Source organism: Lynx canadensis, chromosome B1 (assembly GCF_007474595.2).
Source record: "Lynx canadensis isolate LIC74 chromosome B1, mLynCan4.pri.v2, whole genome shotgun sequence".
Lineage (NCBI taxonomy): Eukaryota > Metazoa > Chordata > Mammalia > Carnivora > Felidae > Lynx > Lynx canadensis.
Window position 1 is genome coordinate 41,057,333 of NC_044306.2, and position 268,020 is coordinate 41,325,352.

Here is a 268,020-nt window from a genome sequence, read left to right on the forward strand (position 1 = left end):
TTTTATGGATCCTCGAAGGACTGGGATAATTAGGTAAATAAATCTCTGCTAAGCCAGCATATGGAACGACCAAACCAGGTGGTCATGTCTTTAACTCTCAATATGCACAAAGAAGATATAAGCTGTAAGGGAGGAGATCACAGTGGGGACTAAGAACTGTCCAGCTAAGGACAGTTCTTGAAAGGGTGTCATCAGGGGAGTGCAGGCCCCGGATGGAGCCACGTTGAGGTGGTCTGATGTCAGGCCCCCAGACCGCCAAGGCAGGAGACTCACAGGACAGGCATAGCTGGGTGAGTGGTGTGGGATGGTAATCCTACAGTAAAAAGTCTGCTTATCAAAGAGTTAAAAAAATAATAATAACAAATACCCATGGCTAGCCAGGTGCGGGAAGTTGTATTTTTCTGGAGGAAAATTGGAAGTGCCCATGAAACCTCAAAAATGTTTATGAACTTGGATGTTAGCCAGTCTAGAAAAGTATCTGGGAAAGAACCTAAGGAAATAATAACAATATTAATAACATTAATATTATTAATAATATTAATAATTACAATATTAACATTTACAATATTAATTATAACATTATTCAAATCAGCCCCCCAAAATTGGGAAGAAACTAAGTGTTTAGCGATAGGGAACAGGTTAAATGAAATAGCAAACACCCTCAGGACGCCTTCTGCAGGCACTAAGAGATGTCACAGATGTGAATTTTTCTCACGTGAAAAAACATGATATGCTGTTAACAAAAGCAGGTTATAAAATGTCATGACTCCTATTTTTGAAACCATAGGTATTCTTATGTGTATTATGTATGCATTTTTAAAAGTCTGCAGAGATAATCACTAGAAAAATAACAGCAGCTAACACTTCCTGAGCACTTGTTGTGGGGCAGGGCTTTACACATGTGTTACCCCCAGTTACTCCTCCCGCCCCCCCCCCCCAACTCCCACATCTCCCACTGGAGGGAGCATTCATACTCTCTCTGGGACTGAGAGAAATTAGTAAGGTGCCCCAAGGTCATGTAGCTGCTAAGTGGCAGAACACAGGTCTGTCTGACTCCAAAGCCTGGGTTCATGACCCTGCTTCGATATAAACTTCTATTTGCAATAGTGGTTATATTCAGACAGTAAGATGACGAGTTATTTTATCATTTTTCCAAACTATCTGATTATAAAAAAAACAAACCCTTTTATCTTATGATAAATTCCCATTTCCTGTGTATTTAAATAAGTGTGTTCCCCCCAATTGGCTAGGGTGGGGAAGTCAACCTGGGGAAATCCATGGATGCCCAAGGAGGTGAGTGGGCATGAGAGGCTACTGCAATTTTGGACACTGCCAGAAAAGCCCCCATCTTCGTGAAGTGTCAGGAACAAGGGAATACATAAATTAGGTCATTTGTCACTTTTGGCATGTATTATCTAGAAGCATGATTATGGTGTAGGTTGATGATGATAATAAAGTGCGTTTAGATGGAGCACTTATTGAGATCCTCATAAATATCCCGGGCAGCAGGCAGAGAAGGTATTTTTGTACCATTTTACGGATGAGGAGGACTGAGGCCCAGAAAGAGTAAGCAGCAGGTTCCGGGTTCTGTAGCCTGAGGTAACAAAGGCTCAGTTCAAATTGAGACGGTCTGACTCCTAGTCCAGTGTTTTCTTCATGACAAGGGGCTTTCAGGAAAGTTGTTCCAGCACTGAAACGACCTCATGGGAGTTTGGGTGGGACTGGAAGGTGCAGGGTGCAGGGTGGGTGGGTAGCAGAGAGCCACAGAGCACTGTGCTCAGAGCAGGCACTCATCCTCCCCTGCACTGATCCTCCCCTGCAGAAAACCCTTTATGGTCTGGCCTCAGGGTAGATGCTGCTGACCTGGGAAGCGGCCCCAACAAGCTCCTTCTCCAGAAAAGGGCTCCATTCCCCCTCCCTCCTTCTTCTCTCCCCCTCTCCTTTCCCCTCCTTTCTCCACCTTCTCCCCTTTCACTCCACCCCACCTTCTCCTAGAAAGAGAACCAGTGCTCCCTTTTTTCTCCTCCCCCTTGTAGAGAAGGAAATCCAATGATGCAAATCTGACTTTCCTTGGCTAGGGCCCCTGGAAGACCAGTGTTTTACCCTCAAATTTAAATATAAGAGGAAGTTAATGTCCTTAGATTTCCACCTCTTACCTCAGAGTCTTTTAGAGATGATCAGAGACGTTACTGGCCCTTCCCCTCCCCCAGGCTGTCATTGTCCTCATCACCACCGCCACCATCACCACTCGACCAGGTCTAGCACACAGCTGACTCTAACCTGCCATTCCTGTCAAGTTGTGTAGCCACATCCTGGCTCTTGGATGTAAGGTTACAGTGTTGGGTTAGGGGGTCAGGGAAGGAAGGTGAGAGAGTCAAAAGGGGTGGCGCAATAATGACTCAATCTTCCATGCTGGACTCCAGGAGGCATAAATTCAGACAAACTACCAGTGGCTCACAGCCATTCTGGAGGCAATATACTATTGTGCGTACAGGGAACAGCTGCAGAGTTAGACCCAGATTCATTCACTAGCTCTGTGACCTCGGTAAGCACGGCTCCTGCCTCAGTGACTTCATCACTAAAATGGGCATTCTGACAGTGCCTACCGCACCTGTTGTTGGATTAATAAGTGAATAATGGATGTGAAGTGTTTGGACTGTGTCTGTTTTCTCTACCATTGTGTACGTTGTAACATGCCTGGCACATAACAGGTACTTGGTGAGTAGTGAAGGAAAGAAAGAAAGAAGAAAGAAAGGGAAGGAGGGAGGAAGGGAGGGAGGAAGGAAGGAGAGAGAGAGAGAAGGAGGGGAGAGACTAAAGAGGGAAGGAGGAAAGAAGGAAGAAGGAAAGAAATAAAGAGTGAATGAATGAATGCATACACAAGTGCGTAGTAAGTGCTTAATAAATGCTATTATTATTATGGTCAAGTATTTAATTCTTCCAGCCCTCCTCTTAAAAGGATAAGAAGTACAGTTTTATTGATTTGAATTCGATGGCTTTTTCTCATGTCTCTTGGTGGTGAGACTGTCTGACTAAGACAAAGGTCAAATGCAGGCATAAACAAGGGACTTCTGAGGCAAAGAAAGGCCTGGAAGAGCAATCAGTTGGATCACCAGCACATAAAACCATCAGAAGTGGAGTCGGTGGTGGTCTGCTACCTTAGAACATTGACTTGCTGCTCTTCCTCTTCCTTTTCTTGATCTCCCTTCTGGTTTTTCCCCCTGTAGTGGAAAGAGCAGGGGACTCAAGGAACGTTGCTCTGCAACAACCCTGGACAAATCCCATTCTGTCAGGGGCTGCAGTTTCCCTTCCACAATGAGGACACAGGAGTCCTCGTCCAGTCTCTCATCCTCTGGGGCCGTGAGTCTCAGCATCAGAGAATATTTGAGTGCCGAAATCTGCAGTTTCAAAGGACTCAGGGAGCACCCCCAGGTCTTTCCAGAGGTCCTGAGGCTAAGATTGTCCTCACTCTTACTAAGATGTCATTTGGCCTTTCCCGTTCATTCTCTCATGGTGGAAAGAACATAAAAAGTTCAGTCGGTTAAGCGTCCAACTTGGCTCGGGTCATGAACTCACAGTTCCTGAGATCAAGCCCCATGTGGGTCTCTGTGCTGAGACCATGGAGCCTGCTTGGGATTCTCTCTCTCTCCCTCTTTCTCTGCCCCTCCCCTGATTTGTGTGCATGTGTGCACGCGTACTCTCTCTCTCTCCCTCTGAAAATAAATAAACTTAAAAAAAAAAAGTTCATTGATATTCGATGCGATTCACATTGCAACTAACCTTAAGAGAAGACTGACTGAGTTTTGGTGTACTAACAAGAATGTACACGATTAATAGAAAACACTGTGAAAACACCCTGCCCTTCCCTGACTACATATCTGAGTGAGGCCAGGTCCTTCCGGTACCTCAACCAAAACAACATATTGCAACACCTTAAATGCAGAAGCAGATATGAGAATTTAGCTGTCTTTTCTTAAGGTAGGCATTAAACAGATTTGCAAAAATGTAAAGCAATAATCCCCTTCTTAGTAAATTTCTGTTTTGCTTTGGAAAATGTAGTTTTTTTCATAAAAATTTTATCTATGTTAATGTGAAATGGGCTATGTGAAATGCTATGTCCAAATGAATTAGTAAATATTAGTTTTTAAAACTCTCAATTTTAACTTCTTTATATCTATATATCTTTGTAATGTTTATTTTGAGAGAGAGAGAGAGAGAGAGTGCACATGCACATGCGGGCAGGGGAGGGGCAGAGAGAGAGGGAGAGAGAATCCCAAGCACTGACAGTGCAGAGTCTGACACGGGGCTTGATCCCATGAACTGTGAGATCACGACCTGAACTGAAACAGAGTCAGACACTCAACCCACTGAGCCACCCAGGCACCCCAAAAGAGTGGTTCTTTTTTTTTTTTTTTTTTAAGTAGGCTCCATGTCCCACATGGGGCTCGAATTCACTATCCTAAGATCAAGAGTCCTATGTTCTACCCACTGAGCCAGCCAGCTGCCTGCCCATTTTAATTTCTAATATAGTAAATATTGATAAACATAGCCCACATTTACAAAAAGCTCTGTGGGGTCCTCAATTATGTTTAAGAGGTAAAGGGCTCCTAAGACCAAAACGTTTGAGAGCTACTATCCTAAATTTACCAGAATAGGTGGGAGTCTACCATTGGGTTATCTTTTATTAACTAAGTGCTTATTATTTAACCTCTTTCACCTTTCAATTCCCCCAACTCTTCATCCTGAAGTGCTTGTTTAAAATAATGAGGTTGCTTCTCTATTTTACATTTTGCCTGAATGTGAGAATTTTCAGCACTTTAGGCCGGTGCTGAGTACATAAAGATGTGTGAGGTTTAAGAGAGTGAGAACAAAGTTTTCCTAGTCTGGAATATGTTCCCCAGATATTGATCTCTTAACAAGCTTGTAGCCTGAATACATGTATAACATTAAATCCAGCAAATCAGCAACCTCCCTCCCCGATAGTCACTATCTCTTTGAAAAAGACATGAGAACTAGATGATTTTGTAGGCAGTAATGAATGCCTCTCCTAGACAAACCATTGCAGAGGACACAAAAGAAAGAAAAGCTCCCCACCCCCAGCTCATTTATGAGTTTAGTGTAGATGGTAAGACAACCAAAGACAATATAAGAAAATAAAATAATAGGCCAATGCCATAGTTTTAAAATACGTCCACAGATTCTTTGATCCGCTTCCTTTGACCAATGCCCATGCCCTCAAGTGTGGGCTGGATTTTAGTGATTTGCTTCTAGGAAACAGAATATGGTAGAAGTGATGATGTGTGATGGCTTCCAGACTAGATCATCAATAGGCTTGTGGCTTCTGTCGTGCTCTCTTGAATCACTCTGGGGGAGGCCAGCTGCCATGTTATGAAGACACGTAAGTAGCCCTATGGATAGGTCCACGAGATGAGGAATTGAAGCTTTTTGCCAATAGCCATTTGAGTGAGCCATCTGAGGACTGTGGAAGTGGAGTCTGCAGTCCCAGTGAAGCGAGCAGATGACCGCAACCCTAGCTACAGGTTGACTGCAATTTCGTGAAAGACTCAGATAAGCTGGTCCTGAATTGCTGACCCCCAGAAGCTGTGAAGTACGAAATTTGTGTGATTTTACATTTCTAAAAGATTGGAGTAATTTGTCATGCAGCAGTACCAAATTAATACAACCAGTATGATTTATGAATGCAAAAATCCTATATAAAAGTCACAACTCGGGGCGCCTGGGTGGCTCAGTCGGTTAAGCGTCCGACTTCAGCTCAGGTCACGATCTTGCGGTCCGTGAGTTCGAGCCCCGCGTCAGGCTCTGGGCTGATGGCTCAGAGCCTGGAGCCTGCTTCCGATTCTGTGTCTCCCTCTCTCTCTGCCCCTCCCCCATTCATGCTCTGTCTCTCTCTGTCCCAAAAATAAATAAACGTTAAAAAAAATTAAAAACAAAAGTCACAACTCTAATCAGTGGTGCTATATTAAAAGTAATATATTATGGCCAAGAGGAGTTTAACTCAGGAATACAAGGATAGTTTAGCATTAGAAAAATCTATTAATGCAATGCAACACCTTCACAGAAAAGGAAAACAAAAACTTTAATTTCAACATTCAATCCTGATTAAAAGCTTTTAATAAACTGGAACTAGAAAGTACCCTCCTTAACTAATAAATGGTATCCATAAAAACCTACACATCATCATGCTTAATGGTGAAGCTTTAAAACCAGCCACATTTAAGTCAGTGACTAGATAAATATGCTGCCATCTGCCATCGCTGCTTCTGTTCAACAGTGTACTGGATGTCTTACCCAATGTAATAAGACAAGAAAAGAAAATAAGGGGTATAAAAAGAGCAAAAGGGACCAAAATGTCCTCATTTATGAATAATAACTGTCTATAGAGAAAAATCAAAGAGAATTATGGACAGAAACTATTAGAACTAATAAAAGAACTCAACAAAACTGCTGGTTACAAGTTCAAGATACAAATTGATAATATTCCTATACACTGTAATAATAAAATAAAAATAGAATGAGAGATCTCACTTTTAACAGCATTAAAATGACCAGATCCCAGGGAATAAACCTAAAAAAATGGGAAAGATATTTTATGGAGAAAATTATAAGACATTAAAGACTTGAATATGTATATAGATACACAGTATACAGAATTGAAAGATTCAATATCATAAAGTCACTTCTCTTGACATTGATAAACAAATTCTATGTAGTTGAAGTCAAAATCCCTAGAGAGTTTGTGTGTGTGTGTGTGTGTGTGTGTGTGTGTGTGTGTGGCATTTTCCTAAATGTATGTAGAAGAGCAAAGGGCCAAGAGAAGCTTTGATACTTTTAAAGAGGACTAAAGCAAGATGACATTAAGACTTATTACGAACAATATTAAACTTAAGATAAAGCAATAGCAATGAAGACAGCATGATACTGGCAATGAGATAGATGCACAGGCCAGAGGGTAATAGGAGAGAGCCCCCAACAGACCCATGTACGTGGAGACACCACCATAATGGGCATGGTGCTGTACTTCAGTGGAGAAAGGACAGGTTATTCAATAAACGGTGCTAGGATAATCAAGGCTCTATAGGGAAAAAATAGAACTCTTAATTCATATTATGCACAAAAATAAGCCATGTGAGGGACGCCTGGGTGGCTCAGTTGGTTAAGCGTCCAACTTCCGCTCAGGCCATGATCTCATGGTTTGTGAGTTCAAGCCCTGCATGGGGCTCTGTGCTGACAGCTCAGAGCCTGGAGTCTGGTTTGGATTCTGTGTCTCCCTCTCTCTCGGCCCCTCCCCTGCTCGTGCTCTGTCTCTCAAAAATAAGTACATGTTAAAAATTAAAAAAAAAAATAAGCCATATGGATTGAAAGATCTAAATGTAACAATCAAAACTAAAATATTTACAATACAGGAAAATGTGCTTATGAGCTCAGGTTCGGGATGGAGTTCTCTCTCTCTCTCTCTTTTTTAATGTTTATTTATTTTTGAGAGAGAGAGCACAAGCAGGGGAGGGGCAGAGAGAGAGGGGGGCAGAAGATCCAAAGCAGGCCCTGTGCCGATGGCAGAGCACGATGCGGGGCTCCAACTCACGAACTGTGAGATTGTGACCTGAGCTGAAGTCGGACACTCAACATGACTGAGCCACTTAGCTGCCCCCAGGGTTGGGGGTTGGATTTCTTTTTTTTTTTTTTTTTTTTTTATATATATGAAATTTATTGTCAAATTGGTTTCCATACAACACCCAGTGCTCAGCCCAAAAGGTGCCCTCCTCAATACCCATCACCCACCCTCCCCTCCCTCCCACCCCCCATCAACCCTCAGTTTGTTCTCAGTTTTTAACAGTCTCTTATGCTTTGGCTCTCTCCCACTCTAACCTCTTTTTTTTTTTTCCTTCCCCTCCCCCATGGGTTCCTGTTAAGTTTCTCAGGATCCACATAAGAGTGAAACCATATGGTATCTGTCTTTCTCTGTATGGCTTATTTCACTTAGCATCACACTCTCCAGTTCCATCCACGTTGCTACAAAAGGCCATATTTCATTTTTTCTCATTGCCACGTAGTATTCCATTGTGTATATATACCACAATTTCTTTATTCATTCATCAGTTGATGGACATTTAGGCTCTTTCCATAATTTGGCTATTGTTGAGAGTGCTGCTATGAACATTGGGGTACAAGTGCCCCTATGCATCAGTACTCCTGTATCCCTTGGGTAAATTCCTAGCAGTGCTATTGCTGGGTCATAGGGTAGGTCTATTTTTAATTTTCTGAGGAACCTCCACACTGCTTTCCAGAGCGGCTGCACCAATTTGCATTCCCACCAACAGTGCAAGAGGGTTCCCGTTTCTCCACATCCTCTCCAGCATCTATAGTCTCCTGATTTGTTCATTTTGGCCACTCTGACTGGCGTGAGGTGATACCTGAGTGTGGTTTTGATTTGTATTTCCCTGATAAGGAGCGACGCTGAACATCTTTTCATGTGCCTGTTGGCCATCCGGATGTCTTCTTTAGAGAAGTGTCTATTCATGTTTTCTGCCCATTTCTTCACTGGGTTATTTGGTTTTCGGGTGTGGAGTTTGGTGAGCTCTTTATAGATTTTAGATACTAGCCCTTTGTCCGATATGTCATTTGCAAATATCTTTTCCCATTCCGTTGGTTGCCTTTTAGTTTTGTTGGTTGTTTCCTTTGCTGTGCAGAAGCTTTTTATCTTCATAAGGTCCCAGTAATTCACTTTTGCTTTTAATTCCCTTGCCTTTGGGGATGTATCGAGTAAGAGATTGCTACGGCTGAGGTCAGAGAGGTCTTTTCCTGCTTTCTCCTCTAAGGTTCTGATGGTTTCCTGTCTCACATTTAGGTCCTTTATCCATTTTGAGTTTATTTTTGTAAATGGTGTGAGAAAGTGGTCTAGTTTCAACCTTCTGCATGTTGCTGTCCAGTTCTCCCAGCACCATTTGTTAAAGAGGCTTTTTTCCATTGGATGTTCTTTCCTGCTTTGTCAAAGATGAGTTGGCCATACGTTTGTGGGTCTAGTTCTGGGGTTTCTATTGTATTCCATTGGTCTGTGTGTCTGTTTTTGTGCCAATACCATGCTGTCTTGATGATGACAGCTTTGTAGTAGAGGCTAAAGTCTGGGATTGTGATGCCTCCTGCTTTGGTCTTCTTCTTCAAAATTCCTTTGGCTATTCGGGGCCTTTTGTGGTTCCATATGAATTTTAGGATTGCTTGTTCTAGTTTCGAGAAGAATGCTGGTGCAATTTTGATTGGGATTGCATTGAATGTGTAGATAGCTTTGGGTAGTATTGACATTTTGACAATATTTATTTTTCCAATCCATGAGCAGGGAATGTCTTTCCATTTCTTTAAATCTTCTTCAATTACCTTCATAAGCTTTCTATAGTTTTCAGCATACAGATCCTTTACATCTTTGGTTAGATTTATTCCTAGGTATTTTATGCTTCTTGGTGCAATTGTGAGTGGGATCAGTTTCTTTATTTGTCTTTCTGTTGCTTGATTGTTAGTGTATAAGAATGCAACTGATTTCTGTACATTGATTTTGTATCCTGCAACTTTGCTGAATTCATGTATCAGTTCTAGCAGACTTTTGGTGGAGTCTATCGGATTTTCCATGTATAATATCATGTCATCTGCAAAAAGCGAAAGCTTGACTTCGTCTTTGCCAATTTTGATGCCTTTGATTTCCTTTTGTTGTCTGATTGCTGATGCTAGAACTTCCAGCACTATGTTAAACAACAGCGGTGAGAGTGGGCATCCCTGTCGTGTTCCTGATCTCAGGGAAAAAGCTCTCAGTTTTTCCCCGTTGAGGATGATGTTAGCTGTGGGCTTTTCATAAATGGCTTTTATGATCTTTAAGTATGTTCCTTCTATCCCGACTTTCTCAAGGGTTTTTATTAAGAAAGGGTGCTGGATTTTGTCAAAGGCCTTTTCTGCATCGATTGACAGGATCATATGGTTCTTCTCTTTTTTTTTGTTAATGTGATGGATCACGTTGATTGATTTGCGAATGTTGAACCAGCCCTGCATCCCAGGAATGAATCCCACTTGATCATGGTGAATAATTCTTTTTATATGCCGTTGAATTCGATTTGCTAGTATCTTATTGAGAATTTTTGCATCCATATTCATCAGGGATATTGGCCTGTAGTTCTCTTTTTTTACTGGGTCTCTGTCTGGTTTAGGAATCAAAGTAATACTGGCTTCATAGAATGAGTCTGGAAGTTTTCCTTCCCTTTCTATTTCTTGGAATAGCTTGAGAAGGATAGGTATTATCTCTGCTTTAAATGTCTGGTAGAACTCCCCTGGGAAGCCATCTGGTCCTGGACTCTTATTTGTTGGGAGATTTTTGATAACCGATTCAATTTCTTCGCTGGTTATGGGTCTGTTCAAGCTTTCTATTTCCTCCCGATTGAGTTTTGGAAGAGTGTGGGTGTTCAGGAATTTGTCCATTTCTTCCAGGTTGTCCAATTTGTTGGCATATAATTTTTCATAGTATTCCCTGATAATTGTTTGTATCTCTGAGGGATTGGTTGTAATAATTCCATTTTCATTCATGATTTTATCTATTTGAGTCAACTCCCTTTTCTTTTTGAGAAGCCTGGCTAGAGGTTTGTCAATTTTGTTTATTTTTTCAAAAAACCAACTCTTGGTTTCGTTGATCTGCTCTACAGTTTTTTTAGATTCTATATTGTTTATTTCTGCTCTGATCTTTATTATTTCTCTTCTTCTGCTGGGTTTAGGCTGCCTTTGCTGTTCTGCTTCTAGTTCCTTTAGGTGTGCTGTTAGATTTTGTATTTGGGATTTTTCTTGTTTCTTGAGATAGGCCTGGATTGCAATGTATTTTCCTCTCAGGACTGCCTTCGCTGCGTCCCAAAGCGTTTGGATTGTTGTATTTTCATTTTCGTTTGTTTCCATATATTTTTTTATTTCTTCTCTAATTGCCTGGTTGACCCACTCATTCGTTAGTAGGGTGTTCTTTAACCTCCATGCTTTTGGAGGTTTTCCAGACTTTTTCCTGTGGTTGATTTCAAGCTTCATAGCATTGTGGTCTGAAAGTATGCATGGTATGATTTCAATTCTTGTAAACTTATGAAGGGCTGTTTTGTGACCCAGTATATGATCTATCTTGGAGAATGTTCCATGTGCACTCGAGAAGAAAGTATATTCTGTTGCTTTGGGATGCAGAGTTCTAAATATATCTGTCAAGTCCATCTGATGCAATGTCTCATTCAGGGCCCTTGTTTCTTTATTGACCATGTGTCTAGATGATCTATCCATTTCTGTAAGTGGGGTGTTAAAGTCCCCAGCAATTACCACATTCTTATCAATAAGGTTGCTTATGTTTATGAGTAATCGTTTTATATATTTGGGGGCTCCGGTATTCGGTGCATAGACATTTATAATTGTTAGCTCTTCCTGATGGATAGACCCTGTAACTATTATATAATGTCCTTCTTCATCTCTTGTTACAGCCTTTAATTTAAAGTCTAGTTTGTCTGATATAAGTATGGCTACTCCAGCTTTCTTTTGGCTTCCAGTAGCATGATAAATAGTTCTCCATCCCCTCACTCTCAATCTAAAGGTGTCCTCAGGTCTAAAATGAGTCTCTTGTAGACAGCAAATAGATGGGTCTTGTTTTTTTATCCATTCTGATACCCTATGTCTTTTGGTTGGCGCATTTAATCCATTTACATTCAGTGTTATTATAGAAAGATACGGGTTTAGAGTCATTGTGATGTCTGTATGTTTTATGCTTGTAGTGATGTCTCTGGTACTTTGTCTCACAGGGTCCCCCTTAGGATCTCTTGTAGGGCTGGTTTAGTGGTGACAAATTCCTTCAGTTTTTGTTTGTTTGGGAAGACCTTTATCTCTCCTTCTATTCTAAATGACAGACTTGCTGGATAAAGGATTCTCGGCTGCATATTTTTTCTGTCTAGCACACTGAAAATCTCGTGCCAATTCTTTCTGGCCTGCCAAGTTTCAAAAGAGAGATCAGTCACGAGTCTTATCGGTCTCCCTTTATATGTGAGGGCACGTTTACCCCTTGCTGCTTTCAGAATTTTCTCTTTATCCTTGTATTTTGCCAGTTTCACTATGATATGTCGTGCAGAAGATCGATTCAAGTTACGTCTGAAGGGAGTTCTCTGTGCCTCTTGGATTTCAATGCCTTTTTCCTTCCCCAGTTCAGGGAAGTTCTCAGCTATGATTTCTTCAAGTACCCCTTCAGCACCTTTCCCTCTCTCTTCCTCCTCTGGGATACCAATTATGCGTATATTATTTCTTTTTAGTGTATCACTTAGTTCTCTAATTTTCCCCTCATACTCCTGGATTTTTTTATCTCTCTTTTTCTCAGCTTCCTCTTTTTCCATAACTTTATCTTCTAGTTCACCTATTCTCTCCTCTGCCTCTTCCATCCGAGCCGTGGTGGTTTGCATTTTGTTTTGCATTTCCTTTAAAGGGTTTTTCAGCTCCTTGTGACTGTTCCTTAGTCCCTTGATCTCTGTAGCAAGAGATTCTCTGCTGTCCTGTATACTGTTTTCCAGCCCAGCGATTAATTTTATGACTATTATTCTAAATTCACTTTCTGTTATATTATTTAAATCCTTTTTGATCAGCTCATTAGCTGTTGTAATTTCCTGGAGATTCTTCTGAGGGGAATTCTTCCGCTTAGTCATTTTGGATAGTCCCTGGTGTGGTGAGGACCTGCAGGGCACTTCCCCTGTGCTGTGGTGTATAACTGGAGTTGGTGGGCGGGGCCGCAGTCAGTCCTGATGTCTGCCCCCAGCCCACCGCTGGGGCCACAGTCAGACTGGTGTGTACCTTCTCTTCCCCTCTCCTAGGGGCGGGATTCACTGTGGGGTGGCGTGGCCCGTCTGGGCTACTTGCACACTGCCAGGCTTGTGATGCTGGGGATCTGGCGTATTAGCTGGGGTGGGAAGGCAAGGTGCACGGCGGCAGGGGGGGCAGGCTTAGCTCGCTTCTCCTTAGGTGATCCACTTCAGGAGGGGCCCTGTGGCAGCCGGAGGGAGTCAAATCCGCTGCCGGAGGTTTGGCTCCGCAGAAGCACAGAGTTGGGTGTTTGCTCGGAGCGAGCAATTTCCCTGGCCGGAACCGGTTCCCTTTGGGATTTTGGCTGGGGGATGGGCGGGGGAGATGGCGCTGGCGAGCGCCTTTGTTCCCCGCCAAACTGAGCTCTGTCGTCCAGGGACTCCGCAGCTCACCCTCCCTTTGTCCTCCAGCCTTCCCGCTTTCCGAGCAGAGCTGTTAACTTATGACCTCCCAGACGCTAATTCGCGCTTGCTGTCGGAACACAGTCCGTCAGGCCCCTCCGCTTTTGCAAGCCGGGCTCGGGGGCTCTGCTTGGCTGGCGAGCCGCCCCTCCGCCCCGGCTCCCTCCCGCCAGTCCATGGAGCGCGCACCGCCTCGCCGCCCTTCCTACCCTCTTCCGTGGGCCTCTCGTCTGCACTTGGGTCCGGTGACTCCGTTCTGCTAATCCTCTGGCGGTTTTCTGGGTTATTTAGGCAGGTGTAGGTGAAATCTAAGTGATCAGCAGGACGCGCGGTGAGCCCAGCGTCCTCCTACGCCGCCATCTTCCTGTCGAGCCCAGGGTTGGATTTCTTAAACATGACAGAAAAAGCACCAGTCACAAAGGAAATGATTGTTATATTTAATTACATTATGGGGCGCCTGGGTGGCACAGTCGGTTAAGCATCCGACTTCAGCCAGGTCACGATCTCGCGGTCCGTGAGTTCGAGCCCCGCGTCGGGCTCTGGGCTGATGGCTCAGAGCCTGGAGCCTGTTTCCGATTCTGTGTCTCCCTCTCTCTCTGTCCCTCCCCCGTTCATGCTCTGTCTCTCTCTGTCCCAAAAATAAATAAACGTTGAAAAAAAATTTTTAATTACATTAAAATTGACAACTTCTGTTCATTAAAAGATACTATTTTAAAAAGTAAAAAGATGAGCCACACACTGGGAGAAGATATTTGTATGCATGTGATTAATAAATGATTCCTATCCAGACTATAGAAAGAACTCCTCCACGTCAATAAGAGAAAGACAAACAACAGAACAGAAAAATGGGCAAAGGGCTGCTTAACAGTAATTTTGCAGAAGAGGAAAATAAGTGGCCAATACACATGTGCAAAGCTGCCCAACCACCTTAGTAATTAGGGAAATGCAAATTAAAACTGTAACGACATACCATTTTACACCTGCCAGTTTCACAAAAGTTTAAAAGTCCGACAAACTTTAGGAGCAACGGCACCACCTGCTATTAGGAGTACAAATTGAGCAGCCAGTTTCAAAAACAGCTCGGCGTTATCCAGTAAAAGTGAAGATGTATGTACATTACAGGGAAGGGATTCTGCTCCCGCCCATGTGCGCAAGACAAATCTTGCACACGTGCAGCACGAAGCTCTTACGAGGATGCTTGTGGCGGTAATGTTTTAATAGCGAAAAGCTGAAGACAGTTCAGATTCCATTAGCAGTAAAATGGATAAATAATTCCTGGTGTTTGCATACAATGGAATACTGTACAGCAGTGAAAATTAATAAACCACTCCTGGCTGAATCTCAGGAACATCATGTTGCATAAGAAATGAAAATAGCTGGAGAAGCTATTCCATAATTCCACTTATTCAAAGTCAGAAAACATGCAAAATTAAACAATACATTGTTCAGAAGGATACATACAGAGGTGGCAAAACTAGAAAGAGGAGCAAGGGACTGATGAACACAAAGTTTGGGATGGTGTTGACAACTGTCTGGGGAGTGGTGGGGACAGGAGGTAAAAGGAACCAGATGATGAAAGACTGTATGTTTTTCAATGAGGATGTCTTACTGGTTTCATAATAAAAACCTATTAAAACCTTTTTCTATTGACTTATTTATCATCTTTGAAAAATAGAACACCAACACAAGAAGGACGCCTGGGTCGCTCAGTCGGTTGAACATCCTACTTTGTTTGGCTCAGGTCGTGAGCTCACGGTTCGTGTTTTCGAGCCCTGCCTCAGGCTTTGCACTAACAGCGCAGAGACTGCTTAGGATTTCTCAGTCTCTCTCTGCCCCTGCCCCGCTCTTGCGTTCTCTCTCTCTCAAAAATAAACATTACTGGGGAGCCTGGGTGGCTCAGTCGGTTGGGCGTCTGACTTCGGCTCAGGTCATGATCTCACAGTTTGTGGGTTAGAGCCCTGCGTTGGACTCTGTGCCGACAGCTCAGAGCCTGGAGCCTGTTTCAGATTCTGTGTCTCCCTCTCTCTCTGCCCGTCCCCTGTTCACGCTCTGTTTCTGTCTCAAGAATAAATACACATTTTTAAAAAATTTAAAAAAAATAAACATTAAAAAAATACTTGCAAAACAACAATACTTGCAACATCCAACAGTTGTTGAATTTTTATAGTATATACTTATTAGTAATGGAATGAATATATTAGTATTAAGAAAAATTAATTAATTGATAATTAATGAACAAAATATATTAATGTTGATTAGTATGAAGGAAAATGGATTGGCAAACCATGAACAAAATTAAAGTGTTGATCCTAAAGCACAATAACCCAGTTGGGCTCCAGACCCTACATTCAGACTGCCTGGGCTGGAAGCTGGCTCTGCCTGTTCTTAAGTGGGTTTTTTGATTGCTCCATGCCTCAGTTTCCTCATCTATAAACTGGGCCTACTGATAGTAAATAATTCTTCACAAATGAATTGTAAGAATTATGTAAATGAATGTCAAGTGCTTGGAATAGTGCCTGCCACACAGTAAGCACTGGATATAAAGTCGTATGTAAATATATAAACCAAACAAAGAGAAGAGGGGCTTGTGAAAGACCCGGGGTCGGGGGGGGGGGCGGTGCTGAATTTTCAAGGCATCCTCCCAATCTCGAAATAGCCTGGGCTTGCACATCACGCGCTGGAACAGCTTTGTGGCTCCCTTTGAGAGACTGAAGAAAGAAAAAGGTATTACATGGCAGAGAGCTTGTGAAAGTTCTTGAGAGAAGTCTGCTGACAAGGGAGTGACAATGTCACTTCAGCCCATATCACAAAAAGCACCCATCCCTGCCTGACTGACCCAGGGAACGCTGCTCCAGGGATGAATTCGGGGGGATCACGCATGTCGTGGGTCCACTTCTTTGAGACCCAGCTGCTGGCGTGGCGGGTCCTGATCCCTTGAGCCTGGTTGTTAGTTTGCCCCACATGTGCCTGGCCTTCCCCCCAGCCCTTGATGTATCCACGAGAGAAGAACCTTGGGTTGCCTGGGGCGGATGTGGTTCTGGGATTAAATTCTGAGGTGCCCCAGCTCCCCGAGTCACTCAGCTGCTGGAGTGTAGGGCTCAGGGACCTGTGGGGGACTGTCTTGCCACAGGAAGTAACACACGAGGACCTCACACAAAGCATCAAGCCTGCCTGACGGTCTACCCTTGCCAAAGATTTGACATTTGTTTCTACTTACAGGGCATTTTCTAAATTGTGTTATACTCCATGCTTCCTTGCTGGCCTTTTTTCCTCAGGGACTGGAAACTCTGAAGAGAAAAACAGTCTTTCCTCTTCTCTGGATGGTGAAATGGCTTCTTGCTCTTATCATGCTGCTGGTGACAACCATGGATTAATTCCAGAAACCTTTACTGAGAATGTGCAATGTACCAATCAACACATGATCGATTCCAAACCCATTCCTACACCTAAGTGAGGTGCGGGGCAACACTCTGCATGGTGGACTAGGCTAGCCCAATATTTGTTGGCAAGTAAGACCATTTGTCCTGTGGTAGAGTTGGTTGAAGTCATGCCTAACATGACCGGCTTCTCTCACATCTTTTAGGCTTCTGGGCCCCTTAAAAAACAAAAGCCATTGTTTCTTATTATATGCTTCAAAAGACATCTGTAAGGACTTGTTCTATAATGATTGTGGTGGTTATTTTTAGTCAAAATGTGGCCCAGAACCTGCTCTGCCCTCCCCACACCACGTCAGGTGCTGGTCTGCTTGGAGACCAGCCTGCACTGGGGTGCTTTCCAGCTGCTGTGGAAAACAGAGGGTCATGGAGTGGCCCTCGGTCACGTTTTCCACGGCAGCTGTGCCCTCACAACAGGACCGTTTGGATCTGCAGAAAAGCTCCTAAGCCAGATGGTTGCCTGTCAGGGGACCTGGACCAGCCTCAGTCTAGTGGGAGGCTGAGAGGCATGTGAGCGAGGACAGAGTGAGCCTTCCTGGGCAGGACGACCACAGAGGTGTCAATATGCTTTTGAGAGGAAAACCAGGATACATCTCACATACATGGCAGCCCCATCTAGGTGAAGCCACTCCCAGGCCCCAGGGAGACTGCCATTCTCCAGGCCTTACAGCTCAGCTCCGATCCTTTGGGTCATCTGTCCCCTCTGCCAGCCACCAACTGCTACTCCAGGGCACAGTGTTCTCACGAATAAAGCCACTCTGGGACGATGCCACCTCATCCCACTGTGTGATGGACGGATGCTGCAAAAGAAGCCTTCCCAAGCGTCGCCTGCAGCAGCTTGGCCTGAGATGGGCCCCGCACCGGCTCTGTGGGCAGCCCCGCCTCTTGGAAGCTGTGGTGTGGGGAGCTGCCTTGGCCCCCCTTCCCTCTAAGCGGCTGTTTGTGGTGACTCACCTCTGGTTCCCAGGAACCTTGTTATTTTGGGCCCTGATATTATTAAGGTTGTGCCCAGATTCCCTGCAAATCAGCAATTCAGGAACACCGGGGCCGTCCAGTGAAAGCATGTTAAAAACAGAGGGCCACAGCCGCAGGCCCCTGCCCACCAGGGGCTGGTTAGCACAGAAGGCCAGCGGCTCCCCCAAAGTCCTCTGCCCATGCACGGAACGCTGCCCCCTCCTGGGGTTTTTGTCTCCTGGAGCCTCCTCTGGGAGGCCTTGCCTCTGGAGGACCCGCGCGGCCCGCCGGCCGGCCCGTGAGGGAGAGGTGGCGAGCAGATCCTCCCTTCGCCTCCTCCCTCCGGCGCACCTTTCGGAAGGGGCTGGCCGTCCCCGCTCGCGGCCTGGTGAGCTGGGCCCGGCGCCCAGGGTGGGGGAGCGGGAGCCGGCGAGGGTGCTGCCGTAATCTGTGAGCCCCAGGCGGGCTCCTCCCCTCCGCCCGAGAGCTGAGCTCCGGGGCAGCCCGATAGGGAGCCTCTGCTGCCGATAAGGCCGTCGGAGGGCCGCGCTCTGCGGCCACCTGGCTCCAGACGGCCCAGGCCCGGCACAGGCACGGCGCGTCCCGAAGCCCCAGCTGTTCCCACAGCCGACCGCGACGGACCCCCGGAGGGATCCTGGTTAGGGACCGGCATGTCCTTAACGAGAGGCTTCCTCAAAGTGAGTGCCGCAGCTCGAAAGGGAGGAGTGGTGCTCGGGAAGGGCGAGGAGCCGGCCAGGGGGTGCCAGAGAGCAGAGCCGTCTGTGTGCTCATCTACGGGCACCCCCTGGGCTCCAGGCTTTGTAAGAGCGTCAGCACTCATTTGCTTGGTTGCTGATGGTGTCAGGTGGCCTCTGCTTGACTCAGTTAGTCCAGTTCATATGTTTTACAGCCCGAGATTTGCTGTCAAATTGAGTTCCACCTACCTGGTTCTCTGAATTATGTTCTGCCCGCATTAGGGGTTGGGAAGAATAATCTTCAGATTATATTCCTTCTTTGGTCTATTGAGATTCTAGAAGCTTTCCTTTGACTCTGCTGAGCAGTGTATCTTTCAGGTGTGTTTTCACAGGCTGGTGGCCCTGAAGGACAATAGGGGCACCTGAGAATGTGGGCTGCTCTGAGGGAAGTGGGGGTGGGGGTTGGGTCACCCTCCTTGGGAAGGGGGCTTGCTTGTTTTCCTCAGTGACTCACAGAAGCCAGTCACCTCATTGTCACACGTTTATTGTTCTTGAAACACTGAACTTTGGATTTGTGTTGTTAACTTACTAGAGGGAGAAAAGCCTAAGAAAGAGGGGCAAAAGGCTTCAGAGTGGTTCTGGGAGCTAGGGTCTGATAGATACTCTTTAAACGGCAATGGAGCATTACAGGGAGCTATTCCCCCCCACCTCCAATTCTCCCTGTAGTGATAGGACATATCACCATCTAACAGCGTGGCAGGTCTGCTGTCTTTAACGTGTCTTGTGTCACAGTGAGGTTGTTGGTTTTAGTTGGGGATTCAGAGGCCAGAGTTGGACCCTAGGCCACATCCTCAGAGGGAGCCCAGTATAATCGTCTGGGAGAACATGTCCCCTTCTAACTTGTGTAAGAGTCTTTGGGTACAGGGAAAACCATATTAAGTGGGAATATGTTTTTAGTGGTTGAGCATCTTTACAATTTGCCTTCCTGATGATAGATTTCCTTCCCCAGGAAGGGGAGGGTCTGTGGGGAACCAGGGGACTCCCACTTAGCCTCACCAGCAGCAAGCAGGAGCCAGGCCCAGTGCATCTGAGTCTTTTCCTTTCACTGGGCAACCCTAGACCACAGTTTCAAAGTGAGTCTTGGAGGCTGTTCCATAACAGACCTCAGAGCTTGGGGAGGTGACGGTGAGTGGCACATGAGCCGCAGGAACAGTCTTCAGACCCAAATGCGAGCACGGCGTCTTGCAGGATTAAGGAATGGGTTATGAACAAATGTTTGAAGGGAGCATGACTGGTTTCACCAACCAAATAGCCTTGGGAGAGCCACATTTTTTGTGTGTGTCAGTTTCTTTCTGGCTACTGGGTGGGCTGGGCAGCTGAATGTGAAAGCAGTAGGAAAGGAAACAAAAGCCTTGAGGGTTGTTTTTATAAGCAGGGTCACATAAACTCAGCTGACCCTGGACTTCAGTGGTCAATTATAATTAGTTTCTAAACCCAGGTTGTCACCCCTTACCCCAAAATGATGTGGCCAGTGTCTTTGCAAAATCAGCTGACTTATTCTGAGTTTCATCTAAGTGAAGTGTATTTAGAAAGACAGGGTTTTTTTGTTTTTTGTTTTTTGGGTTTTTTTTTGGGTTGTTGTTGTTGCTGTTACCAAAAAAATAAAAGAGAAAGCAAGAAAGACAATAGGGTGCTTCCTAAAGGTAAAGTAACTGAAAATCTTTGTCCTCAAGGTCTGTTCAACATTTAATAAGCATTCATCAAGTACCTGCTTCTGTCAGGTGCTGTTGTCGGCACTGGGAATATAGCAGGGAACAGAATAGACACAAATCCCTGCCTTGTGGAGCTTACATTCCAGCCGCACAAGGAGACAGACTGAAAACAAAATAAATGAGTACTCCTTTACTGAAAGATGAGGAGTGCACGGGACAGGAACATGCAAGGGGATAGGAAGCCTGGGGAATTCTGCTGTGTAAATAAGGCGCTCAGAGAAAGTCTCAGTGAGGTTCACTTTGGCTGTTTCAAACTTAGATTCCACGTGGCCATTAATAAGGATTCTAGTTTGATGTCAAGAATCTTAAATACTAAACTTTGTTGATTATGAGAAGCTACAAATTTTTGAGTTAACATTCTTACTGTTGAGACAGATTACCTGTAGAGTCCAAGAGAATTCATGATACTTGGGTATGCAGTGATCTGTGTCAGATTCTTATGGTATTGAGTTGGACACTTTTCTTTCTGGCTGGCCAAGTTGGTTTGATGACATTTGAATCAGGCCTCTGCTGTTTGTGTGGCCAGCATTTCTTGTGTCAAACTGCTGATGATTGTATTTGTCCATTATGATTTGGGGGGGAAACTTTTGTAAAATGGCTAGTTAAATGTGTTATGGGCACTGACAAACATGATACTCTTGGCTAGCAGCATTCTTGAAAATAAAAAAAATATTGTTTTTTGTATGTCCTTAAAAAAAAAGCCACTTGACCAAAGAATTGAAGGAGGTGGGGGAGAGAGAGCCATTCACAACTCTGGGGGAAATAGTAAATGCAAAGGTCCTGAGGCAGGCATGTGCCATGGGAAGAACCAGGAGACCAGTGTGGTTGGGGCAGAGGGAGGAGGGCACTCTGAAGGAGTGAGGTCAGAGAGGTGATAGGAGGGAGAGATTAGTGAGGGGGCAGGGGTGCAGAACACCTAGGGTCTTGTATACATTGTAAGGACCTTATTTTTACTCTGAGACAAGAAGCATTACACAATCTTGGGGGTAGACAAACAGTGTGATTTGACTTCTTCCCCTACCTGTGACTTCCTAACGCCTTTGAAACCAAACTCCCAGGAATGGGCTATGAAACAGAACTAGAGTGTCGCAGCGGAGTTATCACTGACCTCTAGTGCACTTGTTCTCAGCCTTTTTTCCTCTGGGATACACAGGACTGCTTGTTGACATAGTTACACATGATATATTTCACAGCCATACCTGGGTATTGATAATCCCCTTCTCCCTTACGCTCTCCAATTTAATGAGAAAATAAATAGTGCCACAGATGCTCTTTACTTAAAAAATTGCCATGGGTAAAATTAAATAGAAAATGGAAGCCTCTATAAAATCACAATTCATATGCAGTACAGTAATTTGTAATCACAGCTGCTGATCCTTCCCTGTTTCCTTTGGACCTCCACACGGATAAAGCAGACGGTGGTTCTGGAACACTAGCTGTCAGGAAAGCTTATCGGGTGTGAGCTATGTTGAAAGCAGAGTAGCCACAGAGGGGGAAGTTTGCATTTGCTCTAAGTTTTAAGAAGTGTGAATGAGGGATGCCTAGGTGACTCAGTTGGTTAAGCATCTCACTCTTGATTTCAGCTCAGGTCATGATCTCACGGTTTGTGAGATGGAGCCCCGAGTCGGGCTCTGCGCTAGCAGTGCTTGGGATTCTCTCTCTCCCCCTCTCTCTGCCCCTACCCCGCTGGTGCTCACCCGCACACGCTCTATCAAAATAAATAAATAAACATTTAAAAAATAAAAATTAGGGGCGCCTGGGTGGCTCAGTCGGGTGAGTGTCTGACTTCGGCTCAGGTCATGATCTCACAGTCTGTGAGTTCGAGCCCCGCATCAGGCTCTGTGCTGATGGCTCAGAGCCTGGAGCCTGCTTCCGATTCGTGTCTCCCTCTGTCTCTGCCCCTTCCCTGCTCATGCTCTGTCTCTCTCTGTCTCAAAAATAAATAAAAATATTAAGAAAAAAATTTTTTTTTTAAAAAATAAAAATTAAAAAAAGTACAAATGGTCTTCCTCCAGGGGGTCTTGCCCTCCAGGACCCACCATTTTAAAAAAAAATATATATTTTTATTTATTTTTTCAAATTTAAATTTAATTTCTTAAATTAAAAAAAATTTTTTTTCGGGGCCCACCCTTTACATACAACCTAGGTGATTTTGTAGAAAGGCAAATATCATCGCGTCACTCCCCTGCTTTAAATTTTCAGGGGCTTCGTGGTTTTTGGAATAGAATCCAGACTCCTTCATGAGACCCCTCCTGTCCTGGCCTGCCACTCTGCTTCCTACCTCTGACTCCATGAGAATTGCTCCAGGCACACCAAACAGGCTGCATGTGGAAATTTTCACATGATGTTCGTAAGCTTCTCCTGAGGGGCCTTGCATTTGTCTTGTTCACTGTCGCATCCTCGGCAGGTTGCACAGCACCTGGCAAGTAGTAGGTGCTCATTAAATGTTGGTTACATTTAATTACTTGCAAAACCCCTCACAGCTGAGTCCTTCCTACTAGTGTGGTTGGTCACAAACCTGCAATCCCAAATCACTGCCCTAGTGGTTTCTGTATTGACCTTAAAAAAAATTCACAAGATCGTTTCTCCTTCCTCAGAACTCTCCTTGCACTTTCTTGGAACCTCCCTTAAGGCCCTTCTCATTTTCTCTCTCTTTACGCTTATTTACCTCTCATCCCCTACAAGTGGGGCTGCCAGGAGAGGAGGAGCAGCCCCAGCTGAGTCATGTTTGAGTCACATCTCCGACTTTCCCTGGCATCAACCATGGCCTTGAGCATGGGGCTGAACTTGTCCAAACCATGAGTATCGACTGTTAGGAATATGTTGGGTCATTTATTTGGAAAACAAATCTCCAGCAGGCCCTGTGAGAAGTCGGCAGCCCCAGCCTAATGCCCCAGCTGGCCAAGCGTCCCACTTCCTGGGACTGGCCCGGTGGGGACGGAGGCCCGTGTGAATCTGCTCAGGCCACATTTGGAGTTTGTCATCATTTTCTGACAGGCAGTGACAACCAATTAGAGATCTAGTGAGAAACAGAATTGTTTTCTCCCCTGCCTCCCGCTCACCCTTGACCACACCACCCCTCTGCGGCTTGCTCTCTGGGTAGAGGCTGATTTATCTCCCGAATTGACTGTCACGGCACAGGAAGGAAGGCGTGTTAAGGGCGGAAGCGGTCCCACAGCTAATGGGCCTGGCCAACCAGCTGCTAAAATGAGCTTGGAGTGGAAAGTGGTCAGGGAAGGAGGCAGCAGGGATTGCTAGAAGGGAGGACTTGCTTAAGGACAGATTAGTACAAACAGAACAAGTAAACAACCCCACTCTCCCGCCTGGGGCTGGAACCCGAGCCCTCTCCTGAGAAAGCTGCAGGCACCAGTTGTCACTAGGACACGGAGGAGGCGGGGAATGGGGGTGGGGGGAGCCGGTCTCGCTCTCCCCAGGATGATCGCGGTCGGAAAACCACCCAGCCCTTTCCAGGAGTGGATTGTGAAGCATTGTTTTGTAAGAGAGAGCACTGGTTTCAATTTCCTTTGGGAAATTGCAAGTAAAAGCTGAAAAGAAACTGGCTTTGGTCCAGTCCTGTCCTCTGATGGCCCAGCCATTGATCAAGGGTGATGATGATTTGCAGACAATGGAGCGGATTTCAGCTCCTCGGAAAAGCCTCCTGGGGCCCCACTCTCTTGCCCATTCTAGCCACCTCTCCTCCCAGTGGGATGGGGTAAGGTGGGGTCATGCACCTGTGGTTTTCCTTTTCTCCAAGGGTCGGGGAGGGCTAGGGGTGTGTCACCTGCAAGCTGCACCTTGGGGCAGGTGAACGTTTCTGTCTGGTGGTATGACCCGAAGGTACCAGCAGAATCCCTGTCTTCTAACACCATCACCCCAGGTCTGCAGTGAAGCCTGAAGTTCCAGCACTGGAGATTATTCGTTAGGTTCTTAAAAGGGGTTTTGAGCTCTACACCTTTTGTGTTAATTGCATACACTTAAGCCTTTGTAATAGGATCTTGAATGGTACAGATGCAGGGGAATAATTCTTATTTTCGTGGGAGATTAGTTGAGGATTTAGGCAACAGCAAGGAGTGGGATTGAGGGCAGGCTCATGGAACAGGGGCCTGGAGAGGGGTGAGGTGCTGGAGGAGGGGGCACGAAGGAAGAAAAAGCTCACTCTCTTGCCTAGGACAGTGACCGGGCCCTAAGATTCCTTCCTAGGTATTTGTCTATCCCAAGATCTGGATCCAGGCAAGCTGCCCGTCACAATGTGGAGTGTGCGAGTTGATGAGTGCTGTCGGGCTGAAAGTGGCCGTAGGCACTGGTGATGGAGTTGCCAGATGTGCATACCTTTCTCGTGCACGCGCCATCCAGGTGGCAATGGGGTCAGCCTGGGAGCTGGCCAGGCTTCTTGGAACCGGTGCCAGGGCTGATAAAACTGTGCCCTTCCCCTCGACTTTTCAAACACTGTGTGGAATTGATGCCAAACGTGGCTGGTGAGCTCTCTAAGCAATAGAAATCGACGAGAGGCCAAAGGAGAGTTCCAGACAAGGTTTTATTGGGGTCTGTGCACAAGGGAGGGACACAAAATGTCCTCAGGCCGACTCCCCGAGGCAAGGTCAGGGAGAGTTTCTTAAACAAACTTAGATAGGGAAAGGATGGTGTTGAAGCATGTAGAGGTGGGTTTTTTTTGGCACTGGCGTATGTTAGAGATCATGCTTGTCCATGTATGTCTCATTAGCATGTTAAGTCTCCACCCTGGGCATGAACTTTAGCATTTCAATAAGGGAAAGGTAACTTGAGGGTACTCCTGGCGGTCACTGTGCATACTGTAATGCCAGCTTCTGGGTCCATCTGCTGCAGACTGGTTTGATCTGGATCTCACTAGTTCTTTTGGGCGACTGGCTCCCTCTTGGAAGTTGATGTCCTGCTTTCTGCATTCCTATAGGATTTATTGCTCAAGAAACACAGATTGATGAGTTTACTTTTAAGGGAGTTTTTTCTTTATGGCATAGTCGCATTGAATTAGGGTTTGGGGAGAGGGCCCTGAGTCCTGTCCCTTTTCTCTCTCAGAATAATATCATTTTACAATATACCAAGTATAGCACTTCCTTTGCATACTTTGTCTTAATGTGATACGCATATATATTTTTAAGATTATTTATTCATTTTGAGAGAGAGAGAGAGATAGAGAGAGCACATGTACCTGCTAGTGAGTAGAGCAGGGGCAGAGAGAGAGATAGAGTGAGAGAGAGAGAGAGAGAGAGAGAAAATCTAAAGCAGGCTTCATGCTGGCAGCATGAGGGCTCAACATGAGGCTTGATCCTGGGAACCGTGAGATCATGACCTGAACCGAAATCAAGAGTTGGACTGAGCCACCCAGGTGCCCCTTAATGTGATATTGAAATCACCCTGCAAAGTAGGTATTATTATTGTCACTTTCCAGATGAGAAAACAGAGGGTGAGCAGCAAATTAACTGGTCCAAGCATCACAGCTGGTTCCCAACTTTTGTCTGTCCCCTAACACTCTGTAGGTGGATGCTGACAGGTGCACATCTTTCTCACCTCAAGGACTGGTCACACTGAAATTATTGTTTTATGTGCCTGTTTCTCCCCCCCCCCCACCCCCTAATCTGTATTCCCAGTGACCAACCTACATGGTGCAGGTGGTCTCACTCAAGCAGTGCTGAAGGCCTGTGGACTCTACAGCCAGACCACCTAGGTTTGAATCCCTATTCTGCCACTTTCTAGCTGGTCCAAGGAGGCCAGCTATGGACCCTAATGCAACATGCTAAGAACTTCCTACCTTCAACACAGCTTCAATTCAGGTCAATAGAGTTTACAGAGTAGGAAACAGGAAAGGGTAAGTGCCCATTAGTGGATACTGGAATGGGGAAGAATTAATTCTGTCAGTTGAACAAGGGAGCTTGTCAGGGAAACTTCGTAGAGGGAGAGGACTTTGAATGGCCTTGAAGAATCCGTAGAATTTCACAAAGCAGGGTTTGGGAGGATGTTGGCTGCAGAGAAAGCATGGTCAAAAGTATGGAAGGTGTGGAGGTACCACGTGTGTCTGGGAAAGGTGCGTGGTCCAGGTGTTCAGAGACAGGTGGGTGGTAGGAGAAGAGGATGAAAGGTGGGCAGGGGCTAGACTGAGTTTCTGAACATCAGCCTGAGACTTTGGATTTTATTCTGCAGATGTTGGGGAATCAGCAAAGGGTTTTGAGCAGGAAAGTATCATGATCAGAACACTCCCTGTGGCAGGGTTCAGGAAGATGGGTCATTGGAGTGGCAGGGAGTGGAAACCAATTAGGAAAATACTGCTGCTCTCCAGGTGAGAATTGATGACATCCTAATTAAGGGGAGTGGCAGACAATTCACATTATTGAGTAGCTTCTGTGTACCAATCACCCTGCTATATTGTTTACACCCCTCCGCTCATTTAATGCTCACAGAAGCCACGTAGGAGTTACCACCCATGTTACAGATAAGGAAACTGAGTCTTGTTGCAGTCAGGAGAAGAAATAAGGTTGTTGTCTGGGGGTGTCGACAGGCTGCTCATACGTGTGCCCCTGTGGTTTGGGCTCTGGTCCTCAGCTTGTAGGCCGGGTTACTTGACTTTGAGGCACAATGAGAGAGGCGGGTTTGGGAACTGACTTAATGCCAGTCCAACTCATAGGAATCTGGTGTTGACGTCAGCCTGCCAGCTTCACAACGGGAGGTATGACGTCTCTGGTCCTCTGGTGTTCTTGTGTTCTTCTTTGCGTTCTCTGGTCAGTGAACTCCATCCCATTAAGAAATTCTACCCGGCAAGTCAGTTATAACAGTATTCTGGTAAGCACCAATCAGAGAAATCAGCTGGGGGTGGGGTGTGGGGGGATGATCTTGAAGAATAGGTCATCAAGACTGTGTTAAGGCCTGATGAGCCATTCATACCCCACAGCCGAGAGCATCACGTTTGTTATAAATTGCTCATTAAACAACATAGGAATAGAAAATGAGTCTCGTTGCCTGTGTCGACACACCAGTGATTGGAAGCAGCTGCCTGAAATGCTGTATTCAGAAAGATTCTGAAGCCACTTGTAGGCTGTTGGGCAAGAGTGTGATACATTAGCAGCCTCTGCCAGGGCGCCAAGTTGGGGGGGAGGGCTGGTGTATTAGTGGGAGTGTTATTGTAGCCAGTATTGTTTGTCTTCTTTCTGTCTCTCTCTCTCTCTTTTTTTTTTCACTTGAACTGCAATCAGATAAACCATGTTCTAATATTTATTTGAGGGATACCCAATCTTTCAAGACTTCTGAAGCTAACTAGTGCTCTGCATTATGTGTTGATTTTGCTGGCTATCCCTCAGAAGGTAATATAAATTTTTTTTTCAACGTTTTTATTTATTTTTGGGACAGAGAGAGACAGAGCATGAACGGGGGAGGGGCAGAGAGAGAGGGAGACACAGAATCGGAAACAGGCTCCAGGCTCTGAGCCATCAGCCCAGAGCCCGACGCGGGGCTCGAACTCACGGACCGCGAGATCGTGACCTGGCTGAAGTCGGACGCTTAACCGACTGCGCCACCCAGGCGCCCCCAGAAGGTAATATAGTATCACATATTAGAAAGTTCCTGGGGTGCCTGGGTGGCTCAGTCGATTAAGTGTGACTCTTGAGTTTGGCTCAGGTCATGATCTCATGCTTTGTGAGTTCGAGCCCCACGTCAGTGTGGAACCTGCTTGAGATTCTCTCTCCCCTCTCTCTGCCCCTCCTCTGCTTGCATGCGTGTGCTGTCTCTCTCTCTCTCTCAAAATAAATAAATAAACTTAAAAAAAAAAAAGGAAATTCCCTATCTCTCCTAGCTACCACTCTCAGGTTCTAGGGGGTTAAATTCAGGTCAGTGGCAGTGTGTACATTCAGACCTAGACTTGGAGGAGTGCAGCTCCTCCCCTCACACTGAAGCAGAGGCATTGTTGCTCTTTTCTTGGCCTAATGAGTGTGAATTGCTACTCGGTATCACCTGTTGGACTGCAGCTTCCCAGCCCAACTTCTCCAAGCTTTTAATCGAATCACCAACAAACCAGGACTGTGTGCCCCTCAGGCCGGACCTGCCCCTCCATCCCTATCTCTCTGTGCCAATCCAAACACCACCCCTCCTTTGGGCCAGAGAAGGCCCACTGTCCTCTGCAGGTGTTGGTTCCCTCTGCCCTTGGCACCCCTTAAAGTCATGACCCTCATCTAGCAGTTGGTCTATCTCTCCTTCACAATCTCTGGCACTAAATAAATACTGTGGAGTTAAAACAAAAAAAAGAATGACCATTGAACTCTGACTTGTGTGTGTGTGTGTGTGTGTGTGTGTGTTGCAAGGTTGTTGCTTTGAATGATGGGTTAAATGGATTCTGCTCCAGCCCTGCCTTTATTCTTTTCCTTATGAAATCCCTTATAGAAACAGCCTTTTATTAGAACTGCAGTTTTTCTCAGATTTGGTTAAAACACATTTGCAGATGGAGTGATGAGCTGACTGGTTGGGAGGTTTGGATATTCAGTCTCCATCTAAATTGTCTTCCTTTGGGGTTTTGAAAAATCACTTGTGAATGCCCTTGCTCCTCTACCTGAAAAAATGCAGACAGTAGCACTTAACACTGGCGACCACAAGGAGTTTGGTGTTGGGTGCTGAGTTAGTATTAGCAGCTTGTTCTGAATGCCTCAGGCACGAATTGTTATTTAAACAGGTGTTCCAGGATTAGGACAACTGTGGTACCCAGTCCTGTTTCCCTAACTCCATTCATTTGCTGCATGGCTGTTAGGAATTTTGTTTCTAGCCTTTGAATAGATGGGATTTTTGGAGCAAGAAGTGCATGGTGCAGAAAAAAAAAAAGTGCATGGTGCAGCTTTAATTTGTTAATTAAGAGTCTTTGTTTGAATCTAATTTTGTTTGCATAAAATAAAAATGCATACAGATTAGGACCATCGCCTGATAACTGAACTGGGGGCGGGTTCCTGGAAGCTCTTTCAGGGCCCAGGGGCAGCAGGAGGGCTGCTTGAAGATCCCTTCCATCTTGCCTTTCACACAGGGAGGCCTTCCTCTGAAATGTTCCTAATTCCTTTAATCCCATCATGACTTGCTTTCACTCCTGTTCCTTCAGAGTCATGCCCCAGAGCATTCTCCAAGCTGATAAGTAATTACTGAGCACCTGAGATGGGATGGTCCTGTGGGGATGCAGACGTGAAATGAATGGGCTGTGGTGGCTGCCCTTAAAGCCCTCTCAGCCGGGAAGTAGGACACAAACCACTGTGATCCCAAGGAAGAAAGGAATCTACTGCCAGGGGTACAATGCTGTGGACATTCTAGGAGAGAATATTGCAAGCAGAGGCAATCGAGGGGAGGTCCATGAACACAGTGCCTTCAAGTGGGATGTAAGGGACAGATTTGATGCAGACAGTGGAGAATGGAGGAAGAGGGGAACGTGGAAGGGCGCCCCAGAGGGAGAAGCCACCGTGGGGAAAGATCCTGAGCGGTCAGTGGGTTTTTCTGTTAACCTGGGTAGAGAAAGAAGACAGGTATGAGATCAGGCTGGGAAGTTAGCTGGAAAGTAGATGAAGAAGGGCCCGCCAGGGTGTTCAAAGGACCTGGAGAACAGTGGGGAGGAACGGAAGTGTTCTGAGCCGCAGGATCCTGGCTGTGGTTCAGGAAGCCGGCTCTTGTGGTACCGTGTAAAGTGGATGGGAGGGAGCCTGGCGGGGCGTGCTGAGTCGTCCAGGTGAGACGTAGTGAAGTTCTGGTCTCAGTTTATTAAAATGGAAAGCCACGGATGGATGGGAGAGAGCAAACTGAGGGAAGGAAAACAAAAGAGCCTCCTGAGCCCTGTGCCGGGTCCTGTTCTAAGAACCACACAGGTATTCACTCATTTAATCACTGTGGTGGCCCCCTATGAATTGTTGCGTGTCATAGGTCAGGAAACTGAGGCACGGAGAGATTTAATTTGCTCAGGGCTACGTAGCTAGGAAGTGTTGGAACTGTGATATGAAGCCAAGAAAGCTGGCCCTCAGATCCTGACTCCTTAACCCGTCCCTTTTTCTGCTCTCATATGAGGAGACTCAGGAAGAAAAGTGGAGGCTGGCTTCTCTCTTCCCTGACCACGTGGTGGCATCTCATGTGGGACTCCCAGGAGCGCACTCCCCAGATGCTTCACTCGGGGGTGTATTTGGCCCTGTGGCAGGATCGTGGCAGACCCACGATCCTTCATATCATTCTACCACTCTCCCCATTCCTTCAACAAAGCCTCATTGGACACACCGTTCTCAGGCTCTCCCTTGTACTTTAAAAAGTACAAAGTAGAACTATGTCAGTAAGTGTGCAGACATCTAGACCCCAAAACAGACGCATCGCAGGATGTTTAATTTACAAAATTAAAATTAAAACCATTGGGTTCTGGGGGCGCCTGGGTGGCTCAGTAGGTTGAGCATCCGGCTGTTGATTTTGGCTCAGGTCTTGATCTTGTAGGTTCGAGCGCCACTTCGGGCTCCACACTGACAGTGCAGAGCCTGCTTGGGATCCTCTCTCTCACCCTCTCTCTCTGCCCCTCCCCCCCCCAATAAATAAATAAACTTAAAAAAAAAAGCGGGTCTTACTGAAGAGGTGAAACTGTAACATACCAAAGTTCACATGTACAAAACAGGAAAATTATGGAACTGGTTAATTATATCCCAAAAAGGTATCTTTCTTTAAGAAGGAATTCACTAACTACAGTTAGCTATTGCACTGAAGTTCTTCATGGGGTGAAAAAGAGTGGAGCAGAAAACTGTGAGGAAGTCTGGAAGGCTGAACTAGCTGGAGAGCAGTCAGAGTGAGAAAGACCAGCCTGTCCTGACGTGCGTGGGAAAATAAAGAATTTTAGGGTCAGATACCACTGGGTCAGATATTAGTTGGTCAGGTTTTCTCCAAGACTGTTCAGAGCTCTAACACGATCCCTTGTTTTGAAACCCTCTAAGGATAGAATTTGTGTTTCCTTGCCCAGAGCACCCTTTGCGCAGGGCGGGGCTGGGGGTGGGGAGGTGACATTGCACAGGGCTGGTGGTTCTGGGAACACACTTTCGGAAATGTAGAATCAGGCTACATTGAGAGGGTGGTGTTCAGATTGTCATTTTAGGGGAGACCCTTGGTAATTGGAGCACATTATATAGGCAGGCAATCACCAAGGAAAAGAGTCTGGAATGGTGTCTGGGGGAAGCCTTGAAGGAACAAGGAACAGAAAAGAACAGAGACTGGAAGAAAGTCCCTAATTGTCACGGGTGCCACTGGCAAGAGCAGAGACTCACCCCATGGTGTTTGCAAGGTCATTACCAGGTGAAAGGTGGGGTAGAGCCACAGGAAAGCAGATTCCAATCTTCCGTGAGGAAGGACTTACCAACAGTTGGAATTCTCCAGGGAGGGAAGTGATCAGAGGCCCGTCAAAATTTTCCAAGGAAGGACAGTGGTGTGGACCAGGAATGGGGCTTAGATGTCCTTGGGAAGGATAGCCTTGAATGATGTGACTGCAAGACAAACCACACAAAGAGGAAATGGGGTTTGGTGAACTGAATGTGTTGTATTCACTTCGATGCACAGTTACTTTTCTGAGGGTTGACTTACCTAAACGTTGTCTAGTTTCTTTCTCCTCCTGGGTCTGTGGGGCCTTAATAATTTGCATGGTTGGTTTAATAGCTCTCTGTGGAAATGAGAAAATGATTCAATCAGGCGAAATGGATTCTGGATGAGCAAAGGAGCTTTTTCTGGTGTGGATATTTTGGGAATGCCTATACTGTTTAGTACATACAACAGAAATCTTGGGACTTTCTGATCAGCTGGTGTCTAATGGTCAAGGCAATGAAATACTTGAAATTTTATAGGCTGAATAGGATGGAATTCTTTCGTAATTTGGGACCCAGATTTGCATCTTGTTTACTTAGATTTGCATAGGTGATTAGAGATGCCCTAACTCTAAACGTGTCAGATGGAGTAAGAATTAATATATGCAATGTACTCTATTTTGATTCAAATAAAAGGCTTATTGTCTGATTCACCAAGAATCCAAGACCACCTGAGATGGTTCTCATAGGTGTCAGGAAATACCTGGGGAGCAGTGGGGCCTTACAGATATTTAGAGACAGGCCTACAGGATACTGAACTGACTCACTCAGTACGATGCCCCCACTGGATATACGGTCTCATTTTGTGGAGGTGGGAACTGGTGAACGGGATGTTAGGTGACTTGCTTGCAATCACTCACTGGTTGGTGGCAAACAGCTAGAGATTGGCAGAGGAAGCCTGAAGAAAAAAGCAGTCTTTTTTTCTCCCAGTTGGAAAAATTTACCCAAGACGCGGCGGGCACATCCTCAGCCGGCACAGATGAGCTTCCCTACAACACACCCAATTCCTTTTTGGCCCTACGTCTTGGCTTTGCAAGTTTGCATGTTTGATTTCACAGCTGTCTACGGAAATATTCCTTCTTCTGTTGGGCAGTCCCATAGCAGGGGTACACAGTCCCAGAACTGGGGTGCGCTGGGGGACAAAACATCAGAAAGAAGAGGGCAGGACAGGCAGGTCCCCTTGCTGAAGGGTTCCTGCACCCTTAGGCTGGTGCCGGGGGGAGGGGTGGGGAGAAGGATGGGTAGGCAGGCATATGAACAGTCCAATCTCTCTAAACTCAGAGAGTTTAAGGTCTCAGCAAGTAGTTACTAAGCTCCTGTTTTGTACCTAGCCGTTTAAAATCCCGTTGATTTAAATCCTTGGGTTTACTAGCTGTATTCCTAGTTTGGCCAGGGGTTGTTTTGACTGCTCTGCCCTTGGCCTTAATTTAGGTGGAGCCAGCCACCAGCCGGCAGCGTCAGGGAGGGAGTTGCAAACAGCCATGGATCCCTCCGCCCCTACTGAATTAGCTCCTTCACCCTCAGCACTTGTTCTCACCTCCCTAACCCTGGGCTCTGAGGTCAGACTTGAAGTTGACATCTGCCTCATGGCCTTGGAGACCTTCCGCCCTCCCCTGGCCCTCCACTCTCCTTCCTCCATTGGTTCTTGCCGTCTGTGTCCAGTAGGGGCAGGGAGAAGAGGCCACCCAAGCAGACTCCAGGGATGAGCTTGCAGAATATGCTGGACTAGAAGACAGAGGACTGGTCTGTGGTTCTACCTCTGCCATGACCTATAACCCTGAGCCAGCCACTTCATCCTTCCAGACCTGGAGATGAGGGGTTGTTCCCAGGCCCTGAAGTCTGTGCCTTTCTGGCTGTACTCAGAGCACACAGCTCTGAGTTCAGTTTCTGATTTCAATTTCTGTTGGGTTTGGGAATGACTGCGTGCTTCTTCTTTTGCAGAAGACAGCAGCAGTGTATGAGGGGAAATTGGAAGTGGACAGAGAGGTAGGAAGGGTGGTGAGATCAGTGTCTGAGCACGCAGGGCTCAGAAAGCCTGGGAAGGTGGGCCCTACTGAGCCCTCCACACCTGTGACCCATGGGATGTGGCACCCGAGCAGAAGGCACCTTGCACAGCTGCTGTCTGGGGGTGGCTCCTATGGGATCCATCTGAAAAGGGTCCCTCTGATTGCACAACACAGTGCCTTTTCAAGTAGGGGAGAGCCATGAGGCAGGGGTCTGCGGATGGTCCAAAGCTTGCTGACCATCTAGGAAAACTGCAGACGGCAGGGAAGGTTGAGGTGGCCGAGGAGATTTAGGGGTGAGGTACGAGGTCAGATGAATCCCCCTCTTCGTCACTGACAAAACATCTGACTGGTTTTCACTTCCTGTCTCACGCTTTCCAAATAGAGCCTCCAGTTCAGACCCAAAGTGGTGACTTTTTATTCCCAAAGAGGGAGACTTTCCACAAGAAGCAGAGGGCAGAGACAGTTCTCTTTAGCCTTTCTGGTTAAGGACTTCACCGGTTTCTTAGTGAGGCATGATTGCAAGTTCAATGTCAAACCACTCTGGATTTTTTTGTATGTGGCATATTCTCTCCCCTCCCCCAACTGCCTGCACCCTCTTTAAGTACTCTGGTAAACTAGAATGTACCTGCCAGGGCGCCTGGGTGGCTCAGTTGTTTGAGTGTCTGACTTCCGCTCAGGTCATGATCTCAAAGTTCATGAGTTTGAGCCCCACATCAGGCTCTTTGCTGTCAACACAGAGCCTGCTTGGGATCCACTGTTCTCCTCTCTCTGTCCCTCACCTGCTCTCTCTCTCTCTCTCTCTCTCTCTCTCTGTCTCTCTGAAAAATAAACAACAAAAAAATAGAATACACCATCCTGCAGAAAAAACAGTGCCCTCAGCTGTCCCCTGCCCTCCTAACCATCCTCTCTCCTCCCCCGCCTCCAGCCCCAGAGTCTAATGCCCTTGTGTCCATTGTTTGTCTCAGTGTCTGAAGGTGCCCACACAGGGACTGTCCATGTGCACACACACACACACGCACACACACACACAGGCTCCCTCAGAGTGACCTGGGCGGGTTCTGAAGCCACCAGGCTTTGGGCTCCAGGAAAACCATTACCCTGTGAGCCCGACAAGCATCAATCCGCTTGTGTGGTAAGAATCTAGAAGGAGAGGAGTCTGCTCCTCTCCCCTCCCCACTGGGTGGGGTGTAGGAGGATGTCTCATCCCCCAGGAAGAGAGGAGAATAAGCTGAATGCTATAATAATGAGTCACTCAGGTTAACTCAACAAACTCCTACAGGCATTTGAAAAATGTTAATGCTATTTATGAATTCAGTCAGAGTCCAAGAGGAAATAATTGAAAGTTACTGGTTAAAAATTGAGAGGAGGTGAACTTGGGCCTCCTATCCGGTCTGATTAGCCAGCTGTATTCCAGGGCATCCCCAGGGAGGCCCCCGGGGTCTGTTTCAGCTGTCTGTGGCTTCAGCTTCCCTGATTGGCCTCGGCACAGGGGAGGCACTTAGCAAATGCTAAATAATAATTAGAGTAAGTGGCCTGGACAAAGCACTGCTGTGGAATGCACCTCGCTGCCATTATAGAACAGAGACCTTCCCTGGCTTTCTCTCCTCTCTCTCTCAGCCAGAACTGACGTCTCGTTTATTTATGGCTTCCTCAGAGTTCCTGGGCTTTTCTATCCTTCCACAGTCTCATTGTCCACTAAAGCAGATTGCATGCAAGAACAGGTTTGGCCCCAAATTGCTGAGTTCAAATCCTGACCCTACCACTTATATGCTGTGTGACCTTGGGCAAGTTTGTTAACCTCTCTGTGCTTCTGTTTTCCACTCATAAAATAAGGCCAGTTAGAGCGTATACCTTCTAAAGTTGCTGTGAGGATTAAATGAGCTAGCACTTGTAAGATACTTAGAACGATGCTTACCACATAGTAAGCACCCCCAAATGTTACCTGTTACTGTTTCTTTCTTTTGGTTCCTCTACCAGTGAGTGCTTCGAACTTCTTGTCCCATGGGTGTCAAAAGATGCATAGAATCTGTTGGTATAGAACAGGGCACTCCAGACCCAGCAAGAGGCGTGCCTTGGTGGTGGCAGAGACTCGGGTAGAGCACTAGAATATTCCTTGACTGTGTCAAGTGGACCTCTCACAACCTTTGCATTTCCAGATGCCACACCCTCCATCTCTGTCTGCATTCAGGCCTCTGCTCCAGCATCACCTTCTCAGAGAGGCCTCCTGTGTCTAACACTGTATCCCATCTTACTCTCTGTCCGTTTCCTTGTGTGATTGTCCTTTGTGGCCCTTATCACTTCCCTGTAGGATCAATATCTTATTGCTTGTCCATCCACTTGCTCTCTCTCCAGTTAGAAAGTAAGCTCGTCGAGGGCAGGACATTTGTCTCTCTGTTCAATGCTGTATCCTAAAGAGTGTCTGGCATCTAACAATCAAACAGATATATACGTTTCTTTAAATAAGCTCTACACCCAATGTGGGGCTTGAACTCACAACTCCGAGATCAAGAGTCACGCACTCTACTGACTGAGCCAGTCAGGTACCCCGATACAGATATTAAAAAAAATTTTTTTTAAGTTTATTTATTCATTTTGAGAGGGAGAGAGAGAGCACAAGTGGGGAAGAGGCAGAGAGAGAGGGAGAGAGAGAACCCCAAGCAAATTCTGCACCACCAGTACAGAACCCGATGTAGGGTTCAAGCTCACAAACCGTGAGATCATGACCTGAGCCAAAGTCGGATGCTTAACTGAATAAGTCACCCAGGTGCCCCTAGATGTTTTTTAAACAAATGAATGAGTCCAATAACCATCATCTCATTTTCATGTTTGCATAAAACCTTTGTGAGAGATGGCAGCTCCCTTCAACCTCATGACAAGAGATGTTTAAAACGTTAAAAGCTGTACTATCATTTGGAATTAATTATTCTTTTACGTAATATTCATAGAGTTCCCCAGAGTACGCATATTTATTTTGTTGCCTTACTTATATATTTATATTTACAAATGTTTGTTTCTGGATCCGTGTTCTGTCTTCTATAACCAAACACCTGGGGCACAGGCTCCAAATTGAAATTGATCCCCATGACTTTCTAAAAACCGGCTGTCCTTATGGTTGGTTCAAGTCTCACTGCTGGACAAAAGGTTGCCCTGGGTGCTGTGGCCTCCTCTGACCTCAGCCTCTCCTTTGAACTCCTGGCACTTCTTGTTGGAACCTCTTGTTTGGTTTTAACCGTGCCATGGGGGCATCTCTTACTGAATCTTTACCCCTTTTGTTGTTCTATTTATTTTCTATATAACTATATCTTTATCTCTACTAGTTTGCCATCTTCCCAAGGGTAGCAACCATGGAATATACTTAATGTATGTCTTCCATTGGGTTCTTGGATTGCACGTGGCAATTCAACAGTTCATATCTGAATGGAAGAATAAAGGAATGAGAAGCAGACCTATCGGCACCACCAAGTCTTTTGTTGATCATTTATCTCTGTTAGCCTCACCCTAAAAGCATTTTAGGGACCAAAGGCTGATATGGATATTGGCAATGATTTTCCTCTGGATGTGTTGATTGTCATCTTTGTATCTCATTTCAGAAATCCTGGAAATGTCTCTCTCTCTCTCTCTTTCTTTCTCTAAGAGGCTAAGAACTAGCTCAGTCATTACAGAAATGATAATGGGTTTTTTAGTGATACTTGGTTCACTGCCCATTTCTCTTATTCTTTCTCCAATACCTAATGTACCTTTATTTAGCAGTTCAAGGTCAGGGGTGCTGAGAAAGGTCATCTTGAAAAGCAGTTAATAGAAGAAGAAGTCAAGGTTGATTTTAGACTAGAAGTAGGGTATTCATAAAGTCATAAAATTTTAGATATGGAAAGCACATTAATGCTTCTATAACATTTTATTTCTTTAAAAAGATATGAAGCCAAAGTTTAGAAAAGGGACCATCTAGACATGCTTCATCACTGTACAGATTAGAAATGTCCAAATGAGTGACCTACCTTGGGACTCACCTACTGTAGGTGGGGATTTCTGCAGATAAGAGAGACAGAGAGAAATGCAGATGTGGCTGATGATTTGTAACTTATTTTCTCCCCCCTTTTATTTAAGTAATTATAAAAGGGGTGATATAAATACTGTATGAAAATATATCTCACAGAGAAGCCAGCCAGAATTCACAAGAGGATTAAATAGAAAGATAATGGTCTCTATTCAATTATTAAGAATAATATGATGAGCCCCGTGTGAAATATTATGTGTGGCACCTGCTCTTATTGCCTTGGTAGGAGAGAGAAAAGAGGCCCCGGGAAGTAGAAGGCAGATACCAAGGTGTTCTTCAGTGTTAACTTCTAAGTGTCCTGTTGTGAAAGGAGCTTAAGAAGATCTTGCAGGAAGCTGTCGGGTTGTGAGGAATGGCAAAATTCAGGGGATGGTAGGCAGGCCAGGTACTGGTTTAATTGGGCTTAATTGCTTTGAAGTGTTTTGGCTCTAGGAAGAGAGAAGAAACTTCTTCAGTCAGCATTTGGCCAGCTGGGTCTGCCCCTGACCATCAGTGCCCTAAGGAAGGGGAAAGAAGTCAGTGCTACAGCAGGGGGTCCCTAAGGACTCCACCATCTCATTATCCCTCCTCAGGGCTAGCTGCAGAGGCTGTTTGCACCTGCTTCCTGGTGCTGCTTGCACCTGGTTCCAAGGGGGGTATTCCTGAAGTTACTGTGATAATTCTAGAGAACTCAGTGGGAGTAGACTGGGATTGTTTCAAGACTCTCCATTTCCCCAACCTTCTGGGAGAGACCATCTTGGCTCAGTCACCTGTCATTAATCCCTTTAGGGCCTAGGTCTTATAAACATTTCTGCATTGAACGTGCCTCTGATCGGTGCCTGGGCTCCCTTCTGACCAGCGGGAATGGCCAAAATAATAAAGAGGCCCTTGGTTGCACTCAAATTTCCAAGACTGAGCCATTCTTCCTGGAGAATACTGAATTTCACTTTTTTTATCTACCCTAAAAATCCCTTAGCTCATATAATCAAGCAAAAACCAGAGTGACTCTCTTCCCTCGGCTTCATGCATGGCCCAAAGCATGTAGTGCTCTTGGGTGACTTTGGGCAAATTACTAAATGTTTTTGTGCCATACCTTGCCTTCTGTGAGATGGGAATACTTCCATGGCAGCTTCTTTCTAGGGTAGTTGCGAGGATTCAATGTGTATACATCTAAAATACTTAGAATAGCACGTAGCTCTTAAATCTGAACTGTTACTATTTTCAGATTCTTTCCCCCTCCTGCTCTTTTCTCTGTACCTCATTGTCACCAGAATGAAGTATGATGGGCCAGAGGGCAGGGAAGCGGGGTCACAGGGCATGATCTTCCCAGGCTCCAATTCCTAGTGGAATCAACTCTGCCTCCCCCAAGCTGGGGAATCCTTGCTCCAGAGGCCAGGCAAAGTTTGGGGAGCACAGGTCCCTCTGGAATTCTTTAGGCAGGTCAGGCTGGTGACAGGCTACCCATTCTGGCTTTCTCTCCTTAGGGAGAATTGTTCAAATAAGGGAAAGGCCTGAGCAGATCTACTGGTCAGCCATGTAGGGCTCTCTGAACGGGCACTTGGACATCCTTTGGAAACTGAGCCATGGGGTTAGCTGCCAATAGCCAAGCCCACGTGAGCACGTCCATATGTGAAGTGAGTTTCTTCTCCTAAGCAGCGGGCTGCAGAGGAAGGTTTCCATAATGTGTGGGAGCACTGGACAGAGTGTAGTAAACCAGGCCATCCTGGCAGCGTGTCTCGTACATGTTTTCCAAAATGTGTGTAATTTCCGCCCTGAGTCTGGGCTCCCCAGTCAGCAGCCAGGCAATATGTTCTGAAGTGTCGGTTCTGAGCACAGCCAGAGCCCCGCACGGTGGCAAAAATGAAACATGGCAACAGGACATGGGCCAGCACACTTGATGAGGGGGATGCCTTTAGAATTATATTCATGCACCCCATGACCTGTCAACACCCTCTCACCCACAGCAGAGAGATGGGATCTGTTAAGGACCTATCTGCATGACCGCCTTGGGAGTGAGGAAGCCAACTCTCTTGTTCGGCCTGAGCTGGTAGTCTTGTGCTAATGGAAATTGTGGGGGAAAGCCTGGAGGTGCACACTGGGGTGCAGGATCCTTTCCTCCTGCACAGCCCAGGGCTCTTCCCCGCCTATGAAGTGACTGGTTCCAAGGCTGTTTCCACAGGGGCCATGACAGCATGTGGGGAAATGAACAATTTGGCCAACAGCTTAGAACATCTGATTTTTTTTTTCATGGATGTGACTCATTTTAAAATCTGAATTGAATGAATTTCTTTGGATTCCAGTTGAGCTAATGTTTCCTGAGCTTTTGGTGTGTGGTCTATATCATGCTAACACTCATGTATGTTGTTTTGACCCAGCCATTTGGCCCACTTGAGGAACATAATCCTGTTCCACTCGAGAGACATGTATTCGTGCTGCTTTGTGCTGGGTGTAGAGATGCTGAGATGTACAAATGTGAGGGGACCCCTCATCTCATACTTTTTTCCCTGCCTGGGTAGCCCTGAGTGGGTCCAGAACTGCTCAGCAGACAAAAGCCATTTGCTTATTTTTGAGGCATCGAGTTGTTTAGGAATTCCAGTTCTATTTCTTATCCAAAAACAGAAATGGATACTGAAGTTGAAATTTGTTATTGTACATAAAACATTCTGCTCTCTTCATCTGGTTATTGGCTGAGAGACAGTGACGTTTGGATGCCTGTTTGCTTCTTACTATTGGGAAAATAATCCTGTCCCTTGTAGACTTGCCACTGGGTCCACTCCCCTCTTTTCCCTCCAGCACAGGGGCAGGGTTTCTGGGGCACTGGGCACAGAGACCACTGGGGAGGTCAGGCTTTGTTGGTCCTTCCCTTTGGCAAACTTGGCTTTGAGCTTGTCCATGTGGGGGGGGGGGGAGTGCTCCAGAGCACATGATTTGAAAATCAGAGAGGGAGATAACAAATATACTCAAAAGCACGTTGTTTTTTTTTTCACACCAGGAGTGGGGATATACCCAAAAAATCTCAATACTGAAAAGCAACCCAGAGTGTAAAACTGTTTTCCAAGTTGAGGGTTCGTGAGGAGTCCGGTTCCACCGAGGCCGTGTCAGAGTGGGCTTACAGCTAAAAAGATCCCTTTGGAAGGACAGCCATTATCCAGTCCCAGGAATGAGGGGAACCCCTGTGGGTATATGAAGAGAAAATCCTAGATTCAGCTTTGCTGTCCCCCGCCTCCCCTGCAGTGATCTTGGGTTTAATGCTGGCCCTCTCTGGATTCCCTGTAGCACCTTTCTCATGGGTTTAAAAATAGACTCCGGGCCTGCCAACCCTCTTAAAAGGAACATGATAGAGATCAGTGCCAGTGCTATGGGACCTGATACCCAGCTCTGATCACCTCCCTAAATAGACCCCACACTTGGGATCCCTTGCTCCAGTGAGGGGGGGGTGGCGCCCAGGGCTATCCAGCTGGCCACTGGGTGCTCTCCACACAAAATTAAATAGCAAAACAACCCAGACTGTTTTTTCTCCTTTCCCTTTCTTCTCTCACTATTGAAAAGCTTAAGAAGGAGTTACAAGGTCTGAGGGGAGTCAGACTGGACTTCTCAGTCCACCCAGTGTAATAGCTGCAGCCCATATTCTGTAAAGTTCCTTCCCAATTAATCAGTAGGTGGAGGGGGTGGGGCTAGTGCAGGGGGTTGCAATAGTGTCTGGATGAGGAATAACATTTTCCCAGCAGTGATGCTCTTGATGGTTTACACAGTCCCCGGGGTGGTTGATGGCTGGCTCCAGCAGCGATAAACGAGCCTGCCTTTCTCAGTAAAGGGTGGAGCTCCTGCTAGGCACCCTTATCCTCTGTGCCCAGAGTCTCCAGGAGCTGAGGCACCTCCCTGCGTGCATGAGGGGCTGGACTGATACAAGAATGGTCGAGAGCAGAGTTGTACTTGTCAGCAGGCCGTGCTGCAGCAGCAGCCAAGAAGCCACAGGGGGAGCTGTCAGACCTGAGGCTCAGCTGTACACACGACTCGAGACTCGTTTCTTCACTGCATTGAAATGGTGCATCAGAAGCCCAACTCCAGTCGTTGTAGCAGAGTGCTGGGGGCTCTTGGGGTCCTGTTCACAGCTGTGAATGTTTGACCTTGGCTAAGCTGTAACAAGGCCCTAATTTTCCAGAATAGAAACAAGATCAGCAACACTCTGGGCGGTGGGAAGGGTTAACCATTGACGGAAGCTTTAGTTGAGAAGAAGGGGAGGAGAGGAGGAAAAGAAGAGATGCTAATTGTCACTTATTGAGTACCTGCTGTGTGTCCTTAGTGGTGCTAGGCATTTACGTTATTATTTTATTTTATTATATTATTGTTATTTTTTATTTTGAGAGAGAGAGAGAGAGAGAGAGAGGGAGTACATGCAAGCAGGGGAGGGGCAGAGGGACAGGGAGGGAGAGAATCTTAAGCAGGCTTCATCCTCAGCTCAGAGCCTGATGTGGGGCTTGATCCCATGATCCTGGGATCATGCCCTGAGCTGAAGTCAAGACTTGGACGTTTAACCAACTGAGCCACCCAGGTGCCCCTACATTATTTTCATAATACCTGGAGACGTGAGTCAAGTTATTTTTATTTTACTGATGAAGAAACCAATACTCAGAAAAGTTACTTCCCTTATCAAAATTTACACAGTGCAACTGCAGAGCAGCGGGCCTACTAACTTTGAGTGTTTGAAGGCTGCCCAGAGAAGCAAATAGTGCCATTGTTACTAAGTTAGTTCCATGTCTGAGTTGGAGGGGGATTAGACCAGAGGAGCAGGAGGGGCCCATCTGTCCTTGAGTTAATTGAAGGGGGAGAGCAGTAGCTGCTGTCCAGGGCGTGAGGTGACAGGAGGCCTTTCTCTGGAATCCCGGGTCTGCCCTGAATGTCAGCTCTCACATTCCTTTAGACGGGAGCCAGCTTGTGTCCTGGCTGGCCGCTGCCTGAAGCTGCCTGTTCCTGTCCCCCCAAAACGTTCTGGGGGAGGCACAGTCATCTGAGAATCCCATGCACCTGGGATCCTTTGCTCCAGGCTTTTGAGCAAAGAGACGTGTTCTCCCAGTTTGTGGAAGAGCTAGATTCTTGGAGGAATTCACTGCAGGGTCCCCATACACTGTCCTGGGTTCCCACTCCACTCAGGGACTTTCTGTATTATACAATGAATTGCTTCCCTTTCTTCTCCTGCACTGTCTCCTCCTGACATAGCTGGATGTGGCCTAGAGGACAGGCTCCACAGCGGGGAAGCCTCTAGCATTCATTATGCTCATCTGCCTAGGGAACTGCAGAGGACAGTTGGTAAAAGTATTTAGCAAGATTGAAAAAAACCTGTAGACCCTATGAACCTATAGGATGGAACAAGTGGTCTTGTGTCCTTCCTGAGAACTCTGGCTAATCAGTTCCTTTCTGTTGCTTTACTTCGGTTTCAGTGACTGTCACTGGCAGATCTCCTGATACATTCAATACCTGCAATAAAAAGTGCAGCCTTGGGGTGGCTCGGTCAGTTAAACGTCTGACTTCGGCTCAGGTCATGATCTCATGGTTCATGGGTTCGAGCCCCGCATTGGGCTCTGTGCTGACAGCTCAGAGCCTGGAGCCTGCTTCCTGCTTCCGATTCTGTGTCTCCCTCTCTCTTTGCCCCTCCCCTGCTCATGTTCTGTCTCTCTCTGTCTCTCAAAAATGAATAGAAACGTTAAAAAGAATTTAAAAAAAAGTGCAGCCTTCAGGTATGGAAAAAAAAGGAAACTGGCAGGGAGCAGGATGGTTATTTGTCATCTAAAGGTGTGGTGGTGATGGAGGGTGGAGAAGGGACAGTCAGCTCATGGAGAAAATAATAATCCCTTATCTTTCTGAATGCCTAGAGCCCAAAGACACCATGACAAGTCATTTAGTTTATCCTGCTTCTATATGCCATATCAAATGGTGAGTTATCTGTCTCTGCTATCCTGAAGGATTCCCAGCAAAGATTCAGCCCTTTCTGAATAATGAGTTCTATTAAGTCATATCCCCAACAGCTGGAAAGTTCTTCCTGTCTAATGCCTAATGTAAATCTTCTCTACCTCAGTTTTCAACCCCATGACTTACCCTTTCCTTATGACGGTGGGTTTGCCCTTTTCAAACATTGGTAAGCAAGCATTTATTGGGCACCACTGCCCAGCACTGTGCTAATCACACAGGGGAGCAGATGGGGAAGGCGAGGGGAAGGGATTGGGAATACAGAACATTTGAACCAAGCTGCCTCTGCCTGTGAGAAGCTTATAATGGAATCATGGCCACCTGGCTACCACACTTGAGAGAGGCACCATATCATTAGGCCTGTGCTGGGGTTCTAGTGCCAGAAGGAGGACTTTACATCTGAAGGGCCAAATCCTTTATTCTCCTTAGTGCCAGTCACCTCAGCTCCTTCATGTCTGACATTGTTTCCTTTCTTCTCCTCTTGGGCCTTGCCTCTTTGCATATTTAAGTTGTAAAGCCTCAACCTTAATGAGGTCATAGGTAACATCAAGAATTTGTAACAATCCTGGGGCACCTGGATGGCTCAGTCGGTTGAGCGTCCGACTTTGGCTCAGGTCACAATCTTGCCGTCCATGAGTTTGAATGCTGCATGGGGCTCTGTGCTGATAGCTCAGAGCCTGGAGCCTGCTTCCGATTTGTGTCTCCTTCTCTCTCTGCCCCTCCCCTGCTCGCACTCTGTCTCTCTCTCTCAAAATTAAATAAACATTAAAAAAAAATATTTTTAAAGAATTCTTGCCAGTCCTGATCAGTTCCTCTGATAGTACCTCAGCATCTTTCCCATTACTCTCACAATGCTATGGGTTGTATTCAGCTTCTGGTCCACTATAACTATCTTGTCCTTTTTCTTTGTGGTTGTGTAAAACCCATAGCATTGGACAGTACAAGGAACACTGGACTTAGGAGCTTTAATATCTGGGTACCAAAATTAGACTGGGGATGTTTTCCTATTTTAACTTTGAATATTTCACTTTACTTGCAAGGTCTTAGTTTATCTCACTTATAAAACAGATATTCTGGGAGCGCCTGGGTGGCTCAGTCGGTTAAGCGTGCGACTTCAACTCAGGTCATGATCTCACAGTTTGTGGGTTTGAACCTCATGTCAGGCTCTGCGCTGACAGCTCGGAGCCTGGAGCCTGCTTCCAATTTTGTGTCTCCCTCTCTCTTTGCTCCTCCCCCACTTGTGCTCACTCAGAAATAAAAAAAAAAAAAACAGTTACTCTGTATATAAAGAACTGTCAAAACTCAATAATAAAGCAAACTGACTTAGAAATGGGCAAAAGGTTTGAACAGATATGATACCAAAGAAGATATGTGGATGGGAAGTAATCCTCTGAAAAGATGTTTTACACCATTAGCTATTAGACGAGTGCAAATGAAAGCCACAGTGAAATACTACTGCACATCTACTAGGATTTCTAAATTAAGATTGGCCATACCAAGTATTGGCAGGGATGTGGACCTACTGGCACAAGGGAGGGATCATGATGTAGGAGGAAATTTTTGGAGGTGATTCTAGAGGTTCATTATCATGACTGTATCATGATGGTTTTATGGGGGTATACATATACCAAAACTTACCAAATTGTACATTTTAAATACACTGTTTATGGTATGGCAATCAAACCTTAATATAGCTGCTAAAAAAGTGGTCTGTGTTTCATGGTGCAGTCAGTTGTATCGGTTTTTGAAAGTAGTCTGCATATTCTTTATCTTCCATTTGAGTAGGGCGTTTTCTCTCTCTCTAAATATTAATGTTGAGTGGTGCTTTAGAATCCCTTGAGATACTACACTGGGCTATGATCAGGGCTGTTCCAGTAACCATAATTTATTAATTGAAGCTCTCTATGTAGAGGATTTTAGCATATCTGAGAGACAGTTTTAAGAGGCACGGGACAAGAGACTTGTAGGGACCTGTGTGTTAACAACGTGTGCATGGGGAGAGAAGGGCTGGGGTGACTTCCTATACTCAGACACCTTGCCCTTTGGTACAGCAGTGCAGGTGTTTTCCACCCCCCTTTCAGTGGTGGCCTATCCTGAAGTTCATCCTCTAATGATGTTGAGGGCCTCAGACCTAGAAAGTTCTGATGCTGCAGTCTTCAAATACAGTTTTTTTTCCCACTCACATGGAGAGGATTTGGTGCATTATACACTTCAGATCCCTCTGTTTGACAACATATGGACCTTTTCTCTTGATCTTTATTTATCCCACTTGTTTGGGACTTTTCTTTATTGTTGAATGGCTTTGAAGAGCACGTTACTTTGGGAAAACACTCTCAGAGTTTTTTTCTAACCTTCAGGAGCATGCTCACATTATCTATTCCTGGCCCTGAGTACACTTTTGTTAGGAATCTTGCCAGTGCTGTTAATGGAAGGGCTTGGGTCAGCTGCACCCTCCATTTACTAGTGGGGCCATGGTCCTGACTCTACCTGTCTGGGCTCAGTTCCTTTACAAGCTAAAAGCATCGTCTACCTTATGGGGGTGGCTGTGAGGATTAATTAAGGTAAGGCAATATGTCATCACCCTAATAGGTGCTCAGTGGTTAATTCCTCACCAACACACACAGCTCGGGCCATACCTATGTGTCAGGGCAGGAGGGGTGGAAAAAGAGCATTTAGTGTTATTTGAAGAGAACATGAAGCCGGGCTCATGATATAAAACATCCATGGTCTGAACAAGCAATCTTGCTCCGGGGGGCCAATTACCTGGCATTGCTTTTGCTGACCACTTCTAGTCACCTGTTCTTAATAATCTGGCGTAGCCCCCAAGGCTTGGCCACCTCCCCTCCCCGCCCCCCCCAGATGTTTTTGACATCTGCCCCTGAAATGACCTCAGGAAAAGGTGAAGATGGTCCCGGAACAGAAAACTGGGAGCTTACTCCAGCCGATGTTTCATTAACACCAGCAGACTTGAGGGATGAGGGAGATAGTAATAACAGATCTGTGTACTGCCTCTCAGCTTCATTTCGCATCGCGGCTCTCTGGCAGAATCTGGAATAGGCTGATTAGCTGGTATCTCAGGACACGATGTAAGAGCTCAAAACATGCAAATTGGTTATGGGGCATAAATAGACTTTGCTGAGCTCACCCTGGCCGTCTTTGCAGGCTCCGGGGCCCGTTCACTAGGGCAGTCGGGGCGGCAGGAGGCAGGGCGGGAGCGCCATGCAGCTTGGAGCTCCTCACCTCCATTGGACGTGTGTGCCCCCTTCTGCAGCGGCAGGACGCTCGCTCCCGCCGGGGCCGGGCAGCTCGGGCCGCACCCCACCCGCACCCTCCACGCACCCCCTCCTGGGCTTGGCAGCAGGTGCCTTCTCTCCGGAGATCGCTTCGCATTAACTTTCCCACCGGACATAATAATGGAGAGAAAATGAAGAGATCCCATTAGCGGCTGGCTGGCTGGCTGGCTGGCTGGCTGGCTGGCTGGAGGGCGGCCGGGCGGCCGGGCGCAGGGTCCGGGCGCCCGAGCCCGAGCCCGAGCCCGAACCCGAACCGAGCGGAGGGAGCCTGTATTTTTAGCCAGATGCCGCGTAACTTGCTGGCGCTCCCAGCGCCGCCGAGCAGATAACGGGGGAGGGGGAGCAGGGAGCCGGGCTCGGATTTCAGCGCGGGCGCCGGACGATGGCAGCGAGACAGGGCAGGTCCGGTCCAGACTCTGCGGTGAGTGGACGGCCTGCTCGCGGCCGCTCGGGCGGGGAGCTCGGCGCGCGTTGGGCGGCCGCCGTGCGGGGTCCGGGCCGCAGCGCCCCTGGCCGCCGGCTGCGGGTCCTGCCCGGCTCGGCGGGAGCCAACTTTCGGGCGGGTGCGGGGACGCGCCCCGGTGGCCCTTCTGCTGCCTCACGCCAGCCGGGCGCCGAGGCTTCTAGCAGGATCCAGAGGAAAATTCCTTTGGCCTGGAGGCCGCCGCGCAGGGGGGTGGGGGAGGCGCGGGACCTGTGGCCGGCCGGGGCGAGGCGGCGCACGCGGGAGCGCGGGGAGGAGACCGGGGCGCGCGGGGCCCTCGCCGAGGCCGTGTCCCCTCGCCCCGGAGGACAGTCCCTCCCAGCGGGTTCTGCTGCGGGGGGCGCCTCGCTCCCCTCGCGGGGACTCACCCGCACCCGCGGGGATGCCACGGCCCTGGCCTCGGCCGGAGAAGCGGCCCCCTCGCCCTCCACACATCTGACCCCTCAACCTTAGAAACACTAGTGCCGGGAGGTCCGGAGCCAGCGGGAAATGAATGGGGACGAGAGCAATGTTGTGTGCTGGGGAGCCCCTGCTTTCCCTGTACCCTGTCATCCTCCGGCCTCCCGGGTGGCTGTGTAACATCCTTGTTTTGGCAATGGGGAAATTGAGGTCTGGGAACTTGTGTGAGGCATAGCATCAAGTGGCAGAGTGGGGCTCATGCCAGGTCTTCCCAACATCAGGGTCCACTCTGGCTGCTCACACATCACTGCATCACCCAGGCTGTAAGGTCGGCCTTAGGAAGTGCCCAGGAATGGGCAGGGTTCTTCCCAAGGCCTGGCCGTTGTGTTGGGAGATTATAAGGGAACCAGGAGCCCCTGCTTGCACATTTTATTTCCTTAATGACACCTTTAATATGTTCATTCTATCTTTGCCAATGGCAGTCTATCTGACTGGGGCTCCTGGAGACAGTCTGTGAGGCTTTACCAGCACAACTTTTTGGAAAGAAAAATGAAAAACTTAATGAAAACACGCACTGTGATCCAGGGTTCACTTCTGATGCTCCTAGTCAGGCCCAGGGTTCACATCTGATGCTCTGTAGTCAGTAGGATAAAGGCAGGGGCCACACAGGTGTGCGCACTGGCTGGTGCTGCCTTTTCTTCCTGAGAAGCCTAACAGGGGCCTAGGACTAGCCAGGTGCTGAGTAAGAAAGAACTGTCAGATGTGGAGGGCAATCCCCGAATACGAGCAGACAGCTCTGCATCTGGAACTTGGCCTCCCTTAGTCTTCTGGATGTGCTGCAGCAACCCCAGGAATGGATCTAGAATCTGTTCCCAGGAGTCCTGACAGTGGCCTTGTTAAAGAAACTGCATTTTGCTCAAACAAAACCCCTGGGGAACGATCCGTTATCTATATTATCTTATCAATGTTTACTGATAGTAGCTCAGTTTCCATTCATCTTTTTAGACATGAATGTTGCACTAAAAGGCCTTGAGAAAGTAATTCATGATTTGTTCTGGGGAACCTTGGGCCATCTCCAGCCCCAGGGAAGGTATAAAGAGGCCCTGGGACTCTCTTACTTAACCTGAAACTCCACTTTGCTTGGCCTCTGGTGTTTTTGAAGCCCTCACTGCTCATGTGTTACAGGCATGCTGACATTTAGCAGTGTGCTTCCGGCCTCTCCCTCCCAGGACACTGGAGCCCCCTCGGCTACTTATCTATTGCTATATTCGTATCACCCCACTCAGGAAGTGCAAGTTTAATAATAGTCTGGGTGTCTCAGGTAACCAAGGGTTCACCTCCCTTTTCCGAGCAGCCCTTGATGAGAACTCGAGTCCCTTCCTTTCCCCTCCATTACTTCCTCTGAAGTGAGGGCCAAAGTGGGCTCTGAGTGCAGGTGGAAGGCTTCTTTCCTCCAAAGCTGAACTTGAGAGGAACATTATGAGCACTAAAAATGATTGACCCCTGGGGCAGTATAGCACAGGGGTGAAGAGAAAGACCTTAGAGTGTGGCTACTTGGATTCAACCCCTGGCCAAGCCATGTATTAGCTGTGTGACTCTGGATAAGTTACTTAACTTCTCTGTGACTCAATCACCTCACCTGTGCAAAGGAGACAATAAGTATATCTGCCTCATGGGATTATTGGGAGGAGCAAATGAATTAGTTTATGTAAAGTGTCTAAAATGTAGTAAGGCCTTTAGAAAGGTAAACTTACTTTGTTATGAAAGGAAGTTCAGGGACATCACATGGATTAACCAGTATGGATGTGGGCTGAGGGCACAATAAAAACCCCTTCCTGCCCTCAATGCAGGCATGAGCAATTTTCTCACAGGTAAAATTAGCTTGAAATGAAACTCAAGATGAGGAAGGGGTGAAGACACAAGCAGGCAGGTTTAGCGGGGTGCCCAGAGTTCCTCGGTGGTGATGCTGGGTTCAGGGCCCTTGTGGACTGGTTTTCTGGAACACGGTGAACAGCTTCTGCTAGGTCCTGTATCTAGTTCCCTCGAACAGAGAGGTCTCTCCGAGGCTGCCCCACATCCCAGGGACAGGTGGGACTTGGGGAGAGCCAGGAATTGTGCTCCAATTTATCAGAGCTCAGAGACAGTCTGGTTAGTATTTGGTCATTATCGCCATCATTATTTTCCTGGTTAGTATTTACACTGGTAAACATTCTAAATGGATCGTGTTGGATTCATTTGACTCTCTTTTCTGCCCTATTGGATTACACACACTGTTCCTGGATGCACCAGGAAATTGCACCTGGGACAGGTCATTGAATTGGAGGTAATTGAATTAGATGGATGAGCAGCGTGGGCTCAGAAGAACAAGATGGTGAGAATGGGCCTCATATTCCAACCCAGGGTCATTTGCTCTATAGGTTAAATATTCTCTGGCACCTGGGAAGTGTTCACTGAATGCTAGTGGAATGAATTAGTGAGTACGTGCGTGCATGCATGAATGACCCCTTTATAATTCTGTCATTTGTTTTTCAAATCATGAGGGCAGGGACCTATATTCTTATTTTTTATTCTATTTCTCTTTGCCCTAGCAGAATCCTGGACTTGAAATAGGACCTCAGCAAATATATTGTACAATTAAACTGAGAGATACACAGAGAGAGTGACACCATTATCTATAATTCACCTGTAAGATACCCTGAGGAACCTGCGAATGTCCTGACTACTCTATGCCAGAGAAGACCAAACAGAAAATGAAAAGGCCTTAGCAATTAAACTTCACCTCTAACTGTATAGGTGACTTTAGCCAGTCACTTTATTCTCACCTTTGGTTTTATTATCCCCCAAAGGAAGGACTGGGACTAGATGATCCCATCCTAGAGGCCTGTCTTGGCCTTAACACAGCCCTCAGGGTTAGAGCTGGGGCCTGCCTGGGACCCTTCCCCTGCCATGGATTAACTGTTTGATTGGCCAAGGCATGTGGTTCCTTCCAGCCCCTACAATCTGTCAGGGCTGCCTGGACACCCCTCAGGCTTGAGATTGCTGAGAGTGCATCTCGGGATCAAGGGCAGTGGAAGGGTGTGGGCTTTCATCAGGGAGTCCTGGGCTGAATCCCCGACAGTTAATTGCAGAACTTGGGCAAGTTATTAACCTTTCCAAACCTCAGCTTCATTACCTCTTAAATGGGGATGATAATTATACATACCTCACCGGTTGTGATAAGGATGGAAAGATACCCTGTTGATAAGACGCCAGCTCAATGACTGGTGTTAATGCTATAATTTCATTATTATGTCACACAAGCTATACAAACTACTTCACCTTCCTCAGCCTCGTCTGGATTGGGCTTCCCTTCCCCTCTATTTATCTGCTTCTCTGTCTGTAATAAATATTCTGTCTCACTTCCCAGAGTCAGTACTCTGAACAAACAGTGTCATTAGTGATATTGCATTGCTCTTACCCATCATGCTCAGGTTTTCATCCAAAGTCCTGTTATTCTGCTGCAGAAGATAGTTTGGGGAGGTGGGCTAGGTGGGAGACGTGTCTCTCAAACATTCTCATTCTTAGGGAGTAATTTAGTATTTTTCCTAATAGTTGAATCCAGACAGACTTTCTGATTCAGCAGGCACAAGTAGACTTCTCTCTGAGCTATTAAACCTTGAGTCTGATTTCTCTGGGAATCCAGCTTATGGGGAACCAACAGAACGATCCTCACTTCTGAAATATTTCCCCTACCACAGATGCCTACCCGAGGAACCCTGGGGACATTAGGTGCCTTGTGTTTTAGGCCAAGGGAGATCTTGGCCTAGTAGACCATGCTTTGAAGGATTTCCAAAGAGGTATAAGATTTGGTCCCTGTCCCCAAGAAGCAAAAAATTTGGCTGGGGATACAGAGAAAGATATATTTAAAATACATTTTTAAAATACAAAACCAAACTCCTGGGGCACTTGGGTGGCCCAGTTGGTTAAACGTCTGACCTCAGCTCACATCACGATCTCAGTTTGTGAGTTTGAGCCCCACATTGGGCTATCTGCTGTCAGCACAGAGCCTGCCTCAGATCCTCTGCCCACCACTGCCCCCCTCCCCCCGTCTCTGTCTCTGTCTCTCTCTCTCTCAAAAATAAATAAACAAAAAAATTTTTTTTAAATCAAGCTTCTATTTCTAGATTTAAAGATGGTAAATATTGAGCATCCAAGGACAGCATCATAGAGGAGATAGGAGCTGATTTGGACCTGAATTGGAATTAGCAAACGAGAGTGTCAAAGGGCTTCAGGGTCCCACGAATAATCTGGGTGTGGGCCTGGAAGCTGACAGACTGGGAATGCCATGGGAAGACAGAGGAGAGAAGAGCAAGGGGCTCTTCTGCTGGCTATGTTGGGGGACTGTGAAATCCAAGCGTGTGTATGTTGTGAGTAGGTGAACACTGAACTTGGGTTTGAGCTTATATAAGGGAGTAGGGTGGGGGCATGGGGGGTCCTGGAATGTGGGAGGGTTGGCAGGAAATGGCGAGGCAGGGGTGGAGTGGGGTTGGCTGAGGGTCAGAGAAAGGAAGCAAGTCCTGGAGGCCTGAGGAGGCAAGATGGGAGGGACGGGGACAGTCCTCCGGGGTGGAGGACCAGACCTATGGTGAAGGTAGTGTCTGTAAGGGTGGAGAGTCTTTTCTGCCATGGGTGAACTATTTAATTGGCTAAGACATAGAGCCCTGATTTGGGGAGAGGATCAAGGTTTCATTGTAGAATATTGTGTGAGATCGTATTTAGGGTGAGCTTCAGTAGTGTGTGTATCAGTGCGCTGTGGCTGCTGTAACAAATCACCATAGACTTGCTGGCTTGAGACAGGTATTTCTTCTCTGGAAGCAAGAAGTCTGAAGTCAAGCTGACACAAGGCCATCCTCCTTCTGGAAACTTTTGGGGGAAATTGCCTCTTCCAGCTTCTGCCCGTTGGTGGCTTCCTTGGCTTGTGGCCACACCATTCTGACATCTGCTTCAGTCTTTCCATCAAGTTTTCTTGTGGGCGTGTGCGTCTCCTCTTGTATCTTTTAGAAGGATACTTGTCAGTAGATTTAGGGCCAACCTAGGTAATCTAGAACAGTCTTATCTCAAGACCCATAACTTCATTGCATCTTCATAGCCTCTTTTTCCAAATAAGGTGACATTGCCAGGTTCCAGGGATTAGGGCACAGACATATCTGTTGGGGCCACCGTTCAATCCACTACAGCATGTGCTCTGAGGAGGGAGCATGAAGGAAGGAGACAGAGTACCCCCAAATGGAGAGGAAACCATGAGGTATGGGTGGGTCTCCTGGAAGACTGGCACCACGTGCTTCATGGATGGCCTGTCATGTGACAACACTTACACAATAAACTTGACCTGAGTGTGCACCGTGTGCCAAGCACAGAGCTCAGCACTTGTGCTGATGGGATAATTATAATAATCTATAATAATACATATTATTTCCTTTCAGCTTCACAGCAAAGGTATGAGAGAGGCTGTTGGGCTCCTGCTCTGAGCCAGCCTCTCACCCCGACAGAGCTCTTGCTCTGCACTTGTCTGCACTCACTGACTTTATTTGATTGTCCTCACCTCTCATGCTCTCTGGCTGTCTTTCATCTTTAACACAAACAAATGTTCTGGTGGCGGGGGTCTTGATGTGTGTGGGGTAGGTGGCCGGGCGACGGCTATGGCGGGGAACTGCTGTACTCTCACGCAGGAGAGCTCCTGAGAGACACCTGACAGCTAAAGCCCACGTTAAGTTGACAGCAGAAAAGGAGGTCGAGCTCATAGATTTCAGAGCCAGGCTGTGCTTCTTACCTGTCGTGTGACTTGGCCCAAGTCACTTCCGCTCTCTGTGCCTCGGTTCCTCGTCTGTAAAATGGGGACCACAATACCCGTTACTTCTTGGGGTTTTCAAAAATGATGATTAAATGCATGTCGATGTGGGTATGTAAACGTATATTAAGTGTGAAGTGCTGGGAGTGGTTCTTAGCGCAGGGTAAGTGCTATGTGCTGTATACTTAACCAAAACCACAGAAGAGTGCCGAAATGCATGTGTTAGGTTCCTGTGATGCCAGCATCTGTGGCTTCCTGGGGTCAGGCGCTATGTGATACAGGTTCCTCTGTGAGGACGAGGAGCCCTTGGGAACACTGACACAGGCAGTGCTGAGCCTTCGATGTTGGAACCGGGTCTCTCTCAAAGACTGGTCTGTCCTAGGTCCTAGCCAGGAGTGCTTGCTTGTAAGGATACCAAAGAGAAGGGACGGTCGCCTCGAAGGCAGCCTCACGTTCCAGATCTGAGAGCATTCCAGACAGGGACTCTAGGCCCATCTTACAGCTGGGTGCCATGGTGGGCACCAGGGTGCCGTAACAGGAGGGTGCAGTGACCTTGGCCCTTCTCGCAGCCCTGGGCTTGAATGAGATCTTCAGGTTGTTACCACAGAGCATGCTCACAGCCGGCTGTTTTTCCTCACAGGCCGATGCGGCTACCAGCTTTCTGAGAGCAGCAAGATCGGGTAACTTGGACAAAGCTTTGGATCACCTGCGGAATGGCGTAGACATTAACACCTGTAACCAGGTAAGTGGGATGGGGGCAAGCACGTGGTCTCTGGAGAGAGGCTCTTGTCTGATGCCATTTTCTGACAGCTTTAATCTGCCTCTATTAACCTTTTCCCAGTGGCCATAAAATTCCCCAAGGGCTTCGCCTGCTGAAGGCCCTGACCTTGGTGTTCACATCCCAGACGCAGTCCAGGGCCCTGCAGAGAAGGACCTGATGCCTGAACAGTGTGGGCCGGGCCCAGCCTCCATCCCCTGCTGCCTCTTCCCTCAGAAGTTGCCTTGGTCCCTGCTGTGGTCTTAGAATATGTGGCCTTTGAAAAGGGGCAGGAGGAAGGGCCTTTGAAGGATGTTGTATCAGTGGTGACATTCAATCTCCTTTGTCCACTAGCGGCCTTTGTAGGTTCTCGCTGAGCTTAGAAGGAAATAGTGATGACGCCTCCCTTGCTCTGTCAGGTGTTGATAAAAGCGAGTCTGGCTCAGGCTGAGAGCCAACGTGGCTTGAATGGATTCTCTGGAGGTTCCCAGTGCTATGCAATGGGTTCGGTTTCAGGATGGGGTAGTATGGAAACTTAATGTGTTCAGGACAGATTGGAGGGCCAAAAATCAGGTTTTGGGCCAAATATTTAGGAATTGACTGAACAGAGAAGAAAGTATGGTCTAGAAAGAGAACAGGGGTACAGCTCGGGTGTGTGGATTGGATGACTTTGGTGTGGTTTGTCTGGTTTGGCCAGCCAATTAAGTTGTTGGGGTACATGTGCTAATTCAGTTTCTAATGTAGAATAAATATTTCAGTTATATATATATATATATATTTATATATATATATATATTACCATTTTAACCATTAAATTGTTTTTAATTGTGGTGAAATACACATAACATAGAATTGACCATCTTAACCATTTTTAAATGTACAATTCAGTGGAACTGAGTGCGTTCACCTTGTGGTACAACCATGACCACCATCCATCCCCAGAACTCTCTTCATCTTGCAGAACAGAAACTCTGTATCTGTTAAACAGTAGCTTCCCATCCCTGCCTCCCCCAGACCCTCGCAGCCATGAATCTACCTTCTGTCTCTGTGAATTTGACTGCTCTAGGTCCCCCATGGAAGTGGCATCATGTGGTATTTGTCCTTTCATGACTGGTTCGTTTGGTTAGCGTCTTCGAGGCTCATCGTGTTGTAGGGGGCTAGAGATGGCTTTTACAAGCCAGCAGGGCCAATTCCCGGGAGGCAGGTTAACTTTCTCAGGCCACATGCCCCTCTCCCCCTGCCTTCTCAGCCGTTCTTCCCTGTCCCCTCCAGCCTGCTTAAAATGCCATGTACCCCTTGCTCTTTCAGGGCAAGACCCCATTTGGATTCAGTTGGTTTTCTGTGGTATAAATTCATTAGCCACAAGATCGGAGGGGATGCAGCAGGTGGTGTGTGATGGGAAGTAAAAATAGGTGTGATATGGGGCGCCTGGGTGGCTCGATCGGATGAGTGGCCGACTTTGGTTCAGGTCATGACCTCATTGTTCATGAGTTCAAGCCCCGCATTGGGCTCTCTGCTGTCAGCACAGACCCCACTTCAGATCCTCTGTCCCCCACCCTTTCCCCGCTAGTTCTCTCTCTATCTCAAAATAAATAAGCAAACAAACAAAACAGTAGGTGTGATATGAAGCCCATGGCAGTGAACTTCAGAGGGGAGACGAGCATGTGCCCTGGACTTGAGTCTGTGGATGGGGGAGGGGCAGCAAGCCCTCCCCCTCTTCTCCCATCCCTCCACCAGAGTGTACTGGCACACACTGAGGACATCGGCGGTGGCTCTAACCAAACACACAGAGCCCAGGCTTGGCCTTTGGAAAACAGACTGAAACTGCGAACCCATTTCTTTCAAGGGAAGAGGATGTAGGTACAAAAGTGTGGGGGCAGGGAGCACATCCTGGGATCAGAGTGGCTCAGGAGAGGGGGCCCCTGTTTCAACACCGCACCCTGGAAACAGCTGTAGCTGTGTTGTCCCAGCCCCTCCCCTCCCCTCCCATGGCCGAGGGGATTGCTCTCTCTCCCCACCTGGAAAGTTCTGAGGCTTTCTCTGTTCTGGCTGCAGCAGCAGAAACACAGAGGAGGGTTTCTCCGCAGTGCAGTCCTGCCTGAGGAGCACCAAACCTTCAGAGACCTTCCAAGGGTTAAGATGCCAGCTCTCAGAGGAATCTAGCTAGCAGAAATGGGGACAACTGGATGCTCATCAGCCTTGAGCCAGGGCTCATTTTCGGTGTGAAATTGGAAGATTTTGATGACACCCAGGAAACGGCTTTGTCCTGATTGGTCTCCTGCTGGTGAGGCCCTGGGCGTAACTGGCCTGTGCCCCTGCTGTCTCTTCTCAGAGTGCCTCCTGGGTTCATCTTGGGCTCAGAGAGCAGCCGGCCCTGAGGCATTATTGCACTTTACGGACACTATTTCAGATGGGCTCAGTGCCAGTGACAGGTAGTGCTTAGCCCCGTGAGGACTGAAGAGAAGGTCTAGTCTCAGACTGGTGTCTGCAGTCCTGGCTGTGCCCAGCCTCCCTGTTTCAAAGAGGAACCAGCTGCAGGCATGGAAGTGAGTGTCAGAGAGGAGAAAAGGGGAGGATTCATGGTCCTGCAAAGCCCCTCTTGGCTGGCTTGTCCCCAGGGCTCCTTTCCTCGCTGCCCACATCCTGGACCCAGTAGGTCTTTGTCTCCTGCTGTGTGGCTGCCGCAGAGGCAGGAGGTGCAGACAGTGGTCTCTGGGAAGTGCCTGTGCTGCCAGCCTCATTCTGGCTTTAGCAGGCAGTTCGGCCTGTGCTCCTGAGTAAAGGACAGGGAGCGGGGGAAGGATAATAGTGGCCGAACTGCCACCCTCATTAAACACATTAGTACAGCTATGGGGACAGTGCTGTTGCTTTATATTGTGCACAGGGACAGCGTCGTGATGGGACTAGAGCATTCTTCTCCTCGAAACATGCATTCATTGTTTTGAGATAAAACAGGCTCTTGTCCTGGGGTCATGGCTTGAGGATATGCTTTTGCTTGAATCTTTTGAGCCGGTGGACTGTGATAGCAGTAATTCATCCAATGATAATTCTTATATAAGTAACACACTTTCAAACAGTATGTTTTGTGGAAAGAAGTGCTGCTCGCCATAATAGGAAGTAATTACGCTAAGTAGTGTAAAAAGAGGAACTGGCTTATGTAAGAGACATCTGAGTATTCAGGGCAGTTTCCTTAATGCATGGATTATGTCTCCTAATTTGTATCATCATCATCATTATATTTCTAGAAAAGAACAAATTCACACGTAAGGGCACTCATGTGTGCACACACACACCAGTATCTTGAGATGAAGGCCTGATTCTTTCACTTATCCAAGCATTTAGACCCACATGGCCAGTGTCTTCTTGTACCTCTCTACATGTGTACAGGAGTGCCAGGCTTTAGAGATTTAATAGTAAAAAAAAAAAAAAAAAAAAGCCCTAGTCCTCATTTTCTCTGAATTGTAGTCTACTGGTAGTGAGAGCTATTAATCAAACAATCACATAAATAGACAGATGTGTTCAGAACTGTGGAGGAATAGGATTTTTTTGAGAATATGTGAGACTAGACCTAAAGTTGGAAGTCAGAGAAGACTACCATGAGGAAGAGAAAGTTGAGCTAAGGGATGAGTAGAAGTTAATGATGTGAAGGATTGTAGTGCTCCTCTGTAGAGAACAGCCTGTGCAAAGTCCCTGAGGCAGGAAAAAACGTGGAAAGTTTAAGGAAGGCCAGAGTGGCTGCAGCGCAGAGGCAGGAGGGTCCAGATGAGGCTGGAGAGGTGACATTGGGATTGTGGTGGACCTTATAGGCAGGGGCAATAATCATAATAGCCAACAACTGGGACAGCGGGTCCCAGGGCCGGAGCAGTGTGTGTGTGCATGTGTGTGTGTGTGTTAGCCTGCTGTGCCATGCTATAGTTGCTGATTGAGGAGAAGAATCTGGGGGAAGGGACAGAGTGGCCAGAGCAGCAGTGGTGGGAGGTACTTAAGAGCTTGAGACAATGGCTACTGGAGGTATTTCAGCTAGTTGAGAGGAATGGAGGTATTTCAGCTTTTTAACAACCCGGACAGCTGTTTCTGCACATCCCGGGAGAATGTCCACCCTGCTTACAGAAGCCATGTTAAGGATTCTGATATTTATCCCAAGAGCAGAGGGAAGCAAGCCACAGATTCAAGCACAGTGGTGACGTGATCAGAGGTGTGCTTTGAAGGATCACACTGGCTACTGTACAGAAGACAGATGGAAGGGCCCAGGGATGGAGTGGGGAGGCCGGTCATGAGACTGTCACACCCTTCTGGGAGAGAAATGTGAGTAGCTGAGATAAGGGTCAGGGCTGCGGAGACGGAACAAAGTGAGCAGGCCTGGGCAGTGAATGGTGTGGGCAAAAGCAGGGAAAGAGACTTGGAGAATGACCCTCAGATGTCTGCCTTGTGCAGGGGCTGAAGGGCGGCCCTGCTCACGGAGACCAGGAACACTGGGGTGGCCTCAGTGCATGGAAATAGGGCGAGGACACAAGGTCAGGGCTGTGTGGAGATCCTGCTGAGGAGTCTTTAAGGAATCTGAGTGAAGATATATAGTAAGCAATTGGATATTTAAGCCTGAAGCTCAGATAAGAGATCCAACCCAAAGATAGATATTTGGAAGTCATTCAGCCTTCGAGGAAGTCAAATTCTGGCGTTGGCTGATGTAAACAGGGACAGGGAGACATGTTGAACATAATCCCACCAGAGTCTTTGTGGGGGTTATTCCATGTGTGTTTGTTAAACACCTACTTTGTTCCAGGTGCTATTCTAGGCACTTGAACACGATAGACAAACTAGACAAAGTCTGTGCTCTTGTGACATTTATATGCTGGTTAAAAAGAGTCACTAAGCAAGAAAATGAACAAATGTAGAATGTCTGCTAATGAGAGGTACCATGGAGGAGAAAAGTAAAGGTGCCTGTTTTAGATGGGGTCGTTAAGGAAGGCCTCGCTGAGGAGATGATTTTTGAGAGATTTAAAAGAAGGAGGAGAGAGTCACGTGGTTTCTGGGAAGAGCAATCCTGGAAGTGGGGCAAAGAGGTACAAAGGCCCTGGGGGCAAGAGTAAGCTTGGTGTCTGGGGAACAGCAAAGACTGAATCTTGAAGGGCTTGAGGCCATCGTGAGGACTTGGATTTTCCTCCAAGGATGATGGGAAGCCATTGGAAGCTATTACATGAGAGACCCTCAATCCGATTTAGGTTTTTAAATGATCACCCTGGCTCCTGGGTGGAGAATAGACTTGAGGCACAGAGACCAAAGCAGGGAGGCTGGCCGGGAGTCCCATGCAATGGACCAGGTGGATCCACATGGTGGCTTGGAATAAGGGGAAGACAGGGGAGGTGTTGAAGCCAGAGGACTTGCCTCCCTAGCCTTGTGGAGTGTGGAGTGTGGTTTGTGGTCTCAGCGCATCAGCACAGGAGCCTGTAAGAGCCAAGGCCCACCTGCTCAGCCTAGGATCACGTGCCAATGTCAGTTTCATATGTCCAATTTCCAGAATTATTACTTACAGCAAGTCAAAACATTTTATTATAGAGGCCATAGCAATTACAAAACATCTTTTCTGGAATGAACTAATTGACTTTACATATTTACCAGTTAGCCAAATAAAAAGAAAACAAGAGGAGAGCGAGTCAGAGTCTGTGTTCTCCTGAATTCCTAGAATTGTTGGGTGAACATAGATGTACCACTGGGAACCACAAGCTGTAATTCCATAGGCAAAAAGCCTCACTGTTTGAGTTTTCTCTTCTGTTCTTATAACTCTAACAAACACTGGCTCCGTTGGCTTTCCTGATAGGAGAGAAAGTTACATGAGACCACAGGAGAAAGTTTCACACCCAAAAGAGAAGGCTTGTTGTCCACAGCACTGGCATAAGACAGCGAAGAGAGGTTTCTGGGAGCATTAGAGACAGCCTCTGTCCCCTTGACCTGTTTTATTTATCCCTGCGGTACTTAGTAACACCAGACTTACTATGCATCTACATGTCTCTTCATTTTTCCCTGTTTTCTCCACTAAAATGTAGGTACTCAAGGGGAGAGGACTTTGATTTACTTGGTGCTCCTTATCAAGATTCTGCCTGGAGTATAGTATGTGCTCTATAAATTCAGCCAGTAGATGTTAAATCTGCTGTATCCAGCAATGATTCAACCTATATATTTGACACTTAGCCCATCTGACTGCTGTCACTTTTAAGAGCATTGTGAAATAGTCGTTCTTAGGGATAATGACTCCCTTGCACGATGATGGTTCAGATGCTGGCACCAGCCTCAACAGTTAAGTATGTGGCGATATTTGCTGAAGGATCAGAACCAAGACCGTCTGAATGATCACGAAAACATAAACAAGTTCTAGTTCCCAAACACAGCCAACAAAAGCATGTGAAATCATGCTAGTTCCATTGGTGTTCTCTGAATTTCCACATGTACCTTCCACATGTACAAGGCGATGTCCCATCGCTGTCGGGTACTGGTTTATCATGAAGGTAAAGGGTTTTAGGCGTTTCAAATAAATGGAGCACCTATACCAATAGTTTCTGCTACAGAGTGATCGTTTCTACAGTAGCCACATGCCAAGTCTTTTGATCAGGATTTGTTGGACTCTGGTGATCGTGGTGATTACTACCTTTCTAAATTAAAGGGCCTTAGAGCTAGAAGGAGGTCATGGCATTCAGCTCTCATTTTGTAACTCAGAAAGTTGGGGTCCAGAGGTTACCTGGAACATCTTCTGGGCTTTATGAGTTTCGATTCGGTGAGTTGGTGGTAAGAAGACAACCTGAAGTTTCTCTGCAACTTCATTGATTCCACAAACATGTATTGAGCACTTACAATGAGCCAAGTTCCTTGCTGGAGGCTAAATTCATTCATCCCCTTCTGTCGAAGAACTCAGAGGCAGGTAAAGAAGTCCAGCTTGTAAATAGAAGGTTATGAATTCAGGGTCCTAGGTGCCAGCCAGAACAAGCACAGGATGTTTTCATTGTTATTCATGCACTGAGCAAACCTTTATTGAGCTTCTCTAACATGCCAGGTGCTGGCTTCTCAAAGGTGAGTGAGTCCCTGTGACTGCTGTCATTGTTGCCTCTGGTCTGGGCCAGAGACTAAAGTGCCAATGAGTTGGGGCGCCTGGGTGGCTCAGTCGGTTGTGTCTAACTCTTGATTTCGTCTCAGGCCATGATCTCACAGGTCTGTGAGATCAAGCCCCGCGTCAGGCTGTGCACTGACTGTGCAGAGCCTGCTTGGGACTCCCTCTCCCTCTCTCTCTGCCCCTTCCCCACTTGTACTTTCTCACTTTTTCTCAAAATAAATAAATAAACTTAAGACCAATGAGTGAAAGAAAGGCTTCGAAGAAAGAATAGGAGTTTGCCAGGTAGAGAAATGGAACGGGCAGTTGCAGTGTGAAGGAACAGCCAGGCAGCGGCAGGAGCGGTGGGGGGCACAGGGCAGCAGGGAGATCGGTGATGTTGGGGTAAATGAAATGGAAGAAGGTGAGGGTGGTGGTCGATCAGGCCAAGGGGGTTACGTCTCGATCAGTGTAGATACAGAGTCTGTTACTTTTCTCTGTCATCTTTTTCTTGCATTCAACTCCACAGTCCCCTAATGCTACGAGTAATCACCCCCAGTTCACACAGAGAGCCTTCCCATATGATGGTATGGGAATATCCAGCCTCTAAAAACTTGCCGCCAGGTTGCGGCTCTGGAATAGCAATGAAGAAAGGAAGAGAATATATGATCACAGCCCCCACATGGGGAAGTGGTGTTCCGCAGTGTGTGGTTGAGCAAGAGAAGCAACCTGATTCCCCTATTCCTTCTAGAAAAGGCATTCGTGAAAGACAGGACTTGAAAACCCTGAGTTAATTTAAACAGCTAAATTCCCTTTGCATCTCAGCAGAAAGAAGCTATTTGATGTGCATCTGGGTAATTCTAATGACTAATTTGTAGTTTTAAAGTCAGTTGATTATCTGTCATGAGTCAGAGTGACCTACAGTGTTTAATAATCCCGGATCCCAGCTCTGCTGTGTCTTTGCTTTCCCTAGCCCTTTCCAACCCATGACCTCACTTCTCCCTTGTGGGGTGGGCAGAGAGACAAAGAGGTGGAGAGTCTTCCTGGACTAGGGCCAGGGTCTCCCAGCTCCCAGCCCCGGTATCTGCCCTTGCGCTCCCCATGTGGAGCTGAGCCGTTCAGCAGGGCTGGTTACTCCTCTGGGGAGACCTTCCCTGTGCTGGTTTCATTTTTAGTTTCCCTTTAGTTAAGGAAGAGTTAACCGACCAGTGACATTAACAGGTATATCTCTGGGATCCTAGAGACTAGGAAAAAGGTGAATGGCATCATTAAGAATGATCTAGAACGTATTTTAAGGAAAGTACACCCCCAAGCTCCACTTTAGGCTTTGATTGCCGTAGATTTATGACGTGAAAAACAGTTGCGATAGTCTTGAGAAACTGAGAGAAAAATGACAGCTCTGTGTGTGTGTCAGGTTGCATGAAGGGGCGTTCGATTCCACAAACCCTACGGAGCACACGCAATGGCCAAGGCCCCATGCTGGGACCTGTGATCCAAAGGCAGGGAAACATCAGACCTCAGAATGTCCCACTTTGAAAGACACAGACACAAGAGCAGATAAAGGCAATTCCATGGAATGAGGGCTTTGATAGATTATTGTCCAGTGCCTTAGGAACATGGCTTATTGAACAATTCACTTCTGAAGGGTTGGAAACAGGGCATGGTGTGGCAAAGAGAAAGGGACAGGGTAAGTCACAGAGAAAAATGACATTTGATCTGGGCCTCGAAGGAGGATTTGCCTCTCTGGTTATTACAGGAAATGCTAAATACAATCCCAGTTCTTTCTCATTGGAATAGACTATGCATGTGAATTTGCCTGGGATTATTCTCCTTTGATTATGAACTTTTTACTATAAATGTTTATGTTGTTTTTGACAACTCGTATCCCTGATTTTCGTTGTGGTGTGATTTTTAATTTAGCAATACAATGAGTTCAGGGTAGCTGTTTCAAAATTTATGCTATACAGAAATATGTGAAGCCTTCTGTGAGGCTCCCCCCCATTTCCCCACCTCCCCCCCAATCACTGTGAACAATTAGGTGTGAATCCTGTCATTCCTTTCTCTGTGCATCTCCCTACATGCATATCTTAACTGTTTTCTGAGAGCTGTTACATTGTTTTACTGCAGAATTGCGAGTTAAGAGGAAGCCAGGGCATCAGAGCAATCCTACCATTTTGAAAATATGTAGACTGAGGCCTGAGAAGTGAGGTGACACATCAGGAGGACAGTTTAGGGCTTCAACTCCTTCTTCAGTGCTCTGTCCTCTGACCTTCCCACCTGCCCTGCCTCCCCCCCCCCCCCCGCCCACTGCCCTTTTTTGGAAGGTCTGGCTCTTTTTAACTTTTTAAAGGAATGCCAAGGTCTCTGGCATAGAAATTCTTTCTAGTCCACAGTAGATATTCTTAGCTACTGAGCTGAATTGCAGAGTCCCTTTCTCTCATTAACTTGAGCTCACACTTCCTCCTCCAGGCTCCCAGAGGGCCTTCAGCCCCTGCAGCGGATCTGCTGCGGAGCGCCAGGGCTGCTCAGCGTGGGGGCTGTTTGCCTTGTGTCCCGGGAGTAGAGAGAAGGTGATCCGGGTTGACTCATCTCCTTGCAAGGCTCTGAGTAGTGTGGGTTTCTTTCTTTTCTTTTTCTTTCCATTTTTTTTTTAAGATAATGAAAACCATTCAAGTGTTTTCCCTCCTCATGAATACCTATTTCACTGGATCACAGCTACCTGGGAGGAGAGCTAATCTAGGCCTGTAATGAAGCAGAGGAGGGGAAAGTGCTCAGAGCCAGTCTTGTTCCTTTCCATCTGTGCCACCTCTTTCTGAAGTGTGCACCAGCCCTCAGTTTCTACTCCTAGTCTATCTTCCCTGTCCCGGGGACAAGGACAGGTTGACAAAGGACAAAGGACATGGCAGTTGCTTCAGCCCTCTTGGCTTCTGATTGATTACATTCCAGGATCCTATATTTTTAGCAGACCTTTCCCACCAAGCAGTCTCTTAGGAGCCATTCAATATCTGGGTTAGACAGAGGCCATCAGGTGGGGTGGCCCTGCCGGAGGTGATGCCTGCCCTCCGGAAGAAGGCTTCCCCATCAGCTGGTTCCCATGTGGGGTTGTCATGGTTTGGCAGCACTCTGGACTTCATCTTGGGGTAATCTCAGACCTCCGGTAAAACTTGCACCTCTTGGGTTCTTTAGAAACAGGAGGGTGTGTGCGCTCAGCTTCTAAATGCCGCCCTCCACCCTCATCCCACCATGGCCAGAGCCCAGAGTTCCCACTGCACTGGTCCCTCCTCCCACAGCCTTTTTTTCTACCACTACTCCCTCCTACCATCCGGCTTTTCTTTCTGAAATTTTAAATGCTTTTGAACCTGATAAAAAAAGTTACAAGAACAATAACAAAGAACTCTCACACTCTCTCACCTAGACTCTCTATTACCATTTTACTGCATTTGTTCTTCTTGTTCTGTGTCTATCTATAGTATCTACTATATATGACATAATTCCCCATCATCCTAAACATTCCAGTGTGTGCCACCCAATAGTAAGGACACTTTCCCACATAACCACCCTCCAGGCCTTCAAATCAGGAAATCAGCATGGATGCCACACAACCATCTACAGACTCCATTAAAATTTTGCTGACTGCCCTGATAAGGAGAAATTGTTTTCCCTTTCCCCTCACTCTTTTTCTCGCCCTCCTCCCCCGCTGCCTTCCTTCCTGACTTTCCCCCAGTCTTCTTCTTTCTCTCCTTCCCTTCCCGCCTGCCCCCAGTCTTCCCCTTCTCTTTCTTTCTCTTTCTCTGTTCTAAGAGTCTTTCCAGACTGTGTTTAGATGTCATTTCTCACCAGCCTCCTTCAGTCTGGAATGCTTCTCAAGTCCTTGCCTGTCTTGCATGTTTTCGACAGTTTCCATTCTGTAGTTTGAACCTGTGTCTGCTGGTGTTTCCTTATGACCAGACCAGGGTGACGCATTGTTGGCAGGAGTACCATAGAAATCATCCTCCCTTTCCATCCCTGGTGATGTTAACCTTGGTCATCTCTTGGTGTCATTGATTTTTCTGTTTGCAGTTGATCAGTATTTTGTGTGTGTGTGTGTGGGGGGGGGGGGGATATTCTGATATAATGCCAATATCCTGTTCTTCATCAAACTTCCAGCCACCAACCTTGGCATACATTGATACCCTCTACTTGTATCAGCTACCACTATGATGGTTCCAGAGAGTGCTTCTCCATCTCTATCATTTCTTCTACATTGATTAGCTGGTATTCTACTAAAGGTTAAGCTTTTCCTCCTCCCCTACTCCCTCACTGATTCTTTCCATTCTTTGTTTATACCTGTTCATACTCATGGGCTCCTATTTTATTTGATGGGTTATATGCCGATACTCTCATGGTTTACTTTGATGTTCAAATCTAAATGAGGCCAGTAGGAGTGCTTTCAATAGGCTGGCTTCTTTGTTCTTTAACATGTCCTCATCATGTCCTTCCTTTCTGGCACCTGTTTGTCCCAGGGTGATTTTGTACATCCCCTGCCCCAACCTTGGATCAGCCATTTTTCCAAGGTTCCTTTTAGTGGAGGATGGTATTTAGACACCAAAATCTGGTCACTTGATGCACTCATTGCTACTGGTTGTCATGCGTCTGTATCTATACATCTATATCTAGTTCTGCATCTATCTATGTATATATATTTTAAATCCATGAGATCACATCAGTACTTCCAGGTTTAGTCCAACACCTCAGACTTCTATCTAGCCCTTCCTCTTCCCATGTTTGTAAATCCCTTCAGACAGTCAGGAACATGACTGCCACTAATTCCCATCATCCTCAGTCTGTTCACTTGTTTGCTCAGTGTAACAATCTTCCAATCACTGTAGCAGCCCCCTCCTCTTTCTCAGAGCAGACATGCTGCTATCAGCACATCTGTAAGGCACCCTTCTGGTTCACTGCCCTGCTTCCTCAGACAATGACATCTCTGAGCTGGGAGGGGAGAGAAGGGAAGAGGAAGAGAAGGGAAGGGTAAGAAACTCCCATTCACTTTTGATCTCATTTCTGTTTTGGCTGAAAATTTAATGCAGGCACTTTGGGGAAAGGAATCAAAATTTATAGTGTTCTAGTGATCTTTTTTTTGCCAGCAGCTTAATTCATTTCCTCATATAGTCAGACCTATAGCAATAGTCACTCCCTCTTTCCCGTTCTACCACCTCTTTTTGTCCCCATTGTCTCTGCCTTTGGTCTCCATAGGTCTGCCTTTTCTTTCTTCCCTTACATTGCTTTTTTGTCAGTCTCAGGATTTGGAGTAGAAATGGCAACCATTTCAATCCTTTTTTCTTTCCACAAGCCCTGTTTAGATTCTTATTTCCTGTTCTGTTTCAGGGCGCAGACTTGCAAATTATAATGTCAGTTATCTTGCTCCACAAATGGGGACCAATAATAGAGCAAAGAGTACAGGCTTGGTGTTATTTGGAGATTTAAACTTCTGTGACATAGAGTCTGATCCTAATCTCCTCTGGACAGATGTAGCCAAATCATAGAGAACCCAGACTGAATAGGACAGTGGGACATTAAGTATAAAACCTAAGTGTATGACTTTCTAGTATACATCCTTGTCCTTATGGGCAAGATCTTCTGATTAGTTCCTCACTGACCACAAGAGTAAAGTGGAGTGTTAAAGGAGGCAATGTTACATAGAAGCCCCTCTCGCCTACCTCTCTTTTTGTTCTGGGGCCCTCGACTTGTTGCCTTTCTCTGCCACTGCTCTTGGCTTGTTCTTCCCAAGATTCACAGTCCTTTTCCTTTCGCCATCAAAACTTTCCCTGGCCAGCGCTCCATTGCTCCATGGATGGCAGCCTAAGTAATCTGATGAGCTGAACTAGTAGGGTCATGAATTTAAAAAAATCATGCTTCCTGGATACTATACATTAGCATGTTAGCTTAAGTCCTCTAGAAACACACTGCTTGGCTCAAAGAAAGAGGATGGGGGACTGAAACAGTAAGTTTCAGAACACATGGTGGGGTGGGGGGGGAAGGTGGGCCTCAAAGTCTCAGGACACAACTTGGGCTGCCTGCTCTGGAGGGACAGGGCTAGCTATGTCTGTGGGTAAAATAAACAGCTGTGAGAAAAGGAGGTAGAAGGGATTGTGTGTCCACATGGGATAGTAAGCAGCCACTTTTGAGATGTTCTTGCAGTTTTAAAGAGATAGAAGATCTCAGGACCCCACAGCTTTTCTATTTGAAACCACCTTCTGCTTGGACAGGATAAGAGTTAAATGTTCTGTGTGACATGTCTACTGTATTTGTACATTTAGAAATCAATTAGTGTAATTGGGGCAATCAGAGATGCTAAACAGAGGAACAATTTACTAAGAACAAATGTCTGGAATTGTGTATTTTGCCAATGGAATTTCTCACAGTTGGTAAAAGAAAAATACTCCAAATTAAATCATTCAAGCTCAATGTGACTTTTTTTCCCTTTTTCTTCTTGTTAAAAATGTTAAAAGAAACACAGCCTGGCTGAGATCTCCTCTCCCTCCTGTTGGACAGATTGCCTCTCAGAAAAATCCTCTAAGTTGACATTTTACCTGAAAAAGAGCAAAGGCACATGAAAACCTCCAGGTGTGTGTGCTTGGCATGAATATTTTTTACCAAACAGGATCATAAAAGGGTTGTCTGCTCTATTAGGACCATGTGAAATGAGATCATAGGGGGCCGGGTAGTCTTAGAGACTTAGTAAAGGGAGTATGTAGGATGTAAAAAGCTTCAAAAAACATTGTTCCTACTCCTACAATGAGATAAGCCTGGATAATATACAAAATTATAATTTGTCCTGAGCCCATCAGAGGGCTGAGACCACACTGTGCAACCAAGTTAACTGAATTCCAAAGAGGGATAAGCCCCTCCAAGGAAAGGGCCACCATTTTAGCTGCGGCAGAGTACGGGAGAAAGAAGCAGCACTGTACAAACCAAATGTTAACAAATTCTTAAAGGTCAGTGTGAACTGCAGTGTGTCTGGAACCACATGCCTCCAATGGGTGCTCATGAGAAATATTGGGGAAAGTCAGGAGACCAGAGAGAGTCTCCCTCAGTGACACAGGAATACAGGAGACACTAGGTGGCTCTGGAGGCAGGGGGTAGAGGCAGGAACAGACAGGTTAGAGGCAGGAACAGACAGGCAGGGGTAGAGGCAGGAACAGACAGGGGTAGAGGCAGGAACAGACACCTTCCCTCAGGTGAAGCAAAAACAAACCCTCTCATCTTCAGATAATGGGCAAAAATCCATTCGTTGTGCAGAGGAATTGAAACAAACTACCTCTGCTCCTGGGGAGAGGTAAGAATATTTCCTACATCACAGACCCAGTGGTGCCACAGGAAAGGTAGAGCCCAACACCCCTGTACTCCTGGGGGGAGGGCAGGAGACCATCATCCTGGCCCAGTAACTGTCATGTGCCAATAATGAACAGAGAGGTCTATTACTGCTGAGGAGGAGCAAGAGACTCCCACCCAAGCCCAAGTATAAGATATGATGTGTCTTGCTGCCACAGACAGGAGGGGAAAGAGTACTTACTTAAAACAAGAATCCTACCTTTGAGATCCAGGTGCAAGAGCTTTTGAGGTATTGGTTATAAGACTGGGGCTGGGCCAAGACGAAGGAGAACTTCCCTGCTGCCTCCCTGCCCCATGACAAGGAAAAGCATATTATTGCTGGGAGGGGGGCAGGAGCATGGAGAGAGACTCCAGCTGAGGTGCAGGCATGCAGGGCTGGCTGAGAGCTGAAGGGAAATCAGGAACTCAGGAATCCCTCCAACACCCCAGCTTCTACTCTAAGCTTAAGGTGACAGCAGCCTCCATCTAGAGGAATTTGAAGGCTGTGGTGCCCTGAAGGTAACAAGACTCAGACCTAAGTCAACTTCTGACTGATTGGCTCAGATCTCCCCACCCCATACTAACAACTTCACAGTAGAGGTAGGTCCACTTGAGGACCTTGAGACATAAATGCTATTTACTTGAGCCTCTATTGCCTTTCTACACATAATGTCTGGCATTCAATTAAAAATTGCAACACACACACACACACACACACACACACACACACACGAAACAAAGCCATTGTCAAGAGGCAAAGCAATAAACAGAACCAGACTCAGAGATGATCAGATGGCCTTTACAATAACTGTGATTAATGTGTTAAAGGATCTCGTAGGGAAAGTGGATAGCATTCATGAAAAGATGAGGAATTAGAGAGATGGAAACTATAAGAAAGAATCAAATGAAATGCTAGAAATTTTAAAAGCCCCAGTGTTTTGGCAGGTAAGGCATTTCTTTAATAGAGTCATCAGTAGATTGGTCACAGATGAGGAAGGAATCAAAGAACTTGAAGATAAGTCCATAGAAATGATCAAAATAGACACAGAGAAAAAGAATAGGCAAAGAAAAAAAAGAACTGAGCAGCCAAGAGCTGTGGGAGAATCTCAGTTAATCGAATGTACATGTAATTGGAGACCAAGAAGGAGGAATCTAAGAAGAGGAGCATGGCAAGCTGGTGTTTTCCCAAGGAAGGCATGTGGTTCAAAAATGGCCACAAGATGGGGCGCCTGGGTGGCTCAGTCGGTTGAGCATCTGACTTTGGCGCAGGTCATGATCTCACAGTTTATGAGTTCAAGCCCCCTGTTGGGCTCTGTGCTGACAGCTCAGAGCCTAGAGCCTTCTCTGGATTCTGTGTCTCCCTCTCTCTCTGCCCCTCCTCCACTCATACTCTGTCTCTCTCTCTCTCAAAAGTGAATAAACATAAAAAAAATTTTTTTAATGGCCACAAGAAGTTATTGCTTTTGCAATCCAGCTTCTAATTTAATTGAGGCATTTATTCTTATACTCTTCTACCCCCTTCTTGCTTATCTTCTACACTCAGTTACTTGGAGTATGAGATACACGTTTTTCTCCATCATCCCCCTCAGCAGTCTGTCTGCCATTCTGCGTCAAGAGGAGGGGCGTAGCTAAAGTAGTGAAAAGATGCAAGGCAAGATATAGCAGCCTGCCTTTTCCTTTTAGGAAACAACTTACACTTGATGTAACTAAAATAAAACACATGGATCCTGGTTTTGAAGAGCTGGTAGATTATGGTTCATCTCTGTCCATAGTTATAGCTACGAACAAATAGCTCACATAATTTGTACCCCTACCCCTTTTGCATTTGAGCAATAAAAATAAATCTCTTTAAAGACAAAGAGTGTGTTGAGACGCCTGGTGACTCAGTCAGCTAAGCATCCGACTCTTGATTAGGCTCAGGTCATGATCTCACAGTTTGTGGGTTCAAACCTGAGTCAGGGTGTGTAGTGACAGCACAGAGTCTGCTTGGGATTCTCTCTTTCCCTCTCTCTCCGCCCTCCCCACTTGCATGAGTCTCTATCCAATAAATAAAGCTAATAAAAAAAGTGTTAAATATAGTATTTTTCCAGGAAACACTGTTTTGAAATACTGGAATTGATCTATATTGGCTAGTAATGTATTAATAAGACAGTTATACAATTCCTTAGTGTTTATGTGCCATAATTTAGTTTTCAGGCATTCAGTGACTTCAGCTGCTAGATGGTGACCAGCTATCCACCTGCTAAGGCCAGTTGCTGGAGAAGCTTGCCTCTGTGGTCTGGGTGTTTGTGCATCTCTTGAATTCAGTGCTTCCTGGAAGATGGAGGAAGGCGCTTGATGAGAAGGGCTGGGAGCATAGTCTCTAAAATGTTAGCTCCTGTGTTTAAAATGTAAATTCAGAGACAGCTTCTCATCTTGCCATTGTCGATGAACTTGTCACCCTGTGCACAGGCTGCCTTGCAAAGGGCCTTTGGGAAGGCCTCATGACCCTCTTGGCAGAGCAACTCCTTTCTCCTCTGTGCTACTTCTAATCTCCATGCCTGCCGTTTGGGGCATTTTCACATTATTTTGCATTTATTTTTTAGGCATCTATTCCTCTAGTAATTGAGATCTTCAAGGATAAGTGTCTGTGTCTTATTCATCTCTAGTGTGGTGCCAGGTACAGAATAGGTTCCCAGTAAATTTTTCCCAATTGGATTAGTCAATGCTTGCATTAGGTAACTGCCGTGACTCTTACGGTACTTGAGACAAATGTTTGGTCCAGCCATGTTCCATATGTGATCTTGTTCTGCGATCATGCTGAGCCTTCTTGCACATCATATGTGCATGCCGTAGGCACCTTGCACATGACACCTAGGCCAAGTGGGGCTAGGTTCTGTGGCTCTGATGAGGGCTTTGAGTTCAGATCACCACAATGATAGACTTGAACATAAATTAGGGTGATTATGTGAAAGCAAACAACAAAGTAAAAATAGAGTCAGAAAGCTACAATCCATAAAGAAGAAAGAGAACATTGAACCAGGATCTGGGTTAGAATCTAAGTAAACCAATTCAAGATACAGATCTATTCAGATGATCCCTTTTATGTGGTCACCTTCTGCCAAGAGTGTAGCTTTTGGGGGGGGGCTATGATGCAGGGAGGGAAGCAGAGGGACTTTGTATGGACCAGGGCAATGAATAAAATCCTGGATATCAAAATATAGTGGCCATGACCAGACCCTTATGGGTGATTGTGACTATTAGCTCTAAGCTGCCGGTAATAAAAAAAAAAGGGGGGAAATGGGGACAGCTGTAAGTGTCCTGCTCTTGATTTGGCTCAGGTTATGATCTCATGGTTCGTGGGATTGAGCCCACACTGGGTTCTGTGCTGACAGTGTGGAGCCTGCTTGGGATTCTTTCTCTCTCTCTCTGCCCCTCCCCTGCTCATGCTCTTTCTCTCTCTCAAAATAAATAAACAATTTTTTTTTTAAAAAAGGAGAAATGTACTTTATCATCGATAAAAAGAAACATACTAGTTCCTAGGGGCAAAAAGAACAAAACAAAACCCAAATCCTTTTTTGGTGGCGGGGGCAAGGGAGGAATGCAGATTTGTTCTATATGTGGCTGTGCCCTAGAAAGGTTGTGTGACTCTAGCTAGTCATCTGACTACTCTGGACCTTGATTTCCTCAGCATTCGGGGGTCTCTGACATCCTTTTCCACTCCAGCATTCCCCGGGCAGACAGTACTTCTAGAATCTCTCTGGATTGCAATCCTGACACTGGGTCCAAAGGGCAGGGACAGCCACCCCAGAGCATTAGCAGTAAACTTAGGTGTTTTCCTTGTAGACTTGCCAACTTCCCAGCTTTGAGGTGTTCAGGATCAACGAATGCTCACGGAAAGGTACTTTGCTGCCCAAGTCAGCACTAAAACCACAGCGAATCAGCACCGTGCTACCCTGGCTGCTGTCACAGCTGAGTCCCCTGCGGAAAGCTGACTGCAGCAGCTGCTGAGATTCCCACAGCCGCAAACACCATCACAGTTCCTGAGTGATCACTCGGGGAACCTTCCAGACACTGCTGGGGTTTTGGGAGGGGATTGCAGACCCCAGTGCTCCGGGAGGGAGGAGGGTGCAGACCTGTCCCAGGGCAGAGCTGAGGACACGGAGCTGAAGGGTTTGGCTCCAGGCTTCCAGAGCCCCAGTCACTGGACGAATTGCTTTTTTAGTGAATTTGTGTTTGTACATTGATTTGAGGGGAACTGGTTTACTGCCACCCAGTGTTCTTCTCCCTCCCCCAGGTTCCTGTTCTAACAGATTGCTGTCTCCCTTTCTGTTATCAAAACTGACTGGGACCCAGTCTTTATCTGATAAGCCCATTCACACCGGGGTGTGAATAATTAACACCACTCTGGACTCTGCATTTAATGGTGTACAAAATCTGCAAGAGGAAAGCATCCAACGGTGATTTCTAGGCATTTGCATGGGGAAATGTTTCGTGAAAGGGCCCTCCCATCACCCCCCACCCACACACACAGCTTGCCAAGGCTGGCAGTGCTAAACGTGCAAAGATTTGGCCTACTTTGCTCTGCATGTCTGGGGTGCGGGGAGGGTCTGATTGAATGGAGATTGGGCAAAGTTCCCTTTGGAGCCCACTTTCTCTTTTTTTTCTGAGGCCTCGGGTACCTCTTGTATTTTCCCCTGTTCAAGGCTCTGATGTAGAGTTTTAGATACCTTCCATTCTCCCATCATGAGATACCTGTCTTATGTCTCATTATTCCAGTATTTACGCCTACTGCCTCTGCTGGTTTGAGCAATGCCAACAGAACTCACCTGTTAAGGATTAATGTGCTACCACTCCCAGATGGGATATTTGTATTTTTAATAGGAATCTCCTGATACTGACTGCAGGGACTCTGGTGCTAACGTGAGCAGCTGTGTCTTTTCCGTGAACATTCGCTGGTCCTGGATGCCCTGACACACAGGGAGAGTGGGGGTTTTGGAGACCCACGGTGGAGCTGTAGAGGTGTTTGGGGAGAAGTCACACCTTCAGGGGCCAAGTGCCTCCATCATGGTGGCAAGGGTCTTTTTGTATTAGCTAAAGTCTGCAGTGGCTCTGGGGCATTCCCCTGAAAGGGAACATGCTAGAACAGAGTTGACTGAAACAGGAGACAGGAAGGAATGGGACAAGAGGGAGGGGTTGCGGGTGGGCAAGGAGGAAGAGAGAAAGAGAACACAAAAGTAGGGCATGGGGAGTGCTGATTGACTAACATCATTTTCCATATGGAGCCAAGATCTGCTCATCACCAGAAGTGAAATGAGTTCCATCATATTGTCAGAATTATTTGTGGTTCTAAGTAGCACTCTTTGAAGTCAGCTTTTGCCAAAAAGTACTCAGGCATCCAAGTGCAAGGATCGGAAGATAGGATGTGCAAGAATGCAAAGTAAAACCTGAGCTAGGCAGCTTTCTCTCAAACCTCACCAGGTACAGCGTAAACTTTCTGTGGTTGGTGAGAGATCTGCTTCCGTGGACGGACGATTGGGCATGGACAGTGTTGGTTCTTTTATTTTGTTTTCCCCCTACAATTGAACTGTCAGACCAGCTTTGGCCACATTTGAAATGGCAAGGTGGCCATGGGGCTATTTTACTACTGATTCTGATGTCGAAATCTTCTAGCTGGGTGACTGGCAGTATTTAGTTCTCAGACCTCATTTCAGAGTTTGTTATTCTACCAAATATGTGTCTATCCTTACAGATGTCTAGGATGTACTGGTGTTGCCTCTTTGCCTTTACTGATTGCTGCCATGAAAATTAGCTGCATTGGGGGTTGAAGCTATATCACTTTAAGGAAGTGATTGCCTAAAGCCTGGCCAAGATCTAAACTTCAAGTGAGGTCACCCACTGGCTCTGTGAGAGTCTCTCCACACTTAATATGGATATGAATCTGGGGAGTGGTGGTCTCGCTCTTGCCCTGTTGTTCTGTCATCTGATGCTTCTATAGAAAAGTGCCCGGAGACGCTGGGCCAGCCCCGCTCAGGGCCGCCCCTTTTCTTCCCTTCTGGCTCTTCACACATCTCTTCACAAGGAAGGGGTGTCTGGAACAGAATGCATAGTCTCCTAACCACACTCTTCCTGCCTCTCTGCTCTTTACAGAATGGGCTGAACGGCTTGCACCTGGCCTCTAAAGAAGGCCATGTGAAGATGGTGGTTGAACTTCTGCACAAAGAAATCATTCTAGAAACGACAACCAAGGTACGTCTCTTAGGGAACGGGGAGCTTTTCATTGATAATTCAAATGTTCAGGTCCCTCGTGTATCATTCCAGACCCTGACATGGAAACCAGCCCTTCGTGAGAGAAAGCCAAGTGTGTTTCTGAATTTCTCTTGTGTTTCCAATCACTTCCTAGTTCTCTGAGTCCCCAAAGTCACCTGAAAGGCAGAGGACCCTGTTTCCACAAAAGTCAGTGGGCTTTTACTTTATTCTCATCATTAGGTTATAAATCTAGAAAGAGAACCCTTTTTGCTATGGCTTTATGTTTTCTTAGGGTCCTTGACTTGAGTGCAGCGTCTGAGAGCTCTAGCAAGTTCTACAGTCAGGTGCCTTGGGTCCGGCTCCCAGCGGAGGCAATGCACTCCGTATCTGAACAAGTTAGTTGGTGAGAACTCTCCATTTCCTCATCTATAAAATGGGGACTGTAAAACTTGGTTTCAGGATTCGTATGAAAACGAACTGAGATCGTGTGTGTCAAATGCCTGGCGCGAAGGAAGGAATCGGTAAATGTCGGTGACCGTGTTGCTATTGAGGCGTAGAGAAGAGAGCCAGACCCCTCTCATTTATCCTTCCCCAGTGAGTCTTCCTTGGTCAGCCGCACACTTACCTCCTCTCCTTACCAATTACCTTGAACAGCCTTCTCTTCTCCGAGGAGGCATTTGGCCAAGGCTGACGTCACACCTCCCACGCCAGCATGCTCTTCCCATAGCCATAGATTAGAAGTGCCAGTGACTTAAGTCCAGAAACCACAGTCATGAAATTATGCATCTGTAGGTTGTAAAATCAATTTTAATTCTCACATACATCCGCCTTGTTTATTTATCGAACAAGGTGTTGCCAGCATTTCAAAACAAAACTAAACCAAAAAACTCACCTCTCTCTACTAACTTGAGCACAGCGTTCTCTTCTCTTCCTTCCTGGTTACTTCCCATGGTTTTCCTCTTGGCTCTGTCTCTCCAGCCTCTTTCTTTTCGTTTGCTGTTTATTCAGCATGGTCTTATACCCAGCCTCGATTTCAGTTCTGTGCTGCAAACATTGGGCCTCCTCTCCAGCGGAGAACCAGAAGAACAATAAGTAGAGATATAATATGTAGTTGTGAAGTGCATTACCAAAATATTATGAAGGGACAATCATCCCTTGAGGTAAAATTCTGTAATTTTCATGTCACTTCCCGAAGGTGAAAAGATCTTGCTGGTAAAATAGACTGAGTTGCTCTTTCTGAATGTATGTGGGGCATTTTTTTTCCCTAACCCCATGACGAGTACCAGTGGTTTCCACCCTTCTTTGTGGATGAAGGGGATGCAATTATTTTTCCTTCTTGTGCTCTCACATACCTGGCTGCAAGCAGTGCGCCATCTGACAGGCTCCGTGTGGGCTGGGGTGGCTTTTCTTCCCCTGGCGCGTCCTCAAGAGCTGTGCAAACATGACGCTTCAGCATTTTTGCGCTCTCCGCATTTCCCCCTTTGATTGTTATTTTGCAAGCGAATGCTTGGTGTGTCTTTGTTATTTATAGACGTTTTATAAGCCAGCGTGGTTCCTGAATGCTGTACAGAGGGAGGAAAAAAGGTGAAGCAGAAACCGTGGGCTGAGCAACAGTCATAGCAGATTGGGGAATTATAATGGGTCTTGCGAGCATGAGAAAGATTAAAAAAAGAAAAGAGTAAAAAGCCAAAACCAGTAGAGTTTCCTAAATGTGCTTAAATGTTTTTAAAGCACAAAACAAAAGCATCTGTCCCCATCCTCCCTTCTCTGCCTCTTAGAGGCCTGTGATCAGCATCAACGCAGGTAGTGAGGGAGAAAGCCCTAATCTCTCTGCTTGCATCTACCGGGCTCCTGCTTCAATGAAGCCCCCTCCCCCTGCTTCCAGGAGCTCTAGGACTCCCTGCAAATTGGAGAAGGTGGGTCTTTGTGGATCAGATGTAGCTAAGAAATTTTTCTTGCTTCTTCCAGGCCATGTTCTTTCATGCAGAGGGAGGGGTAGAAAAAATAGAGGCCCCAGCTCCTTGCCCTGTGCCCCTGACCCAAGGCCAGAGGCCTTGAAGTTCGCAGCGTGTGCACGTGTGTCTAGGTGTGTGTGTTGGGGGGAGCGGTCTGGCTACCAGGGTCTCCCCTTTGCTCTTACCCCTCACCAGTGCTGCCCTCAGCCCAGATGCAGAAGGTGGCTTGGGCCAGGATCCACAGCCAGGGTTCCGCACGGGTCCAGCTGCCCCCCGATGCATTTCTATGGGGGAGAGCTCTGATGGAGTGTGATTTCGAGCAGAAAGAGGCAGATGGAAAGAAACAGTTGACGTTGCTTCTTGAGGTCAAGGAGCCCGAGTCTCAATCATCTCTGTACTCCCGTGCCGGGACCGGTGCCTGACACACATGTGCTCAGTGTGTAACAAACAAACGCATGAATGGGCACAGCACACTTGCTTCTAAATAGGGAGACTTGGAGTTCTGAGTCCTGATTTCTAGAGAAGGTTCTGTTGCCAACAGCCATGTTCCACTTAGTACAGTGAATGAGTCGGACCCAGGTGCCAAGGCCTCTAAATGTAAGCTCTTTGGACTTCTATGAAAAATGATTAATTAGCCTCTATACATTCATTTCTGGCACTTATTCTCTGATGGATATTGGAGGAAGAACACTTTTGTTTATCAAATGGGACTTCAGGAGAAATCAAAAAGACAACTTGGGAGGCAAGAAGCAGGTTACTCCTGCCTGATACGGGCCACACTTTGGAAACAGAGACCTGAGCCCCCTGAAGCCCCCAGGAGCTTTCAGTGGGGCTTCCTCACCCACCTGTGGGTGCTTGGGACAGTGGTGGCTGGGGGGCCCAGAGCTCGGTGCCCATGCTGCTCAGTTCCACCTGGGTGAGGACACTTTTCTCCCAGTGACAGATGGCCCCGGTGCATAGATGGAGTTTGAAGTCCTGACTTGTTGGGGCTTGAGTTGTCTGAGATGGATTAGCAAGTGTTTCTGTAGTTTAGGTAAATTATATACCATATGAACTGCAAAAATACTGAGTTCATTTGAGGTCTCTGCTCCTTAAGTAGCAGGGGGGACAGATGGGCCCACATGGGTCCTGTTTTCTCCCACCTGCCCTATTTGACTGAAGCTGGCAGGTGGGGCCTGTCCTGCCTGCCACTCACTGAGCTGGGGGGCCAGTGGGGTCACGTAGGTGAGTCAGAGAATGTGCCTGTGTTCCAGCCCCAGGATATCCGGGAGGCAGGAAGGAGCCTGGCAGGAAGGCCAGCATCCTGAACAGAAGAAGCCTGCTAGACCTGAACCCCATCTAGCAATTGTTAAATACCTGGGATGAATCTGGACAAAGAAACCTCAGTATTCCAGTCACCTCCTCACAACCTGCCTGGTTTCTTAGTCCCTATTAAGGGTTTTAGCTTTGAAAAAGTTTACTTTACAATTTTTTTAATGTTTATTTTTATTGAGAGAGAGAGAGAGAGACAGAACACGAGCAGGGCCAGGGCAGAGAGAGAGGGAGACAGAGAATCTGAAGCAGGCTCCAGGCTCTGAGCTGTCAGCACAGAGCCCGACACGGGGCTCAAACTCATGAACCCTAAGATCATGACTTGGGCCAAAGTCGGATGCTTAACCGACTGAGCCATCCAGGTGCCCAAAAAAGTTGACTTTAAAACAATTGTGTACTATTCTCTCTCACTTTTGTCTCCTCTCTAATCTGGAGAAGCCCTGGCTCATTATATGTATTTTACTGATTAATATGTCAAATAGTCTTTTTTTGTTTTTGTTTTTTTTGTAGTAAGAATTCATTCCTATTTATTTTCCCCCTTTTAATTCCATATTCTTCTTCCCTTCCCTAGATGCATTATATAGTTCATTTTATTACCCCCCCTTTACATATTGCTACCCTTAAATCTCTTTACCTCTCCTCCCTCCGTCCCCAGGTTAAGGGTGCTGAGTCCACAAGTCCTGCTGGCCTCCTTCCCCAGAGCTCCAGGCCTCACGGCAGGGGGCTCTGTGTCATCCTGCAGAGTTACAGCTGGATGTGAGGAGCTGGAAGTCTGAGGAGGCCGGCTCGCCTGGCAAATCTGTCAGTGTGTGTCCTGAGGAATGCTGACGGGTCTGTCAGCTGATGACAGAATGCTACGTCTGCATGCAGCAGATTAGGTGTTGAGAAGTGGTTTTTTTATCCATTAGTGTGAGGTGGTTTTTTTTGTTTTTTGTTTTTTGTTTTTGTTTTTGGAGAGCAAGAATTTTCCTCCTTGGGCTTTCAGTACCATTTCAAGGTGTATAATGGGTCAGGCACACTCATGTGTGTTGTCTACCCATTTTGGGTCTAAAGAAAGCCCACTGTCCCCCACCCCAACCAGCACCCTTGTTAGTATACCTTTAACAGCGACTTTACCTTTGATGGTCACAATATTGTTGGCAGCCTGGTGGGAAATCTCTGCTTCCTCTCCCCGTGTGTTTCAGAAAGGGAACACAGCTCTGCACATCGCCGCCCTCGCAGGTCAGGATGAGGTGGTCCGGGAGCTGGTCAACTATGGCGCCAATGTCAACGCCCAGTCGCAGGTGACGGCTCTCTCCCGGGTCCTGGGCCAGAGGGCATTGCCCTTCTTTTCCACCTGTATTTCTATTATGTAGTGGGTGCACTGAATAGCTTAATTGGCAATGTGTCTCTAAGCAATAACAAAGGCATCCCTTACTATTTGTTGATGCTTCTGTTATGCATTCTAAGCACGATGTGGTTGATCATGTGGACCCCATCTCTGTTCAGTGAAACCAGCCAAATAATATATCTAGCTATGGCTCCTTTGGGGAGAGAGACTGTGTTTAGGGGTGGGTAGGACATGGGACATAGGGGGTTCACAAAGAAGGGAGTGAAAATAGAGGGGGAGTGTGTTTGTAAGAGGCTGACTTCCATAGAGTGTCAACCCCCAGTTTGGTGCCCTTTTGTAATAAATCCCGCTAAGCCATTTCTTTTTATTTTTTTTAAATTTTTTAAATGTTTGTTTGTTTATTTATTTTAAAAACATTTTTATTTTTTATTTTTGAGAGACAGAGACAGACAGAGCATGAGTGGGATGGGGCAGAGAGAGAGGAAGACACAGGATGGGAAGCATGCTCCAGGCTCTGAGCTGTCAGCACAGAGCCTGGTGCAGGGCTTGAACTCAGGAACCTCGAGATCATGACCTGAGTGGAGGTCGGACACTTAGCCTACTGAGCCACCCAGGCACCCCATAAATGTTTATTTATTTTTGAGAGAGAGAGAGAGAGAGACAGACAGACAGAACAGAGAGGGCAGACAGAGAGGGAGACACAGAACCTGAAGCAGGCTCCAGGCTCCAAGCTGTCAGCACAGAGCCTGATGTGGGGCTTGAATCAAGAACCGTGATATCATGACCTGAGCCGAGGTCAGTTGCTTGAGTAAGTGAGCCACCCAGGCTCAATGCCCCCCTTAAAAGTGTCCGTGAGTTTTTACAACAGGAGATACTGGTGGGGACATGGCCCTGTGGGCTAGCTGAAAATACAACAAAGAGAGAGGTGTCCTCCAGTTGAGGATTTTGCCCCAGTTTTAGCATGTCTCCCTAATTTTGTGGGTAAATTTTAATGACGTTTTCTCTTGGTTTACAGAAAGGCTTTACACCCTTGTACATGGCAGCACAAGAGAATCACTTGGAAGTGGTTAAGTTTTTACTGGAAAATGGAGCTAATCAGAATGTAGCCACAGAAGTAAGTACCTTGGGCAAATGGCCTCACTGTGGGACATCTCCACAGACAGGACATTGCCGGGAGCGTGCATTCCTCGGACAAGGCTTAAGATGCTTCCTCAGTCACGATCCACGTAAAGTGTCACAGAGTGCTCTCTACCTTCTGATCACTGCACTCATCCTGGGTGCCATCGGGCTCTTCAAGGGAGTGAGGGACAAAGTCATGGGTCTTGAGGAATGCCCAGACACATACCAGAGAAATGACATCAGAGTCAAGCTTGTCCTTCCCACATTAAGCACCACTGAAGGCTGGACCTTAATGAGAAAGGATCCTGCCATAAACCATGAGTCATTTCAGCTCTGATCCTGAGTTTTGTCATTGATGAAGTGATGAAATTGAACTAGATAGAGCCAACAATTACATGACTTTGTTCTCATTCTGCTTTGCCAGTCCACGGGGTCCTGTGCCCCTTAGCACACAACTGAGGGGATTAATGACAGTAGCTCACAATCAAATCCTCAGTGCCTGGCATAGTTTCTAGCATTTGGTAGGTGTTAATAATACTCATGAAATGAATAAATGAGTGATCTTCTGCCATGTTGAAGGCACTGGCCTGGCACCAGTGGATCGGGTGACAGAAAGGGTAGGCAGAGAAACAGAGGGCAGTGAAAAGCCCTCGGAGCATGCAGTGAGACTGGGAGCAAGTTACAAAGGAAAATTAGTGGCTGTAGGCTCTGTGGGATTACAGAGAAAGAAAGTGGGGCCAAGAAAGGCTTTAGGGACCAGGTGGCATTTAAACTGAGCTTGACAGATGAAGAGGGCTTTGAGTTGTAAGAAAGTCGTTTCAGGCTGAGGGCCCGTCATGAGCAAGAGCCCTGAGGTGTGAAAGCATGGGTCCTGGCTTGAGGACAGCAAGTGGTCAGATACGGTCAGAGCAAATGCATCTTTCCTCCTTTCCTCTGGCCAGGACGGCTTCACTCCTCTAGCCGTGGCTCTGCAGCAGGGCCATGAGAACGTGGTGGCACACCTCATCAACTACGGGACAAAGGGCAAGGTGCGCCTCCCTGCCCTGCACATCGCAGCCCGTAATGATGACACCCGGACAGCTGCGGTGCTTCTGCAGAATGACCCCAACCCGGACGTGCTTTCCAAGGTGAGGGCAGCCAGGCCCAGGAGGACCAGGAGAATTCTAGCACCTGGACCACGGAGCTGTATGGGTTACAGAGGCACTGTTAACTCCCAACAGCTCCCCAAGAATGAGCCGAGGCCAGAGGTGGTACCAGCCATGCACACTGAACACCAGCTCCCACAGGGCCTTCAGATTCCTGCTGGGACCCGTAGGAGCTACAGTGGACAGCCTCACTTTAAACCCCTGGTGAACACCAGGAGAGATGTGCTTGGTGTGGAGCAGGAATGGTTCTTGTTGCTCTAGGTTATCCAGAGGAGTGTCCAGGGCAGCTTGGGTCTCTGGCCGGAGTGAAACTTGGGAATCTAGTGGGTGGTGTTCTAGAATTATACCCCTCTTTTCCTGGTTGGCCCCTAGTGGAGGAAGGGAAGTGTCCACACATGGGGAGATGAGGACTGGGAGGGCTCCCCAGGGGCCTGGACAGCTAGCTGTCTGATGTTTTGAGGCACTACTGATCCACTGTCTGTAAGTTTGGGCTGTTAATTACTTCTCTTGCAGTGGGAGTAGATTGCACTGAGCTATTCACACGGTCCCTCCAGCCCACGGTCACTGAGTTTTGTCTGAAAACTGCTGACCGGATTAGGCATGGTCTCAGGTTATAGGACAGAATAATGACAATGACCCGGAAGGGGTCCAAGGGCCAGCAGCTGAGTCACAACACCCCTTTAGAGGGCTGAAACAATCTCTAGAGCTCAGATCATGGACCCCAAAGCACTTTTCATTCATTCATTCAAATCTCTTTGTAAATAACCATTCACGTGAGTGGGCCCTGCAGAGTTGCAGGTCATGCTAGTGCATGGTTTGTCCACGTGAACCACAGTACAAAGAACGTGGGTCCCTCAGAGGTAGGACCTAGCTTTGAATATGACTTGCCAGAAAGCATTCCTTGATCCCTTCAGCAAATGTTCTCATCAGTCAAAATCTTTCCACATCGGGTCCTCTGGCCCTGCCAACATTTCCAGAATCCCTGTGCTGATTCTGAGATGGAAAATGACAGTGCGAGGCTTGTGACAAGTTGTTTCCCCCTCTGTCGTGCTTCAGACGGGATTCACCCCCCTCCACATCGCAGCTCACTACGAGAACCTCAACGTGGCCCAGTTACTCCTCAACAGGGGCGCCAGTGTCAACTTCACGCCACAGGTAAGGTGCTCCGGCAGACCCCGCACTCAGGCCAGGGGTTTGGGCTTGTCTGGCCTCTGGGCTTCTGCCTCTCACTTTGACACCATGGATTTCCTCCTTATGGCACGAGTGACCATGGGTGGGACCACCTGGTGTTTATTGAGGCTGCTCATTGATGGGTTTCTTTTTTTTTTAATGTTTATTTATTTATTTTTGAGAGAGAAAGAGAGGCAGAGACGGGGAGAGACAGAGGATCCCAAGCAAGCTCCCCACTGTCAGCATGGGGCCCATTGCGGAGCTTGATCTCACAAACTGTGAGATCAGGACCTGAGCCGAAATCCAGAGTCGGATGCTTAACCCACTGAGTCACCCAGGTGCCCCTCATGGATGGGCACCTGCATATCAGTTTCTGTTTGCCCACTCTCGAGGTGGCAAGCCTGGAGGGCAGGGCTTTCTTCCAATCTGTTACGATGACTCTGGGAGACATGGCTCAGTCAGATTGGTGAGATTAACCACCATGCTGTCACATCCTCATAGATTTTGAAACCTTTCTTAGGTGAGAAATGGACTAATGGTAGGCTTAGCGTGGCCTCTTATGTTGCTGCCGCTGTCGGGCTGAGGCTGGGATCCAGGGGGAGTGGGGAGCATAGCAGCGGCATTAGAGGGGGAGGTGCCAAACCCTCACTGGTTCCTGTTCCTCCCTTCCAGAACGGCATCACGCCACTGCACATCGCCTCCCGCAGGGGGAACGTGATCATGGTGCGGCTCCTGCTAGACCGTGGGGCCCAGATAGAAACAAGGACCAAGGTGGGTGCCAGCGAGCTCCGTGGCAAGGCCCAGGGAGGGAGTTCTGCCTTCCAGAGTCACAGCTGGAGTGGTGGCTCTCAGGTACCAGCTAGTGATGTCGCAGTGGGAGCCAGGATGCAGCAGGAGACATAGTGAGATGTGCTGAAGTTGAGGTGGTCTTTCAGGAAGCATCCCCGCTTCTGTGGCTGCAGTGATACTGTGGGCAGTTTTCCCTCCGGTGGCTCTGATAGGTGCCTTTGGGGCTTTCTCTTTTGGACCCTGTCTTTTAAAGGATGAATTGACACCTCTCCACTGTGCAGCTCGGAATGGGCACGTGCGAATCTCAGAGATCCTGCTGGACCACGGGGCACCCATCCAAGCTAAAACCAAGGTTTGTGCTTCCCTACTTCCCTCCCATGAGGAACATCTTTTCCCCAGGGGTCCAGGTCAGGGGGACCCAGGATCAAATCCCACCTCTGAAAAACAGAGATGCTAATACTACTCGCAGAACCAGTGATGTGTGATGTGTACCCTGATGCCTGTCACACAGGAGACACTCAGTATAGCTCTAATTATTTTTTTAATGTTTATTTGATTTTATTTTTGAGAGAGAAAGCATGAGCCAGGGAGGGGCAGAGGGGGAAAGACAGAGGGAATCCCAAGCACGCTCCACATCACCAGCACAGAGCCCGATGTGGGGGTGGAACTCACAACTGTTGAGATCATAACCTGAGCCGAAATCAAGAATCGGACGCTTAAGTGACTGAGCCACCCAGGAGCCCCAGTATAGCTCTAACTATTATCTATCTCAGGCACGGCAAACTTTTTCCCTAAAGGGCCAGATAGACTTTGCAAGCCATGATCTCTGTTGCAATGATTCCACTCCGCCATTGTTGTAGGAAAGCAGCCATGGATAATATGCAAACTAGCAATCATGTTCCAATAATACTTTATTTACAAAGACAGGCAGCAGACCAGATTTGACCCATGGACTGTCATTTGCCTGCTACAGCTCTAGATTAACCCTTGTGTCTTTTATCTTGGCTCCAAGAAAAGACAGACTCTAAGCACCCCAAGAAGTCTTTAGAGCCTGGGCCAGACTGAAGTGAAGTTAAAAAAGAAAACAGAATAGCTCCTCTCAAGGTCCATGAAGGGCCAGAGCAAAGGCCCCTCCTTCAGCTCTTGAGTCTTCCTGGGGCTAAAGCTGTCAGACTGCCTCGTACTGCTTATACCTCCCCTAGGCCTTCTGCCCACTTCGTTGGGGTGAATTTGGAAGGGTGTCAGAATAGAACAAGGGAGAAACCAGGCCCATTCACAGCCTCCCCAGAGGTCTTGTGTGGGCAGTTGCAGATAGCCCATAACCGTGAAAGCTGTCCGTTCCGTGACAGATCATCATGGGAGTCTTTCTACACAGCTACCTGTAATTTGGGTCATGACTCACAACACCAAGCTGGCTTTGTGTGTGTACGTGTGTGTATTGGTCGGGTGCTGGGGGTGAGGCAGGATGTATCCTCTCCTAAACCAGTTTATTTCTCGTTTAAACCTCCATCCAAGGCTGAGTTGCTGTGTGACTTTGAGTGTGTCCCTTAGTCTGTCTCTGCCTCTGTTTCCTCATCTGTAGAGCTCTACCCGTCTCTAGAGTCGTTGGGATGATCACATGAGATAATATAAAAGTAAAAATCCTCGGGTAAGTGAAGGTAGAACTGCTACCACCGATTCTGTTGTCAGATCAGGAAATTCTCAGCGTTTTCCCACAGGGGTCCTGTGTTTAAACTTACATAAAGGTTCCTAAGTTGGTAATGATTTTATATTACCCAGATTATGAGGATGGGGCTTAAAGAGGCAGTCATGAAAATTCTTCACTGAGAACTTCTGACTCTTCAACTGGGAAATAAGTTAGGACCTCCGTAAAACTCACTAAGTGGCAATGAGCTGTGTTGGTTTGCTGTCACAAAGTGCCACACGCTAGGTGGCCTGAACAACAGAGGCCCATCGCCTGACAGTTCTGGAGGCTGGAAATCTGAGATCAGTGTCAGCAGGGCTGGTACCTTTGGGAGCTGTGAAGGGGAATCTGTTCCAGGCCGGTCTCCTGGCTTCCCGTGGTTGCTCACAGTCTTTGGCATTCCTTGGCTTGTAGATGCATCGCCCTGACCTCTGCCTTCAGAGGCATTCTCTCTCTGTGTGAGGGGCCGTATGCAAATTTCCCCCTTTTAGGAGGACACCAGTCATACTGGATCAGGGCCCACACTAACGACTTCATCTTAACTAACTACATCTGCAATTACCCAATTTCCAAATAAGATCATGTTCTGAGCTCCTGGGGTTAGGACTTCAACATGTGGATTTTTCTTTTCTTTTCTTTTCTTTTCTTTTCTTTTCTTTTCTTTTCTTTTCTTTTCTTTTCTTTTCTTTTCTTTCTTCTTTCTTTCTTTCTTTCTTTCTTTCTTTCAGTTTATTTGTTTTGAGAGAGAGAGAGAGAGAGAGGGAGAGAGAGAGGGAGAGAGAGAGAGAGAGAATCCCAAGCCGATTCCATGCTCAGCATAGGGCCCAACACAGAACTCAATCTCACAAATGTGATATCATGACCTGAGCTAAAACCAAGAGTTGGCCATTCAACCAACTGAGCCACCCTGGCACCACCAAAATGTGGATTTTGAGGTGACACAGGGCAACCTAGTACACAAATACAAGCTGTCCTGCAGCCTGATTGTGTATCTCCCTTGCTGAAAATCCTCTTCTTAGAGCTCACATCCCAGCTCCTGAGCTCATGGATTGTCATGATCCAGCTCCTGCCTACCCCCCACCCAGCTCCAAGCCCCCATCACACTTTGTCCTCCTTTGGGATTTAACTGCATTGAGCTCCCTGAGTTCCCCAAGGATGGCTGCCTCTGTGGTATAGCTCACACTGCTCCCTTCGCTGGCGGATTCTTCCCCTTTTGTCTTCCTGCCAAGTCCTAGCTCAGGACCACCTCCACCTGAAAGCCGTCTCTCCCCATCCTCCCTGCTGTGGACCTCTGTGCTTTGATCTTGCCTTTCCTGATGTTACCACACTGAACAGCAACAATGTATCTGTTTCCACTCTTTTACCTGACAGACTATAAGCTTCTTTAGGCCAGGGATTATATCTGTTCTCTTTTGTTTCCTTGTCACTTAACCCATACCTGGTGCTCATTGATCACTTAACAAATATTTGTTGAATTAATCTGTGAGTGAATGAGTGAAGAGGCTCCTCTGTCTTTAATGTTTTTTAAAATAGATTGCCACCTAAGAAACCATGAGAGTCCTTAACAAAGTTTTTTAAGTGATACAGATTTGTTAGGGGCAAAGAACAGAGGGATTTAGATGTGAGTTCCATATTGTGCTCATTCATTCATTCATTCATTCGTTCATAACCACGTGAATTAAGGATCACTATGTGTGTTACATGCATATATGAGGATTGTGGGGCATATGAGAGATATGAAGCATAGTCACTGGTCTTAAGAGGCTGATAAGTAAGGAGAGAAGATACACACACCTGATAAGTTAGTTATAGATACAATTCAGCATATCTATGAGTAAGGTCTGAGTGACAAGTAAGAAAAGCCCACAGAAGTCTAGGGTAGTCAAGGAAGGCTTCCTAGGAGAGGTGGGCCTGGCTGGAGCTGTCTTGGAGGATTTGATGAGGTAGAAAGGAGAGTGTAGTCAGAGACCTGCATGACCACAGGGGCCAGAGTGAACCAAACTCACTTAGGAGCTGCCTGGAAGCATCATGTAGGGAAGAAGTAGGAAATGAGGTTGGAATTATCTCCTTGAATTTCTGTGTTCATTTCCTTTACAACTGCTTCTCTTCCCTCTTCTCCCAGAATGGCCTGTCTCCAATTCACATGGCGGCTCAGGGAGACCACCTTGACTGTGTCCGACTTCTGTTGCAATACAACGCAGAGATAGACGACATCACCCTGGACCACCTGACCCCGCTCCATGTGGCAGCCCACTGCGGCCATCACAGAGTAGCCAAGGTCCTTTTGGATAAAGGAGCCAAACCAAATTCCAGAGCCCTGGTGAGTGGGAGCCTATTGGAGAAGGTGCCAGAGGGTCAAAGGCTGAGGGAGGCAGGACTGAGCTGTGTGGCTGAGCTTGGTGGGAAGGGCACCAGTTGGTACCTGGAGGTACCCCCGAGATTCGGAGTCTGGATAGTGGCAGTGCCTGCTAGGACCCAGGAGTCAGGATGGTAACCCCCACACTCCCTGCCACATTCAGCTGGGTATTGCCTTCTGCACCCCGATGACCATGGCCCTGGTGACAGGCTGAGGTCAGGGGTGGGTTTGGGTCCCGGAGATCTGACTAAGAAGCCGTGTCCGTGGTATGTATGTGGGTTGGGGGAGCCACTCCATCTGAGACAGCCCAATGCTGAGGAACAGTGACTGCCTATAGACTGCCTGCTTTGGGTGGGGGGTGAGTGCAATGGGCTGAGCTAAGCATCCTTCCTGTGCTGACGGACTTAGAGTTTTCACAGTGCTGGTGAAAGTTCTCTCCTAAAGCCAATTGCCCCCTGGGACTATGGCTCCTCTTCCTCTTTCCCCAGGCCTGGCACTTTGAGGACACAGCATCAGGGATCTGGTGGGGCCAGAGCTCTGCACAGAGCATAGCCTTGACCACCATGTCCTCTCTGCCCACTCCCAGAGGGGAGAATTTAGAAGGCAGGAGAGCTTCCAGTCTGACAAGGATGGCTCCTTCATTCATTCAGAAAGCTTTCATGGAGCTTTCACCACATGCCAGGGACTATTTGGGGGTACTTGGGGGATTTCTGTGCTTCAGCACTATTGACATTCTGGGTCTGATATTCCTTGTTGTGGGGGGCTGGCTTGTGCCTGGTAGGATGTTTGGCAGTGTCCTTGGCTCCCACCCTCTACATGCTAATATCCTCCTCTGGTTGTGACAACAGCAGTGTCTCCAGATGTTGCCAAGTGTCCCTGGGGTGGGTGGGACAAAGTCCCCTCCCCTCCCCTTACTTTGAGAACCACTGCCTAATAGAATAAAGCACTGGAAAAACAAACAAAAACAAACAAATAAAAATCCGTGCCCTTGTGGAATTTACATCTACAGCGGAGTTGCTATATGGAGATCCACTTTACTAAAAATGATTGGTGGTTTCAGGGGAGAGGGAACATGATTTGTTTCACAAAAGTACTCTTTATTGTCAGTCTCCCCTTAAGGAAACGTTAAACAGCAGGCTCTTTTTGTGCATTCAAAAATATGATTAAAATTTTTAAAAGAGTTGATAGACAACTTGTTCAGGAACATACATGGTGCAGAAGGCGAGAGCCACCTGCCTCTTGCGTGGTTCACAGTCACCGATGGTCCGGCCACTGGGAATCACTGATGGGTGGTCTGGGTGCTCCTTGGGCCAATGTTGTAAGTTCCTGCTTGTCTGTCTCCCTATGTGCGGGGCTGCAGAATGGCTTTACCCCCTTGCATATCGCCTGCAAGAAGAACCACATCCGTGTCATGGAGCTGCTGCTGAAGACGGGAGCTTCCATTGATGCTGTCACCGAGGTAGGAGAATTCTGCAGATGGGCACATGGTCTCTGCCCCTGGTCTTCATCCAGAAGCTGTCTTGAGACTCGTTGTTCTTAGCCACATGTGTGTACAAGCCTGGGCTTCTTGAAGGGATCAGTTGGGTGACCAAATAAGAGAACATGTGTAGAGTTTCAGGGACCTTTCCAAGATCAGATGCAATTTTTTTTTTTTGAGTTGTAAAGCAGACAGAATGACCCTGCAGTGATCTTTTCTTCTGCCAGTCATTTTCCTGGAAGCAAACCCATCTCATTTAACTCCCCTTTCTTGGAAAACCATTCTGGAGCACCTAGAAGCAAGAAAGCATTAGATTCATCTGGCTCTCTTCTTTATAGGAGCAGAAAAGGCTCCTCTGTTCTCATTCCTCTCTTGTGTGTTCCAGTCTGGCTTGACACCTCTCCACGTGGCCTCCTTCATGGGGCACCTGCCCATCGTGAAGAACCTCTTGCAGCGGGGGGCATCACCCAACGTCTCCAACGTGGTAAGCCCGTGGGGAGGGCAAGGGCTCTTTCCTCTGGACCGAGAGCTCAGAGAGGAGCTTAGCTAGTGATCCTAAGATCTCCTCTCTGAGGACAGAGCTAGAATTCTCAGAATAGGAGAGACTTCAGATTTGGGAAGAGCATATGTGTATATTGATGCGTTCCCAATTAAATTTATCACACATCTCTAAGTCCTAGGAGTTTTATGGTAGGCAGTAATTTGGGAACTTCCATAAGTGTTATCTGGAAATACATTTATAATTTTTAACATTCATTAGCTCTGGGGTTTACTTTCAATTATACCTAGAAAACACACACACACACACACACACACACACACACATACACACACACACACACACACACACACACCAGTCATCAGCAGGCTAAAGGCCAACGGAGCTGCTTGCTGGGGCAACTCCACCTTTGGACAAAAGGCCACCAAGTTACTCCAGGCTGGCATTTTGGAACCGTGCATGTGTCCTTTTGGAAACTCAGCACATATGAACATTTCTATAACTCTGTTATTTTACAGAAAGTGGAGACCCCACTGCACATGGCAGCCAGAGCCGGGCACACGGAAGTGGCCAAATATTTGCTCCAGAACAAAGCCAAAGTCAATGCCAAGGCCAAGGTGAGTTTTGGAGGTGGGAAGGATTCTGGAATGTAGGTAATTCAAGTGGATTGAAGAGAAATCCATCCTTGTTAGAGGCCTGGCTGTACTGCTTGTGGCACAAAGACTCCTTGTCATTCCCACATTGTCTGTGCTAACTGTTCAGATTCTGCTTTGCAGGGGTTCTGAGAAGACCAGACCTATGTTTCTTTTTCTTTTTAAAAAAATGTTTATTTATTTATTTTAAGAGAGAGAAAGAGAGGGAGTGCATGGAGGGGCAGAGAGAGAGGGAGAGAGAATCCCAAGCAGGGTCTACACACAGAGCCCGACACGGGGCTCGATCCCACAAACTGTGAGATCATGACCTGAGCTGAAATCAAGAATCAGACTCTCAACAGACTGAACCAGATCTATGTTTCTTTAGGATAATGAAAGTCTAAAGAACATGGCTAGGTTGCAGAGTTTTTTGGGCTGAAAGAGTTTCATGTTAGTGACAGTTGTGGCGTAAGAAAAGAAACAACTTTTTAAAAATGTTTACTTATTTAATTTTGAGAGAGAGAGAGAGAGAGAGAGAGAGCACAAGTGGGGGAGGGGCAGAGAGAGAGGGAGACACAGAATCCGAATCAGGCTCCAGGCTCCAAGCTGTCAGCGCAGAGCCCAGCTCAAACTCTCCCAAACCATGAGATCATGACCTGAGCTGAAGTCGGACACTTAAGTGACTGAACCACCCAGGCACTCCGAGAAGCAACTTTTTGGAGACTATGTTGCCAATAAAAATCAGTTGGGAATTACTTGATCTAAAAATGGAAGATTCCCCCTTGTTGTAAAAGGTATTCTCAAGGAATCAGCTGAATGAGAGAAAGAATTGCTACTGAATTTGCAAGGTGGTTGGCTTTGACCGAGATGGGGCTTGCCTACATCCCAGAAGACAGCGGCTGTGTTTACAGTTGGAACAGTGGTTTGTGCTTGGGCCACACAAGGAGTCTCCCAAATGGGCCCAAGAGCACAGAGACCTCACCCTTGAACCCCTTCAGTATCAGGGGAGGAGGAGGAACAGGGGTGGGAAAAGAAAGTCATCTTTCCCCTTCAGCCATTTAGACTTTCCCATGACCCCTTTCAAACAGAAAGGCAAACATCCACTCAGACATGACTTGGAAGACGGTAAGAACAAGTACAACATACTGAGTGCGTGTTTTGTGCCAAACACTGTGCAAAACATTTTCTAGGCACTACCTGCTTGATCCTCGCCATAGCCCAAGAGGTAGATATTACTGTTCCCATTTTACAGATGGGAAGGCTGAGCCTTTGGGCAATTCAGTAGAAATAACAGCTAAGTTGAAGGGTAGTTGTGAGGAGTCCACAAGAGAGCATATTTATTTCTGTAACTCAGAGACTTGATTTGAATCCCACCTCTTCATCATACTAGCTGTGTGGCCTTGAGAAAGTCACTTACCCCCTCTGGGTCTCACCTTCCTTCTCTGTAAAGTGAGAAGTTGGATTAAGAAGCCTTCCCTGTTTTTTGGTTTCACTTTGGGTTCCAGGATGACCAGACCCCACTTCACTGTGCAGCTCGCATTGGCCACACAAACATGGTGAAGCTCCTGCTGGAAAATAACGCCAATCCCAACCTGGCCACGACCGCTGGGCACACCCCCCTGCACATTGCAGCCCGAGAGGGCCATGTGGAGACGGTCCTGGCCCTCCTGGAAAAGGAAGCATCCCAGGCATGCATGACCAAGGTACAGCCTTCCTCCTCCTGTTCTCTGGAGGCAGCTGGCTACGGCGGGCCTGGGGTGTGGGCTGGGCGTTCCCTCCTGTTCCTCTGTGTTGCCTTGATAATGCTGAAAGCAGCCGGGAGGACCAGCACCCCCAGCCTGGCTGCCATCTGTGAGCCTGATGTGTCATCCTTCCCCAGAAAGGTGGTAAACTGTAGTTTCTCATCCACCCACCCAGCCTTCATCCCTTTATCATGAAATAGCTGTTTGGTCTGGACAAATCTGGTTCTGGAATACAAGAAGGGCTAAGGCTCAACCCCTGCCCTCAACTTGCTAGTAGTCGAATAACAACAGCACAAGGTGGTTTTATGCTCCATCACGAGAGGTGCAGGTGCAATCAGAGGAAGCCTGCTAATTTCTGGGGCCTTGGCCTCTTGAAAGGATCAGAAATTGCTGTGTCCTTTATTTGATCAGCGTTTCCACTTAAGGCGGGATACCTCCTTTGCCATGGGCCCTTTCTCTGGAGGGTGGGGGGAGACAGCTCTGATGCCCCCTGGTTCGGACAGCCTGTGTTTCTCCTCAGAAAGGATTTACCCCTCTCCATGTGGCTGCCAAGTATGGGAAGGTTAGGGTGGCCGAGGTGCTGCTGGAACGGGACGCACATCCAAATGCTGCTGGAAAAGTGAGTTTGAACTCCACCACCGTGCCCCCCCCCCCCCGCCCCTCTCTCACCTGAGAGGCCAGAGCAAAGGATAAACTTTGCTACTTGGGAATGACCTCTCTTACCCATGCCTATTGTGTCCATCTTTTGAATGGGCCGCCATCTTGGGGGAAGGGGTTTTGGAAAGACTGTCTTTCTGACAAAGGCCTTGTCCCCTCAGGAAAACCTGGTGGCCTCCTCTGAGCGAGTGCGTTAATTGTGCTGCCCACCAGGCCCTGCAGGAAGGGGGGGGGGGGGGGAGGGTAGGAGGAAGGGAGGGGTAGCCCCGGGTCTGGCTGGTTATGCTCTCGGGTGACTTCAGATCAAGACTGGCTTTGGAATGACTTTTAACCAGATTGTAACTCTGTAAAAGAAGTGATACACATCCCAAAATGGCACCTGTAGCTAAAGGGATCACTAGTAGAAAGCCAGTTGAGTGAAGGCTGTTCTCTTTGTCCATCTTGCCCCCAGCAGAATGGCTTGACCCCTCTGCACGTGGCCGTCCATCACAACCACCTGGACATCGTCAGGCTGCTGCTTCCCCGGGGCGGCTCCCCACACAGCCCCGCTTGGGTAAGCCTGTCCGGGTCCGTATACTGGGAGCCCTGGCCCCGGACCTCCTCAGAGCCTGGGCCTCTGGAAAGCAGGCTGCCTGCCTCTCCTTCAGGAAGGGCTGTTCCAGGAGCAGCTGGAGGGTTTTCATGTTTTGCTTTTATTTTTACCTCTGAAATCTCACCTCACTTACACAAATGTTACCTGCGGTAATTGCTACTATTTGGAGATCAGGAGTGGGGTGGAAAATGGGTAACACTTCTCAGCCACAGGTTCCCTCACAGAGGTGGGATTCGTTTTACACAACAAATGTGTTCCCCAAAGTGCTGTGTGTCAACTGAGTTTTGTCAGCTGGTGGTCACAAGTCAGCATGTCCAGGAATCTCCAGGAGCTGTGAGCCTTGTCAGGTTCTCACTCCATTTGGTGCTGGCAGCACAATGGCCACACCTGGCAAAATATTCAGGGCTGAGGGTGAAGCTGCCATAACCTTGAAGGAAGGGACCTGTTTCGGACGTGAATAGTCACCCCCAAATGTATTTCTCTCAGGAGTTCAGACTTGGAGATGGTGGTGTTTTAACAAGGCACACCCAGGTATGTTACGTGGTAGACATAAGTCCAGAGTGCCGGCCCCTGAAACATGCTGCTCAGAGTGGCAGGTTCACGGCCTCTCAAGGGAACCAAGTGAGGGACGCTGAGCGGGCTCGCTTATGTAAGATCAGACTGGGGGTGGGGGCAGGCAGTGCAAGGTGAAGGGATCAAGCTGGAAGTGAGGATCATTTTCGGGGACAGGCTGCCTGGTGTGGGACCAGAGGGTGCACAGTGTTTGTCTGTGAGGGGAGGGGGCTGATGGCCACGCAGGGGAGGAGGGGAGACGAGTGGGGGGAGGGGCAGGGCTCTGCTACAAAGGACAAACAAACCTATCAGGTTGCTCACTGATAGGGCAGCCAGGACTCGGAAAACAGGACCGTTTCTGAGAGAGCACGCCCCGCCCGATGCTCAGCCACCCGGCAGGAGGCTCAGCGCTGCCACGGTGGAGGGAGCCACGGCAGAGGGAGCCACCAGGGCGGGTTGGTGTGTGATTATAGCTGACACCTGCTGACTGCAGCGGGAACAGAGCCGAGACCGGGAAAATCCGTGCGGGCCTCAGTTTGTCTTCCCTCCTCAGAATGGATGCTCATCTGAATTTTACAGCCTCCCTTCCCTGGAGACACAGCGTCTCCCAGACACCTCTGTCTCCTTGGGCTCCTGTCCCTGCCGCTGTTGTAGCGAGCCCACGTCACTGTGCAGACGAGCATGCGGCCCCGCTAAGATGTGACTTACTCCTGCCTCTAAAAATAAAAAGCTGGACTCCCCGCCTCCTCACTCCCCTCCTTATATAAAAGAAATTGGAGCCAGGTTCATGGTATTTAAAGAGAGCCTTATCCAAGCACAAACCTTGTACAGATGGGGTTTGTTTCCATGGCAAAAAATAGTTTCCCAAGTAGTCTGGCAATTTTGTAGAATTTCACATGCAAATCTCTCTGCACCCAAACCAAACCCTCCCCCTTCTCATTTTGATGCTAATGTTGTTTTAACATTTAGGCAGATTTCTCTCCAGTGTGCATTCTTTTGGATGAGCTCATTTCCTTGGGAAAAAAAGACCTTTCCGTGGCACATACCCCTCCCTAAACACTCCACCTAGCTGCCCCTTGTCCTTGTCACCTACAGAAGGTCATTCATCCCCCTTAGTCCTGCTTTCTGGGAAGCCCAGAGGGGTAGTCTCTGTTCCGATACTGCCAGCTGCCCTTGTACGTCGGGTTGAACCAGGGATCACCTGGCCTGAGCTGCTGCCAAAGTACGTGTGCCCTTTGCGAGGACAGGGTGCTGTGTTTGCCAGTATGGATGTGCCCAGCTGCCCAGGTGACCCGTACTCCTGATTAGACTGCCATGAGTATACTTCGACTTCCCTGGTACTGTCCTTTACCTATTGGAATTCCTAATAATCGTTGCTTTCCTGTTGTGAATACCTGCTATGGCCCGGGCCCTGGCTGGGTGCTCAGTTAGGTCATCCCACCCATCCTGGGGACGGCACTGAGAAGCAGACGTTCTCTGAGGCTCCCCTTACAGAGAGCCATCTCCTGTGGGGATAGCTCCAGATCCCAAGCTCCATCTAGCAAACCACACCTCTTTCTTTGCTTTCTGTTGATACAACAGAAAAAGAGTTTTGTTTAATTAATATTATAATCAAAGTGTTGATCTTGTTGTGGGAACACAACCTAAAGCGGATGTATTCTCATAACATTTTTTTTAAAAGGAACCCAGAAGTGAATTATCTTACATAATTATTCAATTGAATTGAATCTTTTTATTCAACTTAATTCTCTGGGTAAATTACAACTTCTCATTTTCCCCACGATATCCACCTTCCTAATGGCTCTTTCCCTGTCTTCCAATGTTAGGACCCTGGAATGTTACTATATTGTCAGCCCCCTTTTTTCCTCTTTCCTTTTCCTGATCAGTGATCCTGGCAGAATCAGAAATGTTGGTTTCCACAGTAAGGCAGTGGCTGGCGGGGAGGTTCAGATCTCTGGGAGAGACAGAGGAATGCTGGCCAAGGTGGGGAAACCGTATGTCTTATGCCATCTGCTCCGGGACTGGCAGGCATGTGCTAGGAAGTCATGGGTCCTGCTCAGAGGCCCTGAGGCCTGGCATCTCTTTTAGTCTTGAATGTGTGGAGGCCTTGCTACTCAAAGTGTGGTCCCTGGACCAGCAGCATCAGCATCATCTGGAAGCTTGTTAGAAATGCAGAATTTGGGGCCTGCCAAGAACTTCTGAGTCAGAGTATACATTTTAACAAGATCCCGAGTGCTTTGTGTACACACCGTGGTTTGAGAAGCAATGTTCCAGATGAAAGGACCTGGGATCTGGAGTCTGAAGGCCAGCTTGGGTTATCTGTTGTTCATTTACTAGGTGACATTAGATAAGGCCTTAACTTCTTTAAGCCACAAAATGAGACAATAATAAAAATGCCTGCCTTGTTTGCTGTACAAGGGATAATGTAGGTGAAAGTGGTTTCTAACAGTGATGACCAAAGTAGGCTGTCAGCTGTCTGCAGCAGGATAAGGCACTTGCTCCATCCAACAGCTGTGAGAAAAGAACAAGTTAGAAGTTATTATCCACTTTAAATGGCTTCAAAAAATATAAAAGGATGTCTCACAGACATTAAATATCTTGCCCCCAGTCACACAGCTAGTTCATGTGGAAAGAGGACTTGCCTTCCTGTCCTCAAGTTCCTTGCTGGGCTTGACCCTTCTTCCACCCCCTGCCTCAGCCCACAAGCCCGGGGAGGGTGGGGGTAACAGACAGGAGCCTTTCATTTATTTACCTAGCTTTCTAGTTCTTCTGCGAGCTGCTGGCTTTTGTGGTGACAGAGCACCTCCAGCAGAGCACTTTGTCATGCTAGCTGGGGGTGGGGTGGGGGTGGGGCTCCAAATCAAAGGGATTTGGTTTGTTTGTTTGTTGACTTAAATCACTCTCCTTGGTGACACCAGCTCTGCTCACTGAGTGTCGCTGAGTGTCCGGCAGGCCAAGAACCTGGCCTAACTCTCCCTCAGAGGATTTAAAATCTAAGGCATGTGTTCATATTGTCAACTCAGCATTCTTGTAACCGGGCTCCGGGTGGCTTCTTCTGTTTCAGAATGGCTACACCCCTCTGCACATTGCTGCCAAGCAGAACCAGATTGAGGTGGCCCGCAGCCTGCTGCAGTATGGGGGGTCAGCAAATGCAGAGTCGGTGCAAGGTGTGACACCCCTTCACCTGGCCGCCCAAGAGGGTCACGCAGAGATGGTGGCTCTGCTACTTTCGAAACAAGCCAATGGCAATCTGGGGAACAAGGTAAATATGGCTTCTCCAGATTTGCCCTGTAGTCGCGGTAATGTTTTAGTGGTAACTACATAGATATTCTATCTGAATATGGAGTACCTGCTGGGTGCTTAGGCACTGAGTTTAGGTGTGTGTGTGTGTGTGTGTGTGTGTGTGTGTGTGTGCACGTGCCCATGCATGAGCATGCAGTCCTTGCCACAGCCCTGTGTAGGTTTTATCTCAGTTTTATAAATGAATAAACAGATTCAGAAAAGTTGCTTGTTCCCAGGGTTGCATGACCCTGAGCCTACCTGACGCCAAAGCCTTTTCTAGATAGATTAGCTCAAGAATCTGCAAAAAGATCAATATTAAAATCCACAGTACACTTTCCCAAATATAGGCCAGTGGGTCTACATTCAGGAATGTAGTAAGTAATTTGGTACTAAACATTTGTTTTCTGTGGCAGAATATTTTTAAATGCCCACCCGTACGTTAAACTAGCAGTTCTCCATCCCGACTATTGGTGGAAGAATCTGGGTCCTTCCAAGATTGTAGACAGCATTTTGAGAGGATGGGCATATCAGTGTATTTCTAGGTGAAGTCTTCGTAGTTCTCAAAGGAGCTTCTCAAAAGGAACACATGACCCAAGAAAGACCAAGAATCACTTATTTTTAAAAAATCATAGTTTTATTGAAGTACAATTTACATACAATAAAATTCAGCCTTTTGAACTGTACTATTCAGTGGTTGTTAGTATATGTACAGAATTGGGCCACCATCACCACTATCTAATTTCCAGAACATTCTCATCACCCCAAAAGAAGCCTCATACCCATTAATGGCCACTTCCCATTTCCCCCAAATATCTCAGTCCCCGGCAATCACTAATCTACGGTCTCTGAATTTGCATATTCTGGATGTTTCATATAGTGAAATCAATACAAAGAGCCACTCCTTTAGATGATAAAGGAACAGTTTCAGAAAGGCAAGCATTTTAAGGATAAACAGATTTGTTAAAAGATCCATTGGTTCTTTTTTGCACAGGTGTGGACAAGTGATCCCCAGGAGGGACCTGTTAGGGCAGGACCATTATACTGAGTGGATTCTTGGTTTCTGCCTTGTGCCATTTCAAGCAGGCTCTGTGAGGAGCCATAGGGTGGTGGTGATTCTCAGTACTGGAGTCATCCTCACTCATCCCACATGGCACTACATGGGGCAAATTACTGTGTTATCCTAAGAATCAGGCGAGCGCCTGGAGGCTTGTGACGGACTTAGGACCTCTCCATGTCACAGCCTGTACTCGCCACCGCCCCACCCGCCCACCTGCTCAGGCCTTGCTGCGAGGGTTACTGCTTCTGGGCCTCTGGGCAGCCTGCTGGGAAGTGCAGAAGGCAGAGGAGGACAAGTGGAGTCCCTGGAGAGGGGACAGGCCCTGCCCCCCTGCCTCTGGCTGCAGAGGAATCACAGCTCTGTGGGTCCCACAGTTAGCAAAGCATATTGAGTAGGGGAGAGGGGAGAGAAGACTTTCCTGGCATTTTTGTGTGAGTGTGCACATATGAGATGACCCCTCCAATGCATCACTGTCCTGAGAAAGCTGCGCTGAGAACTCCAAGAATATGGTGCTTTCGGACCCTGAAGGATCATCCATCCTTCGACAGTGTGGCACGGGCTGTGAGGTGCTAATAACATGCTACACTGAAGTGGCACGTCATGCTTTCCAGTGTGTTTTCATCAGTGTTTTCTCAACCTTACTTTGCCCGCAAGATATGTCAGTGATAACCCCTATTTTCCAGATAAGGAAACCAGATAGGTTTAGGGTCTAGATAGGTCTAGATAAGGACTCTGAAGCTTGTCCCAAATTATGGAAATAGGGAATGTTATAAGTGGAAAGTTCCATTAAGTTTCTCTAGTTCACAGGTCAGCAAACTACGGCCCATGGGCCAAAACTGGCCCACCACTTGTTGGTGTAAATTAAGTTTTATTGGAACATAGCCATGTCCGTTTGTTTCCATGTTGGCCATAGTTGCTTTCTCATTATAACTGACAGAGTTGGGAAGCTGTGACAGAGACATAAGCCTAAAATACTGACTATCTGGCCCTTAGCAGAAAACATTGTTAACCTCTACTTTAGTTAAGCCACCTCATTTTTTAGATAAGGATAGAGGCCCAGAGCTGGAAGAGCTTTGTCCAAGGTCACACACCTGTTCAGTGGCTACACAGCTAGGTTGGGCTCCCAAACCCCAGTGCTCTTTCTCTGTGGCTTGAAAATCTTTTGGCTACAAGATGATGAACTTCTGTTTCCTTCCAGAGCGGACTCACCCCCCTCCATCTGGTAGCACAAGAAGGCCACGTTCCAGTGGCAGATGTGCTGATCAAACACGGTGTCATGGTGGATGCCACCACCCGGGTAAGGCAGGCAGTTAGTTTGTGCTTCTGCCCATGTGTGCTTCCCCACCCTTCTCCCCTATGTGCACCCCTAGCCCTGCCCCGAAGCCCTGCTGCTTACCCATTCTCACCTCTTGCTTTTCAGATGGGTTATACCCCACTCCACGTGGCCAGTCATTATGGAAATATCAAGCTGGTAAAGTTTCTGCTACAGCACCAGGCAGACGTCAATGCCAAGACGAAGGTACAGGAACACTTGAGAGCTGACTTCTATACTGTCACTTCTTAGGTGCCAAATTAGGGTGCAGTCAGAGTTAACCCTGGGGCACTTGGGGCTGTGCCACAATTTTAAGCTTTGACCCTAGAGGCGGAAATGGGGAAAATGCCTTTTTTGTCTTGCACATAGAAGCCAGGCTCTATAATATGTGGGCAGTTCTCTCTCTCTCATAGCTAGTTAATCCTGCCAAAATGTTACCTTGCTTTACAGCAAGGATACAGTCCCTTGCACCAGGCGGCCCAACAGGGACATACAGACATCGTGACACTGCTTCTCAAAAATGGTGCTTCCCCAAACGAGGTCAGCTCGGTAAGTACCTACCAGTTTCCCAATTTTGGAGAAGTGGTCCCGATGGGCAGTCCCGTGAGACCCCTATTCACCACAGAGGCTTGGTCTACTCTTGCTGCACATCCGGGGCCTGGACCATAAAGTCACAGCTGCGTCAGTAGCCCAGGGCATGGGTGCTGTGATTGATTTCTCTTTCTGGTGAACTCTAGGTTATCCTCTAAATATCATTTACCCTCCCTCTTTACCTTTGTTTAAATAGTGCTGTTGAAACTCTCTCTGTGCATGTGTGACGCCACTTTTAGTAATAGTACAAGTAGCAAACCAAATGTCTTGCGTGGTTCATGATGTTTCAGGGCTTCGGGGTTGTCTTGAGCAATATGCTCAATCCTGAATAGGGGCTTCCTCATTTGACGATGGGCAGGTTTTCCTAGATTTTCTCCATGGCTGCTTCCAGCTCTGAAGGCATCTGGACCTTCGTAGATGTGGCTGCTAAACCTATAACTGGTTGGAGCTGAATGTGTATGGGGCCCAGAACACATCCCTGGGACTGGAGAACTTAAAAGAAAATAAAGCCTCAATATCACTCTACTTCCACTTAGCTCTGTCTCTTCAAATCAAAGTAGAAAATATGCCCCTCCCCTGTTTCTGGTGGTGATTTGTGATTTCTAATTGGCCTAAACAGTTAACTGAAGTATGTATACATTATTTTGATTATTTTAGCACTCAGTAACGGATACCCAAAGAACTGGTGTTGGGAGCAGTGAGCAGCACTGCCCTCCACTTTCCTATTCCAAAATTGCATATGGTGCCTTCCTGACCCATTCCTTCCAGTTGGTTTGGTTCCCTCTTGGCAGTTCTTGACTTGTCCTGGCAAGATTTCCCCTGTTCTCATTTCAAAACTCCCACATTCGGTGCTACAGACTTAAAATATCACTGCCCTCCTCTCTCCCATACCCCATCTTTGCAAGCATTGTTCCTAACACCTGTCTGGGCTCACAAGTGTGCAGGGGTCTTGCTCTGGGCTCTGAGGTGCAGTGTGCCCACCTACACTCTTCTAAACAATTAGAATGTGAGCTTGGTCTACATAAAGGGGGCAGTGCTTTCCCCCCAGATGCCATTCTCTTATCTGATCTCACTCTGTCTCTGCTAATTTTCCCAGAATGGAACCACACCTCTGGCAATAGCCAAGCGCTTAGGCTACATCTCTGTAACAGACGTGCTCAAGGTTGTCACGGATGAAACCAGTTTTGTGGTATGTCGGCTTCTCCTCTGCACCATCCACCCCAGATACACACAGACTGACATGGCGCCCCTGTGGGTTACTCTGGGAAGAGGAGCACATTCTGGGATGGGATAGGAAGCACAGCACCAGTGGCCGGCTGGGGCCACAGGAAGAGGGTGTTCTCCTCTATCAGGCGGAGTTGTACTGCCACCTAGTGGTGAAAAGAGTTAGGGCTGTGACCAGACCTAAGGGGGCAAATAGCAAGCTGGGTGCTGGGTGGAGACATGGCAATAGGAAGCTGGCATTTCCTGTTTATCTCCTTGCCAGACAGCTTTCAGGCGGAAGGGCCTCTCAGCTTTGATTCTCTTCCTTTAAGACAAACCTCCTTTCCCACCTCCTTCCTGCTGAATCTGTGAAAGGGCCTACTGTTCTATTTGGGTTGAATTCTCTGCTTTTTCTTTTAGTTAGCCAGTGACAAGCACCGGTTGAGTTTCCCTGAGACGGTAGATGAGATCCTGGATGTCTCTGAAGATGAAGGTAACGTCTGGGATTAACAAAAAGTCTGGGGAAAGTCAGTCCGAAGGGAGCACACCTGGGAGCCCTCTGTCCCTGGGTGCCTCCTGGCACCTGCCATAGTGCATTCAAGGGCCCTTCTTGCACACAGACACACACATGCACACACGTGTTCTGCGGGGCTGTATCAAAGTCAGAGAGAACTGCTTTTTTTTTTTTTTAATTTTTTTTTTCAATGTTTATTTATTTTTGACAGAGAGAGACAGAGCATGAACGGGGGAGGGGCAGAGAGAGAGGGAGACACAGAATCGGAAACAGGCTCCAGGCTCTGAGCCATCAGCCCAGAGCCTGACGCGGGGCTCGAACTCACGGACCGCGAGATCGTGACCTGGCTGAAGTCGGACGCTTAACCGACTGCGCCACCCAGGCGCCCCGAGAACTGCTTTTTAATGATGTTTTCCGTTATCAAAAATATTCCTTTAGTGTAATTTTAGGAGCAGGAAAAAAACCTACGTCTCAGAGTTAAAATACAAAATGCCTTGAACTTTCCTAAATATATGTGTGTTTGTCCATTATACATGGAGTATGATTCTACTCAGATCAACTCTCAGAGCTGTTGAGAACTGCAATAAAATTCTGCCTGATACTTTCCTGTGCTTTGAACAAATAACAAGCTGTTTATTTAAAATCTGTAAGAATTCTTTTTTTAATTAAGCTACTCTTCTGACCACATAGTGGGTCAGTAAGTTTTGGGGTGCAACCATTATTATGAACTCACTATAGTTTCAACTTCTGTGAGCCAGGGAGTGCTTGTAGTATATTTCCTGCCCCACATAAGCCTGTCTCCTCACTTAGGTCTGAGGGGAGCCCTTGTGATGTAAAATCACGGGGTTGGTCTGGATTATCTCTCTAGTCCCTGGTGTCTTAACCATGTCAGCGAGGTGATTAAAGCTCCTTTGTGTCCCCGTTAATAATATGCCTCTTGCATTAACTGACTTCAGTCCTGCCCTTTCTTTTTTTTTTTTTTTAATTTTTTTTAATGTTTATTTATTTTTGAGAGAGACAGAGACAGAATGCGAGTGGGTTAGGGGCAGAGAGAGAGGAAGACACAGAATCCGAAGCAGGCTCCAGGCTCTGAGCTGTCAGCACAGAGCCCAATGTGGGGCTCAAACTCACGAGCTGTGAGAACATGACCTGAGCCTAAGTCAGATGCTCAACCGACTGAGCCACCCAGGTGCCCCTAAATAAGTGTTTGGTTTTTTTTCTTTAAATTTATCCTGCCCTTTCTTAAACTTGGCTCTTCTTTGCTTTCCAGGAACTGCTCATATAACTATCATGGGTATGAAACACTTTCTGTTCCCTGTGGTCCTTTCTCACGAGTGCATTTCACCCTAAGCAATCCCAGCTCTCACTAATCCATTCCTGCTTTCCACCCTCCTCCAATGGCTAACAATCTGGAGCCAGGAGCTTCACTATAACAGGAGATTTACACCCATAAGATCCACGCCTGGGCAGGTAGCTCCTGCCTGTCCATTTCCGTGTCTGTGCCCATGCCACTGCGTTTGTGATCATAACTGCATGAGCTGTTGTTATTCCATTCTGTCAGCTCCAGATCACAGAGCCAGGATGCTCACTGCTAAGTGACAGTAAATGACACCGCAAGGTCGAGGGCTCCCGCTCGGTTCAAGCAAGGAAAGAGAAACAAAGAGGCAGTCGGGGCTGCAGACAGTTTGAACCACTTTGTAATGGACTTAGGAAATAATAAGGTTTCAGCTGCAATGATTATAAAAAAACGCTAGAGCCCTTCAAAATGAATGGGCTCAGTCCCATTGTAGTTTACTCTTCCATAGTGTGTGGTGTGGCAAAGGACAGAAACAACTCTTTTCTTTGGCGTCTGCGTCCCCAGCAAGAGCTGTTTTGAAGTGGAGCTTGTTCAGGCCAAAGAAGTCTCTTCTGGCTGTATTTTTTGTCTTCTGCAAAGGCTGGTATAGACTAAGCTGTTGGGAGCTGGCTAGCTTGCTCTGTGCCACCGGGCTGGAGGAACGGAACGGGGCTGGCCCAAGACATTGTTAGTGGTCCCCTTGGAGCAGCAAGGGCCTTGCTCTGCCGCTCGGGGGCCAGCATTGAGAGGAGGAGCAGGAAAGCACTTTTTAAATAGAAAGAGGAAACCTCCATCCTGTCACTCATGTAGACTTGTGTGGTTTCAGGGGAAGAACTCGTCTCCAAGGCTGAGAAACAGGATTCCAGGGATATCGATGAAGAGAAGGAGCTGCTGGATTTTGTGCCGAAGCTAGACCAAGTGTAAGGAGCGTGTACACCGCGCATGGGCAGGCGGGCCCTGGAGCTCGGGGTGGAGGGGTTCCCCAGCAAGGAAAAGTCACAAGAAGGCCAGGCAGAGCGTGTGCTGCGGACAGGGAGGGAATGCTGGTTGGCTGGATTGTGGGCCCGGTACTTTAGGATCAGTGAGCCCTGTCCCCTGACCGCCAGGCGGGGTCACAGGGGCCTCTCTCTGCCTCTGCCAGTGTCCCTGCTCCCTCTCTGTCTCCTCCTCACAGCCCCTCCCTCTCCTGCACTCCCAGCTTATCACCAGAAAAGTCCACTGAGGAAGATTCACATTAACAACTGTTGCCAAGCTGAGCTCATGCACTGACCATGGCTGTCTGCCAGCACGGCACCTTAGAGAAACCCACAAAGGGTTTGTGTCTGCCTGCAACACATTCCTCCCCCCACCACCTTGGGGTGCTGTGAATTATTCCCATGTGGGTACATCAGCACACAGAGAGATTTGGTGAATAAATCTAAACGTGACAATTGTAGAAACACCTAGTCCTCAGGGTTTCTGAAAAGACAAACATGTGCCATCTTAGTCCCAGGGCTCATTCAAAACAGGGCAGTGGAACAGCAGGAAGTGAAGGCCCAAGGGTATTTCACCAGTGAGTATTCACTGTATAAGATATGAATCTCCAAACTCAAAATCATTACTATTTACTGCATAGCAGTTAGAAAGAAGTACAAGACTTGGCCCCTCATAAAGAACCTACCAATTTATTTGGTGGGATCAAAACACACTCCAGGGGGTGCCTGGGTGGCTCAGTCAGTTAGCATCCAACTTTGGCTCAGGTCATGATCTCATCGTTCCTGAGTTTGAGCCCCGTGTAGGGCTCTGTGCTAACAACTCAGAGCCTGGAGCCTGTTTCAGATTCTATGTCTCCCTCTCTCTCTCTCTCTCTCTCTCTCTCTCTGCCCCTCCCCGCCCCATACTCTCTATGTCTCTCTCTGTCTCTCTGTCTCAAAGATACATAAACATTTAAAACAATTAAAACACACACACACACACACACACACCCCAAGAGGTCACAGAGCAGTGCAGGATAAGATGTTAAGGCCAGAGCGAGGATCCTATCAACAAGGGCTCCGAGGCTGAGAAGAGGGTGGTAAGTGTGAGGGAAGGCTTCATGTGGGAGGCAGCCCCTTCATCTGGCTTGTGAAGGACAGCTGGGCCTGAGGAAAGGCTTTGAGGTGAGGGGAAGAGGCTGGTCAGTGTGTGATGCTGAATTGTATTGCTTGTGTGATGTGCATGTCGGGTTGTGGCAAGGGGGGCAGGTAGGTTAGGTTATTATGGGGGTACGGAGGTGTTTCATTAGGCCTCCCATGGCAGCCAGGGGCTATTTAGAAGAATCATCCCTCTGATTTCCCCATGTTCTGGGTGTCTAGGGTGGAATCTCCAGCCATCCCGAGGATCCCATGTGTCACACCTGAGACAGTGGTGATTAGATCTGAGGAGCCAGAACAGGTAAGAAGCACCTTTTGTTTTTTTGTTCCCATCTGCAGAGAGTGGGTACCTCTGGGACAACGATGGTTTTGAAATGATCCACGGTATGATAGGAACTAAGAATTAAATGCCTGTAGCATTTACCAAGCCCTTCAATCCAGGCTTCCACGTGTACTTTGCAGTCCCCTGTGCTGCCAGAGTTCTTATTATCCCAGATATTAATGATACAAGTCTCAGAGAGCCCAAGGGTGTGTGAAATACCATTATGCTAGTCCATCCAGTCACAAATGAGGCTGAGAACTGACGCCAGAAATTCTGGCCCCAAAGCCCATGTCCTCATGGCCACACTCCCTGTGCACAGGCTCTCTGCGTGCCCGGGACAATGGGTCACAGTGCTGGAGAGGGAGCTGAGGTTGAGCTGCGGGCCCAGTCACCGAACTCCTTTATTTCACATCCATTAGAGAGGGGGACAGTTTCTGCCTCCCCTTCCTCCAGGGATTATCGAGAAGTTAAAATACCAACACAGAAAGGGATGTCAGAGAGAGCTGTTCCCAGGCGGCACCCTTGCTCATCATAGTCCCCTATTTTGTGGCTTCCCTGGGTGCCATCTGAATTTGTCCCAAAAAACGGTGGGATGGTTTCAAACAAGTTAATTCTCCTTAATTTAATTTTATGCTATCTGGCACCACCCCCCCCCCGCCACCACCACCACCGCCACCAAGGGAAGGAGATTTTCTAGGATAAAAAGCAGTGTGATGTTTGGAGGTTGGAAATGATTTCCCTGAGGCCTGATAACTGAACTGGGCCTGGCCTGTTTTCCAGCTAAGGCTGGTCTTTTCCTCTGCCACCAAAGGGCTAGATGTCTGAAAGCAGCAGCCATAGCCCTGGACCCCAAGGGTGGCATGCAGGGACAAGCCAGCTGTGAAGTTGTCCAATCAGCCATCCATGCTAGTGCTGTGATACTGGAGTCACTCACTGGGAGGCCTTTGGGAGATATGGTGAAATATGGTCCTGGTACAGATGTGGCATATTCCCTGGATGCTGCCAACAACAATGAGAAAGTCACCGTGTCAACCTGTGTCCTGTTGTTCCTTGACCAACCCATTCTCTTCAGCTCCTTGCTTAAGTCATGCACTCAAGACAGTGGGCATTCCTGGGTTCTTACTGTGAGCCCTGTAGGAGGACTGTGAGACCCAAGCCTGACCCCTAAGAGCAAACGGACCAGCTGGGAAGGGTGGGCTCAGATATGTGAAGCCAGTTCTCACAGATTGTGGAAAGAATCAATGTCCCCCATGCCAGATCATGCTGTGTGAAGCCTTCTGGATTAGAGTAGTGGGAAAGCTTCATGTAGGAGGCAAGGTGTGACAGTGGGTGGAGCAGGCCAGTGAAGGAGATGGACAGGGGTGTCAGGACCCATGGGGGCAAGAGGGGACTTGGGAGTAAACCCAGATTCAGACCCTGCTGGCTTTCATGGGTGCTTGTGATATGCAACGCCCCATGGGAGGCAGCCCCATGGCTCCGCAGCTATAGTGTCACTGAGGGGCAAGGACCATCCCCTTTTGCAGATGAGGAAGGAAGTCTCCCAAGGTTAGGGTGTGCCCCGTTCACCTCCTGTACCTCAGATACCCGCAGGACGAGTCGCTGGCCCAGAGCTAAGCAGCTAGTAGGTGATGGTGCAGGGTTCCAGTACCAAGTCTGCGAAAACTGAGCTCTCTAGAGCAGAGGTTTCACACTGGAGAGGGGCTGGAGGAAAGAGCGGGTAAGTCTGCAGTTTGTGCAGTGGATGTTGGACCTAAAAGGAGCCAAGGAGCAGCCATGATGGTAGGAAGAAGTCTATGTCTCCTTTTAGACTCCAGAAAAGCCTTGTCCAGAAAGGGTCAGTAGTGAGTGTGCAGGATTTGGGTCGCTTGCTTTCTGGCAACGAGACGCTCCTGAGCCTCCCCAGCCCAGAACGACACCAGCCTGGCCAAGACTAGCTCCTGTGGCCCAGGAAGTGCTGGGACAATTGGCCTTTCTCTCCTCCTCAGGCGTCTAAGGAGTATGATGAAGACTCACTCATCCCCAGCAGCCCGGCCACAGAGACCTCAGACAACATCAGCCCAGTGGCCAGCCCCGTCCACACAGGGTGAGTGACCCCATGACTCACGGGTTATGGGCGTGAGTCTCACTCTCCCTGTCTCAGAGAAGGCGTATAGAAGCCCAACATGGATCTGCCTGTGCCTTAGGTTTTTGGTGAGCTTCATGGTGGATGCCCGGGGAGGCTCCATGAGGGGGAGCCGTCACAATGGCCTGAGGGTGGTGATCCCGCCCCGGACATGTGCCGCCCCTACTCGTATCACCTGCCGCCTGGTCAAGCCCCAGAAGCTGAGCACGCCGCCCCCACTGGCCGAGGAGGAGGGCCTGGCCAGCAGGATCATCGCGCTGGGACCCGCTGGGGCCCAGTTCTTAAGGTGAGAAGTCACTCACATGGGATGCGACACATGTCCTTAACCTGCCCCTGCCCCTGCCTCTGCCCCTGCTGGTCCGTCGCTGCCACCTCAGCATCAACCACCCAGAACCACCCAGCCACAGGGAAGAGGAAATGCCAAGTCCTAGAGCTTCATGCAATCTTGTTTGTCTGCTGTCCTGACAGAGTAACAGAACCAGGAACTTTTAGTCCCTGTCTCCCAGATACACTGAGGAGTCCACAGCCCCAGGGTGGAGCTTACTCCTCTCAAATCTTGTATGATACTAGAGAAGGGGACTGAAGAGACTGGGCTGGCTACCTTGGGGCCTTCAAGGGCTGAATTATTTAAGCTTTAAGATGGTATTTCTAAAAGACAGCCCTACAGCATTGCCTCCAAGGACAAGATTAGTGGGCTTGAGAGTGAAGCAGAGTGGGGTTCTACCTGAGCTTTGTTGGGACAGGTGTGTCCAGGGAGGCCCGGCCTTCTTGCCTTTGTCCCCTGCCTGTCCCCGCCTCTGAGCTTCCATCCACCCCTGGAAAGCAGCCTGCAGAGTGCTTTTGTGTTGCTTTCCCTTTTTTTTTTTAAATTTTTTAACGTTTATTCATTTTTGAGAGACAGAGAGAGATGGAGCATGAGTGGGGGAGGGGCAGAGAGAGAGGAAGACAGAATCCGAAGCAGGCTCCAGGCTCTGAGCTGTCAGCACAGAGCCCAACGCGGGGCTTGAACTCACGAACCGCAAGATCATGACCTGAGCCGAAGTCGGACGCTCAACCGACTGAGCCACCCAGGTGCCCCGATTTTCCTTTTTAAATGTAGTCATCAAAGCCTCCCTCTGAAGGAAGTGGCTTTATCACCATTGGATAGAGGAGAAAGCTAAGGCTTGGTCCCCTGCCTAGGGATATCTAGGAATGGCTGGCGGGTTCTCGGGATCAGGTCCAAGGGCTGGGTTACTCAGCTGAGCGTCCACTACATGGCCATGGCAGGAGATCCCCCTGTGAGGTGAGATTGGGTCCTGTGCTTACTGTTCCTCCGGGGCCTGGCAGTGAGTGAGGGACCCTCGGAGCGTCTCAGGAACTCAAGGAGGGTCTGTTCCCCATCCGGACCTGCCCCAAGGTGGGGTCTCGCTCTGGCTGCAGGATCCCATCTTTCTCCAAGCAGGGACCGACTGCCCCCCCTTTCCCTGTTCTTTCCTCCCTGTGCACAGCCACCCGCCCACAGGCACCCACGCCCACATCTACACACCTTGCCCACCATCTGCTCTGTCCCCTCAGCCCTGTGATCGTGGAGATCCCCCACTTTGCCTCCCAAGGCCGTGGGGACCGTGAACTCGTGGTGCTGCGCAGTGAAAACGGCTCCGTGTGGAAGGAACACAAGAGCCGCTATGGAGAAAGCTACCTGGATCAGATCCTCAACGGGATGGACGAAGGTAACTGAGCCCCAGGGATCCCAGAGCAGGGTGCCCTCCTTCTGGAAGGTGGGACTTGAGCTTGCAATTTTGGGGTGGGTTGTTAGGACCGCCTGGAGTTTGGGAAGGCCAGAGAGACCGGGGATGGCCCCATCAGGTCCAGTCCCAGGTGCCTGGGGCACCTGAGGGGTGCTGCTAGGTGCCTGGGGAGGGGACAAACATCGGGAGCCAGGGATGAGGAGGTTCTGGGGACACAGTGGTTGAGCCTGCATCTGGCACGACGGCATGACCGGGGTGGGTGGCATCATGCCATGTGATTACAGAGCTGGGGAGTCTGGAGGAGCTGGAGAAGAAGAGGGTCTGCCGCATCATCACCACCGACTTCCCCTTGTACTTCGTGATCATGTCACGGCTCTGCCAGGACTACGACACCATCGGCCCTGAAGGGGGCTTTCTGAAGAGCAAGCTGGTCCCCCTGGTGCAGGCAACATTCCCAGAAAACGCTGTCACCAAGAGAGTGAAGCTGGCTCTGCAGGTGACACAGCCCTCCCTCCTCACCAGTTGCCCCCCCCCCCCCGTCCAACTCAGAGTTTATGGAAGGTGGGAGGAATTCAAGGCCCCCAGGAAGACTTCCCCAGCACATCCCCCACTTTTGTCCAATGCCTTAAAATCCCAGTTAGAGATGTGACCTTAAAGCTCAGAAGTCGGGTGAGTGGGGTAGGGCAGGCGCTCCCTGGTAAGTTGCAGAAAGCCCCAGATTACGCATTAAACCACGATGCCAGCATGCTCGCGTGCTCGACGTGAGAGAATTCCACGGGGCATCCTGGAGAGGTAACTAATGGTGAGCAAGGGTGGTGCCACCCACGGAATGGGAGCAGCAGGAGAGGGGGAGAAAGGGCTCCGGAAAGAGAGCTGAGCAGTGATATCAGCCCCAGGATGGGCTCCATGCCCAGCAAAACAGATCTGTGTGGTGCAACAGTGGAAGGACCGCTGCACCCCCTGGGAGCCTTTGCCCTCTGTATAAACAGCCTGCTCTCCCTCTGGGGATGTGCTGGCCCTCATGAACAAGTCCCCCCTGCTGCTGGAGGCTCAGTGCCTGCCTTTGCTACCTTGCAGGCCCAGCCTGTACCAGATGAGCTTGTCACCAAACTCCTGGGCAACCAGGCCACGTTCAGCCCCATCGTCACCGTGGAGCCACGGCGCCGGAAGTTCTATCGCCCCATTGGCCTTCGGATCCCACTCCCTCCTTCCTGGACGGACAACCCGAGGGACAGCGGGGAGGGGGACACCACCAGTCTGCGCCTACTCTGCAGTGTCACTGGTGAGAGGTGCCTCTGTCCCATCTTCTGGGCAGCAGCAGCTCCTTCTGGCCACATGAAGGAGAGACAGAAAGGGAAGCCGGCCATCACCTTGCTTTGGCTTCCCTAGGCGATGTGCTCTTTGAAGGGAGGGAGGGGCAGTCCGTCTGACTAGAGCCTCCATGGAACAGCTCGAGGAGGGGGAGGGCGTGAGAGAAGAGATGTGCTCAGGGCCACACAGATGTGCCCATCTCCGCCCTTTCATGCTCAGCCCTTGGCAGCTCGGCAAGCCGTGTGTGTGCCACCTGAACACTGTCCCCCAGCCCACCTGTGTTCCTGTTGCAGGAGGAACAGACCAAGCCCAGTGGGAAGACATAACGGGGACAACCAAGCTCGTGTATGCCAACGAGTGTGCCGCCTTCACCACCAACGTCTCTGCCAGGTGAGCCCAGAAACCCCGGGCCCTGCACCGAGTGGTCAGCGCTGCCCTGATCATGGCTTATCCCCAGGCCTTGACCTGCCCACCCCGTGCTTAGGGCCCCCCGTTTCCCCTTTCCACACAGAAGCCCCCACCCTGACCACCAGGCTTTCTAGAGCAGCCATCCCCATGGCTTATGGGCTCCTTCTGTTTGCACAGACATGAAGCGCTCCATCTGGCCCATAGAAACGTGCTTATAATCAGCCCTCTCTTTTTAGGTTTTGGCTGTCAGACTGTCCTCGCACTGCTGAAGCTGTGAACTTCGCCACCCTGCTGTACAAGGAGCTCACTGCGGTGCCCTACATGGCCAAGTTCGTCATTTTTGCCAAGATGAATGACCCCCGGGAAGGGCGTCTGCGCTGCTACTGCATGACAGACGATAAAGTGGACAAGACCCTGGAGCAGCATGAGAACTTCATTGAGGTGGCTCGGAGCAGGGACATAGAGGTACCGTGGCTGGACGTAGTGTGAAAGTGCTTGACTAGCATCATCTCCCTTGATCCTCATACCCGCGTGTGCTTTTATCATCCCCAGTTTACAGATGTGGGCACTGAGGCTGAGAGAGGTTAAGTAGTCTGCCCAAGGTCACATGACTAAGTAGAGGGTAGAGAAAAGATTTGTCCAAGTAGTCTGACACCAGAGCCCACAGTTTTACCCACTATGCCAGGATTCTGGGTACGCCCCGATGTGGCAGGGAGGGCGGCTGGACAAATGAGGTGAGGAACAGGGACTAGATTTGAACCTATTACTGACCCTAGGAGACTCATCATGTTAAGACAAGTAAGAAGCCAGGACCTTTCCAAAAGTCTGGCCTTGGAGTCTGTTCTGAGCCTTCTTGGGGGGCTGAGGGCCCAGAAGGAAAAGCACAAGGCTGGAACTATGGAGCCCTACCCCTAATCCTGATTCAAGGACAAACTAGACAAAGGACTTACTCTCTTTGGGCCTCAATTTCCTTACCTATCAAATGGGGTCATGATAACTTCTCAGTCGAAAGCATTATATACACAATAGGGATTCTTATAATAATGGGTGAGATTATGCTATAACATGGTCCTTCCAACACTTCTCATAAACTAAACGTTGCAGAACAAGTGTGAAAAGAGATTCAGCTTTTGGGGGGAAGCCATATTTTGATACTTCAGTGGAGTTCTAGAGTACTCTGATAGCAACCCTGATCAGCCACCCAGGGATAGGTAAAGATTCCTGCTTGTTGTAAAATCCTCTGAAGTAAGGGGGCACCTGGGTGACTCAGTTGGTTGAGTGTCCAACTTTGGGTCAGGTCGTGATCTCGCAGTCCATGAGTTCGATCCCCACGTCGGGCTCTGTGCTGACAGCTCAGAGCCTGGACCCTGCTTCGGATTCTGTGTCTCTCTGCCCCTCCCCCGCTCATGCTCTGCCTCTCTCTCTCTCTCTCTCTCTCTCTCTCTCTCTCTCAAAAATAAATAAACATTTAAAAAAATTCCTCTGATGTAAGGAAGCATGCCTCCCTCATTTCAGCCTTGGGAACAAAACCTTTTTCAAAACAAATGGCGGGTTGTGTCTCATGCTGTAGAATGAGTATGATCTGGCAAAGAGATGACCAAAGCTGAAGGCAGGACATGGCATTTGCTTTTCTCCTACAGGTTTTGGAAGGAATGCCCCTTTTCGCGGAACTCTTTGGGAACCTGGTGCCCGTCAAAAAAGCTGCCCAGCAACGGAGTTTCCTCTTCCAGTCGTTTCGGGAGAACCGTTTGGCCATACCTGTAAAGGTGCCAATCTCTCCTCTGGGTCTACAAGGTTCTGGGAGGCAGAAGTCTCTAAGCCAACCAGCCTGGTGGCCTCTGGAACAGCACCCCCCCGAATCTTGCTTTTGTGTGATTGAATTTAGGTGAGGGACAGCAGTCGAGAACCAGCAGGGTCCTTGTCATTTCTGCGCAAGGCGATGAAGTATGAGGACACCCAGCACATTCTCTGTCACCTGAACATCACCATGCCCCCCTGTACCAAGGTGAGCTGCCCTCCAATGAGGACCCTCGCCAGAGATGGGGTTCCCTGAGGAGGTCCCGAAACAGACGCAAGGTCACGTGCTTCCCAAGGACCTCTTACCATCACAAAGCAGCCTTTGAAGGCTCTTTGCCGTCTTCTGGACAGTTGACGGTGGCCTGGCAGGGAGAGTGTGCCCTGGCCCTTTCTGCAAAGCTAGGACCAGATGCCAGTGTCAGACAGTGGTCTGCATGTTCTTACTGTGGGCCTTGAGCCCTCTAGGATGTTCCTTCTCGAGGGCTAGAAGGAGCCCAAAAGATGTCTACCTGAGCACCCCTCGTCTGGGCTCTCTGAGGCTTAGAACTGGGTGTCACATTGCTCAAGGTGACCCAGCTGTTTGATAGGGTTTTTCAGGCCTCCTTTTCATATACTTGCTTATCTTCCCCAGGGTGCCAGGCCCTCAGAGAAGGGAGCCCTGGTGTCTCAGCCACTGCAAACACCCAGATTTTTGAGCTCAGCAAAAGCGTCTTGACCAAGTATGTTGATTTATCCATACCTGTAAGAGCATCCGAGTCACCACTGCGCAAGGGACTTTGGAGGGATCATATGTCTCCATGTTCTTGTTGGTGTCGTTTGGCTGCTGCCATCGTTGTAATTGTCAGCCTTCCGTGCCCAACTAGGGAGAAAGCAAGGTTACATCCATATGTCGTGGCTCGATTTCTCTTTACTGTCTGGGGAGAGTATGAGTGCACTTCTCTTTCAAAAGAGGATTTCCTGCACCCAGAGCTAGCATCTGGGTGCTTCTCTGTAGGGCTGGAGTGCTAAGCCTCGGACTGGTGCCAAAAATAGGTCTTTTGAGTATAAAGGAACCCAGAAAGAAACACTGGTTTTTAAGTTCAAACCCCAGCTCCGCCACTCATTATTAGCTGAGCTGCCTTGGGCAAGTTACTTAACCCCTCTAGGCCTCAGTGTCCTCATGGATGAGATGGGAATAGTAATTGTACCTGCCCAGGGGCTGTTGTATGCATCAAACAGGGCCTATCATGTGGTAAAGGCCACGTGAGCTTGCCATTACTATTAGTGATAAAGTGTGTGACTCTCATCACTCCCTCTGAACCCCCACCTCTTCGCACACATCTGCGCTTTGTGTTGCGGCTCCAGAGACACAGACCTACTTACTGTTGGCCGGGATTGGCATCATGCCCACCCCATAGCCCCCGGGCTCCGAGCACCTTCCCACCAAGGGGGTAACCCCAAGCCCAAAGCACCCTTTCCTCATCTTTCTTCTGCAGGGGAGCGGAGCTGATGACAGGAAGAGGACGTTGACTCCCCTGGCCCTGAGATACAGCATTCTCAGCGAATCGTCACTGGGTATGAACCCCTTTGTGATATGTGCTCACTGCCTTCCCAGGAGGTTGTGGGTCACATCACTCCCCCTCACTCCTGCAAGAGCTCTGCGTTGATGTGATTTCCTTAGCTTCTTATGAGCACAGCATGTGGAGCCTTTGGCCCCGGTCCCCACGGAATGCTTGCAGGCCAGCATACAGAGGTCCACCGGGGGCCAGAACATCCATCTGAGGTCATTTATCCATACCTGCCCATTCTGTGTCCTGCCAAGGCTGCTAAATGAAACCCGATGCTTCTCCCTAGGTTTTCTCAGTGGGACCGACCGAGCAGATATGAAGATGGCTATTATATCAGAGCACCTTGGCCTCAGCTGGGCGGGTAAGTCGGGGACTTGGGGGCAAAAGGCACCTTGCCAGTCTACACGTACCCCTCCAGCTTCTTGCCTCTACCTCTTCCTACTGTCCTCGGTGCATCTGATGTGTGATTGTCTTGTGCAAGTCTGTTGCCCAAGCAGTGCCTTTGGGTATACCCATGGAAAGTAAGCTCCCACCCTCCTCCATTCCTGCCCGGTTTTTCTTTTTTTTCTGCCTGGGTTTACTTTATAAGAAAGAATTAACTTTTGAAATTACGAGAGACCTTAGAATTGATCTGGTTCACCTCATTTTACAGATGGAAAAACTGAGATCCAGCTGAATAGAGTGGCTCTAATTAGCGACAGAGCCCTGGAAAACCAGCCAACAAATAAGCACAGAAACAAAAAACTATGTCTCTATGACTGCCTGCCTCTTCCTCCCTGTACTCACCTTGCCCTTTCTCAAAGGCTGGCTTTGTTGAAGGAAAGGAAGGAAGAAAAGGAGATGGCTCAAAATTGTTCACTTGTAATTTCTGGCTGTACCTGAGGTCTACCAGAAGTCCCACAACAAAAGGGTAGATCACATCTGAAGTGACACTGTGTGTGGGAAAATACAAGTGAAAGCTCAAAATGCGTTTTATTCAGTCACAGGACCTATAACTTAACCACCCCCCCCCGCCTTGTTATGTTAGCTTTTATATGAATGGACTGCCTTTACTCAGTCACCCTGTAGAGAGGACTTCAGAGAAACTCAGAAGCCTTAGCAATAAGGCTTGCTGAAAGGCTCTGTGACAAAAATTTACAACAGAAATTCAGGAGCTGTTCGTTCTTAAGCCAAAAAAGAATGCCTACTGCTGCTTCTTGGGGTGTGTGTGTGTGTGTGTGTGTGTGTGTGTGTGTGTACCTGTGCATTCTGATCCTCACCATCACTGTCCCCTCTGGTCTTCCTCATCCTTGAAATTAGACTCTGAGGCTGTCCTCCCTTCCAAAGCACCTGTGAGAAATAACAATAAAAATAATGGGAGGGTGGGGCACCTGGGTGACTCAGTCGGTTGAGCATCCGACTTCAGCTCAGGTCATGACCTCATGGTCCATGGGTTTGAGCCCTGTGTCAGGCTCTGTGCTGACAGTTCTGAGCCTGGAGCCTGCTTCGGATTCTGTGTCTCCCTCTCTCTGCCCCTCCCCCATTCATGCTCTCTCTGTCTCAGAAATAAACAAACATTAAAAAAATAATAATAACGGGAGGGAAAAAGCTAACATTCTGTGTTATTGCCTTGCATTTAGATGGGAGCTTATATTTTCATTTTAAATGTAATTAGTGCCTTTCCCTGAAGAAACGTAAATACAGAAAAGCATTCCCATGATAACTGCTTCCTGGTGGAAAGTTAGTGGCACAGACGGCACTGGAGCGGGCGTCCGCAGGCTCAGCCTGCTCCTGGCTCTGGCCTTAGCTTGTGCCATGACCTTGCATAAGCGTTAACCTTGCTGAGAGGCTCAGCCTTGTCATCTAATAATATGTGAATTGACGAAAGAAAGGAAAGATATTCCTTCATTCGTTCATTCAATACCAATTTTTTGAGCATTCCTATCCCTGCCCTATTTTCTGGATGTCGGAAGATGTAGGTGTCTGTGTTCCCCTAGTTGCTTGCTGGTAAGAAGGAATACCAAAACCCAGGGGGCACTGTTCCTTGATTCCCGGTACTCCCTGCCAGACGCAAGGCATAGCACCTGCTGGGGGGACCAGAGGCGAGCTCACACCCAGTCTTGCTTCTCTGCCTGCAGAGCTGGCTCGGGAGCTTCAGTTCAGCGTGGAAGACATCAACAGGATCCGTGTGGAAAACCCCAACTCCTTGCTGGAGCAGAGTGCAGCCTTGTTGAATCTCTGGGTCACCCGCGAAGGCAAAAACGCAAAGAGTCAGTACCGTTAAGCTAAGGAAGCGTCCTCTGTCCAAAGCCCGTGCAGGACCTCCCCTTCACCGGAGCCTTTCTGCCTTCCAGCTCCAGTTGCTGTCTTTGCCTTGGAGCCAATCCCTTTTGCTGTCTCTGTCTCTCTGCCCCTCACACACACACCTGTCAGGGTCCTGGGGTCCTCGGGGAGTCCTATCATAAGAGGATAGGATGGTCTTGGCCTTGGCCTTTTTCCCATCCCCCGAATAAGACCAGAGCCACACCAGAACGAGATGACAGCACAGGTGTAGGGTGTGTGACTTCTCACTGAGTTTCTCAAACAAATGAGGACTGTCCTCTCAGAACAGAGCAAATCCTGCCTGATGCAGGAACATCTTTTCCTCCATCCTGGAGGGAAGATCCGTCACCCTGTTTTCAGCCCTTTCTCAACTAAATTCCCATACTCAGAAACACTAAGAGGAAATTGGGTGTCTGCATTTGGATCTCAAATCAACTGGCGAGGACCAAGGATCTCAAAAGGACAGTATCCTCTTCTCCTCACTCTCATTTCTTGCAGAATTCCTCTCAGATTACAAAAAAACAGTCTTCCCATGCTTTGCAGTTGACCACCCTTAGGGTTTGGAAAAGATCTGTCAAAGGATAACAAAAGCTTCCCTCCCACCCCCCAGAGGCAGGTAGTTTTGATTCTGACAAAGGAGGGGTGCTGAGAAAACAAATCATCCCCCACTTCCCTCCCTTCTCCACACCCCACAACATTCCCACACTGTCTATGAGGATTGGAGCCCCCTTGGCCAGCACCCCTTCTTCCCTTCTCCCCCTGCAGTGGACAATCTGTATGCAGCCCTGCGCAACATTGACCGGAGTGAGATCGTGAACATGCTGGAGGGCTCGGGCAGACAGAGCCGCAATCTGAAACCCGACCGGAGACACAGGGACCGGGACTACTCTTCGTCACCCTCCCAGATGAATGGTGAGTGTCTCCTGGAAGGAGGTGGGGCTGCGCTGGGCGCCACCTTCCAGGCACCAGCGCAGGACACTTCGTGAAACCATCTTTCCCTTTGGTGGGAGGTTTGGTCTCCTCGAACTCCCTCCCTGGTGGTGCTGAGAGCAGAGGCAAGCAAGAGAGACGGGAGCACTCCTGTGCAGAGGGGCTCCCGGATGCTCCCCTAGGCTCCAGGCTCCTGCTGCAGTCCAGGGAAGAGCTGGAGTCACCCCTGCATGTTGCAGAGGCTCTCCATGGTTCTGTGCCACCAGTGGCCCCACCTCTTGGGGCCTGTGTCCCCATCTGTAAAACAGTCAGTGGTAGAGAAGCAAAGGGCATGGAGATTCTGGCCCAAGATCTGATGTGGTGAAGCTGGCAGGTGTTTTAGAAGTCCTATGAGGCTAAGTGGGCTTCTTTCCTTTGAGTCTAGTCTCTCTATTTCTCTCCCTCCATTTTTTCTCACCCCATCTCTTTCCTCTCATCCTTTTTAATGCGCTTCAGCATGGCACAGACCCCCAGTGTGACCAGGCCCTAGGGGAGGAAGCCCGGAGGCCCCTGACCTTTGCCCCCAGTACCCACACAGCAGCCTCCTGTGCACCAGTGTCCTTGCAGCAGCAGTGAAATCAGCCACCTGCATGAAGGAGAGGGGATTGGGGGTCCCCCACCCCTTCCCCCTCACCTGCCCTCTCTCCAGCCACTGGGCACAGAAACAGCAGAGGCCCCACTCTTTGGAGCTAATCCTCTTCTTTAGAGTCAGCAGGTTAGATCAGATTCCCAAGATTCCTTACAGACCTTGAAGAAACAATTTTAAGTCTATGAACTTTCTTCTTGTGGTGCCTAAATATGTCACCCTAGGCGGTGACATCGCGCTGTCTGTGCTTCCCAAGCGGCTAGTTTACTGGTCATCCCTGGCCACACACTCATGTGCACGCTGGGCAGGTGCCCGTGGCATCGGGGGGGACCTGCCATGAGCCGGTAAGTTCTAGGTCAGTCTGGGCAGGGGGCCTCCTTTTGCCAGGTGGGGCCTGTGCATGCCAAGCCCCTTACACGTTTCTCTCTCCCGTGTCCTGTGTCTCCTGAAACATGCTGGGTGCAGGGCTCCTCTGTTGATCACGTCCTGTCATCTTTCTCTTCTGCCTCTGACCTCACCTGGACCTCTAGTCCGCTCATTCTCTCGCACTGCCTATCTCCACTGTCTCCACCTCGGCCGGGTGTTCAGGAGCCGTCCGCCTCCACAGATGCATGTCGTGAAAGACTTCTAGCCCTTCCTCCCCACCAGTCTCATGGCTGTGTGCGAGGGCGTGTGTGTGCGCGTGCACGAGGGCCTGCGAGTGCCTGAGGAGTTGTCTCTCACTCTTCAGACCCGGCATAAAGGCTTCAATGCCGTGGTCCCCTCCCATGTCCCTTGGGGACCTGGCCGGAGCATTGTGGGGACTGCTAAGTAGACCAGCTCCCTTTCACAGAGGGAGAAAGGGAGGGCAGTTGAGGAAATGCTGAAAGCTTCAGGAAATCCAAGTGACAAAATGCGTCTCCTTTTCTCTGTGATATCTGATCACTTGGTTGGGTTTCTTAATATTCCCAGTGCTGTTTCTGTCAAGTCAAATCTGCAAGTTTTTGTTTCTCTGTGCCCCAGTTATGTACCTAGAGGACACAGGCCCGTAGAATTACACGAGTATAAACAAGGAAGTTATGACCATTAAAAATACGTTAAGAAGGTGGATCCCCTGTTAAGTGTTCTTACTGCAGTTAAAAAAAAAGAATCTCCCACTGGCCACAGGACTTACAACTCCAGTCAGGCCTAGAGAGCCCAATGCCTAACCAGAGTTCAGAATCCCTCTGTGGGACTGACTGGGTCTCTACATGCTCTGTGACAGGTGAAAGGGGCTCTGTTTTAGTTGGTCTGCTCATTTAGCAAGTACTTTTTGAGCACCTACCACAGGCCAGGCGCTGGTCTAGGCAGGGGAGATAAATCAGTTCTCAAGCACACACACACAAATCTCCCTTAACGCCCTGCCCTCGTGGAACTTACCTTCTGTTTGAAGAGTCAAGCAACTGCATAGCTTGTGAGGGAAGCATCTAAAGTGCTAGCAGGGGGAGGGAGCAGGAGCAGAGGTCAGAGGGCAACAGGAGGCCAGTTCTTACAGGCTACCCTAAGGACATTGGGTTTACAGGTAGCAAGCCGGAGAGCCACTGGAGGCTCTGGAGGGAAAGAGTAACATAATGTAACTTAAGTTTTCAAAGGATTCCTCTCCCTGCTTTGTTGATTTTTAGACCGTCACAAACTGAATGCTTCTGTGCTTCCTGGCTTCTCTGTGTGGCCCTGTCACCCCTTCAGAGACCCCCCTTCAACAGGTCTGCTGATGAACACAGGCTGTGTGCCCTGCGTGCATGCTCCCCACCATGGCCCAAGCAGACACTCATTAGCAGATGCCTAGCTCGGTCTACTCTTCCTTTTCTGGCACTAGAATTGGCTTCTATGTGTTTATCCTGCCCTCTTCTCTGTCCTGGGAAGACGGTTCTGGCCTGGAAAGAAGGAGCAGGAGGGACGAAAGGTAGAAGGGTAGGGAGGCAATAGCCTTCCATGGTTCCTCCAGTGTTCTCCTCGTCAGGGGCCCATGCTGGCTTGTCTGGGTGCCTGCCCGGCCCTCTGCACTGACGTCACAGCTGTACCTGGCCTTCTCTGCACCTGACCTCGCTTCTCTGCTTCTCTGAGCCTCCTGATGAAGCCATGGGGATGAAGGACAGTGCTTGAGTGCTCTGTGCTGTCAGGGAAACAGAAACTTGAGGTCTGTTTTCCTTCCTTCTTGACTCTTCCTGCCATATACACCTGGCTGGCCTGGCCAGAGCATAAGGGGGCTTAAGTTCAAAGGCCAGTTTTCTTCCCCTACACAAGAGGGAACTGCCCTGGGCCCTTGGGTAATATACATAAAGAAAAAAATTGCCTATAAAGCAAAAAAAAAAAAAAAAAAAAAAAAAAAAAAAAGAAAAGAAAAAAAGAAAAAAAAAGAAAGAATGAATGAATGAAAAAGATGTTTCTAAAAGAGAAATCAGATTTCTCATATAAAAGGAAAAAAATGGACATCTCACATCCACACTTGTCAGGTCCATTGGTTTGATAAATTGGACACATAGTAATGTCTTCTTAGAAAGAAAATGTGTTTTACTTCTGTCAGCTCCTGATCACAACTAGTGAGTATGGCTTTTGTCTGAGGCCAGGTTGGCTGCCCCTCCTTGTCTAGCTGGCTACTAACATTAAACTATGAGGGTGATCATTATGTCTTGGTTAGCAGAGACCCAGCAGGATAACCTGAGATGGAGACTTAGGGAGGAACTGCTGGCCTGTGCTCTGCCCCAAAGCAGTATTTATAGTTGCCTCTTACCTGATTTCCCCAAAATGCAACTCTGGAGAGGAGAGCTCTAGACTGAAGGGTGGGCTGGTGGCTCCCATGTGGCAGAGCCACGTGTGACTGTGAGAAAGACAGGCACTTCTAAAATTCAACTAGGGGACACAGCAGACCTTATTATAGTCTGATCCATCCCAGATCTTGTGAGATAATCCTCATGACGATGTGCTCAGGCCTTATGAACATTGTTCTGACTTAATAGTAATCACCACTGGCACTGAGTATGACCATCTATGGTCTCAGATCCAAGCTTGTGAGGATGTGGATAGATCAGTGGGTGTCCTCTGGAGACTGAGAGGGAGAAGCAAGGCATACACCCTAAACATTATTACTAGAGGAGAGGCCCCAGAATAAAGAAAAGTCAGGAAGTCCTGGGAGTGGATGTGCATGCGTTTCTTCGTGGACACATTTCATTTGTGTGACATTCTATGAAGTGACCACCATGGAAGTTTTAAGGAGGATAAGTCCCAAAGGATACCCAAGAATGAGCCTCCAGTATTCTGTGGCCAGTAGAGCTACCCTCTCCTGGTCCTTATCAGGTCTTACTGAGATTCCCAAAAGTTACAGAATACTCACTTGGCTATTATTTGAGGGGCTATTTAAGATGCATTCCACTTCTGGGGTACCTGGCTGGCTCAATCAGTGGAGTGTGTGACTCTTGATCTCAGGGTCATGATTTCAAGCCCCACCGAGGGTGCTGAGGTTACTTAAATGAATTTTTAAAAAAGAGGATGCATTCCACTGCTGGCCAAAATGAGGTATTAAGGACTGAATATACCCTCCCGCTTAAAACAGCCAAAAAAAAAAAAAAAAAGGGCCAAATATAGGAAATAATGGTTTTCAAGACTTTAGACACAGTAAACAAAAGGCAGTGATCTATGGGACCTAGGAAATAATTGAGGGAAACTCTGTAATTGCTAGTTTCTAAGTCATGACATAGGGCAGAGAAATCCAAGAAGTTTCCCTGGGTTGAGGAGACGTTGAGAATCCAGAGAGAAAGGAGCAGCTAGAGTTGCCAAGATATGTATACAGTGCCAGAGAAAACATAGCTGCTTGAAGAATCCTGGAGCTCTTCAGAGGGTCCCCTGCAAGTTTTGGTTGAGTATTAATCAGCTATTCCCGACAGTCAGATGGATCATTCAGAAACATTGCATAGGAAACAAAAAAGGGCCTTACCTGGAAATGGAGAGTAACTAGTCCTACATTGATCAATGCTCCAGCCCTATCTAATCAACCTTGAAAGCAAACCTCAAAAGGATCAGACTGTTTCCAAGTTACTTAACTGCATAACAGAACAAAGCTCAAGAATGTTTATAGGAATACAGAAATATCCAACACCCACCAAGGTAAAATTTACAATGTCTGACATCCAGTTAAAGATTACCAGACATACAGAGAGACAGGAAAGTGTGACCCGTAATAAAGAGAAAATCAATCAACACTAACTGTAAACTGAAACAGATGTTAGAATTAGCATACAAGAATGTTAAAACAGTTATTATAACTGTATTTAAGGTGTCCAAAAAGTTAAGGAGAAACAGAAAATATTTTTAAAAGATTCAAACCAGTCTTCTAGAGATGAAACTATAATGTGTAGGATGAAAAATACACTGAATGAGATTTGACATTACAGAAGAAAAGATTAAGGAATCTGACAACATAGCAATAAAAACTCTTCAAAATGAAACACAGAAAGAAAAGAATTTTTTTTTAATCTTTATTTTTGAGAGAAAGAGACAGAGCATGAGCAGGGGAGGGGCGGACAGAGAGGGAGACACAGAATCCAAAGCAGCTCCAGGCTCTGAGCTTTCAGCACAGAGCCCGATGTGGACCTCAAACCCACGAACCATGAGATCATGACCCGAGCCGAAGCTGGATGCTCAACCAACTGAGCCACCCAAGTGCCCCAAGAAAAAAATTTTAAAGCATCAGTGAGCTATGGGACACTTTCAAGTGGCCTTATATATGTGGAAATAGTTTCCAACAGAGAATGGGTGAAAAAACATTTGAATAAATAAGGGTTGAAAAATGTCCAAATTTGTCAAAAACTAACTAATCCAAGAAGATTACACAAATCCAAGAAGTTCAGTGAACCACATGTACAAGAAAAATGGACACAATGATGCCAAGGCATATTTTAGGCAAATTGGTCAAACTAGTGATAGAGAAAGTCTTGAAAGCAGCCAAAGAAAAAGGGACATATTATGTATGAAAGAACAAAAGATAAGGATGACATCAGTGGTGCCTGGGTGGCTCAGTCAGTTGAGCATCTGACTCTTGATTTTGACCCAGGTCATGATCTCATGTTCGTGGGATTGAGACCTGTGTTGGACTTCATGCTGATGGTTTAGAGCCTGCTTGGGATTCTCTCCCTCCCTCTCTCTCTGCCCTTTCACTGCTCACACTCTGTCTCTCAATAAATAAACGTAAAAAAGACTTTTTAAAAAGATAAGAATGACATCAAACTTCTTGTTGGAAACAATGCAAATGCAAAGACAGTGGAGCAACATCTTTAAAGTAGACTAAATCTTTAAAGAGCATCTCTGACCTATAACTCTATGCCTAGCAAAAGTAGCTTTCAAAAATGAAAGCAGATTCATCCCCAGGAGACCCATGCTTCAAGCAATATTAAAAAAGAAACAATAGGGGCATGTGGGTGGCTCAGTCAGTTAAGCATCCATCCAGCTCTTGATCTTAGCTCAGGTCTTGAGCTCAGGGTCGTGAGTTTGAGCCCCACATTGGGCTCCACCCTGGACATGAAGACTACTTTAAAAATAAACAAACAAATAAATAAATAAAATAATAAAAGTCTTTCAGGCCAAAGGAAAATGATATCAGACAGAAATATGGATCTACAAGAAGGAATTAACAATGCCAAAAACATTAACTGCAAGGATAAATACATAATTTGCTAATTAGTTACATTATTTCCTCATTATTGAAATCTCTTTAAAAGATAACTGTGTAAACAAAAATAACAATGATATAATGTTGGGTTCGTAACACATGTGAAAGTGAAATGTATGACAACAATAGTACAAAAGTCAAAAAGTCAAGAGGGGAAAAATAGAAGTGTACTATTGTAAGGTGCTAATACTATATACCAAGTGGTATAATTTCACTTCAAAGTAGACTATGATAAGTCAAGGATGTGTATTATAAGCCTTAAAGCAACTATTGAAATAATAAAACAAAGAATTATACCTAATAATTCATCCAAATAGATCAGATGGAGTCATAATAAATTTCAATTAATTCAAAAGACATAAAGGAAGAAAAAAGAGAAGAACAGATGGGACAAAGAAAGTAGAAATTAGCAAGTAATAGATTTAAACCTAAACACATTTTTAAATAAAGTTTATTTATATATTTTGAGAGAGAGAACATGTGCACACAGGTGAGGGAGGGGCAGAGAGAGGGGGAGAAAGAGAATCCCAAGCAGGCTCCACACTGTCAGTGTAGAGCCCGACATGGGGCTTGATCTCATGAACCGCAAGATTACAACCTGAGCCACAATCAAGAGTTGGATGCATAACCAACTGAGTCACCCAGGCACCCCTAAACCTAACCATACTAACAATCTCATTAAATGTAAATGGTCTGAATACCCCAATGAAAAGGCAGAGATAGTCGTAATGAATATATAGGTAAATCTCAACTATCCTCTTCAAACACAAAGTCCTTAAAAGGATGAGAAAAGATAAACTGTGCTAACACTAATCAAAAGACAACTGAAATGGCTGTATTAATATCAAACAAGTGGGTTTTAGAACAAAGAGTATTACCAGAGATGAAGAAAATAATTTCATAAGTAGTTCAAGCACATAACAATCCTAAGTACTTATGTACCTAGTAAGATAGCTTTCAAATACATGAAGCAAAACCTGGGAAAACTGCAATGACAAGTAGACAAAACCACAGTTATAATGGAGACTTTAGTACCCCTGTCTTAATAATTGATAGAACAAGTAGAAAAATCAGTAAACATATAGAAGATTTGAAAAACACTACCATCCAGCATGACCTTTATTGTTGACAGTTATAAATATTCCACTCCATAACAGTAGCATGCATATTCTTTTCAGTTGCATCTGGAACTTACACTAACATGGACCATATTATAGACCATAAAGTAAGTCTTAGATTTAAAAGCATTTGAGGTATACAAAGCATGTTCTCTGACCACAGTGAAATTAAATTAGAAAACAATAACAAAAAATCTGGAAAATCTTAAATATTTGGAAACCAAATAATACACTTCTAAATAACTCATGGGTCAAACAAGAGAGTAAAAGAGAAATTAGAACATATTCTGAAATGAATGTAAAGAAAAACACAAGATATCAAAATTTATAGGATTCCAGTTCTTGTGTGTTGGACTCAGCCTATCAATAGCTAATATTGTGGCTGGACCGGCCCATGTGGTTCTTGTTATGACTGCAAGATGCCCGTTAGCAATAACCACCAGGAAACTTCAGGGGGGAAAAATTTATTAGTTACAGAACCTGAAAATTACACAGCATACTTAGGGCCACACAGCACAGTTGTCAGGGGAAAAAAAGAGAGAAGAGAACAAGCTCAGGGCTAGGGTTCTCTATTTAGGGGGTTGAAAGTGGAGGCCTAGGGTTTCATGGGCTCACTCTTTATTGGTAAATTTAAAACATAAGAGTGGGAATTTAAAGCATGAGAAAAGAAAAATCAAGTGGCCCAAATGGTCAGTCATTGAAATCAACTGAGGTCTCCGTAACAAGGGAGATTCAGTGGGGAAGGGTGGCCTGGCCCTTTATCTAGTCATGTGGTTGGCAATGTGTTTATTTGAGGTAGCCATCTTTGAAGGGGAAATATAGGCAATCAAAGCTTAGGTCAGACACTTGCATTATAAAAAGGAAAAAAAAAAAGGAAACAAAACCCACCAGTCAGGGCTTATCCTACACCAGTAAGGCAGTACTTAGGGGGGAATTTATGTCACTAACTGTCCACAAAAGAAAGGAGAAACATTCTCAAATCAAGGACCTCAGCTTCTACCTTAAGATATTAGAAAGAGAAGAACAAATTAAACCCAAAATGACCAGAAGAAAGGAAATAATAAAGGTCAGAGTAGATATCTCTGAAACTGAAAACAGAAAACAAACAAAAAACTAGGGAAAATCAATAAAATCAAACGTTGGTTCTTTGAAAAGATTGATAAAATTGACAGACCTTTAGCCAAACTGGTTAAGAAAAAGAGAAGACAAAAATTACCAATATCAGGAATAAGAGAGGTCATGTCACTACAAATTCTATAGATAGTAAAAAGATGATAAGGGATGGTTATGACAGTTTTATGCCAATAACTGAAAGCATAGATGAAATTGACAAATCTTTGAAAGATACGTTATCAAAGCTCATAGAAAGAAATAGGTGACCCTAATAGCCCTATATATATTAAACTAAATTAATACTTAAAATTTCTACAAGAAAACAGCGAGCCTAGATGGCATCACGGGTAAAATCCACCAAACATCTAAGGAAGAAATAATTCATGTAGAAAATGTAAAAGAATATAATACTTGCCCACTCATTCTATGAGGCCAGCATTACCGTAATATTAGGGGGGGGGGGAAATATTATTAGAAAGCTATAGACCAATATCCTTCATGAACATTTATGCAAAAAATTTAAATTTTATCAAGTCAAATCCAACAGGATATGTAAAAGGATAATACATTATGACCAAGTGGGGTTTATCCAAGGAATGCAAGGGTGGTTTAACATTCTAAGATATATCAATATCTGCTTCTCCATGTAATGAGCTTGGAAGCTGCCACTCTGTATGTACTAACAAGTAAGAAGCTGAATAGACTGAAACATCAATTCTTCTAGGATCTGTAAGAGAGGTAAGGGCACAAGGCAAATTTGCTGCCCCCAAAACTGGAGAGTCTGACGGGGGGATATGGAGAATATGAATTTACCAGAGCAGGGACTCATGAGTGGAAACCACCTCAGGAGCCCATGCTGGGGTAGGAAAACCAGAACTATAACTGACAAATTGCTGGAGGCTCAGTGTAGACAACTCTGAGAGTTTAAAAACTTCAGGGGGACTTGGTCTGGGGAGGGGAGCGGTGCATAATTTTGTGAGATTTACCTCCAGGAGGTTCAACCAGTTTCCCACAATAAATTATCAGGAAAATCCCCTTGTGCTTCCAGCAGGGGGAGGAGAAAAGGAACTATTTTTAATTATGCCAGAGCACTGTTGTTCTTAACAAGGCCTGCCTTCAGGGGAAACTACTTAAGGAGAGCTTAACACCCTGGGGTTACTCTCAGAGCCTAACTGATCTGGGGGAAGGGAACTACCCAACTCCAGTCAGCTAGCCTTCCTCTTGGGAGAAAGAAAATAAAATACCTAACTCCAGCCCATGCTAGCCATCTTTTCCCATCTAAAGTAAAGGGAACTTTTTGTAATACTTGTCAAGTTCACAGTCCAGAGGCATAGGCTTACTAAAGGTCTGAGACTTAATCATAGGACTATAGAATGCTTCCCCTTCCCCCACACTTCACCACTGCATTACTAAAGGCCTATTTACAGCAGTTCCTTTATCCAGGATATCATATCTGGATTTCAAGGAAAAGGTGTAAGATGTACTAAAAGGCAAAAAAAACACAGTTTGAAGAGACAGAGCAAGCGTTAGAACCAGACATGGCGAGGGGTGTTGGAATTACCAGACTGGGAATTTAAAACAACTATGATTGGGGTGCCTGGGTGGCTCAGTCGATTAAGTGTCTGACTTTGGCTCAGGTCATGATCTTATGGTACGTGAGTTCAAACCCTGTGTCAGGCTCTGGGCAGACAGCTCAGAGCTAGGAACCTGCTTCACATTCTGTGTCTCCCTTTCTCTCTGCCCTCCCCTGCTCATGCTCTATCTCTCTCTCAAAAAAACTAAATAAACATTTTAAAAAATAGGAAAAACCCCTGTGATGAATATGCTAGAGCTCTAATGGGTAAAGTAGACAGCATGTAGGAACAGATGGGCTGAATGATGGAAATCCTAAAAAAGAACCAGCAAGAAATACTAGAGATAGCACTGTAACAGAAATGAAGAATGCCTTTGATGGGCTTACTAGTGCACTGGACACAGCTGAGGAAAGGATCTCTGAGCTTGAGGCTCTGTCAACAGGAACCTCCAAAACCAAAAAGTAAAGAGAACAAAGACAAAAAAAAAAAAAAAAAAAGAATAGAATATACAAGGAGTTTGGGGCAACTACAGAAGGTATAACATATGTATAATGGCAATACCAGATGGGGAAGAAAGAAAGGAATGAATAAATATTTGAAAAAATAATAATGACTGAGAATTTACCCCAAATTAGTATCAGACACCAACCCACAGATCCAGAAAGCTCAGAGAATACAGTAGGATAAATGCCCAAAACTATACTTTTCAACCTCATTTTCAAATCACACAAAGTCAAAGAGAAAGGAAAAAAATTCTGAGGGGGGGGGGGATAGTGAAAAAAACCACCTTACCTATAAAGGAACAAAGATAATATTACATCTGACTTCTCCTAGAAGCCATGCAGACAAGAAGACAGTGGAGTGAAATATTTAGTGTTGAGAGGAAAAAACACCAACATAGAATTCTGTATCCTATAAAATTATACTTCAAAAGTGAAAGAGAAATAGACTTCCCAGACAACCAAAAATTGAGGGAATTTGTTGCCAGCAGACCTGCCTTGCAAAAAGTATTAAAAGAAGTTCTTTACAGAGAAGGAAAACAATATAGGTGAGAAACCTGAACGTACATAAAGTTAGGAAGAGCATCAAAGAAAGATTAAGTGAAAATTAAATAAAAATTTAAGTTTTCTTGCTCTTAGTTGATCTACAGTTTGTTTAATAGCAATAATGTATTCAATTATGTATGCTTCTGTACCTATCTTATGCATGTACACATACACACACGCACATATATATGTGCTTATACATAAGTGAAATGAACAACAAGTGATAGCACAGCAATGGTAGAAGGGATGAGAGGGAGGAATTAAGATCATTTTGTTGTAAGGAACTCACACTACCTGTGCTATACTGCTATTTGAAAGTGGACTATAGAAGTGTATATTGCAAATTCTAGGAAAACCACTAAAAAATTTTTTAAAGAAGCATAAATAATATGCTAAGAAAGGAGAAAAGATAGAATAATATAAAATGCTCAATTAAAACCACAAAAGGCAGAAAAAGAGTAGAAGACAAAAATAGGAACAAAGAACAAGGGCAACAAATAGAAAACAGTAATATGATAGATATTAATCCAACTATCAGTAAACACTTTGAGAGTCAGTGGTCTAAGTGTACCAATTAAAAGACTGTGAGAATGGATCAAAAAATACATCTTGTCTACATGAAACCCACTTTAAATATAAAGACACATGTAGATTAAAAGTAAATACATGGACAAAAATACATCATGTTAACACTAATCAAAAGAGTGTAGGAGAAGCTAGATTAATTTCATACAGAGCAGACTTCAAAGCAAAGAAAATTATCAGAGATAATGAGGAGCATTACATAATGATAAAGGGATCAATTCTCCAAGAAGACCTAATAATCCTTAACATGTATGTGCCTAACAACAGAGCATCAAACTATGAGAGGCAAAAACTGAGAGAGCAAGAAGGAGAAATAGATGAATCCACTATCAGAGTTGGAAACTTCAACAACCCTGTATCAGAAATGGACAGACCCAGTAGGCAGAAAATTGGTGAACACCACCATCATCAGCTGGATGTAACTGGCATCTGTAGACTACTTCATCCAACAACAGCAGAATACACATTCTCCTCAAGCTCACATGGTACATTCACCAAAGTAGGCCATAATCTGGGCCATAAAATACACCTTAACAAATTTAAAAGAATATAAATGACAAATCAATGTAATTCATCAGATTAATAAACTAAAAAAGAAAAAGCATATGATTACCACAATAGATGCAGAAAAAGTATTTAACAATTCCAACATCCATTCCTTGTTAGAAAACAAACAAAAAGCTCCTAGCAAAGTAGGAATAGAAAGGAATTCATTCAACCTGATAAATCATATCCATAAAAAACCTAAAGCTAACATTACATTAATGGTAAGAGACTCAATGCTTATGAATTGATGAACTGAATGTTACGTAGTAACAAGACAATGATGCCTACTCTCACTGCTTTTGTTCAACATTAGGGATGCTAACCTCTTTGGCCTCAGCCACAGCAACTTCTTACTAGATATGTCTCCAGAGGCAAGGGAAATAAAAGCAAACATGAACTATTGGGACCTCCTCAAGATAAAAACTTCTGCATAGCAAAGGAAATAACCAACAGAGCTAAAAGGCAACCAAATGGAAATGGGAGATGATATTTGCAAATGACGTATCAGATAAAGGGTTAGTATCCAAAATCTATATAGAACTTATCAAACTCACACCTGAAAAAACAAATAATCCAGTGAAGAAATGAGCAAAAGACGGGAACAGACACTTTTCCAAAGAAGACATCCAGATGGCTCACAGACACATGAAAAGATGCTCAACATCACTCATCATCAGGAAAATACAAATCAAAACCACAATGAGATACAACCTCACACCTGTCAGAATGGCTAAAATTAACAACTCAGGAAACAACAGATGTTGGCAAGGATGCAGAGAAAGAGGAACACTTTTGCACTGCTGGTGGGAATGCAATCTGGTGCAGCCACTCTGGAAAACGGTATGAAGTTTTCTCAAAAAATTAAAAATAGAGCTTCCCTATGACTCAGCAATTGCACTACCGGGTTTTTATCCAAAAGATACAAAAATGCTGAATTGAAGGGTCATATGCATCCCAATGTTTATAGCAGTACCATCAACAATAGCCAAATTATGGAAAGAGCCCAAATTTCCATCGACTGATGAATGGATAAAGAAGATGTGGTACACACACACACACACACACACACACGAATATTATTCGGTGATGAAAAAATCTTGCCATTTGCAACAATGTGGATAGAGCTAGAATGTATTATGTTAAACAAAACAAGTCAGAGAAAGATAAATATATGATTCAGAGAAATTGTATTTTTCAGACAAAAATAAATATATGTGGAATTTAAGAAACAAAATAGATGAACATAGGGGAAGGAAAGGAAAAATAATATAAAAACAAGGAGGCAAACCATAGGAGACTCTTAAAATACAAAGAACAAACTGAGGGTTGCTTGAGGGGTGTTGGGTGGGGGGATGAGATAAATGGGTGATGGACATTAAGGAGGGCATTTGTTGGGATGAGCACTGGGTATTATATGCAAGCAATGAATCACTAAATTCTACTCCTGAAACCATTATTGCACTATATGTTAACTAACTTGGATTTAAGTAAAATTAAAAAAAAATACAGATGCTAGCCAGTACAATAAGCAAGAGAAATATAAAGCAACCAGATTGGAAAGATAGAAGTAAATTGTCTCTATTCACAGACAATAAGATCACCAATATAAAAAATCTAATGGAATCTACAAAAAGTGATTAATAAGTGTGTTTAGTAAGGTTGCAGGATACAAGTTCAGTATCTAAAATCAATTGAATTTCTATATTCTTTATCCTAGCAGTGAACAATTTTAAATTGAAATTTTGAAAAGAATATCATTTACAATAACATTGAAAACATTGAAATACTTGGAGAAAAATCTGATAAAATGAAAGACTTATGCGTTGGAAACTACAAAACATTGCTGAAAGCAGTTGAAGAAGACCTAAATACATGTAGAGGTGCACCTTGTTAATGAGTCAGAAGACTTGATATTGTCAGTTCTCCTTTAACGGATCTGTATGTTTGATGCAATCCCGATCAAAACCCCTGTAGGCTTTTTTTGTAAACAAAGTCGTTCTAAAATTCGTACGTAAAGGACCTAGAATATCCAAGACAACTTTGAAAATGAACAAAATTGGAGGATTCACACTACCTGACTTCAAGACTCATTACAAAGCTACAGTAATTATTACAGTTGTGGTACTGTCATAAAGATGAATGAATTAGTGGAACAGAATGGAGTCCAGAAACAGATCCATATATATATATATATATATATATATATATATATATATATGAACAACTGATTTTTCAACAAAAGTACAAAGGCAGTTTGGTGGATAAAGGATAATTTTTACAAGTGGGGCTGGAACAATTGGATATTCATAAGCAAAAATGAACTTGGGTTCCTACCTTGCATCAGCATATACAAAATTTAACTCAAAAGGGATGGTAGACTAAATGTACAACTGAACATAAAAACTTCTAGAAATAAACATAGAACTATAAAACTTCTAGAAGAAAACATGAAAGAAAACCTTAGAAATCTCGGGTAAGGCAAAGATTTCTTAGCCCCAACTCCATAAGTACAATCTGTAAAAGAACAAATTGGTAAATTGGGCTTCATCAGAAACAAAAACCTGCTTTTCAAAATACACTATTGTGAAAGTGAAAAGATAAGCTACGGTTTGGGAAAAAATACTGGAAATAATCATCTGATATAAGACTTGTATCCAGAATATGTAAAGAACTCTCAAAACTCAATAATAAGAAAACAAACAACCCAGTTTTTAGCAGAGCAGATTTGAACAGTTAACCCCGAAGATACAAAGATGGCAAAGAAACACATAAAAAGGTGTTCAACACTAATACCCATTAGGGAAATACAAGGAGATACCACTACACCCCTGTCAGAATGGCTAAAATGAAAAAGGTTGATCATACCAGGTGTCACTGAGGATAGGGAGGAACTGGCACTCTCATAACATTGCTGGTGGGAATGTAAAATGAAACAGCCAATTTGGAAAGCACTTTTGTTTCTTAAGACGTTAAAGTACACCTATCATATGATCCAGCCACGCTACTCCTAGGTGTGTATCCTAAAGAAACAAAGCATATGTTCACATAGACAAGCAGCTTTATTTGTAACAGCCCCGGACTGGAAGCAACTCAAATGTCGATTAATAGGTAAATGGATAAACTGTGGTGCATCTAATGGAATACAGCTCAGCAGTAACAATGGATAAATCATCAATACATCCAACAGCAAGGATGATACCCAAATAGGCCAAGTGAAAGAAGCCAGATTTAAAAAAAAAGTACATACTGTCTAATTCCATTTATGTAAAGTTCTGGGAAATGCAAACTAATGTATAGTGTCAGAAAGCAGATCAGTGGTTACCTGGGAACACGGACACAGAAGGAAGGATTATAAAGCATGAAGACACCTTTCAAGGGTGATGAATATCCCTCTTTTCATTGTGGTGATGGTTTCATGAAACTCATCAAATTATCTGCTTTAAATATGCGCACTTACTGTATGTCAACTATACCTCAATAAAGCAATTTTAAAAGATACTAATGGCAAAATCTAGTAGACCAGACCACTCTTACTATGTGCCCTGAGCTAGTTGCTGTACCTCTAGTTCCCTAATCTATAAAGTAGGAGTGATATTGCCTTACTCGTAGGGTTGTTGTGACAATTAAAAATAACATATTTGGTATGTTCTATACAAAATGGATGCTCAATTAGTAACTGCAATAATACGATAATGCCTTCAAGAATAAGAAGAGAATAATCACTTGACTCTAAAATGTTCGGCTCACATATATTCCAGAGAGATTACTGTGGATGGTTTGAAGGCCCTTGGCCCTGGTTTCCCAATGGGTCATGGTTTCACATACAGTCACTTTGACTTAACATGGGAAGATCTGTTCTGCCCATTTTTCCTACTTTCCCACCTCCTCTTTGTTCCTCCTCTTTTGGCCAGAGCTGAAAGGGGAGTCCTTTAGTCTTGGCAAATGCAGCCCTGCCCTCCCAGCCACCCCACCACCTGATGGTCTCTTCGTCCTCCTTCTCATTTTGGGACCTGGAATCACATAGACTTGTAGAGATCGGTCAGCGAGAGAACTCTCCTGGGAAGATTAAGGGAGGCTGTATGTCAATCACACAGCATGGCTACTGGCTCCTGGAACACATCTTTAAGTCAGCAGTTGTGGTTTGGCTAAATATGGCTGAGGTCATCCACTCTGGCTCCTGTACCCTCCTCACACTCTGGAGCGCTCTGGCCAACGGATTCCCAATCCTGTTCTAAGAAAGTGGGAGGAGGAGGGAGACACCACCCCTGCCCTCAAAGGGTGTACAGTCCCATGACCCAGCTCAGTGAGGGAACCTAGGATGAGCTCAGAGATTGCCAAAACAAGGTGAACTGAAGTCTCAGGGAAAACGTCATGAAAAAAGAGGATGACGGGAGCCTGTCTTGTTTGTGTGCGTTGGTGTGTTTGTAATCCTCAGCCCTTCACACGGTACCTGGCACGTAAGCGGGCCTCAGTTCACACCTTTTGGTTGAACAAGTGAGTTAATGAGGAGAGCAGCAGATGGTATTGTGTCAAGTAGAGAAGAACTGGGAGAGCAGGAGCTGAGTTCCAGACTTGGGATAGGAGGGTCCATGTGGCCGGAAGAAAGGCCAGGCCCTGGGAAGAGCTGGATGTGGGGTGGTGAGGGGTGAACGGCGGGATGGAGAGTCTGAACGCTAGGTTAGGGGCCTCTCTGGCACAGGGAGGTCCTTAGAGACGCTGTAGGGGCGGCCTCGCCCATCCCCAGGGGTCCTGCTCTAAACCCCGGTTCCCCAGACGAGCTGAGCTGCCTGGAGAAGCTTGTGTTCCGGTCCCTTCTCCCACCCACAGATGGGTACCAGCTCTGAAGGGGAGGCAGAGGCCCTCTTTGCCCTATCCATGGACCCCCACTCCTGGCTGGAGGAGAGCAGAGGGGCCAACTGACAGAACGTGCCCTTTCAGCTCGCACTCAGACTCCTCATACACGTACACGTGCCACTCACCCAGGCTCCTAGTTGCTGCTAAACGTCAGGGAGCCAGTGCCAGAGCCAACCAGAAGACTAGCAGGGCCTCTTGTCTGAGCCAGTCTCAAGGAGCAGCCAGAGGAACAGGCTGTGGTGACCCTCGGGCCATGCATGCAGCGGCCTGAGCTGGCTGACTGCTGACCTGGAGCTGGTGTGAACTGAGCAGGGCCAGGACCTTCAGGGCAGATGTGCCGGGGCCTCCTGCTGCCCTCTGACCTGGCCTCCTATTTTGAATGCTTAGAACTCTCCCTTGTGCCACTTTAGAGCACTCAGCATTTCCAGAACCAGTCTGCAACTTGAGGAAAAGTTACTTCATCTGGAACCAAATGGTTTGCCATTTGACCAGCGCTCGGAGGGTGGGTGTTCGGTGCACCCCGTTAGACCCTCCAAGGCAGCTTGGTTATTGCCCCCAGACCTGGGTGGGCAGTACCCTCCCTTGAAGGTACATTCCTGACTGATACCCCAAGGACTGTGCTAAAGGAATGTTTCAAGCAAAGAAAGAGCAACATTTCTTTCTGCCCAGACATCAAGAAGTGGGCTTTCCTCTGGTTAGACAGATTGGAGCACAAATCCTTTGACTCAAGGCTTCTTGATCTAGCGCTCTGAACTGGACAAGAAAGAATTCCAATCTCTTCTCTTTGCCATTCAGCAAAGGATCCCTCGTCTCCACCCCCTACTTCCTGGCTGTCCCCCACAGAGCCTTGTTTCTCCTGCCCTGGTGCCCCGGGCAGCAGCCACAAGCCTGAGCATTGGACACGGAGCTTGGAAAGCCCCCTCCCCGGAATGTGCATGCATTTTCAATGGCTGTGCCTGTGTGTGTGTGTGTGTGTGTGTGTGTGCGCGCGCGCGTGCGCGCACGCACAGGTGTGTGCGTGTGTGTGGATTTGCACGTAAGTGTGTGTGACAAAAATCGCTTCTGGAGCATGTTGCCCTCTGTCTGCCCATCCAGGTTACTCCTCGCTGCAGGACGAGCTGCTGTCCCCTGCCTCCCTGCAGTACGCACTTCCCTCTCCGCTGCGTGCAGACCAGTACTGGAACGAGGTGGCCGTCATAGATGCCATCCCATTGGCGGCCACGGAGCATGACACCATGCTGGAGATGTCTGACATGCAGGTGTGGTCTGCAGGCCTCACACCCTCCCTGGTCACTGCTGAGGACTCCTCTCTGGAGTGCAGCAAGGCCGAGGACTCTGACGCCACCGGCCATGAGTGGAAGCTGGAAGGGGTGCTCTCCGAGGGACCCCAGGGCCCCATGCTGGGCTCTCTGGACCTTGTGGAGGATGACACAGTGGATTCAGATGCCACAAATGGCCTTATCGATTTGCTTGACCAGGAAGAAGGTCAGAGGTCAGAAGAGAAGCTGCCAGGTCATAAGAGTCAGGAGGACTCCACAGGTGTAGGTCAAGACTCAGAGAATGAAGTGTCTCTTGTTTCAGGCCAGCAGAGGGTGCAAGCCCACATCACAGAATCCCCCAGCGTGAGTCGGGTGATGGAGACCAGCCAGGACAGGTAAGGGCCGGGCTGCCGTGACAGGATACGTTTCGTCTTCCTGGGCTTCGGGCGAGATGGTGCCTGACAGTGAGTACAGAGGGAATGCTCAGGTGCTGCCGCTGACCTTGACCCTGCGCTCTAACTGCCCAGGAGCAAAGCAGCTCAGCATGGTGCCGGCTGGCCTGTGAAGTCACCCAGCCCTCGCTCAGCCCTCTGTCCTGTAGGAGTGGAGCAGTGATCTGTAAAGGCCAGTCCTCAACCAGGATGCCCCTGGGTGTGGCCAGCAGGGGAGAGGCCGGGGCGTTGGGACAGGGAAGGGTGCTAGGAGAGAGAGATTGTAAGGCTTGGTAGAGCCACCTCTTCAAAGTGCAGCTGAGGGTAGGTGCCCTGGGCCCTTTCTGTTGGGTGCTTGCTGTTGAAGACCATATTTAGAAACCCAGAAGCAGCAGGGCCCAGGGAAGTTATTCAGGCAGTCTCACACCCTGCGTGTGACCGAGCTGATAATGGCGCCCCCTTTGAAACTGTCCCCCTTTGAAAGTGTGAGGCTGGTGGGCTTATTGGGGCAGGACAGAGCTTTCATCTACTGAGAGATGGGTGATTCTCCTGGGCTGCTCCTGTGCCTGTAGCGGGACAGCGGCTTGGATGGTTCAGGCAGAAGGGCCTTCTGCAGATGCTGTAGAAGCCCAGGCCCGACTCATGTCCATGGCAGTGGGCCCACCATACCCTAGGGCTGGGCAGAATGTGGAGGGTCACTTTGGCCTTCCTGGACTGGCATAGGAACTGGGCCACAGTGGCCCTTTCCTCCATATCACTTCCTAGATTTTCCCTAAAGCAAGGAGAGAGTTCACATGCTCCCTGAAGGCTGTGCACAGCCAGCACACCCAGGTTGCTCAGGTCTGGCCAGGCCGTGGGAAATCTGTTCTCACTTCCTCTTCCCACCCACATCCCCCCTCAGACCCTCTCAGAAGCCCAGTCTGACCGGGTCCACTCAGTGTGACCCAAGTACCGACGTAGGAGGGAAGAGAAAGCCATTTACAAGAGGAGACAGCAGGGATTTATTTTGTTTGCGTTTTGTTTCCTAAACGAATCCTTTGTTTAGTGGGGAGAATTGGACAGACTGAGTAGAGTGAAATACTGGCATGCCTGTGACAGAGGCCATCACCCAACAACCTGTGGTAACCATTCATTCAGCAGGCATTGAGGGCACACTATGTGCCAGCCGCTGCACCACTGTCCCAGCAGGGCCACCAAATGGGGAACCGGAAGGCCTGGTGCCGGTGCGGGGTGTGGTACAGCTTGGCTCTCTGTCCTTGGTCAGCCCTCCGGTGGGGACAGATGAATGTCATTCACTCACCCAACAGTACGTATTGCGTGCCTACTGTGTGCCAGGCACCTATAAACGTGCCTCGGTGCTGGAGATGTGGCATTGAACAAAACACAGAAAAGTCTCCCATCTGCAGAGAGTGTGTGGTCTAGTGAGGAAATGGACAATAAATGAGATAAAGCCAAATAAATGGAAAGTATTTAAAAGGTAAAAGTTAGATGATAGTGCTAAAAAGGAAAATAAAGGAGGGAAGAGGGTGGGATGCACATACCTGTGTGGAGAGGGGATGGCCAAAATGAGGGATTGGGTAGCAGGGGAGGCCTGAGTCTGTGACGTTGGAGTGAAGACCAGAAGGAATTAAGGGGTGAACCATATGAATACCAGAGGGGACATATCCAGCAGAAGACCCAGCCAGTGCAAAGGTCTTGTGGTAGAACATGCATGGCCTAGTCGAGGACCAGTGAGAAGGTCACTGATCACAGCAGAGTGATGGAAGGAGCTAATGGGGCCAGACACGTCCAGCCTTGAGTTCCTAGAAAGACTTTGGCATTCATTGGGTGGGATGGTGAGCCACTGGAGGGTTTTGAGCAGAGGGAGTGAGGTGATGTGGCAGCTGCCTTGAGAACAGCCTGACAGGGCCAGGGGTCAGGCAGAGGCAGGGAGATGAGCCAGGAGGTAAGAGTTGCTACTAGTATGGACCAAGATGGCGGCAGTGCTGGTGGTAAGAAATGATTGTGTTCAGGTTATATGCTTGAAAGTTGAACAAACAAGAGGTTTGCTGACAAATAAGACATGGAGTGTGAGAGAGAGAAGTCTAAGAGTTCCCTAGTGTCCTTGACCTGACAACTGGAAGGATGAAGAGGCTATGTAGTGCAGGGTGGGGAAGACTGGGCAGAACAGGGGCAGCGGGGGGGGGGGGGAAGTCAGGAGTATGGATTTGATCGTGCTATCCCTGAGATGCCTGTTAGAGCCCCCCAGAGCAAAGACGTTCAGGAGGCAGCTGCGCATATACATCTGCAGCTTGAGGAAGAGATTCTGTGTGCACACCTGGGCATCATGAGGACACAGGTGGGATGTGAAGCCATGGATTGAACGAGCTCACTTAGGAAGTAGATGTAGGTAGAGATGAGGTCTGAGAACTGAGCCCTGAGGTGGCCCAGTGCTCAGAAGTCAGAGAAATTAGGAGAAACTGACAAAGGACATTGAGAAGTGGTAGCCAGAGAGAGGGGAAAACCAGGCAAATGTGGTATCCAGAAGCCATAGAAGATTGTGTTTCCATGGGGAGAGAGTGGTCGCCTTATTGGATGAGCACTGGGATAAGGACTGTGGAGTGCAGGTGGCCTGGAGGGCTGGAGGGAGGCAGAGGAGGTGATGGGCATGGAGACCTGGGTGACAGCCATCAGTGTGAGCCAAGTGCCTCAGGAGCCCAGGGTGAAGAGCCAGCCACTTAAAGGGATGGGCCAATGGCACTGGCACCCGTGGCCCTCTCCACCTGGACAGCAGGAACGGGCCACTTGTGCCTCTCTGGACAGGGCAGTCAGCTATGTGCTGACCATGTGTAATTGCTCATGCAGTCCCGTCCCTTGGGTGTGCAGTATGGGATGCGGAGCCAGCACTCTGGAGGGGGAGGGTATCTGAGCGGCCAGAGACTGAAGGGCGACCCAGTGCCCTTTCTCTCTTCCTGGACCCCAGATTGCAGGACTGGGAGGAAGAAGGCTCCATTGTCTCATACCTACAAGATGCTGCACAAAGTTCCTGGCAAGAGGAGGTCGTACATGGCCCACACTCATTCCAGAGTACGGTCACCACCATCAAAGAGCTGGAGCCCAGTGGGTCTCAGGAGTATGAGAAGGTCCTGATGTCTGCAACTGAGCACATTTGGGAGGAGCAACCAGAGGCTGAGAGCCTGCAGGCCGACAGGGAACGGAGACGACAAAGCCACCAGGAGTGGGTGCAGGAGGCTCGGAGCACTTTCTCCCAGATGGCAGAGGTGAGACGCCCACAGAGGCACCTGCTGATGCCTGCCAGCACTGGAGGGGCCTGAGGCCCAGGGCAGCCTCTCATTCCATCAAGGCCCGGGCCAAGCATGCTTCCTTTCTTTAAAAGTTGTGGCTGTGACTTCACTTTCTCTAGAAGCAAGGATACAAAGCCCCGGTCTCTGCTGAGGGAAGGAAGTAACATTCACGGGGCATCCCAGGCACACAGCCTATGATGTCATGCTCACACTGCCTCGGGTCTCTGTTGTCATTCCCATGTGGCAGCTGACGGTCGAGCCGCTTGTCCAAGGTCACAGGATGAGAGGCAGGCTTTGCAGTTAGGTCTGGCTGATTCCCAAGCCATGGTTTTTGTTTGTTTTCTTTTTCCGTGGTGTGTTTTAGGAAGGGTGTAGAGCAGAGAGACCTGAGTGTTAGACTGACTCTGGTCCCACCATGGTCAGTGTGGCCACGGACAAGCCACTCTCTTCTCAGCATCTGGGTTTCCTCATTGGTAAAAGAGGAGTGAATGGATTACCACCAAGGTGCACTGGCTCAGGAATTCTGTGATCCTGTGGGGGGCTCCGCAGGTGGACCAGGAGAGGCCTGCTGGCCTCGCTCCTGACTTCTGGTCTCTGCCTACCTCAGGCCTGCCTCCTCTGTTTGGGTTTGCCCTGCTGTACTTACTATCTGTTTGCTTTAGCTTCACTCCCCTTTCACATTCTCTTGCCCCCCAACATTCCCACTCCCGTAGACATCCATTTTAATGTGTTTTTGGAAAAATTTTTTATTTTGAAAAATCGCAAATAAATACAAAAACAGAATAGCATATTAATTTCCATGCACACTCCACCCAGGCTGTACAGTTACCCAGTTATGGCCAATCTTGTTTCATCTATACCTTCTCCACTTTTCTCTCCCCCAACGTATTATTTTGAAACAAAATACCCAGATACCTTATTAAGCTGTGCCTTTTTAATGTATGCTCTTTTATAAAATCTGCATGGCCATTCCGTGCATATGCATTTTTAGCGTGTGCATAAATGATGTGTTCTGCATCTCATTTGGTTTCTTATGGTTCAGTCAGCACTGTTTCCTCATTTGGGAGCCCTTTCCTCTTCTCTCTCCCCTCTGCTGCTTTCTCTTCTCTCTCTGCCCTACCTGAACCTGAGCCCTAGCAGGCACCTAGGGGCCCCCACGACCAGGTTAGCTGCACAATAGTGCTGGGCTGCTGGCTGCAAAGAACTGCTAGGAATCCAATATGGTTTTATTTAGATACTTCCCTCCAAGTATGTGACTTGGACAAGACAGGCAGCTGTGTCCATTTTTAACCCCAGACCACCCTGTGCATTCTTGGCCATCAGGCTAGCCTTTGGCACTTCTACTGCTCCTAATAGCAAGCACTGGGCTGAGAGCATGGGTGCTCTTAACCGGGTCTATGATCCTGAATCCTTGGGAAAGAGAAGGACGCCAGGAGCCTTCTTATGCATGGCCCCTCTGCAGTCAGCCTTTGGTCATGGGAGGACTGGGGAAAAAGCAAGGGCACTCTAGGGGGTCATGAGAAAAACCTTCTAGGTCATAGGGTCCAACTGCCTCATTTATCATTGAGGAAACTGAGGTTCCAGAGAAGCTTCTCCAGGGTCACACAGTGAACCAGTGTCAGGGCCAGGGGAGTCCGGATCCCGTTTCCCAGTCGGAATGAGTGGCTATGAAGGGCCCCCAGGCCTGATGCCTTCCAAATCTAGGACAGGATTGGATGTTGTGGGTGAGCTGTTGTCCTCGTCATCTGATGGGACCCCAGAGATGATAATGAGGCCCATTGAAGGCAAGGGTTTCCAAAGAGCCCATTTACTAGTATTTCCAGTAAGTCTCTGGAAACACTGACAGAGAGATGCCCTCCAATTTGGAGCCAGGAAGGCAAGCCTGAGATGACTGTAGGACATTCTCCTCTGAGACCCCAGATGGAAATATCTGAAGTTGGACTCTTATCTGGGCTAACGGTGAATGCTCTCCAGTGCCCAGCTCCTTTGCATGTGCCATGGGCTTTTATTTTTTCCAGGTGCTTCCTTGTTGAAACAAGGCAGTATTGTGTAGTGATGGGAGTTTGAAACTTGAGTCATTTCCTTACTCTTTTACCAGGCAAGTTATTTAACCTCTCTGTGCCTCTATTTCCTCTGTGTAAAATGGAAAAATGGCAGGGTCGTCGGAAGGCTTAACTGGGTTAGTGTATGAAATGCACGTAGAATCCTGCCTGCCAGCAGTACTCACTCCTAGTCGTCCCTGTTTTACAGAAGGAGGAAACTGAGGCCCAGAGAAGGTACCCAGGTTTCCCAAGCCCTTACAGTGAGTGAGTTACAGGGTCAGCTGGCTGTGTCCCAGATCTTTGTTCCCTGTTACTCAAAGAGGAACAGCTTGATCCCGAAAGTGAAATTCCTTTCTGCGGCAGCTGCTGCCCGCTGCATTTGTGAATCAGCTCTGTAAAGACAAGCTTAAAGCGCATGGTTCCTGCTCGTGGGCGTTGACAGCCCGGCATGGGAAGAGCCTTTGAGGACAGGCCTTAAATAGACACACCAGTTACACGCTTACGTTTAGGGTTGCTGTGCCCGGTAAAGGGGGTGGGGAGTGCAGAGGGCCCTCGGGGCTGATGGGAACTGCAAGGGCTTCCAGGGGGCCCCACCACCAGTGTGGACCCCACTGGGCTAATTTGGCTAGGCCTGAGCAAATCACTCATCCCAGGGCTATTTTTGAAAGAAACCCCTAACTGTCTGTCCAGGGTATTAGCCAGTCCCATCCCTGCGCATGGGGGTGAACTCCGTTCTCATCACGGCAGTAACAGCCCAGGGAAACACACAAGTAGCCACATTCTCTAACAGCTTTCCTGGAGTCCCCGAAAGGGAACATGTTCCTGGGCAGCACTGCCTGTAGTTCGCATAGGCCTGGAGGGCAAGAGCACAGGGCGGGGCACCAGTCACTCACAGAGTGACTTTGACATGCGCTTTCAGTGCCCAGGACAGGCGCACCTGCCAGCTCCCTTCTAGCCCAGTTGGACAGCCCCAGCAGCTGGTTTGGGGAGCTAAAATTATCGAGGCCTGATGTCACCCAGGCGTGAGGGCAGAGCCTAGGGCAGCTCAGCAGGAGGGCACTCAGCGGGGCAGTTGTGGTGAGGGGCCGTCCAGTCTCCTGCGGAGAGAGAATGGAAGGGGCCCCAGGGGCACTCAGGAGTCCCAGAGGAGAATGAGAGACTGGACCCCCACAGCGGCCGGACCCCTAGTCCTGCTAGTCCCTGGAGGGCCCAGCTGCTGAGGAGGTGAGGATGTGGACTTTCATCACCCAGCTCCTGGTCACCCTAGTGCTCCTGGGCTTCTTTCTGGTCAGCTGTCAGAACGTGATGCACATTGTCAAGGGCTCCCTGTGCTTTGTGCTGAAGCACATCCACCAGGAGCTGGACAAGGAGCTGGGGGAGAGCGAGGGCGTGAGTGACGACGAGGAGACCATCTCCACCAGGGTGGTCCGGCGTCGGGTTTTCCTGAAGGTAACCACCAGGCAGGAGGCAGGGCTGAGGGCACGGCACTGCCATGTGTGCGGGCAGCAGCTGGGGGGCGGTGCGGGACCCCACGTCAGGGGACGGGTGCGGATTCTGCACAGCCCACTGCGCCACGGTTGCACCGGAGGCTCAGCTCCGGGACTTGGGAGGCCACACTCCCGGCCTCAGTGTCTGTGGAAGGGCTTTCTACACTGGAAAGTGCTGTCGAAATCAAAATTAGGTGCCTCGCTTCCCACCTCAGGGCCTCCTCTGTAAAACTTATGTAACCAGCCCGGTTTTGCCTGCTCCCTGTTGAGGGTATCAATCTCGTAAGCTTGGTGCTCCATCCCATCTTCGGGCCCCACGGCCCCCAGGGGCACCGCTCGCGCTTGGAGCTCTCGGTTTGTGTGCCACGACTTGCTGAGTTGGAGTTTCCTGCCGCGGTGGGGATTTGTCCGTCTGTGGCTGCTGGCTCCCACTCTTTTCTTCATCCACCACCTCTTTCCCAGACTATCCGCTTACTAATACTGAATTTTCTCCTTTTCTCCAATCCTAGGGGAATGAGTTTCAGAGTATTCCAGGGGAGCAGGTGACAGAGGAACAGTTCACAGATGAGCAGGGCAACATTGTCACCAAGAAGGTGGGTGCACAGAGTCCTCCTGAGCTGGAGAGACACAGGGGGCTAGATGGTGCTGGACTCACCTCCCAGCTTCTCGCTGCTACCCTAACAGAGAGTAAACATGGCTACAAAGAGACAGGTTCAGGTGCCAGGAGCTCTGGTCTTCTGAGGTCCGGCATGACATTCCTCAAAGCTACTTTACTGATTCAGCCTGAATTCAGCTCCTGCTACTTGTTCCAGAAGGACCAGGCTCCATGGAACAGCCCAAACCTAGTCCAGCAACGTCTAGCCCTGAAAACAGCTGTAAGACAGAAAGGTGGTGGCCCCCGAACTACCATGGGCCTGTGAAACCAAAAGGGCTGTGGAGGTGCATTGAATGGGTAGCAGATTTTAGTTCAGTAGACCTGATTTTGCCTGTCAGGTTTTGGGCACCGTAATAGGCATGGGCAGAAGGGAGAGGAGGAGCAAAGGGAAGACCTTGTATGGGTTTCCACTGTGGTGCTGCTCCCGCTATTGAAGCAAGACCACTCAGGTGGCCATCTTTCCTCTTACAAAATGTGCTTCATGCAGACAGGGACTGTGTCTTATTTTGTTTTCATCTCCCAGTCCCAGTACATGGGAGGTGCAGAGGAAACAGTGTTGGAATATTCAGGTGACTGAATAAGGGAACATAATTGCATGGAATACCATAGATGAAAAGGAAATACGCTTTGCCCTCAGGAGCTCACAATGCACGGAAGACAGTGACCTTCCAACAATATGAAGAGGCAAACTCTGATCATTAATGAAATCGGCTAAGACCCATTTGCAAATTCTAGCCCCTCTGAGGCTGCCCAGAGCCTGTTTTCCACACAGTGATGGGGGGGGGGGGTGGTCACAGACCAGTCCCCATTCTTGGCCACTCATGGAAGGGCACCTTAGGACAAAGGACAAAGGCTGCCTGTCCCCCAGATCTCACTCCCAGGGACCTGCTCTTCTCATCCTCTGTTTCAATGGCTTCACGGGCCTTTTCTCCCTTCCCTCTCTCTTCCAGATCATTCGCAAAGTTGTTCGGCAGATAGACTCATCTGGTGCTGATGACACCCAGGAGCATGAGGAGGTGATTGCTGAGGGGCCCCTGGAGGACCCTAGTGAGATGGAAGCTGATATTGATTACTTTATGACACATGCCAAGGTACTGCGGCGGCTGCAGCCTCCCAGAGGCTCTCGCCCTTCTGAGCGCCTGTCACTTCTCCCAACTGCTCACCTGTGCACCCGCCCTCTCTGGGCTCCAGTCTGCACCATGCTCACCTCCTGTGGTCTCCCCTGTGCCTCTGTCCTCTATGGCAGGCAGGGTTTCCACGGCTGCCGGAAGTGCTGTCGTTCTCATGCCTACTTTCTGCCTGTCTCTCTGTGTGATCTGTCCTGCGTTCTGTCTTTGCTGCTGTCTCCAGGTGGAGCTGAGAGGGAGTAGCCTGCAGCCGGACTTGATAGAGAGCAGGAAGGGGGCTCAGATAGTGAAGCGGGCCAGCCTGAAAAGGGGCAAGCAGTGATCTCTAGCCCCTCCCCTCAAATGGCCTCTTTGGAGGTAACACCGTCTTTCTGCATCCTTTCTGCATGGCCTGGTCCTCGTGGAGTGGCTGGTCCTGAGAATGGCTGCTCACTTGCTCATGTCTCCCCCTTCAGCAGGGGAGCTCACCCCTCGGCCACCCCCAGCATCATGCAGAAGGAACAGTGGTGCTGTGGCCTTGAGACACAGATTCTTGTTTCCCAACCTACTAACTGTGTCTCTGAATCCCTGTCCTCCTAAAGAAAACAGCAAACAATACCATCTGCTGATTACCTCTCTGGGGGTGCAAAAAATACAGATTTGAAAAAAATGCCTTGATGAGTGAAAGCACTCAGTAAATCTCAGTAGCTGATATTATCCTGAAAGCCAAGCTATGGGGATCTGGGATGGGTGCATGGCGTGCGTGAGCATGCGTGGCCGAGGAGCAGGGGTGTGCGGTGATTTGCAATGAGGGAGGGCCATGAAGACGCTGCAGCGAAGGCTCTCCAGTGGGCCCGTGCGGTGCTGGGGGCTTCAGCGGCCAGCTCTGACCTCCGTCCTCCCTGAGGGATCCTGTACTGAGCTGCCCCGAGGCCGTTTGCTGTGCCCAGCTCGGGGCAGCTCAGTACAGGATGCATCGGGGTGGGAGTCGGCAGGAAGCAAGGAAGTGTTCTGGCCCCAGCACAGCACTAACCAGCCTGTTGCCATTTCAACCCCCAGGGTGTGGTGGCTCTGGGCCAAGAGGAAAGCAGGCTCTGGCTTTCTGCCTTCAGCAAAAAGCAGGGCCACTGCCTCCCAAGCCGCCAGAAGTGCTGGCTCTGGGCTTCCCAACACACCTCAGCACTTGGGCAAAAAAAAAGAGGACTACGGATTCAGTTATAGGATAAAATTAGACCTGACTCCTCAGCAGCTTAAGGAGGTCACAGTGTTAACCCTGGCCCTGCTGAGGGGGTCCCACCAGGCTGCTGGCTTAGTGGATTAACCATGATGAGCCCCGGAAAGGATACAAAAGTACAAATAATTTGAAGGAGCGGAGAGTGGAAGGAAAAGTGTCCTCTTGCGCCTTGTTTTCTCTATGGTAGTGGCGGCAGCAGCGGCCTTACCTTTCAGCTTCTGTTTGGCTCCGGTTTTTAGGGGGAGGGGAGGAGCCTAAGATTTCTTCATTTTAATTTTCTGTACATGATCTGCAAGGGTGGCTGAAACTCCCAAAGGAGATACGGTTCTGTACCAGTGCACGTGGGTGTCAGGAGACCCAGGCAGCCTGGCTCCAGCACAGTGCCGGGGCCTCTGCTAAGAACGGGCGAGGGAAGTTTGGGTGGGGACAGTGGGGAGGGAGCCAGTGTGGAGGCAGGCTCCTGCCCAAGTCCCAAGTGGCCTGCAGTGCCCTGCCCCCCACCCCCCCACAGGCCCCAGCAAGACTAGGGCTGCAGAGCAGACGTTGAAGGGCAGATGGTCCTCTGACCCTCAGTACTTACTGCCACCCACTCACATGCATGTACCGTCAGCCCTTGGGACTCATGGATTCCACACTGGCAAATTTGCCTACTGGCGAATATTTATGGCAACCCCCAAACCCACACTCACGGTGCTTTCACGGTCGCTCACAGACACACACACCGTGGCAAAAAATTGGAGTCGCCCTGGCGCACGTTCCCAGCTGAGGGCGAACAAGACGCCAGTCTGCCCCCCTAATGGAGCTCATGCTATGAACGGGTGTCCTTTTTGCAGGCTGTTGTTGAGTGCCATGTTTTTTGCATTTTTGTGCTTGTTGTTGATTTTGCTGTTTAAAATGGCTCCTAAGAGCTGTTTAAAATGGTCTTCCTAAGAGCAAGAAGGCTGTGATGTGCCCTACAGGGACAAAGACGTACGTTAGATAGGATTCACTGGCCATGAGTTAGAGCACTGTTTTGGTGGTGGGTTCAAGGTTAAGGAATCAACAATATGTATTAAATAAGGTGCCTATACAGAAGCATAAATCAAGGTTACGTATTCATTGTCTAACAAAGATGTGGCCACTAGAGGTTCACAGGAACCTAACTAGGCATTTTCCTTGAGAGCAGTGGATCAGTATTGGCAACTTTCTGGAACATGACCACTGCACAGGGCAAGAACTGACTCTTTGTTTCAGAGAGAGTGAAAGCTGGGACTTAGGAGTCTGGATTCATGGCCTGACTCATCCTTTTTCTCCAGATCCGATGCCTTGCATTAGTCATTTGACTGTCCTGAGCCTCCACCCCCATGAGGGAGATTGCACATAGTCCCTTTCACCTCAGTAGAAAGGTTTAGAAATAGTCATGGCAACTGGGCAGGCTGTCGTGAAGGGTGAAGGACACCTGCGCTCAGCGCACACGGGACTGTAGCATGACGTAGCAGGTCAGCCGGTCTCGCCACGCCTTGGCTTCCTTAGCCATAGCATAGTAGTGATGCCACTCTTCTCTCGTAGGATGGTGACCATGATGGAGGGGGCCTTTCATGTTTGTGAAAGGCCATATACATTGTCAAATGTGCACCCAACCGTGTCTCAAAGTGTCATCGACATCCTGCGTCACCATCATCCGAGAGGCAGGTTAAAAGGCGCATTCCCAGTCCTGCCCCTGACCTACTGAATTAAAATCCTGGAACTCAGGATTCTGCGTCAAGCTTCTCAAGTAATTTTTATGTGTATGGAAGAATGAGATCTGACCAATTTTGGTTTTCCTTCCAAACCTCCTAGAGGTGATGCAGCACAATTGTAGGTATGATATTGAAAAATGGGCCGAAAGGAATGATGGTTTATAGTTTGTTCAAAGATAGCAGAACACCCCCATTCCAGGTGAGACCTGAATCAACCCCCCTTACCCGTCTGATTCCTCCCAGTCACTCCCATCTTGAGAAGGATTCTGTATCTAAGGCCTGGCAGGTGGAGGGGGCTGCTTCCTGGAGGTGGGTAAGAAGCCACAGAACTGCTGTGGAGTTAAGGCCTGACTGTGTGTGACAGTAGCAGCTAGTGGGTTTTGCTTTGTGCCCAAGTATGTAGGTCTAAGAATTGGGTGTCAGTTGTGCGAGAGCAACAGTGTGGCATGGGTGGCTGGAAGGCTGTGCGGGGGCAGCCCGTAGCACTCTGGGCTGCCCGCATCCTGGGCAGGCACCGGGCCTTGGCATTCCTCTGTGTCTGTGTGGCTCTAGCTTCTGGGACTCTCAGGAAGCTGTGGCACACGGCTGCTGCTTTTTCTTGTTTTCCTTTTTTTTTTTTTTTAAGTTTATTCATTTTGAGAGAGTCAGCAGGGGAGGGGCAGAGAGAAACGGAGAGAGAATCCCAGGCAGGCTCTGCACTGTCAGCACAGAGCCCGATGCAGGGCTCGAACCCACAAACAGATCATGACCAGAGCAGAAATCAAGAGTCGGATGCTTCACCGGCTGAGCCACCCAGGCTCCCCTCTTGTCTTCTTTCTTAAGAGACGCTTTCCATTCAGACACTGTGGTTGCAAGAACTTGTGTTAGCTCTGACAGTGGAGTGTTTTAGGAAGTTTAAAAGTTAAGCAATTAGTAATCTCAATGGCCAAAGGGGCAGGAAGGCAAGGGGTCATGTTTCATTTTGCTGTTTAACTTACAGTCCACCCTACTCCCTAGCCATTGCAGGGGTATGAGTCTGGGGCTGGGGAAGCTGGAGGGGAGGGCCACAGACACTGGGTAGGGTAGGGGCAGATGGACTGGGACAGGCACTGAGCAGCACTGTCACTGGGAGTGGGCAGGGGCTGTTTTCTGCTCTCTAGAAGGTGAAACCTTTCCCTCGGGCACCCCTGGAACAAGAGGTGCAGGGTAGTGGAAGGTCCAGGGCAGTCAGGAGACTTGCCTTCCAGTCCTACCACCTGCCACCACTGGGTACTCCCACTCGCCCCCTCACTACTCCTCCCGGAGTCTCAGTTTACCCAAAGACGAGACGAGCATTTGCCATAGAATCATCTCTAAGGCCTCACCTGTCTCCTCTGCTCTGTGTCTGGGCAGAAAAGCGGAAGTGGTAAGCTCTTTTCCCTAGGCTCAAGACTTTAAGATGTCTCTTGTTTGAGGCGTGCTTAGCACTGGGGTGATGCTAGGGGACGAACCACTGGGAAGGGTAAGGCCTGGCCTTTATCCTCAGAGTGTTTCTACCCCAGCCAGGGAGATGCTGCAGTTGTGACCCAGGAAAGAGCACGAGGACAGCAGCATTTCCAGAGAGCCTAGTCAGGGTTGACATCCACATACACTGTCCCAAGCATTTTGTAGCTCTTTGAAACATCACCACAATCTAATGAGGTACATCCTATTATTGCCCTCATTTTATAGCAGAGGAAACTGAGTCACAGAGAGTGCAAGTAACACGACCAAGGAAATTGGCAGAGACAGGATATGAACTCAGGCAACCTGGCTGGCTTTAAAGTTCCTGCTCTTAACCACTACACCCTGTGATCTCTCTGAATAAAAGGTAGCAGAGGCAGCGGGGAGCTTCCAGAGCTGAGGGGAGAGAAATGAGAAGGCGCTGGAGTTATCAGGGAGGCTCCCTGGAGGAGAGGTCTTGAAGGTGGTGAGCAGAGCTTCAGCAGAGAGGGAACTGGATGGCATCCATGAGCCTCGAACTAGGCAGGAAGCTGCAGGGCAGGTTTGGAGGGCTCCGAGGAGACCAGCTTGGCCGACAGGGAAGCCCAGGCAGTGATGGAAGAGTCTTGCCCTCCAGGGCGACAGCGCTTTTGAGCCACAGCGTTAGAAGGCCTGCTGTTCCGCTTTGTAGCAGCCTCTGGCATGGAACCTAGCAGCACCCTCCCATCCCTGGAGAACCACTCAGGGTTGAGTTCACCTTGACCGCCTCCAGCTTCCTTCCTAACCACATCACCTGTAGGGCCCAGGGCAGCTCCCTGTCTGGGGACAGCTCTGCCGCAGAATGAGTTTCTGCCTTTCTCTGTCACTTCCTACCCTGCCCAGGAGATGGTCAGCTCCACCTTATTTATGTGTGCTCCTTTTCGCCATCCATCCCAAGGTCCCGCAGACAGAATCCTGAGTGGCCAGTCTTGGAAACACGGAGTTCTCACCCCAGGTTGGAGGAGGAGGCGCCATGGGGTGGCAGGAGTGGTGTCTCCTTGTGAATCCCGGGCTGCGGAATTGGGACTTCACTCTGCAGGCAGAGCTGCTGTCCACCAGCCTAAGATACATGATATCCTAGGGAGAACGCACCTGTTTTTTCAAAGATCTCTTTTGCCGCTGCAGAGCTGGTCCATGCGAGGGGCATGGGGAGTAGAGCCAGAGGCACCTGACAGTGAGAGCTTGTAGACTGTCGTCCCTTGGGGCCATGAGATCCTGAGGCTCACGTCTGCTCCATCTCTGGGTCCCCAGGACTGGCACTTACAGACATCAATGCGTGTTGGCTGAACTGAAAAAATGGAGGGCACGGCTCGCTACCCTCTTTAGCAGAAGCCCTGGCTTATGAATTTGGCCCCTTTCCTAGGGACAAGGATCTACTCATGGGGATTTCTCCCCAGGCGACTGTGGGCATGGGAGCCTTCTGCCTCCTCTCCGAGGCACAGAGCACACACACAGGAGGGCTTTCTGGGGAGGCTTGGGCAACCACGCCTAAGAGGCAGCCTCTGGGCTGGGGAGTGGGAGTAGGCAGGCTGGTATTTCAGGAAGGTCAGGGGCTCTGAGCTCAATGCCTTTCACCGCATTGCCTTGCTGGGGGAGGCTGGCCGCTTCTCCTGAATCTGACCCTGCCTAAGCAGCCAGCACAATATTCAGCATTTGGGGGTTTTGCTGGGAGCTGCATCTTTACATTCTAAGTAACTCTTTCTCTCTTTGTGTCCCTCAGGATCACACCTCGACACCCAACCCTTGAACTTCACACACACTCTGCCATGCACACAAGAGGAGAGCTGGAGCAGAGGGCTGCAGGAGTGGCGCACTGTTCCTCTAGGCTAACGGCATGATCTCTGTAAGGGACTTCCTTTAGTCTCCTATTCGCATGAACGGCCGACTGTAGACGCATGACCTACAGTCCTCAATCCTGCCTCTAGCAACGATGGATCTCTGTTGGGAATCAGGACAAATGCCTCAAGAAGGGGGGGAGAGAGAGAGAGTGATAGAAAACGAGCTCGAGAGAGCACATGAACGCAAAAGTGAACAAGGGCTCTTTTGTGGCTGGGGATGATATATTTTTTTAAATCATTTTAATTTTGACTTGTTACAGGGTACTTTTTTTTTTAACCTTATCTGTAGGAAATCCATGTGGGCTTCCTGGAAAGAAAAAAAAAAAAGGCACAAAATCAGTTTGGCACCTTAATCCCATGTCCCCACCTGCCAGCCTTCCCCACCGCCACACACCTCCATTCCATTTGTGACGTCCCCTCCGCCTCCCCAGGGGGCTGCTCCTCCCAGAAAGCTCTATATGACATTCAGGACACACACATAGGCACACGCACACACGCACACAAGCACCTCTTCCCTCTCCTCAGTATACACACAGATTTTACTGTGACGTCCGAAGCTGTATAGACTCTCCTGTGGATAAACTGGAATTTTTTTTATGTTGTCTCTCTCTCTCTCTCTCTGCCAGTCTCAGTATTAATCATCTTCCAATGGAAAATCATTAATTTAAGAGTGCATTCAGGGTTCCTTGTGTTAGGGACTTAAGAATCAGAGGCGAGGACCCCCAGGCTTAGCTGTAGGGCTCAAAGGGAGCCAGTGCCCCATCTGCAAGGGTCTTCTCTCTCAGCTGGGGGCGGGCCGGTGGCTGTCCCAGGATTGCACCAGCATGTTCAATAGAGAGGAGGTTTTCTATATCTTCAAGCACTTATATCATAGTCTGTGTTCAAAGTGTAAACTGTACAGTAATCAGCCTTGTGTATATGAAAAACAATAAATACTATGCAAACCAATAGAAACACTTTAGCAGTATGTACAAAGCACTAACAGCTCAGCTCCTGAGGACTTCTCCAGGCTGCAGGAGAAGGAGCTACAGCCTGTCTTTCAGTGAAAGAGGAAGGGAGTAGGGCTAGTTGAATGTATCTGCCAGTTCTTAGAAGTCAGCCACCACCCCCAAGGTCTCCCAGAGCCAACTTGGTGCTCTAAGTCCAGGCAGCCCACAGGATGGGGGGCCTAGGCCGGACAGCCTCAGTGCCCCCACTCTGACCAAGCCCCTCTGCCCCACTCGGAGAGGTGGGCGAGGGGCCCACTCCTGACCACGGGCCCAGGGGGAGGAGAGCCGGAGGAGGAGAGAGCAGCTGGCCACCTGGAGGCCCCGGGCTAGGACGGAGCCCCTCCTAGTCCAGGCCCTCGGTCAGAGCAGGAAGGAAGCAGACAGCTGGCTGTTCCTCGCCTCGGTGCCACCAGGGAAGAGCCTTAAAGATACACTAGAGCCTCTGGCAGAGCGAGGCCCGAATCAGCACAATCCGCCCCGCCCTGCGCGGCGGGCGCCCTCTAGGGCCCGGAGAGAGACTGGCAGGCTCTTCTCGCTCACAAGAGCCTTTGTGGACGTCCTGTCACCTTCCTCCCTGCCTCTCCTCTGAGGTGTCCTCAGACACATCAAACCTTCCAAGTAGCACAGAAGCTCCCTCACGACCGAGCCTCCACGGCCCTGGTGCCTGTCACCAGCGCACAGGTCTCCCGGCGGAGGCCGCAGGCCCCACGCGCCCGGGGCCGGCCGAGGCGCTCCGCTTGGACCGGGCGGCTTGCGCTTTGCTTTCGGGCGGGGGGGGGGGGGGGCGGCCCGGGCGCAGGGGGCGCCAAGCGTGCTCCGAGGGCTGTGTCCCGGGAGGCGCGGCCCCGGCCCCCCACGCCTTCGACCCCGCGGCGGGGCGCAGGAGCGCGGCGCTTCTCCGCGTCGGCCGGGCGCCCGCCCGCCCCGGGAAGACAGGCGCAGGGCTCGCCTCCCGTCCTCGATCCCGCGCCGTCCCCCGCAGGCCGCCGTCCCCCGTCCCCCGCCCCCCGTGGCCCCTCGTAGAGCCCAGCGTGGGCCCCGCGGCTCCAGGCTATGCTTTGGCACCTTCCGCTGCGTCTGGCATGGCTGCTTGGCCCGCCGGCCCCAGGCCCTCGGCGGCATGGCTGCGCGCTCCAGTTGCTAGTAGGAGCTGTTAGGGGAGGAGTTTGGGGTCTCCACACGATGCCTAGAGAATGCTGCAGTCTGCACATTAGACGCTTTTTAGAAGTTTTGGAATTACCTTGATTTTTTTAATTGTTATGAAAATGACTCTTTTCTTGACTCCCTCCCAAATGCTCTGTTATGGGGAGAGAACCCCCCCCCCCACTCTGATGTATAGACCATTCTCCCTACACCAGCTGAACAAATGTCAAAATTAATAAAGAAATTGACTCATGGCACAGGGCTCCATCTCTCCTTCCCGGCTCGTCCTGGGGGAATTTGAGGTGCTGGGACAGGAGTGAAGCCTGGGTTGGGGCCCCGAAGGAGTCTGGGGGTGGGATCAGTCATCAGGGAGACCTGCATCTCAGGGAGGTGCCCACTCCCCCGATACCTGGGCAGCCCCTCCATCAGAACCGCCCACTCTGGGAGAAGCCCAGAGGCTTCAAACCCCTGGGGCTGAAAGAACAGAATTCTGTCTCCTAAGCATTACCCTGAGATGGGGGCAAGTCCAAGGTAGATGGAGGCGGGTACCACAAACTCCCAGGGTGCATGGCTGGCATACACTAAGGGGGACTCCCCCAAGACCCCCCTGTGAAGGGGTCTGGCCCCTGCCCTCAATGCCACCAAAGTTCAAGAGCTTTTAAGAAAATCGTCCTGTTCCTAACTAGTTCCTAACACTTCAAGCAAGGGTGGTCACCAAGCTGGCCTCAGTTTTCTCATCTGTCAAATGGGGGAATGGATTAAAAAAAATTGCTAAAGTCTCTTCATTTTGTCATCCTGGGATTCCCAGACATGAAGCCTTTGGCAAGCTTGGCAGTAAATAAGGATCAAATCGTTTGCTGTAGCTTTTCTTCCTCATACGTTCCCATCATTAGGGGGTGACCAAGTCACAAGTCACAGGGTCCTAGGAACACTGCCAGCCCTCGCTCTGAATCTGTAGCTACTCTCTCAGTATCAGAAAAGCCACCCAGGCCAAGGGACCAGCCGACTGTGCCACCGCATCATCCAGAGGGTTTTCAAAATCACATTTTCAGGATCACGGTTGTCTGGGTGGGGCCAGGCGGCAACGCTGAGAATGGGAATTAAAGTTTCCCTGAACTCCAGGCAGCTTGGTAACACAGCCAACTCAGATGAATAAGAACCTTGTTTCTTGTTTTTAGTCTAAACTTCCAGAGAAATAACCTCCACAGCCTGTGTGAGGTCTTTCTCGCATTAACCTACATCATTTACACTACAGAGAACATGGCCCAGAGCAGCCAGTTCTACCGGAGCAGATAACAGCAGCTCAGGGAGAGTGTGGCTCTGTGTGAGAGGAGAACACCACCACCCAGAGTTCTGGGTCCAGGAAAAGGCCCTTGTAGGCAGGTCCCACCTGCCAAAGTGGGACCAGGGGGTGGTGAGAGAACCAAGGAGCCCACGGCCTGATCAGGAAAGGATTTGGAACTGCCAGGCAGAGAAGGGACAGAAGTCTATCTAATCTATCTGGCAATCACTATTTTCCTGTCATTTTAAATGTTCAGACCAGTAGCATGTTAGTTTCTACTAAAAACAAACAAACAAAAAACAAAACAACAACCACCACAAGGACCACAAGAAAGGATGCTGCCCCATACAGAAACAACTGGGTATTTACCCTGGTTTCCCTGTTTGTACAATGGATGATAGCCCCCAGTAGAGCCTTGTGTATTATAAAAATTCATTAGAATAAAAGACATATGGGTGCTCTGCAACTCAGCCTAGTCCCATCCATCCAATAGTGACTGAGCACTAACAAAGTGCCTGCAATGGAGACCCGCCACTGAATCAACAGCCATCTCAGCCACCAAAGCTTTCCAACCCAGGTGCCAAGCCAGACAGAACATGGCCATAGCTCCAGCAGATGCACAGGTGATTCCTCGCAGGAGGAAGATGGGATGACAGAGGGAATCAGGGAAGGCTGCTCGGAGGCAGAGGTGGGAAGAAAATACACATGCAGTGCTGCTCCACTCCCACCGCCTGCCCCAATCTGCCTGGCAGACCCCCACTGCCAGGCTCTCAGGCGGGCCACAGAGCTTCACACCCCCACCCCCCACCACCCCAGAGCCCAGCCTCCCCGCTTACCCGTTCCAGCTCGGAGGAGGGAAGAGAAGCATCCACGCTCAGACTCCACACTCCGCAGTGGCTTGGGCATCTGCATGTAAAGGGGCCCGTGCACCCCAGGACAGCGACCCCTGAGCCTGGCCTCCTCACCCTCAGGGGAGCAGCTGCTGGAACTGGGATTTCCAGCTGCCTCAGGAGCCCCAGGCCCCCCACAGCCACTTTTTCCTAGAAGCTGGACTTGGGGGACCAGGAGCTGACTTGGGGGATCAGGAGCAGAAAGACCCTCTGAGAATGAACAGAGCTTCCAGAGCTCATTCTCTCTCTCTCTCTCTCTCTCTCTCTCACACACACACACACACACACCCTGGCTGATTTTACAGTCAATCTTTCAAAGTGCAATTTGTCTTGGAAAAGCCAATGTGAGGCCCGTGTGGGTTTCGACCAATGGCGCCGCGCCTCTCATAGCTCAGCCAGTCTCCGGTCTGTATTCTAATGGGCCATATCTTTATCAGGGAAATGTTGCTTCTCTGAACTTAAAACTTCTCATGGAGGGTCCCCAGACTCAGAGGCAGAGAAGGGGTCTGAGCTGAGGCGTGGGGAGCCGCCTTTCTCCAGGACAGACAGAGAGGGAAGGGGCACTGGTGAGGCCTCTCACCTGCCCCAGAAGCACCTGACTTCCGAGGAGCTGACGCAGGTGCCAGGTCCCCAGGCCAGGGCTGGGCCGGATATCTTAGGTGGGAGGGCAATCTGGGGCTCGGCCGCTTTTGACCCTTCAAACCTGCCATGGGCTTCTGGGTCAGAGCTTGGGGTCTCTGGCTTTAGGAGCCTGGATTTGGGCTTCTCACCTCCCCTCACCCCAACCCGAAGATCATGGAGTCCAACCTGCAGGGCACATTCCTGCTGAACAACACGCCACTGGCCCAGTTCTCGGAGATGAAGGCCCCCGTGTGCCAGTACTCGGTGCAGAACTCCTTCTACAAGCTCAGCCCTCCGGGGCTGGGCCCCCAGCTGGCCGCCGGGACCCCCCATGGGATCACAGACATCCTGAGCAGACCTGTGGCCACGCCGAACAGCGGCCTCCTCTCCAGCTACCCTCACGTGGCAGGCTTTGGTGGACTTGGCTCCCAGGGGGTCTACTATGGACCCCAGGTGGGGAATTTTCCCAAAGCTGGCAATGAGTACCCCACCCGGACCCGGAACTGCTGGGCGGACACGGGCCAGGACTGGCGAGGCGGGCGGCAGTGCGGCAACAGTGAGTACAGGGCAAGGCTCCACCCCCACCCCGGGCAGGCAGGCGGTGGGCACCGCAGGATCAGGGCAGGAGGAGGTGTGGGCAGGGAACACTCACGGGGTGGTCCATACCTGCCGTCCACCTCTCCTCAGCCATCAGACACCTGGATCCACGTCCCACCTCAGTGCAGGAATGACTTGTCCCCTCCCTGGCCCACCCCATCCGGGCAGGCGCCACACCCCTCACCCCCCACCCTTACCAGCTGCTGTCTCAGCCGCCCTCCTAGGGAACCTGGGGGTCTCCAGGTCTGGAGAAGGCCAGATAGCCTACATTTGCCCTGTGCAGCGTCCGGCTGGTAGCTCACCTTCCTTCTCCCACTGGGAGCCCATGTCACTTCTTCATCCAAAGCAAGCAAGTGCAGTCCCCAGTGAGAAGCTGCTGCAGCATCACCTTCCCAGAGAGCCCACGCATGCCCTGACACCATTCAGGGACACAGGCTGCACTCTGACCCCGTCTTGGTCTTGCCTGTGTTCAAGGAGGCCGGCTTCCCACCGTCCTCCGCAGGGCTTATGTCAACAGGAGCAGCGACAACAGCCCAGACTCCAGGAACAGCCGCTGAGTCAAGCTAGACTTGGCTGTAGTTGTTGTGGGGGGGGTCTCCTTGCCCTGCCATCCGCAGACCTGTTTTCAGAGGACTGGTGCAGGGCCCCCGCGATGCCAGTCGGGGCCAGGAGGGGGTGGCAGGTCGTGCACAGGCAGGTGAGGCTCACCTGGGAGGCAGGGAAGGTGACGGTGGCTGAAGGAGCCATCTTTGGGCCACGGAGGCCCAGCCAGGATCAGGCAGGGAGGCGGAGGGAACCTGCACTTCTCTCTAACGCCGGGGCTGCCCCACTGCAGTAGAAGCTTGGGGCCCACCAAGGAACCCCCCTCCCCACCAAAGGGCACCGGCCTCCCCATCTGCTATGCCTCTCCAGGCGGTCACACTGCCTGACCGCCCACCGCTGACTCAACCTGAAACATGGAGAGTTCCATGTGGGCGAAGACCTCATCTCTTGGAAGTGGTTTCGGGGATACTTTAGGCCTCTGTCCCTCACACCTCCATCGTCCCCTCCCCCCCACCACACACTCTCTCTCCACATCCCTACTCTTCAATCCCAAGTGCATAGCCACACACAGGAAAATATCTGAGTCAGTGGTTGAATTAACACAAAGGAGAGAGAACTGCAGATGATGGTCTCTTGGGAGGTCTCTTCCCCTTTTGGTGCCTCAGTTTCCCCACCTGTAACATGAGGAGACGTGACATGGGCTGTCGGGCTGCACTGAACAAGGCCTGACAGGTGGGCCTTCTCCTTCCCCTGAGCCCCGAAGCCCTCCAGCCCAGCTCCTGCCTGAACAGCTGCCCTAGCTGGGTGGGGTCAGGGGCTTGAGCCTCCTTACAAACTCTTCAGGTGTGGTTGAGGCCACATGACTTCTAGGCCTGGTGACAAGGGAGAGCAGTAACTTGGGGCTTAAGGCTTTGGTTTTCTCAGAAACCTAGAAAATGGGATCTCCAGAACAGGGAATTAGGGAGTGAGGAATTCCCAGACCCCCTGGGGCCCCGATTGTTGGTGGAAGGTGCCTGGTCTCTTTTCTGGTGTCGCTGAGACTGGGAAGAAAGTCCTATTGAGTAGTGAAAACATTACACAGCAAGGAATGAGACCAGGGCAGGTTTTAAGCTCCCTCTGTCTCCTAAGATGCTATAGACTGGGGCAGGTGCCCTCTGGAGGTCCCTCTCCATCCAGACACAGCAGAGGCCGCCACAGTCACTATTGTCAGAACTCCAGGAACGCTGCTTGGTTAGTGGTGTCACGACGCCCCCACAATCTCAGTGGCTTCTCTGCGAAGGAGCTTGCCCAGTGGGAGATTCAGGACAGGGCTGGGACCCCTGCTCATCCCGCTAACCACATACTTTCTCCCTCCCGCCAGCCCCGGACCCCCTGAACGACAGCATCCACAAGAAAAAGCACACCCGGCCCACCTTCACGGGACATCAGATCTTTGCCCTGGAGAAGACCTTTGAACAGACCAAGTACCTGGCTGGCCCTGAGAGGGCACGGCTGGCATACTCACTGGGGATGACCGAGTCGCAGGTCAAGGTGAGTCTGTGCGGGAGAAGGTGTCTGCCTTGCAGGGAGCAGCCTGCCAGGACAGGATGCCACAGAATGGAAGAGAGGCAGCCTCACTCTCCCAGCAACTCCTGGCTCTCCTGCTGTTTGGGCACTGCCTGCCCACCTAACCCTGGAGATGGTGATAATCACCATCACCAAAAAAAAAAAAAAAAAGGCTGTCAATACTGCTCTCTGTTATGAGAGCCTTGAGTGTAGGAGCCCATTTAATCCATAAAGCACCCTTGATGTAGGTTCTCTTACCCACTTTACACATGAGGAAACTGTCTCAGCTGAGCCTCTTGCTCAAGGTCACCTGGCTGTTAAGTGCAGAGTTGGGGATCAAGCCCAGATCCGAGGGGCGCCAACCTGATGCTTTCCCCTCCTCTGCACTGCATTGACCAGAAGAAATTTCAAGAGCTGATGGCAGCCTCTGGCCCAGATCAGGAGTCAGCCTCTGAGCCATGTTAGGGCTGTATTTGGTCTTGCTGCATGGGCTAGCAGAAGGAGCTGGCCTTGGTTTGCCAATAAAGATAACGCCTCCTCCCAGGGCCACCCAAATGAAGCTCAGATAGGATATCTGGTGTAGGAAGCCTCCAAGCCGGATGCAGTGGCCATGCTCACAATACGTGCCACAGAGTCTGAAGTCAGCAAACAGGCTCCTGCCACCAGGCTCCCAGAGGGCAACTTTGATGTTCGATCTCTCCTGAGAGACTTTGGGTGGGGCCCCCCCAAAAAGAAAGCTTTGAGGTATGTCACAACTGCTCCACGCTGTGACATGGTGACGAATTCAAGGGTAGAGGAGGGAAGTACAGGGGCAGGTTGGACCCCAGGTCTGGGTTCCACTAGCATCTCCAGTCACCTACTTCTGCAGCCTCCTGGTCTGTTGAATGGAAGTGGAGAGAAAAATGTGGTCTTCTTGCGCATTTTTCTGCTTCTGTAGGTACTTTTTTGCACTCTTCAACTATTGTAAGCAATGAAAATATGTTATTTTTGTAATTAGAGAGAAATTATTCAGGAAGTTCAGTGAGGGTCTATGAAACTGAAGAAGGGATGACTTTTGAGCACCTACTGAATGCCTGGCCATTTCGGCTTCTTCCATCCAAGTGCCCCGCGTGGCAAAGGAGAAGGAAAATACACCGCAGGGAGGGCTAGAGCTTAGCAGAAAGGGCTGCTGCACTTACATTTTTTATTTTACCCTCTCCCCCAGAAAACGGCATGAATATTACAACCTGTTCTTTTACTGAGCCATTTATTTTACTATACTGTAAAAATAAGGATCGAGTGTCCTTGCCGCTGAGTGGAGTCACCTCCTGGAGGGGGACCCTGTGTGTGCTGTGTGCGCACGACCCTCGGGCTCCTTCTCCTCCCAGGTGTGGTTCCAGAACCGAAGGACCAAGTGGCGGAAGAAGAGCGCGCTGGAGCCCTCGTCCTCCACGCCTCGGGCCCCGGGCGGTGCAGGCGCGGGTGGGGAGCGCGCGGCCTCGGAAAACGAGGACGACGAGTACAACAAGCCGCTGGACCCCGACTCGGACGACGAGAAGATCCGGCTGCTGCTGCGCAAGCACCGTGCCGCCTTCTCGGTGCTCAGCCTGGGCGCGCACAGCGTGTGACGCCCCCCTCGCCCGCCCCCACCCCCGCGTCTCAGCAGAGGCCCGACCGCAGTCCCTCCCCTGCCCTGCGGGTGGGGTGGGGGGTCCCAGGGCCGAGGGCTCCCCCGGCGCCGACGTGGAGGGAGGGGGGGAGGGAGAGAAGGGGGAGGACCGGGGGCGGAGGTGGTGGTGAAGGGGCCGGTCTAGCTGAGGGAGGAGGGACGTACAAACGCGGCCCGAGCCCTGGCACCTCTGGGCCTTTCTGCACCTCTGGGGGCCCAGGCCTTGACCTGCCAGCCCCGCAAACTCGTGAGCGCACAGGTGGATGGAAGCGACCTGGCTCCAAAGCCAGGAAACTGGCTGTGGGGTCCCACACGTGCCACTGTGATTTGGGTGGCGGGGCGGGGCGGGGCGGGGGGGGGCACCCCCAGGGAGGCAGTCGGCCTGGGCAGAGGTCTCCCTTCCACCCTCGGAGTTGGGAGACCAGGGTGCTGGGTCCAGATGGGCTACTGGCCGACTGCAGAAGAAAAGATAGCACGTCCGGGTTCCCTCCTCAGACCTTGGCACAGGAAGGATCCCACTTGAGAGGCCAGAACTAAATACAGGACCTGGACTGGAGGAAATCCACCTCCGGGAGGGGAAGTGGGTCCCAGCGAAGAAGAAACGCCTCTGACATCCTAACTCAAGGATCACACCCCTGGAGGGAAAGGTTCTCCTGGTCTCCTTTCTCCACTTTGCCCTCAGCGGGGATTCCCCCAGAAGAGGGAGCGACTAGAACCCCACCCCCCACCCCACCCCCACCACCCCGGCTGGGAAAGAGAGAGGAAGAGGCAGAGAAAAGTTGAGAGAATCCTAGGGGTCGGTGCTGCACCCCAGAGCCGCCCCCTTGGGCTGCCCTCGGTGCTGATACAAGGGCAAGATCACCCGGGGAGAGGGAAGGGATGGCAGGGCTGGAAGGGACTTCAGAACCCCCGGCTTCTCCAACTGGGGTACCCCACGCAGGAAGGGAGAGGCCCCTGCAGGGAGGGGCTGCAGGACCCCCACCTCTCCCCGGCCCCGGGCCCTTCCTTTCCTGAGACCGCCCCGCGGCAGGCGCTGGAGCCTGCGCAGTGGAGGGCACTGTCCAGCGGGGTGGTGTTTTTCAGCCCAGGTGATGCTGAGCAGCCGGCAGGTGGGAGGGGCTGGGGGAGGCGGGCGGGGAGGAGTGCAGCCCAAAAGGGACCGAGCGTTTGCCCATCTTTACTGGCTTTTAAAAAATAAAGAGTAAAAATTAAAGTCCCAGAAACCTCCCCGTGGCTCGTGTGCTTCTGTGAAACCGGCCGCGGAGTCCCAGCCAAGCCAGCTGTGAGGGGCCCTCCTCCCTGAAGGCAGGGCTGCCTGCTCCCTTGCACAACACCGGTCAATTGGGAATCTCATTGGTCAATGCCAGGCACTGTCATAGGTGCGGGGGTGGGGGTGGGGGGGAACCCAAGGCTTTAATGGAGTTCCTGGCCTCCTGGAATTCATAGCCTCTCGGGGAGAAATGAACTGTTTGAGGAACTAGGTTCCATGAGGAAAAGATCAAGGGGAAGAGAACAGAAGCACTGACATTAACTGAACACCTACCTACTAATTTCTCCCACATCGAAGGCCCGATTACATCATTTGCCCTCACAAGAAACCCAGGAGGTAGGCATTAGCGTAGCCTCATTACATGAATGAGGAAACTGAGGCTCAGAAGTGATCTAAGCCAAGTCACAGAAGGGGGACAAAGCAACCTGAGAGTTGATTCTAAGGCTGCCCCAGGCGCAGCCCTTCAAAGCCTTTTTTTTTCACAAAGCCTGTAACGTGAGAGACTAAAACGAGGTGGGCTTTCAGGCCCCTTCCAACTTCAATGATCCATGCAAACACCCACAACTGCTCGGGTAGCTAGTCATCTGCCCTTCTGCAGTCCCAAGTCCCTTGGCCCCCCGGGGCCGGAGACTCTGGTTAGTGGAATCAGCTTAGAGTGGGAACGAGAATAGGAGGAAGAAACTGAGGCTCTAACCTTTTGTAGTAACCCTAATGGACCCAGAGACCGGGCGTTACTGACAAGAACATGAACATGATGCTTTTAAGCTCTAACCCTCAGTCCAGAATGATGCCCATGCTCAGTGTCCCTCGACATAAGGTGGGAAGGAAGCAAGGCAGCTTCTAAGAACTGAGCACCATCTCTGTGTGCTCCTGGTCACAGGCTGCGTTGAGGAGCCCTCCACTGGCACATGTGTCCTGAGTGGGGCCCTGCAGCCAGGCTGCGGCAGGCACGATGGCACCCTGGGAGGACCCGAGGATTCACTCAGCACAGACCCCAAAACGAAAACTGCCGCGGACCCCAGGAGCCAGGCACTACACAGTTTCCTGAGCACTTTGAGGAGAGTGCGGGGCCTGCAGGCTGGAAGTGGCCGCCAACCTAATCCCGCTGCAAAGTCATGAAGCAGGTGGGGAGGAAGAAGCCAGTGACCCAAAACATTGTGCTGGTTTGCTTTTTTTGGTAAGCAAATTATAATCCTAACGGCTCTCTGATCGCTGTAATTCTTTCATGTCTGATTCAAATTGTCTGGGTTCAGTATTAAGTCAAGCCTGGGGAATGTGTTCCCTCCCTACCGCCCACCCCACCCCGCCCCTGCCACCCTGGGAGACATTTGCTGAGCTAATCAAAATCTTCTCCAATCTCAAAGTTCTGGGACGCCTGCCATTGGAACTTTCTAGCTCAAAGCCTCCATCGTCCCAGCTGTCTCCCCTACCTCATACCTGCTGCCGTGGGCCACCTGAGCACGGGCACCAAGCCAGGCAGAGGTACTGCCTCCCATTGCTTTGAAATGGGAGAATAGCCCAAGCTGGATGGCCCGGATTCCTGAGGGGAATTTGGAATAAGTCTTGTCCTCTGCAGATGTGTGTGTGTGTGTGTGTGTGTGTGCGCGCGCTTGTGTGCACATGCCCGCACATGTGTCTTGCTGGGGAGAACTCAAGGCTGTGGTACTTCATGTATCATAAAGAAATCCTAAGCCCTAGACACGTGATACCCAGTTACAAAAGGGATTTCTTGAACATCCTGAGTTAAACAAAAATCCAGTTATTTTAGAAACTCGTGCTTCTTGCATCAACATCACAAACTCTTCAGGGATGAGACAAGGAGAAAAATTAAATCCTATGCTCCCAATAGCCACAGAGCCCTGTTCTGATGGGCAGCCCGGTAGGTTCTAACAGGCACGCACAGATTCTGCCACAGCCCTCTTACCTGTGGTCCCCAAAGTTAGAAGGACACATACAGGACATGTCTCAGCCGGGCTGGGTACAAGTAGCAGGGTGAGAGTGTCTTACCAGGTTGAGAATGGCCACATCCTGATCACTGTGATTAAAAACGAGATGGGGCCCTGGAATCCCACTCCTGGTAACCCCTCTTCATACTCCAGCCACCTGTGGGGCTGAGGCTGGACACCAGTTGACCTGACTCTTTTCTTGCAGCATAGCATAGGGGACTGTGTTCAGTTACATCTGGGCCCACATGCTGGCTCCACCACTCAATGTCATGGGGTGAGATGCTCAGCCTCTGGGCCTCTGTATACTCATCTGTGAGACAGGAATGATCATGCAGACCTTGCAGGGGCTCTGTGAGATCAGAGCTGATGAGTGTGACTCAACAGTACATGTTACATTATCCAAAGAGGGCTTTGGAAGCTGACGGGCCCCATGTCACCAACCAGTAGGTAGGTCATCGTGACCGAGTTAGTTAACCTCTTGAAACCCAGTTTCCTCATCTGTAAGGTGAGGCTGACAACCCACTCTGCAAGGCTGAGGAGATGATTAGAGGAAATCACGTACAATGCACAGGACAGCCTGGGCACTGAAATAGGAGTCTGCTCATGCTCTCTCCTTCCTCCTCAAATTCATGCCTCCAGGGAGTGCCAGAGCCATCGCTAAGCAGGTCTTCTCAACAAGGGACCAGCTACATACTCCTGTCAGTCATCCAGCCCCAGCCAGTCACCTGCTATCTGGGCAGCTATGGAAGGACTCGTGTGTGATTAGATTCATTTACTGGCAAACTGCCTGAGATCTGGACTTCCGGGAAGGGTGCTACCGGAAGTGGAGGGCCAAATTCAGTTTGCAGATAGATGTGTTTCTTCAGGGACAGACAGTGCTTTTAGAGAAATGTTAGCTGGCCTCTAGGCAGAGCAAGCCTGGTGCAGTGAGGGATTCCCACCGCTTCCCAGGGCTTCTATGTGCCTGGGCTCCTGGTTACCTGGCCTGCCTATCTCCTGATGGGTCTGGATCTGTCAGTTCTGCTGGAAAGCCTTGCTCCTCTAAGACATGGTCTGAGCACCAGCAGCGGCCTCCCCTGGGAACTTGTTAGAAATGCAGACCCCTTCCAGAATCTGCATCTTTTCCAGATCCCCATATCTGGCTCCTATACACACCATGCACGCCACAGTGTGAGAGGGTCCAGAGTGGGTATGACTGTGGAATGTGTGTGCATAACACTTCTCTTCTCAGAGCAGAGTCTGGTCCAAATTGGGTGCTCCATAAAAGGTTGTTCAATGGATGTGGAGGAGTCTGGGTACAGTCACAGCACTTGTGACCTGATTGGAAGCAAAACTTTTCCGAAGTTTCAAGGACAAGGAAGTAGCTACCTGCGGGGGCTACCACCACCCTCCCAGGCAGGGCTGGAGCCCCTCAGCTGCACGACTAGAGCCGAGATGCAGGCTGGCAACTGTGAGAGCGGCTGACAAGGAGACACAGGATTTCAGAGCAGAGCCCTCTGTGGGCATTAAACCCGACTTAGGTCCCAGGTCTTAGAAGACAGCACTGTGGTTCATGTTCATAACGATGTCCCAGAGCCATCAGAAGGATTAAGCTGTGTCCTTCTTGTTCTGCAGAATGTGGCCAGAAGAGCAGAATATTTTAGAAGAATTTTCACCGGGAAATTATTTTGCTTAGAACAGTTCACTCTCTGATGATGCTCGGATAAACAAAATGGTATCAAATAAAGATGTGCTGTTCTGATTATTGGATCATGTCTTTTCAAGTTGGTTCAGAGGGTGGGTTGGGAGTTTAAGGAGGAGTTTAGTACAAACCTGTGGTAGGAAGGACTTCTGTCATTCGGGAGGCAGAAGTCATGGGAATGAGGTTAAAGAAACCCCTGTGATCACCTTGTCCCCAGGCCAAGAGCATTGGCATCACACCAGGATGCCAAAGAGACATTTGTTTGTTCCCTATTCTGCAGAAGACTCCAGCACCTTCTATGAAAGGGACCCATTCTAAATGCTTTACTCACATCCCCTCATTTGTCTCCAACAGCCATGTATAATTTAGCATCCCCATTTTCCAGATGAAGAAACTGAGGCAGAGAAATGAACTGATAGATCCCAAGTCCATGGATACTCAGTAGTGATTCTACTCAATTTCAGCATCATGCTCTGCCTCTCACTGCACTGACCACATCCACCACCACTCCCACGGTTGCTTCCTGCTAACATTCATTAAACATTCATGGTTCCATGAGCTGTTCCAGGGGCTTCTCTCATTTCATTGTCAAAAAAACAAACAAACAAAAACCCTCACATGAAATTAACACTGTTACTGTACCCATTTTATAGCCAAGGACATTGGGACCCAGAGAAGTTAAGTAACTTGCCCCAGGTTACACAACGTAAGGCAGTCAGACTGACTCTGGAGCTTCCACTCTTAACTAACATAAAAGGGGAAAGAGAGAGGGGCCATTTGAATTAAGTCTGGGCTGTGAACTGTTTAAAAAGAAAACTAGGATTACATGTGTTATAAATTAAAGTCCATAAAGTCAACATTTGAGATCTGCTTTTGCCTGGCACTGGGTTTGTTGCTGGGAATCCCAACAGGGGACAAGCCCCCTAGCCTCCTGATGCTCAGTCTAGAAGAAGGAGACCAGCTGCTGAGAAAGAAAGGGAACGCAATGCTTTAGTGGTGTGAGGAATGTCTTCAAAGGAAAGAGGGACCCTGAGGAGGCAGCAGTTAAGGATTAGAGAGAGTTTACTTATTTATTTATTTAAAAAATTTTTATTATGTTTATTTATTTTGAGAGAGAGAGAGAGAGAGAGAGAGAGAGAGAGAGACAGGGTGCGAGCGGGGGAGGGGCAGAGAGAGAGGGAGACACAGAATCCGAAGCAGGCTCCAGGCTCTGAGCTATCAGCACAGAGCCTGATGTGGGGCTCTAACTCAGGAGTGTGAGATCATGACCTGAGCCGAAGTTGGATGCTCAACCAACTGAGCCAGCCAGGTGTCCCAGAGAGAATTTAATTAATGGCAATGTACATTAACAATAATGCAATTCTCTGTTGACCCATGAGACACCATATCTCATCAAAAGCATTATATCTTTTATCATGTAAGAAGGAGCCCTAGAGGGGCATCTGAGTGGCTCAGTCAGTTGAGTGTCTGACTCTTGATTTTGGCTCAGGTCGTGATCCCAAGATCTTGGGACTGGCCCATGTGGGGTTCTGCATGGAGCATGAAGCCTGCTTCAGATTCCCCTCCCCTCTTCCTCTGCCCCTCTCCCCTCCACGTGCTGTCTCTCTCTTTCTAAAAAAAAAAAAAAAATTTTTTTTTTTTTAAAGAATCACTAGAATAAAGGCAATCCTCATTGGTAAGAATCACTCACTGAAACTATATGACCTAAAAATTAGAATTTATAGAATTTGAAAGGAAAACAATAACTGAATCCCCATTTGAAACAATAATACAATAATATCAAACTCACTATGGCATTCCATACAGTTGCACATACATTATTTCAATTGATTCTCTGATAGACTGGCCATCAGATTTTATCCCCATTTTGCATATGAGGAAACTGAGATCTATTCAAGATCAAAACTTCTTGTCTTCTAAGTGCAGGCTGTGTCTCCTCCTCAGTGTGTAAAGACCTGAAATCTATAGAGGACACAAAAGGACCAGATGAAGTCCTCTAATCAAAGACACACTGATCAAATGCATTGTAGTACACAACTACAGCAAACATCATTTTTCTTGGGGTGGTTTCTGCTGCTTCGCAATTGACTGCCAGTGCCTCTAGAAGGGGCAGATATGACACAGCCAGGGAAGATGTTCACTGAAGCAGTTTCCCAAGCTTGCCTGACATAGGATTTGTCAGGCATACAGATTCCCAGGACCCTTCTGGATCTTCTGACTCTGTTGGGAGAGGTGTGTCCCTGGGATGTGTCTGGAGAACAAATGCCCTGGGGCACTGGAGTGGACAAATTTGACAGATAGTGGTTTCAGAAGCCCAACTCGATTTAAACCCACATTTCAGCTCTCCCTACCCGCTTTGGAGTTATTCATAATGATCTGCATTGGGTTCTGTTGCGTTTCCTATTTTCAAATAGCCGGAGGCGGCAGGGATGGAAGGAAAGCTGCAAAGGGTCTGGATCTTCTTCACAACGAAAGAGGGAGAGATGGCAGGACCCGTCAGGCCTCCTGCTGCCGAATCGTTTCTGTGGCTGTGATACTTGTGAGAAGGTCTAACGTAATCAAACCGTCAAGGGTTCCTGGGAGAGACCCGGCTCTAACAAATTTCCTAAACCATTGCTGCTGTGTTCTGGAAAAGAAAGCTTGCAGTTCTAACACTGCTTTAGCTGGGGCCATCACATGCCAAGGTGAGAAGATACAGGGCAAGAGTGGTCGGTCGGCCAGGTGTAGGATAGCTGTAAAGCTCCGTGAATGGCAGCGTCTACGCTCACTGCCAGAAGTAAAAGGGCACAGCACTTCTGTGGTTTGGGCTTGCCTGGCACTGATCCTTGCCTTTTTCTGGTACTGTTGTCTGATGTTACTGCGGAAAAACAACCGTCCTGCCTTGTTGATTGATCTAGTGTGGGCGGGCTGACCACACCTCCATCACCAGGCTCATGTATATGAGTGACACAGTCCTAAGCCAATCAGTGAAGGCCACCTCTCTGGTCATGTGATAGATTGGTTCCGGGATGGGCCTGAGGCTCAGTCCCAGCCAATGAGTAGGGACCCAGGTTGTTCTCAGATCTACCTGTCTCACCTCCCTACGTGGAGCTGTTTCTGGCTGCTGCGGCCATCTTGCCTCTGTGAGGGGGCACCCGCCTGAGAAGGGAGCCAACCCGGGGAAGAACTAGGGCTGAGAGTTGGCAGGAGAGCAGGACTGAATGGGTTTCACTGTGTCAGGCCCAAACTCAGCTAGGCCTCATCTGCCCCTAGCCTTTTCAGGAGACAATACCCTTTTGTCTTGAGTCTAGTTGAATTGGGTTTCTATAATTTATAACAGAAAGAATACTAACAGAGTAAAAAAAAATTTTTTTTCTTTTAATCCTGTGGTTTGCTTATAGGCTGGTCCTGCCAGAGGGCTGGCAACATGGACAAAGGGAGCTGCCTGGGTTCGAACTCTCGAGTTCCTTCCCTCTCACCTGTGGCCTGAGAGCTGGGTCCTACCCTTTTCCTCCCTTTCCTCCACAGCTTCCCCGTCTCAGCTCAGATGGCCATGCTGCAATGAATGGACCATCCTTAGTGACAGTACGGACTGGATTAAGCGATTCCTCCCCTCCTCAGTGTTTCTTAGTTCTGAGTCTTGCTCAAATTCCAGAAAAGAGCAGCACCTGGCTCTCACAGGGACTGCCTCTCCCGCTTCTTGGGGGGTGAGTGGGCCAGGCTGCCTTAGCAGAGATGGACTGGTCTGCCCGCCCCACCCACAATGGTGAGGAAGTCTCCAGAGCCCCTGACAGTGCACGGATCTGCAGCAGCTTGGACAGGAGTGGCTCCACCCCAGCAGCCCCCCACGTCCACCCCCCGCCCCCATCTGCCTCGGCCTGCTGCCCAGAAGGGTCGAGCTGTAGGGCCCCTTCTTGCCCTATTTAAGCTGTGCTGAGTCTGCAGAGTCTCAGACAGAAGCTGCTCGGTTCCAGTCTAGTTACCACATCACTTACTTAGCTCCCCTCGCGTCATCAGGCATCCTCTGTTGTCCTGATGCTCCTGTGCCTGCGGCCCCACCTCAGAGGCCCTGTCCTGTCCTGTACTATTGCTTACTCTTCAGAGCAATGAGCCAAAGGCTGACCCTCCCTTTGACGACCCCCTTGGGTACAAATGGGGCAAGTGAGAAGAGAGCTTCAGGTGAAAGGCAGGGGAGGGGTGGGCTGACCCCAGACCCATGTGCAGGTCTGTTGAGAAGGTCTCCTTGTCAGTAATAACCCCATGACACAAATAGTTCCCATTCTTTAACCAATAATTCGCTCACCCCGTTTCTTCCAGGGGAAGGCACCGACACCCGGACAGGGACAACGATGCTGGATGTGGTGGAAGAGGCGGGATCACGCCTCTTTCCCCACAGCCAACCCAGAAGGCATGCGTTCCAAAGCCCCTCATTAGGGCCTCCCAGCAGGCAAACAAACATCATTAATCTTGGCAAAGTGAGTGAAAGCACATTCACCTGTCCAAGCCAGAGAATTAATGTTGTGTCAATAGGAAATTAGTGTTTACCCCTGGCCTTTACCTCTTCCCTTTGCTACAAAGAGCCCAGGGTGGACCAGCCCAAATGCAGGACCATAGTCAGAGGAAAGAAAAACAAAACCTCGAAACACAGGTGCCGGCCTGGGGCTGTGCTGGATGGGATGCCGGGTGACAGAAGAAGCCCAGCTGAGAGTGAGTTCTCAGGTGCAGGGAGAGCACAGGAGACGTTCCCAGCCTCAGACAAGGTGAGTGGTGACAGCAGTGCTTTGGCGTGAGAGATTCTCACAGGACTGTGAGCCTTACTGGACATGCTTCCCTCACCCTGCATGGACAAAGGTGGCCACAGGTGACTCCGTTTTCTCTCCCATACACTGGGCTATGATCTCTCACACCAGGCAGTCAGTGCATGTAGGTTGAAGGGTGCAATGTTATTGGTCAAGGAGCTGCTGTTTATTGAGCACCTACTAAGTGCCAGCTACTGTGTGTGTTGATTGAAAGAGATTCTCTAAGAATCCTACAAAGAAGCTATTTTGCCTTTTTCTCAGATAAAAATGATACTGCAATGCAGAAAAATTCAATAGACTAGCCTCAAGGTCACATGATACAGGGAAGGGGCGAGGCAGATTTGAACCTGGGTCTGACTCCAAAGCCAGCGTTTTCCCTAATAATGGTCATGCACACTTTCACACCAGGCACTGCACGTGAGGTCAAGTGTAAAGACAGGAAATCTCTGAGAAAGCCTTCTGGGTCACTCTGTGTTCCTCCTATCCTCCAGGAATGCCTCACTGCTGGGGGGTGGGTCAGGGAGAGGCCGGGCTGGGCCGGGCCAACTGGAGAGTGTGAGGGTGTGTGCGTGCCTGTGTGCCCCAGGAAAAGGAACCAAACAAGCCGATAAGATCTCTTGTTTCCAGAGCAAAGCACCAATTAAACACAAGGCAGATGTGAGCAAATAAAGCTGTGGCGTCCAGAGAGAAAATCAATACTAGATTATATGCCCTAGTCCAATCATATACCAATTAATACAGAGCGGGTGGGGCTGGGTGCTGGGGGAAGATAAGGCGGGGGGCCAGCATGCAGGGGCTGACTGTGCCTGCCCCCACCGTCCCCACAACTTGGGGCTCATGCCCCTTCCCTCCTCAGGTGGGGGCTGCCGGCCCTGATTCTAAAGGGCTGTGCCTGAGGTCTCTGGGGGGCAGCTCCTGTGAGCGGTGCAGCGTGGGGAAGTGGGGGAGGGTAAAATGAGATGCCCTTTAGTCTCGGCGACTCGGAAGGAAGGAAGAAGAGCATAGAGATGCTTCTGGAGGGTGGCACCCACTGGGAAGGCACAGACAATTTGGAGCATGCAGACAGGCTGTTTGATGTTTGGTTTGCCACATAAAAAAATAAGGCACTCGCTTTTGGAAAGTGATAGAAAATCAAGCCAAAACAGGAAAACTGGAAACCAAATTTATATCCCTAAGAAATGATATTGAAGCTCCTGGTTATTCTGTCCATGTTTTTATTTAATTCAGAAAGTACAGCCGAGAAGTTAATAAATGATTTTCAAGAGGGGTGATAAAAGATAAATGCCAAGGGTTTGCAGCACAGGACCAGGTGACTGTGGGGGTGGGGTTGTCTAGAACATTCCATGGAAAGACTTCACGTTCATCACCAGGGTGCCAGGGACAAGGCAGCGTGACACACAGAGCCACCTGCCTCAGGGAGTTTACCAAGTTTAGCAGGCCCCCTGCCTCAGGGAGGTGGCTTTGGCAACATCGGAAGGACAAATCAAAGGTGCCGACATCCCAGGGAGAGGAAATCTGGCTGTGGGCGGGTGCCTGGCTGCAAGGACAGTCACAGACCGTGAATTCCTGCCCTTGTGGGGGTCAAGACACATGGCTGCAGAGCAAGTGCGCCCTTCCACAAAAATTCCCAGTGCTCTTAGGGAAAGGAGACCCAATGTTGTGTGGGAAGCAGAAAGCAGAAGTGGAAGGAAAGGTGACAAATTAGTGTTGAAAAGGGCACCTGCTTCCGTTTCTCCTGTAGGAGGCCCCTCTGGCCAGCGTCCCTCCTGTTCCCTGAATACTCAGGGACGCAAGCCCCAGAGGCAAGGGTCCTTTGCAAGTGGGAGTTCTGTGGGCCAAGGACTGTTGCATGCCAAAGAAAAACGAAATTTGCTAGCCGAATATTTTTTAGACATTTTGCAAGATGCACGGCCTCCCTGACAATTTTTAATGTACTAACTGCCTGGTCCAGTGAGCTGATTAATTGGTGCTGGAGAGATCAATAAAAAACAGAAAATTAAAACAATTTTAAAGTGATTAAGTAGTTTAACACCTGTCTCCCGTCACGTCAGCGCAGGAAGAAAAATAAAGCAGGTGTCGAAGGGGCCTCCTGAAGCAAGAGAAAACAGCGCCTGCCTCGGAGAAATGACAAATCACAGCTGGCGGATCAATCTGAGTGCAGGCAGCCCTTCCCCAAGCCCACCTCGGCGGCAGGAACCAGAGACCCCCAGGAGGCTGGCACCTCCCCTGGTGGCTCCTTCAGAGCCACTTCTCAGCTACGGAGGAACAAGTCTGTCCAGACCCTGAAAACAGGGCAGGAGGGAGCGAGGGGAGCCAAGGAACATCTTGGCCTAGAACTCTGGACGGGATGAGGTGAGAAGGCACCAGCTAACCTTCTCCTGACCTCCCTTCCAGCCAGTCAGAGCTGAGTCTGTGCTATGTGGAGGGGTTCAAAGGCAACGAAAATGCATTTGGAGAGCTGTGGGGTCAAGACAGGGAAACGCACAAAGCTCTCTAGGATTAGCTTCAGGGCTCCACCCTTACTCCCTCCAACCTCCACCTTCCCCTGGCCATATCTACAGGTGTGCAGATACCTGCTCTGATGGCTCAAATGTCCCTTGTAACTCCTCCGTGCCAGCCTCACTCTCTTTGCCCCCGTCAGCAGCTTCAATGGAAGCTGAGTCACTCCTATCCCATAGTTTACTGTATTTGACTCCGAATCACCAGAAATAAATTCACGGAGCTCAAGAAACCCTAAGATGGTTCTTCTCCAACTTCCCCACCAAAGTCCTAACAGCAGAGTAGAAAGAACGTGGACAGAAAAGTGAGGGGGAATTCACAAGTGGAGAGGTAAGCCCCCAAGCGAAACATTTCACAAGTCTCCTGTTTTACCTTGAAAGTGGACTTGAATTTTGCACACCCAAAATGCAGAATATACTAAATGATACTCATGTTCTGGCACACCACTACACCTCCCTGGAGGTTGGGCTCAAGCCTTAGGCTCAGGCTGTGGGCTCCTTGCGAGGGGAGCTAGACCAGCCTCCAGCACTTGGGGGCGGGATGGGCCACGCCCCTAAAAACCCACATTATTCTCACCTGCTTGCTGGGACGGTCACACGTTTGTTTTCTGCTCTCTAGCTTCCTGTTCGCCTTCAAGGTTCCCTTGAAGCTTTCCCCACCAAGACCAGGATGGAAAAGGAACTCGAAGCAACAAGAGAAACCTTGCAGCACGTTCAAAACATTAAGTTTTAAACATGTTTAAGAGTGTGATCTAAACATTAAGTAACATAAAATGTTTAAGAACATCAAAGCCCTCAGCTGAACTTCTTACTAGCAATTCCCACTTTGTAAGCCTCCCTATTAACACCTGTCACACTAAATAGGAATGGAAAAGGAGTCACAGCAGTTAGAGGCCAGGGTCAAGGAGTTCCAACTGTGAGTTTTAAAGTGTTTTACTAGCCAGATTTTCCTCTTTTCCCTACTTCCTTTTGGGCTGGGAGCTCTGCTTCTGTATTCAGTGTTTGGGGCCTCTCTGTACACAACAATCCGTTTGGAGCCGTCTTAGTCTCGAAGAAAACTTGTCAAACGCTATACAGCAAATTTTATGCCAATGACAAGTCCACACAAAGAGATTTCCAGTTGCTTCGGCTATTGGCCCGCTTTTAAAAATCATCCATACAGCCAAGATCTCCACAAGATATAAACTATCTCTCGGCACTTCCTGCCACACGCTGTGACTCTGGAGACCGGGCCGGGGATGGAAGCGAACAGTCCCCACCATCCAACTCTTCTCACAGATCCCAGATGCCCGCTTGCCAAGGGTGCCCCCTCCGGGTGTGGCTTTCAGCCGGAAGGGCCGAGTGCAGGGCTGGCCTGCGACACCGCCCAGGCTCGGTGCTACCCACAATGCCAGTGAAGGGCCCAGCCCAGGTACCTCACTGCTCTCGGAAGCAAGTACAAAGTTCTTGACGCGGCGCCCTCGGGCTGCGGCTGCTCCCTGTAGAGTAAGGATCAGACTGACGAAGATAAAGTTTCCCCGGGCCCAAGTTCCAAACTCGGCTGTTTTGTTTCTGTTAAAATGCAATTGTTTTTCTCTGGAGTGTGCGGTGACTGCTCGGCGTCAGGAAGATGTATGAAAACCTCCACTTCAATTCAGCATCCCTTTTCTCCCAGACAAACATGGTCGGATTTTAATAAATCAAAGAGCCACACTGTTTAATAAAAATTTATTGACTTACAAGTGATTATTTATCAAAAGACCATTAATAGCAGGTGCTGAAATGATGTGTTACTGGGTGGTGCTGGGGAGACTAATAGGAAATCAATGCAGCTGGCCGGCCAGAATGCATATGAGAAGCCCACCCCCCCATCGGCTAGCGCAATTTCACCGGCAAAATACACCAGACGCTACCCCTGGTGCAATGAAAAGTTCCCCCTTTTTATTTATCGTTTACAAATGAAATGATCAATACTTTTAATCTAGAGCAAAATTTATTAACTTTCCCATCGGAGAGAGACATATTGACTGGGGGGAGAGGAGGTGTTAGTGCAGTGGAAGATGGATGGCTGGATGGTCGTCTCTTAGCCTGTCCAAGAGCCAGTGTGCACGCAGCTGCCCTTCCAGCCCACAGGTCCCAGGCCACACGGGGCAAATGCGACTGGAGAAATCGAGTCTGGCCACCGAAGAGGCACGGCGGGCAGGCGTGACCTGTGACACAGTGGACTCGCTCACATGTCACGGATGTGGGAAGCACCTGTCCCACAGACCACTGAGTTTCTGTGGTCAGTTTCGGGGAGGAACAGCAAGGTCTGCAGACCCAGAACACTTCTGCAGCACAGCAGGGTGAGATGCTGCTGTGAAGGGCTGGCACAGGATGGTGCCCGAGGACTGGTCGCTGGGCTGGGCTGGGCATTCAGGGCTCTGTGGAGCGCTCCCTGCCGCCTCACAGCCAGCCTTTTTTAATCTCTGAAGCACTGCAATAGCGAGGGGTGGGGAGCTGACACAGTGAAGAACCAAGTTCCGAAAAGTTGGTTCTATCGTCCACGAGGTTGCCATCCCAAACCGCCCCATCAAGCTGAGCTTGCTATCTCCGGCGTGGCTGGCAGCCTTCTCCTGAGCTTCCTCTGACAGGGGAATTTTACTTGCCTGTTTTGAAAACTCCTTCTCTAACTAGCCAGGCGAGGGGGCGGGGGATCTCATATTTGAGTGAAAACAGCTGATCTCCACATTCAAACCTGCCTGGCCTCACTTCACCCGGACACCAGGGCCCCTCTGATGGAGTCAAGTTTCACCAGCCCTGATGTTTTGGAGAAATCAAGTGGATACAAACGGACATATTTCTGAATTAGATGGCTTTAGAACTTAGAGCTAAAGTTTGAGCCATGGGTTTAAAACTTACAGACACTTGAGGTGGGAAGAGCTTTGGAGGCCATCTAGCCCAAGCCCTTAATTGTGGATCAGGAACGCAAGAAAAAGAGAACGGCAAATGAGTAGCAGGTTAGGAAGTGGGATTAGAAGCTGGCCCGTGCTCACCCCACTAATTGATGCCGTTAGTTTTATGCCAGGGTCATCCTCATTGTTGCTAGGATCCTGAGGGCAAGAGTATTCTGGACTTGACATTGCCTTACATGTTCTTCCTAGGTGGTGTGAGGTTTTGCAACTCAAGACCCGGCCAGCCATCCCAGATGGAACTCCTTCCTGCCTTATGGATAATGCGGGGCCTGCGGGTCCCCAGTTAAAGAGGATGGTGTAGCCTGAGGACTCTCCATGCTTGTGACAAGCACTAAATAAAGTTTTAGAGAGTGTTTTGAGGTGTAATGCACATCTCTGCTCCTAGTAAAACAGTAGACTAATCCTAGCTTAGTTTCTGCTAGTATTTCTTTTACACAGCAGTGACTCTAACCCCAGCTTTTTAACACTCCGCCGTGCCATCAGCAGCAGATAGGCCTGATTTCGTAGTTTCTTGTTTTCTCTCATTGTTTTCAGCACACCGATGAAAACCATGATGTAAACGTACTGAACAGCAGACAGCTTTTAAAAAAATAACTTTTAAAAAGGGAACTTGATCTTCAAGACCAATTTTAAAGATCATCCCAGATGGTTGTTAAACACTAAACACTATAAATATCGCCTCCTCTAAAGGCTGAAAACCACTGTTTACTCTTGGTAAAACAGTTCATAAGAGGCTGTTCCCTACAGTCAAAACAGTGTTTTTATTTGAGAGAAAAATAATCTTTCACTGGCTAGCGAGGTGAAAGGTAAGAGGAAAGGGGAGGCTAGGAAGGGAGATAAAGGAACAGGAAGTAGGTAGGGCCAGAGTCAGACTAAGGGCAGAAAAGACAAAAGTGCTATCACGTCAGTGGCTCAGGAGCAGGGCTGCCCTTCCACATCATCCCATCACAGGCCAGAGGGTGGCCTCGGAGAGGCACCGCTTACCACAGCTGGTGCAAATCCAGAAAGGTGTCATGACCATGCGGGGGGGGGGGGGGGGGGGGGGCGGGGGGGCCAGGGGACGGAGTGGGGGATGGATGGATGGATGGGTGAATGCTGGGGATGAGGCAACTCTCTCTCTCGTTAGGTATGTGAAATTGGTAGACCCTAGAAGCCAGAACTGGTGAGGGTTGCTAGGCTTCAGACCTGCCCTCACAGTGACCGTGGGTGGACGCAGGGACCGCACGAGGCCTGCAGCTCTCCTCTAGCTGTGTGGGAGCCCACATGCAGCCAGAACCCACCTGGCCCCCTCACTAACCCTTCCAGAGCCTCCGTTGCTTCCTTGCCCCCATAGGTCCTTGTTGCTTTCCACCGTTCTTCCATCCAGACTGCCTGCCTCATCTGCTTTGTCCCCAACCCCAACAAACAGCACCTCTTCATACGCCTCTAATCCCACTGCACCTATCCGCGCAGAAATCCACAGCTCATCTGTGCTGGAAATTCCAAGTTAACCAGACAGATATGCAAACATCCAACAGGAACAGTAGCTCCTTCTGAATAATACTATTCCTCAGTCCAGAAGTCAAGTGGATTCCCTACAGTCTTGGGGTTATGGCCAAGTCAGAGACCTGTAACTGCTGTTAAGAGACATGTTACTTAGGGCTGCAGCCAGGGGAGACAGAGGGAAGGGAAAAACCCCTCGGATCATTGACCATCAGAGACAATTTTATTGACTCACAGAAACAAACCCAAAGCCCTCTGCAGCAGCTCTGAGCTCAGACCTTGTCCTGCCACGTTTCATGGACCTACACTTGTAACACTGAGCAACTTGTCCTTCAAAGTAGCACTTCAATCCCCACAACAACCCTGTGAGGTAGGTATCACCACCCTTCCCCTCCTGAGCCAGGTTACAGATGGGGAAACTGAGGCACGAGTTAACAGAGAGCAAGTCACATGGGAGTTCAGGGTCAGCACTGGAGCTGAAACACAAAATGACTCTTGGTTCCCACCACACGCTAGTCACCGATCACGTTGCTTCTCACCGTCCCCTCTGGTTACTGCCCGTGGCAGCAGCACAGGAATGAAACCTCGCTTTGCTGAGAGCCCCTGCAGACAACAGTTTTCTTTCCATCCAGTCTGCAGAGCTCCGGGGTAGGGGGTGATGTTCAGGCCAAAGCAGGCCGCACCGCCTCGGCGCTGTCTCCTTGCGCACGGGTGGACCCCTTCCCCAGCAGAGCCCCTGGCACGTGGCACCCGCAACAGACCGAACACGGGCCCACGGCCGATTCTTCCCGACCACTCAGTCCCACACGTGTGCAGGTGGAGAGAGGACTTTAATGGCATTCCTCCAATGGACTCAAGAAGACAAGAAGGGTGTCCCATCCCGGGCAGCGGCCCCCAGCGGCGTCTGCTTCCGATGGCAAGCCCAGGGGTCCCTGGGGCGGTCCTGAAGAAGCTGGAGTCCTGGGCTCCAGGGCGGCCTGAGGAGCCCTGCAGGTGGCAAGGACGCAGCAGTGGGGGTGGCAGGGGGCGGTGGCAGCTCCAGCTGGCTCGCGGGTCAGGCCCGCGAGTGGTGGCTCCAGCCAGCGCGAGGCGCGGGCTCAGGACCGGCTCCTGTCCTCATGGTTCCCAACGATCATCTTGCTGTACAGCTTCTGCTGCTCCTCTTTGAACGTGTCCTTCACCTTCTCCCTCTTCAGACCACCATCCCTGATGGGAGAAAGGCTGGTGTAAGAGCAAAGGAGGCCTCCCGCCCACCCAGTCACAGCCAGCAGCAACACGCTGCTCCAAACCCGAGGAGAACCTGTCAGAAACAAAAGTACCCCGTGGCTCTCTCCCTCCCGAAGTGCCGTCAGTAGTGAGGCTGCACGCCCCAACTCCACCGTTTCTATTATAGCTCTCACTCTTGCCCTGGGGTCAGAACTCCCCAGTCATGTTCAAGGCACTTTGTAATCACTTCAGCCTACAAGGAGTTTACAATTCTTTCTACCAATTTGCCCTCACCTTACAAAAGATACAGGAGGTATTCTGGGATCATGGAACGTGAGCCAAGCTTTAAGAAATACTGAGACTATAATCAATCTGCACATCTGATCTGTGGGATAAAATCTGTAAATTCAGACCCAGGGATTCTGCAAATTCATGCCAACAACAAACAAGGGGAGCTGCCACTCCTGACTTCTGTGCGTGAGGGACAGTGCTGCAAAGGAAACCAAGTCACTCTCAGGGTCCTGGGCTGATGACCCTGGCACCGCCCTCCAATATCTCCCAATCAATTCCCTATACTTGGATTTGGTTCTTCAAAGTCCCACTTCCATTCGTCACCCCAACTGCTTGCCTACACCCTAGAAGGAGCATCTCTCACCTTCAACAACTAACGGAAGCCCAAGTCCACCTTCAGGCTTTCCACTACAGCTTTTTTCCCCTTTGAGTTATGGAGGTGGCCGTGGCAGAGAAAGTCAGGACGGACCTTACGCTGATGCCCTTACCATCTGCTGCCCCTTTACAAGCCATGGCAAAGGCAGTCACGCTGGTCGTTCTTAGGCCTCGCGGACAGGGCATGCGGGCAGTGGCAAACACTCCAGCTCCAGCAGCCTGTCAGACCGGAGTTCAAAGTCTGGCTCCACTGCTTGCTCTGTGACTCTGAAAATGGTTACCTGACCTCTCTGAGTGCGGGTGTCCTGTTTGTAAGATGGGAGTAACAATGCTCATACTGCAGGCACCTGCTGTGAGGACGGAGTGAGCTCGGCACCTAGAGCAGCCTCAGCACAGCGTCTGGCTGATGAGGAGTGTTCGATAAGGGAAGCAATTTTTAAAAGGCCATACCTGAGAGCCATGCCATCACCTAAGAATCCACATGTCAGTATCAAATTTGAATTTCTACATTCTTTCTCCGTAATGCCCACTTTAGTCAAATGCCCTATAGAACTCACCCTTGTGCTTAAAACAAAGGGTCCTAGGGCATGGAATGATTTCCCTGAACCAGCATTCCTCCCGATCACAGTCCTGTAATTTGGAGGCTAACTATCGCATATTCTGGCGTAAGGGTCCACAACTATGGCCCGTGGGCCGAATGCAGCCTGGTAACTGTCCTGATAAAGTCTTACTGGAACACAGGCATGCTCCTTTGTTCACACAGTCTCTGATCGCTGCCACACTACGATGGCACACTTAAGCTGTTACTATGGAGACCACATGATCCACAAAGTAAAAAATTTACTGACTCTACAGAGAAAGTTTGCCAACTGCTGCTCTAATAGGTAACAAGCCAAATACAATAAAGGAAACTTCTGTCTTTCCAAGGATAGTCCAGTTTTGCCAAATGTACAAGATCAGAGAGCCTAGTGCTTCTATGAAGTTTCCAGACCAGCATCAGGCCGGCCCTTCTGAAGGACCAGGACTGCCTGGTGTTCTGGTAGACTAATACAAACCCAGAAGGTACACAGAATCGACTGCTTCAGTCTAGTCATGCTGGGCTGTGTTCCCCAAAGTTAGGGCGGCATGGACTACTTCTGAATTGACACCAGGAGAAAGGAGTCAAACTGTTCACTCTCCAAGGCTGACATGCTGAATTCTCTACAACAGGGAGAAGGTGGATTCTTTGTAAATGGAGTCAGCAATTCAGCTTCTGCTTCAGAAATTCCCATCCTGCTACACTCAGCTGATAAAACCCGGCTCTGACTCACCAAAGCAGGTCCACGAGCCCTCCCTGCCTGGCAATGGCCGATTTCACCCTATTTGCAAACTGGACGGCATCTTCATCAGTCTGTGAGAAAGAATAAATGAGACCACTCAACACAGGCTGATGTCACACAGATAGAAGTGAAGACTTCTGCATGGTGTGGGGACCCACCTCTCTGGTCATGGGAGGCAGGTACCAAACACTGCAGACAATGGCCCAGCTGGTCATCATTCTCAGCAGGTACGTTACCATCCCATATTTGCTGCTGTTCCAGAAGGCATCACCAAACTGAGGGTCATACTGAAAAAGAGTGGAAAATTGGATGGTAAGAAGTCAGTAGTTCAAACGAGGTGGGTTGTCAACAGCAACTTTTGTGAATACATCACCTGGGGCAGTATCAGTACCAGAAAGCCACACTCAGACCCCTCCATGAACACTTCTGAAATGATTCTACACCTGGGCACTATGACCTTTAGCAACACGAACCCCCTGACTGACTCAGATTTTGCTGTGGATCATTAGGGAGGACTCCCTGAACCGCCTTCCCCCAACAAACGTCCTCCTTCTCTTTGATCCATTTCAGGTTTTACTCATTCATGGGTGTATGTAGTTATTAACATGTTTAAGCAGATCCAAAACCAGAGAAGAGGATTAGACACTCCCATATCTCCACTCCCCAGATTCAACCATTACCGACATCCCACCATCCTTGCCCCTGCCATCCCGCACCCGCTCACAAACCCTATCTCCAACAATGGTGTCCTTCACTCCTCAATGCTTCTACATGTGCCTCACTCAAACAGAGATACCTTCTCACATCATTGCCAAGTTTTCAAGATCATTTCTGGTGCTCCGGACCAAGGAGAAGACAATTACAAAGCTTACATTATGCTTCTGTAATTATACCTCTAACAAAGCTAACGATCTGTTTAAGCGGGAGGCTCTGCTCTGATCACATCGCCAGCATTCTAGAGGGAACAGGGGTGCGATGGCTCACGAGGCCACCACATGCGTGCTGCCCTCCCTGCCAAGCGGCAGGCTCAACAGAGACTTTCTTTTGCCAATGACTCTAGTGGAGGTAAGGCTGTACTCCAGTGGTATCTTGTGGGAAAAGTGGCTGACACCATGACCCGCAGTCTCACCAACAGAAGAATTTAAGCAGCAGGTAAGCAGGGTTGGGAGAGCTGTGCAAGCTATTGAAGCAGCAAAAGGAACACAGTCTTTGAAGACAATGACCGAACCGAGTGTCCTGCAACTGCCAGCACGTGTCTGAAGGGCTCTCACAGACATGACACCAGACTGTAATTATAGTGCAAAGACGGGGACCAGAATGGGGAAAATTAGAAAGAGGCAGAATCTCAAGAGTTCTCCCACAGGACCTAGCTGCCACTGTGTCAGAAATGCCCTTTCTCTGCAGAAGCTCGAGAAGGAACACCAGCAGGGACGCTGTGGAGACTAAGGCACTTGACAGGCTGGGGCAGGATTTGGACTACACAATCTTTTTTAAGGCTCTCCAAGCCACTTTATGATTCTCAGAACAGAAATTGGATAATTATGCCTAGTTGTGGACCTGACTACAGGAAGGAAGACATTTAGATTAAATTACAGACTCAACTAAGAAATTCAAATTTATAGAAAGCTTTGTGAGTTTATAGTATAATAGCAAAGGGAAATAAAGGAGAAGAACGAGTTTTAAATAGAAGCTAATGTTGAAAAACTGCACAGAGAAACGAAACTGTTCAAGCATAATTTTTTCCTCCATTTGAAACTGGCATCCCTTTGTATGGCCATCCCTGATCTATTACTTATGGCTTGCAATTTATAAACAGAAAGAGTTACAAACCCCTGTTAGAATCTCTCTGCAGCACTATCACCAAGAGCCAAATTAAGGAAAGAGCCCAAATGTCCTTCGACAGATAAATGGATGAAGAAGATGTGGTGTATACATATAATGGGGTACTCCTTGCAATCAAAAAGAATGAAATCTTGCTAACCTGCAACATTGTGGATGGAATTAGAGGGTATTATTCTAAGCAAAATAAGTCAGAGAAAAGACAAATAGCATATGGTTTCATTCATGTTTGGAATTTAAGAAACATACCAGATGAACACAGGGAAGGGAAGGAAAAATAAGATAAAAACAGAGAGAGAGGAAAAATAAGAGACTCTTAAATACAGAGAACAAAAACTGAGGGTTGCTGGCGGGGTGGTGGTGGGGGATGGGCTAAAGAGCTGATGGGCATTAAGGAGGGCACTTGTTGGGATGAGCACTGGGTGTTACATGGAAGTGATGAGTCACTGGGTTCTACTCCTGAAACCAATACTACACTGTATATTAACTAACTTGAATATAAATAAGTTTTTAAAAAAAGAAAAAAAGAGAAGCTAATGTTTATGTTTTGAAGAAAGTGGTGTTACATTTTATAAGCACTATATGGATAAAATAGTTGATGTTATGTGTGCCAGCACTTTGTTTAGAGTTGATTTTCTGTTCCATGCTGGGCAGACACTGTTGAGAGAAAAACAAAGCAAAAACTCAAAATAGTAATAAATTTCTCAAAGTCAAATAATGGTTTAATCTTGGTGCAAATGTAGTAAGAGTCTTGAAATTGCTAAGATTGTCCAAATTTGATTACCAATGAAGGCTTTATAACAACTAGCAAAGTTTTAGAGCAAAAGGTTTTTTTTTTTCTGTTTTTTCTTTTATTTGAGAGAGGAAGAAAGCTTGAGTTGGAGAGGGGCAGAGGAAGAGAGAATCTTAAACAGGCTCTACGCTCAGTGGGGAGCCCAACATGGGGGATCCATCCCACAAACCTGAGTTCATGACCTAAGCCAAAATCAAGTCGGATGCTCAAAGGACTCAGGCACCCCAAGCAGAAGTTTTTAATCATAAGTGTTTGTTAATAAATTTGGGGAGTGAATGAAATTATATGTAAAATTTACATGCCTTTTGGGGCACCTGAGTGACCCAGTCGGTTAAGTGTCCGACTTCAGCTTGGGTCATGATCTTGCAGTTCGTGGGTTCGAGCCCTACACTGGGCTCGCTGCTGTCTGCACAGAGCCCGCTTTGGATCCTCTGTCCCCCTCTCTCTGCCCCTGCCCCATTTGTGCTCTCTCAAAAAATAAACGTTAAAAAAAAAATTTTTTTTTTAAATTTACATGCCTTTTTCTTTGGAGAATAGCCATAACTGCCCAAAGGGTCCAGGTACCCAAACTTGTTAAGAACCACTGCTCCGCAGCAGGGTTCCCAAACCAGCGCATCAGCAGCACCCAGAATGGGTTAGAAATGCAAGTTCAGAAACACCCAGCAATCTGCATTTTCCCGGTCCTCCCAGGTGATGTTGATGCAGCTGTAAAGAACCGACGTTCCGGAGTGAGCAGGGACAGTGAGGAAGGGCCTCCTCTAGGAATTTGTTTCTTACGAGCATGTACAGAGCAGCCCAGGATCCCTAGTACATTCAAATGCAGGACGGCATGCACATGACACAAACACGGCTCCCCAGGTTCTTCCTCATAGCAGACACAGCTAATGGACTGTTTTCTTTCTTGAGTTCCCAGAGACAGCACCCTCAACAGGTGGCTTATGCAGCCCTGACCCATGGATCAGTTAGTTAGTTACCCTACAGCCACTGTTCATGTGCCATTCCTGCACTGGAGCTCTGCCTCCCTAGTCAAGGGGAGGGCTGGTGAGTGTTCGCTTACCCAGGAGAAACCCCTCTTCCTCAACTGCACGAGCTGTGCTGGCAAAGTGACAGTGATTCTTTCAAAAGAATGCTCTGCACACAACAAGCAGACCCTTGCAAAAGTATAGAGACTAAATTCTAAGTATAACTGACACAGATTTACTCATTGTTTCACCCTGATCTGAGATTTCAACGTCAATACTTTAAACATACTGACAACAGCCTGTGGTGTTTAGAAACCATAGTATTCTTTTAGAAATAGTACAATGTAAGTATTTACAAAATCAGATGGACGTGATGGGGGGGCAGGAAGGAGAAAAAAGAGAAACTGACTGAATTCTATCCTCCCAGGTAAGTCTGAGCAGTTAGAGGTACAAGCACCCGCAAGGTGGGGGAGCAGCCTAGACGAGCTCTTTGGGTGCATTTCATTTTCATAAGCTGTTCCTGGTACAGAAAATGACACCACAGCCCAAGCTGTGGAGCTGTCTCTTCCTTCAGTGTTAAGAACACATCTGTAGCCATCCGTGTTGGCCTCTCCACCAACTGTACAAATCCAGCCGGGCCACACCCTCAACTCCCTGCGGCAAGCCTCCTCTTCGAGTGGAGTACCTTGCATTCTGGGTAGGTTTAGGAAGAAAGATGTGATAAGTGGGGGGGGAGGGTGGCGACAAGCAAAGCTTGTGAAGGGTCCCCCACCTCCTGAATCTGGTGGTGGCAGCGAGGTGTGGGCTCCAATTGGCTGTTCCTCATTCAGCCCCTCCCTGCCCCTTCTAATGGGCTGGAGACTGTGAACAATTCCATGGTCTCCTCCTCCAGCATACTCTACCCACACTAGCCAAGCCCAAGCTGCTCCACTGGAGGATCAACCCACGAACCAGTGACACCAGCTTCTTCCTCCCCTTTCTCTTGCTGTGTCCCATTCATGGCATCTGCGGTAACAACCACATGTCCCCTCAGAGGTCTTGCTTGTACCTTGATAGCAACAGGGTAAACTGTGGCTCCAATCTCAAAACTTCCTTTTTTGAACATCATCACTGATGTATTATTGATGCAGGTTCCTAAAACGCAGAAGAGAGTAAAATGCTATTTCTTTCGGTCCTTTACCTCAGAGACTAGGAGTTTAAGGACTAAATACAATAATAAAACCTCTTCTAATGGCTTTTCAAACAGGATAAATCTGTCATCTCCATAGCTTATGGATGAACACCTAAAAGGGATAAGCAAGACACTGTACTGTTTCTTACTCTAGTACAAGATCATTTTCCCAATTAACACACCCTGATTAGATAAAAGGCCAGAGCCACTCAGTGGACTTGGGAGGTCTCAGTAAGAATCTACATGAAGCTGAGATCCCACTGACAATACTATAGAGGGGATTCCTGCATTGGGAAAGGTCACACTATGGCCCTCAGTCCAAATTCTGAACTTTCCTGAGTGTTCAGTCCCACAACAAATTTTGAGGGGAACCAAACATTATTCAGTGAAAACAGAGAACCCCTGCAAGGGTTGGGGGACTTGGTCTGGGGTGACAGCAGAGTCATCATCCTGCATGGCCTTCCCACCCTCCCCACCCAGAAACTCTTTGCAGTGATCGACCCCTTCTTACCCTCTGGGAAGATGAGGATGGGTAGCTTGCTTTTATCCTGCACATGCTCAGTCAGTCTTTAGAAGAGACAAATAGAACAAAGGTTCAGACAGCCTTATGTCCATCATCACCAAATGCACTTATAAAACAACCTATGCAGATGTCACAGGGGATGTCGTATATGAGTTAACAAATACGACTATCTTTTACAGACCCACAGTCTAAATTGTATAAAGACAAAACTTATGAAGACACAGAAAATCAGATGACTACTATTTAACTCCTACAACTATCGAATGCAGTCTTAACATCTATGTAGAGGACACTGCTCAAACTTGGGGCTACTAAAAGAATGTGCCTGCCACAGGGCCTTGAGGACAGCACCCTCAATAAACACCTGTTACTGGACTTCTGGACTTCCTAACAGCCATGCTGGGTTGGACCTACAGTCCACCTGGCTTTATACCATCCCTGAGAGATGCGGTAAAGGGAGTCCAATGGCAGGTCCATTTGCCCTGTGGAATACCGCCTCACCTGAGTCTTGCTGCTCTCCATTCCCTGCAAAGCTCTCACCATTGCTTACACCACATCTACCTTTCTTTCAAACTTGAAAACAGAGAAGCACTTGGTTCCATTGCCTTAAGTTGGTTTTTATTTGTGATAATGAATTCACCTTGAGATTTCAGATAGCGTTAAAAGTTCATATGTTTAGGGGCACCTGGGTGGCTCAGTTGGTTAAGTGTCTGACTTCCGCTCAGGTCATGATCTTATAGTTGGTGGGTTGGAACCCCGCATTGGGCTCTGAGCTGTCAGCACAGAGCCTGCTTTGGATTCTGTGTTTCCCTCTTTCTCTGCCCTTCCCTTTCTCATGCTCTGTCTCTGTCTCTCAAAAAATGAATAAACATTAAAAAATTTTTTTTTTAAAGTTCATACGTTTATCACAGGGAATAAAAAAGGTTAATTAATAGACGTTACTAACTTGACAAATGATACTAGGCTTTCTATACTTCTTATATTCCGTATTTTAGGGAAAAAAATGTTTTACTATGAAAGCAGTCTAGGCTCAGTGTAGAAGACACTGTAATTCCACTGTGGAGGGATAACTACCCCTAAAATGCATACATTCTAACTGGTCTCACGGAGCAATGGCATTTCATTGATTTACCTTTTAGCCACCAGGTGGCGATCTTTCACTTCAGAACGCTCGAACCAGACGTGCGGGCAGGCCTTCACCATGGCTCTCTGAATCACACCCATGAGTCCCCCGTGCACTTGACCCACCTAACCTCACACAAAGGAATAACTGGGAGTGAAACCATCCTCACACAAATCCCCCACTCTGTGGAGAAAGCCCCAGATCCCAAAAGGAAAGTACCGCAACCTCTCACCCTCTAACATTTTATTGATCAACACGTTTCTCACTATAAAGACACCATTGTTAGACTCCTTGAATCTTACATTCGCCTTTTAATCAGCCAAAGCAAAAATATGTAATTGAAAACACAGCTGAAAGCCCTAAAAAGAACTAATGGAGCTGAGCAATACCTTGTGTAAAAATGCTTTCCCTGGGTAGATTGTCCAATGCCCTTGAACCCAGTCCTTTCAAATCCTTCCCTGTCCTTCCCCCCTTTCCGTGGTCTACCTAAACATCCAAAGTCTAATCTCCAACCGCACTCAGTTACTCTGCTCAGAATACTTCCTATCAAAGTACCGAGGAGTTCTCAAAGCAATAGAAACAAAGGCTACAATCTACGTTGGGGCCCACATGTAAAAACATGGCTCCATGTTTACACCCTTAGGTAAGAGCTCTATGAAGGGACCAGAAGCGTCCTAGCCCTGAGCATTCTAAAGTTCTTACTTGCCCAAGAAAGCAACAGAAAAAGGTCTTACCATGGCATAGTAGCCATCACTGGCCAAAATGATGACATCAATGGGAGAGGTGTGATTGGCCACGCAGATGCCACCGTTTCGAGGCCTGTTTTCCCTGTGTTTAAAACATATGCAAAGCAACAAAAATTCATGGGAAATCATTCATGTGGAGCCTGCTGCCCCCTCCTCACCAGCTCCATCAGCTCTGAGAGCTCAGAAGAGCCCCCCGCGGGCCGGCTGCAGGTAGGTTGTGTTTTGCCAGTGACATTTCCCTCCACATCATACCAAGTGACCTCACCTGTCATGGTAGGTAATGATGGCTGTCAGGGCTCGCACGCAGATCCGGTAACACATTAAGTGAACATGTTTACTCAGGAACTCCTTAAACCTGATACAACAGGACAAAGATTTTTGTTTTTATTTTACGCATGGGAAGGCAGGAAAGTTACTGACTCTAACAATGTAATTATCACTGCCTACAGTCCTTTATGACTGCTAAGTATTTTTATAAATATTGGTGGATATGATAAAACTACAATGTAATAGTGTCTTTATGCCTGCATATGAGGACACAAAGAAATGAGGAGAATTGCTTAAATTCACCTAAGTTAATGGGTTTAGAATTTATAGCTCTCAAATGTCCACCACAGGTGAGTCTCCTCAATTCTCTTCCTTCCCAGCCAACACCTAGAGGCAGGGCAAAGACAGAGGGTCTGACCTCACCAGCCCAGGGAAGAAGAGAGCCAGCTCTCGAACTTTCAGATGAAACAAATTTCTCTTAAAAAAAAAAAAAAAAAACAAAACAACAACACGAAAAAGCCCTACCTATATTTCTTATCCTCTTACCAATTTATCAACACAGCAGAATGCTCAAAAGTAAACAATGTGCTGTAAAATCTGCTGGCACTGAACTCCACGGCTGTGAGGTTCCTCCCTTCAACACTCTTCCCAGAGTGTGTCAGAGGGCAAAAGAACACAGTCACAGATCAAGACTGGTGAAAAAAAACAAAAAAACCCCACAACCTTCATGCTGATGCCACTGTTATCACTGGCTTATCTTATCTATCGAAGATGCTATGGATGTGGCTGTCCCCAAAGGAGTGGCCTGGCTGGAGCCACCATTTGTGGACATGGACTCACCTCCCGTTTGGCAGGTATCCCACCACGGTTGTGCCTACCACCAGAAGGCTAATCCCAGTGAAAGCAAGAGCTATCCTGTAAAGAAGAAGACCCATGAGAACTCAGCACACAAATCCTTGCACTAAGGACAGAATCAAGACTGTGAAAATGAAAGTGGGCATCACAAAACCACCCCCAAGACCTGATCAGCCAGGACCCATCTAGATAAGAGCTCCATCTAGAAAAGTGAGCAGGCCTATCATCACCAGAGAGCATCTGAATTCCAAGCTGCCAGTGAACTGTGGATTTGGCTCTCAGCTGACACGACCTCCTCAGGCATCAGGCTGCCAGAACGACGATGGAAAAGCCCACTGTTGGCTGCTGTGCCCTCAGGCACCTGCTGTCCTGCTGTCTTACCCTTCCCTTTGGCTCTGCACCCTGGCAGAAGCACAGCTTCTCTGTAGAGCAACAGGAAGTAGAGCCCGAAGGTACCAGGAGCCAGCAAGGCGTACTCAGAATAGTACACGGTACAGAAAAACGGAGAGATCAATGTTGCCTCTGTATTAGAGAGGCACGCTTATAGGAAAGAATTGGCTGTGCCCAGGGAGCAGTAATCAGAGTACACCACGTTCCCTGGCCCTGTGTTTAGGCCACGTAGGCGAGCAGTTTGATTTTAAGAAACCCAACTATTTCTGTCTGATATGCAGAGAATCCAAGGGCCTCTAAAGGATAATCACCAGTGTACCCTTCCAAGGGTCGGACGGACTGGCCAGTGACAGAATCATACCATGATCCTTTCTAAAACGGGAAAGCAAAGCAGGGCGACCCAGGTAGGTCAGTCACGCCTCGGGCTTAGAGGCAGCGGCTCAGGCCTTTTGTCCCCATGAGGCCTGCCCTCACCTGAGTGGCAGAAGGAAGCAATATCGAATCAGCACTCCTAATCCCCATAAGACCGTGAGCCGAAGGCTGATGTACTGGAAGTTATAGTTGGTTCTGCTCAGCAGGTTCCAGGACTCCAATTCCTCTGCTGAGAATCTCTTTGTCACCTCATCATCCATAATGGTCTCCATTCCTTTCCGGCAAAAGTAGAAGATGTCAGAGAGCTCAAACTCTGGAGTATTATCCAGAGCCTTACTACTACCACTTCGGCGGATTTCTTTGATCTCTTCTTCCAGCGAAGTGGGATCTTTTGCAATGATTCCTGCAAAAGAGAACACCCCTGTCAAGCAGCATGTTGGGAGGCAGCACGTTAAAAACATTCAGAGTCCACATCCTCCCTCTGATACAGTGAAGAGTATGTGTGGAATTACAACCACTCAGGAACATAGACGGTTTGGGATAAGGAGTGAGAGCCAGGCTTACCATTCGTATAGGGCTTGTAAAGTTGGTGGTTCTTTTCCTTGGCGCCTCTCTCCATTCTCAAGGTGGCCCACTGTGGGGGGAAATGGCAACACAAGGAATGAGACCCTTCTTCACACAGTGAATGCCGCCATTTCCATCCCGGAAAGTCCCCATCCTGGTCACCTGAGATGGGACTGTGGCTGAGGAAGCACCCGCTCTATAAGGAAAGTCAAAGCCTTCTTCTTCTAGAGCAGGCCCCTCCTTGATAACAAGGAGACAAAAGTTAAGTTATCTATAGCAAAGGCCTGAGGACACCTGGGTCTGTTTCTCAGGCCTAGGTTCTCTCTGAATCTTTGTCTCCAGGATACTGAAAGAATTCACCAACTGCTGGTACACAGACCTCTTGCATTTCCTCGTCACTGCCAAACAGCAGCTATTCACAAACAGCAAAATCAAGCATCCTTTAAGCGACTGCCTACCACCTGATGCTACCTACCTCCCAAATTATTCCAAAAGCCACAGTTTTAGTTTTTGAATATTAAAAAAATCTGTATGTCTAGACTGTCCATCCACCTCTAAGTAGCCTTTTAATAGAAGGAACCCAAGACCTGACATAGAAGGGCCTGAGAGTGGTTTAGTATTAAACAAAATCACACAAAAACACCATTTGGAGGGGCGCTTGGGTGGCTCAGTCAGTTAAGTGACCAACTCTTGATTTCGGCTCGAGTCATGATGTGAGTTCGAGCCCCATGTCGGGCCCCCTGTTAACAGTGTGGAGCCTGCTTGGGATTCTCTCTCTCTCCTCTCTCTCTGCTCCTCCCTCTCTCTCTCAAAATACATAAATATACATTAAAAACAACAACAAAAACAACACTGCTTGGAGGTTTAAAGAAAATCTAGTTTGACACCTCTGCTAAGTCCTTTAATCACCTCACTCCACACTCTTTTCCATCTACAAAATAGGACTGATAGGATGTCAGCCTCCTGCTTCATAGGGTCACTGGGATCAGATGAGATCAGGTATATGACAGAGGTTGGGAAACTGCAGACCACCCTAACTGTCCTCGTTGCTACTGAAATAATAGCGGATTCCAGAAACGATCTAGAAAAGAAGCCTCTTCCTAGAGCCTCCCTTCTTTAACATCCATCTAGCCAAAGTCAGCGAGCCAGGGTCTCTCCTGCCACCCTCATAACGAGAAGTGGCAACAAGCTCACTCTCCCTGCCTGGAATGTTAGTGCTACACAGAAAGCTATGCCCATGACCAAAGAAATAGAACAGATATTTTAAAAGGTGTCTTTTCAAACTTCAGTTTCCTCAGTTACGCAAGCTATCGTTCTGTGACACAGCAAAACCCACACGGCCTACAGCGCCTGGTGCGGACTCTGCTGGCAGAGCCACGCGTAGTAGGAAGGCTGTGCCGCACGGTCTAGCAGAGCCAAAGGCAGGACACGAGTTTCTTCGGTGATCTGACCTCATGTGGAAATTTCTTAAACAGACAGCTTAGAGTCACCCACTCAAAGAGGGGTCTAAGGCAAGAAAACCCACATTACCCATTTTCTATACATCAGGTATTTAATTAGCACTGATGTTTTCTGGATCTACGCATGGATGATCTTTTCTAGAAGAAAATGTAAATGAAGCTCCTAAAATGGAGGAAGGGGGATTCCACCTGTGAAGTCCATCTAGGGAGGAGGCGAATAGGGGCAAGAGAGCTTAGAACAAGCCTGACATATACAGACACAGGTTGCTCAACCAGAATTTAGGCTTTTCCATTTTGGTCAAGACTGCATGAGTACAGCAAACATAGAATCAGAAAAACTTGGTTCTATAGGACAACTTTGGTATTTAGACAAGGTTGCAACAGGCAGGTAATATACGACATCAAGCCTCTTGAGCACTAGAATTGAAGTCTGTGAGGACTGCTTCACTATGCAAAATTCAAGATTTCTGTGGTGTTTTAATGGGAAAGGTACGGGTCAAATGAGACTCTATGTCTCCCAGCTCTATCACAGAGCTGTCCTAAATATCGCCTTGCCCTCCTGCTTTGTACCTGTAGCTTTGCTTTGTCACACTTCAGGTACATTACAAAATGCTTCTGGGTTTAGAAGGGAACTGTGCAGTCACAAGAGTAGGAGGAAGGAGGGCAGGGCTAGAGGAACCTGGTTGTCGGCAGCGAAAAGCCTGTCATGAAGTGGGCCAATCTGTGAACTGGACTGCGTCAGCCTGGTGCAGAAGACTGAATGTAAGGGGTGACGCACAGGAGCAATGTCTGACAACCACACATCTGGCTTCTATGAGCTGTCACCTTATTAAAGAAGTACAGTGTTCAGAGACCCAGAATAAAACGGAGAATCCTAGGTTCAGAGTTCATTCCTATGAACCTCCTCTCCTTCCCCTGATGTGAGATGCCATCTACCGTGCTACTCAGTATCAGATTACCAAATCATTCCCTTCTCAGCTTCTCCCAGAGAAGAGACCATGTGAGGGCATTAACAATGCCACACGCTCAGGTAACATTAAACCCAAGGCAGACCTTGGCAGGTGAGGAGGTGCAGGCCCAGTCCCTAAAAAGGCAGACAGTTCACTGGTGCATTTTTGCTAGTTGCTCCTTCTACCGAATGCTACAATTTAGGAATTAATCACAAGTAACGTCTAATAGTCTTAGCAACACTAATCTCAGCAGTCAGCCCCCACTGCATTTTTCCACATATATATCCAAAGAATGAGGCCCTTAGAAAAACCAGGCTCCCATCATCCAGCACCTTTATTCTCCTGCAAACACTACCTCTTTTAATGTCTCTTTTCTTTCCCTGCTTCAGCTGTAACCTCCAAGTAGCTACTAGCAAATATGCAAATCTTTACTTCACAGAAGTGCCAACCTCTATTCCTAATCGTCTGCTGGTCATCTCCACGTTCAAGTCCAGCTGGCTCTTAACAGCATGTGGCGAACTCTAAACAGCATACCTCCTCCCAATCCCAAAAGTGCTCCCCTCCCTGTGGCCCCAGGATCACTATCTCTCTGGTCATGCAAGCTTTCAAGCTTCCCATCTGTCACCAAGTCATAGCAATCCTCCCCTGAAATGGCACCCTTCCACAGCTGCCTCTTGTGTGATGTCATCACCTTTGTCCCTAGCCTATTCTCTTGCCTGTATTAATGCAAAGGCGATTCAATTGCTCTTTCCTCCCTTCATGCCACCCAAACATATGCTGCCAGTCTGATCATGTCACTTCCTTGCTCAAAAACCTTCAATCATTCTCCAATAGATAAAGAAACACTTAGTTTTGGGGTGCCTGGCTGGCTCAGTCGGTTAAGCATCCAACTTCGGCTCAGATCATGATGTCACAGTTCGTGGGCTTGAGCCCTGCATCGGGCTCTGTGCTGACAGCTCAGAGCCTGGAGCCTACTTCCAATTCTGGGTTTCCCTCTCTGCCCTTCCCCGCTCACGCTTTCGCTCTCTCTCTCTCTCTCTAATAAACACTGAAAAAAAAAAAAAAAGAAAGAAACACTTGGTTTTATAATCCACCTCACTCCCTCTGTGCATCCAATGTTTTTACTCCACTAAACTATGTACTGTCTGCACTTCTAGAATGCTTTTGCCTTTTTAAGATCCAGTTCAAATGCCAACCCTTATACAAAATATTAGTTAATTCCTGTGGAGTTCATCTCTGCCTGTGTATTTTAATTGGCATCTAATTGTAAATTGGTTCTGTATGCATATACTTGTCTTTCGTAGACTATGAACACCTTGAGGGGCGGGAGCCAGAACCTACCCATGTTCTCACTCCAGCAGAGTCTGACAGAGGAGAGGGCCCTGCATGTAGTAGGCAGTCAATAAGGGCTGTATTTAATTAATCAACTCCCAGGATTTCTCTTCATCAAGGTCTCCGCATGAAAAGATGAGGGATGAAACCTAAAACTACTTCCCATCATCTTCCCCACCACAGTCACCTTCTCACCTCGTTGAGCTCATCCTTTCAGCCACTCAGGGTTATGTTACAATCACCCTTCTCACTGGGGTTGGGAGGGCAGACCTGACTGACACGACCTTGTTCACTATAGGCACATAAGGACCTGTTACTACTTCTGCTCTGTAGATGAGGAAGCACGTGGGAAAGCCTGATGACTGAAGTCAAGTTGCAGAGCTCGTGAGAAGAGCGCTGAATTTCAAGCTAAGGGCCACTGGACTGGAAAGCTCATGCCCATCCCACTACAATCCCACTGTACAGCCTCTTGGGTTTCCTCACAACCACCACTTGCTTTCTAGCACTCTCTGTCAGCCACTTCGGCTTTGGACTTCAATGTTAGATTACAACAGTCTCTGTCTGACCTGACCTGATAAATCTCTAGCCTATGAGGGAAAATAACTCCAGTCATTTCTTTCCATCTATTTCTATACTTTCTACTTTCTCCTTTCCCAAATCATCTTCAACTCAGTGGGAAGTCCATTCCCAGGACTTCTACCCCAAATAATACCATCATCACTGTGTTTAGGGTATATGTGAAGCACCAACATTAAAACAAAACCACTTTTAAAGAACACTGCTGCCCTCTGCGCACGAAGACCTTCTGCAAATCAGCACTGACAAGACATACACTGAGTTAAGTCTTCCAGGACAGGGAACAGAGAAGGCACTGACCCACTCATATTCTCCCCTTGGCAGGTATACCAACATTCTTTTACAGATAAGGATGTACTAATTGTGAGAAACTACCTGTTAAGCCAGGGCTTACTTCGTTCTGCCAAAAGCACAGGTATCGCTACAGTATGGACCATGAGATATGCAGTTTTAATAATCCTTATGAAGATTACCCAGTAAAAGTGGCTGATAAAATCCCAAAACATGGATACAAAGTTATATACATATATATATAAATATGTATTATATGTATAACATATGTAATATACAATATATATTACACATATTACACATATATTACGTATATTATACATATAATACATATATATAGTATTAACCACAACATATGAACGCAGTTGCCAAAGACTAAAAGGTAACACACGTACAAAACGTTAAAGGTACTATAAGCTGGGTAAACATCAACGAATGTTTAAAATTCTTTAATATTATATTATTTGTCTGGTTATCTACTGCTACATAACAAACCACCCCATAACTCAGAGGCTTAAAACACCACCACCAATTATTTTGCTCATGAATCTGCAAATTGTACCAGGTTTGACATTGGCTGGGTGGCTCAAAGGCTGAGGGCTGGGATCCTCTGCTGACTTGCTCACTCCTGTGTGTGGTAGTTGATGATGGTTGTCAGGGCCTCCTTGGGACTGAGAGCTGGAATACCTAATACACAGCCTGGCCTGGGCTTCCTCACAACATGGCAGCTAACTTCCAGGGACAAACATCCCAAGAGTCAGACAGAAGGTATATTGCCATTTTTAACCTAATCTCACATGTTACAAAGTAGAATTAACATCCACTACCTTCTATTTGTTAGAAACGAGTCATAAAGCACGCCCCTATTCATAAGGAAGTCAATCAGAATTCTACCTTTTGATGGCAGACATCAGACTCACTCGGGGAGTTTAAAAATACCCATCCAGACCAACTGAATCAGAATCTCTGGGAAGATTCTAGTACTCCCAAATAAGTAGTACTTTTAAAATGCTTCCCTAGGTAACTCAAATGTATAGTTGGGAGACTGAACCACAGAATTAAGATGATCTCTGAGCTTCCTTCCAGTTCCAAAATTCTAGATTATCAGCCCAATGTAAGAAAGGATGAAGGAGCTAAAAAAGGTAAAATAAAAAGTCTATTAAAAAAAAAAAAAAAAAACAGGGGCGCCTGGGTGGCTCAGTCGGTTAAGCGTCTGACTTCGGTTCAGGTCATGATCTCGTGGTCCGTGAGTTCGAGCCCTGTGTGGGGCTCTGTGCTGACAGCTCAGAGCCTGTTTCAGATTCTGTGTCTCCCTCTTTCTCTCTCCTCCCCCACTCATGCTCTGTCTCTCTCTTCTCAAAAATAAATAAACGTTAAAAAAAAATTAAAAAAAAAACCCACAAGCACAGATGTATTTTTAGATGTATACATTGATACACACATGTATACTTTCCAAGATCTATAACCAGTTTGGCCAAATCCAACTTGTGTCTAATACTAATGCTGATAAATACAGCATTCAGTTCTTACTGTCCATTAAGGTCAACTCTGAACAGTAATAGTGAGACAAGACCAGATACTCTTGCAGAGCCACCTATAACCTTGCTGGAATTGAGCAGGCCTTTCTAGCCCACCTGACTCTAGCTCACAGCCAATTTGTAATTACCCACATAGCTCCACAGGACAGTGCCAAGAGCACCCAAAGCCCTCTCAGCCCCTGGTACTACTGCTAGGAAATAAGAAGTGCAAATCTAGTTCCTGAAATCCTCAATCTTGAGGTCAAAACTGGATATACCTAAATATACACACATTATTTCCGGAAGCACTTCTAAATCACTGTGCCTCAAACTAGTGATTTTCAAGATGTGGTCAGCAAAGAAAGTTTCTGATGGCCAAGATTATCTATCCCATGGATTGGCCCAACAATATATATCTAATGAATTTTCCACTGTGTAATTATTATCTACATTAAAGTCACAAAAGCATACATTTAAAAATATAGTCACAATTAGAATGATTTTAATTGGCTATGAACTTTTAATATATTAATTTTGGGGGACATATTCAAATGGAAAAGGGAATATGTACAGATCCTAAGTCAGTTTAAAGTGGTTAATTTTATGTCAATCTCACCTCAAAATTTTTTAATGTAAAATCATAATTCTTACAGGAATATTAAATACTAAATCCCAATATTCAATAATATACATAAAAATATTTCCCACTATAAAGTAACATTTCATACAGGTTGCTTAATCTTTCAGAGTCTCTATTTTCCACTGATAAAATGTAGATGCCCTGTCCACTGAAGAATAAGTAACCAAAGGAAAATGACTGAATTTTTTATGAACCGTAAGATACCAGATGAACAAATAATTTCTCAAATTTTGCATTTCTCAAATTATATATGGTCTCAGCTATGAAAAAGAATACCTGAAGATTTGGTGACGACTGAAAACAGATATTGCTAACAAGTTATCAACTCTTTGGATAGATATTAAAAGTCCTGTGGCACAGATCAACTTTAGGAAATACTACTTCTCACCCATTTCCTTTACATTGTGGCCACTTTTGTTCAGGGTATAATTGGCTAGGTTCTGACATATGTTAAGAAATTTATTGTCCTTCTCTTCTATCTTTAGGAAAATAAACCAATTCATCAAATGACCTGCCATGTTAATTCTTTCTGTCCGAAATGCAAGAACCTACAGAAGATAAATGTAAGATAAATGTTTGAACTAGAGAAAGGTCTCTCCCACACGTATCAGTGAGGAAATACCTTAACAGGAGCTCTGTGTTTCAATATCTGTTACATAAGAAGAGGCAGAGTCTGGCAGTGATTTTTAATCCTAAGCTCCTCTTTTTTAAATAAATAGGCAAGGTGTGGAGATACGGAAGGTTCCTTTGCTCAGAGGAATCAAACATTCAAGTACTTTAGCTGGAAAAGAAAGTTTGCTGAAGGCTTTCACAAGTACACATTTTTTTTTTAAACTCAAAATGCCACTTCCCAGTCTCTCAACTTTCTCTGTATGCAACAGAGAGATAATAATCTGCCAGACAAGAACAACTCTTTGCTAACAGCATTTCTTCCCTCCTCTGTGAAGCAACTATTTGTAAACGGCACAACTTACCGCAAAGATTTTTAACAAGGTTTTCATGTACAGCTTTCGGATACCAAAGGAGACTCCAAAAATGGCAGGGACTATGATGAAAACGAGGAGGAGGGTGAAGAGGACGGTCAGGGAGATGCCCAGAAGGTTGACAATCAGGCTGTCAAAGGGGAGCAACAGGAACATGGTGGAGGATCCAGGCAGGGCCAGTGCCCTCCTCCCCAAGAACAAACCACTGTCTTCGGATGGTCCTATCAGACAGCACCAGCCTGGGAGAGAAAGCGAGTCCCCATAGGATAGCAAACCCTGTTCCAAGTTCACATCATTCGACTGCCTGGGGGCAGGAGGACCGTAAAGAAAGGCCGTAGGGGACAGCCCAAAAATGCCAGCTCTCTCCAGAACAGATGGAATCTGGAGGTGAATGAGGCAGGAGCGATCTTCAGCACAAGCATCTGAGTCCGGGAGCAGTTTCTGTGAAAGTGAGTAGCATGGGAGGGATCTCTGCTCTGCTCCCCTTATGCTCCTTTCCTTCTAGAAGTTTTACTTTTTCTTTCCTGCTCAAGAGCATTTAGCAGATAAATCTGTCCCGAAGATCTGTCATTGCCAGAAGTACCAAGAAGAGTTCAACTTGGTGCCAGAATAATCCTGATAACTTCTGTGGAGGGGGGTGACTGCTGGCACCTCACACAGAAGGCTATTATTGAACTTGAATATATGGAAATTAAATAATTGTTTTACTTAAAACTCCTTCATAAGCTGAAAATTGTGTTCATTGTAGAAAGTTCATATCTGGCCCCATTCTTCCTCTGGAGAGACTCCTGGTGCGTGCTGCGTCCAGGACCCTCCAACCTGGAGAGCTACAGTCTTGGCCAGCAGGACACAGATGCTGGCACGGAATGTCTCATGCTGCTTGCGCGGAGTGCAACTCCAGACGCGTCTGGCATTGGTTTCCTCTGGATATTCTTCTCCCTGAGGCCCCCTTCTCAGCGGTGACCTGGGTTCTTGGCAAGAAGTTGCTTACATGCTGCCAAAGCTGGGGGTGGAAACAGAAACACCATCAGTCACACAAATCAAGAGGAGAAACATCGATATGCTTTGTCGGGGAGGGGAGCTGTTTTAGAGTAAGCCTAGATTCAGTGCCAGCTTCTCAAGTCATCAAGGTCAAAGGGAGTGGGCAGAACAACAGGTAGCAGACACACGTGGAATGAAAGCACAGAGATGTTCCATATAAGCTTTCGATTTCAATAATATCTGTGGCCAACTTTCTGAATAGAAAGTATATGGATATATGACACATTCTCAAAGAGGGGATACTGTGAAAAGTGTATTTCCCTCCTACTTGTCCCCCAGCTACCCAGAGTTCTTATCTGCAGAGGCAACCATGTTATCGGCCTCATATTCTTCCCAAGGAATTCTACGCTTATACAAGGAAATCACAATTGATCTTTTCTGCTCACCCCCCCCTCAATCTGGCAACAATAATGATGCCATACTCAGCACACTGTTCTTCAACTTGGGTTTTTTTTTGTTTTGTGTCTTTAGCTTATTATATCTTGCAAGAATATTCCATCAGTGCATACAGGGCTCCCTCACTCTTCACAGGTGCACAGTTTTCAACTACTGTACCATAAGTTAGTTAACTGGTTTCCTGAGGTTGGACACTACATTTTTGTTGTTATAAATAATGTAATGAATAACCACGTGCATATGTGATTTAGCACACAAAATGCACATGCAAATACAAATATAAATATATTTTCAAGATAAATCCCTAGAAATGGAATTGCAGGGGAAAAGGAAGCAGAGTTTTAATTTTATAAGACATCATCCCAGGGTGCCTGGGTGGCTCAGTCACTTGAGCATCCAACTTCGGCTCAGGTCATAATGTCAGGGTTTGTGGGTTTGAGCCCTGTGTCAGGCTCTGTGCTGACAGTGCAGAGACCGCCTCAGAATCTCCATCTCCCTCTCTTGGCCCCTCCCCTGCTCACACCCTCTCTCTCTCAAATATAAACATTTAAAAAAGAAAAAAAAAAGATACTCTCTGTTTTCTCCAAGGAGATTAAACTCCTCTCTCTAGCTGTCTATCTCCCCACATTGGTCATTCTCTTTTGTTTTAAAGACTTCTTTGTAGACCAGTTTTGGGTTCACAGCAAAACTGAAAGGAAGATACAGAGATTTCCCATGTACCCTGTCCCTACATATATACAGCCACCCCCATTATTAACATCCCCACCAGAAAAGCGCATTTGTTACAAGTGTTGCTGAACCTACACTGACACATCATAGTCACCCCAAGCGCACACTTACATCAGGGTTCACCCTTGGTGCTGTATGCTTTAGAAGCCTGCACAAATGCAAAGCACATGTATCCATCATTATACTATCACACAGTAGTTTTTCACTGCCCTAAAATCCCCTGTGCTCCAATTACTCATCCTTCCCTTTCCCGAACCCCTGGCCACCACTGATCTTTTACTGTCTCCATAGTTTTGCCTTTTCCAGAATGTCTTATAATTGGAATTATATTTTCGGATTGGCTTCTTCCACTTAACATGGCCACTCATAAACTCCACTATTTTAAATATCTTAACAAAAGTATTTCAATTTTAGGTTTCTTATTCCTTTAAAACAATTTTTTTAATGTTCTTATTTATTTTTGAGAGAGAGAATGTGAGTGAGGGAAGGGGCAAAGAGAAAGGGAGACAGAATCTTAAGCAGGCTCTGAGCTGTCAGCACAGAGCCCAACGTGGGACTCGAACTCAGGAACCGCAAGATCAAGACCTGGATAGAAGTTGGACGCTTAACTGACTGAGCCACCCGGGCGTCCCTTACATTACTTACTCCTAACCACAAGTTACCAGTGCAAGCCCTGCACTTGGGAGCACCTTTTCAAATCTCTGGCACACACCGGGGCTTTGCACCAGTCACCTCTGGCTCTGTTCCTATGCATTTACACGTTCAAGAAACTGAACAGACAGCAGGTTACAACCTTCACCTTAAACTGTGTCCAGTGCCTTTCTGCAAAGAACTCTCAAAACCTTTCACATGTTCTCTCAGAACTTGTCAACAGTATTATTTCCACATCACCCATCATGAAATAAGCAAGACACAGACAGATCCCCCTCTTCTGACTCCTAACCCAGTACTGCTCCCAGTACAGTCCTGTACATTTGGTGATTAAATGAAAAAGACATGCCATTTTGTGGCACCAAGTCACAAATACTAGTTCCTGTTTGGGATCCTCCAGTTCTTCCACTTTTGCACTATCATTATCACTGTTAACATACTGAATGCAACGTATGTTACATACCCTACCCTCACTTACGTCTCACAACAGCCCTGTGGTGGAGTTCTTATCATCACTGCTATTTTACAAAGGAGGAAATCAAGGCTTAGAGGATCACGTGAGTTAGGGAATCATACAGCTACTAAGTATCGGAGCACGAATTTGCACCAGTGGATCTGTCTCCTAGCCCAAGCTCTTTAACCATGCCCTCCCACCTCCCAAACTACCATATTGCAATGAATGAACACTTCCTTCATGGCAGAGCTGCTCTACAGAACTTCTTGTGGTCAGAGAAAAACCACAAGGCGAATCTGGATTCATGTATCAGAATTTGGAGTTCTCAGAATCCAAGGTACAAACCTGCTCTTTCATTTTTATAAAGTGGCTAAACTGACTATACATGCCAGATTTTTAACAGCACACCAACAGAGGTTGAGGAAATTAGATATATTTCTGAGACTTCATTTAATTTGCTGAGTCACTGTATTCTTTAAACCTGTCTCATTCCAGCCTAATTCTAGGGCCACATCTCTATTCCACTCTTCTGTCCTTGTTCCCCTTGTCTAGCACTCCCATGGGAAAGAAGGAACAAAACCCCTGTGCCCCACTGGTCAAGGTTACCCTGGGTTCCATGGACCCAAGATGACTGACACCAGGGTCCTTTGACTTCCCATGCCAGAGTTTAGATCTCTTTTCCTTGAATCACAATCAACTGAGAATTCCCAAGGTTATTCTGGGTTCATGTCCCCAAAACATTAAACACATTTAGCAATAAACTAATTTCTTCAGGGGTTGATGAACCATAGCCCAAAGGCTAAATGTGGCTTTGGCCTGTTTTTCTAAGCCAGGAGTGAGCTAGGAATGGTTTTTACATCTTTAAAGAGTTGTAAAAAATGAAGAATAATATATGACACAGACCACAGCAAAACCTGTTTACTATCTGACCCTACACAGTTTGCCAACCCATGACCCAGCTGCTCCTTTTTCCTCTGAGAGGCACTGAGCTCACGCCCCATCCCATGGTTCCACCCCACCCCTCGAGTTCATGTTTATGGGTGCCAGACTCCAGAACAGAGAACAGTAACGTAGCCAAACAAGTTATCTGGCCAAGACTAAACAATCCCCATGTAGATTCTCAGAAGTAAAGAGAAAGAGCAAGCAAACCACAGTTATCAAACAGAGTCCCAAATATCTTGCTGGATCAGCAGAGCAGCCATTAAATCCGGAAGACTGGTTGGTGTCTTAGGCCCCATAACACAAACTTTGATCTCTGGAAACAGTATCAGAAAATCAGTCACTTCAGAGCTCTACCACACAATTCCCAGATGACTGTTCCCTTAAGAGAAGATATCACTTTGCTTCACGTAAATATAACCATGACTCCACAAGCATGAGGTATTTACTCATTCTCCTGACTTCCACAGCTTTCAGCCAGACTCACTGAGAGTAATTTGGACCAAAGTTGCCCCAGGAACCCAAATGGTCCAGAGAAAAAGAGAAGAACCAAGTAGTTCTGAGCCTTTTAGGAGGGAGGGTGGCTTCATCCTAGGAATGTGACAGAGCCCATCACTAAGTTACCTAAACTCTTCAAGCCATTGAATGGCAAATCTGGGACTTTAAGCCCCCAAATGACCCAATTTCCAGGGCTCCTCAGATCTGAAAGTGATGAGTTCATTCATTCAACAAATACTCAATGGGCACATTACTATGTCTCACACATTATGTCAGGCATTATTTAGTGCCTAGAGACAAGTGTTAAGCAAATAAGCATACACAAAGTCATAATTTCACACTTTGATAATTGTTAGCAAGGCAAAGATAATTCTGGGAAAGAAAATAACAGAGGTAACTTAATTTAATATAGGTCATCTAAACTAATTTTGATCCAATCACAAGTCAGAGACTATTATGATTCCTAACTGCAAAACCAAATGCAGCTGAAACTGGAATAACAATATGGGTTTGAACTACATGGGTCCACTTACATGTGGATTATTTTCTGATACAATACTGTATTTTCCCTTATGATTTTCCTAATAACATTTTCTTTTTCTAGCTTACTTTTTTCTTTAAAAAATTTTTTTTAATGCTTATTTTATTTTTGAGAGGGAGAGAGAGAGAGACAGAGTGTGAGCGGGGAAGGGGCAGGGAGAGAGGGAGACACAGAATCCGAAGCAGGCTCCAGGCTCTGAGCTGTCAGCACAGAGCCCAATGTAGGCCTTGAACTCATGATCTGTGAGATCATGACTGGAGCCAAAGTCAGATGCCTAACTGACTAAGCCACCCAGATGCCCCTAGCTTACTTTTTAATAAGAATAGAGTACATGATACATGAACAAAATATATATCAACCAACTATTTATCAGTAAGGCTTCAGGTCAACAGTAGGCTATAAGTTTGGGGAAGGTCGAAGTTACATGCAGATTTTGTCAGCGCCTCTACTGCCCAGGTTGTTCAAGGGTCAATTGCACCACGAAACTTCCTACTTCAGGAGACCATGACTACCAGAATATACCCAGAGGGATGCCACCACATATCAACTCAAAGGAAAATAACACAGGGTTAATGCATTTTTCAAGCACAATGTCTGTCACATATTAGATCTCAATAAATGGTACATACTACCATTCCATTAGGGTCAGAAGAAACCCAGAGTATTGTCTTCGGTTACAAATGCTAAACTTTAAGAGGGCTACAGAGAGGAAAGCATTTCAAAGTATGTCCTAAAACCCACATGCCAAAAAATACTACCTGCCTAGCAAGCACTAGGCGCTCAATAAAAAGGTTAGCTGTAAAGCATAGAAATGGGAATTAAAACTAGTGAGATGGCCAAAAAAACCCTCCAAAAAACAAAACCAAAAAAACCCCCAATTTCTTTTATAAACCACTGTATTGGTGAAAATGAGAAATTACCCTCAAATACTGCTTGTTGGAGTGTAAAAATGGTACATCCTCTATGGAGAACAACTCAGAAAATGCGATGAGAATTTTACACGCACATAACCTTAGCTCCAGCAATTCTACTGAAAATTTATCCTCAAGATAAATTAGAACAGTAGTTCTCACCCAAAGGCCATTTTACACCTGACCACCTTCTCCCTCCCCCAAACATTTGGTTCACGTGCAGACATTTTTAGTTGTCACAACTTGGGATAGGGAGCTACTGGCAACTAGTACAGAGAGGTCAGGGATGCTGCTAAACATCCTGTAATGCACAGAGCACCTCCTATGGGAAAGAATGATCCAGCCCCAAATGACAATGGTGCCAAGGTTGAGAAACCCTGTACTGAAGCATGTACAAAATGATGTGTGCAAGGTTACTGACTGTAGCACTGTTTGTAATATCAAAAGAAATGCCCAAGTCCATTAACAGAAGATACAATGGAACACTATTCATCTGTTAAAAGAAGAAAGACATTTACTTGTGTACAGATAAGAAACAATCTACTAGTTAGATGCAGAACAATGTTCAGAGTAAATACCAACTGTGAGAGAGGAAAAGGAAAAAATACATAGTTTGTATGTATTTGCAAAGATACAGATCTCTGGAAACATACACACAAAATGGCTACAGTTGCCGCCTCTAGGAGTGGAAGGGAGAGGTCACTTCATCTTTGTGCTATTTTTAAAATTGTATTTATCAGGGCGCCTGGGTGGCTCAAGTGAGCCACCGACTCTGCATTTCGACTCTGGATTTCAGCTCAGGTCATGATCTCACGGTTCTGAGAATGAGCTCTGTGCTACCAGAGCAGAACGTGCTTGGGATTCTCTCTCCTCTCTCTGCCCCTCCCCCACTCATGTGCGAGCTCGCACTCTCGCCCTCTCTCAAAATTAACAAACTTAAAAAATGAAAAAAACTTACAAAACATAAAAATAAAATTGTATTTATCATTTTAAACAGGTAATAGTGCTGTGTGAATTTAATGTCAAATGTATTAGAGTAGTGGAGTACAAGAAATTTGCTTGAATAGTAAACTAGGACCTAGGAGGAAATGTACAGTGTTTCCAAGGAAATAGGGCAGTGCTCAGAGCCACTATGCTGAAGTGAACCTGAAGTGCTAAAAAACCAAGAATACACATACAGCAGACATTAATCCTAGATAAAATAAATGGTTCAAAACAAAGCCAAGATACAGTTAAAGGATAACTCAATTCACTAGAAAGAAGACAGGAATATATGGTCAGTTGCAGGGTCTTGGTCTTAAGTAAAGTTGTTATGACCTTAAGTACTTTCTCCTTGCCTACAAAGGGCTAACTTGAGTTGGAACTGGGTAACAAGTAACATCCTACCAAGTTCTCCCAAGGCAACATTAAGTCTTCCAAGCTGGAAAAGAAAAAGAAAAAAAAAAAAAAAAAAGAACAAAGGAAACAGGATATTTTGATATTCTGGGGCAATCAGCCTAAGAAAGAACAATGTGATTTGCTGGGGTTTTATGACCAAGACGTCTCAGAACACTGCTCTGGGAGCTCATTTCAGAAATGGCACTTTTACATTTGAGTATTGTGTATGTAACTGGAAGCAACTTCCTTGCCTTTTGTTTTTTAAATCTTTTTGTCTGGTTTATTTCACTAGGCATAATTATTCTGAGGAATCACATGTTGATGTGTGCAGCAACATTCCTTTTTACTGCTGAGCTACAGTCCAATGTATGGCTATACCACATTTGTTTATCCATTCACCTACTGACAGGCAACTGGGTTGTTCCCGTTTGGGACTGTCACAAATAAAGCTGCTATCTACAAGTCTTTGTATGGATACACATTGTAATTTCTCTTGGTAAATAACCTAAGAGTCGAATGACTGAGTCTCAAGTAGGTGTGTATTTAGCTGCCAAACTGCTTTCTAAGCTGGCTGTACCATTTTGCACCCTCACCAGCCATGTATGAAAGTTCCATTTGCTCCACAACCTTACCCACACTTGATAGGATCAGTCTTTTTAATTTTAGACATACTAATGGATGTGAGGTGGTAACTCATAACTTTAATTTGCCCTAAGGACCAATGACACTGAACATCTTTTGTGCTTATTTACCATCCATCTACCTTGGTGAAGTGTTGAATCTTTTGCCTATTTTTTATTAGGTTATTTTATTACTAAGTTTTGTTATGGGCTATTTTTTTAAAAAACCAAGCTTTCCCCACCCCTCACCCCCAAAAACTAAACAGTGTTATTTGAAATTAGAAAGCATTATTACCGGACTACACACTTAAACATTGTGAAGATGGTTTTAAAAAAAGAGAGAGAAGTTTGATCCCACAGACAAAAAATAAATAAAAAAAATAAAAAGAGAGAAAGCGTTTCATCACAAAGGTACAAAATTTGTGGACTGGCAGACTTCTTTGTTCAATGTGCCACAAATTTGAAACAATCCTAACTACACTAAAACATGAAACAAAAAAACGAATGACCACAACCACAAACTCTATTTTAACCTCAGAACAGAGTATTACTAAGAACCTAAAATGCTCCTTTCTCTTTATGTTCAGCTGACAGTGATCTGCACTGTCCCACACAGCAGCCACTAACCACACAGAACTCTTGAGCTCTTGAAATGTGGGTAGTCCAAACTGAAATGTAAAGTACACACTAGATTTAAATGACTATGAAAAAAATGAACGTAAAAGACCTCATTAATAATCTGTATATTGATTATACACTGAAATGATATTCTGGATCATTTTGGTTAAATAAAATATATGATTATAATGATTTTCATGTGTTTCTTTGTCCTTTTTTTTAAAGTGGCTACTACAAAACTTAAAATTATGGGGGCACCTGGGTGGCTCAGTCCGTAAAGCATCCAACTTTGGCTCAGGTCATGATCTCACAGTTCGTGGGTCTGAGCCCCGCACTGGGCTCTGTGCTGACAGCTAGAGCCTGGAGCCTGTTTCGGATTCTGTCTCCCTCTCCCTGCCCCTCCCCTGCTCATGCTCTCCCTCAAAAATAAACACAAAAAACATTTAAAAAATAATGCATGTGGTGTGTATTTTACTGGATAGCACTGATCAAAAACTTTTAAGCAGACCCTGAAAATAAAATATGTCTAACTGGTAAAGAAAAAAATATATATACATATAATATTTTTTCCTTCCCCATTGCTTTGTGGCGTGAAGAAAATGGTAGAGTGGAGGAGCTTAGAATTGGAACTCAGGAGTCTTTCTGGCTAAGGGTTCAGGCACAGCTGTTACTATCTGGTCTGTAACTCATTCAGCTTCCGTGGATTTAAATTTCCTCACCAGTTTTTTGGTATTTTAATTCAAAACGTCAACAGAAATTTATTAGGCTCCTTCTTACAAAGCATTATTCTAATACTGCAGATTTTAGGCTTACAGTCTAAAAGGAAGTGCAATCCAAATACACTAACAACTACTCCAGAAGGCAAATTAAAAGAGTGCCCAATGAAAGGAGACAAAACCCTGTGACTGGGTGACAGGTGTATATGTGTGCCTGTGTTTTAAAGGAGAGACAGCACCTTTAAAGAGTTAGGAAAAACTCCAATCTTCGTAACATTCCTACCAACTCTAAACTTCTGTGCTTTTAAAAAGCATTCTTCATGCTATAGTAAGTATTTTGTAGTTTAGTGATAACATGGAATTGATGATATTTGGTCAAGTCCTCCCTTGAGCATAATGATACAGAAAGAAGTAAATGACAGGCTATAATCAGGTTCTACTTTACTTGAAGAAACAATTTTACAATATATTTCAACCAGGGTCAAATCATCTCTAGCTTCTATCTCCAGAAAGCAAGAAATCTATAATAAGATGTAACATTTTGTGATGTGCACATAGATAAATGTTTTTTTCTTCAGCAAAAACCATTTTTACCAGGCTAGAATCCTAACTAACCACTGCACTTTCTGAAGCCACAAACACAAAAAACCCCACACAAAACATAAGATTTCTCCCCACACCCATGTCTTTATGGGTAATGATTTACCAACACACCCAGATACTGCTATTTAACCAGTTATTTCCAAAAGCTGGATGAGCATGACAACCACTGCATTTAGGTCACAAACTAACAAAAGTCCATCCTGAAAATAATTTATAAATATGTCAGTCACATTACAGAACCTAAATTTATAAGCAAACTCTATATGACCTCTAAATACAAAGATTCCTTTATTCACAACATTCTTTGGAGGTACAATATCCCCTCCAACTTTAAGGGTGGAGATTGGGGTACAAGTACTGAGTTTACCGGTCTTTCTGGAGATAAGAAAACTTAACAGCACAGAGTGTGCTAAGAAATGCATACCATTGTTTTATTTATAAAAACAAAAACAAAAACAAAGTGCCTAATCCATGTTAGATCCAGCCTAGGATTCTTATCTGTTAATAGCAAGAAAGGATGCTTCCTGGAAGGGTGCTATCTTCTCTTTGTCATCAAGAGCAAAATTTCAGGATCGAACACCGAATCATCCCAGTTCCCCTTAGTTACCCTTTTCTTAAATAGCTGTGAATGTTGTCTACATCTTTTTTAAGCTTGTTTGTACTCTCAGTCTGGTATTCCCCTTCTAAGGTCAGAATTTTCCCATGCTTCCTAAAAGCTGTGATTAGAATTTCTCATCTGTCCCATATCTAAAGAAGTATTTACATTTATTTATTTATTTGGAGAGAGACAGAGAGAAGGAGAGAGAGAGAAGACTCCCAAGCAGGCTCCATGCTGTCAGCACGGAGTCCAATGTGGGGCTAGAACACACAAACCATGAGATCACAACCTGAGCTGAAACCAAGAGTCAGCCCCTCAACTAACTCAGCCACCCAGGCGCCCCTAGTTTAAGAAAATATTTTAAGACAGATCCCCTAGTTTCATTATTCTGGAATTTGATGGAAAAGTTCATATTAACCCATCCAAACCCTTCGTTGTAAGAGTTTTCAGTTACAGCCCTTCTACACGTTTTCCTCTCCTGAAAAATACAACTTTTAAAGGCAAGGACTATGGTACAGGAAGAAGGAGACTGTGTGGAGTTGGGAGAGGTTTCCAGACTCAGGACTCTTACTCCTGTAGATCTGGACAAGTCACTGAACCTCTATGGACTTTGAGGTGACATCAGAAATGAAGAAGTTAGACAACATGATCTGGAAGTTCTCATCCAGATCTGAAAGACTTTTTGTTTCAACCTGTCCTCCAGCAGCTTCGTCATTTTAGATACTCTTTTTTGGCCCCTCTCCAATGCTTATGTATTTCTTAGTCAAAGGACTTCCAATAGAATATGTCCCCCAAAAGTACATTATGACTTTATACAACAGTAAGATTTTTATTTTGAATCCCAAACTACTTTTGACATCAAGGATTTATCCCAGAGCTTGCCAGGTGCGGGGGGGATGGATAGGGATGTGGATGGGACAGACTTAACGTAAAGATCAACTGTTGGGGCTGGATGATGAATACATGCTGGTTTATTATTCAGCTATTTTTGTATGTCTGAAATTCTCCATAATACAAAGTTGGAAAAAAAAATCACTATCAAAGTGAGAGAAGAATGGCATTATTACAGAACTCTTTCCTACAGTCTCTGGCATAGGATAACTGCTTTCACACCATTTCCCTTGGGTTGAGACAGAATCGACAGGATACGAAACTAAGCAGAGAGGCACTCAAAGTTCAGCCAAAATTAAGGAAAATGAACCAGAAAGGAATTGTTCTCAAGAAGGTTATCACTGAAAAGATCCATGGCACGGAGGGCACGAGCAGTGAGAGGCACTTAGATCTAGTACAGTAATGAACTTGTTTCCACAAAGCTATACCATATGTTTCATGCGGGAGATTTTCCCTAAACTTTTAAACAGCGAAAGTTAAAACCCTATGTGAAACGGAAGTGAGGAAATAAACCCTCTGGTAGGAGGATGCCTTGCAGGACATGAAATCAAAACGGAAAGGCAAGGGATTTCGGGGGTTAGGGAATTCTAAAGAAAGAAAAATGGGTTCCTTTGGAGAACAAGCGAGGAGAATATCAATCCCGGGGAAGCCAAAGTACCTAAGAAAAGAAATCACAGGTGAAGGCGCTTCCTCGTGATCTCTACTACCCCCCACCCGCCTTCAGCCCTCCCAGGCTCCACTCCTCCACGCTCGGGGTGTGGACTGCGGAGCACCTGGGATGCGGGCGAACTCCAAAGAGCCCATTCGGAGAGGAGCCTGCCGGAGCAGGGAGTGAAGGGACCAGCCCAGCACCGGCCTCTGGGAGGGCTGGGCGCGGGCTCCGGGGCGCTGTGGCGGGACAGCAGGGCGGCGCGGCCAGCGCCCGGGGAGGGGCGCGGACTGTTCCACTGCGGGCGAGGGGGCGGAACGTTCCGACCGGCTGGGAAACCCCAGGAAGCGGCAATGGTGCCTCCTGACGCCGGAGCGGCGTAGGGAGGGTGTCCCCGGCCCTCAGGCCCCTCGCTGGGCTCCTCGCCCCGAACCCCCCGGCCCGTTGTCGGCTTCCCTGGGGCCAGTGACCTTCAGGACGGGGGATAATTCGGTCATACTCACCGACCGCGAGGCTCCGGGGCTCCCAGTCCCTCCGTGAACGATCCCTCCCGCCCTTGGCCGCCGCCGCCGGCCGAGGCGTGCGTAAAGACGTGCGCGCGCCCGCCCTTTGTCTACGCCGCTTTGACGTGACCCCTCGCGTCCCATCCCCACCCCTCCCGCCGTTTAATCTCTAGCCCGGCACCCGAGCGCCGGGCGCGCGCCGGGCGGGGGCCCCGAGAGGCGGGGCGGGGGACAGGGCGCCTCGTCACCTGCCCACGGCCGGGCGCGCCCGGGACCGACAGAGGCGCCCCCTGGCGGGCCAGCTGCCGTTACCTCGGGCTGGCCCGGAGCCGCGGAGGCTGGTACTGTGCTTCCAGGGTCCTGGTCGCCTGCCCCTCATTGTGGCGCGCATCCCCCAGGATTCCTGCTCTGATAAGGGGCTGCGATTCCTAAAAGGGAGTCTCCACGTTTCTGAGCTGTGCCCGGGCCTGAATACTGGCTACTTCATTTCCCCGAGGTGCGCTCGTATAGATTCTAAAGAGAGTGAAATCAGCCCTGATCAGCAAGAAGAGGCTTGAGTCACTAAATTATCTTGTCATCTTGGGGCTGTTGGGAGTATTCGGTGAGATACAGTTCTGGATGTAAAGAACGTAGCCCGAGGCCTGGAATGCTCAAGAAACATTAGCTGCCATTACCGTCACTGCCAGCACCACCACCACCACCACCACCATCATCATCATCATCATCGCCATCATCAGTATCATCCCTGAGTCTCATCTGTCTTACTTGTGAAGCCAGGGAGTTCAAGGGGTTTGTAAGGACGATTTCCGTGTTCCCTCGCAGGTGTAACTCTCCAACGTCTACTTCAATTCGCAAGGGATCTCTCCGCTGAAGTCTAGCTCGTGCCTGCTGGACTTTGCCTGTGTATTTCAAACCATCTCTTGGACTTCAAATGCCTAACCCAAGTGTATCATCTTCCCTAAAGTGGATTCTTCTTAGAAAAAAAAAAAATTAACCCTTCTTCTTTTTGCTCTTAAAATACATTTTTGCCTCCAAAAGCAGCCCTCCCTCCCCCGCCCCCTTCATTCTTTATACTATTGTCAGATTGCCATTCCCTGCTAAATAACCTGATAATAAATCTTCAGGATAAAGTCCACATCCTTAGACCTCAAAATCTGACTAAGAATGATGGCTGTGCTCCAAAAACACTCATCCCCACACCTGTTTGGGTCTTATCACATATTTGTGAACTCAATCATTTATCTGTTCCCTTAACATACCTTCATTTGAGCCCTTCCTATATGGCCAGTTTTTGCCAGGGCCCCAATGATACAAAGTTGAATAATGCATGGCCATGTCAAATCTTCCACTAGATTAAATTCCATAAAAGAATACTGGACACATACATTTTTGTGTCCTCCTCAGTGCCAGGGCTAGAGTTGTAAAGTGGCCACCACCATCTTAAATGCTCTTGGGTTCTTATATCTGGTCTCCTTTCCTGCCCCCAGAACCGGTCAAAACTTGGAAGTAGTCTGTTATTTGTTCTGCTTTTGTGTATTCATGTTTACATTTTCTTACAATTCTTGCCATATATTATAGTTCTTTCTATACAGTAATTTTGAAATTAAAAAATGTTTCACACATTTTAGAGGCTCAACACAAATGGTATTGATTGATTCTTTGCCCAGCCAAATAGTAGACTCAGTTGTATCAACACACAAGAGCATGCACATATTCACTGGCACGTTCTTTAAACTTCAGTGCAGGAAGGCAATCAAACCTCCTTTTGAAGAGGGAGCCAATGAGAACTGGGTTAATATGGTTTCCTCAGTCTCCAGAGTTTCGTTTGCAGAGGTCAATGATCTGGGCACATCTCTATCTTACTCATTTCCAGGCAGAAGAGTACAAATGGGAGAGATAAAATGAGCAAGTAATGCTTGAAGAGTTAGACACAAAGTAGGTTTATCTATATGGAAAGCCCATTGCCTATACCATGACTAGACTTACATCCAACACTAAATTCCTTGTCATGGTGAATTTGGACTGTCTTTAGATTGTTGAGGTATTTACTAGAATGAAAATACTCTTTTAATACAAAAACTAGGTGAGTAATCTTAAAAGCCTGATGAAGCTTGATAGTCCATTCAAAAAGAGGGACTACAGTGTTCAAGTTTTCAGTGAGAGTTTTAACAACCCCCGTGTCATTCTGACTTTGAGCTAATTTCCCAATATGTGGGACTTTTGATTTCAGCGCAGGCCATGATCTCACGGTTCGTGAGATCAAGTCCTACATTAGGGTCTGCACTGACAACATGGAGCCTGCTTGGGATCTCTCTTCCTCTCTCTTCACTCCTCCCCTGTTTGCACGCACACACGCTCTTTCTTTCTCTCAGAATAAATAAACATTAAAAAAAAGATACTCTTTCCCCCCAGTAGAATAATCCCATAAGTGTGCTGTATAACTTCTCTCCCTTCCATGGATACCTTTTCATGTAAAAGCCTTTGACATTAAGAGGTGAAACACAAATATTTACTAAACAATCAGCAAAATCAGTGCTCATTTCCAAGCACCAAGAGAAAAAGACAAATTAAGCAAAAGGTGTTTTCTTTTTAAAATTTGTTTTTAATCATAAAATACACCTAAAATATACCATCTTAACCATTTCTAAATGTCCAGTTCAGTAGTGTTAAGTATATTCACATTATTGTACAACCAATCTTTGCAAATTTTTCATCCTGAAAAACCAAAAATTATATCCATTATACAAAAACTCCCATTCTCTCTCTGCCCCAGCCCTAGGCAACCACCATTCTACTTCTGTTTCTGAGTTTGATTATTCATACCTCATACTCCTATCTAAGTGAAATCATACAATATTTGTCTTTTTGTGACTGGCATATTTTGCTTAGCATAATGCCTTTCAGGTTCATCCATGTGCATCAAAATTTCCTTTTTTTTTTTAAGTATTCAACCTTAAATGTCCTGTTGTATGTATATACAACATTTACTTTACCCACTCATCCATTGATGGGCATTTGAGTTGCTTCCACCTTTTGGCTATTATGAATAATGCTGCTGTGAATATGAATGTAAAAATATCTGAGATGCTGCCTTCAATTCTTTCGGACCTATTCCCCGAAGTGGGATTGCCAGATCATGTTGTAATTCTATTTTTAATTTTTGGGGGAACCACTACTTGTGATGCCCTTCTTTGCTATAGGAGTTGTGAAGTTGGGAGGAGAGATCCAGTGATATAAATCTGAGAGTCATCAGAATATGGCTGATACACATGCTGGATTAGATCAATACAAGAACATTCTGACTTAGGAAGCAGGGACTTTGCAGTTAAGAGCAAAATGAAGAAGAAAGAAGTTTTTCAGTCTGTGTCCACACTGTGGTCCTCAGCTTGAAAATTCACAGACCCAATGTTGCCAATTCACAGCAAGATAATCTGGTTCTGGGAACTGATTTGTGATAATCAAAGCTACAGGAGACACTGATGAAAGTGGCTCATTTATTAACTAGGTGGATAATTGAAAATGCCAAATTTACTGGAATAATAGAATCCATAGGTCAGTTCATACCCTTAGCAGTAGCACCGTCTACTTGGGAGACCAAATCAATATCAATAGGTTGATGATAAAATTTTTTAAAAAAGGAAAAAGGAAATGTATTACTTTAAAGTCTTTGGTGACATTATATACCCCCAAAGTTGTACTTGTATAGAGTTCTATCTGCCAAGCAACCAAAAACAGTTGGCCAAGCAGAACATCTCCTCCTCTTTGCCCAGCTCTCCATTAAAATCCACTCCCACTGGCCATTATCACCTCCATTAAAACAATGGCTACCAGGGCACCTGAGTGGCTCGGTCGGTCGGTTGAGGATGAGCTTCCGACTTCTGCACAGGTCATAATCTCACAGTTCCTGAGTTTGAGCCCCACATCGAGCTCACTGCTGTCAGCGCAGAGCCCACTTCAGATCCTCTGTCGCCCTCTTTCTCTGCTCCTCTCTCGTTCATACTCTCTCAAAAATAAACATTTAAAGAGAAAAAACAAAAAAATAAATAAAAACAAAATAAAAAACAACAAACAAACAAAACAATGGCTGCCTTCCTGAGCCTCCCAGGGAAAGAAAATGGGAGTTGCCAATTACTGTAACAATAATTCAAAAGCCTAGTGGAAATCGCATATATAAACAAGACCACTCAAGCTAACTGAAATGTAATTTTTGGCAAACCTCTAATCTTTTAGGTCCTCTCTTTAAAGGTGAATTCCAATAAGATGCTTTCTCTGATCTCTCCCTAGGGGCTCATTCTCCGTGTGTGTGTGTGTGTGTGTGTGTGTGTGTGTGTTTCCTTTTTTTCCCCTTCACATGTTTCTAACACTGTCTGGGTGCCTCTAACAGTATTTATTTTTATTGATTATCTGTATGTCTGGTTCCGCTCACAGGACTGTGACTTTTGTTTTACTCATCTCTTTATCCCCCAAAATTAACATGATGTCTGGCACATAGTGGTTGCTCAAAAAATGTTTGCTGAATGAGTAAAAACTACATGATGACTACTATAAACTCAACAAATTATGCATGTGTGTAATAAAATCATGAAATGAATGAAGTAGTACTTAACACATGGAATTTGGTAGACAATACAGGGTGTGTGTGAGAAAAACAGTAAAATGGGGCACTGAATGGAAAAATTACCGACATAGGAAACGTTATCATAAATCAAACCAGTTTATGTTAGTCTGGATGTTTGAAAGGGCGAAAGAGTCCTGGGCCATTTTTGTTTTTCTGAGATTTTCATTACAAAAAAACCAAAAAACCAAAAAAAAACCCCAAAAAAACAAAAAAACAAAACAAAAAACCTTACAGGATTACAATTGTAGCATATAGTACATGTGTGTATTTCCAAAATTAACAATTTTAAAGAAAAAGGGGCAAAAAACCAGTTATGCTTTTTGTAAGATATGGCTTTATAAAAATATCAAATATTAATTCAGTAGAGTACTTGGTGATCTGGCAATGAAAGATCTGATCAGCATCTTTTTTTCAATCCTGTTAGCTGTCTCTGTGGTTGTAGGAGTAACAGCATTGGAGCTAATATCAAAAGTCTAGATTCCAGGCCCCCTACACTGTGAGAGACCTGACCCATCTGGTCCTCCAAGACTTCCCTACTGCAGGGGTAGACCCTGACTTCAGTTGTATTTTCTTAAAGGCTCATCAATAAGATTCCAGAAACCCTAGTTTCATGGGAACTATATTACAACACATTCAAGGGGTAAGTCACCTTTATAGCTGACTACTCATTTTTTCTGTTGATTCTTACCAGCTTTAATTTCAGAGACCCACCCCCAGTCTTGACAGCATACCCTGTGCGGATGGCCCACCCTCTTTGTGATCATCTCTTAATAAGCCAGACATAGAAGCCTGGGTACGGAGGGGGAGGAAACAGTGTCAATAGCGTCCCTTATCAGATGAGGAAGCTGCAGCTGTGTTCTCACTGCCCCAGGAAGCTTGGGGGTTGGCTCCTTCTATCTTTACCCCTTTAACCTCCTGGCTGGTTTAAAAAAATTTTTTTTAATGTTTTATTTATTTTTGAGACAGAGAGAGTCCGAGCATGAGCAGGGGAGGGGCAGAGAGAGAGAGCGAGACACAGAATCTGAAGCAGGCTCCAGGCTCTGAGCTGTCAGCACAGAGCCCGACGCAGGGCTCAAATTCAGAGACTCAGGGCTGGAACTCACAGATGTGGGGCTCCAACTCACAGAGCGAGAGATCATGACCTGAGCGGAAGTTGGATGCTCAACTGACTGAGCCACCCAGGTGCCCCAGACCACCTGGCTGTTTTACACAGAGGGATTGAGGTTGGGGGAGGACCTCTAGGGACCAAAATAAACAAAGTCAATGTTGCTTGTTCAACCAAGAAGTCAAGGACAAAGGAGATAAAGATTTAAAAAAAAAACAAAACAAAACAACACTTTTATTTAAAATTTGTCATCTATAAATGATAATCTGAGAGAATGAACAATCTCTGAAAAGAGGGTAAAATCTTTCAAAGACTAAGGATCTCACAACATTATGTAATGAAGCTGGGAACATACTTGGCACAAATATTCATTATTTCAACCCATATGTCTTGAGTGTCTCAGGGGTGGCCAACAATGTACCTGGCAGTCCTATCCCAGCCTTCCCAGGCCCTGAGGGAAGCAAGCAGTTCAGTAAGCAGCTTCAATACAGGGGGATAAAATACAACAGGGAAAGTGTGTGTGTAAGGGGGGGTGGAGGCAAATAGGAACAAAAGTCTGGCAACTGGGTCTAGGTAAATTATACTTTAAAAATGTACTGAATACTTCATAATGTCTGTTTTTTCAGTACATTTATTTTGAGGTAGACAGAGTTTCCCCAGACTCTTATCTGCTGGAGAGGGGGAAAGGTCAGGTGTTTAAGCGATGAACCGCGAAGATGCTTTAGCAAACATTTTTTTTGGGGGGGGGGGGCAAAAGTTGAAGTTGCCAGACGATTTTGAGTTACGAGGAAAATAGCCACTTCTAGAATGAGAGAAAGTAAAAGCATATTTCTGTGCTGCATCTCTATCTTCAAGGTAAAGAACTCCTCCTGACCTCACCCACACACCCACGCAGTCCTTACAGACCCTCTCTGCCAGGCCTTTTAATTTTTTTTTTTTCAACGTTTATTTATTTTTGGGACAGAGAGAGACAGAGCATGAACGGGGGAGGGGCAGAGAGAGAGAGGGAGACACAGAATCGGAAACAGGCTCCAGGCTCTGAGCCATCAGCCCAGAGCCTGACGCGGGGCTCGAACTCACAGACCGCGAGATCGTGACCTGGCTGAAGTCGGACGCTTAACCGACTGCGCCACCCAGGCGCCCCACTGCCAGGCCTTTTAAAGAATTACATGTAAAAGCTTTATGTACGTTAATTCTGTTCCACACTCCAAAGGCTTTCTTCCCAGCAAAGGGTAAAGGGTGCCGTTGCCAGCATCTTCCTGAAGGAAATATCACTTCTGTGAGAAGTGAGCCTGCCAGGAGAGAAGGATACAAAGCATTCAAGGCCTGGGACACGGGGAGGAGAAGGGAGGGCTAGGATTTGCCGCGGTCCTGTTTCCCCACTATGAATTCGGAAGCAAACACAGTCTGGGTAAAGATCCTGGAGGGAGAGGAAACGCTCACAACCTGGGCAACAAAACCAAGCTTTGCCTGTGCAGAAAAAGTAATCGAGAGGGCTCAGCCTGTGGGCCCTCGGAGAGTTCAGCTTCATTCTGAGGAGCAGGACTGGGAACTAGGCACCAAGCAATGGTTTTGGCCTTGGTTCTTGTCCCCCAAGAGCTTCCGAGCAAGCTCTAAGGAGAAGCAGACCCGGAGAGTGCCCTCAGGGCCCGGGGATCCAGCGGCCTCGCCATCTGGAAGGCGAAGCTGTCCGTCTGGCGTCTGCAAGGACCTGTCGTGTGAACACAGGACGCTTCTTGGAAGGAGTCCCAGGCGTCAAAAGTGCTGCTCACCTGCACTGGAAAGCCAGCGCGCGCGCGCGCGCCGTGCCTCCCGGCAGCCCCCCGCCCCTTGCCCTGCGCCCTGCTCCCCGCACTCGCTCCCGGCCTGCTGGCGCCTCCGGAAGCTCCGAGAGCCGCCCAGGCGCGCGGAGGCGTGGGGGGGGGGGTGCTCAGGAGATTGGGGGCAGTGCGGGACGCGGGAAGCTGGTGGCGCGACACGAACCCTCCTCGGAGTCTCCACCTACAGCGTCCTCAAACACGAGCACGGATGTCAACGAAAGCCCCGCCGTGTCCGCAAACACCACTTGCTTCTTGGGGCTCTGCGGTTTAGGAGGTCTTGCCAGACAGGAGCGGAGGGACCGCGGGGGCCGCAGGGGCCGCAGGGGCCGCTGCTGGGAGGTGCTGTGGCTGAGAACGAGGTGCATGGGGGCGGTACGCAGAAGCCAGGCCTGCCGCGCGGGGACCTTTGGCAAACCGGGAAGGACGTTCTGAGGACGGGGCAGAAGGCCCTGGCGTTCTCCACGGCAGCCCAGCCCGCCCTTCCTCCTCCCTGCCACGTCACTGCACCTCTTCTCCCTCGGGGTCCCCTGCCTGCAGATGTCTGCAGAAACCGGGTCGAAAGCAGCACCGGCAAGCAGTGGCAGTGGGCTGGGCGCCGAGGGAGAGCCGGTCGGTTCCTGGAGACAGGGGCACTTACCCTACGTAGCTCCAGGCAGCAGCTCCTTTTCTCTGAGACCACTTTCCCGGCAGGAGCTATTTATGTACCCTTGACCCCTAGAGAGCCAGCAGGCCCGGGGTGCACTGGCCCCTGGGAGGCAGCCAATCAGAAAGGCCTTTCACGTGGGACCCACTGGGGGAAATGAAAAGGATGTGACAAGAAGTGTGACTCAGGCACTTTGCCCTGGGCCGCCAGCCCTCTGCCCCCGACCGGGCACCCTTAGGCGTAACGTCACGCTTGGGTTGTCTGTAGTTGTGGTCTGCGCTGAGGAGAGGCCGACCAGGAAGCAGACATACTCCAGGGAAGAGAGGGTTCCCACACGCTGCATGTCGTTTCCCCAGGGGGGTGGGGGTGGGAACAGACTGTGCCTCTCCCTCCGCACCTCTATGCAGTGACATACTGCCCACTTTGTGGCCTCTCTTAGCCCCACGTCATGGTTTCTTCTCAGCCACACTTCTGCCACTGCCTTCTTTCTGTGTTTCTGTTTCTGTGTTCATTTACTGCTCTGTACCCCTGTTGGGTGTGTGTGTGTGTGTGTGTGTGTGTGTGTGTGTGTGTGATCCAGAGAGAGGAGGGTCACTGGGTGGGCACTCATTGGCCAATATAGCTCCTACAGGGCCCTTGGGCTCAGACCTCTGGTTGGGTCAGTTGTGGACAGAGTGACAGGGTCACGGGACACAAAGCACCTCCATAAGGAATCCCACCTGGTGTGCGTCCATGGCACTCCGGTGCTGGACGCCTTCCTGTTGTCTCAGGTGATGGACAGCTTTCCTCGTGTTCTTACCCCTAGCATCCTGCTCAGTCTCCTTTGCAGACCACTGTATTCTCTCTATCCCTTAAATCTTTTTTTTCAAAAATTTTAAAATGTTTATTTATTTTTGAGAGAGAGCAAGAGAGAGAGAGAGAGAGAGAGCGAGCGAGCGAGAGAGAGAGAGAGAGAGAGCATGAGCCAGGGAGGAGCAGAGAGAGAGGGAGACACAGAATCCGAGGCAGACTCCAGGGTTCGTGCTCTGAACTGGCAGCCCAGAGCCGGCAGCAGGGTGGAACCCACCAACTGTGAGATCATGACCTGAGTGGAAGTCGGAGGCCCAACCCACTGGGCAAGCCAGGTGCCCCTCTATCCCTTAAATCTTAATTCACCCCAAGTCCTCAGCCCTCTGCATTTTCACTTTCCATAAAACCTTGGATTGTGAGTAACTTGTTCTGCGAGTATTCCTCAAGATGAGTAAACATTTCTAATAAATTTTAACTTGATAAATGAGCAATGTCTTGAAGTACAAGTGGTACCTGACGCGGAAGTCCCATGATCACAACCGAGCCAATGGTTCTTGAAATTTGCTTTGATATGCAAGTGCTTTGGATTATAAGTATGTTTCTGGAACAAATTATGCTCGCAAAGCAAGGTTTTACTGTATACCTTTTCCTTGGAGATCTCCATCCAATTTTGACAGTTATTCAATTACTTTCATATGCTAAATACCACATCTGTATATAGCTTAGACTCCCCCCACCCCTGTACACCAGACTCCTAGATAATGGTTCTACTTTTGATCTGGGTGGTGGGACCACAGGTGAGTTCCCTGTGTAATTTTCTGTACCTATGTTCTACTTCAATCAAAAGTCAAAAAAAAAAAAAAAAACTTCAAGAAGGTAAATTGTTAATTATATGGTGGTTTGGAGATTTGGTTCTTTCAAAAATGGCCTCGGAATGAATATATATAAAGGCAACATGTATTTTTCACTTAATATATACGGCAGTGAACCTCTTTTCATATTATAGATGTGACTCATTTTTCATCCATGGTACATGGTATTCCATTGTATGGGTCCACCATACTCTACTACACACATTTAGGTGATTCTCAATTTTTTTTTTTTTTTTTTTTTTTGCTAATAAAATGGTGCAGTTAAAACTCTTGCATACATACATTTGTGTACATGTGTGAGAATTTCTCCATGACAGATACTTAGAATGAGGACTGTTAGTTCAGAGGGTGCGTGCATTTAAAATTCTGCTGGTACCACCAAACTGCCTCCAGAAAGGCTGTGTAAGTTTCTAATTTTACCAGTAACCTTCAAGAGTTGCCCTATTTCCATATCTCCGCCATCACTAAAATGATCACATTTTTTTTTATTTATTTTTTTTTTCAACGTTTATTTATTTTTGGGACAGAGAGAGACAGAGCATGAACGGGGGAGGGGCAGAGAGAGAGGGAGACACAGAATCAGAAACAGGCTCCAGGCTCTGAGCCATCAGCCCAGAGCCTGACTCGGGGCTCGAACTCACGGACCGCGAGATCGTGACCTGGCTGAAGTCGGACGCTTAACCGACTGCGCCACCCAGGCGCCCCTAAAATGATCACATTTTAAAATATTTTTCAATATGATAGGTGAAAAACAATATGTCATGATTGTTTTGATATTTTTAAAAGAAAATGAAATGTAGTATTTTCATATATTTACTTGTCATTTCCAGTTCTTCTCAGTTAAGTGCATAGTCAAATCTTTTGCCAATTTTTACAGTAAGCCATTTGTATATTTTAAAATGAAGTAGTAGTTCTTGGGTTAATAACATTGGCACCGTGGGCTATCTATCTGGAAGAAAATAAAGGTAGACCACTACTCCACACCAAAGTAACTGAAGACGTTAATTTAAAAGTGATATAGGGGCGCCTTGGTGGCTCAGTTGGTTAAGCCTCTGACTCTTGGTTTCCGCTCAGGTCATGATGTCACAGTTTCAGGAATTGGAGCCCCGTATTCAGCTCCCTGCTGATAGCACAGAGCCTGCTGGAGAGTCTCTGTCTCTTCCCTCTCTGCCCCTCCCCCATTCATACTGTCTCTGTCTCTCTCAAAATAAATAAACATAAAAAATTAAAAAGAGGGCTATAAATTATAAGGAAGAGTTATAGGAGAGTATTGGTATATTTTGGGTAGGAGACATTCTGCATGGTTAAACCATAAGCAAAATCAACAAACAAGAGACTGGGAAAGTGTGTTTGTAAATATTGGACCACCCAAGGTCATGTTACTCCTTGTCTCAATTTTGATCATTTGTATTTTCTTTAAAAATCAGCCATTTCCTCTAAACTTGAAATTTAACAACATGAAGTTAAGCACGGTGTTCTCTCAATTTTTAAAAAACCTCCATGTTGTCTACAGTTCTTTTATTATTCCTAATACTCTGGTTGTGTTTTCTATTTTCTTCACAGTAAACCTGAGGTTTTCTTCTTTAGTTTGTTTGGCATATTGATTTTCTTGTTGTCTAGTCCATTATTTTCTGTTTTCACAGTATGGTTTCCCCCTTTTGTTTTTCCCCTTTATGTTTGTGCCTTTTTCAGTGGAATGCTTTTATTTCATTTATTTTCAATCTCTTGTGTTCTCTAAGAAATGCATTTAAGGGGCGCGTGGGTGCTCAGTCAGTTAAGTGTCCGACTTCGGCTCAGGTCATTATCTCACGGTCCATGAGTTGGAGGCCCGCGTTGGGCTCTGTGCTGACAGCTCAGAGCCTGGAGCCTGCTTCAGATTCTGTGTCTCCCTCTCTCTCTGACCCTCCCCCGTTCATGCTCTGTCTCTCTCTGTCTCAAAAATAAATAAACATTAAAAAAAATTCTTTTTAAGAAATGCATTTAAGATCATACCTTTTCCACAAAGAAAACCCATATGCTTTTATACACAGTGCTCTTATTGTCATTTATTTCTAAATAGGTTCCAGTTTTTATTTTAGTTTTCTCTTTGGTACAAGACTTAGTATTATTATTTTTAAGATTTTGTTTTTAAGCAATCTCTACACCTGTCGTGGGGCTTAAACTTACAACCTTGAGATCAAAAGTCATATGCTACCGCTCTACCAACTGAGTCAGCCAGGCACCCCTGATATGAGAATTATTCTTAAGTGTGTTATTGAAATTTCTAAAGGATGATACTGGGGGAGGGTATGTTTTTCATCCTTTCTCCCTTATGCAACCAATACTCTGGATCCCTACAGCGTGGTAAGTGATGTGTTAGGTGCTGAGGTACAAAGGTGAACAGAAATAGCAAGGTTGCTGACCACATGGTTGTTTAATTCGGAAAATGTTGTCTTTATTACCTTTATTTTGGGGAATTTATTGAGATTTGTTTTGTTGACTAATATGTGATCCAATTTTCTAAAAAAAAAAAAGTGTTTTCTCATTTTGTTAAATTAAAGTCCTTCCACTTGAACTTCAAATACCGAGAAATGAGTGTTCAAGTCTTCTATGATTGCACTTTTCCTCAAATTCGTATATTCTCTGACAACTATGTTATATATTATTGCAATACTACCTTGTTTGGTGCGTGAAAGCTCAGTGCTATTGTATCTTCTTAGTGATTCCTGAGCTGAAATCAAGAGTTGGATGCTCAACCAACTGAGCTGTCCAGGTGCCCCTGGACTGTTTTTTTTAGATTTCTCTTCTTTTCATCTTGTTGGTCCTTTCAATAAGCTCTAGGTTGGAAGAACATATTGAAACAAAGTTGGAAGTGGAAAAGATCTACCACAAGCTAAGCAAGCTTGCTACCTAACACAGAACACAGAAAGTGGGCAGTGGGGTAGGCATTGCCTATGTCAGTGCTCTCTGAAGAGCTCAGAGCTAGAACAGATTCCTACTGGCCAAGCAGTGTGGGGTCAGGAAAGAGAACTGGCTTTCTGAGTCTGAAGTGCAAGGTTCCCATCTTGGATAAATCATTTCCTGGAAATTATGAGCAGCCATGACAGTCTACAAATGGGATAGGGATCTCTGTCCACATTAATGTATTGTAGAAGAAGACAACAATAAATGAACAATTTACATATGATTAATATTTTAGAATTTTCCAAACCCTTTGAACACCTTTATTTCACTTTTTCCTTGCAACAACCCTGTAGGTTGGTGTTACCATTCTCCTTATTTTACAGATAAGGAAGTGATTTCTCCAAGGTTCCTAAGTTAGTAAAAATTCAGATTCAGGATTTGAACCTAGTTTTGACTCCAAATTTCAGCATCATCTCCTGGTAACCTGTTACTTGTGAAAACATTTTGAAAACCAGAAAGCACCTTGAAAATGTAGATTTAGTGTTAATTTTCTGAAAGAGGCACTTGTGGGACTGTGCACAAATCTGCAGAAGGCTGCTGGGCTGTAGGCAGATTGAAAACTGGAGGGCAACTTGAGAGATTTTCTAGTCCAATCCTTTGCAGGTGTGAGGCAGGTAATATTGAAAACTTACAGGAGCAGAAAAGTATCTATGACTCTTTTTGAATGTCCAAGACCATAGCTTCTACAACCTTCTTTGGTAGACCCTTTCAGTGTTTTGTTACCTGCATGACAAAAAGCCTTCTCTTCATGACACCGTGTAGGTCTCTTTCCTCTTTGTAAAAAGTTCTAGGTTTGGCTTTCCTTGTCATTTGTCACTTTTCTGATTCTTTTTTCTTTATATATGCTTCTGAGTGTGCTGACTTATACTTTAGAAAAACAGCTTGATTTTTACAAGACTCCATTTATTTTCCATTGTTTTCCTCATGCTAATCATAGTATTAGAGAATTTTGGTCCCTTTAACATTCATTTTTTTTTAAACTGCTTAATTCCTTCCTTCTTCCTTTCAATTAAATAATTCCCTAACCATTTTCTCCTGCATTTTTTATCCCATAAAACTAATTGTCCCTTAAAAACCAAGATCAAATTGGTCATCAGGTCGAGTTTATGCCTCTAATTACCACATGCAAATTGATGGCTTCATCATTAGTCATCATGTCTAAACTACTATTTGTTCTGTTTAATTCACTAAAATTAAGCAGTTTCATTTAAAAAATTAATTCCAGTATAATTAACACACAGTGTTATATTCGTTTCAGGTGTACAGTATAGTGATTCAACAATTCTATACATTACTCAGTGCTCATCATGATAAGTGTACTCCTTAATCCCCATCACCTGTTTCACCCATCCCTCCATCCACCTCCCCTCTGGTAACCATCAGTTTGTTCTCTATAGTTAACAATCTGTTTTTTCGTTTGTCCCTTTTTTTCTTTGCTCTTTGTTTTTTTCTTTGTTTTGTTTCTTAAATTTCACACATGAGCGAAAGCATACGGCATTTATCTTAATCTGATTGACTTATTTCACTTAGCATTGTACCCTGTAGATCTATCCATATTGTTGCAAATAGCAAGATTTCATTCTTTTTGTGTTTGGGTAATATTTCATTGTGTGTGTGTGTGTGTGTGTATATATATATATATATATATATATATAACCTCTTCTTTATCCGTTCATCTATAGATGAACACTTGGGTTGCTTCCATAATTTGGTGATTGTAAATAATGCTGTTCTAAACATAGAGGTGCATATATCTTTAAAAAAATTTTTTTTTAATTTTTATTATTTATTTTTGAGATAGACGGAGTGCAAGCAGAAGAGGGGCAGAGAGAAAGGAAGACACAGAAGCCGAAGCAGGCTTCAGGCTCTGAGCTGTCAGCACAGAGCCCAATGCGGGGCTCCAACCCATGAAACATGAGATCATGACCTCAGCCGAAGTCGGATGCTTAACCGACTGAGCCACCCAGGCGCCCCCATATATCTTTTTGAATTCGTGTTTTCATATTCTTTGGGTAAGTACCCAGTAGTGGAATTACTGGATCATATGGTAATTCTATTTTTAATATTTCGAGGAACTCTATACTGTTTTCTGCAGTAGCTACACCAGTTTGCATTCCCACCAACAGTGCACAAACGTTCCTTTTCCTCCACATCCTCACCAACACTACTTTCTTGTGGTTTCGGTTTTAGCCATTCTTACAGGTGTGAGGTGATATCTCATTGTGGTTTTGATTTGTATTTCCATGATGGTAAGTGATGTACAGCATCTTTTTATGTACCTGACCCATCTTTATGTCTTTGTTTGAAAAATGTCTGGGGGAGCCCAGGTGGCTCAGTCGGTTGAGCGTCCAACTTCAGCTCAGGTCATGATCTCGCGGTCCGTGAGTTCGAGCCCCGCGTCGGGCTCTGTGCTGACAGCTTGGAGCCTGGAGCCTGTTTCAGATTCTGTGTCTCCTTCTCTCTCTCTGACCCTCCACCCCATTCATGCTCTGTCTCTCTCTGTCCCAAAAATAAATAAACTTAAAACAAACAAAAAAAAATTAAAAAAAAAAAAGAAAAGAAAAATGTCTGTTCATGTCTTCTGCCCATTTGTTAATTGGATTATTTGGATTTTTTTTGGTGTTGAGTTGTACAAGTTCTTTATATATTTTAGATACTAATCCTTTATCAGATATGTCATTTGCAAATATCTTCTCTCATTCAGTAGGTTGTCTTTTAGTTTTGTTGATTGTTTCCTTTGCTGTGCGGAAGCTTTTTATTTTGATGTAGTCCCAATAGTTTATTTTTTAAAATTTTTCTTTAAAAATTTTTTTAATGCTTATTTATTTATTTATTTATTTTGAGAGAGAGTGAGAGCGCACAAGCAGGGGAGGGGCAGAGAGAGAGAGAGAGGGAGAGGAAAATCCCAAACAGGCTCTGCACTATCAGCAAGGAGCCCAATGAGGGGATCACGAGATCATGACCTGAGCTGAAATTAAGAGTCAGATGCTTAACTGGCTGAGCCACCCAGGTGCCCCAAAAAGTTTCATTTTAAAGGTCACTGGAGTCTAAAGCATCTTGGTTGGCTATGAATCACAAGAAGTAAGGAAGTCTTGGGGCGCCTGGGTGGCGCAGTCGGTTAAGCGTCCGACTTCAGCCAGGTCACGATCTCGCGGTCCGTGAGTTCGAGCCCTGCGTCAGGCTCTGGGCTGATGGCTCGGAGCCTGCAGCCTGTTTCCGATTCTGTGTCTCCCTCTCTCTCTGCCCCTCTGTCTCTCTCTGTCCCAAAAATAAAAACGTTGAAAAAAAAATTAAAAAAAAAAAAAGAAGTAAGGAAGTCTCAATTTCCCATTGACAGAGGACAGAGCTATTCCTTTCCCAGAGACTCTCAGGGATGGAAATTCCATGGTACTTTCGCTTGCTGTCTTAGTTCAGGCTGCTATAGAAAAATACCATCATCTGGGTGGTTTAAAAAATAGACAACTATTTCTCATAGGTCTGGGTCAAGATGCCAGCATGGATGGATTCTGGTGAGAACCCACTTCCTAACTTGTAGTTGGTTACCTCCTTGCTGTGTCCTCACATGGTGGAAAGGGAGGTATCTCTGATCTCCTCTACTCATAAGGGCACTAATCCCATCATTGAGCCCTCATCCTCATGACCTCACCTACACCTCATTACCTTTCAAAACCCACCTCCAAATACCATCATCTTGGGGGATGGGACTTTAACACATGAATGCGTTAATTTGGAGTGGAGTAACATGAAGCCACCTGGAGCTCTATTTCCTTCCTTGAGGGGAAAACCCATCTGTAGGAGAGAATAAGGCCACAGGATATAGAGAAGCAGGAGAAAAGATAGAGACTGGGATAAACACACACACACACACACACACACACACGCACACACACACACACACACACACACACCTCTCAAAGTAGTGTTGGAATCTACGGACCTACTGGGTTACAGGAGCCAGTAAATTCCTTTTCCTGAAGCTGACTCAGGTGGAGTTTCATCTCTCGCAACCAGAATCCCTGATCTACAGAGCTCTCTTCATACCCTCTACACTTGTCCTTTGGTTATCTCATCTGCTCTTAGGACTTCAACTTCACCTGAGTACTGATGACCTCCTTGTTATATTCCATACCAGACCTCCTTCCTGAGCTCCAGCCAGATTCCTGCAGGAATTTCCACTTTCATGGCCCATGAATACATTAAGCTCTGTAAGTCCATGACATCATCATTTTCTTTGCTTTGCTTCCAACTAACAAAATTCTTCTACATTCTCCTATACCAATTGATATGATTAGTGTTTTCACAGTTACCCAGATTGGATGTCATTCTAGACTTCTCTCTCTTCTACTGTAATTTGCACCCACCTCCAATCTAAGTGGTCATCCCCTTCTTTCAGACTTGCTCATTACTAACCTTTTGTTTTTCAAATCCACAATATTGTTTTATATTGCTTATAGTTCCTCACTGATGTTTGAGTTCATCTTTTATCCCCATGAATATGGTTGTTTTACAGCCTGTGCCTATTAATTCCACCTTTTGGAATACCTTACTTTCTGTTATCTGTTGCTTCTATTGCTTCTCATTCTTTTTCTCCTTATGTGCCTAGTTAACTTTATGCTGGACATTTTATTTGAAAATTATTTCTAGAAATCATTTGAGGCCTGGGGAGTCCTCTTTCTTCAGAGATGATTTTAGTTCTGTCCACCAGCAGTCTGGATTGCTTTAATCCAATTTACAAGCTTGAAATTTTCAGAATCATCCACATGATTAGAGGCTGACCTAAAATCTGTATGTGAGGGCTTGGTTTACTTCTAATTCTTTTTTACTCCCAGAGTCCTGACCCTAAAGGAGGGTGGTTTACCAGAACTCTCAACCTTCACAGTCATTGGACTCCAACTTTTGTGCCACTGGTTCCACCAGGCAAGAGATGTTTAACCATTTTTGTCTGTTGGCAGTCTTATGGGTCTATGGACTCCTCAGAACAATGTCTTTAAAATCATAAAATAAATAGGTTTACAAAGGAAACCTATTATATTGAAATAAAGTCAGCAAAACACTGATTAAAAATTTGTGATACAGTGGCGGCAGCGTGGTTCACCCGGTTGGCTGCCTGATTCTTGATTTTGGCTCTGGTCGTGATCCCAGGGTGATCCCACTGAGCGGGGAGCTGCTTAAGATTTTCTCTCTCTCTCTCTCTCTCTGTCTCTGTCTCTCTCTCTTTCTGCCCCTTTCCTCTGCTTGCACTCTCTCTAAAATAAAATAAAAAGTTAATGGGGCCCCTGGGTGGCTCATTCAGTTGAATGTCTGACTTCAGCTCAGGTCCCAATCTCATGGTTCGTGAGTTCGAGCCCCGCATCAGGCTTGCTGCTATCAGCACAGAGCCTTCTTTGGATCCTCTGTCTATCTCTCTCTCTGCCCCTACCCTGCTTGCACACACTCTCTCAAAAATAAGTAAACCTTTAAAACGATAAAATAAAATAACTTAAAAAAAATGTGTGACACAGTAATGCATGTGCTTCTTTGTTAATGTGTTAGATAGAAAGTTCTAGCAGCAGGTCTAATACAAACCGTAATGTAGAATTACAGCACAGAGCCCGATGAGGGACTCGAACTCACAAACCATGAGTCCATGACCTGAGCTGAAGTCGGACACTGAGCCACCCAGGCACCCTCTTATTTTTTTTTAAGTTTATTTATTTTTGAGAAAGAGAGAAACTGTGAATGGGGAAGGGGCGGAGAGAGAGAGGGAGGGAGAGAGAGAACCCCAAGCAGGATCCACACTGTCAATGCAGAGCCTGATGTGGGGCTCGATCATGAGATCATGACCTGAACCAAAGTCGGACACTTAACTGAACTGAGCCACCCAGATTCCCAAGATGTAATTTTTTCTTAATCAATGTCATAGTCCCCCCCACCCCCCGAATTGAATGGTCTGTGGACCCCAGATTTAGGATCACTGCATTTGGCTATTGGCAGTACCATTCAGTCTCTTGGCTAGCATCTGGACTAGCCAATGCTGGACTCATTTCTCTGGACTTCCGAGGTCTTGTTGACCTTGGTGTAACAATTCATCACTAGCTTGTTAGCAATTTGATGTCTTCAGAAAAATGTTTTTATATTTTATCCAATTTTTAAATTGTCTTCACTGTGAATTGACCCAAATTACTGGTTCTGCCATTACAGGAAGGAGAGTTGCCTGCCCATTGCCACGTCATCCGCACCTTTGTGTGCTACAGGCTCCTTATTTCTTCTCACTTGGATTGCCAGCACAGCCACTGATTTCAAATCTTGTAGTGAGGCCTCCATTCTCCACAGTCACCAGAAGGATTTTTCTAAATGCAAATTAGATTTTAAAATGTAAATCTAATCATTTCAGATCTTAGCTTCAAGTCCTCCAGTGGCTCCCAGATGTCTTCTAGGGGACCCTGTAAAGACAGGAAGCTGCCCTCCTCCCACACCCCACTCTCATCCTATGATCTTGCCATGCCCAGCTCCTTGGAGTGCCCACGATGCTGTATGTGCCCCATGGCTCTGTGCCTTTGCTCATGGTATTTCTACCCAAAATAGCCATCTTCTCTTTCCTCCTCAGCCTGGCTAATTTCTCTAGTGTTTCAAGTCTTGGCTAGGCCACCCTTTCCAGGAAGCTTTTGTGATTTCTTGTCTTTGGATTCCTTCCTGTGTTCTTTTGTACCACTCCATGCCCTTTCCTACTTTTAAGAAAAGCATATTATTCCATGATTGTGTTCTTGTTCATCCCCCTCACTGGATGATACACTTTCTTCCTCTGATGCACGAGTTACATACAAGTTACACACCACAGTGTCTGACCTTAGAAGTTTGTTTACCAAATGGAGTGGAGTTATACTTGGCATACTACTATTTTTTTATTTTAATTTTTTAAACTTCACATCTTTTTTACTATTGAGTTTAAATGAAGCACGCGGCATACTACTATTTTGTGTTGTGTAATGTATATGATCTGTTCACTCTCTGTCAAGTTCTAGAGTGACAGGACACTACAACTCTTGCTTTCATTACCTGTTTTGCTTATGTTCCTCACCTAGCAATTTGTATTTCATGAAATGGCTCATTCCTACATGTTTTAAATACTGGGAACAGCAGGTTACTAGTATATGCCTAAGTTACTACTATGTACTACTCATTCATTCTTAATTCTCCTCAAGATTTGGGGTAGCTTTTTAAATTAAGACAAAATAGTAAAGTTATAGGTATAAAAAGATCAGAAACTATTTAAGGAAAGACCCAAGGCAATGTTATGGGAAACCATGGCGAGGCAATGAATACAGTAATTGGTTCTGAGCTCCATGGTAGGAAGGCTAAAAATGGGAACCAATAGGACTCCTCTGTCTGATACAATGAATCATAGAAGTCTGAAGAGGCACACTTTTACTTGTACTAAATTCTGAGAAAAATTTCTTACATGGATTCTTATAAATAAAACAATAGGTAATATAGTTGAGAAAGTCCTCAACAATACTTTTTGGAAGACATGGAGGTGCGATTCACATGGCCATTTCGCTAAAATCAAGGAACAAATAATTCCCATTAGTCCAGGGGTACTGCCTTCTGGGATCAAGTTTGATGCAGAAATAAAAGTTGTGGGAACCAAGAGAAAGAGACTGATATGGCTTTTAGTATCTCTCTTGTTTCGTTTACTAAGCTGTTGACGGGCCATGGTTAGCAGTCTATTCTTCATGACTGAGTTCACCCAAGGGTCCACATGTGATCTTGTTGATGGAGATCAGAAAGCTTCAGATGCCGGGAGATGGCACAGTTGATCCTCTGTTATAAAAATGGAGGAGGTGGGCTGCAGTCTCCCCCAGACTGAGGACCAGCTGCCATGTCCGGAGGATGAGGGCAGCCGTGCCTGCAAATGCAGCCAAGTGGGTGTGCACGCACCGTGTGTGCTAACGAATGAAGTTAAATGAGGCATACGCCATTTTGCATTGTATTATTTTCATGATCTATTCAGGAAATTAGATTGCAGTCATGCCTAAGTCATCTTGTTTGTTCCAGTGTTCCTAATAGAAAATTCTTTATACCTCCCTTAATTCCCCACAGAATTTTGGTGGGATGTTAATAAACATAAAATAGTAAAACTGTAAGCATAAAAAGAAGATTAGAAGCCATTTAGAGAAAGAGAAAGAGCAATTTAAGCAGGAAGACCCGAGAGGGTTGTTATGAGGATTACACAATGTAATTTGTGGAGAGCAATTCGTACACTGTCTTCACCCCAGATGCACACAAAAATATTAACCTCCTTTACCCCCTTCCTTTTCTGTAGGCAGTGGGTAGCCACTGAAGCTTTTTGAGAGAGGCAATGAAATGGTCAGAATTATACTTAAGGAAAATTGCACCTTCAAAGATAACAGAAGCAGCAATTTGAAGCTTTAAAAAGTTCACATTTAAGCTGGGAACAACTTTGGGTCCCAAGGAATACCCCACTCAAGAGGCTTAAAACATCCTCTGATAGACAAAGCTTTGAATCCAAGCAAATCATTTTTTTTTTCAACCATCAGAGTCCTGGCTCTTAAGAATTTTTTCCCTGAGTTAAATAATCCTGTATTTTCAGATTTACACTTAGGGGGTTCTCTTAGGATTCATTGTAAATTCCTCAGGGGTAGAAATTGTCATTCACTTTTATTCTTTTTTTTTTTAATATTTATTTATTTTTGAGAGAGACAGAGACAGACTGCGAGTAGGTTAGGGGCAGAGAGAGAGAGGGAGACACAGAATCCGAAGCAGTCTCCAGGCTCCATGCTGTCAGCACAGAGCCTGACGCAGGGCTCGAACCCACAAACCATGAGATCATGACCTGAAGTCTGACGCTCAACCGACTGAGCCACCCAGGGGCCCCAATTCTTATTCTCATAGAACCTAGTAGAGCTGGACATGAAGCAAGGCTTGGGTAATTGTGTGAATTTATTTTGAATAGCTTTCCTTAACAAGTTAGAAGAATTTGTCAGCATTGTGATGTGCAGAACAAGATCCGCTTAAAGCAGAGAGCACTCCTATGTTAAGGAAAATGCCACTTCCTCTAAAATAATGTGAATGGCAGTGGTTACTCCCTCAAGGGTGTCTTTTTGGAAGACGTGAACTTACTCCAGTACAGCTATCATTTCTCAAAACATTTTTGGATCTTCTTTCCTTTTGTGGAGACGGTACTGCAAGGTATTAAGGGGCTGGACTCTGGTGCTCTAGGTTCACTGGGTTTTGAATCCATATCCTCTAATAGCTATGTGGCCTTCGCAGATTAGTGTGCTTTCTCATCTATCCAATGGGACTATCAGTGTTACCTATCTTATAGTAAAAAAATTAAAATATGTTAACAGGTATAAGGTAGGGACTGTTGCCTCTCAGACAGATATAGAACAAACATATGGCAAAGGTTTTCTTTAACTCACTATTTAATGAGAGGACCAGGAAAATGTTAAAATCAGTTCAAGTGAGGATTTGACACTCTACAGGACAAAATTCATTTGCAATGCCATGGATAGGAATTCTTTGCTTCAACAGTCAGGAGATATTCACATTATCAGTTCTCTATAAATTAACTTCTACCTTCACAGAGTTGTAAAATAGCCCAAAGACATGGGCACACACTCTACGTACATCAGATATCCCACTTGCAGGATATCCAAGAATGTCTTTTGCTCATTTCAAAAATCTCAAGTTTTTCTTTTGAAAAGTTGCCGTGAAGATTTACAAATTTATCCACTTAACATATAGAATACTATGACTCATAGTAAATACTTGATAAACATATTATTATCATTGCATTCAGAATCTATACTACATTTCTTTGAATACCCTGTTAATCTTAAAAAAGTAAAAATAGGGGCGCCTGGGTGGCGCCGTCGGTTGAGCGTCCGACTTCAGCCAGGTCACGATCTCGCGGTCCGTGAGTTCGAGCCCCGCGTCAGGCTTTGGGCTGATGGCTCAGAGTCTGGAGCCTGTTTCCGATTCTGTGTCTCCCTCTCTCTCTGCCCCTCCCCCGTTCATGCTCTGTCTCTCTCTGTCCCAAAAATAAATAAACGTTGAAAAAAAAAAAAAGTAAAAATAGTTATTTTACCAGCAAAAATGGGTTTACTCAGGAATGACAAGAGAATTATCATTTGGAACATGCAGTCTATGGGAAAACCATAGGCATGTCCGACAAAGAAAGGAGAGGAATGTGGTATTATGGAGAAGGAGAAAGCTGGAAGGGGTTGTTTTGAACGAAAGTCTATTGGAGAAAAGCAAGAGTTCAGGGTGATGACAGTTCTTCGTCGGCTGAGTTGCAGGGGTAGATTTCTTGTGGGAGATGCAGTGTCCATCTTTCCCTATTGGGACTTGGAATTGATGATTCTTGCCTGTTGGGGCCTCTTCTGTTGGTGTCTATAATTGATGTTACATGGTACTGCTCTTTTTCCTGGCCCCCCTACTCTGCTTCAGTGAGGTTTTCCTTTATTAATTTTCACAACACTCAGTAGTTGTTTTTCAGCCATGGGAGGGATATTCACTTGAAACAGCTATGTTATTTGAAACCAAGCTGTTAAGTAAAGAATACTGATTTTGGTTTTAAAAAAATGAAGTTGTTTTGACAAGTGAGGGTATTTTCAGAACTAGTTTATTAGATACATTTAAAGAAATCAATCCTCAGAGCATTTCTTGGAAGATCGTGAAGTAGGAAGTACCAGGAAACTGTCTCTCTGCCTAGACAACTATTGCATGGGCAGAATGGGTCTTTTGTAACTATTTGGAACTCTGGGGACTATTGAAGGCTTGCAACTTCCAGGAGAAGACTCGGATGGTAAACTGCAGTTGATTTTGGTCAGTTTCAGTTCTTAGCTCAGTAGCAGCTACCCATCCTTCCCTCCTAGTCATGTGGTAGGTGGCTGTACAAGTGTCCTTGGAGCAGCTTGCACTCAGCTGATGGGAGCTAGGATGGGCCAAAAGGACCCTGAAATCTAAATATAGGGGGCTCTGTGCTCTGATGGTGATTGGTTCTTCTGATCCCAGAGTTACAAAGAGGCAGGCAGCCATTACAGAACCTCCCCACATTGTTGCAAGCCCCTTTCCCTCTGGTTGAGGTGACTTTCCAGGGATTTAAAGGGCTGATACCTTTTCTTTCCCCTTTTATTTTTCACTTTTTCCCTGTTAAGGAGCCAGACTTAAAGACTAGGGCATTAAAAACTAATTGCATATACAGGGAAGATTAGAAAGTGACCACACATGCCCAGGGGAAGGTTCAGAAGAGAACTGAGAAGACCTAAAGTTTACACCCCAGGCTGCTCCCTGGCACTGAGACAGCCTAAAACAAACAGAAAAGCAAAACCTATAAAAACAAACAATAACAAAACTAGCAAACCTTGGGGAAAAGAGAGAGTCTGATTTACAGAGATACCACATCTTTAGTTTCAAATGTCCAGTGTTCAACATGAAATCACAAGGTATACAAAGAAACAGGAAAATATGACATATTCAAAGGAAAAAATAAGTTAACAGAAACTGTCCCTGAAAAAGACCTAATGATAATCTAGCCAAAGACTTTAAAATTGTCTTAAAGGTGCTCAGAGAACTAGAAGAAGATGTGTGGAAAGTCAAGAAATGATGTGTGAACAAAATGGAAATATCAGAGAAACAGAAAACTTAAAAAGAAGGGTGCCTGGGTGGCTCAGTTGGTTAAGCCTCTGACTTTGGCTTAGGTCATGATATCATAGTTCGTGAGTTTAGCCCTGTGTCAGGCTCTGTGCTGACAGCTCAGAGCCTGGAGCCTACTTCGGATTATGTGTCTCCCTCTCTCTCTGCCCCTCCCCCACTTGTGCTCTGTCTCTCTCTTTTAAAAATAAATAAACTTAAAAAAAAAAGAAAAGAAAACCTAAAAAGAAGCCAAAAAGAAACTCTGGAGCTGAAAATTTCAATAACTAAAACGAAAAATTAACTGGCAGATTCAAAGGCAGATTTGAACAGCAGAAGAAAGATTCAGTGAATTGAAGACAGGCCAATGGAAATTATTGAGGCCGAGGAAGAGGAAAAAAAAATTGAAGGAAAGTGAACAAAACCTAAGGGACCTGTGGGACATGATGCCATTGAGAGGACCAATGTACATATCATGGGCATCCCAGAAAAAAAGAGACTGAAATGGAGAGAACATTTGAAGAAATAATGGCTGAAAACTTCCCAAATTTGATGAAAGGCATAAATATCAATATCTAAGAAGGTCAACAAACTCCAAGTAAGATGAATTTAAAGAGGCCCACACTGGGGCGCCTGGGTGGCGCAGTCGGTTAAGCGTCCGACTTCAGCCAGGTCACGATCTCGCGGTCCGTGAGTTCGAGCCCCGCGTCAGGCTCTGGGCTGATGGCTCAGAGCCTGGAGCCTGTTTCCGATTCTGTGTCTCCCTCTCCCTCTGCCCCTCCCCCGCTCATGCTCTGTCTCTCTCTGTCCCAAAAATAAATAAACGTTGAAAAAAAAAAATTAAAAAAAAAAAAAAAAAAAAAAAGAGGCCCACACTAAGACTCATTCTAATTAAACTTTCAAAGGCCAAAGACAGAGAATCTTGAGAGGTGCAAAAGAGAAGCAAATCATCATATAACAAGGGATCTTCAATAAGATTATGAGTAGATTTCTCATCAGAAATTTCAGAGCCAGAAGACAGTGGGTCAACATATTTAAAACGCTAAAAGAAAAAAAAAATGTCAACCAATCCTATATCCAGCAAAACTGTTCTTCAAAAGTGAGGGAGAAATTGTGACACTCCCAGGTAAGCAAAAGCTGAGGGAGTTTGTGACCTCTAGACCTGCCTTGCAAGAAATGCTCAAGGGAGTCCTGCAAGGTGAAATGAAAGGACACTAGATAGTAACTCAAAGCCACATGGAGAGATAAAAATCTAATAAAGGAAACATGGGCAATTATAAAAGCTAGTATTATTGTGATAATGGTTTATAACTGTACATTTTGTTTTCTACATGATATAAGAGATATATTTTAAGAGAAAACCTGAGTTAGGGGTGCCTGGGTGGCTCAGTTAAGTGTCCGACTTCGGCTCAGGTCATGATCTCACGGCTCATGAGTTCAAGTCTCATGTTAGGCTCTGTGCTGACAGCTCAGAGCCTGGAGCCTGCTTCAGATTTTGTGTGTCCCCCTCTCTCTGCCCCTCCCATGTTCATGCTCTGTCTCTAAATAATAAATAAATGTTAAAAAAAAAATAAAAAAAAACCCCTGAGTTCTAGTGTAAAAGCCAGTATTACTGTAACTTTGGTTTGTATCAACAAATCTTGCTTCCTACATAATTTAGGAGACTAATGAATTTAAATGAATTATGAGTTTATGTTTTTTGGCACACAGTGTATAAAGATGTAATTCTGTGACACCAACAACTGAAAGGGACGAGACAGAGCTGCAAATAAGCAAAGTTTTTATGTTATTGAAGTTAAACTGGTATGAATTAAAATTAGAGTATTTTAACTCTTGGATATTAAATGTAATCCACATGATGACCACAAAGTAGCTATAGAATATACACAAAAGGAAATAATAAAAGAATTTATTTGTTTTTAATGTTTGTTTATTTATGAGAGAGAGAGAGAGAGAGAGAGAGAGAGAGAGACAGAGCATGAGTAGGGGAGGGGCAGAGAGAGAGGGAGACAGAATCCAAAGCAGGTTCCAGGCTCTGAGCTGTCAGCACAGAGCCCGATGCAGGGCTCAAACTCACCTGACCTGAGCTCAAACTGACCTGAGCTGAAGTCGGATGCTTAACTGACTGAGCCACCCAGGTGCCCCTAAAGGAATTCAAACATTTCATTGCAAAAATAAAAAAAAAAAATCAACTAAACACAAAAGAAGGACAGGAAATAAAGGACAAAATGGCTGCAGGGCATATAGAAAACAAACAGCACAATGATAGAACTAATCAGTAATTACTTTAAATTTGTAAATAGATTAAAACCTCCAGTTGAAAGATTGGCAGAATGGATAAAAACACATGACCCCCAACTATATGCTGTCCAAGAGAAGCTCACTTGAGGTTCAAAGACATGAACAGGCTGGAAAGATAAGGATGGAAAAAGATATTCCATGTGAATACTAATCAAAAGGGAGCACAGGTGGCTATGGCAATATCAGACAAAATAGAGTATTTTTATATTTTTTGAGAGAGAGCACATACATACACACAAGTCGGGGAGGGGGAAAGGGAGAGGGAGAAAGAGACTCTTAAGCAGGTTCTATGCTGGGCATGGAGCCTGACATGGGACTTGATCTCATGACCATGAGATCATGACCTGAACTGAAATCAAGAGCTGGGCACTTAATAGACTGAACCACCCAGGTGCCCCAAGACAAAACAGACTTTAAATCACAAAAGTTTATGAGAGACAAAGAAGAACATTATATATTAATAAAAGGTTCAATACAGCAAGAAGATGTAACAGTTAAAAATATTTGTACATCTAATGACTGATCATGAAAAATATATGAAGCAAGAATTGAAGGGAGAAATAGACAGTTTTACAATAACGGCTGAAGACTTCAGTGCCTCCCCCCACAATAATGAACAGAACAAACAGAAGTTATGTAAGGAAACAGAGGACTTAAACACAATAAACCAACTGGATCTAACAGACATATACAGAACACTCTACCCAACAGTAGCATACATATTCTTCTCAAGTACACATGAACATTTTCCAGAATAAACCACATTTTAGGCCACCAATTAAGTCTCATTAGATGTAAAAAGATGGATACCATACAAAGCATTTTCTCTGAACACAACAGGATAAAGTTATAAATCAATAACAAAAGTGAAGCTGAGGGGAGCCTGGGTGGCTCAGTCAGTTAAGCGGCCAACTCTTGACTTCAGCTCAGGTCATGATCTTATGGTTCTTGAGTTCAAGCCCTGCATTAGGCTCTGTGCTGTGAGACTCGGATCCTCTGTCTCCCTCTCTCTGCCCTTCTTGCACTCGCATTCTCTCTCTCTCTCTCTTTCTCTCAAAAATAAGTAAATGTTGAAAAGAAATTTTTTTTAAAGTAAAGCTGAAAATTTCACAAAATTGTATAAGTTAAACAATACATGATTAAACAACAAATGGCTCGAATTAAAAACCATAAAGGAAATTAGAAAACAGATATAAGTGAAAAGTGAAAACACAACATACCAAAATTTATGAGATGTAGCAAGAGAAGTGCTAATGGGAACATTTATAGCCATAAATGTTTACATTAAAAACAAAAAAGTTCTCAAATCAAAAACCTAACTTTACAACCTAGGAAACTAGGAAAAGAAGAACAAACTAAACCCAAAGCTGGCAAAAGGAAGGAAATAGTAAGGACTGGAGAAGAGAGAAATTAAATATAGAATAGAAAAACAACAGAGGAAATCAATAGAGCCAAAAGTTGGTTCTTCAAAAAGATCAATAAAATTGACAAATCTTTGCCTAGATGAGAGAGAGAGAGAGAGAAAAGACTCAGATTACTAAAATCAGAAAAAGAAGTGGGGACATTACTACCGATTCTAGAAAAATAAAAAGGATTATAAGAGAGTACCTGAATAATTGTACACCAAAATTGGATAACCCAGATGAAATGGACACATTCTTAGAAACACAAAATCTACCAAGACTAAATCATGAAGAAATAGAAAATCTGAACCAACTTATAACTGGTAAGGTGACTGAATATGTAATAAAAAATCTTCAAATCAGAAAAAGTCCTGAACTTGATGGCTTCACTGGTGATTCCTACCAAACAATTAAAGAAAAATTAATACTGGGGTGCCTAGGTGTCTCAGTTGGTTGAGCATCCGACTTTGGCTTGGGTCATGATCTCGTGGTTCATGAGTTCAAGCCCCGCAGAGGGCTCTGTGCTCAGAGCCTGGAGCCTGCTTCAGATTCTGTCTCCCTCTCCCTCTGTCCCTCCCCTGCTCATGCTCTCTCTCTCTCTCTCTCTCAAAAAAAAAAAAAAAGTAATACCAATCTTTACCAAATTTTTCCAAAATATGGAGGAGGAGAGAACATTTCCTTACTCATTCATTGAGGCTAGCATAACCCAGACAAAGACACTACAAGAAAAGACAGACAAAGACACTACAAGACACTACAAGACAAAGACAGCCAGACAAAGACACTACAAGAAAAGTACAGACCAATGCTCCTTACAAACACTGATGCAAAAAGGATTATATACAATGACCAAGTGGAATTTATTCCTGGGATACAGGAATGGGTCAATATATGAACTTGATCATTGTAATAGGCCACACCAACAAAATGAAGGAAAAAAGCCATAAGATCATCTCAATTAATACAGAAAAAGCATTTGACAAAATTCAACACCCCTTCTGGATAAAAACACTCAACAGAACAGGAAGAGAAGTAAACTAGCTCTGCATAATAAAAGCCACAGCAAACACCATATTAAATGGTGAAAGACTGAAAGCTTTTCCTCTAAGATCAGGAACTAGACAAGGATGACCGCTTCTACCACTTGTATTTAACACAGTACTGGAAGTTCTAGCTGGAGCAATTAGGCAAGAAAAAGAAATAAATAAAAGATAGCCAAATTGGAAAGGAAGAAGTCAAATGATCTCTCTTTGCAGATAATATGATATTATATGTAGAAAACCTTAGACTTCGCAAAAAAGCTGTTAGAACTGATACATGAATTCAGCAAAGTGCAGGATACAAAGTCAGACACACAAAAACCAGTCACATTTCTATACACAGACAATGAAAAGTTATAAAGACAGTTCCATTTACAATAGCATCATAAAGAATACAATACTTAGGAATTAACCAAGGAGATGAGAACCTTGTGTAATGAAAACTAAACAGCATTGCTGCAAGAAATTAAAGACATAAGTAAATGAAAACACACTCCACGTTCATGGACTTGAAGACTTAATATTGTTAAAATGTTAATACTACCTAACGTGATCTACAGATTCAATATAATCTCTATCAAAATCCCAACATTTTTTGCAAAAATAGAAAAAATACATCCAAAACTCATATGTAATCTCAAGAAAACCCCAAATAATGAAAACAGTCTTGAAAAAGAACAAAACTGAAGGATTCACACTTCTTTGATGTCTAAACTTACTATAAAGCTGTAGTAATCAAAATAGTGTGGTATTGGCATAAAGCCAGACATATAGACCAGTGGAACAGAATACAGAGCCCGGAAATCGACCCTCACATATATGGTCAAATGATTTTTTCCATTCAATGGGAAAAGGACAGTCTTTTCAATAAATGGTGGGGGGAAAACTGGATATCCACAAGCAAAAAAAAAAAAAAAAAAAAAAAAAAATTGAACCCTTACCTAACTCCATATATAGAAAATTGACTCAAAATAAATCAAGGACCTAAACATAATCCCTAAAACAATAAAACTCTGAAAACATACAAGAAAAGCTTCATGACATTGGATTTCACAATGATTTCTTGTATGTGACACCAAAGGCACAGGTAACAAAAGAAAAAATTGACAAAGTAGACCTCATGAAAAATTTAAAACTGTGTGCATCAAAAGACATTATTCACAGAGTAAAAAGGCAACCCATAGAATGGGAGAAAAAGTTTGCAAATCATACGTCTGATAAGGGGTTAATATCCAGAATACATAGAGAACTCCTAAAACTCAGCAACAAAAAAACCAACAACCCAATTAAAAAATGGGTGAAGAGGGGTGCCTGGGTGGCTCATTTGGTTGAGAATCCAACTCTTGATTTTGGCTCAGGTCATGATCTCATGGTTTGTGGGTTTGAGCCCCTCGTCAAGCTCCATGCTGACAGTGCCAGCCTGCCTAGGATTCTCTCTCTCTCCCTCTCTCTCAAAATAAATAAATAAACTTAAAAAGTAAACTAAAAATAAATGGGTAGAGAACTTGAATAGCCATTTCTCTAGAGAAGATACAGGAATAGTACATGAAAAGATGCTCAACATCAACAACAATTAGGGGAATGCAAATCAAAACTATGAGATACCACTGCACACCCATTTGAATGGCCATTATAAAACAAAAATGGAGTGGTGCCCGGATGGCTCAGTCATTTAAGTGTCACACTCTTGATTTCAGCTCAGGGCATGATCTAGTGGCTCAAAGCCCCTCATCGGGCTCCACGCAGACAGTGTGGAGCTTGTTTGGGATTCTCTCTCTCTCTCTGCCCCTCCCCTGCTTGTTCTCTTTCTCTTTCTCTCCCTCTCTCAAAATAAATAAACTTAAAAAGATAAAACAAAAAATAAAACAAAAATGGAAAACAGCGTGAGGATGTAGAGAAAGTGGAAGTCTTCCACACTGTTGGTGGGAATGTAAAATAGTACAGCTGGTCTGGAAAGCAGCATAACATTTCCAAAGTGTTAAATAGAATTACCATATGATCCAGCAATTCAACTTCTGGGTATACAGAATTAAAAACAGGGTCTCGAAGAGATTAAAGAAAAATTTTTTTAATGGTTATTTTTGAGAGAGAGAGAGAGAGAGAGGGAGAGAGACAGAGTGTGAACGGGGGAGGGGCAGAAAGGGAGAGAGAGACACAGAATCCGAAGCAGGCTCCAGGCTCTGAGCTGTCAGCACAGAGCCCGACATGGGGTTTGAGCTCATGAACCGCGAGATCATGACCTGAGCCGAAGTCAGACGCTTAACCAACTGAACCACCCAGTCACCCCTCAAAGAGATATTTGTACATCCGTGTTGTACAAATTGGCACAACGTAGAATGCAAAGTAGTACAAAGTAGAACGGTGATTTTCAGGGGCTGGGGGGGGAGGGGATAACAGGGAGCTATTGTTAAATAGGTATAGAGGTCCAGGTTTACAAGATAAAAAGTTAGAGATGAACAGTGGTGATGGCTGGACAATATAAATGGATTTAATGCACTGAGTGGTACACTTAGAAATAGCTAAGATGAGGGGCGCCTGGGTGGCGCAGTCGGTTAAGCGTCCGACTTCAGCCAGGTCACGATCTCGCGGTCCGTGAGTTCGAGCCCCGCGTCAGGCTCTGGGCTGATGGCTCGGAGCCTGGAGCCTGTTTCCGATTCTGTGTCTCCCTCTCTCTCTGCCCCTCCCCCGTTCATGCTCTGTCTCTCTCTGTCCCAAAAATAAATAAACGTTGAAAAAAAAAAAAAAAAGAAATAGCTAAGATGGGAAATTGAATGTGTATTTTACAATATAGAAAAAAAGTGAATTTCTGAGGAAATCTAGATATTTGGAATTTTAGCCTCCCATGAAAAATTATATTAAAATTGCTATATAAGGTGCTTGCCTAACAATGTGCTCTGAAAGCTCTATGGTCAACTCGTGTACATCACAGAAGGAAGTTTGATGCATACGAGGATGGCACTAAAGTCACGTTGCTGGCTGGGGCCTGCACACAGAGTAAATACAGCTGACCTCGTCGCAAGGTCACAGCTGAAGCATGAGTATTGCTGGCAAACTGGCTTTTCCTGAGAAGTGCCTGCAGATCTGTAGGCACTTCTCGGGAAAAGCCAGTTTGCTAACAACAAGCTTAGGATGAGGTATGATGCAATTATTTGAAGAAAACACGTCATGCGTCCATGATGAGTTTTTATCAATAGAGCAAAATACGAAGTGGAGAAGTTGAAGTCAATGTCACACTAAGCCACTTCACTTCCTTTGCTACTTGGTTTTGAAACCGAACTTCCCTTTACCTTCAAATGACTGATTTAAACCAGTCTTCCTTTAAAGAGGGGGCCTAGGAAATGGAGCAATTCACTCTGTGGCTTTCGTTGAGACCTTGAACTCCTCCGTGTGGCCTGGCACGTTCAGGGCAGGAGCCGGTGATGACGTAGAGCCCTGCTACTCAAAAGCGCGGCTCCTGGATCAGTAGCAACAGCACAGCCTGTGAGCTGCTCAGGAAGGCAGAACTCCAGCCCCACCCCAGTCTTCCTGAATCGGAGTCGGCATCTAAAACGATCTCTGGGCAATTGGCGTTCATATTAAGGCTCCGGAGGCACTGTTCTGGCTAATAGTGTCATAGCCCACATCCCTCTGTAGGCTGCTCAGCGCAAGGGAGGCCATGGGGAGTGAGCCTGCGTACATGTGATCAGGAGGGGCACATGGGTTCTAGTCTCAGACTTACCACTGAACATCCACTTTCCACCTATGACTTACTACCAGCCCGGTCTCCTTCTCAGGACTGCTGTGAGGGCCAACAGGGATCCTTGCTAACAAAGCCCTACATGATCTGGGCCCAGCCTGCTCCTCAGACCCTCCTGTGTACCATTTTCCATTTTGCTCATTGTGTTCTGGGCACACTGACTGCAGCCAGAGCTCATTTCTGCCTCAGGGCTTTTGTACAATCTATTTTCTCTGCTGGGAATGACCTTCCTTTTGATCTGCGTGTCTGGCTCCTTCTTGGTGTTCAGGTCTCAGCCTAATTCAGTGAGATTCACTGAATTCGGCGAGGACCTCTTAACCCCAATCTAGTTACTCTCTAGGGAGTCACCCTGTTCCAATCCTCTGCAAAGCACTTATCCCATGTGAACAGTGACAGTGACTGTCTTATTCTGGGTTGGAGCCTCAGTGCCTTGAACTGTGCTGGCACACTGCATGCTCAACACATATTTGTTTTATAAATGGCTGAAGAGGGTAAAGTCACTGTGGAAAAAACAAAGCACTGCATGAAATAGAAAATGTTTTTATTAATGAATAAAACCTTCCTTGCTTCCACTTTGTGATTTCTCTTGGAAATGATAACCATATTACATCGATTACTCTAAAAGCCTACATCATATAAATGAAAATCTGCTGCCTTCTCGTCAGCAAGAAAGGACTGGAATGCAGGTTCCTTTTTCTCATGTTTCAAGGAAAAGACGATTCATTCACTGTCTCTACATCCTCCCTTCAGGTATCCCTGTGATACTCACCCCTCATATTAGTTTAATTTCATCCACTTCCCTTGAGAAAGTAGAGCTAAAAACAGAAACGCTGCTGAGGTCACAAGATAGGATAATGTTGCTGTTAACATTCCTGGCCAAGAATGGCCAGATGGCCTGGAGGGTGGCTTGGCCAAGCTGCCTGAGATTCAGGGAAGGGCTGCAGCTTAGCAGCAGGGAGAACATCCTTCATTAGGCCACAAAATGAGAACTGCCCCGAGGCTCCTTCTGCCACAAAACAGAAACTTAATAATGGTTTATTGGTTTAGTTGTGATTCTCAGTTAGCCAGGACAGAAACTATTGTAAGTCCAATATGAGAGGTTTCAGAAGGTTACTTCACACAATCTAGTGAGATACCCTAGAAGATATTTTATCTTCTGTTGGAACAGGCGCATAAAGGGAGAATCTCCAGGTCCCTGCCCAGCACGTGGAATCAGCAGAGCGATGGCTCCATCTACTGACTGTGGCTAAAACAGCAGTCAGGTTGTGTGGCCAGGTAGGTCCTTGAGCTCCTTCTCAATGCCCAAGGGATCCACAGCACTGCGGAGGAGATCTGCTGTCCTGAGAGACAAAGTGGGAAGAAGTTTCTAAATATTTCCTTTAAGGTTCCAGCCCATCATTCTTGTTTATTTATTTTTGATTTTAAATCAACTGAACAGCTCCAGAAGCCACCAGAGGTGCAATGGTTTTATAACGGATCAAGTGCTGTGAGCCTTCCTCCAAGTCAATCACATAGTCCCTGAAAAAGAAGGAAAAAAATGTATCCACAGAGCTGAGCTGGTGCCCCAATGGAGTAAGATTTCCCATGGTCAAGGACTCACCTCTGCTCGTCTGTTTCTGGTTCTACCAGTATGTTTTCCTGTCGTTCTTTTACTCTCAGAAACACGTATGAATCTAGATCTGGTTTGGGAACTGCCAGAGAAATGATAATGCAGTCAGAAAATGTTCAGCAGCTCACAAGATCAATATGGGAAAGTTGCTGGGATTAACTGTCCCGAGCACTAAGGGACCCCTGATGTGAAAGCATTTTGGGGGAGGGGTAACTTTGAGGAGACATCTGGCTCTTTATGGAAACAGCATGCTTCCCATCCATGGTTTCACACAGCAACAGCTCGTGCAATAGATGACAATATGTAAAATGTGCTGGGAATCCCGCCACACACCATGGAAGACACAAGCAAGCGTAACACGTGGTCTCTTTGGAAAGGGCTACCAGCAGCATCTGATAAAGCCTCACAGTGGTGGCACATTCACTCAGGGAAGTGGGGAGAAAGGAGTCAATGTAGACTTAATGAGGGAAAGTGAGCCTGGGAGGTAATACCAAGGGCCAAGGTAGAAATATACATGACGTTCTGGGAGGACAGAGTGTATAAATCTAGTGAGCAATATTTTTATACAAGGGAGTGGGAGGAGGGAGAATGAAAAAGACTGGGTGATGGGATAGTCTTGAACGTCAGACTACGGAATACAAGCTTTCACCGTAAGTGGTCCTTCACTGGCTGATTACAGGGTAAGAGGCTGTTGCCTCTTCCACCATCAGCCAACATTTCATGTAAGGAGGTGCCCTGTGCTGGGTCGCTCAACAGCTCTTCACTTCCCAGAGCTCCATGTGTGCCCAGAGGACTCCCATCAGCTGCAGGTTCTGAGAACCTACTGGATAACTCTCAGTTCTAAGAGGCTAGCTCAGCATTCATGTTGCCCTTGATTCCCTCACCCACAGGTGGGGGATCAGGATAATTGGCTCAAAGGTGTAAGGGGGTTCCCCGGGCCACTCCACAGTTTGGGGCCTGCCAAAGAGACTCCAACTTCACAGGGTCAGTTGCCCCCACTGAGCAGCTACTCATTCTAGGGAACCCAGCTTAGATTTCAAAATGCCTTCCCCCACTCTGCCAGTGGGGTCTACGGTACTCCAGAGGTCTGAGGGGGACTCAGGGCACCTGGGCTAACTAAGCACGACTGATTTCACTGGGGCAGGCGGATCCTCCTGCAAGCTTCCAATTCCAGGGGGCCTGGCTCTAGTCCTTGGAAGGGATCTGGGGCAAGTGGCATGTGACTGTTTTAGAATGTGTCCGCCAGCAGTGAGTAGAATTCAGTTCAAGTCAGTTTCAGGAATTCAGAAGCATGCTCATGGCTGTTTGAATCAACTAGATGCGATAGCGCTGGGCAATGATTAGGGATACGGTCCTTGCTTCATTCCTATTCTTCCAAGGTGCAGACAAAAGTGGCCGAACTGGACACGGACTGGAGCTTTTATTTTCCTCAGGCAGGTCCACCAACTGACCACTTCAGAGTTCCACAAACCTGCTATGGGTCTGCCTTGCTCCTGGTGTCATAGGTTGCACTGTGTCCCCTCAACACTCATTTGTTGAAGCCCTAAGCCCAGTCCTTCAGAATGGGAATGTATTTGGAAACAGCCTTTAAAGAGGTAATTAAGCTGAAATGAGACCATTAGGGTAGGCCTAGTCCAGGCTGACTGGTGTCCTTATAGAAGAGGAGGAGACATGAGGGGTTTGTGTGCACAGAGCGGCAGCCATGGGGGAGGCCCCAGAGGAAACCAAGACTGCTAGCACCCCAATCGCAGGCTTCTGGCCTAGAGAAAATAAATGTTTTTTAAGCCCTCCAGTCTTCGTACTTCATTATAGCAGCCTGAGCTGACTGAGACGCCCGGGCAACCATCCTCCTGCCACAGGGGTCACAGAGTGGCCCCCAGCACAGGATGTGTGGGAGATGAATTCCCAGGGCTCAGTTGTACTTGAACTTGTGGCCTCAGCACATTACATGCAGGTTGTGAACAAGGTGGATCCCAGAGAACGGTTTCATTTGGCCTGGCAATTTTGCTGGATGAGGTTCTGCTGGGATATGTCAAGCTGCCAACAGCTGAGGGCCATGGACTTTAACCTACACATCAGAGGTCCCCAACTGGCTGATCCAGGGTTGAGCGTGACTACCATAACTCCCTTCCCTTGGCTCAGCAGGATGTTTGGGGGACTGTGCGAGATGAGCACAAAGGTAGCTTTGGCTGGGTTTCCCTTCTCCCGGCTGCCTTCCCTTTCTCCTCTCGCTCTCAGCCCTGCTCCCCTTTCCATGAGACAACCCACACAACAAAAAATACTGGGAGCCCTTCCTCTGGGTGGCTGGGAAGTGAGTGGCAATCACTGAAGGTCTGTTTAGCCTATTTAACTCCTCCTTGGTAGCTAGGCAGTCCCTGCATGGGTTGGAATCTGTGGAAAAGTGCGAGCCCCTTGAATGTAGAGACCTTTGCCTCCTCAGTCTCAGAAGAGTGTAGCATGCTGTGGATGCCCAGCAGATACCGATTGAAGGAATGAATGACTGAACATGAGCAAGTCTACATTTTTAATGGCAGTCATAAGAATTTCAGCCTAAGCTGAAGACCACAAAAGTCATGCTGAAATGGCTACCCTTACACCTGCTTTTAATGATTTGTTTTTAACGCACAACACTTCCTCTCTTCCCTTTTCTGCTTATCTACAATACTTACTTTTCCAGGCTTGAGAGTAAACATGAAGATCTTATTCCAAGGCACCTGAAGCTATGTCTGAAAAGAGAGCGTTCTGCTCACCTGACCTCAAGAGGTCCACCATCTGTAAGTTAGGAGGCATATGCTTTAAGGCAACATTCTTGAGGTACGTCTCTGTGTTAGCCATGTACCTGAAAGACAGGAATCCAAATTGCTGTGACCACATGACTGGCAGGAGCTGCCGGGTTGGTGGATGCACACCAGTGGCCCAGCCATCGGATCCATGGAGACAACCACCAAAACTCATGCTCACAAGCCAGGGAAAGAAAGCAGTCCCCCTGTGTCCTGCTTACTCACTGTTTGGCAAAGACCAGCTCCTCTGGAGAAAGGCTAGATAGCTCCCCTTCGTGGGCTGTTTTCTCCTTTTCGAGGATATGAGGGAAAAACTTCTCTATCTGAGGATAAATAAAAATCGTGAAAATGTGTCAGGACTCAAGAGTCAAATATACTAGTTTTCTGAAATGGGTTGAGGTTAATCTAGAATTGACTTCAAAAAATGGCAAGTCTTGGGGAGCCTGGGTGGCTCAGTCGGTTAAGCATCTGGACTTCAGCTCAGGTCATGATCCTGTGGTTCGTGAGTTTGAGCCCCATGTTGGGTTCTCACGCTGTCAGCACAGAGCCCACTTCAGATCCTCTGTCCCCCTCTCTTTCTGCCCCTCCCCTGCTCACTCTCTCAAAAAATCAAATAAACATTAAAAAAAAAAAAGGCAAGTCTTCATGGTCATGACCCTTTCTAGACTTTCAAGATTTCAAGAAGGCAGGTTTCAAAGAATTCCGAGCAAAGATAAGTGCTCTAAAAAGGAAGACCATTTAAAAAGGATGAGAGGAGGGGTGCCTGGGTGGCTCAGTCGGTTAAGCATACGACTTTGGCTCAGGTCATGATCTCGCGGTCCGTGAGTTCGAGCCCCGCATCGGTCTCTGTGCTGATAGCTCAGAGCCTGGAGCCTGCTTTGGATTCTGTGTCTCCCTCTCTCTCTGCCCCTCCCCTGTTCATGCTCTGTCTCTCTCTGTCTCAAAAATAATAAATAAACATTAAAAAAATAAATAAAAATAAATTAAAAGGATGAGAGGCTTTCATGAAAGAAAATATGAAAATACAGCTGTAAATGATATTTATGAGGGAGACAGGGGATATCACTTAACATTTCTAGGTAACTGTAGAGGTTGTTTTCTATGCGATAGAACATAAAAAAGCTGGAAAGATGAATACAGAATGCACAAGCAGACAGAATAGTGACTCTTAATTATAAGAATATAACTAGCAAGGATGAAGTCCACAATGAGGCAAGCTTGGAAAAAATGTGGAAGGAAATGCAAGCAGGGAAATGACAATGAGAAGGACCTGAAGCCGAGATAAATGAGCGCTTATCTGTTAAAAGGAGTTTAAGTTTTGCAATTTCATTGCAAAGTTAGACGTAAGTTAGACGACCTCAGAACTATAGCTGAACGTTAAGTTATCAGGGTCAATTTGACACTGGCGACAAGATGGGTACAAAATAATTTCTGAAACTGGTTTTCCTTTGGTCATTATTCCCTGGCCAACTGATGCAAACGACTCTGCAGGACTGCCATGTTGTAATTCAACAGGGCACCATCCACACAGCTGATAAACAGACTATAAATGTGTCCTCAGAAGTGTGCAACACATGTTCCATTCATGCTTGTCCAGAATAATCTTTTGTCCTCTTTACTCTTTAGCTACCCTGATATTGGTCTTTGCAGCACCTTCAGGCCCTGGATTCTCCCAGGCCCCAGCCCAACTTCTCCCCCAAGACACTCAATCTATATTACAAACTGCACTGCCTTAACACCCACAGGCATCTCCATGTCAAACCTTCATGAGCCGACATCGCAAGTAGCTGCTAAGGACATAGCGGATCCTCTCCATCTCCATTCGATGGATACTGACCTTCAGGTCCCCTTTCTTGGCTCTCCTGAGATTTTCTTCCTGTTAAAAGAGAAAATGAAGTGTATAAAAAAGATGATATTCAGACTAAGGACCCTCTTTGTTTAATCTGCACAATTCCACAGGGACTATCATCCCTGGCAGTGTTGAGGACTCAAAGACTACATTTAGGTCAAAGGAGAACCAAAAAACTCCTGAGAGTTCTCATTTGCATACACAAATAATATAGATGTGACTACAGCCTCATTATAAAAAGTTCAAACAATTCTCATTTACTTTTAGAAAACAACCATCTGAATCAAATCTGAATATGGTCAGTCAGAAGGGCCTAGAAGAATTCTGGTCTAATTGTAAAGGAGAGAGTATAGCAGAAAAAATGTCCAAGAGCAGTGTTAAATCACCAGTTGAGAAATGATAAAATACCAATGTTTTAAAGGTACTCTGAGGCTGATAAGGACTTAAGCTCAGCTCATGAAAGCCAAGGGCCACAAACTCAAGTGTCTGTGGGGGTCAGGCAGGCAAGGTATCTGAGAAAGGTGGGCAGTTAGGGACTGTGGGGAGCAGATAGCACATGAAAAGGGGGGGGTTGCCCTTACCCAGCTCTGGTCAGCTGTTCTCATATAGAAATGTGGGTCTGGTATTGACAGGGTTTTAGACTTTTCAGGGAGAGCTGATGTCTAGATATTCAAAGGAACACTCATGCTTTATAAATGTAGGTAACCAACTCAATATTAAAAACAAAACAAAACAAAACAAGGCTGGGCCAAACAAAAAAGACTACAAACAAAACAGGCTACAACCTCTCACTATGCTGACAAACCCTTTTAAAGTTCTCTTCCTTTGTAACCCTGACATAAGCAATTCTTACCATGTGGTCTAGCTGTTCCATGACACATTCTACAATTTCAGACTTGCTTTCCAGCAGCTCAGGGGCAAACTTTTCATTCATCCAGGCCTAAAAAACAATGCCCCCCCCATATATATCAGTATCATTCACAATGGAGCAAAATAACCCTGTAAGTCTGTACATATCCCATGAAAACCACAGCTATTTCCGACAAAGAAAACTGTTTGCCTGTGAGTTGGAAATACTGGAAATGCTTTCAAAACAAGCTACGTTTATGATAGCTTTTCTATTTTTTTAGTAGGTAGGCTGTGTTTACAATCTTATAGTTAACCGACATTACAAAAAAAGAAAAATCACTTCATTCCAAAAATGTTGTCAGTATGATACCTACTACTGAGAGTAACACCACCTGGTGTTCAAACTGTACCTTTCACCAAATAACAACACATTTCTACTTCTTCACCTGCTACTTCCCACCAGGGGGCACCAGCACCATTCTATTGTAAGAGATGAAGTAACACATAAATCCACACATCTCATTCTTGAAGCTTAGAGCCAATTTACAAATACTTTTTCATTCGTCACTATACCATCTGAGAGGAAATGGATACAGTTATCCTTATATTATTAATGAGAAAACACAGATTATTTACTAACTGCCTAAAAGTATAGAGGATCACAATATAAAAGGATATTCATCTATTAAATAGTTTTGGAACAAGAGGTTAAATCCTTAATTTATGTATGACTCAGGCCCAGATGCTTGGTACATTTCAGAAATTACCAAGGCTTAGAGAACTGAAATATCCACAAGTGACTGAGGAAAACTAATCTTCTCTTTCAATTACAGGAAATTTAGTTTCAGCATAGCTCAGAATTACATGCCAATCAGGCTCACTTTATTCCTTTTGATGTCCTTGAGTCTCTGCATCTCCAATTATCACGATGAAGACACATTATTAAATACTAGGTACTGGTACTATCATAAAAATGTTTCTCACATGCTCAAGCACCTGCAACCAGACAGTCTGTATTTTCTTTTTTTTTTTTAATTTTTTTTTAAACGTTTATTTATTTTCGAGACAGAGAGAGACAGAGCATGAACGGGGGAGGGTCAGAGCGAGGGAGACACAGAATCTGAAACAGGCTCCAGGCTCCGAGCTGTCAGCACAGAGCCCAACGTGGGGCTCGAACTCACGGACTGCGAGATCATGACCTGAGCTGAAGTCAGACGCTTAACTGACTGAGCCACCCAGGCTCCCCGACAGTCTGTATTTTCAAGTAGCATTATACGTGAGGAAAGCCCAAATTGTCATACAGGACTAATAAAGCAGCAGTTTTTCTTTTTAACTGATTTTATTAAATACTGAATAGGTACAGTAATATTTAGTACATACAACACGAATGGAAATATAAATACCTGTGTGCACAGAACTTCATTAACACGTATTATCATTTCTTTAAAAGTCTCTGTGTCTCCCTCCCTCTTCAAAGGTATTCGTTAGCCTGACCTTAGTATTTAATTTTCTCCACAGTGTCACTACATTTGTTTGTATCTCTACATAACAATTCCCAATGATTTCAAAGAAAATGAAAGCACTTTCTGGGTATACACTGGGGTGAAATGGGGTAGATATGAGGGAGATTTCTCATTGACATTATGAAATTATTTTGATAAAAATGTATAAAACATTAGGAGAAAATCTATAGAAGTGTAAAACCTTCAAAAAAAAGTTTTTAATATATTTAGTGAGAAACTTACATTTAAATCCATGGGCTTTTTTTAACAATCAGGTTCTATGTTTGAAATAGCTGTATCTGGTTCCTGATGAAAAATTTTAATGACAAGCTGTTCATCATTATGGACTAAATTGTGTCCCCAATCCATATGTTCAAGTCCTAACTCCTAGCACCTCTGAATGTGCCTGTATTTGGAAATAAGGTCTTTACAGAGGTAATCAAGTTAAAATGAGGTCATTAGGTGAGCCCTAATCCAGTGACCTATGTCCTTACAAGAGGAGGAACTCTGAACACAGACACACATGGCAGATCACGTGAAAACACAGGGAGAAGATGGCCATCTACAGGCCCAGGAGAGAAGCCGCAGAAGAAACCTACAGTGCCATCACCTTGATTTCAGACTTCTGGCCCCCAGAGATGAGAAAATACAGGTCTGTTATTTAATCCACCCAATCTGTGGCACTTCATTATACAGCTTTAGCAAACTAATACAATCATTAAAATGAGAAAATCTGCACTGTAGGTAATAACTTTTAAATCATTTTTTTAACAGGTATTCATGAGTATCCTATACATGCTTCCAGAGCTGTGTTTATCAACGGCCCATCAGGCTGCTCCTCAGGCCATGCTGTGCAGCCTCCGAGTCTGTGTCCGGCTCCAGCAGCTGTCCAGGTGGTGGACCCATGCCATGGCATACTCGGGGCACTGCAACGGAGCTTCAGGCCCGAGACGTGAGGCATGCTCACCTTCCGCCAACCGGGGCTGTGTTGTCAGACCCCACTATCCTCAGGCTTCCTTCCAAGGAGCCCCTCGTACCCAAAAGAGGCAACCAGCCTGGGTTGCCTCTGGCTGTCCCAGAGGGTAGATGGTCAACATGATGAGGCACGGCAGTGCACTAGTGTGTGCCACAAGCTCGGCCTCGAACAATAGTTTTGCAAATGGTGGAGCTTAACATAAATCGTTTCTTCAAAAACTTACTTTTTATTGTTCTACATTATTCTCTTGAGAGTGACCCATGTTGTCGCAGGAGCTACCTTTCACTCATTTTATTGCTGGTTTTTTTCCTGCTGTGTGTGTGTGTGTGTGTGTGTGTGTGTGTGTGTGTGTACACACACATATCTCATGATTTTTATTCATTCTATTGTTGATGGATATTTGGGCTATTTTTGGTTTTTAACTTTTGCAAGCAATACTATTAACGTTTTGTGCATGTCTCCTGGAAGTTTTCTCTAGGGTTGTCCCTGGGAGTAGAATGATTAGGGCACAAGATATGTATGCTTTCAACCTGACAATACAAGAATAAATTATTTTCCAAAGTGCACCAATTCACCACAGTATATACAGGTGTGCAAATGGCCCTATGTCCTTGCTTTATATTATTCACCTTTTTCATTTCTGCCAATCTGACGGGTATGAAATGGTATCTCCTTGGGATTTAAATCTTCATGTTCCTGATCACTAAAAAGATTGAACATCTTTTTCAAGGTATTACTGGCCATCGGGGTTTCCACTTCTGGGAGATGCCTGTTCGGACTTCATTTTTTCTATTGAGTAGTTTGTAAAGTTTGTTTAGATACTGTGGATACTAATATTGTGAACAATTTTCTCCCAGTTTTGTAGCATGTCTTTTTACTGTCATCAAGATGTAAAAAAAAAAAAAAAATTTTAATTTTAATCCAGTTGAATGTATCTGTTTTTTCCTTTATGCTTTGTGCTTTTGGACTTTTGTTTAATGAATCCTTTCCTAACAAACAGGGGCTCTTAAACTAGGTGGGCAGATTTCAGGGTGTCTGTGAATCTCCTGAAATTATATGTAAAATTTCTGCATGTGTGTGTATGCATATATTATTCTGGACAAAAGAGCCAGTTTTCACCAGATTTTCAAAAAGGTCTGTGATATAGGGGCGCCTGGGTGGCGCAGTCGGTTAAACGTCCGACTTCAGCCAGGTCACGATCTCGCGGTCCGTGAGTTCGAGCCCCGCGTCAGGCTCTGGGCTGATGGCTCAGAGGCTGGAGCCTGTTTCCGATTCTGTGTCTCCCTCTCTCTCTGCCCCTCCCCCGTTCATGCTCTGTCTCTCTCTGTCCCAAAAATAAATAAACGTTGAAAGAAAAAAAAATTTTTTTTAAAAAAAAGGTCTGTGATATAAAAACAAATTAAGAATTACTCCTTAATTATCATCACAGATTATCATATAAGGATACAGTTTTAAAATTATCCTTCTTTTGTCACTCATAACATGCATGGTAGGACAGAATGAATACTAAAGTAACAAACATGAGGCAGTTCTGGAAAGGGGCTGTTAAAGGGAGAAGACAAGAATAAGGCAACGAGTGTAGTAGATGAAGAGCACACATTTTGGAGTCAAAGAGACTTGATTCACATTGGACAGTAACACCTACATTATTGGATTATTGTAAGAATTATTACTACTCACAGCTAACATTGAGTGCTTATCTTGTGTCAAACAATATACTAAGTGTTTTACATATATCATTTCATTTAACCCTCACAGCAACTCTGTGAAATAAACACCTTTATTAATGCATACCTGCTCCAGGCTTTCAATGAGCTCTGCAGGAGTCAGGACCACCTCTTCACTACCCCCATCAGAGTCCTGTGCTGTGGGGTCCAGTTCCTCTGTCATGTTCTCTGAAACCAGGAACCTAATGGGAATAAAAGAACCAATACCCTGCAATGTGTTTTCCATATATTTGCAATAATATGCAACTGTATATCTACAACTGGTGTTATAGAGGCTCCTTGGCAGTGGCTAGTCAATTCATAGGCTTTGAATGTTTCCAACTCTTTGCCTCTTCTTTTGAACCTTAAGTCAGGTATCAGTTCCCCAAAGAGGTCACCCCTTAAAAAGTGTTTCCAGGTACATCTCGAATCAAGCATCTATCACACCAGGCAGTAACTGTTTGTCTTCCTGGTAGAAGTCCTTTCCTTGAGGGCTGTGTTCACTTCAGTTCAAATATAAATCACGCATCTGCTTTGTCCCTGGCACTTCTAAGTACTGGGACATCATTACCTGTGTACTCCTGCGCTTGGCGCCGTGCTTAACTCACAGCAGACACTTAAACCTGTTGGAAGAACTAATGAATGCTTAATTTCCTAGAGCCACAGGCCCAGCAACATCAGACCAGTGATCCCAAAGGCTAAGAAGGTGGGTGGCGGGGACGAGAGGATGCCCTCGGAGCATCCGGGAAAGTGAGCATATTCCTCTCGTCTCTCGGTGCCACAGGAGCACAGTTATCCCCTCCTCCAACACACACACACACACATACACACACACACACACACCCAGATGTCCCACTCGCCCACTTGGATGCTCACCTGGGCACCGGGGAGGCAGAGAGGCACTCCGAGGTAGCAGGCGGTACTGGAAACTCTTGGGGAGCTGCCCCAGATTCCCAAGGAGCAACTGGCGGCGGAACGACAATCTCAAGGCCTTTCCCGGCTGTAGCTGACCCTTCTCAACTCCCGCGCTCTTCTCCCAAACTTACCGCCCCCGCACGACGTCACCACGCTCGGGCGGCGCTGACCAATCACGGCCGGGGGCGGGGATTCGGCTCTCCGCGTCTAGCGCGCCCTGCGGCCTCAGGAAAGGAGGTGAGCCCCGCCCACTTCGCTCGGCCGCCTTCCTGTGCGTTCGCGTCTGACACCGCCCAGGGAAGGTCTGGAGGGGGCGCCTAGTGATTGCGGGAGTGCGTCGGAGGCAGCCTTCGGGTCCCTGGGATGCAATGCCCCGAGAGCGCGCCCTGGCCAGCAGGGAGGCCATCAACAGAAATGGGCTTTGTTAAAATCAGGCCACTTCCGTCTCTTGGGTCATCTTCTCTGCCCACCGCTCTTGTGGCCCTCTGGTTCCTTCATTCTTGCCAGGGCTTCACTGTGGCCACTACGTCCAGGTCTAAAAACCTTGAGGCTAGTGGTTCTTAAAGGGTGGTACCAGACCACAAGCAGCAACATTGCCGGGAAACCCGTGAGAAATGCAGATTCTCAGGCCTGACCTAGACCTACTGAGTCAGAAATTCTGGGGGTGTTTCAACAGGCTCTCCAAGCAAAACTAACGCAGGTGAGGTTGGAGAACGCTGCTTTAGGCTATGCTTCTATCCTAGCTGCTTCACTCTCCAGGTTTTGACATTTACTGTACTGCTATGCCTTCTACATTTTTTTTAAATTTTTTTTCAACGTTTATTTTATTTTTTGGGGGACAGAGAGAGACAGAGCATGAACGGGGGAGGGGCAGAGAGAGAGGGAGACACAGAACCGGAAACAGGCTCCAGGCTCCGAGCCATCAGCCCAGAGCCTGATGCGGGGCTCGAACTCACGGACCGTGAGATCGTGACCCGGCTGAGGTCGGACGCTTAACCGACTGCGCCACCCAGGCGCCCCGAAAAATGGTTATTTATTTATTTTGAGAGAGAGAGAGAGAGAGAGCACTCAGGGAGGGGCAGAGAAAGAATCCCAAGCAGCCTCCACGCTGTCAGTGCAGAGCCCGACATGGGGTTCAATCCCACCAAGGGTGAGATCATGACTTGACCCGAAATCAACAGTCCGTTCCTTAACCTGCTGAGACACCCAGGCGCCCCATCTACCTTTAATGTAGGACAAAAGCATATATATGTATATATATTTTTTCTTTGCGTGATGTCAGGTTTTCTCTGAATTGCTGATTCTGTCCCTCTGCTCTGTTTTCTGTGCAAAGTGCCAGTCGCTGCTCCCCTGAAGTGTCACTTCCCCAGCAGTCAGAAGACTCTTTTCCTTGTGATGTTTCCTATGCCATACTCATATTAGAAAAAGAGGTTTGGCTAATTGACAGGTGGGTAGTACCTGCCTGATTACAACCATGTTTTGAAAATGGAATATACTGATTAGAAGAGTGGAGTATTTACAAAGGGCTATAGAAGCTGGGGGGACATCAAAGAGGGATTCCAAAAGGAAGGGACATTTACATTTGAGCTTGTCTTCTCAGAATGAGTTTTGTTAGTGACAAATGGGTGGCCTTTTCAAGGTCCCTTTCAACTCTGTTTCAATGGTTTGGTAGTCCAGTGGTTTTCAGTCATTGTTAAGTTTCCCAAAGACAGATGCTCTGGTATAGATCTCATCCCATATACTCTTCTTACGATATTGATGCTCTTCCACCGAGAGGTGGGGGTCTGTGTTCTTGCCTCTTAAATCTGGGAAGACCTTCTGAGACCACTATAGAAATGTAAAGATGGATGGAAATCAAGATGTAAACACTTCAGCAAGGCTTGACTTTCAACTGAACAAATTTTTTCTTTTCCTAATTCTTGAAGCCTCCTGCTCCCCTTCACTTGTTTTTCTGTAGAATCCTTTGTTCCAGGAACTTGGTATTGATGCTGACATCTCACTGATCTCAGCGCATACTCAGAAATGAGACTGGGATGGCCAGTGCCAGTGCTAGTCATGAGACCAGCTTGAGGGCATAATGAAGGTGGCTGGCAGCATGTACCAGATTCCTATTGAAACTACCTTGATCCTGTATTTTCTTGTGAAACCCTTCAGCCTTTTACTGTGGGTGGGCTTGCAGTCCTGGGGGACATTAGCCTGCTGCAGCCTCTATTCCCTGGCAGAGTAATAAACTATCTTCCTTCTTTGTACCCAAACTCTGTCTTCATGTTACATATTTTGGCTCTGGAGCCAAGAGGTCAGTTTTTGACAACACTTTGTAATTGTCTTGATCAGGAGAATGTGGCAGAAGTGATGCTGAATGACCTCCAGAGTTAAGTCACATACGGTTGTGCAGGCTCCACATGATTCTCTTTCTTGAGCTACATCCCTTGGGAGCAATGAGCTGATACACAAGCTTGGGTCTCCTGTAGCTGCCATGCTGAAAGGTCCACATGGAAAGGTCACATGGAGATAGAGACTGCTGTCTGACGAGCCACAGCAGTCCCATGTTCTGTCCTCCAGATGCCTGAGTTGAGTGACCCTTGAGATGATTCTAACTCTCAGACTGTGAGCAATCCCAGCTAACATGGAGAGATGAGCTGTCCCTGCAGAACTCTGCCTGGATTGCAGATTTGTGAGCCAAATATTGTTTTCAGCTCCTAAGTTTTGGGGTGGTTTATTGTGCAGATTTAGATGATTAAAACATTAGTCTTTGAGCTCAATCCCATTCTTCCATAATTTTCATTACTGCATAGCTTTTTAGTGTCATTACTAATATTCTTAAGTGTTGTAGATTTGAGTCCAAGCCCTGATAACTTCTCCACACAAGTACCAATTAATTAATTTACTGACCCAGAGACTTCCCTTCTCTGGTGCCAACTGCCTTGTCCAGTCTCCCTCTTCTCCTTAACTGGGGAGCAGGGGTCCAATTCCTGCTTCCTTACTCAGTAGAGGTGTAGCCATAAACAAGTCACTTCTCTGGGCTTTAATTGCGCTGCCTGTTAAGTGAGAACAATAGGTGTCTTCCTGAAGTCACAGGGATAGATAAAAAATCGAGGGGCCCTCTTTCACTTCTAAGATCTTTGACTCCAACTAACATGCATCAGACAAAACCACATTAGTAAAATGAGTTTTCAGAGAAAGATTTATACTGCATCAAAAAGGAGAATTTAAGATGTCCAAAAAAGAATATATAGAACTACCTGGGGAGAAGCAGCACAAACAATGATGAAACCGTTGGTCACATGGCAATGTCAAGTTCAGGAAGGTGGGAGAAAAGACACGTCTTAAGTTACATTATGGACAATGAAGACAGCAATCAGGAACACCTGGTTCGTGTGCACCCACTGTCAAGAAATTAAAAAAAAATGACTACATAACCATATAAATGGAATGCCATTCATTAAAACAATCACATGCAGAAGAGAATCACAGAGGCTATGATAGCAGTTGGGTGCAGTTTGATAAATGCAAGGCAAGTTCTGATGATTGAAGGGATTGAAGATGCACACGCTAACCTGGATTCAGACAAGTTCAACATGAAGCCACAAACATGGCAAAAGAAGGGAAAAGCTACTGCCCAAAGTTCCAGAAAATAGGACCCTGTACAACTGAAGAAACTGAAAAGTCCATGTAGTTTCTGGGTGTTGCTTAGTGAAGAAATTAGTTGCAGGTATAGACACAGCAAATAGAAATAGCCAAAATATTTGTGGATCGCTATGGAAATACACATTAATAAGTATGAATCTACTTTTTTTCAATCACCAAGGATAAGAGACAAAATATACATAATCAATACTGTATGGCAAACCTTTTGGAGTCGGTTGCTTAACTGACAGAGCCACTCAGGTGCCCTGTTGTGTCTCTTGTTGAGTTCAACCATTCTGACAGGTGTGAGGTGATACCTCATTGTGGTTTTTATTTGCATTTCCCTGACGGTAAGTGATGACGAGCATCTTTTCACATGTCAGTGGCTTCTGCATGTCTTTTTTGGAAAAATGTCTGTTCATATCTTCTGCCATTTTTAAATTGGATTATTTGTTTTTTGGGTGTTGAGTTGTCTCAGTTCTTTATGTATTTTGAATACTAACCCTTTATTGTATATGTCATTTGCAAATACTTTCTCCCATTCATAGGTTGCCTTTTATTATTATCATTATTTTCTTTTGAGAGAGAGGGAAAGAGAGTGCGTGCACATGTGCAAGTGCAGGTGGAGGAGGGGCAGAGAGAGAGGGAGACAGAATCCCAAGCAGGCTCTGTGCTCTGCACAGAGCCCGATGTGGGGCTCGATCCTATGACCATGATATTATGACCTAAGCCCAAATCAAGAGTCTGATGCTTGACTGAGCCACCTGGGTGCCCTTTATAGGTTGTCTTTTAGTTTTATTGATTGTTTCCTTTGCTGTGCAGAAGCTCCTTATTTTGGTGTAGTCCCAATAGTTTATTTTTGCTTCAGTTTCCCTTTCTCTACAGATATATCTGGAAAGAAGTTGCTACGGCTGATGTCAAAGAAGTTATTGCCTGTACTCTTTTCTATAATCTTTATAGTTTCAGGTCTCACATTTAGGTCTTTAATCCATTTTGAATTTATTTTTGTGTGTGGTGACAGAAAGTTGTCCAGTTTCATTCTTTTCCGAGTGGCCATCTGATTTTCCCAGCACCATTTGTTGAAGAGACTTTTTCCCATTGCATATTCTTTCCTGCTTTGCTAAAGATTAACTGACCATAAAATTGTGAGTTTATTTCTAGGTTTCCTATTCTGCTATTTTACATGGTTGACATTTTCCTTAGAGGAGAGTGAACAGAACACCTGTAAGGCCAGCACCTCCTTGCGCTTAGGCCTAGACTCCCGCACTGGAGCAGGCTGTTGGAGGACAAAGTAGACTCCCTTGAGAGAAGTAGGGAGGCTAGCAGGTGCTGGTGTGATTTTAGTCATTCTCTTGGAAAACAGTGCTGCTGATTTTCTTGTAGGATAGGTCTTCCTCCCTTACACCCTCTTTGCTCCAGTCCTGTTGAACTACTCAAGGACACGAGGGATTTTGTCTCCTTTCTTTGCACATGAATGGGAAACACTGTGGTGAGATATGAAAACAGTACTGTCACGTGCTCATTGCAGAATACACAATGACCATGCCTTTTCCTTTCTTTATTTTATTTTTTATTAAAGTTTATTTATTTTGAGAGAGAGAGAGAGAGAAGGAGAGAGAGAGGCAGAGAGAGGGAGAGAGAGAGAGAATCCCAGGCAGGCTCCACACCATCAGCGCAGAGCCCAACCTGGGGCTCAAACTCATGAACCATGAAATTGTGACCTGAGCCGAAGGTGGATGCTTAACTGGGCCACCCAGGTGTCCCACCTTTGCCTTTTTTTTTTTAAGCGATTTATCTTCTGAAAAATTATGGCCAATATACTACTTATCAGGTTACATAAAACTATTTTCTAAATTTCTGGATAAGAGTCTGCAAAGAGAAATGTCATCTTTCCATCAAAAAATTCATGTGATTTTAGGTCACGGGCATCTGATGAGAAGCTCATATGTCTAAGTGCTGTCAGGTCCTCATGTTTATTAGGGTCTATGTAATTAATTAATTAATTTATTTATTTATTATGAAATTTATTGTCAAATTGGTTTCCATACAACACCCAGTGCTCATCCCAACAGGTGCCCTCCTCAATGCCTATCACCCACTTTCCCCTCCCTCCTACCCCCCATCAGCCTTCAGTTTATTCTCAGTTTTTAAGAGTCACTTGTGGTTTGCCTCCTTCCCTCTCTGTAACTTTTTTTTTTTTCCTCTTCCCCTCCCCCATGGTCTTCTGTTAAGTTTCTCAGGATCCACATAAGAGTGAAAACATATGGTATCTGTCTTTCTCTGTATGACTTATTTCACTTAGCATAACACTTTCCAGTTCCATCCATGTTGCTACAAAAGGCCATATTTCATTCTTTCTCATTGCCAAGTAGTATTCCATTGTATATATAAACCACAACTTCTTTATCCATTCATCAGTTGATGGACATTTAGGCTCTTTCCATAATTTGGCTATTGTTGAAAGTGCTTCCATAAACATTGGGGTAAAAGTGTCCCTTTGCATCAGCACTCCTGTATCCCTTGGGTAAATTCCTAGCAGTGCTTTTCTGGGTCATAGGGTAGATCTATTTTTAATTTTTTGAGAAACCTCTACACTGTTTTCCAGAGTGGCTGCACAAGTTTGCATTCCCACCAACAGTGCAAGAGGGTTCCCATTTCTCCACATCCTGTCCAGCATCTATAGTCTCCTGATTTGTTCATTTTAGCCACTCTGACTGGCATGAGGTGATATCTCAGTGTGGTTTTGATTTGTAGTTCCCTGATGAGGAGTGATGTTGAGCATCTTTTCATGTGCCTGTTGGCCATCTGGATGTCTTCTTTAGAGAAGTGTCTATTCTAGGGTCTATGTATTTAGTGAATTATCTTTAGGTCTAAATGAAAACCAGGCCAAACTCAGTATTTCTAAATACTTACAGCTTAGGACAGTGCACTTTTGTTTTTGTTTTTGTTTTTAAGTACGTAGCCATAGGTAAAGGTTTGATGATAGTCATAGGAAGAGGTTTAAAAGGTAGCTTTGCTCGAGTGCACCTTGTATCAAAGTTCCGTTCATTGGTTTTTATTTGAATGCCTTACTTTTTTGCATGTTAGTGGATTATGGACATGGCACCATTTTGAGAACTTCATATGACTAATGAAATGGGTCATTCCACTTCAGAGTAAAGTTTATTGAAGTAATTTTTCTGTGTAGGGACAACTTTTAGAATACAAGTGAGACTCATCTGTATATATATGTAATGGTTTTCCTGAGCTGACAAAATACATTAAGATTTATTTAAAATTTTTTTTTAAGTTCCAAACTTTCTAGTTAGAGCTACAGAGATGAAGTTTTATTGCCATTATTACCATTTTATTTTATTTGTACGTGGAACATTAATATTACACATCTCTGCAGATGTCAGTGCTTGAAATAATAAGGAATAAGAGCCTGGATAAATATAAAAGTGTGAAATTAAAAACTTTGTGACATCTTACAAACCTCTGGCATATGTCTAGGTTTCTTCATTTAAACACTTCTTAGAGGGGTGCCTGGGTGGCTCAATTGGTTAAGCGTCTGACTTCAGCTCAGGTCATGATCTCATGGTTTGTGAGTTCGAGCCCTGCATTGGACTCTGTGCTGACATCTCAGAGCCTGGAGCCTGCTTCAGATTCTGTGTCTCCCTCTCTCTCTGCCCCTCCCCTGCTTGCACTCTGTCTCTCTGAAAAATAAATAAGCATTAAAAAAAAGTTAAAAAACCCCACTTACAGGTTTCTTGTTGGAGCACTAAAGATTTTAATTGAGTGTTCATCCTCTATCAGAAGGCTAAAGAATAGTGATTAACTGTATTCCATATCACAGAACATTATCTGGGTATTTTACTATAAAATTAGCTAGCAAAGATAATGTAACAACTCCACCTTTAGAATAGTATCTCAAAGTGACAAAAACTGTTAAAATTTTCAGTTTCTGTTAGATCCAGTTCAGTTATAAATATTATCAGCTGAAAATACTGAAGTCTGGTCATGAAATTGTGTTAACTGTTGATATTAAAAATTCTTTTAAGTGTTTATTTAGAGAGAGAGAGAGGCAGAATGTGAGAAGGGGAGGGGCAGAGAGAGAGGAAGACACAGAACCCAAAGAAGGTTCCAGGTTTTGAGCTGTCAGCACAGAGCCCCATGCAGGGGTTTGAACTCATGAACCCTGAGATTATGACCTGAGTTGAAGTCGGATGCTTAACCAGCTGAGCCACCCAGGCGCCCCAATGTTGATATTTTCTGAAACAAGACCCAGAAGCTTTGGGTCACTTGGTCTATTGCAGCTGGTGTTGCTGTGAGCACTGTCCTATGAGCTGCTAACTTGTTAGAATCAGTAAGCTTTGGATGTGACCCATGGAGCTCTGGGAAGGCTGCAGTGACTTTGGACTTGTCCCTCTTTATGGGGAAGTGAGATCATAAGTTTCCTCATCAGCCTCTCTTTCTTTCATCTTAGACATGTTTACATGAGAAATTCAGCTTAAACCTGAAGTTCCTCAGCTATATACTGCTTCTAGGCTGGAAGTTTAATTCATTTATTTTAAAGAGCTCTTCACCTGTCTGTAAGCAGGAAAAAGCCATTTGTCCATACTTTTCACTTTTTGGAGGGGTATAATTAGAAGTAGCAGAACTCAGAGGCCCGTGCTTCTTGACAATGAGACCAACAAGACAAATATGCTAGAATGTTTAGAGAAAATTGAAAATAGAGACCTAAGTGAAATCCCAGGGGGTGGTGGGTATTGTGTCCGAATTATCAAAGCCCATGGTGATATGAGGATGTTAGCTTGTGTGTATACATAGTCATTTGTATTGACAAATACATGTGGTTGTTTTTGTAATAAAATTTACAAAATTTGTAAACGTATAGAAAATAATAAGCCATTTCACATTACAAATTCAATCTAAGCCCTATGCTCCTTTTTCATACCCCATTATCTTTCCTCCCTCTCTGTGGGTAACCACCAGCTTCAGTCAACTTAGTGTTTATTGTTCCCAGGCATATGGACATATTTTTACCATATATGTGTGTATCCAAAAATAACATGGTAATAATGCATGAATTGTGTGTACATATATCAATTAGCATAACCTATGGAATGTCAGCATAAAGCAACTTTACTTTTGTCTCCAATATTATTTTTGTGCCTTTACATTGATTTGTTGGGTAAAGTTCTTCCCCTGCCCATGGATGAAAACTGAAGAAGGTCCATGATTACTCTTGTCACTTTTGGTTGAAAAAAAAAAAAAATCCCATGATCATTATAAGTCACAAAACACAATCCCAATTCAGTAATTAAAATGTCTAGGGGACACCTGGGTGGCTCAGTCGGTTGACGTCTGACTCTCGTTTTCGGTCAGGTTGTGGGATCGAGCCCCATGTCGGGCTCTGCACCGAGTGTGGAGCCTGCTTAAGATTCTTTTTCTCTCTCCCTCTGCCCCTCCTCCCCATCTTAAAAAAAAAAAAAAAGTCCAGTTTGTTATTATCAGAACCCCCTCTGGAGAATAGTGCCCTGTTCGGGGCTTAGCATTGACCTCTGTTTGCCATTCAGGCACTCAGCAGTGGCAGTACCCAGATCAGTCACAACGAGAGGAAGTCTGTGTTGTTGAGTCATAGGTAACTTCCACCTGTGCCGCCATGATTAGTTTACATGGTCCCATGGTCCCAGGGGGCTGGGAAGAGGCTGACTGCCACCAAAGGACTCTCCACTTCCACAGTGAGAACCTCTTTGCGGTGGATGCTATATCTAGTGGGCATTTACATGGCATATGGATTTCTTCACACTCTGAGACCTTTCCTAGAGGTTCTTCCAGAGTGTCCCTCTACTCACCAGCCTTCCACTTTTGTCTTCCTACATCCCCAAGCAGCTGGCCAAGTAGCCACCCCCACAAACCAGTGAACCATGCTCAGATTTCCTGCTCATTCATTCCTCTCATTGGAAGCCAAGAGAGCCTGGCTGATGCAGTCCACAGGGATCAGTTTTCTAGAACATAAAGGAGCACAAGGAGGAGAAAGAATCTAGAAGGGCAAAAGGAGACTCTCCAGCCCACCACACATGCTTGAGTCTGCATCTGGGTCTCTATTCTGTTCCATTGTTCTGTGAGTTTATGCTTGTAACAGTGCCCCATGCTAAGTACTGCAACTTAATAGATCTTGCTAGTTGTAGGGCATGTCTCACATTTTCTAGAACCAGCATGTCAAGTCCCATAAAAAAATCGTATTAGAACTTTGCCAGGCAAATAATTCTTTAAGTTCTTAATAAGCCTATCTTTGGAATGAATTGATTAGGCTAAATTTGTCCCTAAGTGCTCCCTCTAGTCCCACAGGCATTTTTCCTTTCTGTCTTTAACTGTTCCATATAGTTAATATGCAGCTGCATTGTTATCCTGACACCACACATTTCCTTGATAAATAGAAAGATTGTGGTGAATTCCAAGTCTACATAGAACTTGGGAATAGAAATCCGTGTATACAAGCAACTTTTTCTCCCTCCTCAGAATTTTCTCACAGAATCTCTATCAAGGATGATATTTTTAATATGTAGCTCTTGCCGGCAGGGTTTGGTGAAGTTTCTGTCAATATGGTTTCTGTTGGGAATTCTGGTTACTTAAAAGGTGATTTCTCCTATCCTGATGCAGTCCCTCCATACCATTAGACATTAAGTGAAGATCTTTTCCTGCAGTGTTAAAAATGCCCACAACATGCTGTTAGGCCTTTCCTAATGGTTTAACTGAAGCATCACTCATTTTAAAAGTAGACAGCAACATCTATAATCATGTTGCTTTTTCAAGCACATAATCCTAAGAAATTAGGAATTAGACTAAGTACAACATTTGTACATTGTATTAGATACACAGAGATATGCAAATGTGCACACCAATCCTTTAATTGGAAAGAAAAGGTCACATTACATCTGTTTTTGAGTCCTTATATATCACAGAATCTAAGCCTCTACGGTTATGTTATGTTGTTTGGCATTTGGCTGTTCTCAGAATACTAATTGCCAAAACGTTTTGAATACAAATTATGATGTTCATTTCCTAGCAATAAATGGCTCTGTGAAAATATGGGGTAAGAACATATATACATGGACAGAAACATTAAGATCAAGAGCAGATCTGGCAGCCAATGGACTAATTTTTAGCTCCCCCCTGCCCACCTTCTTTTTTAAAAAAGAACTCTTTGTAATTGAAACAAAAAAATTCTTCAAAGACAGGTGATTTACGATTCTGAAGATTAAAGATTTCACTACCAAAGCAAAAAGTGGCAGTACAAAGTTAAACAAGTTTTTATAAGGTCAGTAAATACTTCTATTGCTCAGATGCTACTTTAAAAAATCAGAAAATTCTGCTGGCGTAAATTCATTTTAACTTGACAGTGACTCTTAACCAAAAATCATTGGTTGTGCCTGATTTATAAAATTATTTCTTTTTGCACAGTAGAGGCTTTTTTTTTTTTTTTTTTTAAAGCAGACATTCAATTCCTACAGGGCTTCCTGGTTGTAGGTAGAATTTCATAGAACTTCACATCTGCACCATTTGAGATATATGGGAAGAACTTATGATACAATACAGAAGAGCTATAACCTTTATTAATAATTCTGTGTTTACTCATTTTGAAGCTAACGATCCTAGAACTTAGGTGGTTAAAGAACCTACCTTTTGGCATTTATAATTCACAGCCCATGTTTGCTACCCTGTACACATTTCCAAGTTTTGAGTACTGTGGAGTACTGTTGTAAAACCACTTACTACAGCTTTGGTGGGAGGAAGAATAAAATCCCTCACACCTTACACATTTGCAGATTAAAGTTGGTTTTTGTGTAACGCTTATATTGTTTATCCTCCAACCAAACACAGATGAGGACGAGGATCACTTATTGGCATCGTCAATGATACACAGAATAATAAAAAGGACAAAGTAGGAGTTGGTGGCTTATTCATTATTTACATACCAATGTACTTCAGATTTTTTTGAATGTAATTCCTTTCCTTTCCCTGGGAATTCTTATCTACAGGACACTGGAATCCTCAAGAGTAGTTATCTCTATGCAAGTCTACTCTAGTGGAGTTTAAACCGCAGAGATCTTTCCAGTCTTAGAACTTTACAAGGGGAGTATACAAATCACTATATTATCAAGTCAAACACCTTACTAATCAAGATGTAGTGAAGTAACTCTGCTAATGACCAGTCAGCCTGTATCTTACTCACTTAACAAACGTGTTAAATAGATGTAACACCCTGCATGATGATGCGTGGTTAGGGATAGATCCAAGGGTAGGTAGAAACCACTTCTGCCCTCATGGAGTCTGAAGGGTTAGGGTGGGGCAGGGAAGAGCAGTGTATAAATGAAATCTAGCACCAACACTGACCTCCCTTATATGGACTTAACAAAACAGGAAACAAAGCATGTTACTCTTGACAAACTATGACTTTAGGCTAGGAGCCAGGGCCAAGTGGAATACAGAAGGAACTCAATTCAGGTCTAATGACCTCCTTTCTGAATACTGGCTACCTGAGTACTATTTACTATTTATTAGTGTAATTGGGAAGCTGAAAATCTTCTAAAGAAAAATAATTTCACAAAAATCAGAATATGGACTATATAAGCAGTTATTCTCTACAAATGCACTTCATTTTAAAAACAGTCATCAGATGATCCAAGATAGCTAACAATACTGATTTTTTCCTAATGAAACATCCTAATCTTTAAATTTTT

At 46.6% G+C, this 268,020-nt stretch overlaps 4 protein-coding genes and 1 long non-coding RNA gene across 22 annotated transcripts; 2 read left to right on the plus strand and 3 right to left on the minus strand.

Moving 5' to 3' along the window:
* Nucleotides 1-2,891: 2,891 nt before the first annotated feature.
* Nucleotides 2,892-17,983, minus strand: LOC115511972. Its single transcript, XR_003968248.1, has 3 exons — nt 17,645-17,983; nt 16,474-16,606; nt 2,892-3,221 (listed from the first exon to the last, which is right to left on the minus strand). It is a non-coding gene; the product is annotated as an uncharacterized LOC115511972 (long non-coding RNA).
* A 305-nt stretch (nt 17,984-18,288) lies between these two features.
* ANK1 (ankyrin 1) lies at nt 18,289-153,835 on the plus strand. 18 transcript variants are annotated; one of them, XM_032592861.1, is made up of 45 exons: nt 46,950-47,191; nt 54,121-54,222; nt 74,795-74,893; nt 79,344-79,442; nt 80,505-80,603; nt 81,550-81,735; nt 82,810-82,908; nt 83,596-83,694; nt 83,966-84,064; nt 87,519-87,716; nt 89,113-89,211; nt 89,615-89,713; nt 90,247-90,345; nt 91,866-92,063; nt 92,623-92,721; nt 93,211-93,312; nt 96,968-97,165; nt 99,441-99,539; nt 99,663-99,761; nt 100,005-100,103; nt 101,242-101,334; nt 101,769-101,841; nt 103,133-103,156; nt 104,025-104,118; nt 105,532-105,610; nt 107,617-107,714; nt 107,815-108,039; nt 109,308-109,462; nt 109,765-109,976; nt 110,558-110,762; nt 111,085-111,181; nt 111,436-111,664; nt 112,840-112,965; nt 113,085-113,204; nt 114,472-114,550; nt 114,830-114,904; nt 116,661-116,792; nt 117,610-117,756; nt 136,011-136,400; nt 136,497-136,569; nt 139,568-139,865; nt 143,928-144,011; nt 145,024-145,164; nt 145,424-145,557; nt 151,331-153,835. In XM_032592861.1, exons 1-44 carry the CDS (start codon nt 47,153-47,155, stop codon nt 145,520-145,522), a joined length of 5,658 nt encoding a protein of 1,885 aa, XP_032448752.1. In that variant the 5' UTR covers nt 46,950-47,152; the 3' UTR covers nt 145,523-145,557; nt 151,331-153,835. The 18 variants fall into 18 exon arrangements, with proteins under 18 accessions (XP_030168424.1, XP_032448752.1, XP_032448748.1 ...); XM_032592866.1 differs by having other exon boundaries at nt 46,951-47,191; nt 93,214-93,312; nt 145,024-145,089; XM_030312564.1 differs by lacking the exon at nt 46,950-47,191 and adding an exon at nt 18,289-18,342 and having other exon boundaries at nt 136,011-136,569.
* A 2,712-nt stretch (nt 153,836-156,547) lies between these two features.
* On the plus strand, nt 156,548-160,665 carry NKX6-3 (NK6 homeobox 3). Its single transcript, XM_030311868.1, has 3 exons — nt 156,548-156,929; nt 158,874-159,043; nt 160,426-160,665. The coding sequence occupies exons 1-3, from the start codon at nt 156,548-156,550 to the stop codon at nt 160,663-160,665; spliced, it is 792 nt and encodes a 263-aa protein (XP_030167728.1).
* Nucleotides 160,666-174,572: 13,907 nt separating this feature from the next.
* On the minus strand, nt 174,573-210,681 carry GPAT4 (glycerol-3-phosphate acyltransferase 4). Its single transcript, XM_030312571.2, has 13 exons — nt 210,575-210,681; nt 197,831-198,842; nt 190,091-190,160; nt 189,629-189,929; nt 188,750-188,824; nt 187,908-187,997; nt 187,631-187,724; nt 186,906-187,021; nt 185,762-185,817; nt 185,128-185,213; nt 180,644-180,772; nt 180,477-180,556; nt 174,573-178,500 (listed from the first exon to the last, which is right to left on the minus strand). Exons 2-13 carry the CDS (start codon nt 197,993-197,995, stop codon nt 178,392-178,394), a joined length of 1,371 nt encoding a protein of 456 aa, XP_030168431.1. The 5' UTR covers nt 197,996-198,842; nt 210,575-210,681; the 3' UTR covers nt 174,573-178,391.
* Nucleotides 210,682-244,005: 33,324 nt separating this feature from the next.
* GINS4 (GINS complex subunit 4) lies at nt 244,006-255,792 on the minus strand. The gene is made up of 8 exons (XM_030312572.1): nt 255,629-255,792; nt 254,841-254,955; nt 250,573-250,659; nt 249,633-249,746; nt 248,096-248,193; nt 247,841-247,929; nt 245,082-245,172; nt 244,006-244,999 (listed from the first exon to the last, which is right to left on the minus strand). Exons 2-8 carry the CDS (start codon nt 254,934-254,936, stop codon nt 244,903-244,905), a joined length of 672 nt encoding a protein of 223 aa, XP_030168432.1. The 5' UTR covers nt 254,937-254,955; nt 255,629-255,792; the 3' UTR covers nt 244,006-244,902.
* Between the last annotated feature and the right edge of the window lie 12,228 nt (nt 255,793-268,020).

Excerpts from the sequence above, each read along its gene's own strand:
- GPAT4 (XM_030312571.2), bottom strand. The coding sequence starts at position 197,995 with ATGTTCCTGTTGCTCCCCTTTGACAGCCTGATTGTCAACCTTCTGGGC. Across the intron at positions 190,161-197,830 it reads CCTTGTTAAAAATCTTTGCG|TGGGCCACCTTGAGAATGGA; the intron begins GTAAGTTGTGCC and ends TTCCCCCCACAG. Across the intron at positions 178,501-180,476 it reads GGGCTCGTGGACCTGCTTTG|GGATGGTGGTCTGAAGAGGG; the intron begins GTGAGTCAGAGC and ends TTCTCCCATCAG.
- ANK1 (XM_030312562.1), top strand. The coding sequence starts at position 47,153 with ATGGCAGCGAGACAGGGCAGGTCCGGTCCAGACTCTGCG. Across the intron at positions 100,104-101,241 it reads CCCCAAACGAGGTCAGCTCG|AATGGAACCACACCTCTGGC; the intron begins GTAAGTACCTAC and ends TAATTTTCCCAG. Across the intron at positions 113,205-114,471 it reads CCATGCCCCCCTGTACCAAG|GGGAGCGGAGCTGATGACAG; the intron begins GTGAGCTGCCCT and ends TTTCTTCTGCAG.
- NKX6-3 (XM_030311868.1), top strand. The coding sequence starts at position 156,548 with ATGGAGTCCAACCTGCAGGGCACATTCCTGCTGAACAACACGCCACTG. Across the intron at positions 156,930-158,873 it reads CGGGCGGCAGTGCGGCAACA|CCCCGGACCCCCTGAACGAC; the intron begins GTGAGTACAGGG and ends CCCTCCCGCCAG. Across the intron at positions 159,044-160,425 it reads TGACCGAGTCGCAGGTCAAG|GTGTGGTTCCAGAACCGAAG; the intron begins GTGAGTCTGTGC and ends TTCTCCTCCCAG.
- GINS4 (XM_030312572.1), bottom strand. The coding sequence starts at position 254,936 with ATGACAGAGGAACTGGACCCCACAGCACAGGACTCTGATGGGGGTAGT. Across the intron at positions 250,660-254,840 it reads TCATTGAAAGCCTGGAGCAG|GCCTGGATGAATGAAAAGTT; the intron begins GTATGCATTAAT and ends ATTGTTTTTTAG. Across the intron at positions 245,173-247,840 it reads GGTGGACCTCTTGAGGTCAG|TTCCCAAACCAGATCTAGAT; the intron begins GTGAGCAGAACG and ends TTTCTCTGGCAG.